Here is a 256434-nt window from a genome sequence, read left to right as displayed (position 1 = left end):
GAAAACCCTTCACAAAAAAGGGTTGATGGAGTGGCTCAAGATGTAGGTCTTGAGTTCAAACCCTAGGTACTGAAAAAAAAAAAAAAGAAAACCCACAAAGCTATCAGTGGCTGAGCACGGTGGCACGAGCCTATAATCCTAGCTACTTGGGAGGCAGAGATTAGGCAAAACCTAACCCTGCGGGGCGGGGGAAAGGTTCATGAGACCCCATCTCAGCACATGACTGGGTGTGGTGGTGCACACCTGTCATCCCAGCTATTCAGGGAAGCACAAACAGGAGGACCACAGTTCAGGCCCGGCCAGGCATAAAGCGAGACCCCATCTCAAAACTAACCAAGGCAAAAAAGGGCTGGCGGAGCGGCTCAAGTGGTACAGTGCCTGCCTAGCAAGTGCAAGGCCCTGAGTTCAAATCCCAGTGTCCTCCCCAAGACCAGTAAGATGGGTAGGTGGGTAGGTGGGTGGGTGGCTGTGCAGGGGAGGGGGAGGAGGTCGGGGAGGCGGGCTGTGAGAACATGAATGTCCACTGTAAATTCATAATAAAATATTGGGGGGGATGAATAAAGAGAGCCCAGCAGTGCTCCCCCCACACACTGCTCCCTCCCCGTTTTCTGCCGACATAAATTTAATTTATTCACTGCTTATTAACTTAAAGCCCATTAGAATCTGAGCCAGACAGCAGAGGCTGCTCAGGACACAGAGTGGGGTGGCCTCGGTGAGCCGGGGACAGCTGAGGACCTGCTCCTCCAGTCTCCCCCCCGCACAGGTGTGCCCTTCAAGCACGCCTGCTGTCATCCTCCCACGGAGGATGCAGAGTCCAGGAGGTCAAGGGGAGGCTGGGGACCCACTGGGGGATGTCAGGCACAGTGACACAGCCCAGTGCCACACTGATATCCAGTACAGCCCTGGTACAGAACAATTCCTGAGTCACCTCAGTGGGGGCCCAGAAACGCAGGCTTCAGAGCCTGTGTGTGGACAGAACGTGGACTGTGAGCCCCAGGCCCAGAGGGGACAGGGACAGGGCCTCGTTGCCAGTCAGGCTATCTGGACATTGTGGGCTCTCCTGTCCCTCCAGCACCCCAGGAGTCCCAGGGGACATCAGGCTCAACTGTGGGGCAGAAAAAGACTAAGTGAGCCAGCAGAACCCGCGACTCTCCCGGGAGGACAAGGGCCGCGGTGCCTGCGACACAACAAGGCTGGGGTGGCGCTTATGGAAGCAGCCACACGCCAGGCTCAGGGCCAAGTGCCTTGTCTGCTCAGATCCTCTGAGAGTGGAGGCAGGGGACAGTTACACATGGGCTCAGAGAGGTGGAGACGCTTGCCCATGTCGCACAGCACGGCCAGACAGATGCCAGTCCTGCCACAGACCCCAGTCTGTTCCTAATGCTGCACCCTGGACTCCCCCCGCCAGCCAGAGAGATCAGACAGACGCCCCCCACCAGCCAGGCTCCTCGGACGGAGCCCCCAGGCGTGGGTGGATAGAGAAGCCGGGGCTACAGGCGGTTGCTGAACGCTGGCCCCGGACCAAGAGTTTCCTGGCCTGGCTCCAAAAGCTTTTAGTGGAGGATTTCGTTATAGCCTGCGGATGAGGTCAGCAGGGTCGGGGTGAGAGGGACAGGGAGCCTCAGGGGACTCCGGCTTGCTGCTGGCCTGGAGACCTCGACACCTCTCCCCAGCACCCCAAAGCTGTGTTGCCCCCAAGGCACCTCCCCTTTTCCCTTGAAGGACAGCCAAACCAATTACCCGTGGCCTCCCCCACGCCCATGGTCTCATTGTCTGAGACAGGGTCTCGCTGTATAGCCCAGGCTGGCCTCGAACTCACAACCATCCTGTCCTCACCTCTTGAGTGCTGGGATTACAGATGTGCACCCCGATACCCAGTGTTCGTGGTGTTATTCACATTTTACTCACAAGGTTCCTGTCATCTGGAGGCCCTGTCCATCCTCACACACTCCCCTGGCCCCACCAGCTCTCATTCATCTACCAGGACTCCTCCTCCAGGAAGCCTGCCCTGACTTCCTGTGGTGAGGATGGCCCTGAGCACTCACTGAATCTGTGCAACTGAATGAGACCCAGAGACAAGAAGACGTTTGACCAAGGTCACACAGCAGAGAAGTCTAGAAGAATCACTTCTCTGCAGCTCAGGACAGGATCAGGCTGAGAAGCGCTCTCTGGTAAAAAGAGGATGTGGTGATTTGCTGGTGACCCTGGCTCAGGGTCCACTCCCACTGAGCTGACCCCAGATCACAAGTAAGAAAGGCAACCGGACTCCTACAGACACCCAAATCCCAAGATGGTGCAGTCTCAGCCTTTGGTTCATGGTGTCCATTTCGCAGATGAGAAAACTGACTCCAGAGAGCCCAAAGTGTGTGTGTGGTGGGGGATCCGAGGTTTTCCGGCCAGGCCCCCTGGGAGTAGCAGAGCCCAGGCCTGCCTGGTTCCCCACCAGTGTCCTCCCAGGCCCCAAGGCCCTCACCGGGTCTCACCTGGGCCTCTGTGTCCTGATGTCGGGTTCTGCTGTCAGCCATGCTTGGAGGAGACTTTACTCTGTGTTTATGAGACCAGCTTGTGAGCAAATTAACAGGGTAACCAGGGAAAATGTTTGGCTTCCGTGGGTGGCAGCTACGGCCATCTGTTCCCAGGCGCTGAGAAAACACCCGAGCTGACGTTGCTGGAGCTTTGCAGAGTGGCTGTGGCATCCATAGGCTGTGTGTCCCCAGGCAGAGCACTTGCCGTCTCTGGGCCAGTGTCTGGTTCTGGAACCTAAGGGTCCCATTCAAGCCGTGTGACTGTGGGATGCTCCCTGGGTCTCCCACCTCGCCTCCCCTTTTCAGCTTCTCACATCCTTTTGCACCCCTCACCCCCGCACCCCCAGACCGCCAAGCGCCTCCCAGGCAGGAGAAGTCACCCACCTGCACAGCAGGACACGGGTTTTCCCGGCGCACTCATTTGTTCCCACGCTGAAAATAGTCATTGCGTCCTCTGAGAAGAAAGTTAATAATTCACGGACCCAGGAGTCTACGAGTCGGAGGGGCCATCTGTAGAGGACACTGTCACGCTGTCTGTCCAGGTCGCTCTCCGAGTGGCTTGCCAGGGCGGCCAGAGGTCCACGGACCGAGGGAGCAATGGGAAATGTGACTGATATAGAGAGGGGAGAGACAGAGAGAGAGAGAGAGAGAGAGAGAGAGAGAGAGAGAATTACACAGCCCCATCCTGGGACCCTCAGATCCTCGTCAGGGTCCCTGGAGACGCAACCCCACGCACCCGGCTCAGGAGAGGAGAAAGGTTACAAGTCTGAGCCTGTCACCTCCTCCCTGTGTGACAAGCCCCTGAGCCTCACCGAGCCTCACCTGTGTGACCTGCAAAATGGAACGACAGCAGCAACGTCACAGCACTGACAGACACAATGATGCGTGTGGCTGGGTGGCACTGAGTCGGTGCCCAGAGGCTGTCAGCCATGGTCATCAGAACCAGTAATAAAATCCCCGACTGAGCACCGTGGTTCAGGCCTGTGATCCCAGCTACACAGGAGTCAAAGATTGGGAGAATCGAGGTTCGAGGCCAGCCTAGGCAAAAAGGTAGAGACCCCATCTCAACAAATAAGATAGACATGGTAGTGTGCACCTGTCATCCCAGCTACACAGGAACCATAAACAGGAGGATCCAGTCCAGGCTGGCCCAGGCAAAAATGCAAGACCCTATCCCCAAAATAACTAAAGCAAAAAGGGCTTGAGGGCGTGGCTCCAGAGGTAGAGCACCTGCTTAGCAAGCACGAGGTCCTGAGTTCAAATCCCTGTGCTGCCAATAAAATAAAACGCAGCTCAGCACAGACTGCCGGGTGGGTGGGGCTTCTCGGTGAGGCTGGCCTCGGTCACCTTAGCCACCCAGGGGCCCATGAGGACGTCCAGGTGGACTCCAGGCCCCTCTGTGGAAGGGGAGCTGGCTGGAGCACTGGAGAGAGCTGATTATTACATTTGTCGAGAGATTTTTTTTTCAAGATGAGAAACTCAGCCTTTCCTGGGGTCATTTCTGCAGGGTGCTGGGAATATTTACACCAAGGAAAGTGGCCAGAGTTGCAAATCAGAGCCCGTTGTCACCTGCACACTGTTGACCCCCACATGCAGAGGCTCCCGCTCCTCCCTCTGAGGGTCCCCCAACACATCTGAGACTTCTGTCCCCTCCATCCAGCCTGAGGCCACCTCTCCATCACATCTTCTCTGGGCCACTCCAGTGTCCACGGCCCTGGCCTCTTGGAAGCGCTCTCCAGTCCCTTTTCCACACAGCAGCCAGAGGCACTCTGCCAAAATCATGCCAGCCACAGCTCCCGGTCCCTCCTGGGCTCCCACCTGCCCTGCGAGGAAATCCTGAGGTTCCACGAGCTGCCCCTGTTGCTTTGCCTCCCAGACTCTGCCAAAAGGACAGATCCTAAATTTCCGGCCCTCACGATCCTAAATTTCCTGTTCGAGCAGCCGTGAGATCCTTTCCAACTTGGGGCTGGCCACATGGTGCAGGCACCCCAAGTCTGAGGGTGGCCAAGAGTATGTTTTGGGGAACAAGGACAGAACTTGGATTTGCACACCGACCACTTCTCCACAGGGCTTGCAGTGATGAGAAAGGATGGAGCTACTGGGCGCCAGTGCTCACGCTTGTAATCCCAGCTACTCAGGAGGCAGAGATCAGGAGGATCACGGTTTGAAGCCAGCCTCGGGGAAATAGTTTGCAAGACCCTATCTCAAAAAACCCTTCACAAGGACTTGTGTAGTGGCTCAAGTGGTAGAGTGCCTGCTTAGCAAGCATGAGGCTCTGAGTTCAAACCCCAGCACTGCCAAAATAAACAACTGGAGGCATAGCACTTGTGCTCTACACAGGACCACACAAAAAACAAAACAAAACAAAAAAAACCCTTCACAAAACAGGGCTGGTGGAGTGGCTCAAGTGCTAGAGCGCCTGCCTAACAAGTGCGAGGTCCTGAGTTCAAATCCCAGTGCAAGAAGAAGGAGAAGCAGGGAGGGACATTGTGGGCCTGGGCAACCCAGGACCAGTGACTAGAGGTCAGAGGTCAGTAGGAAAGCCACCTGCCACCCTCGTGTCTTGACAGGGAATCAATGCACACCTGGCTTTCTGGTTGTTAGGAAGACATGACCCAAATGCACTCAGTCCGTGGTTTGCTTTGTAACTTTTTTTTGGTAGTACTGGGATTTGAACTCAGAGCCTCACACTTGCTAGGCAGGCACTGTACGACTTGCCTTTTTCTGTCATGGATTTTTTTTTTTTTTTTTGTGGTTCTGGGGTTTGAACTTAGGGCCTATATATACTTTGAGGCACTCCACCAGCCCTTTTTTTTTTTTTTGTGATGGGGTTTTTTCAAGATAGGGTCTTTCAAACTATTTGCCCAGGCTGGCTTCAAACCATGATCCTCCCGATCTTTGCATCCTGAGTAGCTGGGATTACAGGCGTGAGCACCAGTGCCCGGCTGCTTTCTAGCTCTTGACGAGGGGGTGTGGGTCCTTTGTCTCTGACCCCTGACCCCAAGCCTTGCAAATTTAGCAGCAGGCTTGACCCCAGGTTCCAGACTCTGTCTTCGATCATGCTGCTTCTGTGCCATACACACATGTGCCCTGGTCGCTTCCCGAGCCGGCCATGGCTGTAAGTGTGGGCTGTGAGCAGCAGGCGGTGGAGACAGACAGTCTTGAGGCTGAGGATCGTGGGTCTGAGGCTGGGGTGGGGTGGGGGGCGCAAATCACTGCTGAATTCTCTAACCCTTGGGCGGATTAAGGAAATTCAACTCGAATCCCTTTGATAATGTCCTTTAAGGATTTAATAGGCTTCAAGCTTCTCCCCACAAGGACCCGGATGAAGACTTGCTACGGCTCCTGCCTCACTGGGTGCCCTTGGTCTGTGGTCCGTTTCTCTACCTGTGAAGAACAGGAACAGCCCAGCTGCTGGTGCTCATGCCTGTAATCCCAGCTACTCAGGAGGCAGCAATCAGGAGGCTCAAGGTTCAAAGTCAACCTGGGCAAATAGTTCCTGAAAAATAAAGTAGTGGCTCAAGTGGTAGAGCACCTGCCTAGCTAGTGTGAGGCCCTGAGTTCAAATCCAGTGCCAAAAAAAAAATGACAGGGTTGGCTGTGGCCCGGTCCCCGCACGGAGGCCAGCTATGGTTGTTGCACTGTGTCAGTTGGGGATTACTTCCCTGCCCATCTGCCCTGGGCGACATTCAGGGGAGCACAGTAATTGGCCCGGGAGGGGTGTAAGGCTGGGCCTGGGCCATCCCAGCCTTCCATGTAACTTCTGCTGGGTCCACCCGGGTGGGCTTCTTTCATGCCACCTCTTGACTTCGGAAGACCAAGGTCAAGCTGCTGGGACCATCTGTCTGCCATGTTCCCCCGAACCGATGTGCAGAGTGAATAGCAGATAGATACCCTGCACAAGAGACATGGGGTTCTGCTGGCATTTTTTGTGTGTGCGGTACCGGGGCTTGAACTCAGGAACTCCACCTTGAACCACTCCACCAGTCCTTTTTTGTATTAAGTATTTTTGAGATAGGGTGTTGAAAACTGTTTCCCCGGGCTGGCCTCAAACCACGATCCTCCTGATCTCTGCCTCCTGAGTAGCTGGGATTACAGGCGTGAGCCACGGCACCCAGCTGTTGGGTTTTTTTTTTTTTTTTGAGACCCAGATCCAGCCTTACCTGACATCCACCCTGTAAATCAGGAAATTCCCTTTCTGGCATAAATCTGCTCGAGTGTTATTTCTACAGCCTGGAACAGGAAGGGGGTGGGGGACTGCACCTATTTCCAGAAGGAATCTATGGAGTCTACCAGATCCTCAAAGGGGCTCCCGATCCTCCCCCTAAAGACTGAGAAACCCTGAGGGAGGTTTTGCCAGGGTCTAGGTGACAATATCTAGATGGTTAATATCTCGCAGAGTGAGCAGAATGCCATCCTTTGTGTCCCCTTGTCCCCTCCACACTGCCGGGTGTCCCGGGGGCTGCCCTGGGGGGGCCCCACCAATGGGCTCTCTGCCTCTGGCTCCCCGATGAGCTTGAGGGATGGAAGGTACCAAAAGACCCACGGAGGCTGGAGGAAACAAGAAAGCAAGATCAGGTCTGTCTTCCCCAACTCCATCCCGTGAGGTCACCTAGGCTGGCAGTGCCCCTTGGCCATGGGCCATGACTTCCCAAGGTCCCTGTCTCATTCTGGATTCCGATGCCTGATCCAAGTTGATTTGGGCTTGGGGATGGTGACAGACCCTTTGAGATGATCCCAGTTGACCCCAGTGGTTCCTGGCCCCTGTGTAAATAAACCTTCCTTGAATTATCCTGACCTCCTGAGAAGCTGGGATTACAGGCACGCACCCCTGTGCCTGGCTCTTAGGGGTTATTTAATAATCGGTGGTTCTGAAGCAGCAGGTATCTGTCAATCCTCCCTTTCTCCAGTGACATTCAGGCTGAGCTTGGAGCAGGTCTGTGGGTCCTGTTGAGCCCACCCAGCCTGAGGGGACCCTCACTGAGACACCAGGGGGGCTCTGTTCGGCTCACTGCAGAGGACACAGGAGCCTGTCCTTCCCTTGAGGCCCCTCTGCCATCTGCTACTGCAGGAAGCACCTGACAGGCCAACCCACCCTGGCACTCCAGCCTACGCTGTGTGATTGGTTCAGCAGCAGTCACGTGACCCTGACAGAACCAATCAGAGTCTTCCCTGGGGAAGTGCTGTTCTGGCAGCAATGGGGCAGAGCCGGTCAGGCTGGGGCTCCAGTAGGCGTGGACAGGCCATGTGTCCCTCCAGCGGCCAATGGGACATTCCTAGGTGACCACTGTCCTTACATCAGCCATGATGGACTTTTGCCATTTTACAAAAATGGAGGAGGGGGTGACCTGGGACCCTGGGAGTTTCCAGGGTGACAAAGGCGGCAGCGTTTAGACTGCAAGCAGAGAACTGGGTTCCAGTCTCAAAAACATGGAAGACCCCAGGCTGCTTCATTAGCCTGAGAAGTCAAGTCAGGGGTGGGGCTGTGTCACGGCTTGGATGTGACCTGTCCCTGCAGGCTCCTGTAGTGACTAAGGCTTGGTCCCCGGCTGGTGGCACTGCAAGGGTGATGGGAGAATAAGGACGCCCACTTCGTCAGTGATGGTCCGTGAGGAGCTGGGCCTAGCGGCTAGGTCATGGGGCAATGGAGCCCGCTGACGACAGACTGAAACTGTGCGCTCGAGCACATTTTTTCCTTCTTTCAGTTGTTTTTTAGGTACTTTGTCACAGTGACCAACACAGACCAGAGCAAGGCTGGAACTCAGAAGTGGCTGGAAGCAGGAATAAGAATGGCAGTGGACGTCCCTGTGTCTTACCTCTGGCCGCCCACGGCTCCGGGTCACAGAGACTCCTTTGTCTCCAGGAGGCCTGACTCCGCCCCTCCAGTGCACAAAATCCCAGGGCAGAATTCTGATTGGCCCAGCTCGGGTCACATGGCCACGCGGTGGGGAGGGGAGGGGTTTTTCCCAACCAGGGTGCTTGTCTAGGGTGGGGTGGGGGTGCTGGCACACGGCGGGATGGAGAGCCACACTCAGCATCTAGAATGTTCCTCCGACAGAGCGGGGAGCCTGAAGGTCAGGGGAACGAGATTCCAAGCGCTGAGTGGGAACGCTCAGTCTGTTCTGGTCCCTTTGATCCATGACAACAGCAGCCAGCGCTCATGAGTCTCGAGTGACTTTTGAAAATCACAAAATTTAGATTTTTTTATCTCCCAAATGCTAGCTTTCTTGGGCTTTAGGCAGGGCGTGGCAGGGTTGCCACTGCGACCTTGATGCCTCTGGTGGTGGTCATGGGAGCAGTGTCACAGCCCCAGAGGCCGTGGGCTCCCGGGTGAGGCACTGGCCAGGCCACCTCGGAATCCTTCACTTGGATCCTGCTGCCCTGCCACCTCTGCCTGCCCCTCCTCTCCTGTCTCCTTTGCCCCTTGAAGGACATTCACAGGCAAAGTGGAACTTTGGTGTCATCGAGCACTCAGCCGCAATGTCACTTGAAAACATACCCTTCACACGCCATACCCTGCTGATGGTGTCCCTACCAGGGTGTCCTCGCAGCCCTGGATCCAACCCCTGTGGCTGCTGTGTGTCTTTGATCACACTTTGCAACCTCTCTGCTGTTCAGATTTCCTGTAAAACGGCAAAAGTCCATCATCAGAGCTGATGGAAGGACAGCGGTCACCTAGGAACACCTCCATTGGATCCTGGGTTCATGGTGGCTTGCTGGATAAAAACGGGGCTCGGGCTGGGCATGGTGGCTCACACCTGTAATCCCAGCACCCAGGAGGCCAGAGGCAGGAGGATCACGAGTTCAAGGCCAGCGTGCACTACATTGCAAGACTCCATCTCAAAATAAATGAATAAAGGTCCTAGTATAGTGGTTCACGTCTGTAATTCCAGCCACAAGGTGGGTGGAAATGGGAAGATTGAGGCTGAAGTTCGGCTCAGGAAAAAAAAGTGGTCTGTGATGGTGCTTGCCTTTCTTCCCTGCCAGGCAGAGGTAGGAGAATCACAGTCCTAGGCTGGACCAGGCAGAAGTAGGAGACCCTATCTGAAAAATAAAACGAAAGAACTGGGGTGTGGCTTGCGTGGTAGAGCACCTGCCCAGGAAGATCAAGGACCTGGGTTCAAACCCCACTACTGCCCCAAAAAAGCAAAACAAAAAGAAACATACGTCAGACATGGGGCCTTGCAAGGATGACTGCACTGGGGGCTCTGCCCGCTCCTGGGCTCCGTGGTGCTGGGCTGCACAGATACGGTCCACCGGTCAGTGTCCCGTGGCCACCTGCATTGTGATGAGTCTGCGGCCTGGGCTGTGAGCCCAGCTTCTCTGCGTCAACATGGGGTACATCCCCTGGTGAAATTTGGGGTCCCCAGCCTCTGCAGCCTCGTTGTCACATTGCTCAGATTTGCGCTCAGGGCCTTTGCACGGCCTGTCCCTCTGTCCAGCGGGTCTTCAGCCCAACCACCCAAACCCAGCTGTCTTCCTCCTCCCTGTGGAGTCACCCCAGCTCTGTGTCTTTGTCCATCTGTCCATCTGTCCCTCCACAAACCCACCAGCCACCAGGCGGTGGCACTTGCTGCTTGGTTTGAGGCAGGATGACAGCGTTACCAGGTTGGAGCAAATGCCACCAAGGAACTCAGTGACCCACGATCTGCGGTGAGCCCACACTGGGCAAGTGGCCAGCTGGGGTGGACTTCAGCAGGACAGGGTCTGAGCTGGCCTTACCTGTCGTGATGCCCTGGGTCGGAACTCCAGGTCCCAGGGGGTCACAGGCCCGAGGAGTCCTGGTGACAGCTGCAGCAGCCATGAGCTGAGCTCCTGCACCTGGTGGGCAGCTGAGGCCCTGCCGTCCATGGCTGGGGTAGAATGCCCTCGCCCTCAGGGCCTTGGAAGTTTCAGGAAGTCCTCAGTGTCCTGTCCCCCAAAGCCACCTCAGCCTGGAGGGGCGTCAATCCCCCTGGCAGCCAGTTCAGCCCGTTCATCAGTCAGGCTCTGCTCATCTTCCTGGGACTTCAGGTCATCACTGCTGTCACAACCTTTGTGCCCGGCAATCTCCTAGGACAAGTGCCATGCTCGGAACCAGCTGCCTGTGCCACCATGGTAGGGCAGCCATGGCTCTGTCTCCTGCCTGGCTACTTCAGCCTTTCTACTTGCTGCTTGGAGCCAGAACAAAAACCATCTGGCCGGTCACTGCTGCACACACCTGTAATCCCAGCTACTGAGGAGGCAGAGATCAGGAGGATCGAGGTTCGGAGCCAGCCCTGGGCAAATAGTTCACTTGAGACCCCACCTCAAAAAAAAAACCATCTCAGAAAAGGGCTGGCGGAGCAGATCAAGGTGTAGGCCCTGAGTTCAAACCCCAGTGCCGCAAAAAAAAACCAGACAAAAACCCAAGATTAAAAATGAAGCATGTAGAGCCCAGAGGGTCCAGGCGTGAAGACTGAGTGTCCCAGCGATGGACGTATCCATCCTTCCACGGGTCCTGTGCAGAGTTGTCAATCACAGTTCTGAGCCCAGCTACCCCCTCTTATTCCCAACCCGGTCGAGTGGGACCCGTGTCTGGGGAGACCCCAGTAAAAAGAGGGGCCTAAGAATTTCCAGAGAGTCACCTGCCTGCCTCCCGCTGCCACAGATTGGGAAGAAGGCTGCAGTCTTCCAGAACCTTCTCCGCCGCCCTCACCACACCCGCCTGTCTCTGGAGTCTGTTGCTGTTGGGCGCATTCAGAAGGCCACCCCAGCCCGCCTTTTTCTCTCCCTGCTCCCCTGCAGCTGGGCACATGCCACCAAGTCCCTGGCTCCACTGCCAAGGGTTTTCTTCTTCCCTCCACGGCCCTCAGCTCTTTCAGACAGACACACGGACACGAGAACACGAGAGACTCAGGGGAAACAGGAGGAGGAAGGTTGGGCTGCAGGAGGTGCTGGGCTTGAAGGCCTCACTGGGCCCTGTGGTCCTGTGACAGCTCTGTCCTGCTTCCCTGAGAGGCGAGGGCCCGGCAGGGCCAGGGACTGGTGGGGATCAAGGCTCAGAGGCCACGTGGCCAGGTTTGACCCAGGTGGACGCTCCGTGTCCCCTCCTGGTTCTCCACCTTCCAGTCAGCCTCTGGTCACTTCCAAACACTCCGTGGTTCTTGGACGCACTGCTGGTGACACCGAGGCTTCTGGCAAGTGGCTTTTGTCAGACGCTGTAAGAGGCACTGACCTGAAGAGTCCTTAGTGAGAGAGAGAGAGAGAGAGAGTGAGAGAGAGACACCTCGGTTCTGTACTGGGATTTGAACTCAGGGCCTTACACTTGTACACTTGCCAGGCAGGTGCTCTACCGCTTGAGCTCTCCAAAAATAGAGAAAAATAGCCTTGGGTTATTTTTCAGATAGGGGCTCATGGCTTTGCCTGGCCTGGTCTCAGACTGCAGTGATCCCCTTTCCTGTGCCTCCGTGTGGTCGGGATTAAAGGCATGCTCTGAGATGTGTTCTCCCTAACTTTTTGCTTGGGGTGGCCTTGAACTGTGATCCTCCTGATCTCTGGCCCCCAAGCAGGCAATTGTTTCTTTCATATTTCTTTGGAAAAATTTGTACTTGTTTACTTGTTAAACAAATCCTTCCATCCTTCCTTCCTTCCTTCCCTCCCCCTTTCTTTCTTCTTTCTTTAAAGACAGGGTCTGCCTATGTAGCCCCTGACAGTCTCAAATTCACAGTCCTCCCGCCTCAGCCTCCCAAGTGCTGAGATTACAGGTGTGTGCCACCACGCCCAGCAAATTAATATTTCTTGAGCAGCTCCGGACATTTTAGCTTCTTTTTATGTAAATCCTACTCACTGAATTCAGTGAAATTCTCAGTGTTGTTCCTCTCTTTGAGAGCGCGTCCGTTTCTGTTACCGAGGGTCTCCTTTACCACTGTAGTTTGTAACTGTCGCTGACCTGTAGGAGACCATTGATCTGTGGCTCTTACCATCACTGGTCCTGCCCGTTTCTTGCGGGCTTCCCAGGAAGACAGGAACTGTGAAGCCAGAGTTCTGCACCCAAGGCCCAGACGCCTGGGACGCCACGTGCCAGGTCCACCCCCCGCCCCCCGCCCCTGAATGGCAAATGAAGAGGCCTGGTGACAGGAAAAGGAGGTTTATACACGGCTGGGGACACCGGGGGAAGAGGCACAGTGAGCCTCAGCCCATCCTCTGCCATCTTCGGGGTGCAGACGTGAGCTGTAGGTTCAAGTAGAGAAAGGACTGGGGGCAGGGGACAAAGGCGTGACAGTGACACAGTCCCAGTCACGGGTGTGGTCAGCTTGACCATTATCTCCTCCAAGGGTTCTGAGGGGTTCTGGAGAAGATGTCATCGCTGTCATCTCTTGAGGGGAGTGAACTGGTTCCCGTGAGGTGACCGCTCCTGCTCCAGGGCACAGCCTCATCATTGCAGGTCATCGTCCTCATCTGGAGGCGTCTGTCCTGCAAGTCCCCACTGTTCCTTGTGGGAAGTTTCGGTCCCTTGTCATAAAGAGGTCATCAGTCCTGTCCTTTCTGGAATCTAGGCTGATTGCAAAGTGACTGCAAAGAGAACGGCTGAGAGCAAAGACAGATGCACAATGGCGGCAGGGACGCCAAGCTTCTCCTGTGTTCAGTTCATTCTGGGCCCAAGCGAGGGGTCAGTGCTTGTCACAGACGCGGTCCGAGCCTCTGACGACCTTATTTGCCAATAATGATAACCCTGCCTCCTGTTTAGAATAGGCTTTAAGCAAAATTGACGCAACATAAATTTCCCTGTGCCCACTACACAATGGCTGCCCACTGGCCTCCACCACCCCAAGCGAGCACCCAAGGGCCCTGGACAAAACAAACACCCCGAGCCTGGGTCAGGGCCAGGGACCCGGGTCGTCTTATTCCCTTCTCCTGTGCAACGCTTCACTGATTTGTCTTTAGAGCCACCTGTGTCCCTGCTCAACCTCATGGAAGTTACCCCTCCAGTCCCCAAACTGGGCTCACACCCCAGGCTGCAAGCCGTGTAACCCCATCCATCAGTCCATCCATCCATCCATCCGTCCGTCCTGGCTCTGCCTTGGGGTTTGTGACACTTGTTAAGTCTTCCTTCTTTATTTTGGGCTTATCCCTGTTGTCACAGCCATTACTGTAACCAACACCCAGAGTTAAGCAGCTTATAAGGACAAAAGGTTTATTTTGGTTTTGATTCCTTGGCCCCACTGCAGCACAACCATTCACTTCCTGGCTAGGATGGCAAAGAGAGAGAAAGAGCTGGGCTTGTAGTTCACGCCTGTAATCCCAGCTGCTCAGGAGGCAGAGATCAGGAGGATCGTGGTTTGAAGCCAGCTCTGGGCCAATAGTTGGTGAGACCCTGTCTTGAAAAAACCCATCACAAAAAAGGGCTGGTGGAGTGGCTCAAGGAGGAGGCCCCGAGTTCAAGTTCCAGTGCCCCTAAAAACGAAAAAGAGAAAGAGGAAATGGCTGGGGGCGGGGCCACGGTGCCCTCCAGGCCACGCCCCCAATGACTGAACGACCTCCTACTCGGCCCCGCCTCTTAAAGGCCCCACCGCCTCTCAACACCGCACCACTGGCAATGAACCCTTTGACTCACTGGCTTTGGGGGTGGCACTTAACCAAAAGCACAGCGTTGTGGCTGGGGTGTCGGTGTCCCCAAGGTCATTCCTGCTCTGACGGCAGCCATTCCACCTCGGCAGAGACAACGGAGCCAACCTCCTCTCCCCCGCCCAAGGGCTGAGCCCCAGGCTGCCCTGTCACCTTTTAAAACGTGACACTGTGCATAGTCCATGACCAGCTCCTGAAGCCGAGCGACGGCTGGCGAGGCCCAGCATGGCGTTCCAGTGACTCCCGGCCTCCTGTCCCCCGGCTATTTTAAGACTTTCAGAGCATTTGGCTGCCACCGTGATCGTGATCGTTTGCTCATCGCTCTTTTGCTGCCATTTCTCCCCCGGTTTATGCAAATGAGAAGTCCCCACAGCGACGGCTGGTGACAGAGACACGGAGGAGTCCAAGTCAGACTCTGGGCTTTCACACCCAGGGGGACAGGTGAGCCTGGGGTCAGGGCCGGGTGGACACGCAGCCTCCGCGACTGTGTCACCGCGGCTTCAGGCAGGCCTCCCTCCGCAGAGCAGGTGTGCTCCGTGGGGACACGGGTGCCGGGTGGCACTTCCTGCTGCTCGCTAGAATTCCGAACATGGCGCGCAGGACGGGAACCCTCCAGAGCCTTTGCACATTGCAGTGGGGGCAGATGTGGCCCCGTCTTGAAACGGGGTGCTCATGGCCTCTCCCTTCCTACACGGCCTCACCCCGGGGTGAGGTTGCCTCCCCCTCTCTTGACTCTGTCCTCACCTTCTGTCGCGTCTTGGCCAGTTCTGGGCTCGGTTGTTTCTTCTTGTGGTACTGGGATTTGAACTCAGGGCCTACACCTTGAGCCACTCCACCAGCCTTTTCTGTGATGGGTTTTTTTGAGATAGGGTCTCTAGAACTGTTTGCCCAGGGCTGGCTTTGAACCTCGAGCCTCCTGATCTCTGCCTCCTGAGTAGCTGGGATTACAGGCGCGAGCCACTGTGCCCGGCTGACGGAGCCTTATCACCCTGTGGACACAGCAAGCTCTAGGCTTATGCGCCAGACACAATCTGGTTTCTGTGTCATGTTTCAATCAAATGTTTTCTTTAGAAAAGTCTAGAACATAGATCGTTACGGTGTAAGACAGGGCTGCTGGCATTCCTAGGTATGTCCCCCACCCAAGAGTTGGGACTTCAGGTGTCCTCAGGAACCAGATCTGGAGCCAGGGTGTTCTGTGGGGAGGCTGGAACGAGGATGTGTTAACCATGCTTTTGGTCCTAGCTCCAGGCCAAATGTCTGCCCTGTCCCCTGTCCAATCACCCGGGGACAGGCACAGATGACTAGGGACAGCCCTGAGACCCCAGAGTCTGTCAGGATTGTTCAAGCTGGTCAGTCCTAAGCATGGCTTCCCTGCTGCCCTCCTGCTCCTTCTCCCAAAACCACATCAAGGCTTTGGCCCACAGAGCACCTCCTTCTGCCTCCCGACCGACCGGTGCTCCCGTGTGGCCCTGCAGAAGCGATCTGCTCACTGCCGTCCTCTCCTGCTCTCTTGGCCTCCCTACACCTCAACTTTCTTTTCTGGCAGTTTGGGGTTTGAACTCAGGGTCTCACATTGCTAGGCAGGCGCTCTTCCACCTGAGGGCACTCCAGAGCCTGCCCTATTTTTGTGATGGTTTTTTGAGAGAGGGTCTCATGAACTATTCGCCCAGGCTGGCTTCAAACCAGTCGTCCTGATCTCTGCCTCCTGAGTAGCTGGGATTACAGGAGTGAGCCACGGTGCCCAGTCATGCCTTCACATACGCTGCATTTAAATAAAGAATGACAGGGTCCAGGCCAGGTGTGAGTCATGAAGTTAGGGCCACAGGGAGCTGAGTGGCCCTTGGGATTTTGAGATGAGGTCACACTTAATTAGCACGAGTCCTCAATCTGATGACTGCTATGCTCCTTAGAAGATAGGACACAAAGAGACCCAGGGAGGACATGTAAGGACAAAGGCAGACACTGGAGTGACATGTTATAGGCCAGGGAACTCCTGGAGTCCCTAGAATTAAGAAGAGTCAGGACAGGCTGTCCCCCACATCCCGGGCTCTGTCAACACCTTCATGTTGGATGAAAATGAAGTTCTACTGACTGATACCCCCCATTCGTGGCACTTTGTTGAGTGGCCCCAGGACACTAACTCAGCTGTACAGGGTGGAGCTGGGTTTGAACCCTGGTTTGCCACATCAGAGCACATAAAGAAGTCCTGTTCACCCCAATGCTGAAACCCCTGAGAAGCGAGTTGCCTCTTAACACAAAATTCTCCTCCCTCTTCAAATACCCAGGGCCCGAGTGGCGTGTGCAGCCCTGTCACCCGGCCATCCTGGGCGGCACAGGAGGCCGGGTGGGGCCGCCCTGGGTGGGAGGCAGAGGAAAGTGAGGCCACCCCACCTGGCCACGTGTCACTGATAGGAACGAGGGACCCAGCGTGGGCAGAGGGACCGAGGACCTGGCTGACTCTGGATTCTCCTTGCAATTCAGGGCCACGTCTGGGCCTCAGGGCCTGCAGCCTGCAGTGCTCTACAGATGAGTGGTGGCCGTGGTTCCCTGGAGGGCCCTGCTTAGGTGTCACTTAAACAGATGATAAATTAGAGAGGACAGTTGTTATCGACCCTGCCTGTGGCCTTGCGGAGTGGAATCATGGGATTCTGTCACCAGCCTGGCGGCGGGGGTTGGGGGGGGCGGTGTGGGGGTGCGTGGAGTGTCCTGTACCTGAGGGTCACTTCCTGGGAGGGACTGTCATTACTGCTGCTGCTTCGGTCATGGTCACCGTCACACAGGGCAGCATCCAGGCCTCCACACACTTTGCTCGAAGGCTCCAAGCTGGCAGGAGCTGCAGATGGTGACCAGAGCACTTCCTGCCTTTTCCAGGTGAAAGTTCATCCAACAGGCTCAGAGCAGGACCTGGAGCCCTGCTTGACCTGGCTGTAGACGATTACCCAAGCAGGACCAAAGCTCCAGAGTGCACCCTTTAATCTGTTTATTTTTTTGGTGGCACTGGGATTTGAACTCAGGGCTCTACTGCTTAAACCACTCTGCCAATCCTCTCTCTCTTTTAAGAAAACAGCTTCATTACCCAGGCGCCAGTGGCTCACACCTGTGATCCTAGCCACTCAGGAGGCAGAGACCCAGAGGATCACAGCTCAAGGTCAGTCCAGGCAAATAGTTCATGAGACCCCATCTTAACCAGTGGCTGGGTACAGTAGTGTATGCCTGTCATCTCGACTACAGAGCTGTGTGGCTCATTAAGGAGGTGTGGCTCAAGCAGTAGAATGCCTGGTTGGTAAGCAAGACACCCTGAGTTCAAACCCCAGTGCCATCAAAAAACAAAACTAACTAATGCAAAAGCACTGGGGTGTGCCCAAGTGATAGAGAGCTTGCCTAGCAAGGACCCAAGTTCAAATCCTACCACTGCAAAAAAAAAAAGGCATTTAGTGCCGGTACCAGTGCTGCACACAGTAGGTGCTCCGTAAGTGGAGGCTGGTGTCATAAGGCACCCAGCCACCGCCCCCACTTATTGCAGGAGCCAACGTTGGTCCTTCCAGCTCTGTCTGTCTGGGAGGTGCAGACTGTGGCCCATAGAGCCAGTAGTCAGGAAGCGATGGGGTGATGGGGTCAGGAGAGGACAGGGCCAGTGGGTCAAAGGTAGGGAGTGGCTGGGTGGCAATGCAGGGCCTCCTGTGAGCCCTGGGGAGATGCCATGTCTCGTGGAAGCTGCAGCCAGGAACACACCTCCTCCAGGCAGCCACTCTGGACAGACGGATGTGAACAGTGGCTGCCACTCAGGAAACGCCGGGACTCAGCCCAGGCTCAGCCAGCAGGGGGAGCTCTTCTCCTGAAGCCCCACCTGAGTCCCCCCAACGGGTGGGACTAAAGCATCAAGCTTTAGGAATGGATTAGCACATGCAATCCATTCCTGTGTGTCCTGTCTCCCCCAGGAGCCCCAGGCCCTTGGGGATTTGGAAACATGTCATCCTGCTTCTGGGACCACATTCCCTTCACAACCATGGGACCCCAGAACCCTGAAGTCTCTGCCCTGCCCTGGAGGGAGGGAGCTGATCTCTCTGTCTCTCTTTCTGTCTCTCCATCTCTCTCTCTCTCTCTCTCTCTCTCCCTCTCTTTTGCAATACTGGGGTTTGAACACACTTGAGTCGTATCTCCAGCCCATTCCCTCTTCCCTTCTTCCTTCTTGCTTCCTCCCTCCCTCCCATTCCCTCTGCCATCCCCTCTCCTTCCTTCCTTGGTACTGGGATTTGAACTCAGGACTTTACTTGCTAGGTAGGCACTCTGCCACTTGAGATTGGCGGGAAGGCAGGGAGGGGGAAGAGAGATTAATGAGTGCTACGGTAAAAAGAAGGAAACACGGAGTTGGGGACTGTCACCTGGAGACCACAGGACAGTCACCTCGCCCCAGAGGTTGAACAGCCAATGAAATAATATGCAACCATGTATGGGACCAGCTGTCCCCCCCCATTTCTGTGACCTGCTCTAAATGGTATTTAAGGAGTGCCCCCTTTGTTCTCAGGCTCAGCCTTTGGACTCAAGTCCATTGGGTCACTGCCGGCCTGCTTAATAAACTTGCTTCCCGAAAGCTCTGGCACCCTCTCAGTCTGTGCCTGAGCCCTCCTGCAACATTTCTGGGGGCTCATCTGGGATTTGGGGGGTGGTGTTTTCACCTCCTTGTCCCTGGCTCAATGTCCCTGGCCTGCTGGGAGGGCCGCCCCTGCCAGGTGCCACCAGACCGAGCTGATCCGGGGGAGGGAGCCTGTCTCCTGGCAAGCCGAGGAGGAGAGTTCTGATCGCACAAAGGAACCTGGAAAGGCTCAGGAACCAACCCGGGAGCCCTGCTCATCAGACTGGTAAGAACCTGGGCTCAAATTCAGGCCTGCCTCAGGAGGCAGAAGGAGCGTCTGATCAACTCTCAAAAGGCACCCAAGTAACTCCCTTTTTGGGGTGAAACTGTCTTTCAGGTTCGGGGAGCAAGGTGGAAGTACTGTGCTGTGTGACAGCGTGAAATTGCGAGCCTGAGACGTAGCCTGGTTACGAAGCGAGTGTGGAGTCCTGATCCGTGATGGTCTAGGGTGAGCCCTAACAGGGCCTCTGCTCCGGGGCTTATATGGACTCACTGTGGCCGAGAGATGCCTAAATCCCCGTGAGGGGAGCAGCCGGAGATGGACAAAGCGAGTGGTCATTTGCTTTCCCGTGTGCCGGAGAGGAAGACCCCTTACCTCCTCTCTGCAGCCCTCGTCCCTTCCGTCTTTGTCTAGACATCTGGCAAGCGGAAGGAATGGGAGGAGGTCAGAGTAAGAAACCCCCCTAGAACTTTAAGAGGGGATTTAATGGAAATTAAGGGGTTAAACGGACTCCTGGCAAGCTTAGGAACTTCTGTGAAATAGACTGGCCTGCTTTTGGCATAGGATGGCTCTCGGAGGGGTCATTAGATAAGGTCATAGTCAATCGAGTTTTTAAAGTGGTTGTAGGGGAGCCTGGAACCCCCAGATGGCTCCTTATATTAGCGCTGGCAGGATGCAGTGCTCAGTCAGCCCATGTGGCTAAAGCCCCACATAGAGAAAAAGCATGTAAGGTTATGGCAGCAGCTTCCAAGTACAGGGAAAAATATAAAAAGCCAGAGAAACCCGTATTAGTGGGGGACCCCGAGGAGTCCACACAGCCCCTTGTACAGATTAGAGAATTTCTATGCAGGTTTCTGCTGGATCTGGATTCCCAATTACTCTCACGTGGCAAAAGCCTTTCATGGAACCCATGGCATGGGGAGAGGAGCAAGAGAAAAGGCCTTCAAAGAAATTAAGAGGGCGCTCACAGACGCCCCCGCCCTGGGCTGCCAGCTGTGATGGAGCCCGTCTTCCCCTGTACCTGAGAGGCTGGGAGCTGGAGGAGTCCTGACCCCGCTGCTGGGCTCCTGGCACTGCCTGGCGGCCTATTTATCAAAGCAACTCAATGCAGTTTCCCCAGGCTGGCCGCCCTGCCTGTGCGCCCTGGTGGCCACTGCCATCTCGGTGGCTGAGGCAGAGACACTTAGCTTTGAGACAAAAACTCACAGTCTGAGGTCCCCACTGTGTTTCGACTGTCATGGAATATAAAGAAAATTACTGGTGAACACACTCCTGAGCGGTCAGCTGTCCAAGCATGATATGTGAAAACCCTCACGTCCGGCTAGAGGTTAAGACTCTAAACCCAGCCACCCCATTATGGGTTAATTCAGGCCCACCGGAGCAGGACTGTTTAGAGGTCATGGATGGGGTGCTCTCCCGCTGGCCAGGCCTGACCACCAGCCCATTAGTCATCTGGACGTTGAGTGTTTCACAGAGGGCAGCAGCTTTGTCCAAAAAGGACATGTTTTTGCTGGATATGCAGTAGTGGGACGCTATCATTAAAAACACGACACTGCCAGTCGGGACTTCTAACTTGGGAGGAAAAAAGTGTTAAGTATGGACAGAAAATTCTAAAATTACTAAAAGCTGTAAGGGCCCCTAAGCAAGTAGTGGTCGTGCACTGCAGAGGGCACCAGGGCGGGGACAACAGCTGTTTGGGGAAATCAAAAGGCTGACAGGAAAGCCAAGCGAGCAGCCGCACAGGAGGGCAAACCTGGGCCTCACCGGCAGCTGCCTTGGTCCTGGGCCCCCGATCTGAGCGGGACCCGTGGCATACTTCACACGAAAGGCTTGGTTTTAGACTGAAAGACGCATGGTGGAAGTTTGCTGATGGCCGCATTGCCATACCTGAGTCTCTGGCTCCCACATCTGTCCAGCAGTTGCATGGAGGAACTCACTCAGGGTGGACAGCTCTCGAGACCACCCTGGCCCAGCATTTTTATGCCCCCAGCTCTCCAGCAAGACAGGATGTGAAAGGTGCAGTCTGTGTGCCGGAAACAATCCCCGATGTTTGCTGGTGTCTGCACCTTCTCGGGATGGATAAAAGCCTTCCCCCCTCGGACTGAGAAAGCCCGAGAAGTGGCCAGGTGCACGTTAAAGGAAACCATCCCTCGATTTGGAATTCCTGTGTCTATTGGGTCAGACAACGGGCCGGCTTTTGTGACTGAGGTGGTACAGTTGATGGCTAGAAAAATTAAAAATAGTTCAGGCAAAATAAAACATATAAACAAGACTCTAAAAATTACAATTAAAAAAACAATGCCAGGAGACCCACCCACTATGGGATCAGTTACTGCCCATAGCCTTGTTCGGAATTAGGTCAAACCCCAAACAGACGGGCCTCTCCCCTTTTAAAATGCTTTTTCGGCATCCACCCCCTTTAGTCAAGGGCCTGTGAGGGGACCTTAAGAAAACAGGTGACCTCACCCTAAGACAACAGATACAGGCTCTTGCTTTGACTTTCTCAAAAATCAATGACTGGGTGAGAGAGAGACAAACTGGTAGCCTGATGACTCCCGCGCACCTTATAAAGCAGGGGACGCTGTTTGCGTAAAACAGTGGAACGTTCAGCCATAAGGCCCCCCGGAGGGGCCTTTTGTTGTTGTCTTGTCCACCCCCACTGCGGTTAGGGCAGCAGATCCCTCCCTAGATCCAGCACGGCTGAGTGAAGCCAGCTTCCCTCGAGGGGGAGTGCGTCCCTGCCCCAGCCTCACCATGCAAGATCACCCTCAAAACACCAGCGCCCTTCCCCGAGGACAGTTCCAATGGACAGGGAGACGTCAGCCCTGCTCTGGTCACTCCGGAAGCTGACTAGTCGACCCGGGTGGAAGCCTGAGGAGTCTCCCTTCTCACCTTCGAGGATGACCCTTCTGTGTTCTCTTCTTGCTAATCTCGGTCACCCCTCTACCTGGGGACCCCCGGGCTTTGGGCGGTGATATCTGTGTTAAGTCCATCTGTCGCCCTGGAGAGCAATGGCTACAGGTCCAAGGCCTCACGGCAGTGGGGAGGAAGCTCGCTCGCGGCGCCCAGGCGGATGACCCCAACAAAGCTCCGTGTGCACCAGCTGAACGCACCGGGCCCCGGGCACCTGGGGGGCTGGGCTGGGGGGGACCTACAGGTTAAATGACAAGTGTGTGTGCCCAAAGATAACAGTGGGACATCCGGCTGCGTGTCCTATGAACAACTCCCCTGCCCTTTTTGGGGGTGTGAAAGGTGGGCAACTTGGCTAAAAGGGGAGGTCCACACTTCCCACGGAACTGCCGCTTTTACAAAAGGGAAAGCACCCCCGGCTGCACTCTTGGCCCCTGTCACCCTGTAGATTTCACCATTTTCAACCTCAATGAGACGGGCTGGAATCTTGGGGAAAAGTTTGACATTTTAATCTGTGAAAAGGAAACAGCCCCCGGTACTTGTTTCATTGCCAACCCATTCTGACCACTCATGAGACCCTCGCACCAGGCCTTTCCCTCCTTTTACGAGGAGATAAAAAGTGAGTTTCCCATTTCAGTTACGACCAAAACCCGTTCCTCTCTGAGTCCGTAGCACAAACCCTGCACGTAACTTCCTGTTACGTTTGTGGGGGAACAAATATGGGAGACCACTGGCCGTGGGAGGCGAAAGAGCTGAACCTACAAGAGCGCTTTAATGCAACCACTGCCCCAGCCATGGGGACAGCATTCGGCCCTGAAAAACCTCTATTACTGGGAATTGCTGTGTCTCCCGCCCAAAGGCCAATCCTCCACGCTGGCAGGGGATTTGCTCTGCTCGGGACAAGTTTTACACTGACATTACTCAGGAGACTCAATGGTGGAGGCTCCCAGTCCCACGGAGCCCCAGCCTCACCCACTGGCTACAATAGCCTGGAACAATCTCAATCCGGGTAACTGCTGTTTACAGATGGTGATGAGGGAAAGGTAAATAAAGAGATTACTGACAAGTGAAAAAGCTTGCCCGTGTCCCTCTGCAGACCTGGAATGGATAACGTCCCAGTGACATATTGGGGGCTGGTTCTCAACCCTAGGTGGGTTCAAGACCTTAATAGGGACCACGTTCCTTGTCTTAGAAGCATGCCCGATGTCACTCTGCCTAATGCCCTAGTGCTGCGGTCTTTATCAAGATGATGCTCTTTGATCCAGAAGTGGGTCCCAGCATCAAAGGGGAGAAAGTGGCAGGGAGGCAGGGAGGGGAAGAGAGATTAATGAGTGCTACAGTGGAACAAAGGACAACCGGAGCTGGGGAGTCAGACCAGGGATGGGTCACTTCGCCCCAGAGGTTAAAACAGCCCATGAAGTAACATGTGATCGCATATGGGACAGGCTGCACCCCCCCCCCCAATTTCTGTAACCTGCCCTAAATGATATATAAGGAACGCCGGCTGAGTCGCTGCTGACTGCTTAATAACCTTGCTTCCCGAAAGCTCTGGTGTCCTCTCTGTCTCTGAGCCCTCCTGCGACAGAGCCGCTCCTCCAGCCTTTTGCTTTTTGTTCATTTTTCAGTGCCCGGGGCAGGCCTGGCACTGGGATCCTTCTGTGTCCGCCTCACCTCCCTCCTCGCTGGAGCTGACCTCTTGAGCTTCAGCCAAAAAGGCACAAGGGGCGCTCCCCGTGGTTCTTCTCACCTGGTAACGCACCGCTGGGCCCACTTTAAGCAAATGAAGTGCCTGGTGGCCAGGGCGACATTTAGCATTTGACGTGAGTGAGTGTCCCAGGGAATCCACAGATGGGAACAGGACGTAGTGTGAGAAGCTGCCCAGAGGGACCGAGGGACAGAGGGACGGAGGGCCTCAGGCTGGCCAGCCCTGTCCCTCTCAGGAGTCATTTTTCAGCACTGAGAAAGCTGCACGAGGGCTGGCGGAGTGGCTCAAGTGGTAGAGCGCCTGCCTAGCAAGTGTGAGGCCCGAGTTCAAACCCCAGTGCCACCAAATAAAAAAAACAACTTAAAACTTAAGTTAGCTGCATAAGCACAGCCACCGGGCCTTGCCCTGGAGCTAAGGGCTAGAGACATATGCGGTGGGAGGTGGTGTGACAGTCACAGCAATGGGCCCCACACCCTAGGATGGCAGCAGGGAGTCAGAGGTCCCCTCGGCTGGTCCTCTGCTCCCCATCCCAGCGTGGGCCCCGAGATCTGCCCTCCACAGGCCGGTAGACTTGGTTTCTACAAACAGTACACCTTACCTCGGTCAGGTGGGCGTCTTCAGGGTGCAGACTCCCCTTGAAGCCGGGGGTGGAGGGGTGGGGAGGGGGGAGGCGGGGGGGGGAACCAGACACTCCTGTAACTCATTTAAAGACATCCCTTTGGGGTAGATTTGCTGGGGACACACAGTTATCACTGCACACGAGCGGTGAGACGCAGTTTCACACATCAAGACAGGGAGACACGGTCTCAGATGAGGGCTGCAGCTCACAGCCGCTTCCGAGGTACCTCTACCACCCCAGGGACAGAGGCAAGGGGGTGAGGCTCCTGTGGGAGCTTTTACATTTGTTGCCTGCTCTCTGGTTTGGGAAGTCATTTTTTTGTGTGTGTGGTACTGGGATTTGAACTCAGGGCCTTAAACTTGTTAGGGAGGGGCTCTACCACTTGAGCCATACCCCCAACCCTTTTTTCTTTATTTTTCAGATAGGGTCTTTCATATTTGCCCAGGGCAGCCTCAGACTATGAGATTTTTCTACCTATACCTCCCATTAAACTGGGATTACAGATGTACACCACCACACCCAGCTTCTTGGTTAAGGAAGGGGGTCTTTTTGCCCAGGCTGGCCTTGAACTGTGATCCTCCTGAGTGGTTTGGATTATAGGCATGAGCCACCCTGCCCCATTCTCAGTGTCTCTTTATAGTTTTCTCCTCACGAGACACATAAGGGCTGTGTGCACAGATGAGCCAGTCACACCCCTTCCCATGGGGACACTTAGCAGGGCGCTGTCTTCTGAAGGGGGCACTGACCATGGGTTTTGGTGTGTCAAGTCTGATGTCATGAGCTCATTTGGTGGGCTGTGAGCTGCCCACTTGTGCTAACATTTTAATTCTTTAATTTTTTTTGCAGTGCTGGGATTTGAACTCAGGGCCTTGTACGTCCCATGCAGGGTCTCTGCTACCTGAGCCACCCCCCGCCCAGCCCTTTTGCTTTATTTTTGATATAGGGCCTCACGCTTTTGAATGGGACTGGCCTCAGTCTGTGATCCTCCAACCGATGCCTCCCTGTAGCTAGAATAAGTCACGTGCCCCTACACCCAGCTCGATTGTTGATAGGGTTCTTGACAACTTTTTGCCCTGGCAACATCAGTTTGTTGCTCACGTACCACATGGGTGACGAGAGGGGGAAGGAAACTTCTGAGGCCTTCACTTAAAAAAGAGAATTTCTTTGCTTTTCCTAAGGGCCGACTATAGAGACCACTTCTGCCCAAAGCTGGAGTGACAAGGCATCGTTTCAAGAGGGTGGCTGGAGTGGGCATATTCTCTGCCTTGTACCATGTTCCCGAGTCCCACACAGAACCAGCTCCTAGCAGGCCTAGCTCAGCTGCACAAAGGGGCCAGTGCCCAGCCTGGGGCTCAGGTGGACTCAGCATCAGAAAGACAAGGAGGGGAAGTGAGGAAACGGGAGGCAGACAGCCAGGTGGTAATGCCACACCACTTTGCCAAGTCACCTGGCCTTCACCGTCCTTGAGAAAGGCGCTTGGCTCCTGGGAGGCACTCAGGCCTATCTTTATGAGCCACTGTAACGAATAACTCAATGCCACAGGAAAAACATGCCTTACAACAGCAACCAAATCCAGCCGGGTGTTGCTGAGGAATGTGACGTCACCATGGTGACTTCTCATGGGGATGGTGGTCAGGAGGACCCCCGTCCCTCCCTCCAGAGCTGGTTGCCTAAAAGCTTCTTCAGGCATGGCCTTTGATGTATGAGGGACAGCCCTCCGAGCTAGAGGGTAGTCTGTACTGGAGTGATTCAGGCAAGGGATCTGATAGCACTGCTTTCATCACCCCAGGGCCTGTCTCGGTCTGCACAGGCAGGTGACCACTCTGACCACAGGTCACGTAGCCTCAGGGGACCACGGGGACTCACCTGCCTAATCCTGCTCTTCCTCTGAGAAGGACCTTACAACTCCTTCAGGGAGGGGCAAGAATTCTAGGAAGAACTGTGTGATTTGGCTCACAAAGGATACAAGTCAACGTGGACGAAAACTTTACAGTTCAAGTTGAGGCGTTTAGCCTGGAAGGAAGTGAACCAGTGAAAATTAAAACACAGGTTTTAATTTCTTTTTTGGTGACAATGGGGTTTGAACTTGGAGCCTTGTGCTTGCAAAGCAGGTACTCTACCACTTGAGCCACACCTCCAGTCCATTTTGCTCTGGTTATTTTGGAGATGGGGGTCGAGAACTATTTGCCCGGACTGGCCGCCAACCTTGATTCTCCTGATCTCAGCGTCCCAAGAAGCTAGGACCAGTTTTAATTTTTTTTTTTCAGGTACTGGGATTTGAACTCAAGGGCCTTCAATTGAAGCCACTCCACCAGACCTTTTTTTGGTGATGGATACACTTGCACACGCACACAACCTGTGAACTTTCACCTGAAAGGAAACACAGAAATGAATCTGTTTACAGGGAGACTTGTAAAAGAATGCAGGCGTCGAGGCTAGGGACCAAACGATCCCCTGAGATTCTGAGCTTTAAAAAGATTTAATTTTTCCAAATTCAAGGGTCTTCCTATCCAGATTCCAGGAAGGACAGGAACTGGCCACACCTCCAATCAGTTTTTTTTTTTTTTCTTGTGCTTCACAAAATCCACAGAAGGAAACAGTACAACACAGCCCAGGATTAACGAGGAAAACCTAAAACATGTCAGAATAACCTGTCTACTTGGCAAATCGCTATCGGTATAGATTTTCATTAAGAAAAATTATTCACAAAACAGAATTCTCCATGAAGCCTGCTCCCCACCCAGAGCGGCTGGAGAGCACACTCTCCCCATTCCTTGGCCACCGCACAGTGCGGACGAACCTCCCGCCCTGCTGGTCCCACTGGGCGTGAGGTCTAAGTACACTTGGAAAATAACCTTTTGGGTTTTCAGCTGCCAGGGTCAATACACATTGGAATAAAGTGACTCGGGCACTCCCTGCATGAAGAAGCCACCAAGACTAAGGGCAGGGGACAGACAGAACAGACATGCACCTCAGGCCAATGCCCTCATGAGAACCACGCATGACAAAGGCAGCTCACCAGTGGTCCCTTTTCCTCCACTGAGTGGTGCCCAAAGCATTCCAGTCCTTTCTGTGTGGCCCAATGCTGCTGACTCTCCAAAAGGAGTCGATAGAGTGAAGTCACCCAGCAGGGAGCGGCAGCCATGAGGCTCCCAGAGGGGCCGGGTCCAGCTGCTCCAGGTAGAGGCGAGAAGACGGTGCTCAGTCCCCTCCTGGCCAGGCAGGACACTGCCCTGGGGCAAGGGTGGAGGACCTGGGCTCCTGAAGTCCCACACTGAGTGGCCTCAACCTGGTCCAGCCCGGCCGTAGTGCTTGACCTGAGATGGGCAGCCTCTGTCACGGTGCCGTCTGCTCTCCTCACAGTTCTTGGTGCCGAGGAGGAGGGGGGCGGCATCAAGGCATCAGAGCCCTGCACGTGCCCTGAAGTGTGAATTACACCTGTCACCTCCTCCCCACCCAGCTTTGTACTCAGAAAGCAGAACTGAGCAGGAACCACGCACTGTGACGAGATGGTTTGTTTTTAGCGCCTGTTGGGTGCCTGCTGCCGGCCATGCCGTGCTGGGTGTTCACAGGGCGCTGTCACCTACCTGACGACCACCCTGGGAGGTGGTCCCCTGACTGCACAGCGCAGCCCTGAGGCCCCGCGACTGAACACAGAACTTTCCGACTGCAGGTTCAATCCCGCTCTCCGCTCCTCACTGGAGAAGATAAAGGTTTGGTCCAAATACCCGCGAGTCCATGAGATCAGGTGCCGGGTTTTGTTTCTGACATTTTGGAAGTTTGGAAAAACATAAAAAAAAATTACTGTGAGTGTGCGGTCTGGGAATCAAGGGTCCCTTTGTTGGGCTTGGCATGGTGGCAAGTCCCACTAACGACCACCTCAGAGCTCCTGTCTCCTGCCTTCCCATCCCTCCCACCTGTGAGGCGGGACGGAGGAAGGTGGGTCATGGAGAAGCAGAGGGCTTTGACCCCCTCCAGCAGTGAGCAAGACCCAAATCCGTGTTTTCCTCCTGTGAGAATTCTCAGCAATCTCTGCCTGGAGCAAGGGCCACCTGGGAGGGAAATCACCTGCCTAGCGTTGGCAGCCACCCATCTATGGAGGGCCACTTTCCCTGAGTGCATCTTGAAGGAGGCTAAGGCCAAAAGGAAGTGGACTTCCAGAATTTGCTGGGTCTAACAATCCCAAAGACAGATGAAAAAAAACCCCACAATGCAGATGTGAGCCCTAGGTCTCCACCACGTGCAAGATAGCCAGCAGGAGCCAGCAGGCACTGAGTGAGTGCGCTTGAAGCCAGGACGCAAAACGTGGCTCTTTGGTTACTAGGAGAACCCTGGCTCAGGGCTCCACATCTACCCAGCACTTCCATTAGTCTCCTCCCACTGGCCCAGGCACTAAGGGACTTCTCTCTGTGCCCGGAGACCCAGTATGGCACGTGCTCAAGGCTCGAGGGTCCAGCACAGGCAGGCAGATTTTAAAGGAGACTTAACTCATGCCTGGCTCTCACCCTGCCAGCTCCACTAGGGCCCCACTGTGTCCGCTGCAGTCAGAACTGGCTCTGTGCGCCCCTCACACTCCGGACCTCCTGAGCAGCTGCGGGACCACCGGACCCCAGCAGGTCAGCGCAGATGATGGCCAGGCAGAAGTGACTCCGGATACAAGCTGACTCTGACCTGGACAGTCGCCTCTGGCCACACAGGACGGGTGAACAGAGAGAGTCCCTCTGCCTTTTCACTTCTGTCCTCAACATCCCTGCTCAATGGTGCCATTAACGCCACTTAAATGCCCTCGAAACCTCCCCTGCTGCCTGTGGGAACGCAGTTTGAGGTTATCTGAGGTGGTCTGCGTTCAGTAACGACGAGGGGAGCGAGGCAAATGCTGCAGCCTCTCACTCAACAACCTTTTTAAGACTGAAATAGAAAAGGCACAAGTCACCCTGGCGAAGGAGTGCCACAGCCAGCATTGCTCTCGGGCCTCTCCAGCAGACAGTGGAGCCCAAGCTAAGGACAGCCAGCTGCCACTGCATCTCACCTCTGTGCTCTCTTGGCACAGGGGCAGCTGCAAACTCTCCCTTAACAAAGTCACAGCTACTTGACAGGAAGAGTAGAGAAGAGGAGGTCATTTAATGACACAAACGACATTACTTTCCTTGGCTCCAGGTGGTCCAGGCTCACTTTCAAGTTCACCCGTGGTCAGAGAGGCAGGTTTTTCTTACTGGAAAGAGCCTCTCTCCCACTACCCACATGGAGAGTGAGCCCAGAAACAAAGTCCCCCTGGAAGAAGTCCCGGTACGATGCAAGTCTAGCAAAATAAAATGGAGGGATAGTGGTCCAGGTGGAGCTGCAGAACCAGAGGACTCCTGCCCAAGGTCCAGGGCCCAGAGAACCACTCTGCACGCCTGCCATCATTTGCACAGACGTTACCCCAACAAGCGCGGTTTGCTCGATGGTGGCTGCTAGCTCCCCTATGCAGGCTTTGCACAGCATGCACACGGAGAGAGACTCCAAGGACTGCAAACAGTTCATTTTGGCAAAAAAAGAAAAAAAGAAAAGAGAGGAAACAAAAAGCTGAAGTGGGTAAGCAGAATTAAAAGCCACTGAGTGAAAACTGTGTATTTTCAACAGTATGAAGTTAGACTATCTCTACATCCTTATTTTTTTTTAAAGTCTCTGCCATCCTCTCCCCTAATTCAGGTCAAAGTTCATAGCAGCAATGCAGAAGTCCTGTCAGGCCAGACCCCAGGCCAGGCTCAGTCAGTCCGGAGGATCATGGGAGGGTGCTCACTGTCTTCGTCCAGGCGCAGGGCGCTGGCTTCATCTTCCAGGCACGCACCGCCCACAGCGCCCAAGTCATCTGTGTAGGCTGCAGAGAGACAACGGAGCCACCCTCAGCGCTAGCCCAAACTCGGATCCCAGGGCGCCCACCGCGGGCTTCATGTGTAGCCCTGACTTTACCACTGCTCCGACAAGCCAGGCCTCGGCAGCCTTGGGCAGCACAGTGCGAAGCCACTCACTCCCCACATCCCGCGGTGGCCGAAAGAGGCCACATAGTCAAGGGGCTTCCCTTCCCATCACACAGGCTGTATGTTCCCTAGCTGGCGACACAGGGTGCACAGTCTCCTCCCTGTGATGGAAGGGCTTCCCTGAGGGATCTTGGGAGCAAGCGCAGCCCTAGCAAGCAAATCCCAGGGTCTCCCAGTCAGTCCCCTTGGGCCTGGGGACAGCCAGACCACATGGCATGAAGGGATATGCACAAGTGGTCGTGCAGTCTGCCTGCTCATCACAGCTGCTGCACTAGGGACCCTGGCACAGGACATCACCTTCCCTCTCCGCCCTCACTCCTTGGAGGCCTCCCACCTTGCAGGTCCCCCGCCCAGCCCCTCACAGGACTGCTGGCATGCAGGTGCTGCACGCATACCTGTCGAGTGGTCACACAGGCAGGAACAAAGGCCTAATTACCTTCTAGGTTGGCGTCCTGCCCCTTACCAAGTCTTGTGGGGGACGAGGGCAAGTAAGCACCTTTGGCTGCGGCTGTGCCGTACGTCTGGGTCACTAAGGGGCAGTCATGGGAGGCGGAGTCCACGATCTCACTGGTTGTCTCCATGCTGCCGTCCAGCCTGAAGGGAGGTGACAATGAGACCACATGGCCGGGGGCCGAGGCACCACACCTGTGGCCACAGCGCAACAGACAACTAGGCGGACGACACCTACGTGCCTTATGCTCTGAGGATACTCCACCTCCCTCTGCTCCCTTGGGTTTTTCCACGATGGCATTTCACACGGGAGTCTGATGGAGAGAGCTACGCCTTGTGAGGAGATCTGACTTCATGGTTATGACTGGCCATCATGAACAGAGAGCTTGCTATTGAAAAAGAAATCATTCCCTGCCAGGTGCAGTGTTGCACGTCTGTAATCCCAGCACTTGGAGGCCGAAGCAGGAGGAGCTGAGGTGGAGGTCAGCTGTGCTGCTCAGTGAGATCCTGTCTCACTGCCCCCTCAAAAACCTGTCTCCCACTTCCTGATGGCAGAACAGAAGCAGCATTCCTGTGATGCTGCTAGAACTGAATGATGGTGACACTGCACCTCTGCCATTACCAAGACAGCGACGTCCTCTTTCTAGCGGGAAGACCTGTGTCCATGGGGTGGAAGCTCTCGGGAGCGTGGGCACCGCTGCATGCCATGCTGTGGACTCCCCTGCTTTGTGCACAAAGGTCCTGGGGGACACCCAGCACCCCCACCTCTCACTGCACACAGAGCCCGTGGTCAGGGCGGGGCAGGAAGGGCTACATCTGGGAAAGGGGCATTTCCAGAGGCCGCAGGCCTCAGGCCTCTGCCTCTCAAAGGAACGAGAAGCCCAGGATGGAGGTGCGGCCACAGCCCACCATGAAGCAGCAGCCTCACCTGTGCTGGCGCATCAGGGCGCACTCGCCGCCCTCCTGGGGGTCCAGGTTGTACATGTACAAGTAGCCGTCGGATGCTCCCACCAGTAACCGGGGAATCTTCTGAATTCTGGTAAGAATGAAACAGTGAAATTTTAACAGCGTGATTTTCGCAAAAAGCACCTTATTCAATGAGCAGTCTCAGCTTTCCCAGGGCTGGGAGGAGACCTGTCAATTACACATGAATTGGGTGTCATGCACTTGACACATCACCCATGCAGAAGAGGACGAAACCCGTGCCCTGGTCTCTTTGGAGGTAATTCGCAAGGCCAGGGCAGCCTGGGTGTGAAGGGGCCCTGAATTCTGGGCACAGGGCGGTTGCCCTTCACTTTCTCTGACCAAGCTGTGTTTTCACAGAAACTTGCAGCTGGCTAGCCTGATAACGTTCACACAGGGTGGCCCTGTGGCCTCTGCACAGCCCTCCCCACCCCCCATGCACCGTGCATGGGGCTCCAGGCCGAAGTCCACTTGGTGATGCTGTTTTGTGGACACACAGGACACTTTCCTGTCCTCTGCTCACTGTTTTTCAACACTCGTTGGCCAGGGAAGACTGAAGGCCAGGGCTCGACAAAGGCACCACCTGTGGCTGTCAGTTCTGTGCAGTTCCTGATGCAATCAGGTCTAGATCCACACGCCACTGCAGCCTGGCGGCCAGCAATGACCCGCCTCCCGGCCCCACTCACGTGGTCAATGAGCAGATGTTCTTGTGGCCGCAGAATGGCAGGCGGACGGTGGCAAAGGCTCTGCCTTGGTTGAACATTTCTGTCACCTGGGAGGGCAGGTAGCTGGTGGAGGCCATGAGCACCTTCCCAAAGTAGCCCGTCCAGGTAGTGGGCTCCTCTGGAGGTCTAGAAGGACACGAAATGGACTGAGACCGGCTCTCATTGAGAACCACCATAACCCCCGGTACGAGTGCCCAAACCCAGGCCTGGTCTTCCTGTGTCCCCAGCAAAGTGGAGCCAGGCAGTGTCCTCTGGGAGGGGCCTGAGAATGGGGGTTCTGTGGTGGCAGGGGACTGGGAGCCCCTGTGTCTCTAGCAGGGGGTCTCAGGCCCTGAGGACAAGCCTTGGGCTATTTTCTGACAGCCCACTCTGGGTGCTGTTCATCTTGTAAGCGCGTCCACAGTTACGATAAATTTTGTTCTGAGTAATAAGCAGTGCTGACACCAGCAGGAAGTCTTAAGGTTGAGGAGGGGCATATGAGTGCATTCTGGCACACACGGTCATCTCAGCGACCCAGTGTGAATCACCTGCTGTGAAGTCGAAGTCCACCTTCTCTGACCTGATGGGCAGGTCAGACACACGGACTTTATTCTGGGCAGTGAGCTGACCCTATCACCTAGCGTCAGTGTCCAGCACATCTCCCATGTCAGGACCTCGTGTAACAGGGACATCCTCTCTCCTGAGCCTGGATCTGGTGATCCCCACCTCACAGCAGCCCAGGTCTGCTCCGAACAATGCCACGAGTAGGACCATTCCAACCATGTAGTGCATGGGACAGAGCATTCTGTGTCTTATAGAAAGCAGACGTGGGGAGGTGCACTTGGGCAGAGGACATGTCAGCTCTGGGCACCCCGCTCTGATCCCAGCACCCCCAATCCCACGGTGCTCACTTTTCTTTCACAGTCTCAAGTTTAAAGATGTGCACCGTCTCAGTGTTGCTGGACGCGGAGAGGAACATACTGTCCATGCTGAAGGCCAGAGAGCAGATGCTCACACACCTGGGGACAGGGGACAGAGGGTCAGGCTTGCCGCCACTGCGTTCCCAGAGGGCGAGCTGGCGGCACATCCCTGGGACTGTGTGGTTGAGGAGCTCTTCCCCGCCACCTCCAGAGAGCCCAGTGTCTGAAGTGAGACGGGGCACAGTGGCCCTGTGGCACTCCTTGTGACTAAGGGAGCACAGGGCACCTGGAACCATGCAGGCTGGATGAGGGGCTTACACTACGGTTGGGGAACGACAATCCAATGATTAAATCACAGCGTTTATGATAGGAAACAAATCCCAGATGTGCTTAGCAGGCCACGACTGGCACTCCACAGCACTTTCACCGTGGGCCTCCACACCTAAACCACACAACCCAGGCTGCCGAGCCTCCTGCATGCTGGGCAGGCAGGCTGCCATTACAGCCTCATCCCCAGCTGTTTTTGCCTTTCTCATTTTTCACGCAGGGTCTCCAGTTTCTGCTCAGGGCCACCTGGATCAGGATCCTCCTATCTACACCTCCCTCACAACTGGGATCACAGGTATGCACCACTACACCTGGCTCTAAACAGCTTCCCTTAACTGGGGTTGGATTTCATTCAGCTCACTGAGTATCCAGTGTTTCCCACAGGCTCAGACACACTCAAGTGAGGAGGGGAGTTCCTGCCCGATGCAGCTGGTGCTGCGGTGTGCGTGTGTGCAGATATGAAGTTTGCTAAAGGCAAGGGCGTGCTGAAACAACAAGGGGAAGGTTCTAGAGAAGGAGTGGTAGGATGTAAGCGTAGTGGGGTCATCGAGGGAGGCCGTGACTCAGACCTGTGGGTTCAGACGGTGGCCAGGCCCAGCAGTGGGGAGTGACAGGGAGTGAGATGACACAGTAGCACATAGGCCTGTGGACCCAAGGAGGGACAGAGTCACTCCTACAGTAAAAGTTGGCAGCTGGGGGTGGGGGGAGACGGGGAGAGGATGACACAGTAGGAGCTGACCGGATGCAGGAAGAGAGAAGGAGGAGGCAAAGCCAGTCTGGAGTGCCCCTGACTGGAGGTGGTGTGTGACAACAGGCAGACACAACTTGGCCTGCTGTCTGAGGGTGCAATGTCAGTGGGCAGGGAGGGAACAGGCCCCACTCAGGGAAGGACGAGGCAGGGCTGGGCGGCCCTCTCGGTCCAGGCTGGGTGAGACCCAACACCTACTCAGTTCTCACAGAAACACTGTCCCTGCATCACCACAAGCCTGGCCAAAAGCTCAGCCACAGTCCATGTGGCCACAGGAGCTCCCGGCTCCCTGCAGCCTTCCCTCACTGTGTCAGGATGACAGCAGCGGAAACGCAACATAGCCTGAGTGGACTTGGGGCTGATGGACCTTACCTCTTCACTCCCCTCCGGAACTCAAAGAGTTTCTGTCCCTCTGGAATGGAAAATACCCTAATTACGGTCCCCTGGGAAAGAAAAAAAAAAGAATCTTAGCTGGGTAAAAACAGACCTTTTCTTTCTCATCTGACATCCAGTACACCATGGGGCCCGCCTCCAGCGGCCACTCTGCAAGGCCCACAGCCAACCACAGTGACCACAACACTCTCAACCTGTGCTTACACCCATGGCGTTGCTGCACAGCAGACCTAGTTACAACGACTCCAAACACCAACAGCCTTGAAGCTGAATGTGGCATGCAAGTCACTTTAAGTCTGAAGTAGAAACAAAAGCTATACCCAGGGATGTACCCGGAATGAGGTTCCAGAGCCACCTCGCCCAACCTCCAGTGTCACTGACTTACTGAGCAAACAACTGACTAGCTGCAAAGCTCACTTAATTGTCTTAAAGGGAAAACGCATGAACCCACAAAGTGATTTCTAAGAAACCTTACTTTTTTGTTTTTGGCAGTGCTGGGGTTTGAACTCAGGGTCTTGCACTTGCCAGGCAGGCACCCTATTATGTGAGCCATGCCCTCAGCCCTCTTTATTTTTCAGATATGGTCTGCAGTTTTTGCCTGGGTCCAGCAACTCACCTACGTCCAAGAAAACTACTTTTTTTTTTTTTTGAGGAATAGAGAATTTCAAACAAACTAAAAACCGAAACAAAAGGACAACTTGGTGAGTTACAGGGCTTCCGTTTTCAAGAGGAAACACTCCCAAGTGACCAACTCTCCTCATCCTTCATCCATTTCCTGAGGGTGGTGACACAGGAACCAACAGCTGCAAGGACACCGAGAGGGGACGACAGAGAAAGAAGTGTGAATGGGACTGCCCATGCCTGGTGGCTAGCGAACAGTGTTGAGCGACAGGATCAAACAGCACAGACAGACAGGACAGACTGGCAGGGCAGAGGGGAGCACTGCATTACTTGTGGTGGTACAGAGCTTAGCACTGACTTCCCAGTTTTAGAAGGCTGCCATGGTTGGCATGAGAAGCGTTACAGACAGCACACAGAGGCCAGTCACGAGAAGCTGTGACACTGCTTCACGCAGCCAGACCCAGCCTGCGGTGAGTCAGGTCCTGGGAAAGCATTTCTGGCAGCAGCGGGCGTCTCTAGATGCAAAGACACCATCTGAGTTTGCAGCTCTTGGGAACAAGAGGATGAAACGTCTACACATTGACACAAAGTGACCAGGGCCCAGTTTTGCCCTTGACACCAAACAAGACTTCCGTTTAAGTTTTTATGGCACACCACTGTTTCTCGCCAATTAAGAGTCACTGTGTGACGGTGACAGCAAGTTCCTTCAAAGGATAGGTCCCACGCCTCAGTGGGCTGCCCAGGAACATGGGGGAGCTGGGAAGCCCAGCAGCCAACTCCTTGGGCACGGAGCTTCCTGTCCAGAAACAAAGGGTTGTGCTGGAGCTGGCCTGGAAATCCCAGCAGAGTTTTAGGGCCTTTCTAAGAGCTGATAGAAAGCAGAGTGTAAGGTCCTGACTAATGAGGGGACAGCAGAATTCCATTTAAGATACTCAAGGATAAAGAGGATGAGGTGGTACTGGGTCTCAGCCTGTGCCCAGCTGGGTGACCTTGGGCCAACAGCTAAGCCTCTCTGAGCTCCTCTGGGTCCCACGAGGTCAGATTCACCTGACAGGGCGCTGGACCAAGTAAGGAGTATGAAAGACCCAGGAAGGGTAGGTTTGAGGAGTGGACAAGATGTCAGCAGAGAAAGTCAGTGAAGTCAACCCATGGGCTGCTTGAGGACAGATACCTGGGGACAGCAAGCCTGGCACGGACCTCTGGAGGAAGCAGGAACAGCGAGGGAGAAAGACGGTGTGAGGATGACAGCTGACCATGCCATCCTACCACAAAGGCCACACCAGTTGGCATCCCCTTGCTCAAAATGAACTCTTAACTACACTGGTGTGTTCTGGTCTGCAGCATCGGGACACCTGGTTTCACACATGCTGTGGTTTCTGGGTTAAGCTGTCACTCTGCAGAGGAGGCAGGGGCCAGAGAGGCACTATGCCAAGAGTGCAGATCGGGTCAGGGTGGGCACCCTGCTCTGCTAGTCCTGCTAACTCGTGGGCTGGAGGGCCTGCGCGGCAGCAGCTGTTACAGAAGACAAGGGACCCCTGGAGACCGGGATCTCCTGGTGCTATACTGCAGCGGTGGGACAACGCAGTGTGCAGTGCATTCTTGGGAATCAGTGAATCTCATCTGAAGGCTCGTAACAGATCACAAATACAGGTTCTGCTTGGTAACAACACAACAGGAGCCATGAGCTCTTATAAAACCATAGGCGGGAGGACTGTGGTTCAAGGCCAGCCCTCCCCTGGGGGGACAGCTAGTTCCTACCTGAAAAACAACAAAAGCAAAGAACAGCTGGGGGCGTGGCTCAAGTGGTAGAGCTCCTGTCCACCCAGTGTGAGGCCGAGTTCAAGCTTAGTAGTGCCAAAAAAAAAAAATTACTTCCTAGTTCTATAGAACGTGAGCCAGTTCGTTCTGCTCTGATTACTGTGGAGATGGGGTCTCAAACTATTTGCAGTGCCTGGCCTCAAAACACGATCCTTCTGATCTTAACCTCCCAAGCAGCAGGGATTTCAGACACAAGCCGCTGGCACCTGGCAGAGGCGTGGTTATGAATGGTGCTTCCGTCTCCCTCATGTATCCATGTCTCTGATGTGTGCAAGCTTCCCGGGCCAGACAATGCACAGCAATGTGGTCTGGCCTTAAATGTCCCTCAAAGGTCACGTGCTGACCGCTGGCTGCCAGTTGATCAAGGTGGAACCCTTAGATGGCGGAGCTACGAGAAAGGAGTGGGCACTGGGGTGCAGCCCTGAGGGGGTACTGGGACCCAGGCTCTTCCTTCTGGTTCCTGGCCCTGCTTCGTCTGGTCACCAGGCAAGCAGGTCTGACCACCAAACACCCCTGCTGAGAAATTCCGCCTTTTCACAGGCCTGGCAACCCTGGGAGGGTCCAGTGACCCTGGACTGGGACCTGTGAAACTCGGAGCCCAGACACGTCTTCCTGCCTGTACGAGTCACAGGACAGGACGTTGAGCAGCACACGGAATGTGCTTAGCTTGCTCCCTGCAGCATGTCATCACCTCTGCTTCCCTGTAAGCTGGGCAAGGTCAGCACGAAGGCTGTTTGTTAAGTGGCTGTGTGAATGGCCGCAGCACACGTACCTTCTCAGAAGCAGTGGCAAGTTTGCTTCCGCTTGCGTCAAAGGCCAGCGCAGCTAAGGGACTGTCGTGAGCTGGGATCATGTTCGCCGCTCTCTGGAACAAAAAGGGGAAAGTGATAAACCTGAGCACCCTGTGCAAGAGCCTCCGCCCTGTGTTACCACCTGGCCATGGTGGCTGAAATGCCCACAGGCCGTCTCTAAACCACCATTCCGGTCCCCACCAATGCCAAAGTCACTGGATTGATGGGGGTGGAGGGATGCTCCTCAGACTGAAGGCAAAGCAAAGCAACACATCATGGCGCCAGAGACGCCAGGGCAGCCTGGCTCACTAAAGCAAAGACTCGAGAGCTCCCTGCGCACTGAGGGCCTCACCAAGTTGATGGTGTCGAAGACCTGCACTTCACCGATGCTCGCGCTCCCTGGGTATGCCAAGTAGCAGTTGTCATTGTTTATGGAGAGTGCGCACAGGCCTGAGTGACACAGGACACAAGATGCATGTCAGCACTGAGGGTCCACCGCACGGCTGTTTGAGGCAACTGAATGCTTATGTGCAGAGAGCATGGAGACAAAACACGGCTCTGCTAGCCAGGAGTGACCGCGTGAGCCGCTCCCCTGGCCCTTTTGGCTCTGGTTATTTTTGCCCAGGCCAGCCTGGACTGCTCTTTTATTTTACACTTCCTGCTGCGGTTGGGAAGACAGGTGTGTGCTGCCACACCCAGCTCTTTTCTGTTGAGATGGAGACTGAGCACTTTGTTGCTGGGCATTTTTTTTTTTTTAAGTTCTGCACCCTGAGGCACCAGCTTAGGATATGCCAGCATTATATAGAGATGAAAAGCCTCAGTGTGAAGTGATCAGCACCTCAGACCCGAAAGGTGATCAGCGAGCTCACTTGGTCATGAGAAGCATCCCATGACCAAGCGGGAAGGCAGCTTGGTTTATGACCCACGCCTTAGTTTCTTTGCTTATTTTCACACAGGGTCTCACTAAGTAGTGTAGGCTGGCCTGGAACTCAAGATCCAGCTTTAGCCTCTGTGGTGCTGGGATTACAGGTGTGCACCACCATGCCCTGCTCGAGTTAATACGTTTCACAGTGGCCCCGTGAAGAGGAGGGAGTCCCCCCCAGAGTGGCTCACCTGCAGGGTTTGGGGGCGTCTCCCTGATGGTGTGCAGCACCTTCATGTCCCGGATGTTGTGTATGTAGAGCGACTCCTCCAGGCACACGATGAGCCTCTATAAGCAGAAGGGAAGCAAGGGGGCAGGCGTGAATAAGCACCCAGCTTTCACTCAATGACGATGCTCTCTGCTTTTTCAAGACCACCACAGGGGCCAGATGCCAAGAGCTCAGGGAACAAAGATGAAGGGGGCTCTTCCCAGCTGAGCCAGCCATGTCTGTTCCCACAACTCTGCATGTACTAGGAATTCTGACAGGGCAAGGACAGTGTCACACTGGTGAGCTAGAGCTGAGAGAAGTGGCTATGGGAAGAATTTGGCAAAATGCCTTCTAAAAGTGACAGTGCCTGGGCGGGGGAGTGGCTGAAGAGGTAGGGCATTGTCCAGCAAGTGCAAATCCCTGAGCTCAAACCCCAGTACTGCCCCCCCCAAAAAAAAAAAAAAAAAGGGAAGGAAGGAAAAGGAAGTGTGTGCGGGTGACTGAGGCACGGGCAAGACAGTGCCTGGGGCTGCAAAGAGTGGAAAGCTCTCCTCTGCACACTGACTGTTTTGCAGCAAGTTCTCACTTTGAAGTTAGTATGTGAATTCATGGAATTACTGGAGAACAGGAATTCGACCTTGCAGACTCTTGTGTTAGTTGCATGTGACATGCACTTACACGTCTTAACCCTGAAGTATTCAGGACACATGTCCTGCAGTGTCCCAGGGAGCGCAACTGTGCCAGCAGACAGACCCCTCCCCAGTTCCCAGCAGGTGAGAGAGGGCCTCCCATCAGCTGCTGCAGGTTCCAGCTGGAACCTGCGCTCCAGGCCTGGCAGACAACCACTAGACCGTCTCAGGGAATAAGCTCAAGGTCCCTCGCCAAGTATGTCACCCTGTCCTGAAGGTGTAGGGACAATACAGGTCAAGTTAAGAAGCTGAAAAGGGAAAAAGCTGGGTGTGGTGGTGTACACCACTTGGGAGAACGTAGGACCGTGAATGTGAGGCTGGCCCGGGCTACGTGGCAGACCCTGTCTCAGGAGAGGGAAAAGAACCCAATAGTTTTTTAAAAGCAGTGTTTGTAGGAGCAACGTGAGCAGGAAGCTGTTAAAGGCTCTCTCTGGAGGAGGAGGAGCTCAGCGGGCCACGCACCTGCCTATTGAGCTTCACGGCCAGGATGGTGTTGGAATAGCTGTAGTTACAGATCTCCGTCCCCTTCTTAAAGTGGCAGACCTTCAGCTTCCTGGGCGCTTTGAGGCTGACGATGGCCACCAGGCTGCTGGAGAACAGCCTCTCCACGATGCACACGTCTTCCGTGTCAGCTGAAACACAAGGAAACCCGAGTAGCTGTCCAGCCTCCAAGCCCACTGCACACACACACGGGAGTGATGCTTGTGGCGCCACATCCCAGAGCAGCACAGGACGGCCAGGCAGGGATGGCCGTGCTGAGCATCTGGGGACAGTGGTGTCACCACTGTCTATGAAGATCACACAGAGGACCCACTGTGACGTTACGTGAACGGATTCTTTGCACAAGCTCTGCTGCTGGACTGAGACAGCGGCTTCAGCATTAGCGGCTTCAATAGTTTAGAAGAGCAAAGTCCTAGGGAAGAAGGCATTTTGTTTTGTTTTTGACGGAGGTCCTGCTATGTAGCCCAAGTGACTGGAAACTTGCAATTCTCCTGCCTCAGCCTCCCAAGTGCTGGATTACAGGAATGAGCCGCCATACTCAGCTTCGTAAACGCTGTTCTGACTTAGGTATGTTCAACCTAGGTAGGTGTGCCAGGATGTAAGTGCATCCTGCACTGAGAAGCACCTGTGTCTCTCTCTGGGCACATGCTTGGTATGATTTTAACATAGATGTGACAGCCAAATGTGCTGAGGGCTGGCGAGGGCACCAACACCCTGGTGTCAGCTAGAATCAGGCCGTCCAGAGCAGCACAACGTGCATTTGTCCAAGAGTGAGAGTGTGGCTACTCAGAATGGAACGGCCGTGAGGTCAAGTGCGTCATGTCACAGTCGCTCTGACCGAGCGGCGAACGCAAATCACGGTCACTCTCCCACAGCAGCAAGCACACCTTCAACACCCATTCCACGAATGACACGCAAGCAACTGCCACCCGCCACCTGCCCCTGGGGAGAGGCCAGCAGTGTGGGACCGTGGGGACAGGGCCCTGCCTGCAGCTTCTCTCCTGGCAGCACCTTGGAGCAGGCGCTGGTCCCTCAGGCTCTGACTTGCAGGGAAAGACGGGCACAAGCTCCCAGGGCCTGGTGTCTGAGCACTGCCGTGCCCCGAGCCTGGGACCAGACTCTGAGAAACAGAGGATGCAGAGCCTCGCTCAGGACGGACATGCCCACATGGCCTCTCCCAACCACAGGACAGCCAGGTTGTGGGCTGTGACAAGAAGCTTGCCAGGAAGGTCATCTCCAGGGCTGGCCCAGAGGCTGCTGCCCTCACTTCTGCACCTGCGGGGCAGCCAGGAGGGTCGGGGGTAAGCCCCTCCATCACTGCCCGCTGCAACCTCAGGGCCCCCCTGCTCAGCAAAAGCACCCGCCCCTGTGCCAGGTGCAAAGCGCCAGGCTGCCTCACTCAGCTGCACTTCACGCTCCCCATTCCTGAGAAGCAACAGCCAAGCTCCCTGCTGGGCTAAGTGGGGAGGACAGGCTGGGCCTGGGGGTCACAGCTGTCTCAGGCGCAGAGGAGCTACATCTGAGTGGAATATCTGACTGCGTTCACTGATATTTGCTCCGTGTGCACTGTGGCGCTGCGCTAGGAGGAGTCCTGCTGGGCGCAGGGTGTAAGGGTGAAGGGGATCAGGAAAATCCAGCCCTGGCTCTCTGCACCCAGGTTCGAGACCCGCCATCGGGTTCCTCAACAGGGAAGCAAGAACTGGACGGCAGCCTTGTTAATTATTGGGGCTGCAGTAGTGTAGGGCAACCTGGCTTATGCAAAACTGCCTTTTTTTTTCTTTTTGGTGGCACCAGCATTTGAACTCCGCCTCACACTTGCCCAGGCAGGCGCTCTACCACTTGTTCTACTCCGCCAGCCTGCAAAACCACTTTTTACTTCAAGTCACTTTTGCTTCATTCCACTAGCCCCTAAGTCAGACCAGTGGTGAAAAGCCCTTATTCCAAATCAGCTGGGCCTCGTTTTCAGACTCCACCTGAGTCCGCCCTCTTGCTAATGTGTCTGTAACCCTCCAATTGATCCATGCTTATGGCCTTTCACAGAATACTGACAAACTCAGTCCTCTGCTATGCAGGTCCCTGGCTGAGGGCTGAAGTATGGAGGGAGGTGAGCAAGCGGAGGAGGAACCCAGGCAGCTACCTGGAGAGAGGGCGGGTGGAGAGGATGACCTGTGGCAAGCAGCTGGAGACAGCCACAGCTAAGGCAAAATTGGTTTTCAACACAGTAGTTATGAGGCCCACTGACAGAGAGCCGGATCCTCTGGTGGGGACAGGGGCACTGCAGGAGTGAGGAGAAGCGCAGCTCACTACACTGGAGACAACGAGAGGTAGGAGGGAGAGGAGCGGGAACAGATGCAGATGGGAGTGGGAGGAGGGAGTAGGGTGTCCTGCCACCTACAGCAGCTCCTCATGGGAGCTCAGGGAGTTACTGATGCAGAGGGCAGGGCAGAAGTGGCGGAGACTGTCATCTGTTATCAGAGCGACACAGGGCCAACACAGGCATAGGCAAGTCTCCACCTGAAGTCATGGAAATAGATCCAAACTGACACAAGTCCTGTCTGTGCAACAGATGCAGAAAAGATGGGTTGCCATGAGTCTCACCAGGGTGCAACTCTACAAACCCTGACAACCAGAAGATGGGGCCTTCACTGACGGACTGCTCACAAAGCATCTACAGCTAACACTTTCCTTCATGGTGCACATCTCAATTCTGCCCCTCAGGATGGAGCAAGGCAAGGATGCCTCTCCTCACTGGGCACTGGACTCCTGGCCTTGGCAACAAGGCCAAGAAGGAAGGAACAGCAGGAGGACTGAAGAGGAAAGTGTTTCCTGTACCTAATTTACAAGGCAAGGTCACAGCGTGCAGACAGGGGGTGGCTCAGTGGTAGAGTGCTTACCTAGTATGCTGGAGACCCTGGGTTCCAGCGCTGGCACTAACGAAAACCACGCATACAAAAACCGACTGTAGGGCTGGAATATGGCTCAGCATAGAGCTCTTGTATTTTATACTATTGGAGAAGCTTAAAAACTGCATTTACAGCCTAGGTACCAGTGGCTCACACCTATAATCCCAGCTACTCAGGAGGCTGAGATCAGGAGGATCACAGTTCAAGGCCAGATTGTGCAAACAGTTCGAGAGATCCTATCTCGAAAAAACCCATCACAAAAAATGGGCTGGTGGAGTGGGTCAAGGTGTAGGCTCTGAGTTAAGTCCCAGTACCACAAAAAACAAAAACAAAAAACACCTGAATTTACTCCCAAAGTTACCAGGAGTAAGCTTACGAGCAGTGCCACCTCCACACCACATGACCAACTCATACTAAAGAGGTGCCAGGTAGATGCTAAGTAGGTGGGGAGCTACCAGGTTCACGGACTGGAAACTCAGTTGTTATACCAGTTCTCCTCAAACTGACATCAAGGTCCCATGCTGTCCTTGCAATAATCCTGGAGGCTTTTTGGCTGCTGAAAGCCGACTGAAAATTTCATATGGAAGGTAAAGGATGAGAATACCCACTGTAAGGGAAGCAATGACAGAGATTAGTCCGTTTTGATGAGGGAGGCACTTTAAAAGCAGACACCTAAAGAGGCATGGGAAACAACAGGCTTCTCAGAGAAGTAACAAGGCCTTGCCAAAATAACGAGAGGCAGCTGCACAGTGTGGGTGGTGGGCCCCAAGGCCAGGACGAGCTGACCACACCCTCCTGAAACGCCCAGCTTGATAAGGAGAGGGACAGACCGGTGGTCACATTTAATGAGGTGACTAGGTGCTAAGCAATCACAAATACAGAACAGTTGGGCCTCAGCCTGGTAGAGCCCTATATCGTCTCCCGGACTTCAGCTGTTCTGTGGCTTAGGCCCTTCACCCAGCCCCACCCATTAGGGTGCCTCGCTGGCTTTTGTAAACTTTGTGCTTCACTTTAATCCTGGTCCCGAGTCCTCAATCACTGCCTACTCCAGGACCCGAGCCTGGGGAACACTCCAGTATCGGCACGACGCTCTTGAAGACCGCTGAAGCTGCTCAGAGGGTGGGAACAGAGCCCCCCCACTCAGCACTCTGCAGGCCGTGCTCAGGCACGAGAGGACAACCTCTCCACAAACGGTGTAGAACAGGAATCCTGAGGATGTCACTGTCAACCCTGCCTCACACACACACTGAACGTGAGGCCGGGAGATGGACCGCCGGCTGAACCGTAAAGCCAGCACACAGTTCACCTGCCCGGAAGGTCCAGACGGCAGATGTGCAGAAGGAAGGGATTAGTGGCAGTGTGGAGGGACTGCTGATGGACACGGCTTTCTGGGGGCGGGGGTGGGGAGGATGATAAAGACACTGGGAAATTAAACAGGGTGCACAGCTCAGGAAATACACTGAAACCCACTGAGTTACTTCCTTGGAACAGACTTGTATGTGAATCACGCCCAACAAGGCTGCTCCACACGCACACACGCACACAACGCAACCACAGGCAGCTCACTGCGCAGCCTGGACTCTGGCTGACGTGTTTAAGTTCTGATGCAAGGAGCAGGGACTACCACAACTCTCCACCTGTGAGCAGAGACTATGAGGCAGCCCTTCCTGGAGATCAGTCCTCAGACTGGAGCGGGGGTGGGGGTGGGGTCTCGATGGGTGTTGAAGGGTCTCTGGAACCCCTGGCACCATCAGTACCTCCTCAGTCTTCTGGGGGGAATACGTGAGACTTCCATCAGGTTTTCAAAGCAGGCCCTCTGCAAACAGCAGGTGGCCTCCAAGCAGTTCACACTCAACAGAACCTCTAATACACAGCACACAGGGACCCCACCCCGAGCGACCACCCTCCCACCAACAGTGGTTCCAGGTGGTAACCAGAAGGCAGGACAGTCACATGAAAAGACGGCAGGGCTGAGAACAAAGGAGGGAAGGAAGTCTGAACATACACTTCTGTGCCCTGAGTGGCTGTGGTCGGGCTTTCAGGACTCTTCCAGGTGACCCGTGCCCCGTTTCTGCAAGCCTTCCTCCTAAAGCCCCCCAGCTCACCTCCTAACCTAGGGAATTCATCATCTGAGTCAGGGAGGGCGTGGTTTTGTTCTGTGGCTTTGAGAAAGCTCCTGCAGTGGGGGATGTGGGGGTGGGAAGAGCAGAGCCATGACGAAAGGGACAACACACACCTGTGTGCTGGCCTGCTGGGGGAGCTCCTGGTACTGCCAACCTCACTGAAGTTAATATTCTGGCCAGCAGTCCTGCCAACTAGGAACGGTAGCAGCAAGCTCACAGCTCACAGCTAAGACACAGGCGACGATGCAGAGTAAATGATCACTTGCTTCCCAGCCAAGTCAGGAGGCTTGTTTTTATAATAAAAGGTGCTGTGTGTGGATGAATGCATTTCTATGACCCACAAGGCTCGGGTGCTTCTGCTAAGCTAAGGCACCTGACTGCTGGCTGCTGTACGAGGGCTGCCTTCCCACTCAGAAACCTGTACCATGCAAAGGAAATGCAGCGTGGTCCAGGGAAAGCTAGCTTTTAAACTCCCGTCACAGCTGACAAACAGTAAGTCCGAGTCTTACTCACTCTGCCCATCAGGGGGCGATGCTGCAGCAGTGATATTTAGGGAAGAGGCCACGCCCGTGTGCTCCGAGCATCTGCAGACAACTAGGCATGCAGGCAGAGCAGGCTGAGCACTCACAGGGCTAAATGTCGACCTCGGCCAGGGTCCCTCGCTCCTGCCTGAAATCACGATGTGGATGGAGAAAACCTGACAATGCTGCCGGGCAAAGGTTTTGCTGGTTTTTTAAGTAGATGAAGGACAAGCAGGTTTCTCTCGTTTTTCTTCAGGACCAGCTGTGGCTCATTTTGACTGTGACAGACGTAGAAAAGACCCACTTCTGACGGACTGCAGGGGGACAGGCCAAGGCCGAGACTGACGGCCACACGGACCTCTGAAGCAGAACTCCTTGCTGAGCAGCTAGAGAACAGCCTTGACATTCACTCAGAAGCCTGCCCGTTTCCTGAGACATTCTTTTATCTACTCAATGAAAGCACGCGAGAGGACAGGTGGATGGTACAATTAAAGGGCCCCTGTCCACTTTGCCATCTACTTTTCGGAAGAAAACGTCACTAGGGGACACAGAATCGCTATGTACCTTACTAGCTGGCCAGTAATTCCTCAGATACCCTCGAGACCTCCCACTAAGCCCTGCCAAAAACCAGGCCAGAAGCGTGCCCTTCCCTGAGCGGGGTCTCCAGAGGGGGCACTCTGGATTTCAGAATGGACACAGTGACCAAGGAAACAGCAGCACAGCTGAGGCGCCCCGACAGCCCCTCACAAAAGCCAAGGGATTGCTAGTCCAGAAACGGGGCTGCCCCGTACCTTTCTGGAGGAAGTACTGGTGTAGCTCATGGGGAATGCTGTCACCAGGGCCACACCTGTCACCCGGGTCACAACTGCAGCCAGGTGTGGAAGGAGGCTAAGCACCAGAGGCAGGGCCCAGGGCGGAAGGAGTAAAGCTCCCAGTCCTCCTCCAGTTAGAGGCAAGTGTCATGAGGCAGGAACGCTGTCACTCCAGTCTGGTCAGGTCCTCAAGACCAAGTGAACATGAGATGGATTCAGGCAGCCTGCAGAACCTCCCACCCGTGGTAGATAGAACAGGAAAAGTTGATCTACAGGGACCGTGCACACGGAGAAGGTGAAGCTGAGGACACTGGAACAGGGAGCACTTGGAGGAAGCGCTGGCACTGCAGGTGAGCAGGGGTCCCTGGTCCCCAAACCACACCACGGAGATAAGCAAGGCATCTGCATTCAGTCTGTCCTTGGCCACAGCCAACAGGAAGGTCACTGTGCTCTGCAGTCCCAGAAGGGATGGTCCTCAGTGTAGGTCAGGGCTGCCCCAAAGGTTAAATACACAGGGGGAGGAAAGATTTACCAGCCACACCTCCAACCAAGGACCAGTATCTAGAATACATAAAGAACTCGAAAAACAGCACCACAAAACCAATGACCCAGTTAGAAACTGGGGAAAGCGTGACGGGAGGACTCCTGAGGACATACAGGGGATGGTAAGAACACAGAAAGGTCTGTTGTCATCAGCTTAAGGGACACGCAGATGAAACCTATGATGAGACACCCTGTGCACACCAGAATGACTGGGAAATAGTGACACACCAAATGCCTGTGAGGACGCAGAGGCACCAGACCGCCTGTGCCTGGTGAGAAGGTAAAATGGAACAGCCACCCTGGAAACAGTTTCACAGGTTCTTAATTAAAGAGTATGGCACCAACACACACAGCCACTACACTTCAAGAAATGAAAACTTACGTCTAGGTACGTCCTCACAAAAACCTAGACGTGAGTCAGGTGTGGTGGTAACCACCTGTAATCTCAGCACGCACGTGGAGGAAGGAGGGTCATGAGTCAAGGTCAGCCTGGGTTACAGAGTGTGACTCTGCCTCAAAAAACAAAAAACCTATACATGAATATTCATACTGGACTCAGCCCGTGTCCCGACAGGTGAATGCTGACAACACTGTGCAGCACCAGGGTGTCACTACCACCATTGGGAGCTGATGGAACCTTTGGATGGGGGCTCTTAGTGACCTAAGAGCCTATCCTCAGGAGGGCGCAGGCCTGGCCATGCCCAGCTCCGTGGCTTCCAGGTTTCCAGACGGGATCACCTGGTCCAGCGTGCACACTGCCTCTGCCACGATGTGAGGTGTCAAGGAGGCCCTTGACAGAGTGCAGGCTATGCAGACATCATGAACAACTAAAGCTTTTCTTCACAAGTTAGCTTGTCTCAGGTATTTTTGTTACAGCAATAGCAAAAAACCTGACTAACCCAACTTTCAAAACTGAGAAACAGGAGGACACTCAGTGGCCGGGACTAGGGACGGGGTGGAGTGGCGTGGGACAAGGGGCTGAATGGTTATGGAAAGGCAGCCTGAAGGACATTGGTGTTGGGCTGTCCGGTGCCTTGACTGGGGTGGGTACGGGAGCCTCCCCACATCCAGAGCTGTGCAGAACTAAGCACACACAGGGGGACAAAGAACACTGCACAAACGCCAATAGGAGGGCTGGGTGCTGGGACTCTGATTCTGCATCAAGGCTCCACAAGATGCCACCCCAGGGGATACGGGCAGAAGGGACACCAGGGGCCTGTACTTGTGACACCTGCCTACGAGTCTCCCATCGCCTAACCTCACAGGTGTCCGTACCTACATTTCTTCAGCAAATACCACTTCACACACTCATTACTTCTAGCCCTACAATCGCAGACAGGCTTCATTTCTGTTTTGCCAAAAAGTAAAAGAAATAGAGGCCCAGAGATGAAGCAGTATATCTAAAGCCACACAGTAAGTGACTGCACTAGAAACCACAGCTCGGGACCTTCTTTGACACGTGGGACACTCAGACACCATGAGATGGCGACTCAAGAACCAAAATCGTTCCTACAGGGACTGTGAAAGCTCCAGTTTCCTACAACAGTGACCTCAATGGCTTAAATGGCATTAAGAAGGGAAGAAATTATAGATACATAAGGTGAGACACCAAAACGACAGCCATTCAACCGCACGTGTACTTTACACACATGCTGACGTGCAGAGAGATCTGTGAGGACACCAACAGATCGCCACTAGGTGTCACCTCGTAGGGAGACGAGGCAGAAGAGGGGGACTGGTCATGGGGTGTCTGGACTGCATCCACCCAGAGCGTTTGAATTTCAGACTGCATTCCAAGTTAAGTACAATTGATCCACTTTTTTTAAGAAGGGAAAATAAAGAAACACTTACTGCATTCATAGATCTGTTCCAGCTTATCCACAGAAGAAAGGGAGAAAAATTTATAACCGGACTTACTACCAACAGCTAGGGACCTGCAAAAAAGCCAAATTCACAAGTAAGAGCTGAGGCAGTGAAATCACACGAGCCGCTCCCACCTTACCAGCTACCGACCTGCGCGTCCCAGATGCCAGTCCCGTCACTGGCCTAGACGCGGTGTGTGGCAAAGGGTGCTACAAGGCCAGTAACATGGGCACAGTACTGTTGACACCTGTAAAGCCTTTTCTGGACAGGTGGCGTACGGCATGGAGTGTACTGTGGACTTGAAACAAAGGCCGGTATAAGAGGCAATGGCTTGACTGTGGTGACCACAACATACCTGTGTATCATGGTATTGTGCTGTACCCCTTAAATACATCCAATTCTGTTTGTTAATTACCTCTCAGTGAAGATGGGGAAAGACTACAACACTGGAAAACACCCCTCAAGACCTTAGAAAACTCTGAAGCTTTGAGATAAAACTGAGCAGTAGTCTCTCAGGTGATGTGGCTCACAGGCACAGGGGGTCTGGAAGTTACATGGGCTGGCACCATATTCACCTTCTAGGTATATGTGGCAAGGCCCTTCCCACTTGGGCTGTGCTACAGCTGAGTGGTGGGGTGGACACCATGGGGACCTGGGATTATATGGACACACACATCACTGCTGGCTCAGGTGGGAAGGAAGGACCCTTCTGATGGCCTCCCGCTGAGCCCCCACACTCATCGCCAGGGCCCCGCTTTGCCAAGAAGCTCGGAGGGACCTCAGGAGCTGGCCACCCCCCGCAGCACAGGACTCGGTGACAGCAAAGGAGGGCTTTCCTCACCAGAGATCACCTCTGTCCAGAAGGCAAGTGACCCAGGACAGCAGGAAGGAGCAAGCATAAAGCAAAAGCAGGAAGGACAAGCAAGGGGAGCGAGGAATACAGAGGAATCAGACACCAGAGTCATTTTAACTCTGGAAGAACAAAAAGACACAAAGATAAACCAGACCAGACAGCATGAAGACAGGAGCACCAATACTCCAAGACACAATCAGGGCTGTCTGAACAATCGTGTCATCTGTTCTGCACACGTGTTAGAAATATGAGAAGGAAATGGCTATCAGAACTACTAAAATTGTAAATCATAAGAAAAAAAGTGGTGGGGGCATTGCTCAAGTGCCTCAAGTTCAAGCCCCAGTACCACTCGAAAAGAAAAAAAAAAAAAAAAAGAGATTACAGTCAGGCATGTGGTGCACTTCTGTAATCCCCAACACTGGGGAGGCTGAGGCAGTAAGACTGTGAGTTCAAGACCAGCCTGAGCTCCAGAGGGAACCTGCCTCAAACCACCTCACCCCCTCCAAAATTAAAATTACATAGGCTCATCTTAGAAGTATGAAATGGCAGAAACAAAACATTTTTCTACCTGCTTATGTAATTTTTCTTTGTTTAAAAAAAAACCCCTCACTATATTTAATTAATTTTGGATATCAGTGCCTTTTGAAAAGTAGTAATAAAATAATAAAAATAAAAGAACCAACCAAAAGCTGGGCCACTGGCTCATGCCTATAATCCCAGCTACTCAGGAGGCAGAGATCAGGAGGATCGTAGTTTCAGGCCAGCCTGGGCAAAGAGTTTGAGACCCTATCTCAAAAAAAACCCATCACAAAAAAGGGCTAGTGGCGTGGCTCAAGGTACTGTAGACCCTGAGTTCAGACCCCAGTGACACACACACACACACACACACACACACACACACAAAAGCAAGAATGTCCAGGCAGGCTAAAAATAAAACAAATCTGAGCAACTCAGAACTTTAAGAAATTATTGCTCAAGAAAGTATTTTCCAGAAAACTAAGGTCTGCTATTTTAAGCTATCTTAGTCCCCCACTATTTCTGAATTAAAACACAATTCTAAATTGTACACTTGCCTGTGTTCTTGAAACAAGGGGAAAGCCATTTTTCTTTTCTTTTCTTTCTTTCTGAGGCGTGGTCTCACTATACAGCCCAAGATGGCCTTACACTCATGATCGTCCTGCCTCTGCCTTCCAAGGGCTGGGATTACAGATGTGCACCACTGCACCTAGCTTGAGAATTCTTTGAGGGCTGTGCCCCATGGATGGCCCGCTGTGGCTTGGTGGCACAGTACACACTCAACACGCACAGGGCTCCAGGCTCCATCCCTGGTACCAGAACAATTTCTTACCTTTATTTCTGCATGCAGTTGTCACTTCCGGGTGACCACCCTACATCATTAAGAGCCCCTCTCCTAATTCCCCTTGACTTGGAAACCATGCCACCATGCTTATCACCACTGGTAAATAAGCTGAGATGGATTTCCGCTGAGGCAAGTTAAGGAGCCTCACTCAGAACTCAGCTCCCTAGTCTGACACAGCTTGAGTCTCAGCTGTGCCCCCTACAGGCAGGACCTGTTAAAACAAGGCTTGGCCAATCACGTCTGCCATTCTGGATAGTCACAAGCTGATTTACAATATTAAGTAGCTCGGCTAGAATTTTAATCCCAAAGTTTGTGAAAGTGATTGTGCATTTCCATCGGTGAGCTACAGTACAGCAGGAATGTATCCAAGACAGCCAATTAAAATATTACGGCTGGGGGGCGTGGCTCTAGTGGTAGACCACCTGCCTAGCAAGCATGAGGCCCTGAGTTCAAATCCCAGTAATCCTAGTACACCAAAAAGAAGAAAAAAATTGGTATTATGAAAAGGCTGGGGCGTAGCTCTCTGGTGGAGCACACACCCGCTGAGCATCAGCAAAGCCCTGGGTTCAAGCCCAGCACAAGAGTGTGCACACACGCATATGTTTTTTCAACTCAAACACCAACAATCAGGTCCACACACTCCTTTCTGGAGATTCTGCTTTTTAATTCGCCTGACATAAAATGGCAGACTTGGAGAGGTAGACCCTCACATAAGTACGGGACTTGCTTTAATAAGCAGTCTTTCAGCTACAAATCTGTGTGCGTTTTTAAAAAGTTAATGCCGTGATATCTTTGACTGACAAAAGGGAAAAACTAGTGACCATAGAAAAAGTATAACTTTCTTAATTTCATGTCACAACTGTACTCTACTTTCAGCTATGCCAGCTCCAAATCCAGAGAGCCCCTATTCAGCCCTCTCCAGAGACCAGGTGTGCGTCTGCCAGGCAGGGGAGCCCAAAACTGCCCCTTAGACACAAGCAGTGCTGTCTCATCCTGCCCTCTTCCTCTCCCACGCTGCCCCAAGCCAGGTCCTGAGGCAGGAGGCGACTGTGGGAGCCTCGGTGTTTCTCTGCCTTTCCTCCACACTAGCAAGGTAGGATTTAGTTCCTTCACCAGCTGCTGGCTCCAAATCTTGTTGCTAGCGTCTCCTTTCTCCTTCCCAAACTGCGGGGTTTTTAAACCTCTTTTGGACATTTCATGAGGACCTGGGGACAGAGCCAAATAAACGCTTGTGTTTGATCCACCAATTGTGACTGAAAGCCCTTGTCACTGAGTTTAAACTTGAGCACGGAGCATGTAAAAGCTAATCTTTTTTTTTTTTTTTGGTACTGGGGCTTGAACTCAGGGCCTACACCTTGAGCCACTCCACCAGCCCTTTTTTTTGTTTTTTTTTAGCAATGGGTTTTTTTTTAAGATAGGGTCTCAGAACTATTTGCCCAGGCTGGCTTAGAACTGTGATCTTCCTGATCTCTGTCTCCTGAGTAGCTAGGATTACAGGTGTGAGCCACTGACACTTGGCAAGGTGGCTGTTTTTACTAAGATGCAAAGGCCACACAGCCTCCCCTGAAACAGGCTTGGGAAGGGGCCACTGCTTAACTGTGCGGTTAAGGGGAAAAGGCCACCGCCATAAACTGCAAGCAGCCCACCCAAGGGTGCCCTAAGAAGCATCACAGCCCCAAGTTTAAGATGGGCCCAGCCCTTCCCTCCACCTGACTCAGGCAAAGCTTTTTTTCTTTTTGGGGTTTTGAACTCAGGGCCTTGTGTTTGCTAGGCAGGTGCTCTACCACTTGAGTCACTCTGCCAGCCCTTTTATTGTGATGGGCTTTTTTGAGATAGTTTTTTCTGAACTATTTGCCCGAGGCTAGCTTTGAACTGATCCTCCTGGTCTCTGACTCCTGAGCAGCTGGGATTACAGACGTGTTCACCAGCACCCAGCCCTAAGGCCTTTCAAATGCACCAGGGTCCAAAGCAGAGTGATTTCCTTCAGGGACTTCTATGTTATCACTGCTCACCCTGAACCCACATCAAAAATGGGGAGTCACCCCACTTGTGATGCATCATGGAAGGCTCGGGCTCAGTCCACTTCCCATGAGCCACTGCTGAGGGACAGTGTCCTCAGTGACACCCACCCTCTGCACAACCATCTCTGATTGACAGATGAGGACAAGGCCCAGAGTTATTCCTCCCAGAACAAACACTGACACCTGGAAAGGTGAGAAGCACGGTGAAAGGCATCAGAATACCTCCAGACCTTTGTGACATCAGCTCTGCAGAGACAGGCTAGGGAAATCAAGTCCCTTTCAGCCACAGCCACATCTTGGCCTTTCCCCAGATTCGATGCCCACTGGAAAGACTTAGCCTGACATTTCCACTTCATGCTCCATTGCCCCTTTGCATATATTCACTAGTTGACTTCACTTTTTTCTTTTTTTGGTGGTACTGGCATTTTAACTCAGGGTCTTGTTCTTGTTAGGCAGGTGCTTTACCACTTGAACCACCACCCCTTTTGGCTTTAGTTCTTAGATGGGGCCTCACACTTCTTTTTGCCTGTGCCAGCCTGGACTGTGAGCCTCCTGATCTCTGCCTCCAATGGACCTGAGATTACAGGCATGCACCACCATGCCCAGCCTAACTCCAATTTCAAAAGGCTAGAAAGGGTTTCAATATTAGCCTTCCGCAGAGTTACTTTCAGAAACCAGGGTGGGAACTAACCAGTCAAAATCAGGATGACGGCGACCAGCTGCTCTTGCTCTCTGATTCACTGCTCTAGTTAAAACAAAAACAAAAACAAAAAAACCAGATGGTAAAAGGCAAATAAAACTTAATCACACCTTTGGGATAAGAATCATGAAATTAAAAAAAACCCTTATCATTTGACATCATATTACCATGACAAGAAGAAAGGGTAAGATATAGCTTGATGTGCAAAGAATATCGTGTTAAGTGATTCAAAGAGAAAAGACCAAGTAAGATTCCTTACAACACACCTGCAGCTACTGCTCAAATGGCTCAATGCTGTCCCCGAACATGGGAAATGTGAATTCTAGCTCAACATCCTTCACCCTGCTAAAAATTGTGTTCCTCTAACAGAATAAATCCTAGAGTCAGAAAGGAAAGAGGGCAGAAAGCACAAAGCTTTTACATAGGAACTTTTGTATTTCTTTCCAGTGTAGCTTTTTTTTTTTGTGGAAGTGGGATTTGAACTCAGGGCTTCACACTTGCAAAGCAGGTTCTCTACCACTTCAACCACACCTCCAGTGCATTTTGCTCTGGTTATTTTGGAGATGGGGTCTTGGGAACTATTTCCCCAGGCTGGCCTTAAACTTCAATCCTCCCAACCTCAGTCTCCCAAGTAGCTAGGATTACAGGCATGAGCCACGGCACTCAGCTAGCGTAGTGTGGACAAGGTATAAAACTCTGGTAACTACCACCATCCTTACATGTCCCCAAATCCTAGGGCTTAGAATCAAAACATAATTGCTTTGAAATTTCTTCCTCTCTACCTGGATAGCTCAGCCCAGTTATAAAAACTGCCACAGGCTGTCCAGATGTTGTTCTTGCGCTGGCTTTGGGTCACATGCAATGCCACACTGTTTGGCAGCTTTAATCTCTACAGATTTCTAAATGTCTTCAGGACTCTGCAGAGGGGACAGAGCACTCGGAAGAGAACTCAGAAGACAGCATTTCCCTCTGGGCCTCATGCCACTCTAAGCAACTGTATGATCCAGGCAGCTATGAGCCTTCCTCAAGTTCAACTTCCCAGCTGCAGCTGGACCAGGTGATCAGCCCCAATGTGCATCTGTCTTTACTAATCTGGAGAATTTGGGAAGGTGCTATTGAGTGCCTACTGCATACTTCATCTGGGTCTTTGCCACTCAACTAACTTTCCAGCAGATAACAAATAAATTCTACTCTGCTGATCCCATCCTGCCAGTAACAAGCAACTACTTACTCTGATGGCAGTGATCCACGCCTGATCCTCCTCTTACATCACTTCCTCTTACTTCCCAAGATGGCTCTCCCTCCTGTCCAGTACAGTAACTCATCCTTCCTTCTCACCTACCCAATATCCTCCCAGGTCACCCAGGCAGCCCGGAAACAACCAGCTTCTGATCCGTATCACAGCGATTTGGAAAACCAGGGCTCCACACCCGCGGGGTGGCAGGAGGCTCTTTCTTTGGCCTCTTGAAAACATCGACACTCCCTGTTGTTTACACTTAGCTCTTGACTCAGTTTCCCGCCCCCAGGTCTGACTTTGGCTAAGTTTGCTGCAGAAAGGAACAAAAGTTACAGCGAGGAGCAAAAGGAAGAAAAGACAAGGAGGGAATGGAGGGGTGTGTGTGTGAGGGGGGTGCTCAGATTGGAAAAGAGGGGTTGCGGAGCAAGAAGGGGAGACGGGCGAAGAGGAGGCCGCCCACCCGCCACCAAGTTCTGCCCAACTTTGCAAGAGGCGGGATCTGAAAAGCGCCAGCGCCCCAATAGCAGGTGGAACCCCCCTTTCCATCACCTCCCAACCCAGGTAGGGGGAGAAGGGTCCAAGCCCCGGCCAGACCCGGGGCGCGCGCCCCACGCCCAGCCTGCTCTCCCCCGCCCCCACCCCTGGCCTCCGAACCCCGACCCCGACCCGGCCTTACGTGTTGTCCTGGTTGAAGTTGGCGAACAGCAGCTGGCCGGCGCCGGCCTCACCGCTCTGGCTCGCCAGGTTCATGGCTGCGCGCGCGGCGGGTCGGCCCGCAAAGGGGCTGCGCGCGCGCGCGTGGCCGGGAAGTGTGTAGGGGGAGCTAAGGGATGGGAGAACCGGTCAAGCTAAGCTCAGGATCGTCGCCCGGTTCCACTCGCCACCTGAGTCGCCAACACCCGCTGCTCGGGGATCAACAGCCGCCTCATCCTCCCGTCCCGGCTCTTGTTTATGCTTCGGAGCCGGGGGGCGTCTTGTGCGCCTGCGCGGCCCCGCCCCTCGCGACGCACGGCGTCGTACTGCGCAGGCGCACTGCTAAACCTCGCCCCCTTCGCATTCGGCCTGGGCTGGGGTTCCGGTCGGATGCGCATGCGTGGAAGCGCGCCGTGGCGTCTGCGGGCGCGCATGCGCACTGGGGAAAAAAGCTTTTCTCTTAATTCTAAGGCAGTCCTGGTGTTTGCTACCCTATCAGTGCGCTGAATCTCTCTTCTCTGACTCTCTCTGCCACCCCATATAGGCAATGCTGTAGTCCAGTTTTACAGATCTGAGAACCCAAGAACTTTAAATTAATTGCCAAGTGTTATATCTGAAATCTGAAACTGTTTCTTCAAGGCCCATGGATTGTGGGTCCCTGGGATAAGATTCTGTCCTTAAATGTATACTAGGTTGTATTCGTTCAACCATATATAGGAAGCACCTTTCAAGTGAGCTAAATAGGACCCACCCCCCCTTCCCTCAAAGAAGACTTAATGAGGGCTATTTTTAAGTAAAGACATTTATTTATTTGTTCCAGTACTGGGATTTGAACTCATGGCCTACACCTTGAGCCACTCCACCAGCCCTTTTTTGTGATGGTTTTTTTTTTTTTAGATAGGGTCTCAGGCAAACTCTTTGCCCCCCCCCCGGCTGACTTCAAACCGAGATCCTCCTGACCTCTGCCTCCTGAGTAGCTGGGATTACAGGCGGGAGTCACGGTGCCCAGCTCACAGTCACATTTATAAAGAAGAGGGTACAAAGAGCTCGGGTATTTTAGGCCAGGTAGCCCAAACTCGAGGGCCAGGGTCTGGCAAAGAAGCAAGGCTTCCCAGAGGACGTGGACTTGAAGCTCAAGTGTAGCCAGCCCCAGGGTGTGGGTCCGTCTTGTATCACAAAGGTAATGTATAAGGGTGTGACTTCTCAAGGAACTCCTTCCCCAGACTCCAGTGGGCAGATGGACACACAGCCTGGGTGGGGACACAGCTGGTGGCCAGGTCAGGGTGCTGCAGTTAAGAACCATTGTTCAAGAAACTGATCACCGCGCAGAGCCTGGGCTGCCATTGAGGATGGAGGGGGAAGTAGGTCAGTTCTAGCCCCAGGAACAAGGACAAACGTGGCCTTTTAAATAAAAGGAGTAAGCTTTCCCCCGTCTCACAGCACACTCAGAAATCACTTTGAGTCAGGGGCCCGTGGTTTACGCCTGTAATCCCAGCCACTCAGGAGGCAGAGATCAGGAGGATCGCGGTGCAAAGCCAACCTAGGCTTTGAAAAACCCATCACAAAATAGGACTGGTGGAGTGTCTCAAGGTGTAGGCCCCACATTCAAACCCCAGTGCTGCCTATAAATAAATAAATAAATAAATCGGTCGAGCAATCAATCAATAAGAAGTCAGCAACAAAAGGGCACCTACTGGGTGACTCTGGGGAGTCCATGGACTGAGCAAAGCCTGAGTGATCTCCTGCCTTCTAGACACTTCCTTCTGCTCATTCTGGGCAGCCATTTTTATTTTTCCCTTGTTCACCAGAGTCTATTATTCCACCCAGGTTGGAACCTCCATCCCTCTCGACTACATCAGTGATGAAATCCCAAATGGTTTGGAAGGAGGCTGAGTGTCTAATTCACTAGAGTCGTGACCTGGGGTGACAGGGAGCTGTTGGGTGCTCACATCTCAAAGTCCAGGACGCGCGGGTTGTGAGGTTGGTGTCAGAGGCGCCAGAGGTCATTCGGTTTTACGCTCTTTGCTTGGAGGTGCGTATCTCACAGGCTGTGTCACAATGGAGCGGTCAGCAGGCCATTTGCCCAAGTCACAATTCCTTCACCTTCCTACAATTTTCTTGGTCCAAGGAGAGCTGGCATGCCACTCCACCTGCCACACGCTCCCGGCCTCTTTCTTTGCTTTATGTGTTCTTTCTCTCTTTCTTTTGTTCAGTGTCTTTTTTTCTGGCATTTGGATTTGAACTCAGGGCCTTGCACTTGCTCGGAAGGCGCTCTATCAGTTGGGTCATGCCTCCAGTCCTTTTGTGTGATGGGTTTTTTTGAGATAGGGTCTCACAAACAATTTGCCCAGGACTGGCCTCGAAGCACAATCCTCCTGATCTCTGCCTCCTCAGCAGCTGGGATTGTGAGCCACCAATTAGGCTCGATATTTGTTCTTTTTGATAATGCATTTCGCTCTTCCTGCCTCAGCCTCCTGCGTGCTGGGATCGCAGGTGTGCCTCACCACATCGGGCTTTCGCCCCTCCCTCCCTGGATATTTTGGAGATGGGGGTCTTGCTAACTTTTTGCCCAGGCTGGCCTTGAACCTTGATGCTCCCTATGTCAGCCACCTAAGAAGCTGGGAATATAGGCGTGAGCTGTCACGCCTGGCTGCTTTGTATTTCTGCATCAAACTTAACCTGTTCCAATACACCATATAATCTTGTCCATCTAGAACACACACCGGACGTCTCTGCCGTTCATTCTGCGTCCCTGTTGCCTGCAGAGCTCAGCTCCGGGTCTCCTTTCATGGTGGTCAGGACAGGCTGGAGCTGAGAGCCGCTGTCCACTCACCTCGTTTTTGTTGCCCTGCCTTGTTATCCAGGTGGTATGGGAACCACCAAAAGGCAAGATTGGGACTAGGCTGGATTTCTACCAGGGACTCTCCCTCCGTGTGTGAGGTCAGTGACGCAGCTCACCTGGGGACAGCACAGGCTGACATTCCTGCTGGCACAGAGAGCGGGAAGACGCCCGGGAGTTCTGCCATGACCTCAGGATCCCTCCAGGTGACTATGCCACAGGGCAAGGACAACATCAGAGAGACACAAGCCTGAAGCCGGGTGAGGTGGTGCACGCCTGTAATCCCAGCACTGAGGAGGCTGAGGCAGGGGGACAAGCAAGTTCCAGGCCGGCCCCAAGGATGCATCTCCCTCCTCTCTTTCAGTCTCCCCGGGGAGCCGTCAAGTGCCTAGAACATTCCTCAGGGGCCCCGTTTACATGCAGCCCTAAGCACTGAGCAGCCCTCCTACAGTCGATCCCAAAAAAGCTCGTGGGAGAGGCAGCTGGCATGGAGGTTCAAATCCTGGCTCAGGTCCTCAGGACCATAGTGTCCTTACATCAGCCATCTACCCTCATGGGGAGTCAGTTAATTTCTTCAGTATAACAAAGACTAGAAAACCCACCTTCTGGGAGCTTTACTGGAGGCGGGCAGGGGTTGTTTCCAGAACAGTTGTTCAAGATTTGGAAAAAAGAAAAAAACCCTCCTCCACCAAAGTAAAGAAGGAACGCCGCCGAAAATAGTCAAATGCAAGTTTCCCCAGCACTCTGGAAGTCTCAGGACCCTTCGACAAACCCAGGGAGAATTTACCCACGGCAAATGCTGGGTCACAGTAAAAACACCGAGCTTTGGTGCGTTTTAACCGGCCCTAATGTCATCACTCTCTCCCAGACCCGTGGGAGCCTGGAAAAAAAACCCCAGTTTGCAATCAGGTAGCTGTGAGTAAGTCTCTGCCCAGCTCCTGAAGGAAGCAGAAGGGCTTGGAGCCCCCACCCCAAAAGATCCATCCCCAGGGATCCTCGCTATCTGACCTGCCTGATAATTTGATGAAGAACTGTGTTCTCAAACATGTCTGTGCAAATACGCTTAACCCAGATATCCAAAAGGATCTTTGATAATTATTTAAAAGTTCAACTGTTGCCAGGTGCGGTGGCTCACACCTGTAATCCCAGCCACTCAAGAGGCAGAGATCCAGGAGGATCATGGTTCGAAGCCAGCCCAGGCAAATAGTTCTTGAGACCTTACCTCAAAAAAAAAAAAAAAAAAAAAAAAGCACAACAAATGGGCTGGTGGAGTGGCTCAAGGTGGAAGCCCTGAGTTCAAACCTCAGTACTGAAAAAAAATTCAGCTGCCTGAGTCTGGTGCAGTGGCTCATGCCTGTAATCCCAGCTACTTATGAAGCTGAAAAAGGGAGGATCATGGTTCGAAGCCAGCCTTGGGCAAATAGTTCTCAAGAGACCCCATCTCAACTGGGTGTGATGGTATATGTCGATCATACCAGCTCCATGGAAAAGCCCAGATAGGAAGCTCTCAGTCCAGGCACAGAGCGAGACCCCATCTGCAGAATAACCAGAGCAAAAAGGGCTGGTGGAGCGGCTCAAGTGTAGAACGCCTGCCTAGCAAGTGTGAGGCCCTGAGTTCTAATCCCAGTGCTGCCAAAAAAAGGGAAAGAGAATTGTAAAGGCAGCAAGATAAAATAATTTACCATCTGTAAGAAAATTTCAAAAAACATAGCAGTGCTTATCAGAAGCCAGGTCAGACCGGAGTGACAGTCAGAAACTATTGTCCCCAAAGCAAGGAGAAACTAAGATGTGGCCAGATAAACAAAACCTGAGGGATTTCTCATCAGCCAACCTGTCCTTCAAAAACAAACCAAAACCCCAGTCCCAAACCTTAGAGCCCGTCAGACTGAAATGGAAGAGCAGAAGACAGTACTTGAACCCACAGACGGAAAGGTATGGCTGCCTCAATATGATGACAGTGTTGAATGTGGGTTGGGGTTGTTTTTGTGGTACTGGGGTTTGAACTCAGGGCCTTCTCCACCAGCCCTGTTTTGTGTTGGGTGTTTTTGAGATAGGATCTTGAGAACTATTTCCCCAGGCTGCCTTTGAACCTCGATCCTCCTGATCTCTGCCTTCTGAGTAGCTGGGATTACAGGCGGGAGCCACCATGCCTGGCTAAAAGCACCAATTCTTTATTTGGGCCACAAATGAACTAAAAGCAAAGGCTCGGCACCCAGCTGCCACTTTTGCACCTGTCTTTGCCCTGAGCCATCCTCTCGGGAGTCACCTGGAACCCAGGAAGGACAGAACTGATGGATAACAGCTTGTGACAGGACTTGAAGCCACTGGCTGGTCACCAATGGCTTTCCTATGCTGACCAGGCCTCACTTGGTCAACACTGAGGTGATGACTCTCTCCTTGAAGCACTGGGGTTTGAACTCAGGGCTCTGCACTTGCAAAGCAGGTGTTCTACCCCTTGAGCCACACTCCAGTCCACTTTGCTCTGGTTATTTTGGAGATGGGGGTCTTGAGAACTATTTGCCTGGGCTGGCCTCAAACTGCAATCCTGATCTCAGCCTCCCAAGTAGCTGGGATTACAGCCTCCAGATCTCAGCCTCCTGAGTAGCTGGGATTACAGCCTCCAGATCTCAGCCTCCTGAGTGGCTGGGATTACAGATGTGAGCACTGCACCAGGCCGGCCCCCATCTTTAAGCAGGTATCAGGCGAGGCTATCCCTCTTACCTTTCTGATTTACAGCTGAAGGAGATGTGTTTAACATTTTGGTAGAGTGCCAAGCATGGTGGCTCACGACTATAATCTCAGCTACTCAGGAGACTGAGATGGGGAGGATTGCAGTTCCAAGGCCAGCCTGGGCAAAAAGTCAGTAAGACCCCCATCTCAAGCAATAAGCTGGGCATGGTGGATCTTACCTGTAATCCCAGCTACATGGAATGCATAGGTAGGGAGGATCAGGGTCTGAGGCTGCCCTGGAGCAAAAGCTCAAGCCCTAACCGGAAAAATATCTAAATAAAAAAGGACTGAAGGCGTGACTCAGGTGATGGAGCACCTGCCTGGCAAGGGTGAGGCCATAAGTTCGAACCCCAGGGCTGCCAGGTCCGCCCACCACAGAGGTCGGGGCTGCTCTAAGCCAAGCTCCCCTGAAATCACATTAGCAGGTGGTGAGTCCACATCTGGCCACCAGAGGGCACCACGACCCAGGACATCCGACCTAAGGGGCTGCTCCCTGGGCTGGGCCTTGACTTCCCCTCAGGGGGCTGGGGCTGGGGTGCTGTTCCAAGTCCAGTACTGGGGGTGGACAGAGTAGGAGAGGACCCTGAGGAGGGGAGGGCTGGGTGCTAAATCCGCTGGTCTGTTCTCAGAAATTCAAACACCGAACATTTCTGTGATGAAATATGAATGGTAGGGCTGGGCACCGCGGTGCCTGTTGTAATCCCAGCTACTTGAGAGGCTGAGATCAGGAGGACTGAGGTTTGAGGCCAGCCCTTGGAGACTAGTTCATGAGACCCCATCTTAAAAAACATCTGACACAAAAAAGGGCTGGCAGTCACTCAAGTGACAGAGGCCCGCCTAGCAAGCGTGAGGCCCTGAGTTCAAACCCCAGTACCACCAAAACAATAAATAATAAATAAAAGTTTGTGGTGGTTGAAGCCGCCTACACCACGCACTTGCTCTGTGCTGTGCAAAGACGGGGTGTTGTTTTTGAATGACTGTATGTATTTTGGTGTTCTTTCACTTATCCCAGCATAATTTACAGACAGGAAAATTCACCCTGGTCATGTGCTCCAGTGGTGTCCACAACTTGCGACAGAGGTGGTGGCACACTGGCTAATCCCAGCGACTCAGGGGACTACTCAGATGGCAGCCCCCCCACGTCCCCGCCTGTCTCTGTTGCTGGCTTCTGTACCCACCAACGCCCTAGCCCCCTAGAAACGGCTGATTCGACCTCAACAGTTCTGCCTTTTCCAGAATGTTCTGCAAGTGGAATCGCCGTGTGTGGCCTTTGAACCTGGCTTCTTCCACTTAACCATGACTTTGAGGCCCTCCAGCCGTGTTGTTGCGTGTATTAGAAGTCCATTCCTTTTTAGGGCTGAGTAATATTCCATCGTGCGACTGTAGCCAGCAGGTTTGTGCATTCCCTGTTGACAGACGCTGGGGTTGTTTGCAGTTTGGGGTGATTACGAGCGAAGAGGGTTTTCTTGTTCTTGGGTAAGTACACAGGAGTGGGACTGCTGACTCACACTTTGTACACTTTTTATTCTGGTAAAATACATGTGAGATAAAATTTACCATTTCTCTTTCTTTCTCTCTCATTACTGAGGTACCCTATCACTTGAGTCTGGTCCTTAGCGCCTTTTAGATCTTTTTTGCCAGTACTGGGATTTGAACTCAGGGCTTCACACTTGCAAAGCAGGCGCTCTACCCCTTGAGCCACACCTCCACACCATTTTGCTGTGGTTATTTTGGAGATGGAGTTTATTTGCTTGGGGCTGACCTCGTACCTTGATCCTCCCTATCTCAGCCTCCCCAGTAGCTGGGATTACAGGTGTGAGCCACAGTGCTCAGCTTGGTTTTGGTTCTTCCTCGCTGCAATTTGACAGCAAGGCTGAAAGGTCAGCCTTTGATCCCCCCCCCCCCCCCCCGGACAGCTCCCAGCATTAACCCCACCTTCAGGCTTTCCAAAAGTCACTGTGCATAGAAACCTTATCACTCCAGAAAATCACAACGCTGAGGTTCAAATCCACTCAGCAACCCTTCAGGAATTATTCAGGGGCGGGGCTGGGGTGGGGCTCAGAGCCCTTGTCTGGCACACACGAGGCTCTGTGTTCCAGCCCCGGTCCCAGGTGCGAGGCTGGGGAGGCTCCCCCCAGAGCTCAAAGGCAGCCAAAGTTGAGAGTCACTGATTTTCCGTAAGCCGAGCACAGCCAGCTCTTCACAGCTGCGGGTTTTCTAGTGTGGACTCCGTCCAGAATGAAACTATTTGGGGAAAAACGGCTCCTGTATCAAACATGTCCAGACATTTTTCCCTGTTATTGTTCCTTAAAAAGAACAGCCTAACAATGATTTGCACAGCATTTGCGTTTTGTTAGGATCGTGAGTGAGACAGAGAAAACTTAAAGTACGGAAAGGGGAGGCTAAAGGTGCAGCTTAGGGGAACGTGTGCTTAGGATGCATGGACTTGAGTTTAAGCCCCAGAACACAGAGGTGGATGGATGGATGGATGGATAGATAGATGAGAGATAGACAGACAGAGGATGGTGGATGGACAGAGGCATGCACGGACAGTATACAAGAGGATGTGTACAGGTTCCAAGCAAATATTACTGTTTTCCTGACAGACCTAAATTTGAACCCAGGGCCTCACGCATGCAAGGCAGGTGCTCTACCACTTGAGCCACTCCCAGCGCTTCCCTACTCCCCCCTCTGTGGGGCTGTGGCAGTGGTACCACCCCAAGTACCATGTCACTTGAAGTAACAGAGTAAGTATCACAGGTGTTGGTGTCACAGGGTCCTGACACCCGGCCCTGCAATGGCCCAGAAGTGCTGCTCAGATGTGGTCCCTGAGCACTGCGCACGGTGTCTGCTCCACAGTGAGGGCTCAACCCGTGCCCTGTTCTCGTCCTCCTCCCCTTGTCCTTCACCTCCTCCTCCATCTGTTCCTCCTCCATCTCCTCCTCTTCCATCTCCTCCTCCTGCTCCTCCTCCATCTCCTCCTCCTCCATCTCCTCCTCCTTCTCCTCCATCTCCTCCTCCTCCATCTCCTCCTCCATCTCCTCCTCCTCCATCTCCTCCTCCTCCATCTCCTCCTCCTCCATCTCCTCCTCCTCCATCTCCTCCATCTCCTCCTCCTGCTCCTCCTCCATCTCCTCCTCCATCTCCTCCTCTTCCATCTCCTCCTCCTGCTCCTCCTCCATCTCCTCCTCCATCTCCTCCTCTTCCATCTCCTCCTCCTGCTCCTCCTCCATCTCCTCCTCCATCTCCTCCATCTCCTCCTCCTCTTCCATCTCCTCCTCCTCCTCCATCTCCTCCTCCTCCTCCTCCATCTCCTCCTCCTCCATCTCCTCCTCCATCTGTTCCTCCTCCTCCATCTCTTCCTCCTCCTCCATCTCCTCCTCCTCCTCCATCTCCTACTCCTCCTCCATCTCCTCCTCCATCTCCTCCTCCTCCTCCATCTCCTCCTCCTCCTCCATCTCCTCCTCCATCTGTTCCTCCTCCTCCATCTCCTCCTCCTCCATCTCCTCCTCCTCCTCCATCTCCTCCTCCTCCATCTCCTCCTCCTCCATCTCCTCCTCCTCCTCCATCTCCTCCTCCTCCTCCATCTCCTCCTCCTCCTCCATCTCCTCCTCCTCCATCTCCTCCTCCTCCATCTCCTCCTCCTCCATCTCCTCCTCCATCTGTTCCTCCTCCTCCATCTCCTCCTCCATCTGTTCCTCCTCCTCATCCTCCTTCTCCTCCTCCACCTCCATCTCCTCCTCCTCCTCTTCCTCCTCCTCCATCTCCTCCTCCTCCTCCATCTCCTCCTCTTCTTCCATCTCCTCCACCTCCTCCTCCATCTCCTCCTCCTCCTCCATCTCCTCCTCCTCCTCCATCTCCTCCATCTCCTCCTCCTCCTCCATCTCCTGCTCCACCTCCTCCACCTCCATCTCCTCCTCCTCCACCTCCTCCATCTCCTCCTCCTTCTTTCTATATTGCAGGTTGGAAAAATAGAGGCCCAAGCAGCCTTCAAAACCAAGGCCAGCAAAGTTACGTCTGACAACTGCCTTTGTCTACCTCCCTGGGGTGAACGCTTACTGGGAACCTGGCCCTGTCTGTGGTCACATCTCCACTGGTCAGGGGTTGCAAAGCAAGAGAACAGATATGACCACTAAGGAACGAGAAAGATGAAATAGTCCCCAACTCCTAGGAACTGGCTGGATGCACTGGTCTCCTGTTGTATAGAAACTGCCTCTGTAGCTAGGATGAAGTGAGATGTCACTCAGAGACTCAGCCAAGCCAGGCACGGTGGTTCATGCCTGTAATCCCAGCACTTGGGAGTCTGAGGCAGGAGGATAGGGCTACAAAGCCAGAACCTGTCTCAAAAGCAGGGTGGGAGGGGGAAGGAGAGAGAGAGAGAGAGAGAGAGAGAGAGAGAGAGAGAGAGAGAGAGAGAGAGAGAGAGATGGAAAGAGAGAGAGAGTGTCAGAGAGAAAAAGGGACACAGAAACACAGAGAGAAACAGGGAGAGGGAGAGAGAGAGGAGAGAGAGACAGACAAAGATAGAGAGACAGAGACAGATAAAGAGAGAGAAAGAAACAGAGAGAGAGACAGAGTCAGAGAAAGACAGAGGCAGAGACACAGAGAGAGAGAGAGAGAGAGACAGAGAGAGACTAAGCCAAGAATTATACCTACTTCCAAACAGCACCCAACCAAATTAAGGCCCCAGATCCTGGCTCTGCCCCAAATCACCCAACACCAGTTCAAATCCTGAGCTAAATCCTTTCCACCTCATGGGTCCTTGTCACCGAGCCTAGACTCTGACTCCAGGTCGGTACGTTTGGTGGCTGGAGGCAGTGGACACTGACAGATGGGGTTGGAGGCCCTGAACTGGACTGAGGGGAAAGGGAAGAGCCATTTACCCATGATGCTTTGCAGAGAACTTTGAACTTGACCGAGAAGGATAGAGACAAGTCTGCCAGGACAGGGGCGGTGGGAGAAACATTTGAGAGAGAGCCAAACGTAGAGCATGAGTCACTTGTTCAGGGTGGACCCCTGATATCCTGCCTGCACCCCAAGGTAGCCATGGGGAGCCCCTGAGCAAGACAGGAAGGTGTGTTGAGGCAGAACTGAGGGACCCACCCCACAGGGGGCTGGAGGACCTGAGCCCCAACACAGCCCCATCACCGCCAGGGAGGGCGTCTACCCAAGGAACTTCCAGTGAGTCCTCCTTCTACACTAGGGCCCCCTCAGCACCCCCTCACCAGGCCCCCAAAATTAGTGGCCGGCAGTGCCCGGCTGGCTAGGCCTCAGGGCTCACTGAGGACTCCGTCACCTCCAGGGCAGGGCCGCGCAGTGGTTAGGCACCCGGTAAAAGGATCCCGGCTACCTGGGTTTGACTTCTCACTCTCTTCTGCATTGCTGGTGGATGTGAAGCAGCAGCTCTGCCTCAGTTTCCTTCTAGGTGAAAGCCTACCTAGGGATGCTACAAAGATGAAAGGAGAGAACTGAGCACACACCTTGCAGGTAGCAAACCGTCAGGTCGCCTTAGCTCAGATTTCTCAACCGAGCATCCCTGAAATCAGGACGTGTTATTTCAGCGACCTTTATATCGTCAATGGCCAAACACTGGAGATAGCTCAGGTGTTGATCGACAGCTGGGCGCGTCAATAAATCATGGCAGGAGCCACTCAGCTCAGTGATGAAAGGGAAGGGATGTGCCAGGCACTGGTGGCTCACACCTGTAATCCCAGCTACTCAGGAGGCAGAGATCAGGAGAATCGCAGTTCAAAGCCAGACTGTGCAAATAGTTCATGAGACCCTATCTTGACAAAACTCATCACACACACACACACACACACACACACAAAGGGCTGGCGGAGTGGTTCAAGTGATAGAGCGTCTGCCTAGCAAGGCCCTGAGTTCAAACCCTATTACTGCCAAAACAGCAAAAAAAGTGCCTACAACCCTGTCTGGGCATGTACCATCTGTGCTTTGCTGGTCTCTACTGTGACGTGTCCTGGCATACTTAGAAAAAAAATTTTCTTTTTGTAGCACTGGGGTTTGAACTCAGGGTCTCAGGCTTGCCGGGCAGCTGCTCTACCACTTGAACCACTCCACCAGCCCATTTTGGTGATTGGTTTTTTCGAGATTGGGTCTCACAAACTATTTGCCTTTGAGCTTCGATCCTCCTGATCTCTGCCTCCTGAGTAGCTGGGATTACAGGCGTGAGCCACTGGTGCCTAGGTTACTTTGAAAACTTTTAATAACAGGAGGGGATTTCATTGTGCCATGTCCGTGTGTGTACGGTGTACTCTGAGCAAGCTCACCCCCTCCATTATGTTCCCAATTCTCCTGTCCCCTCCTCCCTAAAATTCTTTCTTTGTGACAATGTCCCAAACTCAGTACCCAAGGGAGAGGCCTCCTCCCTGGAGCTGTGTGGTTCCGTCATGGTTCAGCCCACACAGAGCGCAGGGACTGCACTGATAAGACCAGTCAGCAAACCAACTGGGTTTCACGTGAACCAAAGTCCAGCGTGCTTTTTTATTTATTTATTTATTTTTCCAGCATGCTTTTTTAAAGACCCTTTCCCCTGCCCTGACCTCTCCCTGATGCCCCCTTCTTTCAAAACGCCCAAATACCTCTAGATAAATCGAACTTGAGCTCCATTGGATGGACTTTGTGCTGTGAAATAGTGGCCACTGATTAAAATCTGTCCTGACCACAAAGCATTCAGTTTTATTTGTTTTTGACACTTGCCTCCCTCCTCCCCCCCAGACCTCGGCTGCTCCTTGGCTGTTGTTCTGATCAGCTGTGACCGCCCATTCATCCATGAGCCCCAGAGAGAAGGGCAGTGCCCAGCCTGAGGCCCCACCAACACGGGAAGGCTGAGGAGGAATTCTGAAAAGGAGCCCAGCATTTGGAGCGAAGTTAGGCTGGGTTTCTGGCACCTGATCAGCAACCTTGCCAGGCCTCAGTTTACCCTTCCATCAAATGGGTAATGTGTGGTTAATGTCTATAAAAAGATAGGTGTGTGGAGGCTGGGTGTGATGGCACACGCCTGTAATCTCAGCTACTCAGGAGGCAGAGATCAGGAGGATCGCAGTTCGAAGCCAGCCTGGGCAAACAGTTTCCCAAACAGTTGTTGAAAAAAACCATCACAAAAAAGGACTGGTGGAGTGGCCCAAGGTAAAGGCCCTGAGTTCAAACCCCAGTACCACACACAAAAAAAAGCCCAGAAAAGGCCCTGCTGACTTTGCAAAGGTGAGAGTCCGCAGTGGCCTAACTTCCTCCAAGGTCCCCTCTCTTCCTAGGAAGTCCAGGCCAGGCTCAGGGTGGCCGCTGATGGTCACAGGTCCCAGGAGGCTGGGACCAGACCTCCCTGCGGCTCACGGGCTCCTCCTGGCCCCGACTCAGCAGGGTGGGGAAGGGGACCGCTGAAACGAAATGCAAGTCTGCATATGGGTTTTCTTTTCAGCAGCTAACAAAAAAAGTTACTATTTTTACTGCCGGGATCCGGTTGTTATGGCAACGGAGGGCCTGACTCCTGCTCTGAGTCGGGGTTGGACTGTGACAAGAGAGGGAGGTGAGGGAGGTGATGGAGGTGGCTGGTGAGGCAGCTGGTGGCTATGGGACTGTCACACACACACATCGGAAGTCCACTCTGTCCACCTGACCTGCCTCAAGGCAGTCAGTCAGTCCCCAAGGACTTCTGTCCCTTTTGGCACACACCTACTTCCTGCCAGCTCTGTGCCCTTAGGTTCAGCCCTGCCTTGTCCCTCTGGTGGCTCTGACCTGCCCTCCCAATCCTCCTTCACCTCCCTCAAGAGGCACCAGGCCCCACACAGGTGGGCCATGTTGGACCCAGCAAGGTCTGGCCACTGTCAGTGACCTTTGTGTCCCTGAGCCACACGCTTGGCCCTTGAGCTTCAGTTGCTCCATTTGTAACACGCTTACTTGCAGGACCACTGCAGGGCACGGAGCCTGGACCTGACATTGTTACTGAAGGCTGCAAGTGTCCCTTGGGGACAGAGCGCTTGCCCAGGATGCACGAGGCTCTGGGATCCACCCCCAGCGCCACCTCTCCGTAGGGTTACCCGGTCGGTGTCATCTACCTGTCCGTTCTCATGCTATAGACCAGGAGATGGGCTGCCCAGTCTATGCGACCCAGTGACCATGCAGCTGTAACCATAGGTTCATCTGGCCCTGACATCACCTGTGCTACTGGACAGTGATTTCCAGCTGACTGCCATCCCTGGGCCACCTTTGACCTGACTGTTGGAGTCCTTCTTCTCCTGATAGCTTTAATTTATTTATTTTTGGCAATGCTGGGGTTTGAACTCAGGGCCTCACGCTTGCTAGACAGGCACTCTGACACTTGAACCACTCCGCCAGCCCTTTTTTGTGTCAGGTGTTTTCAAGATAGGGTCTCACAAACTATTAGCCCAGTCTGGCTTTGAACCACAATCCTCCTGATGTCTGCCTCCTGAGTAGCTGGGATTACAGGTGGCACGTGGCTTGTTTTTGTTTTAAATGTTGCCTCACCATTAACTGGACACCGTAATCTCACAGTGCAGCACTGGCCCATAGAACTTTCTGCATTGTGTCTGGGCCCGGTGACTTATACCTGTAATCACAGCTACTCAGGAGGCAGCGATCAGGAGGATCGTGGTTTGAGGCCAGCTCAGGCAAAACATTAGAGACCCCATCTCAACAAACAAGCTGGTCACAGTGGTTGTCACCTATGATCCCAGCTACCCAGGAGGCATAGGTAGCACAATCAATGTCCATAGCTGGCCAGCGTGGGCAAAAATGGAGACCCTATCTGAAAAATAACTAAAGCAAAGGACTGCAAGGGGGAGTAGCTCAAGTGGTAGAGCACCTGCCGCAAGCACGAGGTCTTAAGTTCAAATCCCAATAGTGCCTAGCCTGGTTAACACGGTGACTTGTGACATACAAGTCCCTACAGATAGTTGTCAGACACAAGTATCTGTTAGATTCCGCCTTGGCTAATATGTGGTCCATTCTCTTGGAGTTAACAGTCACCCCCATTCTGCAGACCCCAATAAAAGCTTGAGATCTCAGGACCCTCAGCTCAGTGACCCCATCTTGAGCCCTCTCACTGGTCCTGTCTGGAGGGGGTGCTTCTGGCTTGCTTTCACTTTTTTTTTTGGCTATACTCGGTTTGAACTCATGGCCTCAAGCTTGCTAGGCCGGTGCTCTACCACTTGAGCCGCTCCACCAGCCCTGCTTTCCCTTTTGTTCCATGAATGAACCTGCTCCCGTTTCTGTCTCCTGTGTCCTTCTTTGAAATCTGTCTCCCACGAGGTCAAGAACCTTCTGGCCAGGACCAGGAGGCCAGTACCTACCACATTGGAAGTCCCATCTCTGGTTGGTCAAGATGAGCAAGTTGACACCTGTGGCTTTAAGGACCCCTCCCCCTCAGCCCTCCCCAACCCCTCCAGTCACTGTTTCCCAGTGGACAAAACTGGGGCAATTCCTCAACCTGCTCTCCCTCTGGTCACGCCAGTTGACCCTTGACCTCGGCCTCACACTCACCTGGCCCAAACCCAACTCGTGATCTTCCCTCCCTCTCCCTATTGTCCTCCTCTGGTCTGACCCAGGGCCAGCCAAAATCCCCAGGGGGGCATCTCGGACACCTCTGGGCCCCTCTTCCCCTACTTCTGGCCCTCACCGAGCACGAGTGGGTCTGCCCACTGTGGACCAAGCTTTTGGGCTGCAGCGGCGATTAGGTGCTATCCTTTTGGCTTTTCACTTCTTGGTCTCTCCCTGGGGCAGAGGTGTGCTGAAGGATGTCACACATTGTTACAAAAGGAACACGTGCTCCTGCTGGGGCTGGAGCTGGAGGAGGATGAGGCCGGGAAGAGAGGGCTTCCTTTCAACTTGGGAAGTGGCCTTGGGTGCCCCAGCTGGGGCTGACCTTGCTCTCCCTCCTGCCCTCCATCCTCCATCCTTCCGCTCTTCCCCCTCCTTCCCCTCCCCTTCCTTCCTTCCCCTTCTCTTCTTTCCTTCCTTCTTCCCTCCCTCCCCTCCCTCCCCCTTCTTCCTTCCTTCCTTCTTCCCTCTCTCTCCCCCTCCCTCTCTTTCTTCCTTCCCTTCCTGTCTCCTCCCTCCCTCCCTCCCTCTCCATCCTTGGCCTCCACCTTCCCAGCGCTGGGATCACAGACCTGCACCCCCAGCTTCCTTGCTGTAGACATTTCCTCCACATCAAAGACCATCTTTCAGTCCCCAAGGGGGCCAACCCTTTCACGGGTGACAGTTTTCCTAGAACCCATCACCTGGGCAAGGTCCAGAAAGGAGAAAGCTAGGATTTTGTAGAAGGGCTGGCCTAGAGGCTGGAGTTTGGAGATGGAGGGGTGGGGTGGGGAGGACGATGACAGATCCTCAGGTCCCTAGAATCCCTCCACCAAATGCAAATGTCCCTGCCTTGGGGTGTAACGAGGGTCCCCAGAGTCACACGGTCCTGGGCGTGGGATGGGTGGGGAAGGTTCCTGGAGAACAAGGCCATTACCGGGTGTGGACACACAGGGAGGTGCTGGCTGGGTCGAGGGAGGATAAGCTTGAGCCACAAGTAGCCTGGGTGGTCAAATGGCAGACGCAGTGTCCCCTTGTCACTTCCAGCTTAGCGGCTCTGCTAGGCTGGCTGGGTAAGAGGAGGAGGGGACAGGGGACAAGGACCGGGGGACAAGGACTGGGGCTCGGGACCCGCTCCACTCCGCCAGCTCGGGTGAGGGGGCGAGGGCAGGGGGGCGGGGTTTGGAGTGGGGAGGTGGGCGGGGGCGCGCGCGGGGCTCCTCGCTGATTGGCGGGGGCGGCAATGATTGACAGCGCGCGCCTGCAGCCCCCCCCTCCCACCCCGCGCCCGCCCCGCCCCCGCCCCCGCCACCATCTGCTGGGGATTTGGCGTCGCCACCGCTCGGGGCGCCTGCGGCTCCGGCTCTCCAGGCTCAGGTTCAGGTTGGGGTTCAGGTTCGGGTTCAGCCCCTGCTGCACCTGCTCCGTCCCTCCCAGGGGCTCCCCAAGTTCCCGCCGGGCCCGGCGCCCATGGAACCGTCGCGATGTTCGCGCCCCGGATTCTCGATTTCCAGAAAACCAAGTACGCCAGGTGAGTGCGTGAAGAGGGTGTGCGTGACCCCTGACCCCTGACCCGCCTCCAGCAGAATCAGAATTTATAACTACACCCCTGACCCCGAACCCAGAACCCACACAGCATCTGGAGCTGTCTTCCGAATGGGGTTGGCGTTAGCACCCCAAATCTGCGGATGCCCTGCGCCCTCCCCTTAACCCGGGGACATGGAGGTCCCCATGGCCAGTGACCCTATGAGGATTAAGGGACACAATCCTTGGAAAGACCTGAGCTCGGTGCCTGGACCCCAGAGCGACCCCAGCTATTTAATGCTGAAGGGCTTTTGTGCACCCCTTCTGGGTCCCCCCCACACTTCTCAGCAAGGCAGGGGAATGGGAAGTGGTCTTTTCAGATGGGGAAACTGAGACCCAGGACTCAGGAGAAGCTGCCTGGGTGAATATCCTGGCCCTTTCACCCTTGAGAGCTCTGGGGTCCTCTCTGAGCTCGGTCTGTTTTTCTGGAATGGTGGTGACAGTCCCTTCCCACCTGACGGCTGAGCCCAAGTCTTAGACTCGCAGTTATGGGGGGGCTCTGATCACTCAGGTTTTCCTAGGGTTTTTGTTGGGGGCTGATTATTTGAAAGTGACATGGACATGGAAACCCCTAAAGTCCCTTGGGGTTTCTGGTGGTCTTTTGGGAGGACAAGGCTGGTGTGGCTGGTGCAGCCCCCTCGGCCTTTGCCTGCTATGTCCCCATCACCTTTCACCCTTTCCTGGCAGGGGTCTTCACCTTCAGTGGTCAGGTGGGTGCCTAGCTCCTGTCAGATGGACTTAAGATGGGTTGGCACCGTTTGCTATGGTCACATCAGTGTGGCTCCATGACTCATTACCCCCAGGTGAATGTGTTGCCCCCACCACCCACCCAGGACACCTCTTCAAGTTCTGGTCACACCAAGTGCAGCTAAAGTCCAGATGCTCAGGGTTAGGGTGGCACCCCGGGGGCAGGAAAGGGGCGGCAGGAATGATCTGATTCCCCTTCAGTCTCACGCTCCCCTAAGGTGGGAGTCTCACCTGGAAAAGTAACATGTGCAAACGGCCATCCATGGCTGTGTACATTTTGGTGTGGTTTTTATCCAGTCTTTCTTTTTATATGTATTTTTAAAACAGTTGATTTTTTCCATGCTGGGGTTTGAACTCAAGGTCTACACTTTGAGCCATTCCACCAGCCCTTTGTTGTGATGGGTTTTGTCAAGATAGGGTCTCATGGACTATTTGCCCTGGGCTGAGTTTGAAATGCAATCCTCCTGCTCTCTGCCTCCTGAGTAGCTGGGATTACAGGTGTGAGCTCCTGGCACCCAGCTGGCTGATGTCTTATAAGGCATTGTATCCTAATTTAAAAAGTTCACACTGCTGTGATCTTGTGTTCCTTGTCCTCAATAATTATTTGCAAACTCAGTTTAATATATTCCTAACAGTACATCTCACTGTATTCTGCTTTATTTTTTCCCATGTTTGCATGTTTGTTTCTTGGACCCCACTTTTTTGTGTGGGATGGGATTTGAACTCAGGGCCTCATACTTGCTAGGCAGGTGCTCTTACCACTTGAGCTATGCCCCCCCCCAGCCCTTTGTTTGTGTTTTGTTTTTGAGTCACTAAGTTTGCCTGAGCTGGCTTTGAACTTGTGATATTCTCTCTGCTTCCTGAGTAGCTGGGATTACAGGTGTGCACCCCGGCACCTGTTCCAGATTACAGTTCTATAAATGATCTCTGGGGTCCTCATGCAGCCACATTCAGGAGAGTCTGCTGTGTGAGGACGTACTTGTTCTGTTGTCAATGCTGGGCTTTGCTAGCCAGGTCGTGTCGTTCTCAAGTCTCATGTCATACCCACTTGCTGCCTTGTTTGCCATGATGGGGTGAAATGGTTGCCGCTGTGAATGGACCCATAGTGGAATTTTTGCACGGGACTTGGAGTTTCTTCTAAGGTCACTCAGGCAAAGGTCGAGGTCCCAGCTTGCTCTGCCCAGGGCCATCGGGAGGTCTTAGGGCTTGCATTTTTGCATTCTGTCCTCATTATACAATGTTCTCCTTGTCTGTGGGGCTGCGCAGTGGGGTTGGCCAAAATTCTCCATCTTACAACCTAAATGTTCCCTCAGAGCCGCTTAGATTCTCGCATATTCCATCTAGGACCCTGGCATTCTGCAGGGTCATGAGTTTCTTTCTGTTTTGAGACAGGATCTTGCTCTGTACCCCAAGCTGGCCTGGAACTCAAGGTGCTCCTGTCTCTACCTCCTGAGTGCTGGGATTACAGTCAGGCCATGTGTGCTTTCAACAGTTTTTGTTCTACAGATGATTAACAGTATTCGTGAGGCATCTTTTATGACATCTGGTGCGCAGTTGGGAGCTGCAGAGAGTTGACTATTTACGTCATCGTTGCCATTCACAATGTGCCTCTTTCCAAAGAGGTTTTGAGGCAGTTTGTAAAATAATTAAAAAAAACCCAAATTTCTCAAGGTCTATGGTGCAATCTAAGAAATCCTTTCCTCTTGGGGGACATTCCTCTGTGACTTCAGCAGGCATCTGTGTGTGGAGAGGTGGCGGGGAGGCGGACTTCACTCACTTCTTCTGCTCTGGGTTAAGGCAGATAGCCCTGCACCGGGAGAGGAATCCTGACCGTATGTCTGTCCAGGACTTCCCAACATCACCTCATCTTTCTAGAAATCCTGGCACTAGGTAGAGTTTCCTTTTTTCTTTCCCTCCCTCCCTCCTTTCCTTCTTTCTCTTTCTTCTTCCTTCCTTCCCTTCCTCCCTCCCTCCCTCCCTCCCTCCCTTCCCTCCCTTCTCTCTCCCTCCCTTCCTTCCCTCCCTCCCTTTTCATCCTCCTCCTCCTTTTTCTTCCTCTCTCTTGCCCTCCCTCTCTCCTTCCCATTTTCCTTCCTTTCTTCCTTCCCTCCCACACTCCCTCCCTTCCTTCCTTTCTTCCTTCTTTATCCATCCTCCCTCTTCCTCCTCCTCCTTTTTCTTCCCCCCCTCTTGCAGTGCTGGGGATTGAACCTGTGGTCTACCACTGAGCTAACATCTCCAGCCCATTTTTACTTAATTTTGTCTGCCATGGGCACAGAGAAAGATGGCAGCAGTCATGTTATTTGTCTGAAAAAATCCTACTTCACCTGTGTTTGGGCAGATCCACCCTTAAACAAGAAGAATTCTGTCCCTAACTCTGTCCTTTCCATCAGCACAGGGTCTCACTATATGACACAGGCTGGCCCCGAACCCCCAATCCTTCTGCCTCTGCCTCCTGAGTTGCTGGAATTGCAGCAGGTGCCACCAGACTCGACATTTTTTTTACTTGAACTCAGAGCCTCATCCTTGCTAGGCAGGTACTGTATGACTTGAGTCAATCCACCAGTCCTCCCAACTTGTTTCGAGATAGAATCTCACTAACCTTTGGTCAGACTGAATCCTAATTTCCCAGGCTGCCACTGGTTTAATTCTTATTAACCAGCCAGGCAACACAGACACATTTAACAGCTGGGAGCTGGTGGCTCACGCCTGTAATCCCAGCTACTTGGGAGGCTGAAATCAGGAGGATGGAGGTTGAAGGCTAGCTCAGGGAAATAGTTCTCGAGACCCTCATGTCTAAAATAAGCACAGCAAAATGGACTGGAGGTGTGGCTCAAGGGAAGTCCTGAGTTCAAACCCCAGTCACCCCACACAAGAAGGCCATCTAACATTTATCCTGGACTCTGTGCGCTGGATTCTGAGCCATTCTGGACCTGCCAGGGAAGCCCATCTTATAGACGAGGAGGCAGGTGACAGGTGAAGCCTCCCAGCTGAGGTCAGTGTGACCTCAGGTCTGCCATCTTGCCAGTTCTCCCCTCTTGGGCACCCAGACCCTTCCTGGTCCCCTTGCCCCAGATCTGTCCTAAGCCCACAGTGCCAGAAATCTGCAGCCCTCAGGCTCTGTCACCTGGACAGGACAGAGCTCACCAAGCCACTGGTGGGAGCACCAGAGGGCAAGAGAGCTCTGTGGGGTCAGGCGACTTGGGGACTCTGCGGTCCTGAGGTTGATAGTCACTGCTTCGGGACTGAGGACCCTGCTGCCCTGCAGCTCACACTACTGCGTGGGGGAACAGACCAGAGAAGACGTCTTAACGCGCTTCAGGGGTGGGGGTGTGGCCATGCGAGGACGGGCGTGGCCCTGCCAGGGAGGGGGCGTGGCCTTGCGCGTGTGGGCGTGGCCACGCGAGAGTGGGACTTGGCTTGCGGGTGTGGGCGTGGCTAGGCAAGACGGGCGTGGCCAGGCGGGGGCGGGGCGTGGGGTGGGCGGGGCAGGGACCTTCTGGGGTTGCTCTCGGGGTGATGAGAGGAGATGCAGGCACAGTGGTATGCAGTAGGTGGCAACTAAATGGTGGGTCCATGTAACACATCATGGGGAGTTGCCCGGAGCTGTCCTTTCAGCACCAGAACGCTGCAGCCTTTGCTTCTCTTTGTTTTTTTAAACTCACGATCCTCCTGCCTCTGCCTCCCAAGTGCTGGAATTATAGGCAGGAACCACCATGCAATTCCTTGACCGATGAACTGAACTGAGAAATATGCACGAAGGATCAGGCTGGGAGGTTTTTCTGGAAACCCCGCGACAGCAGCAAAGCAGAGACACCTCTCCAGATTCATCCAGGTGTGGCCCACCATTGCCTTGTCCCAAGTCTAGGCTTGCTTGGCATGTCAACATGTGCCTTCTTTTTTTTTTGCAGCACTGGGTTTTGAACTCAGGGCCTACACCTTGACCTACTCCATCAGTCCTTTTTTTGTGATGGGTTTTTTGAGATAGGGTCTCTGGAACTATTTTCCGGGGCTGGCCTCAAACCGCGATCCTCCTGATCTCAGCCTCCTGAGTAGCTGGGGTTACAGGCGTGAGCCACCAGTGCCTGGCAACACAGGCCCTTGAAAGTAAGCAGGGGACAGTGCTACAGGACCCTCATTGTTGGTCAGAGTGGGTGCTGCTTGGAGCAGGGCTGGGGGGGGCTTCCCACACCCTCTGCAGTCCCTGTGGTGCCAGCATGTTCTGGCATTGGGTGGCCACTCCAGGCATGTCCACTACCCACGTCCGGGTGGTTGTTGATTCATTCACAAGTCTGCTTGAGAGCCAGGGGCTGGGGCACAGCCACGGGCAGAGCTCAGCGCCCCCCCCACCCCAGAAGCTTGTAGTCTACAGGAGGACTCTGTCTCCTGTTAGGGGCACATGGCAAAGGTCATGTGAGATAGCCAAGGATGTGCAGGAAGTGCTGCTTCTGTCCACCTTGTGCTCCAGCATCGGGCATAGGAGAAAACTTAGGATTTAGTTATATGCAACAGAAGCCTCAGTTTAACAGGTATGGAAGGGAAGAGAGAGAGGAGAGGAGAAGAAGAGGAGGAGGAGGAGGAGGAGGAAGAGGAAGAGGAGGAAGAGAAGGAAGGAAGAAAAGAAGGAAGGGAAGGTTGGAAGAGGAAGGCAGGAAGGGAGGGAGAGAGAAGAAGGAAGGAAAGGTAAGAGAGAGAAGAAAAGGAGGAGGAGAAGGAGGAAGAGGAAGGGGAAATTATTGGTGTCCAGAAAGGGAAGGACCATAATTACCTGGCTTCAGGAACAGCTTGATCCAGGGACTCCAAGAGGACCCAGAGAAGCCACCTCCCTCAATGTCTCAGCTCTGCTTTCTCTGTGTACTCTGTTTTCTGCACTGTTCACAGCCCATGGGGAAAGTTGGTTTCTCTCTGCAGTCCTAGACAGCCCTAGACAGTCTCCTTGTCCTGGTTCAATGTGCATGGCCATCCTCAAACCTGTCATGGTGTCTGGAAATGGCTAAACCTGTAATCCCAGCTACTCACGAGGTGGGAGTAGGAGGATCATGGTTTGAGGCCAATCCAGAAAAGTTACAGAGATCGGATCTCAAAAAACAAGCCGAGTGTGGTGGCATACGCTGTAATTCCAGCTACGTGGGAGGCGGAGGTAGGAAGTTCTGGCTCAAGGACAGCTCAGCAAAGTTAGTATGAGACCCTATCTGAAAAATAACCAAAGCAAAAAGGGCTGGGGGAGAGGCTCAAGTGATAGAGCGCCTGCCTAGCAAGTGCGAGACCTTGAGTTCAAATCCCAAGCATTGTCAAGGTACAAGAATTGAGGTGTCTTTGTGCATCAGAGGAGCCCCAGAGAGGGGGCTCCTGTGCCACTGTGGCGGGTCCTTCAGAGTGAACAGGACTTTTCACAGCAGCTGGTGGCATAATCCCAAGGATAGAATGGAGGGGTGAAGTGCTGGAGGTCCAGGGCAGTCAGGCAAGGTCACAGCATAGAGCGGGTGGTGGGGACAAAGCCAGACACTTGGCGGCTGATCTGGGGCTCTGCAGAGCTGTTTAGGGCTTTTAGGCTGGGCATGCTCTGGGCTTCAGAAGGACATGGTGGGGAGGGAAGAGGTCCCTTGCGGACCTCCAGGAGGGACAGAAAGCAGGGTGGCACCTTCCTGGAACCCTAAGTAGTGGCTGGGTGCGTGCAGCATCACGACCCTCTACCCTGAGCACCAAAATCTGGAAGTTTTGCCTTAAAAAGGAAGGGCATTCTGACACAGTTGAGCCATGGGACATGGTGCTCATAGAAGTAAACTGGTCACATAAAGATGCCATTTCTTGGCGGTCCCCAGGAGAAGTGAGTCCATAGCGACAATGCAGAATGGTGGGTGTCAGGGTCTGGGGGAGGGATGAGCAGGAGACTCTGTCTCCTGTTAGGAGCACATGGCAAAGGTCATGTGAGATAGCCAAGGATATGGGGACAGTTCTAGTTTGAGATGCTGAGCAGTTGTGGAGATGAATGGTGGTGGTGGTTGACAACACTGGCTGTGCTCAATGTCACTGGACTGTCCACTTAAGAATGGTTAAGATGGGCTAGGCATGGTGGTGCTCACCTGTAATCCCAGCTACCCAGGAGGGTGGCAAGTTTGAGGCCAGACTGGGCTGAAAAGCAAAATACAAAACAAAAAAGGGTTGGGTGTGGCTCAAGTAGTAGAGTGCTTGTCTAGCAAGCATGAGGCCCTGAGTTCAAACCCCAGTACCACCAAAAACAGGTTAAGATGGCACATTTTATATCATGTGTATTTTGCCATAATTAAAAATTATTAAAAAGCTAACTGGAGATGGCAGCATAGGCAGGTGATTTACTAAATATGAAAGGAGATGGGGGAAAAGGAAAGGGAAGTGGTGTTGGGGTCACTCTATCTGTTGCTGTGACAAAATACCTGAGTCAGCACTTTGAAGGCATGAAGGTTCATTTTGGTTCATGGCTTCAGGCCACTTGAACAGCTCATCAAGGCAGCAGAAAGAGATCAGTTCACCTCCGGACAACCAGGATGGAAAGAGAGAGAGAGAGAGAGAGAGAGAGAGAGAGAGAGAGAGAAGCTCCAGTGGTCCACTTCCTCCAGCTGGGACAAAACCTTGAACACACAAGCCTGTGGGTGACATTTCATAGCATGGATGCAATGTCGTCTTAGTCTGCCTGGCAGCTATGACAAAATGCGCAGACTGGGCAACTTATAACTAACAAACACATTTCTCAAAGTTCTGGAGGCCGAGTCCGAGGTGAGGGCCCTGGGAAGGTCCCATTCTCTCCGTGGTGCAGTTGGTTGAATTTTGTATCCACACGTGGCAGAAAGAGGGTGGGAGGGTCTCTGTTTGTGTGTGTGTGTGTGTGGCAGTACTGGGGTTTGAACTCAGGGCCTTGCACTTGCTCTGGAATTGCTCTACCACTCGAGCCTCGCCCCAACTCATTTTGCTTTAATTATTTTTCAGGTGGCGTCTTGCGTTTTTGCCTGGGCCAGCCTTGGACCTCGATTGTCCTATTCCTCCCTCGTAGCTGGGATTACAGATGTGAGCCACCATGCCTGGCTTGGTTTTTTAATTTTTGAGGCAGTGTCTCACTATTTTGGCCAGGCTGATTTCCCACTCATAAGCTGAAACGATTCTCCTCCCCGCAGTCTCCTAAGTAGATGGGATACAGCAGTGCTTTATTTTTTAATGAATTTATATCTAATTATCCACATGTGGCTTGCTGGTGGGTCACATTGTCATGCAACTGCATTATCAGGGTTTAATTAGATTCAGGATGACTGTTTTTGACAAGCAGGACAAGAAACATAACAAACCAACACAACACACTTCTTATACCGCACGCAGGAGATGGGAGACATCTGGTCGACCTGCTCCATTAGGCTGGTGCCTTAACCCCCGTGATGCTCCGCCCCCTTCGCGTATCCCGTTGCTTGGCAACCGCTCACCCTGTGGTCTCTCTGGGTATCATGGTCTGAGTCAATCACTTCATTAAAGGTTACAGCTCTGTGATTTTCTTTTCAAAAAGATCTTCACTTAATTGAAGAAGACCCTGCCTTCTGCATCCCTCCGCCAGCCTTCCAAAAGTCGGATCCAAGATAAAAGCAGGATTTCATGCATTCCTTTCAAAGAGAGGCCAAAGAGGGGAAAGAATCGATTGCCTTGGATTTGGAGCGGATATTCTTAGCCGTGTGGATGGTGTTTCAGCTCCCTGAAGCCCCTGGGATTGTGTCCTCTCCCTCTCTCCCTCTCTCTCTCTCTCTCTCTCTCTCTCTCTCTGTCCTTCCCTGACTCTCTCTCTGTCCCTCCCTCCCTCCCTCCCTCAGTCCTCTCCCTCCCTCCCTCTGCAGGGAACTCTTTCTCACGCTGATGGCTGCTCTGGAATTTTGAACCTTGGCCGAGCGGGGGCTGGGCTGTGGGGGTGGAGGTGGGGGTGATGTCCCCAAGCCGCAGGTACTGACCCAAGTCACAAGACATAGTACCAGCCAGCATCAATATTACACACAGCTGCTGGGGGCTGCTCTGTGTCCCTGGGAGGGAAGCGCTCACCCGGGCTCCCTCCTGGCACCCCCATCTCTGGGCTAAGGTTTCCCTGGGAGGGAGGGAGGCTTTGCTCATTCCATTCACAGAGCTCCTCTCAACAGAGTCACATCTGGGATCCTCCTCGAAGGGCATGGAAGCCAGGTGTGGTAGTCCTGTCTATAAACCCAGCATTGGGAGGCAGAGGAGGAGGATGGAAAGTTTGAGGCCAGCCCAAGCAAAAGTCAGCAAGACCCTATCTGAAAACTGAAATATAAACAAAAGGGCTGGGGCACAGCTCAAGTGGTAGAGCCTGAGCTCAAACCCCAGGATCGTCAAAAAAAAAAAAAAAAAAGTGTGAGTTTGTGTGTGGGGGGTGTCACTGGTGCTGCCACTGTGAGAACCAGGGTGGTGGCAGTGGCTCCATAGCTCACCAGGGATACTTCCAGGCCACAGCCCTGTCATGAAGCCAGGGAGGGGAGACTGCAGAGCCCCACACAGGGCAGGAAGCTGGCAGCCGGTTTGCCCACTGCTCACTGTGGTCACCAGAGCCAGTGGATGGTCTGTGGCCTGTCCCTTCTAGAGCCAGTGGAGGAGAGCAGGAGTGTGACACACTGTGCGTTTTGGTGGCAGAGCCCCTCCCAGCCCCTCTTATTTGGGGTCTGGCTCTGTCCTACTGCCCTTTCTCCCTCCCCCCACTTTTTTTCTTCTCTTTTTGCAGTACTGGGGATTGAACCCAGGGCTTTGAGCCTACAGGGCAAGCGCTTACCACTTGAACTTTTGTATTTTGTTTTTGAGACCAAGTCTCACTGATTTTGCAATATTTGCTCTGAAAGGACTTGGGGAGGAGAATATGAATAAATGAATTAAAAAAAAAAGAAAGGGACAGACGTGCTGAAGACGGCCCATGTACACTATAGACACGTCTGTAAATATCACAATGAAACCCCCCCTGATTTCAAACCCCAGTCCCCCAAAAGCAGGAGGGCGGTATTTAGATGAACAAAAAAAGAGACTCGTGCAGTTTAGCCCTTGGGCTTGTCTTGTGAAGTTTCCAGAAGGTTGCAGCTCAGGATGGTTAGTGGCTCTTCCCTGGGTCACACAGCCAGGGCCGGACAGTAGGGCTAGTGAGCTGCCCACTGGGTTCAAGTCCCGACTCTGCTCAGGCTCAGTGTGCAGCGTAGCCAGGTCCCCTGGTGCCAGGCCTTGCGCGGTGGGTGTCACAGTAGAGTGGCTCTGTGACGTGGAAGGAATGAGTTGATAGAGGTAGAACTTCTGGGCTGGGGTGTCCTAGATCTGCTAGGCGTCCCCTGGCTGGTGTGACACCAGAGATAGGACAGAAAAATGTCTTCCCACTGGCCCCTCAGGCAAAGTATCCTTTGTCATCTTTCAGCTGACAATGTGCCAACTTGAAAAGTCACTCTGTCACTTGGGGTGTAGTTCGGGGTAGGCGCTGGCTTTGGAGGGCCTGGGGACTTGGCTTGCAAGGGGGAGAAAATAAAATTAAAAAAAAAAAAGAGCAACCCTAGGTGGCACCTGCTGATCTGTGACTCTGATTGGCTGCCGATGATGTCGTAGGAATAGCCGGGTGGTGATTGGTGGGAGGAGGGAGGGCTGCTCTGCTCCCCTGGGGGTGGCTCAGGAGGCAGCTGCAGAGGGATGGGATGGCCAAGGGTCCCCGGCTTTGTTGGGGTGAGCTCATCCCTCGTCCCACTCAGCACTTCCTGACCCATCATCTCCTGGGGCCTCCCAGAGAGGCAGGGAGGTGGGGCAGATGTCATCGTTCTTTCCTGCTGAGTCCTTTGGACCTGGCACATGGTCCAACCACAGGTCGTTCCAGCCTTGTTTCTTCTTTTTTTAATGCGCTGCTGGGATTTGAACTCAGGGCCCACACCTTGAGCCACTCCACCAGCCCTATATTTGTGATGGGTTTTTCAAAATAGGGTACATAAGCTGTTTGTCTGGTCTGGCTCTGAACCGCGATCCTCCTGATCTCTGCCTCCTGAGTAGCTGGGATTACACGTGTGAGCCACCAGTGCCTGGCTGGTTTCTCCCTCTGTTCCCAGCTCTCTGTCCCTGGATTTTAATCTCACGGCCGTTCTTGGTGGCCCAAATTCAAGGTCTCTTTCCCAAAGACTGAGCCAAGACACTTGGCGGTTGCAGGGGAGTGCTGACTTTGTGAATGGACACAAAGAAACAGCCCAGGGGCCCAGAGAGTGGGGGAGAGACTTCCCGGGGGCCACTTGGCCCTGGCTGGCCTTGGGACAGACAGACAGATCCCCCTTTGTCTGGGAGCCCAGGCAAACTTCTTTAGTTCCTTGTCCAAGGGACTCAGGGTTGGCGCTGACAGGCACTGACCCAGCTGGGACGGGGTGGCAGTTTTCCCAAGAGCGGGATGGCCTCTCTCTGGAGCCACAGACACCCCCGACCCCCACCCCAGGCAACAGGCCAGGGGACAGGGGACTTGCTGAGGAGCCTGGCTTCTGCCAGACTGTGGAGGACACAGTGGGGGAGGGCAGCTAGAGGTAGAAGGGTCAGCCCAGCACCCAGGCCCCAAACCAGCTCATTTCCCCTCTGTCACTGTACCTCTGCCCGGGACGGCCACCGTCTGACTTTATCCTCAAACGTCTGTTGCCTGCTTTTGCACTTGATGGAAATTGAGTCAAGGACTGGGGTGTGCCTCAGTGGTAGAGCACTTGCCTAGCATGTGCAAGGCCCTGGGTTCCCCAGCACCACAAAACAAAATGAAAAAAAACAAAACAAAACGAAACTTGAGGGTGGCTGGGCATGGTAACTCGCGCCTGTAATCCCAGCTACTCAGGATGGGGAAATCAGGAGGATCGAGGTTCCAGGCCAGCCAGGGCAAAAAAAAATTAGCAAGATCCCATCTCAACAAACAAACTGTGAGTGGTGACACGCCTGTGGTCCCAGCTACACGGGAGGCAGACGTAAAAGGATTACAGACTGAGGCTGGCCTGGGCAAAACGTTGAGACCCGATCTGAAAAATAACTAAAGCACAAAGAAGGTTGTGGGCGTGGCTCAAGTGGTAGAGCTCCTGACTAGACAGCACAGGGCCCCGAGTTCAAATCCCAGCACTGCCCCCCCCCACACAAAAGGGCGCTTAAGAGGGAAATGCCACTTTGAACGTGTGGCGTTCTCTCACTGAGCGTAGTGTTTTGTCTGTCTGTCTGCCTGATTTTGGAGTGCTGGGGATCAAATCTGGGGCCTTGTGCGGGCTGAATGTGTGTTGTGTCCTGAGCTGTAGCCAGCCCCTACCATAGTTTTTGAGGTCCGTCCTAGTTGTAGCATGAATCGGTAACCTCATTCTTTTTTACGGTTGAGTAATAGTCCCTTGTGTGGACAGACCACATTGTTTTTTTATCCAGACACCCATCTGTATCCCAGGTGATTTTTAATTTTTGTCGCATAGGTTGGTCTTGAACTCCTGGGCTCAGCAATCCTTGTCTTTCAGGCTCCCGAGCAGCTGGGAGGTACACAGGTATTCTTTTTTTGTAGTACTGAGATTTGAACTCAAGTCGTCATGAATTTGAAGCAGGTGCTCTGCCCCCTGAGCCACGCCCCTGGCCCTGTTTTGCTCTGTTTATTTTGGAGGTGGGGGTCTCACTTTTTGTCCAGGCCAGCCTGGACCTGGGTCCTCCCATTTTAAGCTTCCCACCATTGCTGGGATGGCAGGCGTGAGCCACCACAACCAGCCTTCTTCTGTGGAGATGGGGTCTCACGAACTTGCCTGGGCCGGCCTCAAACCACAATCCTCCTGATCGCAGTCTCCCATATAGCTGGGATTACAGACGTGAGGCACAGCGCCCAGCTCCACTCTTAATGTGTGGCCAAGATTGACAGTCAAGGGCCTAACTTTTCATAGCCCCACTTTCAGATTGCAGCAATGATAGCCACTTTACAAGGAGGCTGTGGGCTTAAGCAAGTGCCTCTGCGTACCTGGACTCAGTAAGAAAACGGTCAGGTCTGACGAGAGGACTCTCTGGGCCCCCGATGTGTGTCTGGTACCTTGTGGGTGCGGAAGCCAGAATATTCTCTCGTGGAAACGGCAGACTAGGTGGCATCTCCTCTTTTCCACACACCGGGGAGCGGCAGCCCAGAGACGTTTGTCATTTCAGTGAGCACACACAGCCGAGAGCGACTGCACCGAGATTTTGCAGGTCTGAAGCTCGTGCCCTTGCCGCTTGGAATGGAAATTCAGCATCCTGTGCCAGGCTCCCGCCGGGCTCGATCGTGGCTCGGTTTGGGAGCCTTCCAAGTGGTCGTGGTCACACAGTCGTCCAAGCTCCAAGGGTCATTCACAAAATGGGGTCTTCTGTTCCTCCAGGGGACTAAAGTGTCAGTTCTTGCAGGAGGAATTGGCTGCCGGTTGGCTTGTTTGTGTTCCTCCTGCCTCAGCCTCCCGAGAGCCGGGATTACAGGCGTGCATCGCCAGCCCGGCCTCCCTGGTCTTGAGGCTGCCGCTCTGTGCTGAGCATCCCATTTTGATCATGGCTTTTACCTGTTAAAGACAAAGCCCGCTGGGTGCCGGTGGCTCACATCTGTCAGCCCAGCCTTCCAGGAGGCTCAGATTGGGAAGATCCTGGTCTGAGACCGCAATCCTGCTTCTGACTCCCGAGTGCTGGGATTACAGACGTGCACCACCACACCTGGCTGGCTGCAACTCCATTTCTGTGACACTCTGGAAACAGCAAAGTCCTGGGGGAAGGAACAGGCAGGGCAGCCGTCCACGGGGCTGGGCTTTGTAGCCTTCTTTGGGTGACTTGGGGGTGAGTTTTGGGGAGGTTCGTGTGCCTGTTACTTACCGTGATCAAAACCCACAAACCTGTATAGTCGCTTTGCCAACAGCAAAGTCAAACATGAATTGAAACCGAATCTTCCATCTCTTCACATCCCCTTCCAGAGGCTAATGGAGGGACCCGGACCCCAGGGGTTAAAGGAAACTTCTCGAGTCTTCAGAGTGGTGGGAACTGGTTTTTGGGCCTCTGCCTGGCCTCCTTTTTTTTTTTTCACCTCCCTTCCTGGCCTTCAACAGCCCGAGCATAAACGAGAGACAAGGGGGTTTTGTGGAGCCAGAAATAAATAAATGAGTGGTGTCCTGGGTCGCCACGGCAACCGTGACATCACCCTGGAGCCCGTGACAGTGGCGCCATGGGTGGCGTTCTTTGTTAAAGTCACAGAGGAGGAAAGGGAGGCCCGGGCCACCAGGGTGCAGGTGCAGGAGAACCCCTGCCGTAGACATGGGGCTAACCACTTAGTACCCGCGCCCCCGGTGGCAGCACAAATTGTCACCCCTGCCTTGGGGACTTTTGGCAGAGTGTGTACCTGGGCCAGTGTCCCGCAGCTGCAGGCCCAGCTTCTGGCCCCCTGGTGGCCGCTGTGGTTCTGTCACAGCCCCAAGGCCAAGGAGCGGCCATGGCTCCAGGATGCATCCCTGCGTCTCGTCTCTGTCACTGTGTCCAGGGACCGTGTCCGGGGCGGGCGCCCTGTTCCTCTGTGACCAAAACCCTGACTGTCCTCCCTCGCTCCTTTCTCTTTATAGACAGGGTTTCGCTGTGTAGCTCAGGCTGGCCTCCAGTCCTCCATCCTCCTGCCTCCACTCCCAAGTGCTGGCAGGGCCCACTTTCAAGCCGCCCTTGCCGGGTGCGCAGACCGTGGAGGCAGAGCACTGGGCGCGGCCAGCCTGGCTGGGAGGCCCGGGACTTGCAAGCTGGAGGGGTGCGGAGGGGAGGGTGAGACTCCGCAAGGCCCTGGGCTCGGAGTAATAAAGTGCTCGACAAGTGGTTCGTTGACTGTACTTAACTTGGGGCTAGCACACAGACGGTGCTCAATAGATGCTCTGTGAACTAGACCAGCACAGAGGCAGCACACAAAAGGTACTCGGGATGCTCTGTACTGTACTGCCATGGGTTCAGCATACAGAAGGCGCTCAGTACACGCCTGACACCAGCATACAGAAGGCGTCTAATAGATGCTCGGCAAGCCATGCTGCCTGGAGCCCGGTTTTTGGTGACTTTGGTATTTGTCCCCCTCACCATGAAATTCTGTGCCTGCCCTGTGTGCGAGTCCTGCCCGCTGGCCTGTGACCCCGGGGTGCGCAGTCTGTCCCCCGCCTCCTGGACGCCTCCTCACTGCCGGGCTGACTCTCGTGTGTCATCCACCGACTGGGGAGCCCGGCTGGGGCCACGTCCCCGTGACTCCTGGTGATGTCACTTCTGCCCCGGGGACTCCCACCTGTGAACTGAGTCACAGCTCCACGCGGTGCTGGTGAGGACCCGAGGGGACCAGAGGGGACCATGGAGATTTGAAGACTCCAGAGCCACCTGGCAATTCCATATGCAGCTCTGAGCTCCCCTCGATGGCACATTTGCCAGCTGGACTTTTGTCACCGTGACCAGTGCTGGAGAGAAGCCATTTAAAAGAGGGGGCTTTGTTTGTGATGCTTTTGCGCTCCTGGGATTTGAACTCAGGGCCTTGCGCTGGCTAGGCAGGCGTCCTGTCACGAGAGCCACGTCTCAGTCCCACAGGGAGGATTTAGTTTGCTTGTGGTGCCAGAGGTTTCTGCCATGACAGGGAAGATGTGGTGAGGGACAGAGAGAGAGACAGACAGACAGACAGAGTCAGGGGGAGAGAGATAGCTAGAAAGATGGGGAGAGACACGGACAGCGAGCAGGAGAGAGAGATGCCCGAGCTAGGAGGCTCTCTCTTGTCCCATCCGCGCCCATCCCACACTCAGGCCGGGTCCTCCCCCCTTAGTTAATCTGCCTGGAACACCTCCCAGACACCCGCAAGTGCGCTGCACCAACCTCCTAGGCGTCTGTCCACTCCACCAAGGTGACCGTCAGCACGAGTATCACATATTCACCAAAACACACACAACGGCCTGCCAGCAGTTCCCCCAGCTGCCCTGCCCTGGAATGTCCCCTCAGTACACTGTGTGGTACTGTCCATCTAGTGGAATACTACACAGCCGTGAAAAAGCCCACATATTCTTCTGGAGCAAAAGATGCCAGAAACAAAAGGGCGTGTGCTGCGTGAGCGCACTGGCTGCAAGTCCAAGGGCAGGAAGATCTCATCTCCACTGACAATGTCAGTGTTTCCCACTGGGGGAGGGACAGAGGGACGCTTTCCAGGGGTGGCATCAAATGACCTAGGTCTTCCTGGGTAGTGTCACATGGGTATGTGTGCGTAAGGAAAAATTCCACAAGCCGTAACCTTGGAAAGCTAACGTGTGTGTGTTATACTGACAGAAATAAAACAGCCGAGTCTGGTGGTGCGTGCCTGTAACCCCGGCACTGCGGAGACTGAGGCGGGTGGAGTGTTCAAGGCCAGCCTTGACCATGTGGTGACTTCTAGGCCAGCCTGGGCTACCTAGGAAGGCCCCGTCTCCAAAATCATCACCAGAAGGAGAGGAGGAAGAAGGGAGGGAGATGGAGGGAGGATGGTGGGGTGGCGAGGTCTTTGGTCCTTTGGGAGGTGTCCCGAATCTGTTCCTGGATTCTACCTCTGTTCCAGGTTCATGAACCACCGCGTCCCGGCCCACAAGCGGTACCAGCCCACGGAGTACGAGCATGCAGCCAACTGTGCCACCCACGCTGTGAGTCAGCCGGGGACGGCGGGAGGGGACACTTGTCTCCTTGCCCACACACACGTCAGCCCACCCTAAGCAACCCGTTCCTCTCATCTCCCGTGGTCTGCGTCCATCTGTTCCATTCTTGTCCTTAGCTGCCCCCTCTGAAAGACAGGGCAGAAAGATGGCCCCAGCCTCCCCATCCACCAAGACTCAGAGAAGCCCTGAGCCGGTACCCACATTTTGCCTTGCACTCTGCCAAGCTAGAATGACCATCGCTCAGTCATTCAGCAAACAGTCCCTGGTGCGCTCCTGAGAGAGAGCGGGGAGAAGTACATTGGGGGGAAGGTGGCTGAGGGGCTGGATCACACATGTGAAAGGATTTGGGGTCTCCATTCTCTCCCACTAACCAGGATGGACCGTCCACAGTTTAAACCCATTAACAAGTTCCGTGTACAACTGTGTTGTTCTGGGCTGGGGTGTCCGTTCAGGCAAAGTTGGGGACATAAGTGACACCTGTGTGGCGTGTGGCACACCAGACTCCTCTGTTGGAGACTCTGGGGGGACACTGGGGCCTGGGGGTGGCCAGCTATTCCCTGGCCAGTGTCCTTACACCATTGGCGAGTCTAATGGACAAGCCTTGTCTGATTTGGATTTAATTGTGTTGAAATTTAAATTTCAATTAAAAATACCCGGCATACTTCGTAAAATCTAGTCAGGGGCCAGTGGCTCACGCCTGTAATCCCAGCTACTCGGGAGGCAGAGATCAGGAGGATCGGTGTCCAAGGCCAGCCCAGGCAAATAGTTCCTGAGACCCTGTCTCAAAAAACCCATTCCACAAAAGGACAGGTGGAGTGGCTCACAGTGTGGGCCCTGAGTTCAAATCCCAGCACTGCGAAAATAGTGAATTTGACTCCATTGACACAAAACGCAACAAGTCATTGCCTCGGGGGCTCTGGCCACCATTCCAAGGCCCGGGGCAGCCATGCTGGCTACATTCGGGGTGGTTGGGGGTTGGGGACTGGGTCCTGGCATTGCGCGGACAGCCGGCTGTCCCTTTCCTCCAGTTTTGGATCGTTCCCAGCATCCTCGGCAGCTCCAACCTCTACTTCCTGTCGGATGACGACTGGGAGACCATTTCTGCCTGGATCTACGGCCTGGGCCTCTGTGGCCTCTTCGTGGTGTCCACTGTGTTCCACACCGTGTCCTGGAAGAAGAGCCACCTCAGGTACGTCCTCCCGGGCACGGAGGGGACAGCAGCTGGGCAGGGTGACCCCAGGCTGAAGGATGGAGCAGGACCCTGAGCTTGCAGGTGACATAAGAGGTGAGCCAGGAGTGGACCAAGGATCGGTGACAGCAGGGCCATCTTTGGGGACAAAGTAGCCCTGCCCGGGGAGGCGAGTTGAGTCCCATCTGCCCCACGGGCACCTCGGCCCTGTGTCCAGCTCTGAGAGGAACCCCAAGAGCCAGCGTCTGCTCGCAGAGTCCCCGGTAGGGGTCACGTGGCCACCGCGCCCAGTGTCCAGGCACTGGTCGTTCCCAGTCAGCACTGAGGTCATGAGACTAGCAGTTCAAGACCAGCCTTGGGCAAATTTGCAAGACCCCATCTCCATCAGCAGCTGGGCATGGTGGTGCACACCTGCCACCCGGTGTCGTGGGCTAAATAGGATGAATGAGGTCCAGCCCAGCCTGGGGCTAAAAGTGAGACCCGATCTTCAAAATTCTCAGAGCAAACAGGGCCGGCGGAGCGGCTCAAGTGGCAGAGCGCCTGCCTAGCGAGCGTGAGGTCCTGAGTTCAAACCCCAGTGCTGCCGAAAAACCAGACACACAGTCAGCGCCAGAAAGCGCTCTGGTTACCGTAGGAGCCCCACTTTCTTCTCGTGTTCAGGAAGACGTGCAGTTGAGGACGGGCGGCCCCGAGCCCGGCAGACGCCCAGCCTGCAGGGCACAACCGTAGTGTGCATCGGTCACCATTGCTGCGTGACAAAGACCCCAGAAACACGGCTGACTGGCGTAACTAACTGCCTACTCCCTTTCCAAGCCCCGGGGTCTCAGGGTCACAGAGCCGTGTCTTGGGGTCCCCCTGAGACCCCAAGGTGACGCTGTGTCACCTCAGGTCCCTCTGGGGCCGAGAGTCCACTTTCAAGATGGCCTCCTCCCACAGCTGCAAGTTGGATGGGTGTTCTGTCCTTGCCCACTGGACCTCCCTACGGCCACATGGTGGCCGTGTCCCCAAAGTCAGTGGCCCAAGAGAACAAGACAGACGCTGATCTGGCCTCAGATTCACACACCGTGGTCTCTGCAGGAGCCCCTCGTTTCCTGAGGCTGCCATGCTCACTGCTGGTGGAACAAGCAGTGACAAGCAGGGACAAGGTGTGACTGATGAGAGGCAGGGCTCAGGGCACCATCATGGATGCTGGCGCCACCTGGTCATGTGCGTTGAAGACCGCGGCTCGCTGTTCAGAACAAAGTCATGATAAGAACAGCCGATGTTTATGGAGCACTTCTTGGGTTTTTGGTGGCACTGGGGATTGAACTCAGGGCCTCTTGCTTGAGCCACACAGCCAGTCCTTTTGCGTTTTAGTTTGTTTTCAGATAGGGTCTCATCTGTCATAGGCTTTCGCTAGCCTCAATGGCGATCGTCCTACCTCAGCCTCCCGAGTGGCTGGGATTACAGGTGTGCATCACTGCACCCGGCTGTGTGTATATTCTTGGGGGGCAGTACTTGGATTTGAACTTAGGGCCTCATGCTTGTTGCTAGGCAGGGGTTCTACCCCTTGAGCCATGCCACCAGCCTCTGTGGCATGAAGCTACAAGATTTGTTCTCTTGTGGAAAACGCAGAGCATAAAAAACCAAACTGGTTACGGTGGGGACCTCAGCACTCACCTCCCTGGGGACCCCGAGGCCCCTCCGTGAATCCCCCTAGAACACAGGGAGCCTGGCTGATCCCTCACAGGCGGGGACACTGAGGCTGGGGGGGTTGTGGCTGTGTCTGTCCTTGCCTGGCCATCCACCCTCACCTGGGGGAAGTCACCATTGTCCCCCAGGTGTGGCCCCTGCCTGCCTACCGCACGGGGCCGGTGACTGCCACTTTCTCTGTCCCCAGGATGGTGGAGCACTGTCTGCACATGATTGACAGGATGGTCATCTACTTCTTCATTGCAGCCTCCTATGCGCCCTGGTGAGTGCCCGCCCCTCTGGGGTGGGAGCCGCCCGTCCCTCTTCCTCTGGCACTTACAGTCACGTTTCCATTAGGCCGGGTGACTTGGCGCTGAGGGACATAGGCACAAAGCCTTCCTCCACCCTATTCTCTTTGCAGAAACTCTTACTAGAGTTATTTTCTACATAAGAGCAAATATGTAGCCAGGTGTGGTGGCTCACACCTGTAATCCCAGCCACTCGGAAGGTGGAGGTAGGAGGATTCAAAGTTTGAGCCCAGGCAAAAGCGGGAGACCCTATGTGAAAAAGCGCTGCGGGTGTGGCTCAAGCTAGCAAGCAAGCAAGAACTGAAGGTGCCCCCAGTTCTGGACAGGTATTTTATATTTGAAGTGTAGATTTAGCTGAGCATGGTGGTGCACCCCTGTAATCTCGACCTCAGGAGGCCCAGGCAAGGGGGTTGTGGTTTTGAGGCCAGACCAGGCTTGATAGTGAGACTCGACCTCTAAACACACACGAAATAGCTGGATGTAACCCGAGCACTTGGAGGCTGAGACAGGAGAACTGCAGGTTTGAGGCCAGCCTGGGCTCCATGGTGAGACCCCGTTTCAAAACACAAACGGCCAAGTGCCGGTGTTCATGCCTGTAATTCTGGTTTTTTTTTTTTTAGGTGGGACTGGGGTTTGAACTCAGGGCTTTGTACTTGCAAACCAGGCGCTCTATCACTTGAGCCATTCCTCCATTCTATTTTATGCTGGTTATTTTGGGAATGGGGTCTTGTTAGCCATTTGTCCAGGCATTTGAACCTTGATCCTCCCAATCTCAGCCTCCCAAGTAGCTGGGATTACAAGTGTGAGCCACAGCACCTGGCTGTCCTTATATTTTTCAAATTTCTGTGCGTATGTCACAAGATGGTGTATTCCTTTTTAATTTTACTTTGTTTTTTATGTGTATTAATTGTACAAAGAAGTTTCACTGGGATATTTCCATACATGTGTGTAATGTATTTTGATCAAATTCCCCCTCTATTACTTTCTTAAGAAAAATCAAGTTTTGCTTTTTTTTTTTGTGGTACTGGGGATTGAACCCAGAGCCTCGTGCATGCTAGGCGAGCACTCACCCGCTGAGCCACACCCCCATTCTCGTATTAAGAATTACTAATGGGCCAGTTCCATGGCTCACGCCTGTCACCCCAGCTCCCCAGGAGGCTGAGATCGGGAGCGTCACAGTTCGAGGCCAGCCCAGGCAAAAAGTTTACGAGACCCCATCCCAAGAAATGGCCAGGAGTGGTAGTATGCCTGTTACCTTAGCTACAGGGGAGGCACAAATAGCTTGTGCCAGCTTGGCCTGGGCGTAAAAGCAAGACCCTATCTCAAAAATAACCAACATAAAAGGGGCTGGCAGAGTGGCTCAAGTGGTAGAGCGCCTGCCTAGCAAGTGTGAGGTCCTGAGTTCAAATCCCAGTGCCACCAAAAAAAAATTCCCAACAGATTATAATGGCGAGGAACTGACAAGTGAGAATTAAAGACAGTTTTAAAGAACCCAGTCGTGACGGCAGATCTAAATGACAACGGCCGATCCCAGGGCTGGGATACCACCTCATCTGACAGGCAGAGAAGTTGACAAAGATTGTGCTGGTGCCACTCGCCACTTCTCAGGGTGCCCGGGGAGGCCATCTGCTGGATGGGGACAGGGATGGAGGCAGCAATGGGGGAGGGACACCCCCTTGTAGAGACCCAGACACTTCTGTGCCGTGCCGTCAGGACAGCTCGAGGCTGGGCAGTCAGCTCGCTGGACAGAGGGTGGCCTGAAGACCCCAAGGATGCTCTTGGGGCTGCACAGGGAGGCGATACCTTGGCTGAGGGTCCCTGGCTGGGCAGCGGGAGAAAAACCTGTGAGGTCAAATGCCAGAAAGAGCTGAGCCCTGCAGGGACCTGGCACTGGGAGAAATGACCAGGGTGAGCTGTGCAGGAAAAAAAAAAAAAAAGAAAAAGAAAGAAAAGAAAAAAGAACGAAAAATTACTCTGTCTGGAAGAAGGCTGGCTGGCTGACCAGGAACCAGGGGGCAGAACCTGTCCTGCAGCAGCGTCTCGCTGGTGCCCTCTCCTGCCAGCACCTGGCATTGCACCTGCTCACGTATCAGAGCAGCCAAAAAAAGGTAAAATCCCACCTGCAAGGCAATAGATGGACTGATAATGTTTATTTCTACTGTCACTCGTCTAAGAGGTTCCTCCTGTCGGACGTGGTTTTTTTTTTTTTTTTTGCTGATTTCCTTCTCTGAATCCAAAGACCTTGCAAGAAGCACCACAACCACACAAGTGGAACCACCAGCCTCACACCGAGTCGAGACCCGAGAGCACTGAAAGAAATCGGGTGAAATTTCAAGTGCCAAGTGTAGCAGCACTCACCTGAACTCAGGGTTCAGAGGCAAGAGGACCACAAGTTCAAGGCCAGGCTGGGCTACACAGTGAGACCCCATCTTAAAAAAAATTACCATCAGGCTATGTGATAAGGTGTTTATTGTACATAAATGAATTTTGTGCTTAGACTTGGGTACTGTTCCTAAGATGTATTTGTAGAGGTCTCAAAATTTGAAAAACAAATCCAAAATATGAAACACTTCTGGTCTCAAGTGTTTCTGGAAGGGACCTTGTCTTTCTTTCTGTTTTTTTTTTTTTGATGGTACCAGGTTTTGAACTCAGGGCTTCACGCTTGCTAGGCAGCTGCTCTACCACTTGGGCCACTCCACCAGACCCTTTTTTGAAGGGTGTTTTCAAGATAGGGTCTCTAGAACTATTTGCACAGGGCTGACTTTGAACCGCGATCCTCCTGATCTCTGCCTCCTGAGTAGCTGGGATTACAGGTGTGAGCCACCACACCGAGCTCAATGTGTCCGTTTGCCTGTCCACGCGGTCTTCCTGTGAGAGTCCATGTTCCACCTGTCCAGCCGCCGGGGACAGGGATTCTCTGGGGTCAGCTTCCCGTGCCAGCGAACCCACCTCGGGCTGTGCCCTTGGCCTTCTCCCTCCCAGGCTGAACCTTCGGGAGCTGGGTCCCTGGGCGTCGCACATGCGGTGGGTGGTCTGGACCATGGCGTCGGTTGGCACCGTCTACGTGTTCTTCTTCCACGAGCGGTAAGCCTGGGCTGGGGAGCGGTCTCAGGAGGATGGGGGCCCCTCGATCCCACCCGGGAAGGTGACATCCCAGGATGACCCCAGAAACACGCGGGCACAGCTCTGCTTGCGTCCCAGAGCCCAGGGGGCCGTCTGAAGACTTTTCCCTGGACGGTCACAGATGGGGGTGGGGATCTGAGGAGGGCCTCACTCCCTGCGTGCCTTTCCCGGGAGTCACAGGGATGGGGCTGAGTAACTAGGGAAGGATGGGGGCTGGTGGAGAAAAAAAAAAAAAAGAATAGCAGACTGACTCTCCGAGCGCACAGGGCCTCTTGGTCATTCAGACAAACAGGCTGATGTCATCCAGCAACTCGGCTCGATCGAGGGTGGCTTCTCGGACCCTGTGGCGACAGACGCTGGGATGGAATAACGTGTGGGCTGACACCTTCCCAGTGCCCACTGTTTTCCTTCCCTGTCCCAGCTCCAGAATGTCACTTTACGGGAGGGAAGCAGTCTGAGAGAGGGAAAGAGACCTGCGGGTGGCTGTCACCTGTTGGTGTATCCCGGTGAGAGAGAGAGAGAGAGAGAGAGGCCCTTTTTCTGCCCATTCTGGGCAGGGGTCCCCGTCTTCCCAGTGTGATTCCGGGGACACTTGTCCTGAGCCCCCTGTGACATGTCCTCCCGCCAGGTACAAACTCGTGGAGCTGCTGTGCTACGTGGTCATGGGGTTTTTTCCCGCCTTGGTCATCCTCTCCATGGTAAGTTGCGCCCGTCCAGCGTGGGGTCCCCTGTGGGCCCGCGAGGACTGAGTGTGTCCGACCTGGCTTGTCGTGTCGAGCCCTCTCCTTTGTAACCTGGGGAAACTGAGGCTCGGGGCCGGCGTGGCTTGCCTAGAGGGGCAGGGGGCCTGCGGAGGTCAGTCACATTCTCCATCACGGTCTGGAGGACTGGTGTGTACACTGCTGTGTGTGCGACCAAACACCGCAGCCCGTCTACACCGCCCGGCAGGATCTCCGTGTAGACGCGTTGAGTGGACTCAGGAGACTCTGTCGCGTGGACGATGGAGTCACCGCTCCCCTGACGTCGGTCAGTCCCATGCACGCGTGCGTGCAGAGGAAGGGCAGGCAGGTTGCACACGGTCACGGTCACGTATAGAACTTTCCAGAAGGGTACCGTCCATGGCGGCCACCGCTGCGCTTGCTCTGGTCAGGCTCGTTTCTCCAGCGTGGTAAGAGCGCTGGGTGCTTTTTTTTTTTTTCCCTTAAACTTTTTGGGTTTTTGTCAAAAAAAAACCCAGAGCTGAATTAGCTCTGTGTTGGGGTGATACGTACACAACCTCTGCCACGAAAACCGTCTTCCCTGCGCAGCTCAGGGCACTGGTGCGCTCAGATTGTCCTGCAGCCGTCACTCTCATTCACCCACAAGGTAGTTCCCATCTTTTTTTGGTGGTACTGGGATTTGAACTCAGAGCCCTGCACTTGGTAGGTAGGTGCTCTACTCCTTGAGCCACTCACCAGCCCTTTTTGCCGTAGGTATTTTTTTTTTCAGGTAGGGCCTTGTGTTTTTTGCCCATCCTAGCCTGAACTGTGATCCTCCTACTTAAACTTTCCATACAGCTGGGGTGACAGGCACTCACCACCACACCCAGCTTACTGGTTGAGATGGGGTCTTGCTAACTTTTCGCCTGGGCTGCCCTTGAACCATGGTCTTTTTGATCTCCACCTCCAAGTAGACAGGGTGAGCTGCCATGCCCAGCCCAACAGTTTCCATCCTTGCCGGGAAAGAAACTCCCGATCCGGTAAATAGCAACTCCCCTGTCCCCCACTCCATCCGCTGGTAACCCCCATTCTACTTTCCGTCTCTATGGACTTGACCGCTCTGGGTCCCTCATCGGAGCAGAACCATACAGTAATTGTCCTTGCTAGCATCACGTCCTCCGGGTTCATCCACATCGTAGCGTGTGTCAGACGGCTTCCTTTTTAACAGCTGAATAGTATTCCCTCGTGTGCAGCGTTCACTAACGCCCACCGTGGTCACAGGTTGCCTCTCCCTTCGGTTATCGTGAACGACTCTGCTGTGAACACGGGTGTGCAAAAGCTGCCTTCAGATCTTTGGGTGTAGACTCAGAGGTGCTACTTTTCGGGATGTACAAAAAGCTATAAAAGTATACTTTGAGACTTTTTGATACAAATATGTCACACGATTCAGCCAGTTTTGGGAGACCCCATGGCGTCACAGCACTGAGACTCCCCACGGGGACTCTGGGCTGGCTCGTCACTTGTGTCTCTTAGCTTTGGGTGGTGTGGATACGTGACTGCTCCCCTGACCTCTCCTCCACCCTGTCCTTGTCTGCAGCCCAACACCGAGGGCATCTGGGAGCTGATGACCGGAGGGGTCTTCTACTGCTTGGGCATGGTGTTTTTCAAGAGTGACGGGAGGATCCCCTTCGCCCACGCCATCTGGCATCTCTTTGTGGCGTTCGGTGCCGTGACCCACTACTATGCCATCTGGAGGTACCTGTACCTGCCCAGCACCCTGCAGACCAAGGTGTCCAAGTGACGCGGTCCACACTCCATGGGCCCTTTGGGCTTTTGGAGCAGAGCATCACGAGAAGCAGTCTGCAAACTGTAGCCTTGACACGGCGTCACGACCTGCGTGCCCTTCCCGTGATGCGTCTGCGGTTCCTTCCGGTGGCAGCCAGACCACCCCTCAAGTCCCCTGGGGGACAGAAAGCATTTAGTCGTGTCCCAGAGGCGACATTAATCCTGTAATGTTTCTACGTTAGACAAGTGTGTCCTAACATGATGACTATTATTGTCTCCAGCAAAGGGCAAACTGGGAACGACAGGCCGAGAGGTCCTGGCTGGGGGACTGTCCCCTGCTCAGGGAAAGAAGGCCGGGGAACTTTCCTGGCCAGGGCAGACATCACCATGAACGATTTCCTGCTCGTGACGGAACCTCTGGGCCTCTGGGGCCTGGTGTTTTCTGAAATGACCGGAGCGGTTAACGTCACCACGTGGAGGAGCGTGGTGTCTCCTGACACAGATGCCTGTGCTCCCTCATGCCCTGCACTTTGAGGAAGGTCCTGGAGTGGGCAGGCTGGAGGCAAGTACAGAGAAACTGAGGCACACACCCTCAGCAGCCCCTGACGTCCTGTTCCACCATCCCTGGCTCTCGGCACAGTGGAGGTGCGGGAAGCCGGGGTGAGGACTCAACTACGGCTGCTTTGCATCCTAAAAAAAAATCCAGAGACATAGCCGGGTGCAGTGGCTCACGCCTGTAATCTCAGCCTACTCAGGAGACAGAGATCAGGAGGATGGTGGTTCAAAGCCTGGGCCATAGTTCATGAGACCCCATCTCGAAAAACACACCCACACCCACACACACAAAAGGGCTGGTGGAGTGGCTCAACGGTAGAGAACCTGCCTGGCATAGCAAGGGTGAGGACCTGAGTTCGAATCCTAGTGCCGCAAAAAATAAAATCCAGAGACATAAGAAGAGCCATCTGTTCGTCAAAGGGTCATCCAGATTCCTGAGTTTGCACCCTATTTAGGGCTCATGACGACACCATCGGGACTGTCACCTGGTGCCAAGCAGCACTCTTAGAAGCCACTCAGATGGGCCCAGGAGCAAGGCCTCAACCTCATCTGAATCTGGCAGTGTCCTGTCCAGGTCCCTCAGTCTCTGACTGCCAGGGTCCTGTCCTCACCCGGCCCAGGGCTGGACCATCCTTCTGCACAATGTCACCTGGCCATTTGCTGGAACAGGAGTGACAGGTCAAGTTCCAGGATCTGAATCAGAATCTCTGTCCTAAGTCCCAAAGGACCTCATCTAACCAGAACAGGGGTGGGAGGAGGGGGGACAAGACAGGGCGCCTGATTCTTTGTTCTAGCACATTCCAGGGTGTGTCAGAGCCTGGGTCCCTGGAAATCCGTGTGTCCGGGCCAGTATTCCATCATGGCGACATCACACACTCCTCAGACGGAGCAGGGGACTCGGGCTGTGTTTGTCCCCCTCCCGTGTGCGTGTGTGTGAGCGTGCGTGTGTCCACACAGGACTCCGACTTCCGCTGTTTGGGTGAGTGAGCCCCGTGGATCTCACCAGGCTGGGGTCAGAGAAGGAGGTCAGAGGGCCAGGGAAGCAGTGGAGGAGGGTGACAGCGGCGAGCTCACGCCTGACCTGGGCAGGGACGCTGGACCCGAGGGCTGGGGTGTGGTTGGTGCCCTCACGGTGTGGCAGGGCCCAGACCCAAGCAACTCCTGGCTTCAGAGTGCTGTTTAGGAGCCTGGCAGAGCCCCAAGAATGGTGCTGGACACCAAAGACACTGCCTTGGGACTTCTTAGTGACCCTTGCTAAGGTGCTGAGGTCCTGAGTCTGACAGCTGTACTCCCTGTGACCCTTGCTGTGTATTTCCCCCCAAGAAAGCCACCCTGCAGCCCTCCAAGTTGAGGTTCCATTTCCTCTACTGGGAACTCTGTTCGCCCTCCCCACACCATCTACCCAACTCCTACTCATCCTGTAAAGCCCAAATCCTGCCTTCATCTATTTAAGGGCTTCCCGGCTCTCCTTGTGCTCACCTGACCACAGCCTGGAGCCCTGTCTGTCATTCAGACACTTGTGCCTGCTCCGGGAGTGAAGGACTGCGTATCTTGCTATACTTGGGTTCAAATGTGGCGTTGTCCCTTTGCGAGAGCTGGAGCCAGTCCCCTGACTACTGGGAGCCCTAGTGTCCCCAGCTGTAAGATGGGTGGAGCAAGGGCAGCACCGGGCCAGGCTGCATGGAGCCACAGCAGAAGTAATGAATGCACGACACCCAGCCTGCTGTCCTCATTAGTTCTGCTGGCTGTCCACTCAGAAAGAAAGACCTGGTCAGGAAAGTGGTGCTTTTTCAGGGGTGTCAGCCAAAGGAATGAGTCACTAACGGTGGAATTTCCCACTATGGCTGTGATACTGATGACACCAGAAGGTGTCCCGAGGGTCCTTGGCCCACATTTCCTCCTTTAGCGCCAGTTCAAGACACGCTTCCCATAAACCCTTCCTCCTCCTCAGTGTCCTTTGGGAAGCGGGTCTCCCAGGACCCTTTACCCCATCCCAGACCCTGCGTCTCTGCTCAGCGCGTCACAAGTAGTTCAGGGAGGGAAAAGGAGTTTTTAGGCCCGCTCCCTCCGGTGGGAAAGTCCCCCGTGTCCGTGGGCACCGCCAGGGCGTGGCGGGCAGGAAGGGAGTGACGACAGCTTCACACTACCAGCCATGCACGTCCCGCAGTGCCCGGCTGGGAGGGCCACAGCGCAGCATGGCTGTGACCGTCCCTAAGAGCTGGCATGATTTGCATCAGACGCAGACCAGAGCTGCCTCCCTTCCAGCTGATGGGAAGTTGGAGGTCTGCTGTGAGCAGGGCCGATCCTTTCTGGGAAGGATCCCAGAAAGCCCTTGGAGTGCCAGGCTAGGACTCACAGGGGACCTGGACCCCAAGAACTGCGGCCACCTTGGCCTTGGATGGGGCCTCGCACTGGATGGAAGCTCGCTGGGACCATCCCTGAGTTTTCAGCTCACCCAGCCTCCATTTCCCACCTCCATTTGCAAATCCCACAAGCCTGTGCCTCCAGCTGTGCCTGACCCCTGCAACCGGGCCGAGGAAGTGGGGGCTCTGGCCACTCGTGCTGCCCACCCTGGCTTCATAGGGCAGGTGCTGAGAGGACAGTTGAGCCCCCAGGGCTGGGTGATGGACACTTGTCATTTTCCCATGGACTGTGTAACTGGACGACCATAAGCAGACTCTGTAACTGGCACCCGTGGGATCCAGAAAGAACCCGTGAAAATCCCAGCAACGTGGGGTGTGCCGTGGGTGTGTGTCTCCCCAAGAGAAAGTCCCAAATGAGAAACTCGAGACGTCCTCCAGACATGTCCTCCAAACTGGTAGCCATTCACTGCAGATAGCTAGGTAGACTTAAATCTATGTCCCCAGCCCCCCGGCCACGTTAACCCATGTGTGGCTAATGGCTACCATTTTGGAGAACAAGGACGACTACCAACCATTTCCATCATGGTGGAAAGTTCCATAGGACAGAGCTGCTGGGCTCAGTGGCTGTCAAACATTTTAAACTTGGGACCCCACTTTGTCCTCTCAAAAATTATAGGGCGCCAAAGAGCTTCGGTTGAGGTTGGCAGTACCTGTTAACATTCATGAAAAAAACAGAATATTAAAAATATCTACTAATTCCTTTTAAAGATTAACCCAGGATGTTGTAACATAACCAATGCATTTTTAATATTAGAAATAGCATATTTTTTCCAAGCAAAATAAATGCAGGGTGGAAAGTGCCTTTGCTGCACATTTTTGCAAGTCTCTAGAATGTTTGGTTCCACAGAACGTAGTTGGATTCCCGTCTGCTTTTGCATTCAGTCTGTTGTGAGGTGGAAAGAACGAGAGGGGAAAGAAAAAAGAATTGTAGTCTGGTTGTGAAAATAGTTAGGTTTTGTGAAGCTTTCAAAAGGATTTTGTGGCAGCCAAGTGTGGATGTGCACGCCTGTAATCCCACCTACTCAGGAGGCAGAGGTGGGTGAATCATGGTCTGAGGCTGACCCCGGCAAAAGCAAGAGACCCTACTTAAACACTAAAGGCAAAAGGGTTGGCGGGGTGGCTCAAGAGGCAGAGCAAGTTCAATCCACCTGTCCAAAATAAAAGGGTGCTGGGATTCCCAGGGGTGTCTACACTGGACACTTTGAGGATCGTCTCCCTAGGGTTTTCTCCTTACTTTGCAGTGGGGAAATCTCCTTCGGTGTTCATTTTTATAGGCCATAGTTGGGTCATTTTAGCCACACCTGGAGGCTGAGGACAGCAAGGTGGGGTGTGCACTGGACAGAGACCCTCTGGGAGGACACTGAAGACCGAAAGCTCAGCTCTTAGCAGGTGCTCAGTACCAGTTTGACCCTGGCCACCTCCTCTCCGTCTCCTGGGGTCAGGAAGGCGTGCCCAGGGAGCCTCGTGTTGTGTTTTCCTTTACTGTTCCTGTTTGGAAAGAGGCCAGTTGACAATCCAGGTCTGCATGGACGTGCCATGGTCCTTACCCAGTGGCCTTGAATATCAGAAGACATGCTGGTGACTTACGGGATGATCTAGGGTTCGTCTTCCTGATGAAGTTTGGGGTGAGATTTGCCCCTGCCCCTGGGAGGGTGTGCAGTATGGAAACCTGGCGCCCATGGGTGCTGCAGGAGCTGGTGTTGCGGGAGAAGTCAGGAAGACAACTCTGGCGTGAGGCGTGAGGGATGGGCAGGGGAGGGGAGCCGAGCTCTGCAGGTGATCTGCTTGGTGGCAGAAGAGGTGTGGCTTGTTGTGTCATAGGGACGCTGCTGGAGACAGAGGCAGCAGACCCTCACGTGACAGGGGTCACATCCCGCCCACTCCTTCTCTGCTTACGGGAGGGGAGGTCACCCTGGGGATGTCGTGTTCTTCACGCGCCAATGGCGCCCTGGACACGGGCCTTAACTCCCCAGCGACTTTGCAAGTGTTCAGACACTGGCCACATGGGACTGGCCCTGTGTGAGTGTCCACACCGTGGTGATTGTCAAATTTGCTATGCATCTATCTACCATCTGTCTATTATTTGTCTATCTATCAATCTATCATCTATCTATCGATCATCTATTTGTCTGTCCGTCCATCATCTATCTGTCATCTGTCTCTTTCTATCTAGCTGGCTATCATTCACCTATTTATCTGTCTACTTACCTACTTATGTATTGATCCATATTTTTGGACAACTGGTCTACCAGCAGACACTGCCCACAGCCTGGGCAATGTGCTCTGCGTCCTGTCCCCTGTGTGGCAGGTCACATGTGTTCCACATGTGACTCAGATTCATGTTATTTTTGCCTCCAAAGCTGGCAAGGCAAAATTTCTGTTTCCATATCATATGGGGACACCGAGGCTGCCCAGAGAGGCTAAGTGACATGTCACAGGCCATCCAGGAGACATAGGGCAGGCCCGGGCTCTGGGTGGAGGGCGTTGGGTGTCTCATCTTTTCTCTTTCTATGATGCTGGGCTGTTTTGTACCCCAAGATGGTGGAGTCCATCTCTCCCAAGTCTCCCGGTGACTCCATCGCCCGTCAGCTGTGGCTGAACGGCAACGGCTCTGAGGGGACCACACTCATTGCTCTCTGCTGCCACGTGGCCAGGTCACCTCCGAGAGCAGGTGAAGGCCAATGTTCCCTCAGTGGACAAGGTCACTTTGATCTCAGATCCTCCCACAGATCTGGCATCCAGGAGCTCTGAGGCCTGGGTGCCCTGTATTAGTGGACTTCGACGCGGGATGGGGGAACGCCACAAATCTATACCCTAACACAGTTCATCTCCTTGCAGGAAGCTGTCCCTGCCAGCACCCACAGGATGAAAGGGTTCTAAATATTTTAATAAGGCAATGGTTTTTTTAAAAATCAAGCCAGGCATGGTGCCACACATCTGTAATCCCAGCCCTGAGGAGGCAGAGGCAGGAGGATTGGGAGCTCCAGGCCAGCCTGGGCTACAAAGCAAGTCCCATCTCAAAAAATAAAACCAAATCAGTATGGGTGAGTACATGGAGAAGTGACTGCTTTTATCCACCTGGCATATGTGACAGGATCCAGGGTCTTCCACACACCCAGTCTCCCTACACACATCCTTCCATTTGTCTTGTCCTGACAACTCTGTCTTTGCAAAGGTGATTTCAATGTGGCCGCCACCCTTGGCGCAGTGTGTGTGTGTGTGTCACACCCTCGTCAGGACCTGTGGCCCTCATAGCAAGAGTCTCTGGGAGGTTATGAGCCCCCCCATCGTCTGGGACAGGCTCCAGGTGGCATGGGTCAGCACCCCCTCCAGTGACACTCAGGCATGCCGGCGCTGCCCAGGCCTTTCTAACCGAGGCCTGGTCTAGGCCCCATCCTAGAGTCTTGTTTGCATGTCCATCCCAAATAGCCTCTCCCAGGTTCGAGTTAGACCATTCCAGCTGCTAGCACAAAAGTACCGTAGGCTGGGTGGCTTAAATGACAGAAATCACGTTCCCACGGTTCTGGGGGCTGCAAGTTCAAGATGGAGCTGCCACAGCCTCAGTGTGGGGAGGGCTGCACCTGCCCCACAGCTGGCGCCATATTCTTTACATGGCTGAAGCCAGAATAGCTCTTTCTCTCTCTCTCTCTCTGTCTCCCTCCCCTCCTTCCCCTCCCTCCCTCTCCTCTCTTCCCCTTTCCCTCTCTCTCCCCGTTTCCCCCTCTCTCCTCCCTGTCTCTCTCTCCTTCCCTCCCTCCCCTTTCTTCCCCTCTCTCCCTCTCTCTATCTCCCCCTCTCTCTTCTCTCTCTTTCTCCATCTCTCTCTCTTCTTAGACAAGTTCTCACTATGTAGCCCAGGCTGGCCTGGAACTCATGATCCTTATGTTCAGCCTACTGACTGCTGGAACTACAGGCGTGCACCACACACCCAGCTCCTATAGGGTCTCTTTTACAGGACCTTCATCCCTTTCGTGGGGGCTCAGCCCCCATGGCCTCATCCCCTTCCAAAGAACCCATCTCGTGCTGTGACCTTAGAGTTAGTCTTGCAGCATGGAATTTTGGGGAACATGGACAGACCCTCAGCCACATCACCGTCCAGTTCTACCCCCTGTGCCCTGCCTGTCCTGCTCTCCACTGTCCTGTCTTTTTTTCCCAAGTTGCTGGATGCAACTTGCTAATTTGGTTTTACGACCCACAGTGGGCATGAATCCTAAATTCTGGAAGCCTGCCCTTTCTGGGACTTGCCGAGAAAGTCACAATTGTGGGTAACAGGTGTTTGGTGCCTCTTTAATGTGCCTGCCGGGGACCCATGGTGCCATCCCTTGGGAGTCTGGGGACAGGTGTGGAGAAAGAAATTCAGAGCTTCCAAGTTGTGATAATCCAGAACCCTGACCCCACTGAGAGGAATCCACAACCAAGGTTTAAGGTCTGTTGTTCTGACAATGGCACTGGGAGGGCTTAGAGACCTTGGGTGGACATGTGACTCAGTGTGCGCTGTGTCAGTTCAGATGGTGGATGGGAAGGCAGGAAGGAGGCAGAATCCATTCAAGAAAGGAACAGAAGGTCTGGGCTTGGTGGCTCACACCTGCAATCCCAGCTGCTCAGGAGGCAGAGATCAGGACACTTGAGTCTCAAGGCCAGCATGGACAAAAACTTCACAAGACCCCATCTCAACTGATAGCTGAGTGTGGTGGTACATGCCTGTCATCCCAGCTGTGGGGGAAGCATAAATAGGACAATCGTGATCCAGGCCAGTCTGGGCATAAATGTGAGAACCTATCCTCAAAATAAATAAAGCAAAAAGAGCTGGAGGCATGGTCAAGAGGTAGAGCGCCTGCCTGGCAAGTGCAAGGCCCTGAGTTCAAACCCCAGTACTGCTGGAAGAAAGAAAGAGAAAGATAGGAGCTGACCCAGCTTTGGAAGGGCTACCCTGCCTCCATTGCAAATCCAAGGCTCTGACTCCTGCTGGACCAGCTGCCGGTCATCCCTGTGCACATCCGGGTTCCTCTAGAGACTTTGCACTTCTGGGCCGGGGCCAGGTGGCTTCTTAAGGCCTTTCTTGGGGGTCGGGGGAAGCAGAGCTCTGAGTGTTTCCCTTCTCTCTAGACCTCCAAAGTCTACAATGTTTAAGGATGGCATTTGCAGCATGAATTTTTAAACAGTGTCCTGTCAGTATTCGTGAAATTGCTCTTTTTTATATTAACTTAGTATTTGCTAAACATTTTGAAGAATAATCTCTTGGTGAATATTATTGTTTCCAGTGTCATAGAAAAAACTTAAATAAAGAAAAATTTGAGAGGACTTACTCTGGCTGAGTTGTCTTTTAAAAAAAAAATTAAAAAATAACATTTGCTGGCCGGGTGTGGTGGTGCATGCTTGCAATCCCAGCTACTCAGGAGGCAGAGGGAGGAGGATCACAGTCGGAGGCTGGCCTGGGAAAAGTGAGCTCAAGATCTTATCTGAAAAATAAGCTAAAAGCTAAAGGGTGGGGCAGGTGGCTCAAATGGTGGAGTACCTATTTAGCGAGTACAAGGCCCTGAGTTCAAATCCCACTCCTGCAAAAACAAGCAAACAAACACAACTCACTTGCCTACTCTGTATAAAAGCAGTCATTGTAGAAAACTTCAGATATTCAGGAAAGTATGCAGTGAGTTTAAGATCCTGTGCTAGCTACCTAGTGCTTTTGACAAATTATTTTATGGGTTTTTTGGTGGGACTGGGATTTGAACTCAGGGTTTTGCACTTACAAAGCAGGTGGTCTACCACTTGAGCCACACCTCCAGTCCATTTTGCTCAGGTTATTTTGGAGATGGGGTCTCGAGAACTATTTACCTGGGCTGGCCTCAAACTGCAATCCTGATCTCAGCCTCCCAAGTAGCTGGGATTACAGGTATTAAAGCCATCTTTGTTTCAATCAAACACATCCACGTCCCTGGCTCCATATTTTCTACTTAAATATCTCACTTGAGCTGTCGCTCATACCGCCGTGTATCTGTTTCCTGGGGGAGACTGTAACAAAGGGCCACAGTCCCCGCAGCTTGAACAAAGAACGGTCCTCGGTCTTCCTGTGGCTGCTGAGGTTTTTGCTTTTCCTTGCTGGTTGAAGCAAGCACCCAATCTCTGCCTCCATCCTCCCTCCCTGGCCTCTGCGATGTCCTTGTCATTTGGCCAGTGAAATGTTGGTGGAAGTGACACCAACACATACCTTCATTAAACCCACAAGGTTTGGCCTTGCCTTTTGTACTTTTGCATCTGTCAGGAGAATACCATGGCCCATCCCAGAACGGGGACACACCTGAACTCAAAGCCAGCTGGTTCAAATCCAACTCGCCAGAGGTACCGGTGACCGCCTGCAGACTCATGAGCAAACCCAAGAAGGCTTCTTGGTATGTGTGTGAGTATTTGTTACACAGCATCCTGCAGCATTCACTGACTGTTACACAGTTGCAAATCACTTACTGTAGCCATCTTTTTGCTGTTCACCAGAGTCTGAGTTTCTTAAAGGCACCTTACTTATCATTGGTAAGCCTGGCACTTCCCATGTCACCAGTGCCAGGAGATGCTAGATTATTGTCCCCCTCCCCCAGGAGTCCATTCTCTTTGACCTTAACCAGCTGTTTGTCCTTTGCACTTCATCCAAATTTCACCCAGATTAAGTCCCACCACTCTATCTCCCTCTGGTGGCCAAAGGGAGAAATGCAACACTCCTTGTTTGGTCCAGCGGTTTTCGAAAAGAATTCAAACCCACAGTTCAGAAATGTGCTTGATCACCTGCCCAGGTGCCAGGGGCTGGGATACAAAGGGGAATGAAACTCCGCACTTGCCCTCAAGAATGTTTCAGTCTAGGGAAGACAGGGGAGGCTGGCCTTGAACTCAAACTCAACTGGTTCTCCTGCCTCTGCCTCCTGAGTGGCAGGATTACAGGCATGCACCATCATACTCAGCTAAGAAATATTTATTAAGCACCTCTGATGTGCCAAGTGTAACAGTAAACATTAGGCCTCTTCATGAAGGAAAACAACTTCTACTGTGTGTTAAATGCACAAATGAATACACTTAAGTATTGCAAGAGGTCTACGAATTAAATAAAATTGGTAACAGCATAGAGCAAGCCTGGAGGGTGATGATCAAGTTATCATGCCTGTAATCCCAGCCGCTCGGGAGGCTGAGATCGAGAGGATCATGGTTCCAAGCCAGCCTGGGCAGACAGTTTTCAAGACCTCATCTCAACCAATAGTTGGGCGTGGCGGTGTAAGCCTGCTATCCCGCTATGGTGGGAAGGTTAAAATAGAAGGCTCGTGGTCTGGACTGAATTCACAGGCTGAATTTTAACTAACTCTCAGAACCTCAGAACATGTCTGGGTTGGGAGGTGTGGCCTTTAAACTGGTGATTAGTGAAAATGGGGTTGTGTGGGTTCCTGAATCCAGTCTGACTGGGGTCCTTAGAACTGGAGACTGGACATGCAGAAAACCACCAGGGAGACACAGCACATGGGGGAAAGGGCCCTGTGGATGTCACAGTGAGAAGATGGCCGTCTGCAGCTAAGGGGAGAGGCCGCAGAGGAAAACAGCCCACTGATGTCCGACTCTGGCCTCCAAAAGTTTAAACCACTTGTCTGTGGCATTTTGTTATAGCAGCTTAAGTTGGGAAAGAATTTTCAGCAGAGACCCTGAGCTGTGACGTGATATTTTATCAACAGTAACTTTTTTTTTTTGTGGTACTGAGGCTTGAACTCAGGGCCTACATGTTGAGCCACTCCACTAGTCCTATTTTGTGAAGGGTTTTTTTGAGATAGGGTTTCATAAACTATTTGTCAGGGCTGGCTTCGAACTGAGATCCCCCTGATCTCTGCCTCCTGAATAGCTGGGATTACAGGCGTGAGCCACTGGTGCCTGGCTTCAATAGTGACATTTTTAGAAGGGCCAGCAAGTTTTTTTCTTAGATCATTTGTTTTGAGGTGAGTCAGCTGCCATGTTGGGAGGAGTGTGAAGTCTCAGTCTCACTGTAGCCTGAAAACAGTCATAGACAACATGCAGGCAGGTGGAACAAATGCATTCCAATAAAACTTTATTGACAAAAGTACACAGCAGCTCCGATCTGGCTTCCAGGCTGCAGTTTTCCAACCTCTGTCAAAGAGGGCTACGGGGGTGTAGGAGGCAGAACTGGGTCATGGGGAAGGACACGTGGGAAAAGCACCCCGATTCTCCTTCCAGCTTTGACAATTGCCTCCTCAGGTTCATGGAAATATCCAAGCACTGTCACCTGACTACAGCCGCCCAGCCTGGGGCATGAGGAGGTTCCTGAAAGGTCCGTATGAACTATTTCATCGCACGGACAAGCCACGTCTGTCTCTTCCACTGAAGCACAGGACGCGTCTTACAAGACTTGACGTGAGCATCCAGCAGGATGCAGTAGGGAAAGCCCCCAGCATAGGGCCTGCTGTATAAAATACTATATTCCAATAGCCATAATAATGAAAAGGTGCTCTCCCAAGGTTGGATTTCTGCATTTTGAGATGCAAGGCCAGGTGAACGTCCGTCCCACGTTTAGGTCACCATCAGAGCACGGTACAAAAGAACCTGTCTAGGAAAAGCATTTAACCCTAGCCGCAGGGGGCATTTGAGTCAGAGCCCCCCAGAGCTGACCTGGCCCCCATTGGGCATTATTTTAAGCCAGGGAGCCGTCATCTGCTCCGTCTTTTAAAACTCTGGCCGGTGATGGGGGAAAGGAAACTGGCCACCCTTGTTCCTTTCCAACATCTCAGATGCTCAGAAATTGAGGGGCTCAATTTCTGGTTTCCACCCAGCCTCGCCCACTCACCGAGCTACAGGAAGGTGTGAGCTAGCACTGACCCCGCCCCTCCATCGAGGACCCGCCCACAAGTCTAGGCCCCGCCCCCGAGCTTCCTCCCTCACCCATTGGATAGCCGGCAGGAGGCGCCAGCGCACAGCCTATCTTCGCTTGCTGGCTAGCCTCGCCCCTCTTCGCGAGGCTCCGCCCCCTGGGGGGGGCGTGTTTCCTGTCTGTCTATTGGATGCCGAGATGCTGCTCGCAGCCCACTTCTTCTCGCCCAGCGCCTTCCTAAGTCCCCCACCGTATGCCCCGCCCATTTACGCCACGCCCTCTCATAGGCCCCTCCCCACCCGAGGCCCCGCCCCCGTCCGTTGCGCGGCCGGCAGGAGGCGCCGCGGCACGAGCGGGTAGCGGGCGCCGGCTCCCGCTAACGGCGGGCGTGGGAGCCGCGCGGGGACGCGGTGGCGGCGGGCCGTGCTGAAGGTGAGTGCGGGGCGCGTGAGAGAAGGAGGTCAGCGAAGGCGAGGGTCTGGTCCGGGCGGTGCTACTCCGAGGCTGTGTGGACCCCGGGGTGTGGAGCCCGAGGAGTGGGGGGGTGGGTCGCGCGCTCCGGGCCGCACGGGGCACGGGAGTGCGGGTATGCCGGGGGCGGGGAGGGGAGGCTTGTTCGGTTGCCATGGAAACCGGCGGCGGCGGGCGGGGGGGGGGCAGCTGGCTCATGTGTCCTGGTTCGCGGGCTTCCAAGGGATGATCCCAGTGCTGGGGATCCCCTACCTGCCTTCGCACCCCCCACCCACCCCAGCCCTCAGTTTCCCTGGATGGTGGTGCATGGTGTGGGGCACCACAGTCTCCCGCCGGGATCCCGCGTGACACTCCCCCCACGCCCACCCCGCAGCGCGCGCCCCCCCCCCCGTGTGCCCGCGACAAGGCATTGTTCCCCAGCTATTTCTGTACCACTTCTGTAAGGAGACAGATGCTAAGCTGGAGCTCCCAGGCTGAGAGGGACCTGGCTTAGGTCCCCTGGGGACGGGGGCGGTGGGACCTGGCTGGCTGCAGACCTGCCTGGCCAGCCTCTGTCGCCTGTCAAGTGTTTGGTTAATCTGAATTGCCAAAAAGAATTTGATTACTGGGGTGTCTCTGTTAGCCCCAGCCACCTCTTGTGCATTCCAGAGAGGAGCCAGTCTTTCATCCCGCTGGGACAAGTCTGTCCCTTCTCAAGAGACTAGCCATGGAAAATGAGACCTGATGAAATTATGTGCATATTTAAAGATAGGATTTGTGGGGAGGGGGACAAGGTGCAGCGTGCAGAGTTTACTGTTCGCTTTTCCTCCTGGTGGAATGATAATGGATTCCAGATTGTCCAGTTGGAACAGCGAGATGTCCCTCCACCCGTGTCAGCCAGTGCTGACCTCGCTGACAAGCGACTTGGCTTGTTTTCCATCAGAAACGGGACTCTTCCTGGAGAACAGGAGACAAATGTTTGCAGAGAACAGCTCCAGTCAGTGCACCCTGCATACACCCTGGGCTGTCTGGTCCCTGAGCTGTCCCCAAGTGTTTGTGTGACAGAGGTGAAAATTGAGTAGAAAAGGAAAAGGCAGGTCACACTTCCAGAAAAACAGATCTGGTTACCCAGGGCCTGCTGTGCTCTGTAGGATTTCCCTGCACTCCTGTTGGCTTGTAAGAAACAAATCTGTCCTATTTGGACAAACAGACTGTACTCTGAATTCTGTGATTAGGAGAGGAGGTGGCACTTAGGCAAATGGCCACTGTCAGTGGCACCCTTGGCAGTCACCACCGAGGGAAAATGACCATAGTGAGAGGAAAGCCTTCTGAAAACCCCAAAATAGATAAGACTTGGGTTAACAGGGACTTAGAGTCAGGATTTGTTGGAAAAGAATGAGTCACATTCTCCCTGCTTACGTCGTCTCCCTTCTTTTTATGATTTTCCTAACTCTGCCGTAGAATCTGGCACAGGAGGCTGCTGGAGAAGAGGGAGGGGCGCCCCTGAGGTTCAAGCAGCAGGCCCCTTGCTTGAGAGGCCCTGGGAGGGGACCGTGCCATTGTGTGTTTAATTCTTTGTTTCTTTTTCATTAACGCAGAATTGTAGAAGTGTCTGAACCACAAGTGCAGTCACTGTAGGTGCAAGATACTGGTTCATTTCTCCCGTGTTTGGGCCTTTTAAACCCTCGTGCCTCTACTGTGACTTTTCTCCTGCCTAGGGACAGCCTCCGCTGCCTTTGGCATTGTGTTTAAATTTACATTTGGATACTGTCACCAGAGGCCAAGGCTGCTGGTGACCGAGACTGTGTTGTTTGCCATCCACTTTGTGCCATGAGAACAAGTGCTGGCCTTGAGACTTCTGAGCAGGGGGTGTCTTGAGAGCCACCTGTGGGAAGTTTCTAGGGCAGAATTGTGGCACCTCGGACAGTCACTAAGGACTGATTTGAGAAGGCCATTTGCAAGGGGTTCACTCTCTGATTCAAGCTTTCTTTTCCAACTCAATGCCTCACACTTGCTAGGCAAGCGTGCTACCACCTGAACCCTTTTGTCGTATTTTGTTTTTGAGATAGGGTCTCACTAACTGCCCTGACTGGCCTTGAACTCACGATCCTCCTGTCTCTGCCTCCTGAGCAGCTGGCATTACAGGTGTGCACTACCACACCCAGCTCCAAGCACTCTTTCATGATTTGAAACTGCTGACACGGATGCAAATGCAAAGGCACGTGTTGGTGACAAGTATTTTCTGCAAATGATTTGTAAATTATGTGACAGACGCAGAGACTTGCGGCATGTTCCTTAGGGGAGGAGAAACCAAGCCTTTGCTTAGGACCCCTCCTTGGCTTGACTTTTTGAGGCCCCAGAGAACCTCGTGGGCTTCTGAGCAGTGTTGGAGTCTCTGAGACACCCGGCTCCAAACACAAAGTCAAGTATTCAGAAAGCCGGTCCCTTGTGGAAGCTTTGCTGTAGTAGGAACAGGTGACGTGTCACCCACCCCTTGGGGCCGGTGCCCAGGCTTCCAGGCTTCCCTGTGCAGGTATCAGAAGAGTTTGAAGGGCTCACGTTCCTCCCAGAATGCCTAGTGGCCGGTAGGCACCTGACTGTGAACAAATGCCATGGTGGCCTGGTTCTTGGCTTCATTCACAGCAGCCCTGATGGCAATGCAGGACTTCAGGGGACAGGACTGCATGTTAGGGTAGCTGGAAGGACACTGATTTGCTCAGGGGTGCAGAAAGTCACATTCTGCTTTTAGCAGCCACTTTCCCTTCCAGAAGCCTCTTGTAGCCTGCCGAGGCTGGGGACTTCAGCAGCCCTCTGACCGCCAGAGCTCAGTGGCAGGTGCCTGTGCTGCTTTTATTGGGTCCTGGGCCACTCTTCCTGGATGGAGCCTTCTAGAAAATGCTCCTCTCTGACTGTCTTGTCTGTGGTGAGAACATGAGCACAGAGGTGGGGTGTGGTCACCAGATGTAAGGACTGCTTTTCAGAGTTCCTGTATCTTGAGGAGAAGCGTGGTCCTTTCTCGCTGCTCTGCTGTCCTGCTGGGATTGTGATGGAGACCGATAATGCCGCCTCTAAGCCCGGTGGGGCACCAAGGCATTAGGATTAAGGCTTCCCAGGGTCATTTCCTGCCGTCCCAGGGGACTGCAGCTCTCCAGCCTGGGAGGGCCATGCGGGCTGGACGGTGGGCGGAGTGCATGCATTCCTAGCGTGCTTTGCAGGCTCTGGGGGAGCCCTTTGTGTCCTGCGTGGCCGTGTGGACACTCTAAGCTGCGTGCCAGGGAAGCAGCTCCTTCCCATGGGGACCTGTCTTCAGCCTGGCTGTGGGGAGCAGTTTCCTTGGGCTCATGCTTCTGATGTCTGCTTGCTGGTTATCCTGTCACCGTGGCTGCAGGCTCCCCTTGTGTCTGTGACAAGTTCCCATGCCATGACCATGGCATAGGAGAAATCGAGTCTAGAGAGGCGGGGCCTTGCCCCCGAGTTGTTAATCGCTGTTATCTGCTGTGATGTGGCTAGACGGTGGCCTTGGCCGAGGACAGGGAGCCACCCTTGCTGAGGTGCACTGAGAGGCTGGCAGTTGCCGTGCCTTCTGCCCTGCGTCCAGTACTTCCCAGAAATCGGAGTGTCTTAACCTTCAGTGACCTCATCCTGCTTCCTGGGACTGGCTTTCCCCGAAGGGCACTTGTGTCCATCAGACCTGTTTGTCCCTTGGGGCCCTGTAGACTGAGGCTCTCTGCGGGGTCTGGCCCGGTGGCGGAGACACCAGTGGCTGTTTCAGCACCTCAGTGCACTGGTGTGTCGCTTGCTTTTGATGCTTGTGACACTCGTGCTAACCTGTCCTTTGTCCTCCCAGGCCACGGTCTTTCTGAAGCCTTTGGCTGAAGCCTGTGGTCCTCATCCATGAAGACTCACCCACCATGTTTTATGGGACTCACTTCATCATGTCGCCTCCCACCAAGAGCAGGTTGAAGCGCCAGAGCCAGCTGCTGTCCAGCATGCTATCCAGGACACTGAGCTACAAGTACCGGGACCTGGATGCCACCTTCTGCAGCCTGGGCACCAGTGATGACCCTGCAGAGCTGTCCACCCAACTCTCGGCCCCCGGGGTCCTGAAGGTGTTTGGGGACAGTGTCTGCACAGGCACCCACTACAAGAGTGTGCTGGCCACCGGCACCTCCAGCGCCCGCGAGCTGGTGAAGGAGGCCCTAGAGCGCTATGCGCTGGACCCCAAGTGTGCCGGCCAGTACGTGCTGTGCGACGTGGTTGGCCAGGCCGGTGACTCTGGGCAGAGGTGGCAGGCCCAGTGCTTCCGGGTATTTGGGGACAATGAGAAGCCCCTCCTGATCCAGGAGTTATGGAAACCCCGAGAAGGCTTGTCCCGGAGATTCGAGCTGAGGAAGAGGTCAGACGTGGAGGAGCTGGCAGCTAAGGACATGGACACCACCACGGCAGGTGAGGGGCAGACGGGGTGACAGAGGACATGTGAGGCGGTGTGTTCTGGAGGAGGCCAGCGGAGCTGCCGTGGCCCTTTCAGTCTTCCTTTGAAAGCCCAGGTCTTCCCCTTACCATCAGGCCAGGTGTTGTGTCTGACATCTGGGTGGCTCCTGATGTTCTCTTGTAATATTTTAGGTCAAATCATCCTTCTGTCCAATCAGGTCATTGCCCAGCCTTTTAGACCCAGGGAACTGTGGGTTCAAGATCATAGCTGTGTCACAGAGTCCTGTGACACATCTCACAGATGTGGTGTGAAATGACAATGAAGGAAGCCTTCCCAAACCCATGTGGCTGCACGTTGCGAACGGTGGGAGTTCGGTGTGGGGCGGCTGGTTAGCTTCCTGTCTGTAGAGTGCCAGGAGCGGTGGCTTTGCTCACCCTCGGCCTCGGGCCCACTGTGTTGTGTCTGTTGATGGTCATCTGGTGGAAAGTTGGCTCTTAGCCAGGCATGGTCCTGCATGCCTGTAATAACCGCCATGGGGAGGCAGAGACGGGATGACTGCAACAAGGAGGTCAGCCCCAGCAAAGGAGTGAGACCCTGTCTCACAAACACAATTTAAAAAGCGGGGAGGGGCTGGTGGTATAGCTCAAGTGGTAGAGAGCTTGCTTGGCATGTGTGAGGCCGTGGGTTTAAACCCTGTACTGAAAAATAAAGGTGGTTTTAGTAAGCACGTGCCATAAAAATTAGTTTTTAAGTACAAAAAGATTCTTAAATACATTTCAGACCCTATGACTTTTTCTTACTTTCCTGTTAAAAACAGTTGTTTTGCATGAGACCGTGGATGTAGCTTCCATTGCAGAGTGCTCGTGGCTTACCAAGACCTGGCACTGAACCTTGTGCTACTTCAGGTGGGAGGGGGCCACCGCACATCACCGCATCTTGTGTGTGTCCTCCGAGGTGTGGTGACCACTCAGCTCCTCCCCGCTTGCTGTTGGATGTCAGTGTGTGCGACAGGGGTCATGGTGAAGGTGGCTAGCTTCATGGGCCGCATCCCTTGGACCTGACCAGGACCCTGTGTGGCATGGCTCCAAGGTGCTGCAGCACTGTGAGGTAGCAGTGAGCTGCTCAGTTACTTTGGGCAAATTATGTCACATCTTAGTCGCAGTCCCTGATCTGGAATTGCAAAGTCTCCACCACAGAGCGGTGAAGGGGTTAGTCACGCACTGTGTGTGTGATGCTGCCATCATTTCACGCACACAGTGCTTTTACTTTTAGTTTGGTTTCAGGTAGGGTCTCGTGCTTCTGCCGGGCTGGCCTCAGACCTTCCTTCTTCCCCGCCTCCCAAGTATCTGGGGTGCAGGTACACCGCCGTGACCAACCCCATGATGGTTCTGGGTGCACACAGGCAGCGTACACCCAGGACGGGGTGGAGTGGGCGGTGGGAGGCATCCTTCTCGTGGCCAGCAGGCTGTTGTCATTGTCACCATTAGAACTGCTCTACTCGCTGCCTTAGCAGACAAGCACTCCGATCGCCTGCACGGGGCCTCCTCTGTCCTCCCAGGCCGCTGCTTACAGGTGTTAGTATTCATCCCGACTCTGATTGTACGGATCCAGAGGACATAGTCCCTGCACGCCTTGTTCTAAAAACCCTTTGCAAGGTCGCGAAGACCCGCAAGGGTTTGGGGGGCTGTGCACAGAGGTGAAGGACCCGGATGGACAGAGCAGCATTCAGTCATTCTCAGAGCTTCCTCCTCTGCTCAGTGGATGGCAGAGTGTAGGCTGGATGGGGCTTTCGTGGGGCTCCTGTTGGTGACCTGTGCTCAGACTGCTCTGATGTCACTGTACTGTGCCACCTCTGCCTGAAGTGGAGGCTTGGGAAGCCTGCTGTGCTCACATGGTGGTCACTAGTTGGTGTAGGACAGTAGGGGTCAAGGTTGTGTCTCAGGATGTAAGACTTTGTCCTGTGTTCTCCTCACTTTTGAGCTGAACTCATGTCCCAAGGGGAGAAATTCCGTGGTTCATGGCCCCTTTCACTTGCTGGCTTTTGACCTTTCCAATGAAGGGTCCATTGAGCTGGCTGGTCAGATTGACCCACTTGTTGGGCTAGAGCAGGTTGTGTTACCTGCCCGGGCACCTTCCTGGCGGCTGTTCTTCTCTGGGTGTGGCCTGGGCACCCCGTGCCCTCCACTGTGCTCTGTAGTGGCAAGGGCTGTAGGGACTGAGATGCCCAGACGTCCCACGTGTGCTTGCGGCCTTCTGTTCAATAACACACACTTGTGGGCCAGGTAGAGGGCCGGGCCCGGGGAAATGTGAGGGTGCTCAATGCCACCCCAATCCCCGGTCCTGCTCGGCAGGACAGCAGGACAGCAGGACAGCGCTTGACTTGGACCCAGGCGCTTGGTCATCTTCTGTTGACTCTACCAATGACGCGTGCACACTGGACACAGCTCCCCACCTGTGGTGCAGAGTCTGCGAAAACCTTGACGCAGAGCCATTCTGGGCTGGGGTGGCCGTGTCACACACTCCTTTATCCCTGTGTGTCTGGGAAGTCGGAATGGGAACGAAGCAGGTGGAGGCTGTCCCTAGCTGTTCCTGTGGCTTGTGCCTCCTGAGAGCTTCATGGCTGAGTGCTAGTGCTCCCCTCCCTCCCATGGGAAACACTGAGGGACAGACCCGTGGCTCCGAAGAGGGACAGGAAGTGAAGGGATTGTTCGTGGAGTGGCTGGATGGCATCGGTGTTGAACAGAAGCATTGAGAAAGACTGCAGCTCAGTCCCTGGTGGGGTGGCTTTTCCCCTGCACTCCTAACCATGTCACTCCCGTTCCCTGCCTTCTGTGCCTGGGGAAAGTGAACTCGGTACCTTGAGCCTCTGAAGAACTGATGGGGCTCCCAGGTGCCTGTTTATCCTCAGAGGGCAAGCCCTCTGGGGGCCCGTGTGTCACTATGTGGTGACATTTGCTGTGGTGAAATGAATACCAGAGGTGGGTGCCAGAGTGTTCAGCAGGATGGAAGGACGGGTGGCATCTCCTTCCGTAGGGCAGGCTGGGAAAGGGCCCTGAGGGGCCAGGCATGTTCTTCCCAAAGGGTAGAAGACTGGGCTGTCCACCCCACCTTGTACGTGTGTGCACGTGTTTGTGTGTGTGCGTGCATGTGTGCACGTGTGTGTGCATGTGTGTGCGTGCGTGTGTGTGTGTGTGTGTGTGTGTGTGTATGAGTGCCGTCCTCCCGAGTCCGGGTTCGGGAATCCTAACCTTCAGTGCGTGTTATTCTAGCTCATGCTCCCGCAATGGCAGGCTCCAGAGGGCTCTCAGAAGCTGGCCATCATGTTGTGCTGTAACTGTCCCAGCTTCCAGGCCCAGCTCTGGGGTTCCCAACATGTCAGGTCTGGCCACTCACCCCAGTGCGACAAAGGCACGAGTAGTGGTGAGGGGCAGAGAAGGGAGTCATTACATGGGTCATGTGGCAAGAGGCGAAGTGAGCTCTCAGCCCATCTGTGGAAAGACGCAAGCTTCTGGTGTAAGAAGAGGGAGAATTGGGGCGGGGGGAGACGTCTGCATGATGCCACACTGTGGCCTGGCTGGTTACTCTCTCAGGTGTGGTTCTGAGAAGGGTTCTGGAGAAACTGTCACCACTGTCAGCACTTGTGGGAGCCATCTAGTCCCCATGAGATGGTTCCTCCTGCTCCAGGAGCAGCTGCCTCCTCCCAGGTCATTGTCCTCATTTGGGGGTGGTTTCTCCTGCCAGGCTGTGGTGAGCCTTTCCTTGGGGGTTGTTTCAGTCCCTTGTCAAAAGCCATTAGTGATCAGTCCCATCCTTTCTGGAACCCCAGGTGACTGCAACAGAGAGACACAAAGGAATGGTGACAGGTGTTGGATGGAGGCGGGGACACCAAGCCTGGCTCCTGCCAAATCACTGGAGCAGGGTTCCTATCAGACCAAGGATGAGGGGGCTTTGGGCTCCCTGAGTCCTCTGGCCACTGTGCATACCCACACCCGTGCACCTGGGATCTTTATGCTTGGTTTCTGTCAACATTGCCTCTTCTGCTGCCAGAGGGGACGTGGGAGGAGCTGGGGGGCACTGGGCTGCAAGGCATCTCCGCAAGTTTCCCAGGGGCTGCTGTTTTGAGCCTGTGCCATGTGGAGAGGGTCCTGGTCCTGTCACAGAGATAATGACGACAATCACTTACGCTTACTGTGGGGACCATAACGGCAGGGCCATGTGGTTTCTTTTCCATCAGCAGCCTGGGAAGGGCAGAGAGAAGGGCTATCTGTTCACGGGAGGATTGAGTGTGGGTCCCTCTGCCCCCTTATCTCCTGCCTCCTGATGGACAGGGGACTTAACCGATTTCTCCACCTGGGTCACAGTGACATTGCAGGTTGGAGCGCTGTGCTGTGGGAGGTGTCACATTGCAGGGCACTGAACAGCTTGTCTGGTCTCCAGCCCCTTTCCCGGAGCTGCGACAGCCATACATGTCCCTGGACATGGCCACATGTCCCCTGGAGGAAGACCTGCCCTTCAGTTGGGACCCACTTGTTTGGCCCGCGAGGCCTAGACTCAATTCAGACGAGGGCTGTCCTTCACACCCAGGGCCTCACCACTGGGGACAGGCGGCCGTGTGTCCCTCGGCAAGTGTCTCTCAGCCGTCTCTGAGGACCTGGGGCTCGCTGCAAGCCCAGTGCCTGCAGGAGGGAAATGTGGAGCTGCTGTTTGTGCTGGCAGTGCCTCTCTTGTAGTCATGGTGTGACTTCCTTCCTGGTGGCAGGGCCTCTTTGCTTTGGATGTCTTCTTTGGAAAAGGCAAGCATGAGGGCTGGGCATGATAATGCATGCCTGTAATCCCAGTTACTCAGGAGGCAGTGGTAGGAGGATCACAGTCTGGAGGCTGACCCCAGCAAAAGCACAAACTGAAGAACAAACAAAGCAAAATGAGCTGGAGGCTTGGCTCAAGCAGCAGAGCACCTGCCTAGCAAGTGCGAAGTCCTGAGTTTAATCCCCGATTCCACCAAAAAAAAAAAAAAAAAAAAAAAAAGGAATAAAAAGCAAGCATGGAGGGCTTGTAAAGCCACTGAGACTTGAAGTTATCTTTGCAGGCTAAACAGAGACCAGGACACCTGATAGCAGTCACTGGGCTGTGACTGAGAAGCCCATTTAATGTCTGCCGTGGTGTCTAGTATACAGCAGGTACTTGGTAAAAGCCAAGGGAGGAGAGAAACTCGCTGTAGTCTCAGCTTCCTTGTGAACCCAAGACCCCATTGTGAGATCTGTTCCTTTTGGGGGGTCGGGGGGAGAGCAGCGAGCTGACACATGCTGCTCAGAGCCCACATTGTGGCAGGGCCCCAAGAATTGTGCCACCCAGAGTTGGAGGAGGCAGGTGGTGGCAGATCTGTGTTGTCGCTGAGCATCTGGTCCTGAGTTTGTGCTTTGTCATCCACCTTGCACTGCCTTGGGGACCACCATGCCAGCTGTGTCCTGGGAGCTCAGTCCTGGAGAGCCCACCAGTCGCGCTGCACTTGGCTTCTCTTGGAACCTTTTCCTTCTGCCGGGATCTGAGGTTTGAACTGCTCCTGTCCCCGGGTGTAAGAGGCCTTTCAGTCACTCCTCTTTCCACCTGGAGTCCTTCACCGTGGCCCTTGCAGTACCTGCCCAGCGAGAGCATCATCCTGGAACGGTTTTTATGTGTCCTGTCTAAAAACAAAACAACTCACACCTGTTTATTATTTTTATTTATTTTTTATTTTTATTTTTTTTTCATTATTCATATGTGCATACAAGGCTTGGGTCATTTCTCCCCCCTGCCCCCACCCCCTCCCTTACCACCCACTCCGCCCCCTCCCTCTACCCCCCCCCAATACCCAGCAGAAACTATTTTGCCCTTATTTCTAATTTTGTTGAAGAGAGAGTATAAGCCATAATAGGAAGGAACAAGGGTTTTTGCTGGTTGAGATAAGGATAGCTATACAGGGCATTGACTCACATTGATTTCCTGTGCGTGGGTGTTACCTTCTAGGTTAATTCTTTTTGATCTTACCTTTTCTCTAGTTCCTGGTCCCCTTTTCCTATTGGCCTCAGTTGCTTTAAGGTATCTGCTTTAGTTTCTCTGCGTTAAGGGCAACAAATGCTAGCTAGTTTTTTAGGTCACACCTGTTTTATAATCGCCTTATAACGACCCAGGGAACAGTGGAGACAGGTCCAGCACACTCTGTGAGGATCCACTGTTGGAGATGTTTAGTGTTGGCACTGAAAACATGACAGCGGCGTCACTGGAGATGCTTGAGATGAGGATGTAAGACAACTGGGAAAGGTGTGGCCAAGGTGACATCACAGGCGCCAAATCAAATAATAAGCAGCGGTTCTTGAGACAGTGCAGCCAGGAAAGGACCCTGTGAGGGGATTGGGGAAAGGAAGAAACAGGCGTTTCAAACGTCCCTTAAGGCACTGGAAGGCAATCACCCAAGTCTCTGCCCCCATTCCTGCATGGGGACACAAAATGTTTCTCTTTCTTCCATTTGTCCCTGCTTTTATCCTATTATACTCAGTTTCACTCCTAATAAACTTTATCTTTACTATATTAAAAAAAAATCACCCTTGGCAGTAGGTATCAGTAAAGGGTGGTGGCCGTCCAAGGTTGGAAAACCCGTTGCTGGCAGCATCGTGACAGAAGTGTTTTGTGTAAGGTGGCAGTGGCCTGGTGCAGGGCTGTGGCTAAGGCAGCGTCCGGGGGTATACCGCTCGTTATCAGGTGTGTGCGTATGCTAGTCCCCTAGGATTTGACACAACTGACTCCATTTTGACTCTAACGATGTTCATCCTGGAAAGAATTTAGCTGGCATAGGAAGAGTGTGCCCATGGATGGGGTGGGTGGGCACAGACCCCAGAAAGTGGGGGTGCCACTGAGGTATCAGGCTGAGAGCGTGGGTGCGTATGTGTGCGGGGTGGTGGGGGGTGGCGGGAATACCAGAGGTTGGTTTCTCACCCACAAATTCTGTGGTGACATGTGCAAAATGCTCCATACCACTCAGCCCCAAACTGGGATCTCAAAATGTGAGCGTGTGATTATGGTTACCAAGAATAACTAGTGGCCGGGTAACCTGACAGCTCTTAACACAGATTCTTCAAAACCTCTTCACTGTTTTTTAATGGTACTGGTTCAAACATTCTAGAAGTGCTGGGGTTTTTTGGTGGTGCTGGGGGGTGTGAACTCAGGGTTTGCACTAAATGCTCTACTGGGTGAGGCACACCCAGCCCGTCTTGCTGTAGTTATTTTTCACAGAGGGTCTTGTGTTTTGCCTGGGGCTGGCCTTGGACTGCGATCCTCCTGTCTGTGCCTCTCACATAGGTGGGATCACATTTGCATCTCACTGGTTCAGATGGGCTCTGCTAACTTCTTGGCTGGGCTGGCCTCAAACATTAAGCCTCCTGATTGCTGCCTCCAGAGTAGCTGCTATTACGGGCATGCATCACCAACACTTGGCTAGAAATATATTTTTAAAAGTTCACTAGTCAGCATTTGTCTAGCAGTGCAACAAAATGACCTGCTTCTTGATACCTTTTCATGTCGCACCAGGTATCAATGAAATGAATCAGCTCTTCAAAACTGTTTTGAAATGGCACACGGGAGCTAAGCTGTGATTTGGTTGACTGCAGACAGAAATCTGGCTCACAGCTATGCTGTCACTAACATGTGGACCGTGGTAACATCTGCTTGTTCCCACAGGTGCCTATAATGTTGGGTGAAAGACTTTTAGGGTATGTTTAAATCATATTGACTAGTTAGGATCTCTTAAATACAAAAGGTAACCAAGGATTTTTTTTTTGGTGCTTGAACTTGGCCTCACTCTCGCCCTGCAGGTGCTGTACTGCTTGAGCCATGCCTCCAGACTTTTTTTGGTTTAGTCATTTTTTCAGGTAGGGCCTCATGTTTTTGCCTGGGGTTGGCTTAGGCTGCAGTTCTACCTACCACTTCATGTAGCTGTGATCACAGGCGAGCACCACCACACCCAGCTTATTGATTGAGATGGGGGTCTCACTAACTTTTTCCCTGGGCTGGCCTCAAACTGAGATCCTCCCAATTGCTGCCTCCTGAGTAGCTGGGATTGCAGGCGTGAGCCACCGTGCCCAGCCCCCAGTATCAGTTTTAAGGGTTAAAGTGGCAGATGTGTTTCCAGAGGTGTCAGCTATATGCAGTCAGAGTCTGGTCTTTGCTGTTCTTACTCAGAGCCAGCATCCATCCTTGTGCAAGAACAGGAGTCACAAGGTTTGTAGGACAGTGAGGATGGGAAGCGTTGACCCTGTTAGCACGGACACAGTTACAAAGCCACGTGGTTTTAGGGACCAGAACAGAGGGCAGATGTCGGCAGACACGTGGAGTCTGTGTGACTGGACAGATCCCTCAGCCACAGGAGAAAAGTCAAATGCGATCCTTACTGCGAACTACCGAGGAGCTAGGTCAGGGATGAAGTCACAGGCGAAGATGTCATGGAGGAGGCTTTTCCTGCAGAGCGCGAGAAGGGGCAGAGGGGAAGCGCTGACATACTGGAAGGAAAAGGCTGCCTATCAACACCTTAGGATTGTGCCAATGTGAGTGAAGCACAGCCACGCGACAGCCACGCGCCGTGCACGTGCGGGGTCCGCGTGAGGAAGGAAGTGGCGGGAGAGGACTTTCAAGTGGGAGCAGGGCGGCGGCGCCTGGACGAGGCCGGGACGCGGGGCGGAGAAGCTGCCGGGAGCACGTGCAGGGGGACGCGGGCGCGCGCCTTGGCACCTCGATCCCTACTCTCGCGAGGCCGAGATCTCCCGCTCTCGCGAGGCCCGCGGCGGCCGGTGCGCAGGCGCGCGCGTGCGCGGCCGGTTCTGGAACGCCGCCGCCGAGGGCCCGGCGCCATGTTGGCCCCTAGGGTACGGCGGGGAAGCGCTTGAGGCGGCGGGCGCGGAGCGGGGCCGACGGCCGGCAGGAGCCCGCCCTCCCGCCTAGGGATCATGAGCCGGGCGGCGGCCGCCGAGGGCGCGGTGGCGGGGCAGGTGTCCCGGCGGCGCGGGCGCTAGACATGATGCCGTTTCCCGCGGCCACCCAGGGCGCACAACAGCCGGCGCCGCCGCCGCAGAAGCACTGCGGCATCTCCTCCCCCATCAGCCTGGCCGCCCCCAAAGACACGGACCGCGAGCTGACGCAGAAGCTGATCGAGACGCTGAAGCCCTTCGGCGTGTTCGAGGAGGAGGAGGAGCTGCAGCGCCGCGTGTCGATCCTGGAGAAGCTGAACCTGCTGGTGAAGGAGTGGATCCGGGAGACGAGCGAGCGCAAGAGCCTCCCGCAGGCCGTGGTGGCCACGGTGGGGGGCCGCATCTTCACGTTCGGCTCGTGCCGGCTCGGCGTGCACACGCGGGGCGCCGACATCGACGCGCTGTGCGTGGCGCCGCGCCACGTGGACCGCGCCGACTTCTTCAGCTCCTTCTACGCCAAGCTGAAGCTGCAGGCCGAGGTGCGCGCGCTGCGCGCCGTGGAGGACGCCTTCGTGCCGGTCATCAAGCTCTGCTTCGACGGCGTGGAGATCGACGTGCTGTTCGCGCGCCTGGCGCTGCAGACCATCCCCGAGGACCTGGACCTGCGCGACGACAGCCTGCTCCGGAACCTGGACATTCGGTGCATCCGCAGCCTCAACGGCTGCCGCGTCACCGACGAGATCCTGCACCTCGTGCCCAACCTCGACAGCTTCAGGCTGACGCTCAGAGCCATCAAGCTGTGGGCCAAGTGCCGCCACATCTACTCCAACATCCTGGGCTTCCTCGGGGGTGTCTCCTGGGCCATGCTCGTGGCCAGGACCTGCCAGCTCTACCCCAACGCTGCAGCGGCCACCCTGGTGCGCAAGTTCTTCCTGGTCTTCTCCGAGTGGGAGTGGCCAAACCCCGTGCTGCTCAAGGAGCCCGAGGAGCGCACCCTGAACCTGCCGGTGTGGGACCCGAGGGTGAATCCCAGCGACAGGTACCACCTCATGCCCATCATTACACCGGCGTACCCGCAGCAGAACTCCACCTACAATGTGTCCGTCTCTACCAGGATGGTCATGGTCGAGGAGTTCAAGCAAGGGCTCGCCATCACACACGAAATTCTGCTGAATAAGGCAGACTGGTCCAAACTTTTTGAAGCGCCAAGCTTCTTTCAAAAGTACAAGCATTACATTGTCCTTCTGGCAAGCACACCGACAGAAAAACAGCACCTGGAGTGGGTGGGCTTGGTGGAATCAAAGATCCGAATCCTGGTTGGGAGCTTGGAGAAGAATGAGTTTATCACGCTGGCACATGTGAACCCACAGTCATTTCCAGCACCCAAAGAAAATCCCGACAAGGAAGAGTTTCGCACCATGTGGGTGATTGGGTTAGTGTTAAAAAAGCCAGAAGACTCTGACATTCTCAATATTGATCTCACCTATGATATTCAGTCTTTCACAGATACAGTTTATAGACAAGCAGTGAACAGTAAGATGTTTGAGATGGACATGAAAATTGCTGCGATGCATTTAAGAAGAAAGGAACTCCATCAGCTACTGCCCAATCATGTCCTTCAGGAAAAGAAAGCACATTTCACAGAAGGTGTAAGGTTGACAGCTGTGAATGACAGCAGCCTCCACTTGTCCCTGGACAGTGAGAACAGTGTGCGTGTGCCTTCACCCACCAGCTCTGCAAAGCCTGGCCCATTGACTGGCAGCCCTCAGGGCAGGAGCAGTCCTGTCCTGGCTGTAATGGCAGCGTCTTTGACCAACATACAGGCTCCTGAAGTTTCCTTGCAACACACGAGTCCCAGTGAGAACTCAGGGGTTGTGTTGAGTGGGGAGAGCCTTCCTCAGACTCCCTCACAGCTTACCATTTCTGCACCACCAAACCCCACGGTAACCAGAGTTGTTTCTTCAACACATCTGGTGAACCATCCACCTAGACCTTCAGGAAACACAGCAACAAATATATCTAATCCTATAGTAGGAGTCTAGAGGACATTCTCACATGACGAAAACAGGACCAAGAAAAACAAAACAGAGGGGAACAACTAGATAAGTCCAGGTCAGAAACTACTCAGCAGTGTCTCTGTCGGCCTCTCAGGAAACACCCAACACAGATAGACCCAGTATCCTCGTTCTCCCTGCAGATCCTATTCCTGTTATCAGGAGTTCTGTAACAGATTGGACGGATGAAAACAACCCCTGGGGCCCATAAACAACGTCTGTCAACTCAGTCCCTTGTCTTCAAGTGCTAGAGGAGGAGATGAGGGTACCAGGCTAGATAGGACTCAAAACGGCTTCTGTCATTTGGTAACTTCCTTTACTGGCCTGATTTTGATCAGAAGTCCTGGTACTGTCACTAACCCTTCAGATCGTTAGTGTGTCAGCAGCAGTTACATTAGCTGTTTCGAAGGACTGCTACTCTTTAAGGAAAAGAAAGAAAAATCTCTCCAGCTATATCTCTACCCTGACTGACATCAGGACTGGATTTACATTTGATGCGTTGTTGGGAAATTTTGCAATACAAACTAGTATCAGAATTCCTTACATTAATGGTGCACTTTATGTATTTTTTTAGTTAGTACCTGGAACTGATTTTGGATTTTTAACTTGGCAAATTTTAGTGTGTGTTTTTTTTCCTGGAGAGGTTTCTTCACTATTAATCTTAATACTGGATGCCATTGTGTGGCAGTGTAACATACTTGTTGGAACACTCAGTCCCTGTGAGTTGCTGCGACCCTTTGAAAAGGCAACTCTTAGGGCGCCTATTTGACACCAGCACAGTAGTTGCTACATCTTTGGTTTTGAGAGGACACGATCAAGAAATGGTACAGCAGCTTTATGTATGGAATTGCTTTAGAGCGTGTAGTCAGCAGTTGGGCATTTTCTTTGAGCAAACTGAGCTCAGTATTTTCTTGTCCTCAGTCATTTGTCCTAAAACAAAAGAAACCGTTTGCCTCCACCCTCTTTTGCACAAAAGCAGAATACTAGTGTTTTCTAAACCATGATGTGAAACCAACAAGCCTGTGTCCATATGGCCCAAACACCAGACTCTGACTGCGTGGCTAATATTTTTAGTGAGACTTCAGTGGACATTATGCCTGTGAAATACACTGCTGATCTTGGATGGCCATCTGATCTCTCTGTGAGAAGGTTTATACATCATAGTATACCTGCTTTGTAAGAGAACTTATTTCCTGTTTTAAACGTCAGCAAAAAGGCATTTTTTCCCCAAGAATTGTAAACTATTTAAAAAAAATTTTTAATGACTTATAGAATTCATCAGATTTTATGTGTACAGTCATACCAAAAATAACTTATAGGAAGAACTTGACATAGTCCTAGCTCTCTACTCTTATTTCATCCCACCAAAGATGAGGAACATGTTAAGAAAGAAGAGGAAGACAGTCTCTCTTGGTGAAGCAGTGGAACAGCTTTAGGAGCCACACGGGACCACAGATGAAGATGGGCGAACACTTTGTCTTTCCCAACATGAACACGTCAAAGTTAATAGGTTTAACGAGACAGAGCCTGGCTCTGTCTCCCTCCCTCCCTCCCATCTGTGTTCCTGTCTACCACATGTGTTTTCTTCAAGTTAGACCCTGTCCTTCTAGATTACTTTTCCAAAGTTGGAATAGAGTCCTTGTCCCTGTAGGCTAATGCAGTAGTTGAGACTTTCATGTCTAGAGCACATTTCTGTTTCTCACATCTTCGCCCTGTGCAGTCACCTTGCACTGTCATCACTGTCACAAATCAGGGAAAAGTGTACGCTGTCTGCACTTTGCATAGCTACACTGTTAGGGTGAAATTGCCAGGCTCACATTTAGTCTTGTCATTTTGTTTACACATTGGAAGAATTAGTTTATTAAATGTTTCATGTAACTGTACCTGTTTCACCAAGCTGGGAACTTGGGACTTTTTCACTCTAGTTTTTATTACCTGAATATCGACTATTTTTTTCATGTGCTGTATGTGTCTCCTGACTGGAGTTTGCTTTGTTAGGTAGTATCTGTACTCCTTGTATTTTAAGCACTATTTTGAAAACAGATAATGTATTTCTCCATTACAGACGTAATAAAAATAAATGCAAACACGCAGCGTGAAACTAACACTGGCCAGTATGTTTAAATCTAATAAGAATTCAGATGTTTTTATATTGTTCTGAAGGAGGGTAGAGACACTGATGAATTTTTCAACTATTAAAAGTCCAAGATGCATAGTCTAAAGCTAAGAGAAACAAGAAAAGCCTTAAAATTTCAAATGAATACTGACTTTAAAAACAGGGAGTTAAAGCTACATGTGAAAGAAGGCAGGAAGCTGGGTGCGGTGGTGTGTGTCTGTAATCCCAGCACTCAAGAAGCCGAGCAGGAAGAGCAGAACAGGAGTTTGAGACCAGCCTGGGTAATGTAGTGAAAGAGTAGTAAGGTCCTGTCTTGAAAAAACTTTAAAAAGAGGCGTTAGAAAAGAAAAAGGGAAGAAAGGGGGAAAAAAGAGGAATAACAGAGGGAGAAGGAAGTATGACCTGCGGTGGTGGAGATGAAGCCACATCTGAACAACACTGTGTTAAGCCCTCCATATCCATGGACAGCAAATCCAGCGGGGTGTGCTGTCTTATTTATGACATGGACGTAGAAACAAACCCTAGTGAAAAGAATCAGGTTCAGTGATAGTCTCATAAACAAAACTCAAAGCAAAAACAATTACTGGGACAAGAGGGCTGTCATTAAGGACAGGAGAAACCGGGGCATGGAGTGATTAACTTCAATATAAGATGACAGGATGAGCAGACAATCCCCAAAGTGTGATCACAGAACATTTTAAGTAGTTTCCATTAATTGATACTGATCAAGAAATGCTTTTTTAAAAACACAGTCTAGTACAAGTGTTGGCAAACTTTTTCTCTGAAGGGTTAACTAGGGGTCCATATGGTGTCTGTCACAGCCACTTAGCTCTGCCTTGCAGAGTGATAGCACACAGATTAGCAGGTGGCCAGCACAGATTCGCAACCCATTCCCCAGTCATTATTTTATATCCATAATCTTGTGGGCATTTATTTATTATAGAACCCTCCACCCAACAATTGGAAAGTGGATGTAATTCTCCAGTAAGTTGTGGATGTGCATAAGAACTGACCATGGCAGCCCAGAAAGTGTTTCCATGTGTCTGATTCATAGGACATGTTTTGTGACTACAGTTTTGTGAGTTAGGTTAATAAGCAAATAGCTTTAACAGAAGCAAAGACAAAAACCACTTGATCATCTCAATAGATGCAGAAAAGGCCTTTGATAAGATTCAACACCACTTCATTTAAGCTCTAAGAAAACTAGGACTAGAAGGAATGTACCTCAACATTACAAAGTCTAGATATGACAATCCTATAGCCAACATCATACTTAATGGAAAAAACTGAAACCATTTCCCCTAAAATCAGGAATGAGACAAGGGTGACCACTCTCCCCACTCCTATTCAACATAGTCCTGGAATTCCTAGCCAGAGCAATAAGACAGGAAGAAGAAATAAAAGGAATTCAAATAGGCAAACTATTTACAGATGACATGATCCTATACCTCAAAGACCCAAAAACTCCCTAGACACCATAAACAGCTACAGCAATGTGGCAGGATACAAAATCAACTTAGAAAAATCATTACCTTTTCTATACACCAACAGTGAACAAATTGAGAAAGAATATGTGAAAACAATTCCATTTATAATAGCCTCAAATAAAATCAAATAATTAGGAGTAAACAAAGGATGTGAATGAGCTCTACAAGAACTACAAACCCCTGAAGAAAGAGATCGAGGAAGACTACGGAAGTGGAGAGATCTCCCATGCTCATGGATTGGTAGAATCAACATAGTAAAAATGTCTGTACTGCCAAAAGCAATCTACATGTTTAATGCAATTCCCAGCAAAATCCCAATGACATTCATCACAGAGATTGAAAAATCTACCCTAAAATTCATTTGGAAACACAAGAGCTCATGAATAGCCAAGGCAATACTCAGCAAAAAGAGCAATGCTGGAGGTATCACAATACTCAACTTCAAACTACATTACAAAAAGCAATAGCCATAAAAACAGCATGGTACTGGCACAAAAACAGATATAAAGACCAGTGGAACAGAATAGAGGACCTGGGTATGAATCCACATAGCCATGCCCACCTTATTTTTGACAAAGTCACCAAAAACATACGATGGAGAAAAGAGCCTCTTCAACAAATGTTGCTGGGAAAAGTGGTTATCTGCCTGCAGAAAACTGAAACTAGATCCACATTTATCACCTTGTACTAGTTATCAACTCAAAATGGATCAAGGACCTTAGTATCAGACCTGAAACTCTGAGGTTAGTACAGGAAAGAGCAGGGAATACTCTGGAAACAATAGGTATAGGTAAGTTCTTCAGTAGAACTCCAGCAGCTCAGCAATTAAGAGAAAGGATGGACAAATGGGACTACGTGAAATTAAAAAGCTTCTGCATAAGAAAAGAAATGGTCTCTAAACTTAAGGGACCACTGACAGAATGGGAGAAAATATTTGCCAGCTACACATCAGACAAAGGACTGATAGCCAGAATATACAGGGAGCTCAAAAAACTAAACTCCCTCCAAATCAATGAACCAATAAAGAAATGGGCAACTGAACTAAACAGAACTTTTTCAAAAGAAGAAATTCAAATGGCCAAGAAACACATGAGAAAATGCTCGCCATCTCTAGCCATAAAGGAAATGCAAATCAAAGCCACACTAAGATTCCACTTCACCCCTGTTAGAATAGCCATCATCAAAAACACCATCAACAACAGGTGTTGGCGAGGGTGTGGGGAAAAGGATCCCTCATACACTGCTGGTGGGAATGTAAGCTAGTACAACCACTTTGGAAAACAGTGCAGAGGCTTCTTAAAAATCTAAACATAGATCTGCCATTTGATCCAGCAATACCACTCTTGGGGATATACCCAAAAGACTGTGACACAGGTGACTCCAGAGGCACCTGCACACCCATGTTTATTGCGGCACTATTCACAATAGCCAAGTTATGGAAACAGCCAAGATGCCCCACCACTGACGAATGGATTAAGAAAATGTGGTATCTATACACAATGGAATTTTATGCAGCCATGAAGAAGAATGAAATTCTGTCATTCGCAAGTAAATGGATGGAACTGGAGACCATCATCCTGAGCAAGATTAGCCAGGCTCAGAAAGCCAAAAATCGTACGTTCTCCCTCCTATGCGAATTATAGACCTGAAACAAATGCAGTAATATTATTGGACATGGGTCACACACTAAGGGGAGAACACATACAGGAGGAATAGGGAAAAGTAGGAAACCCGAAACTTGAAAGTGTTTGATATCCCCACTGCAGAGGAGCTAGTACAGTAACCTTAAAATGACAGAGGTCAGTGTGGGAAGGTGACCGGGAAGTAGTGAAGAGGTCTGGTAGAGATGAATCAATTCGGGTTGTAATACACTTGTGGATGGAAGCAATGCTAGGAATCTCTCTGTATTGCTGTCTTTATCTCAAACTAGCAAAAACGGTATGTTTTTCTTATTATTGGTTATGTCTTCAACAAATTGGAGAAGAGGGCAGAACAGATTCTGCCTGAAAGCGAGGGGGGTGGGGAAGAGAGGGATGGGGGAGAAATAGCCCAAACAATGTTTGCACATATGAATAAATGAATAAATTAAAAAATAGATCAAGCAAGTCAACAAAAATGAGCAAAAGGAAGCCAGGCATGGTGGGGCCCACCTGTAATCCCAGCACATGGGAGGCTGAGGCAGGAGGATTGTGAGTGTGAGGCCAGCGTGGGCTACATAGCAAATGGGAGACCAGTCTGGGCTGCAGAGTGAGACCCTCTCAAAGAAACAGTATATGCATTTCATAGAAGGGGAATTGACAGGCCCCCGCCAGGGGCCAGTTCTACTTGCTGTGGGGCACTGATAGGCTTTAGCCAGACCATAGCCTTGTCAGGATTCTACACACCCTCTGTCACTTCCAGAGTGTTAGGTTAAAATGATAATTTAAAATATACCTTGATGTCAGAAAAGTTGGGACACACTTTTCCAAAAGACTCTTGTCTCTTGGGTAACCAGGAGACAAGTTCTCAGTGTTGACAGCAGTGTTTTGTAACAGCCCAAAGCTCAAAACAACCCACACATCCAGCAGCAGGATGGCTGGTGAGAGCACGCTGTCCATGCAGGTAAGTGTAAGTACCATGAAGTGCCATAAAACTGTGACATTCAGCACACTGAAGCTGCATGTCCTGTCCTGTGCTGGGGCACATGACCTCGCCAAAAGCATCGAGATTATGCTGCTGGGAAGAGGGAAGAACAATTATCGAAAGGTAACAGCAGCCTTCTTGATGACACACAGAGTCTGAAGACCAAGGCCACTGTAAAATAACTTTCCAAGTGCCCGGCGTCCTCAGGCCTGCAGAGGTGCTTCAGACCTCCCTTGTTCTCTGAATGTCTGACTTCCTTCCACTTTTAGAAGGCTGGCGGGTTTGCTTATGGGTCACCTGGCCAGTCTCCCCTTTGTAAATCCAGCATGAGTTCTAAACTGACCAGTCAACTTAGTTACATCTGCAAACATCGCTTTTGCCATGCCACAGAATGTAACCATGGAATGACATCACTTTCACAGTCCCACTCACGTTCCAGCGTGGGGGGGTATCACACAAGCTGAAGGTCATTGAGGGTCATTTTAGAATGGGGCTCCCTGGACATTTACGCGCAAGTGCACTCGCCCCATCTCCAAGTCCTCCAGTCTCATCCCACCGTCAGTTCAAGTCCAGAATCTTAGCGTCTAAATAAACTAAGTCAGGTGTGACTGAGCCTCTGGGCTCAATCCACTAAGCACAGCTCTTGGCGCCATTTTCTCCTTCTGTGACCGGTGACACTTGAGAGACAAGTTATCTGCCTGATACTCGCAGCCTGCAGTGGTGGGACAGGCGTAGGTGACAGTGGTTTGCATTCTGGATCAGAAAGGGAAAAATGGAAGGCAGAAAAGGAGTCACTGACCCAAAGAAGGTTTGAAACCCAGCCAGGCAGTGTTGGTTGGAGATCTCTGGTGACATTTCAGCCCTGGGAATAAACTCTGGACTCAGCCCCTTAACCTCTTAGTGCCACTTCCTAGGTCCTTGGTTCCATCCTGGGTCGCCTGCCCTTCATGACAGGTAGCATGTTCATCACCCAGTGTCCTGTGGTCATTTTGTGCCTTCTCCCCGTCAGTCTGGGCCCAGTGTCCACTGATGGGATTTGCTGAGAACCTGTGGGCCTCTCAGGACTTTCCCACAGGTGTTTATGACACAATCCCTTCTCTAGTTTTGCCTTCTGCGGAAGGGCAGTGCTCTGAAGTTTCTTTGAGGTCCCTTCACCTCTCAGAAGTGTCTCTGGTGTGACTGAGTACTCCAAAGTGTGTGTGGGCTCTAAGTAACATTAATCTGTTTTTTTGCAGGGCATGGATTGAGCCCAGGGCCTGTGCGTGCTAGGCACGCGCTCTCACACTGAACCTCAGCCCCAGCAGAATACCTTGGCTTTGCTTCTTTCTGCTGCCTTGGCAAAGGCGTGTGCAGGCATGCACTCAGCCTTCCGCATCACTTGGGCGTCTTTTGCCTCTGGATGGGGAAGCTGAGCGTGTCCAGAGTCGCCTAGTTGTGCTTCTTTTCTGCTTAACAAGTCTCCCTCCAGTTCCTGTCTGCATCTTGATTCTCCCTGGATGTAATAGCAAGGAACCAGGTGGCACCTTCTGTGTTCTTCCTGGAAATCTTGCCTATGTTTGGGTTCATCGCTTATAAATCTTACTTCCTGCACAAGTGCAAGACTCCTTTTCCTCTTCCCTCCCTCCTCCCCTATCCTCCCCTTCTGCTCTTCCTCCCTCCCTCTCTACTTCTCACTCTCTGTTCCTCTGTCTCTCTCTCTGATTCTATTTCTCTCTCTGTTTCTGTCTCTGTTTCTCTGTCTGTTTCTGTCTCCATGTCCCTCTCTCTGTGTCTCTCTCCATCTCTGTCTCTCTCTCCCTCTGTTTCTGTCTGTGTGTCTATTTCTGTCTTTCTCTGTTTCTGTCTCTGTCTGTTGTCTGTCTCTCTGTCTCTGTTTCTTTCTCTGTGTCTGTCTCTGTCTCTCTGTCTGTTTCTCTCTCTCTTTCGTTTGCTGCTCACACACGCTAAGCATCGCTCTGTGCTCCAGCCCCCAGGGCACATTTCAGTGCGCACTCTGCTGTAACATACAGGGACCCTCTTTCCTCCAGTTTCTGGTAAGATGCCCCTCACTTCCCCTGGGACGGTCACTGGCAGCCTCGTTGGTGTAGACTGTAGGGGGCGCTCCTCACTTCTTGAGTCTGATGGTAGCCTCTTCACTGCCCACTTTCCCCTGATCTGGGCTTTGTCCCCCTTGCTCCACCTGCTGCCTGGTCACCAGGTCACCTTCCCCATTTCAAGCAGTGTTATGGTGGCACCCAGTTCCCTGTCTTTGTTTTCTACTGCTTAACTTAGCAGCTTGAAGCAGTAAGCAGTTCTGTCACACAGCTCCATGACCTGGGGCCGGGACACAGGGCGGCAGGTCCAGTGACCTCACATGGCCATAGTCAAGGTGTCAGCTGTGGTGCAGAACTTTCTGGGGCCCAGATGCTCCTTGCCAGGTCATGGGGCTCTTGGCACAATGCAGTTCCTTAGGGATGTAGGATGAAGTCTGTCTGTCTTACTTCTCTCTCACTGGGGCTACTGCTGATCCTGGCCCTGTGGCCACTGGAGACTCCTGCCACCAGCGCTCTCACCCTTCACACCGCTCAGCAGCTGAGAGGTCTCTCAGTTTAGAAGGCGCGCACATGGTCAGGGCAGCCGACTGGGTAGCTGCCATGTCTTAAGGTCAACTCATCCGTACCTCGATTTATCTGCAAATGTCTGTGATGCAGTACAGTCCCAAGTGACCAGGGGCAGCGACCATGTGTCATCCTGGAATTCTTCCCAGCACGGTCAGTAACCTTCCATGTCTCTTTGTACTCTCTCCCTCTCCCTATCTAGCTCCCTCTCCCTCTCCCTTCCCTTGTCCTCCCTCTCCCTCCCTCCCTCCCCTCCCCCCTTCACTCTCACATACACACACACACACACACATGACTCTTCACAAATTAAATCTTATTTTCTGTCTTTTCTTACCAGACCTTCTTTGGAAGCCTCTCCACAACATTTATTATAGATCCAGTTTCATTTTTCATGGTTGTAGACTATTCCATGGTATGGATGGAGTACTATATGTGTTTTGGGATCACTAAAGACAATTTTTAAACACACATTCCTGTGTATTCTGTACTTCACCAAAAAGGTTACTTGCAAAAGCATTAGTATTTGCTTAACACGAACATGGAAAACACTGCAGGTCTGGGGTGCAGCTCAGTGGTAGAGCACTTTGCCTAGCACACGCAAGGCCCTGGGTTCAGTCCCCAGCACCACAGCAAACAAACACAGACACAAAACGGCCGTTTCAACAGTGCAAGATGCTTTCTGAAAATATGTTTATTTTTGTGCTTGCAGAAGGAGCTCTGTATGGGTTCATTTACATGTGAGTTTAAATCCATTTAGTCTTGCTCTTGCTCAGAACAGTGACGGTGACTAAGTGAAGCCCATTCAGAGTCCAAGGCTGTTTCTCAGTGTCACACTCAGTGTCCTTGAGATCGGTGGCAAGGTAGCATTTCTTACACAGGTGCTTCCCTGGCGTCTTGGCTTTTCTTCCAGGACACGTGCACACATCCTGCACGTTTGCACAGCTACAGCTTCTGTTCTCTTATGTTCGCAGTGTCCATACAGGACTTTGATGTCACAGATTTGCCCCTGGGAACAACAGCCATGCTGTCACCTCACAGCTGCTGCCCAGCTGAGGTGAACACGGGAGGCTCCCAGCTCCAGAGATGCTAGCGTGTGGGAGGACGAGCGTTCAGGCATTGATGAAGTGGGTCCCATGAGTGCGAGCGTCCCTTGTCCTCTCAGCCACTTGTGTGCTCAGCCAGAGAGCACTTTCTCACTGAACTTCAAAGAAAACCAAAACAGAGCCGTGGCTCTCGGCCAGCCCTTCCTCCTTCCCAGACTGGCTCTCCCTGGAGGCCACCATGATCAGCTGTGCACTGTTGCTTTTGGGCCCTTAATTCCATGTTTTTAAATGACAGGTGTGTCCGGCCACTTCTTGATTTTGAGAGCTTTGGGCACTCAGGTGACTCCCTGCTGTGCAAGAAGAGGATTTGGGTCTTTGCATCACCTCTTCCTCAGGACACCCCGCCTCTCTCGCTGCCTCCTGGCAGTGCGCTTGGGGTTGTCGTTTGTCATTTGTGTGGCTGGTGCTGTCACAGCACAAGGTTGGTGTGCACACATTTCTCCCCCTCCCATCTGCTTAGTTTTCTTTGTGACTAATGATTGTCACTGTGGCCTGTCCCTGCTGTTCCTTTGTGTTCATCACTAATTTGCTTCTCTCTGCCACTCATCTGACTTTGCATTTGATCAGTTTCAGCCTCTTGTTCCTCATTTCTGTCAGGTGGGGCTGGCTTAATGACATCTGCTGTGGATTTCAAACTTTATCATAAGAGATAAATTCCACACATAAAATTCACCTGTTCTTACTGTACAAGTCAGGGAATTTTTAGAATATATACTGAATTCTGCAATCATTGTCACAACCCTGTCCTGTTGTCACCAATCAGCTGGCAGGGTCCTTTGTCTGCCCCAATAGAAATGGTGAGTAGGTGAGGAGCAGCCCTTCCGGTGCAGGCAGTCCTGGGCTCTTGAGAGCCCCAGGTCCAGGGGCTGCACTGCAGACCCAGAGGCTCCCAGCTCCAGGCCTGAGAGCCAGGCGCCATTGCTCCAGGCTGCAGAAGCCAGAGACTTGTGGCTGTAAGTATTCAGGCTGGAGGCCCATTGCCCTGGGCTTTGACCAGCAGCCTTGGCTCTCAGCAGTCACTGAAATCATCAGCTTTCAGCAGCAGAGAGAGGTGGCATCAGGCAGCAGAAGGCAGGGCCAGCTGGTGTCACAGCTTCTGAGTGTTGGGCCCGTTAGCTCCTAGAGTGACTAGTGTCACAGCCCTCAGGCTTGGAGTGTCTGAGGCCCCTGCCCCATTAGGCCTGGCAGCTCCCCGGAGCTCCTCCAGCGACCAGGCCCAGTTTCTTGAAGTCACTAGCTCTTCTCACTCTTTGTTAGCTCTGGTCCTCTTCCCTCTCTTGCCTTCTCTGTTACTTCTGCCATCACTCTTCTCTAACGCCTGTGCTCTCCATCTCTTCTGCATCAGCTGCTTTCCGGAACCCTTCAGCCACCTCTTGTCACTGCTCCTGCTGCTTTCGCCATTCCTGCCGCTCTGCTGTCTCCTCTTTGTTTCGCAAACTCAGCCCTCTCTACTAGTGTCAAAGATCAAAAACAGGCCAGGTACGGGGGCTCAGCCTGTAATCTCAGCTACTCAGGAGGCAGAGATGAGGAGGATCGAGGTTCAGAGCCAACCCAGTCAAATAGTTCTCGAGACCCTATCTCAGAAACACCCTTCACAAAAAAGGGCTGGTGGAGTGGCTCAAGTGGTAGACCCTGAGTTCAAATCCCAGCACCCTGTGTGTGTGTCGGGGAGGAGGGAGATCAAAAACAAGCAAAAAAAGACTGCTCAAGAGGAGCCTGTGAGCACAGTGCCCGCTTATATAAGCAGAGTGGGTAGGCCAGGGTATTAGGTGAACTGGAGCTGAGCTTGGCAGCAAGCAGCTGCGGTTGCAATGTCTCCTCCTCCAGGTGTCTGGGGAGTGTGCAAGGCAGCTGGGCTTGAGGCAGCCAGGCTCCAGGGACGAGTGGAACAGCCGTCAACTAGGGACTCGGATGGCCCATCCCCAATGTCGTAGCTCATGTAGAGGACAGATAAATGTTGAAAGGGGAGTTTATGATAAAGGACTGTCACTAGCATGGTGTAGCTTAATGGTTCTCGCCTGTGCTCTACGTTTAAGCAAATGCCCTCAGGGAGAGTCAAGTCCTCTGAGCTCTCAGTGGACTTTCAGCATTGGAAATCAGAGAAGTAACAAGCATCCTTTGGCCTGCCTCCAGGTGGCAGTTCCCACCCTGTCCCAGGCAGTACATTTGTTTTTCTGGACAGTTCATGGAAGTGGAATCATACAGTATGTGCTTCTTCCTCTGGTTTGTTCACTCGGCGTGGTTCCAGATTTACCCGCAACCACGTGTAAAGTGTGGGCTTTCTTTCTGTTGCTGGATAGCCGTCCATCGCGTGGACGGATGGTTGGTGGATGTCTGGATTGCATCTGCTTTGACTGTGGACCTGCTGCTGTGAACCAGCGTGGGGTGGAATTATCTGGGGGTGGAATTGCTGCTGGGTCTCGAGGTAAATTTGTGTTTAGCGTTGCAATAAACTGACAAACTGTTTTCCCAAATGGTTGCACCATTTTAATTCCTGCAGTGTAGGAGGGTCCCAGCTTCCCTCCCCCTGTCACTGCCTGCCTCTTTTTGGTTTTGTATGTGTGTGTGTGTGTGTGTGTGTCTGTGTGTGTTGTGTGTGAAGTATTGGGGTTTAAACTCAGGGTTTACCACTTGAGCCACCCCACCAGCCCTTTTTTGTGAAGGGTTTTTTTGAGGTAGGGTCTCATAAACTATTTGCCCAGGCTGGCTTCAAACTGTGATCCTCCTGACCACTGCCTCCTGAGTAGCTGGGATTACAGGCGTGAGCCACAGTGCCTAGCTGGTAGTTTGTATTCTCATTACAGTATTGAATTCTAAAATTCTTCACACACTCCAGGTACATATCTTTGGTCACATATGCAGTCTAAAAACTTTTTCTCCAAGTCTTTGGTATAGATTTTCATTTTCATAATGGTTTCTTTGAAGTGAAGAAGTTTTTGGATTTTGGTCAAATCCCAGTGAACAACCTTTTTCCTCTTAGGGGGTCATGTTTTTGGCATCAGATAAGATAAATTTGCCCAGTGCAACCAAAGCCCTGGTTTTATCTTATTTTCTTCTGAAGTTGCACACCTTCTAGCTTTGTTTTTCTCTGTATTGGGGTTGAACTCACCGCCTCACACTTGCTAGGCGAGCACTCTACCACTGAGCCACACTCCCAGCCCTTTTCGTTTTGGTTCATTTTCCAAATAGGTCTTGAGCTTTTGCCTGGGCTGGCCTTGGACCATGATCCTCCTACTTCCACCTCCCGAGTAGCTGGGACTACAGGTGTGTACCATCATAGCTGACCATAGGTCACAGTTTTCAGATGATTTGTTAGTACTTTCTACATACAGGGCCATGTCATCTTTGAACAAAGCCTTACTCTGCCCTTCCCAGACTGGATGCCTTTAACTTTTCTTCTTTCCATGTCTATGCACTGAACCTCCGGGACAATGTTGACTAGAAGTGTTGGGAGCAGGTGCCGTGGACTTTTGCCATCCTGGGAGCATGGTGTTCTGTCTTTAGCTGCTCTGTGCTTCTGCAGACGTCTCTGGCAGATGAAGGGAGCGTGTTCCCATCTTCACAGCAGCTGACGTTTTTACTGTGGCCAGGGTTGGGTTTTGAGTGTTCCCTCTGCACTATTGGGTCACTCCTGTGGCTTTGTCTCCTCTTCAGTGAATAGTACTGGGGGCGCTGAGCCTGTTCTTGGCTGTGCCGGTGTCCTGGCCTCTCTCCGGGTTGAGTGAGACTTGGGAAAGGGCAGGCCAAGATCAAAGTGCTCAGTGGTTCTCGTATCTAGAAGTGAGATCCCTCATGTTAGCTTGGCCCATCTTCCTGGATCCCCCCCCAACACACACACACACACTGGAAGGTGGCAGTGGCTCTCTGACCTCTGCCTGAGGCTGATGGCTCTTGGATCCAAGTGCCCTGTGTGTGTGTGTCTGTGACCGTTTGCTGGTGTTCTCAGTCCAGGCTCCTGTTGGTTAGTGGTTTTTCTTTCAGGGCTGTTGGTGACCATCTCTTGTTCCTGGATGGTTGCTGAGGGAACAGTGGCATGACTCCGCGTCTCACTGGGGAGAGGTGGGAGATGGGAAGGGACATGTTTTGGGTCACTAGGGAGGACACCGCATGTCAGCTGGCAGGAAGTTGGGATGCTGAGGAGGGAAACTCTTGCCGAGACTCGTCTTGTCTCTCCTCCTCCCTGCCCCCTGCACTGTGGGAGCCCTGGTCATTGGTTTTGTAGTTTTGTCCTGTTGGTCCTCAGTGGCCAGTTTATTTTTTTTCCAGTACTAGGATTTGAACAGAGGGCCTCATGCTTGCTTGACAAGCATTCTACCGCTTGAACCACTCCACCAGCCCTTTATTGTGATGGGTTTTTGAGATAGGGTCTCACAAACTATTTACCCGGGCTGGCTTTGAACCACAATCCTCCTGATGTCTGTCTCCTGAGTGTTATAGGTGTGAGCACAGCGCCTGGCAACAGTGGCCTGTTTTTTGATGAAACAAAATAAGAGGCCTGTGGAGGGTGCAGAAACACAGGGCTGGGAGGCCTCGGGACCTGTGGGCTGTCCCTGCAGGCCTGCGGCTCTGGTCCTAGTAAGGCTGGCTCTGTCTCCCAGTGTGCCATACCGATGACTGTGCTCTGCATTGTCTGACCCTGTAGTCTCTGGTCAGAGCCTGGGACGGGCTGTAAACCCTCAGTTCCTCACGATGCAAGTGCGTTTGCAAATAGAGTCCTTAAAGAGGGAGTTAACAGAAAATGAGTTTGGGTGGCCCTTACCCAGACGGTGTCCCCATAAGAGGTACTAAGACATGAACACAGAGGTCCGGCCGTGCAAGGACAGAGAGGGAGTCACCTCCAGTGCAGGCCTGCCTTGCCTTCATCTTGGGCTCTAGCCTCGGGGCTGGAAGATGAATTTTGGTGTTGAAGGCACCTAGGTGGTGGCACTGTGTGACAGCCTCAGGAGGCAAAGCCCAAGCCCTTGATCTTTCCTTTCTCCACAACCTGTCACTCGTCATCCTTGGCCTGTCATTAGGAGGCATAAACACCGGTGTGAGTGCAGAGCAAGGAGAAGATGCGGACGAAATTCTGAGGAGTCGAAATGAATCTGAGATGGGAAGGTGTTCAGGGCAGTAGAACAAAACCCATAGAAAAGGCTGAGCTGTGCCATGCCAGGGAGTCCCTGCTGCCCGGGCCTGCGGGTACGGGAGAGCCGAGGCTGCCTTGGGACAGCAGGTATTTGGGATGCAGGTGCAGCACAGGCCACGGACTTGGGACTGCTCCCTAGGGGGCTGGAGAAGGATCCTCTGGTGTGGAGTCAGGTGACTTAATAACCAGACAATAGAAGAAGACCGTGGCTCCACCTGTCCCCAGGAAGAAATATCTAGCAGGGTCACCAATGCTGGGGACTGTCAGCACTTGTGCTCCACACTGCTTGTGACCAAGATGCCCTCAGGGAAGGGGATGAGTCATCTGAGGGCCATCGCTGTGGCATCTTGGTCACGCCACGCTGCTCTCACTTTGGTGCAGTCCTGAGGCCGCACTTGCATCTGTGACTCTGACAAATGGCCTGAGCTTTCTGTCCCCTCTCTTCCCCATTATCTTAGTTAGGTTTCTAGTGGCTTCTCAGAGAGGGACACCACTCCCAGTGAGGACACCTATTAGAGCAGAAAGGCCACGCTTTATCCAGCTGCAGTGGCTGCAGTTCTGTAAAGTAGTAATCACTCTCGCTTTGAGAAATATGACCCCCGAGTTTGAGGATTTGCAAGACGAGGGAAAGTATAAAGAAGAGAGAAAACCACCTGCAAAGTCCCCTCCCGGAGAGAATCCATTAGAACGGGCTCATTCCGTCCTTCCTAAGAAGGCGCATCCATCTTCTTCTGTGATTTGATCACTCTACATTGCTGTGCAGCCTCTGGAGTTGAAAATTCTGTATTGATTTCCTCACATGTGAGCATCATTTGAATGCGAGCGAGTGGGTGGATGGAGCCTGTCCTTATCGGGGCTGGAGAGGGTTCCTGTCTTCATTTGTCAGTGATAGTTGTAGAGGCCTTTTCGTACAGGGACGTTTGGCTCCTGTGTTTGTCCAGGAGAGCAGTTCCAGTAGGCGCCTTGCAGGAAGGCATGACTGTATCAAATATCGACATAGGTAGCCATGTATCCAGACACATTGCAAAATTTGGAGCAGACCAGCGTCTGTTTGCACATGTCAGCAGCTCAGCGGTTGTAGTAAGACTACTTGGGCCCTTGATTTCTTTTTGAGTCAGTTTTGGTAAGTCGTTTTCTTCCCAGGAATTTGCCCATCTTATCTAAGTTTGCATGTGAATTGTCATAAAATTGTCAGTATCATTCTTGCCAGGTTGAATCACATTTGTCATAGCACCCTTCTTTTTTTTTTTTGGCAGTAGTGGGATTTAAACTCACACTTGCTAAACAGGCATTGTACTACATGAGCCACGCCACCAGGCAAATCCTTCTTTTTATTCCACATTATTTGTAGATTCCTTCTCTCTCTCTCTCTCTGATCAGTACTGTCAGAAATTTGTCACTTTCTTTAGTCTTACCAGTGGCCTGGCTGTACGCTTTCTTCTGTGTTACATATTCACTGTTTGTTTTCTGTTTCATTCACTTCTACTCCAGATAACTTCTTCCCTTCTACTCTGTGTGTTCTCTTCCTGGTTTTTTATTTGACTTCCTGAGATTGAGTAACACCTTTCTTTCTCCCCTCATACTGCTTCAGAGCTGTGAGCCTCCCTCCCAGCTCTCCTTGCCTGCATCTCACAAGCAGCGGTATTTAATAGGGTTTGTTATCACTCAGTCCCAAGCACTTCCTAATTCCCAGTAGGACTTTTTTCTTTCACGCAGTGCATTTGCAAGTATGTTTCTTTGCTTTTCTTTTTTTTTTTCTGGTGGCACTAGAGTTTGAACTCAGGACCTCACGTTGCTAGGCAGGTGCTCTATCACTCCATCAGCCCTTTTTTTGTGATGGGTTTTTCAAGATAGGGTCTTGTGAACTATTTGCCTGGGCTGGTTTAGAACCGCAATCCTCCTGATCTCTGCCTCCTGAGTAGCTGGGATTACAGGCGTGAGCCACTGGCTCCTATCTACAAGTATGTTTCTTAACGGCAACATTTGGTGATTTTCTTAATTATTTTTTTTATTATCAATTGCTTTAATCCCTTCATCTTTAAATCAGGTGTTCTATTAAGTTTTGAACTGTAAGGACCCACTTCATGGTGTGGACACAGTCCCATGTGTGCTTGAAAGAATGTGTTTTCTTCCGTTTGGGGTTCTGCAATTCACTCGCTTAATTAATGCTTAAACACAGCCACTGATGACTCTTCTGTGTCCTGGTCTAACAAGTTGGGGGACACAGATGCGCTTCCCAGCTGTGGTGTTGTGTCAGACCTGAGAGTCAGGGAGGGACAAGAGGACAGGAGCAGGGGGGACCAACAGAGTGTCTCTTACTGGGGACATGGCTCAAGTGGTAGAGTGCCTTTCTTGCAAGTACGAGGCTCTGAATTGAATCCCCAGTCCAGTACTGGGAGGAAAGAAGGAACAAAGGAAGGAAGGAGGGAGGGGGGAGAGAGAGGGGGGGGGGGAGAGGGAGAGAGAGAGAGAAAGGAAGGCCTTTAGCCAGATGTGGTGGTACATGCCTATAATCCCAGCATTGGGAGGCTGAGGCAGGATTGAGTTTGAGGTCATCACAAAGACACCCCTGTAAACAATTGACCGATAATGAAAAGCATAAGGAATGAGTTACAGTTGACACCTGGGTGCCTGCCTCCCAGAGTTGATAGGAAAAGACTTTGCACCACATTTTATTTAGAGTTTTAGAAAACAGGATTGGAATGAAGGTACCATGTGTTTTATGATACGCTACACACAACACACACTCTGCCACGTGCATGTCTGTCACAGCGCTGGAGTGGCCATCCTCCCTCCTCTCCCACCACAAGCACAGCCACAGCCCGTTCACTGTGGACTTCTGTTTTAAAAACTGGCATTGCCTGCACTTGTGTGCACACGGGCGCAGTGGGAGCGGGTGTCACAGTGCAAATGAGCCGGTGAGCCTGTGGCCTCAGACCTGCCTCTCCTGCCCTTTTCTTCCTGCTTCGTGACCTGGTGTTCTCGCCATGTGGCTGGGTCTCCTCAGCCATGTCCACCCTAACTTGGTGCTTCTGGGAAGTGTTGCCGGCTGGCCAGGGCTGTGCAAATGCTGCAGGACCACAGGAGGGGTGGTCTGCGTGCAGTGTCCATGCCTGTGTGCATGGGAGTGTGCACAAGTGTCCCAGTGTTCCCCCCCAACCCCAGCTGTCCTGCAGAGAATGGGGATGGAGTAGGAGGTGCGGTAAGATTGCTGGCCACATGGCCTGTGCTCCAGGGCCTCATCTGGGTACAGTCTCAACCATTGCCACCCTGAGCAAAGGCCTGGCCCTGGGCTCCTGGACATAGCCGGCGACCTTTGCCTCCAGCCAGAACTGAGCGAGACCCAGGAGGAGGCCAGGACCCAGCTGTGCTCGAATCTACAGATTAGCTGAGCCCGCTGAGATGAGGCGGGTCAGAGAGGCTGGCTGGAGAGGTCATCAGACGGAGGGCGGGCCACTAGACCCAGGCAGCTGGAAGCCCCCCCACGCTGCGGGGCAGCGGCCCTAGGGGACCCTAGCCAGGAGTCTGCACTCCTGTGCACTGCAGTAGCTGGAACCCTCTGGGAGCCCCAGAATCCTAGAGGAGAGGCAGCTGTCAGCTCGCCTGCAGCCCAGTCAGGTTCGGGGGCAGGTGGGGGCCTGGGGGTCACAGCACCCTTCTGGATGCTTTCTTCCTTCAGGTGAGGCTCCACTGGGCGGTGAGACCGAGCTCCTCAGTGGGGGCGGGGAGGCACCTGCTGCTGGCTGGCTGGCTGGGCTGCCAGGCTCTGCAGTGGGCGGGCGGAGCAGCCTTGCAGCCTGGCACTGCGGCTGGCCGGCTGGCCGTCCTCCCTCCGCAGCCTGGCCCCCCACGGGCTGCAGATGCGCAGTCAGCCTTGGAAGGAAGGGCAGGGCAGAGCCGGGCGGGCGGCAGCTCCGGGTAAGGGTAAGGCACCCCGGCTGCTCACTGGCCTCCCTTCCGATGGCTTTTGTCTGGAGGGGATTCTGCAGGGCTCAGGAAAGAAGCCCCAGGGTCACCTGGCAGTGCTGAGCCAGCACGGTTCCATCTGTCCTGTGTCCGCTTCCCCAGCAGCATCAATTTAGAGAGCACTTCCTGCCTCTGTGAGCATGAGGTCCGAAATGCCGTCAGTAGGTCGTGTGCATGTGTTTGTGTGAGTGTGCATACGTGGCATGCCTGTGCACGTGTGTCTGTGTGCTTGTGTGTACGTGAGCGTGCATCATAGCGTTTGGGTGGGATCATGTGCATGTGTGTGTGTGTGGGTGTTGATATGCACGTATGCATTTGTATGTGTGTGCATGTGTGTGTGTGCATGCCTGCCGTGGTCTTGGAAAGGTGGCAGCTGTCCTGTGGAAGCAGATCAGCTGGTGACATGGCACCTTGACCACTTCCTCCTTGAAAAGTGACCAACCTACTCTGACTCATGCAGTCAGAGCGCCCACCCCAGCGAACTTAGCCTGAGACACAGGTGTGGATGGAATGGCTCCTTGGCGTCATGGTGACCAGCACAGGCTGATGCTATAAGCTTTTGGTGGGTGTGCTGGCCTGGGCCACCGGCCTTTCTAGGGATATGACCAGTGGCAGAATGCTCGAGCCTCCTCCAGCCCGCTTTGACAGAATGGTGACAGGTGTCCAAGTGGCTCTGTGAGATTTGAGTTCAGAAGAACCTGGGAGACAGTCACGCTGAGACTCGTGACCATTGACCTGTGCCGATGCTGTCCCAGGGATAAATGCCCAGGCCCGGAGGCTGCAGCGGATCCGCGCCAAGGGAACCCTGGCCCCAGAGGCTGCTCGGAGCTCTCCTCCAGCCCGGCTGCGCCGCACGGTCAGCGAAACCAGCCTGAGCCCAGCCACTACCCTGCCGGACACAGCTCAGGGCCCTGAGGAGCCCAGCCCTGAGGCTATGCGTTACTCCCTGTACCAGTGCCCACACCTGCTTCTCCTGCAGGGCTACAGCCAGCAGCACGTGAGCACCCTCCTGTCCCCCAGGCCCCATGTTTCCAGGGGCAGAGGCCAGGCTTGTCCTCCTCTACTGCTTTGTGAGATGACCTGGGGAGTCTCGCAGCCCTTGGCCCTTGGCTGTCAAACCTGAGTTGGTTTCCAGGCCAGCCGTGGCCTGGCCACTCACTGCCTTGAAGCTGAGTGGTTCCTGAGTGGGAAATGGTCTCCCAGGACCACTGGGTGGGCTCCCCAGTGCTGCTGGTGGCTCGGGGACATGGAGAGTTGGGGGACAGTCTTGGGTGGGTTCTCTAGTGTGGCTGGGAGACACGGAGATTCGGGGGACAGCAGGCCGGCCGCATAGAGTGGCCCCTACTCTTTTCTAGGGGCTGTCCTGAACAGTGTCCCCGTTGCAGGACAGCCTGGTGTATGTGCTCAGCCGGGAGCAGCACACGGTGGGCCAGCGCACGCCATCCAGCAAGCCCAGCATCAGCCTGTCGGCCCCTGACATCCTGCCCCTGCACTGCACCATCCGCCGGCAGCAGCCCCCTGATGGCAGCCCCGCGGGGGCCAGGCTGGTGCTGGAGCCCATTGTAGGGGCGCCTGTTTCTGTCAACTTTGTGGAGGTGAGGCACAGTCCTGTGGTGCTGCACCATGGCGACCTCCTGTCCCTGGGCCTCTACTACCTGCTGCTGTTCAAAGACCCAGCGCAGGCCCAGCCGCTGCCCACCGGGGCCCTGGCCCGCCTCGGGGCACCACGGAGCTGCAGGACATGTGGAGCGGTGCTCCCGGCCCACGGTGCCTCCTCCACGCAGGCCTCCATCCCGCACAGGCCGCTGCGGCTGGAGTTTGAGCCTGAGGTGGAGGACCGGCTGCTGCAGAGAATCATGACGGTGGTTGAGCCGGGAGGTGACGACCACAAGCTGACGCCGGCTTTCCTGCTCTGCCTCTGCATCCAGCACTCAGCCACCCATTTCCAGCCGGGTGCCTTTGGACAGCTCCTGCTCAAGGTGGCCAGGAGGATCCGTGACACCGTCTGGGTGCGTGTGGGGTGGGCCTGGTGCTGGGCCTTGTGGGGACCTGGGCAGCATCTGTGGCCTCTGCCACCCACACACAGATGACCCCAGGCGTTGTCCCGTTGGGCTGCCAAGCTCCGCTGTGTGACCCCCAGGCACCTAAAGGATGGCTTCTATTTATTTCTTTATTTTTAACTTATTCATTGTCTGGCAGTACTGGGGTTTAAACTCAGGGTCCCATACCCTGTGCCACACCAGCCAGGTCCCCAACCCTTTTGGCTTTAGGGTTTTGTCTGTCTGTCTGTTTTGCTGTTTTTTCAGATAGGGTCTTGCATTTTTGCCTGGGACCGAGATCCTCCTACCTCTGCCTCCCGTGTAGCTGGGATTATAGATGTGTGTCACCACACCTGGCCAAGGATAGCTTTTATTTGCTCAGAACCCTGAATAATCCTGGTCGTATTTGTTCCCGGCCCTCATGGGAAAGAGAGACCGCTGGCCACGTAGAAACCGGTCAACTTCTCAGATTTGAATGCACATTTAAAATGTCCAAAACTTTTTAAAAGCAAGAGTCAGTCAGGGAGCCTTACCCTAAGGTTTGCTGAGTGATCTGGAGGCATCATGGGTATTACACACGACCTCTCACCCTCCATGCAGAAACAGGCCTGGGCCAGTGAAGTTGTGCAGCATGCAGACCGCCTGCTTCTCAGCTTTGTAAGCAGGAGTAACTGTGGCCTAACATGTGGGTGTTGACCCAGTCATCATCATTTCCTGAATGTTTGGTGGGCCAGGTACTAACTAGTGGTTGGGACGCTCTTTGATGTCATCAGGTCCCACAACCACACATGTCACAGGCAAGGAAACCTAGACCAGGAAGTCATGAGTCACTGCCAAGGGGTTGAGGGGGTCGGGGTGAGGCTCTGTCCAGGTCTAAGCATGGCCCACGGCCACCACCATGTTCCAGGTCCACTCCCACTGCCCCCTTTCACAGGCTGGGAAACTGAGGCTAGCAGGTGGGAGCTGTTCACGTGAGATCTGCAGCTCAAGGCAAAGGCGCCTGAATCTGCTTCTTCAACCTGAGCTGCCCAGAGCCCCTGTGAGTTTCACAGGCTTGTTTGCTTCTTGAGTGTGGATAGTCTTATCGTCATTCCCTGTCCTGTTCTTCACCACATAGACAGGCGGATGTGTGCATCCCACAGGAGTTAGGGCTCCAGTCAGCAGATACTGATTTACTATTAAAGCAAAAAAGATTTCTTGATTAAGAGTGCCAGCAAAAGCCGGACATGATGGTACACACCAGTAATCCCAGCTACTCAGGATGTGAAAATCAGGAGGATTGAAGTTTGAGGCCAGCCTGGGCAAAACATTAGTGAGACCCCATGTCAACAAAAAGCCTGATGTGGTGGTACATCTATAATCACAGTTATTTTGGAGCTGTTCATGGTTCGAAACCAGCCTGGGTGAAAGCATGAGACCCCATCTGAAAAGCAAACTAAAAGCAAAAGCGGGGTGGTGGCTCAAGTGGTGGAGTGCCTGAGACCTGGAGGTCTGTCTCCAGTGCCCAGCACAAAACCAAAACAAAACAGTCGCCACCTGGAAAATGCTGGTTAAACCTGAGTCCCTGTTGGGAAGTTTCGATGGATTTGGAAAGATTGTAGATCACATGCTTGTCACCTCTGTGGCTTTTAGAAAGGCACATACTGAGCTTCACCGTAAGGGTGGCAACTCTGGATGTCATGCTTAGGACATTGGTCCTGGTTTTTTAAGTGGCCGGTTGTTGTGCGAGCTGAAGACCATGGACCGTTTCTAGCACAGGAAACGTGGGGGATGGGAAGAGCCAAGTCAGTGGAAAACTGTCACCGTAACACAGAGCACGGACGGAGCATCTGGACTTGTGCCAGATTTTCATGGGGACAGAGTGGTGTGTGATTGACTGTATGTCTGTGTCAGCCCATTTCAGCTCACTTATGCTTTTTCTTCTTTACAATTGTAGGAGAAAACAAAAGAACTAGCAGAGAAGCAGGCGCAACTGTAAGTGTGGCCTCGAGTTCCTGCCGGCACCCCTGAGGGGTCAGCGCTGGGCTACACCCACTGTCCCTCCCCTGTGTGAGAAGTTTTCCCAGAGCATCCCTTAATGGAGGGCAGGGTCCTCGTGAGTCCCTGCCCCGCCCTGATGCCTTTCGGGAACCCAGGTGCGACGTGGGCAGCTGCCTCGCAGGGCTTGGCCAGTCCACCTGGATTCCCTCGCGGTCGCTAAGGGGACTGTGGACCCGACAGTGAGGGACACTGAGCTGCAGCCACCTGCTGTCCCGGGGCAGCCGGCTAAAAACACTGCCCCCTAAAGCCCCAGAGAACACCTGTGATGTGCAGCTTCTCTGCACACCTGATGTGAAGAGTTCAGTGTGCCCCCATCTGAGAGCTGCTCCCTGTGCTAAAACCAGAGGCTGAGTTGAGGGGGGCAGCGAGGGAGCGGATGAGCCATTGTGCACAGAGGTCAGCTCCATTCCTGTCTATGCCTCACCCTTTAAAGCAGAGCACATGGGGGCTGGGCATGGCAGTGCATGGCTGTAATCCCACCTACTCGGGCGGTAGAGGTATGAGGCCAGCCAGGATCAAAGCATGAGACCCTATCTGTAAAACAAGCTGAAGCAAAAGGGCTGGAGGTGTGCCTCAGTGGTACAGCGAGAGGCCCTGAGTTCAAACTCCAGTTCCACCCCCAGCAGAGCACGCTGTTGTCCCATGTACTTGCTCCCGGGTCCTGTGGTTGTGTCACCATCGTCTTTGCAAAGTAGGAGTGAAGGGCACAGACACCGAGGACTGCTGCCCTGGGCCCCGCCGTCCTTGTGGCCTGTCTCAGGGTCACGGGGCTCCTGTTGATGGCACAAGCTGGGACGAGGTGGAAAATGATGTGCTGAGTGGGAGTCATGGCCTCTGAGGTCTTCCCCCCGTCATCATATTGACGGGGGCTCCACTGGAACCTGAAGATGACTGACAACTGGCCACTGCCCCTCAGTGCCACCACCCCAGCCTGCAGGGATCTGTGCTGGGCTTGGTGGGGGTGGGGCAAATGTCCCTGCCGTGCCCTTCTCCTCCTTCCTGCACACTGGGGTGCAGGTCAGGCTGGAACCTTCCATCCCAGTGCCTATCTGCCTGGCGGCCAGGCTGGACCCAGCTTCCTGCTGACAGGAAGAGCCCGGGTCCCCCCTTAGCAGTGCGCTGAAGGAAGTTCCCAGGACTCTGTGTGGATGGAAAGAGTCACATTTCCATCCCTTGTGCCAGCTGGTGGTGTTTTGTTTTTTCCCTTTGTCCTTTCAAAAATAACGAATCCCTTCCAAAACACGCCCGTCCCCACGGCCCGGCCTGGGCTCTGCATCACACAGCAGGCCTCTGTTGTGTGGTGACCAGGCTGTGACACCATGTGGAGGAGCCACTGGGGACCAAGACCAGCTGTGCGCAGCTCATTTCTTTGGTTTATTTCGTTTTCTATTTCTTCTTTGTTGATTGTGTAAATTGTTGCTTTCCTAGAAAATCATCCGTTTTGAGACGTTTTTCGAGTTCTACTCTCATGTCTTCTTTGGCTCTTGATTACTGTAGGTAGAGCCCTGTCGGCAATTCCTACTGCATCGTCAGCTTTTCCCTTTTTTCTGCCATCCTTGACTTATCTTCTGAGGTATTGCTTTCATTTCTGTTGTTGTTTACTTTTTTCTTTGATTTTTATTTCATTAGCTTTCTTTTTGTTGTGTTTTGTAGTACTGGGGTTTGAACTTAGGGTCTTATGCTTGCCTAGCAGGTGCTGTATGGCTTGAACCAAAGCCCTTTTTTGCTTTAGTTATTTTTCAGGTAGGGTCTCAGGTTTTTCGTCCCAGGGGACAGTGTTCCCTGCATGACTCTTTATTCTCTCCCCTCTACCCATAAGACAAGCACATGGCCTGAGGCATCAGTGGACCCCAGCAGAGGCCCTGGGTTTCATAGGGGCATGGCTCCAAGCCGCCTGGCTGGCCCCAAGGCCACACTTTGTGTCCTGGCCTTCTGTGTGTGGGCCCTGACTCCAGGGCCACCATGCTTCCCAAAGGCTGAAATTCAGCACTGAGGTCTCAGCTGTCCGCAATACCTGGTCTTGGTGATGGTTTCCAGGTGAAGAACTTGGACTCAGGCTTTCAGTCTGAGGGCTGACACTACTTCCAGTCTGCCTCCCCCAGGAGCCCTGCTGTCCTGCGCCCGACGTGCTGCTGCCTTCCAGCCTCTGCTGGGCTCCAAGGGGGACCTTCCCGGGTCCTGAGGGCACCCCAGTCTACATGTGCCAGTCCAGCAGAGCATCAAACGTTCTCGTAGAGTGGATAACTGACATGCGCTCATTCTGGCCTTCAGTCCTTCTTCCAGACCTTTGAGGCCAGAAGGACTTGGGATTCCGAGTGTTCTGGAGTTTAGTCAGGTCCGACCGTGGGGGGCTGGGTGTACCAGGAGGCCTCACGCTTCACCACCCTGAGAGCTGCTCCACGAAGACAGGCGGGCAGGTCCTGCGTGGTGGTGGGCAAACACGACATGGCGTGGTAGCTGCAGCTCTGACCCCACCCAGCACATGTCCCCACAGTGTCCTGTCAGCACAGCGACTTCTCTAGTCCTCAGAGTTTCTTCAGCCTCAGGAAAGAGAGAACAGCCACCCCCCTCGACTTGTCTGGCCGCCTGTCCTCACTACCACCTCTCCTCTCTCCTGGTCTGGACCTCAAGCCGCATGGCTGCCACTGCTCTCTGTCTGATGAGTCCCTGAGTCCCCATGGCTGGTCTTGGCTGGCCTTCGCTGTCCAGGGTCTGAGCCAAAGATCTGGGAAGCGCCTTCTTCTCTTTTTCCCCTCGTGCACTCCTGGGGATGGTGACATCTGTCCTTTGGTGTCCCCAAGGTGCACGTGAGCAGACCATGCTCCTCCTGGTCACTGGCTTCTCTCTGCCCTCTCCTTCCATCTGTGTCCCTCCGGAGACTCCTGTCCATTTGGTCTCCCTGACTTTGTCACTTCTTTCTGTGTCAGTGGTGGCTCTGCCACCCAGCCACATTGTGATCCCCTGTGTGTAGTGCTCCCCCAAGCCCATCTTCCTCTGCTGTGTAGCTTAGACCCCCTCCCCTGGGGCTTCCTGTCCCCCACGTTGTCCTCCTGCAGGTCTTGTAAGTTACTGTTGCACAAACATGGCGGGAAAGTGTGTTCTCAGTGGAAACACGTGAGCGGTGCCCGCTGTAGTGACAGGTTGTGGGGACCAACCCTGGTGGCAGCTAGCTGTGTGTGTGATATCAGCCCTTTCCTCTCCCTCCCTCCTGGGTGACCATCCACACTGTGTGCTGTGTCCATCAGCTTCTCTCACAGCCTTTCAGGGTGGTAGTTGTGGCTTGACTCCACTTTTGTGGTGTGCTGTGTCCCGCCCCTAGTGTGGCACTCTGTCACCTTCAGGCTCCTTCCTCTTGTGGGCAGGCCAGGTGTGTCAGGCTTTGTCACCAAACAGCAACGATTCGAGTGCTGCTCTCTGGCGTTTGTCTGTGTATTTCTCTCGACTCTTTCCCGGGAGTGAACCCATTGAGCTGTCCACATGGGCTGTTCTCCGTCCACCAGGCACGGGGGACGTCTTGCTCACGTGCTTCGGGACCTGGCACCTGCCATGGAGCCTCTCTCCCAGGGCTTTGGGGCTCACGGCTGTCTCCTCACGTGGTCCCCGCAGGACCTGCTCTGGCCCTGCCTGGAGTCTTTCTTTTCCACCGAGCTCTCTTGCTCCGCCCACCGGCTGGCAGGTGGTATGCACTTGATGTTGACCTGGCTTGAGTTCCACACCAAACCTCACTGTGAGTTCTGGGTGAATTGAGGATTGTCGAAACCAAAGTGGGATTCAGTGCTGAAGAGCCAGATCCCAGCTATTTCAGAGGTTCCAGGGCAGCCTGGACAACAAGTTAGCAAGACCTCAGCTCAACAAACAAGCCAGGCATGGTGGCATATACTTGTGATCCCAGCCACGCGGGAGGCGGAGGTAGGAGGATCAGTCAGAGGCCAGACCCAGGGTAAAAACGAGACCCTGTCTGGAAATAACTAAAGCAAAAAAACAAAAAAAAAGCAGCCAACTGAATCCCTTTTTGAGGACTCTTTGTTCCTGTTTGCACACAAGCCAGTGTCACTAACAAGAACCAGAACATTGTGCTGTGCCATGGCCCCCAGCAGAGCTGCTCAACACCGAAAGCAGGGAGTGGCTGGGTCTAGTTTCTTCTCTACCCAGGAGCAGGGCAGAGAGAGGTCAGTGTTGTTTGTGGACAACTGAAATTACGTCAGAGGGAACAGGCAAAACCCCAATGCCCAGGGGAGAGTCTGGGACAGCGGGAGAGAAACGAGACTCGCCCCTCTCTGACCCTCTCAATTCAGCACCAGGGGATCCCTGGACTTTTCCTGTGGGTGGGGCTCACCTCCCCGTGATCTGTCACATAGGGTGAGTGACACCTCCAGGGACTGGTGTGAGATCAGATGTGGTTGGGGTGGCTCCCAGTGTGGAGAAGCCAGTGGGAGCCAGGTGGCCTGCCATTCCCACTGTCCCCTGGAAAGGGAGCCCCTGGGAGGCCTTGCTCAGTGCAGGCCCGGCACGGCCGTTTTAATCATTAGAGCAACAGCGCACGCCAGCGGGTGAAGCGCCGAACTGCAGAAACGTTTGTGGCAGATCTCAGAGGTGGCCTGAGTTGTCTGTGTCCCCTCCTGGGTTTTGATTGCTACCTTTTTGCTTTTTTATCTTTTTTGTGGCGCTGGGGATGGAGCCCAGGGCCTTGCACACGCTAGGCAACCGAGCGCTCTAGCACCAGCCTTGAAAAACTCTGACTCCCTGCCCTGGTAGAGTTGTGCTCAGCCAACACTGGGCCTGTTTCCTCGGGGATGCCTTGCTACGTTCAGTGATCCGCCGACGCTCGCTCGTGTGTGACACACCTAGCCTCACGTGTCTCGTTCTAGAAGCCGTGGACGCATTTTCCACTCCCCAGAGTCCTTCTGTCTGTCCCTCCTGCTGTGTTTGTGGGAGGAGCCCCAGGCTGTCCGGTGGGCACTCCAGGCGTGCGTGCGCGGTGCGTGACTTCCCCGCCTCACGTTGCGAGCTGCCAGTGGTTAGCTGTCTCTCTTGGCGTCCCACAAGTGTGACTGTACCCAGAGCAGCAGACTCAGCCGTGTCCCCAGGCCGTGGGCTCTGTGTAACTTAGTCTTTCTCTTCTCTTTCTTTGCAGTACTGGGATTTGAACTCAGGGCCTCGTGCTTGCTAGGCAGGCGCTCTCCCCGTGGAGCTGTGCCCCAGCCCTCACTCCGGTCTTTCTGTCTTGGCAGCCAGGAGCCCATCTCCTGGGCTAGCGTCACCATGGCCGACCTGGTTCCAGACCTGCAGCACATCCTGTTCTGGATGTCCAACTCCATCGAGCTGCTCTACTTCATCCAGCAGAGGTGTCCGCTGTACGCGCAGCGCCTGGAAGACGAGCTGGACGTCACAGGTATGGCGCGCCGCGCCCCAGGGATGTAGTGTGCCAGTTGTGCGGGGATGGCGTGTGCGGTCACTCTGTGCACGCACGTGCGCTCTGCCCGTTTTGTGCTCTGTCCAGGCCGCACCGCTCTGTTCCACTTGTGGGACATGGGGATGCACAGGCCCTGGGTGGAGACGCAGGGACATCGTGACCTGGAAGCAAGGTCTAGAGGCGTGCCATGATTTCCGGGAGAAATGATGCCCGTTGCAGCTGTACGTTGTGAAGCGTGTCCGTTTCAGGAAGCATTTTAGGAGTGTCGTGGAAGGACTGACTGAGGAGGTTTCTGGTCGGGGTGGCCTGGGAGGAAGGTGGCATTGGGCCAGGCCTGGAGGCCGAGATAGGACCTGAGCTGCTACAGCTGGAGATGGCTGGAGGTCCCGGATGGAGCTGGGGAAGAGCCCGGGACAGTTCTGCAGTGGGATTGACGCAGGGACCCGAGCCCAAGTGTCCCGTGATGGCTCCAGTGTTGCTTCACGGTGTGCTTTGCTCTGTGGGGCCCTTGGGCTGCTCAGGTCGTCCCAGGGCGGTAGGGGTCCTGAGCAGGTGTCTTGGGGGCCTGCCTCTGAGCCAGAGGGATGCATGGCTGACACTTAGAATGGGGGCCTGAGAGGTGCCCCTTGGCCATGGTCCGCTGGACAGTCATGTGTCTGCCACTTAGGAAGTGGACTCAAGAAGTCAAAGCCAGCGTGGGGGCTGGTCCACTTCCGGGCCAGGTAAAGTTGTGACAGCTCCTGGTGTCTCACAGGTAGATTTCCTGAGAGCAGGGGCTCTTGGTGGCCAAGGCGAGGCATGGGATATCTGCACGTGGCCACGAAGTGACCATGTCATAGCACAGGCTCCTGCTGTGCCGCAGCACCCCGTCCTCGGTGTCTCTTGGGGAGGGAGTTAGGCCGCATTCACCAGCCTGGACGTCAGGCCTGGGAACCCTGCACGGGGCGAGAGTGTGGATGGCCAGTCCGCGGGCGTCGGGCCGGGCTGGGGACCCGTGTGGGGCGAGGGCTGGGCCAGTGCAGCCTCACCCTCTCCTTCATGGTAGGGGACAGGGACAGGCCCTTCTGTGAGGTTCTCGGGCCTCAGAATGAGGCCCCTGGGAATGTGTGCAGGGAAGCGTTGGCCCTCAGCGTGGATTCTCCAAGTCCCCGGGAGGCATTGGTGGACGTGAAAGGTAGCCAGCTGGACACCCAGAAATGAGTGGCGTCTCCCTGAGCACAGGGCCTGGACGTAAAGCAAATGTGGCCTCTGCACCCCTCCTCCCTGCCCCCAAATGTGACAGGGGCGCTGCACCAGCCAGCCCATCATGGGCTCCTGGGACCCGGCTGCAGCCTGGGGGCCCTCACTGCCACCCAACTCCAGCCTCATCCCCTCAAGGTCCACATCTTGCCTCCCGCCGTGCAGGGATGGTGCCACTGAGGCAGGAGGGCACTGAGACCAAGGGACTGCTAGACTCGACTTCGGCTTCCCGCCTCGTGACACAGAGCACTCTGCTGTCACTGTGCCCAGGGCGATGCTGGCTCTCACTCACACAGGGACCTGCTTCTTTTCTATCTGTATTCTTCTTCTTTTTGGTAGTAGTGGTGTTTGAACTCAGGACTTCTCACTTGCTAGGCAGGCATTTTTCTCTTTTCTTTTTTCCTCCCTCCCTCTCTTTCCTTCTCTCTCTCCTTCCTTCCTCTTGCTCCATATCCCGAGGCAGCCCCAAACTCTCAGTCCTCTGGCCTCAGCCTTTATATGCTGGGATTACAGGCTGCACCACCGTGCCTGGCTCCCAGAAGAGTTGCCTTGGCTGGACACCACTTCCTCAACTGCCACCTCGAGACTCAGAGGGAAGGTTGTTTTGGTCAGGGACTGGGTGTTGCTGGCCCTGCTAGCCGGTCGCTGGGGACTGGGACTGAGCTGGTGGCTCGGATCTGAACGAGCACCACAGGCACCAAGACTGGCGAAAGTCACATCCACGGAGGGTGGAGGAGAGGTCACGCGTCAGCCCACTGACAGGAAATGGCTGTGGGAAAATCCCGGAAACAGATGGTGGGTCATGGCGGTCATCTGATTTTGTGTCCATAGCTGTTATTCAGGACCCAGCTGCTCCTTATGTCCGTCAGGGTCCTGCACACTCTGGGCGGTGGCTCGGTGGTGGCTCAGTGCTGAACCACTCAGTGCCCAGTGGGCACCTGCTCTCGGGCCTCTTTCCTCATAAAGACCTGTGAGCACTCCCTCCTCTCAGGTGGCCTCTCGGGGGCATTGCAGCCCCTCTGTCCTGTGTTGCCCCACCGCTCCTCCTCCCGCCGTCCCCATGGCCCCCACTCCCTTCCTTCAGCTCTGTCCTGTCCCCGGGGTGGGGGTGGGGGTGGGGGGGCCCGGTGGCTCTGGATCCTCAGAAAAAGGGCACCCAGGGGCACCTGCGGTGCCACACGCAGGCCTGTTGCTGGTGAAGGGCCCTCACCTGGCCCCTCCCTCCCGGGCTCCTTATGGCTGTGGACACTTGTGGTCAGGTCCAGCAGACGCCGGGTACATGGGTGGGGGGGTCAGTGCTTTGGGTTTCTTCCTTATGGAGAGTCTTTGTCCACACTGAATCACTGCCTCCCCGAGGGCCGCTGTGCCAGTTCCTTGTCTTGTGTGTCTGTGAGAGGTGACCAGTGGGGCCGGGGGCGGTTCTGATGGAAGCACATCAGCGCGTGTGGGTGAATGGACATCCGCTGCCCTCGTGTTGGGGCTGGGCGGCGTGGGAACATCTGGATGCGTGGGCCTGGCCTCCCGCTGCACGGGCAGTATTGCTGCCGGCCCGGGGGGGCGGGTTTGGCCAGAGGTCACACTGAAGCCCAGGAGGGAGCTGGGCTGGGCCTTGGCCCCTGCACCTGTGAGCACAGCATTTCCTCTGCTTCCCGGCAGGCTCCAAGGAGTCGCTGTTCTCCTGCGTGCTGACGGCCAGCGAGGAGGCCATGGCGGTGCTGGAGGAGGTGGTGCTCTACGCCTTCCAGCAGTGCGTGTACTACCTGTCCAAGGTGCGGGCCGCGTGTGCCCCTCACTGTGGGGCAGGACACTGGGGCTCAGCTGCCTGTGAGGCTTGGGAGTCATACAGGACACAGAGCTGTGGCAGGTCCCCCGTGGCCTGAGCCAGCTGCAGGGTGTCAGGGCTGTGCTCGCCCATTTTCCCTGGAGGTGGCCTCGAACGCACAGCTGTTCCCAGCCCTGCCAGCTGGAGCCACCCCTGTGCCTCCTGGGGTCATTGTGCCTTTGATGAGGGAGCGTTGCCCCAGGGCCACTGTGGCCAGTCCGGCTTGGCCCTCCGTGACCATCTCTGTCCCCAGTAGGCCTGGAGCCAGCAGCTGCCAGGCCCCACGTTGCCTGTTGCTCTGGTGGCTCCAGTGAGACTGGGCTGGGAGCTCATGAGGTCGGGCCTCTCAGCCCAGTCCCGGCACCCCTGGAAGTGGTTGGGGTTCTCTCGCCCTCAGTGTCTGTACGTCTGTCTCCCGGCCCTGCTGGAGATCCCCCCATTCCAGACAGAGCACCGGGAGAGCTGGCGCTCGGGCCCTGCACTGCCTGAGGAGCTGCGGCGTGTCGTGGCTGTGTACCAGGCCGTGCTGGACCTGCTGCGGCAGCTGCAGGTGCACCCCGAGGTCACCTCCCAGATGCTCGCCTACCTCTTCTTCTTCTCCGGCACGCTGCTTTTCAACCAGCTCCTGGACAAGGGTGAGTGGCGTACAGGACCAGGACCCACGCTCCTGCGGGAAACACTAAGTGTGACCTCTTTAGGGGCGCCCCGCCCTGGCCAGGGTCTGGGGCTGATGCCCCACAGGCGCTCTGATCCTGCCAGGGGTGTAGACGGCTTGTGCCCTCCCTCCACGGGGTGGCCCAGACTGTCCAGATGACCAGGTGGACCAAGTCTGCAGCCACGAAGGCTCCAACCCTTGACTCTGCCTCACCGAGCTGAGGTTCCCTGTTATCGGCCTGGGCTGTGGGTGCAGGTTACTTCCAGCCAGAGCAGATGCTGGAAGCAGGGACGAGCCACAGCCCATGCCTGTCACCAGCACAGAGGTGGTGATGGGGCAGGAGAGGCTGTGCCCTGCCTCCTGCGGCTCCCACCCCATCCCAGAGAGAGGGCCCAGGAAGCAGGGCCTTGGGTCAGTCCTTGAGCTGTGCTGTCCTCGGTGGCCTGGAGGGGCAAGCGTGCCCCAGGATCCCAGTGCCTGCTGCCCTGTGCCAGGTGGCCCAGGCATCACCCAACCTGTGTCCCTTCCAGGCCCCTGCCTGAGCTGCTTCCACTGGCCCAGGGGCGTCCAGGCCTGCGCCCGCCTGCAGCAGCTCCTGGAGTGGACGAAGAGTGCCGGCCTCGGGGCGGCGGGCGAGCGCTTCTTCCGGAAACTCTCCTGCACCCTCCACCTACTGGCCACGCCCAGCGCCCAGCTCATCCAGGTAGGGGGGTGCCGCGTGTGGAGAGCCCCCAGGCTCTGTGACTGTCACTCCGCATGGCACAGGGGACCCTGCAGACGTCACTAAGATTAAGAACCTTGAGCTGGGTGTGGTGGCACATGTCTGTAATCCTAGCTGTTCAGGAGGCAGAGGAGGGAGGACTTCTGTGAAAACAAACTCAAAACAAAAGGGCTGGGGTGCAGCTCAAGTGGCAGAGTCCCTCCCCAGCAAGTGCAGAGCCCTGAGAGGGAAATGACCCAGGTTATCCTGGTGGGCCCAGTCTAATCAGGGAAGTCCATCACGTGGGCCCGAGGGGCTCAGCCCCACCGTGGCTGCCTCTGGAGACGGAGGGCCCAGGGAGCCCCAGCAGACCGTCAGCACAGACCGTCAGTCCTGCCACCACCAGGAACTGAGTTCTGGATCCAGCCGTGGAAGGAGGCGGATCATCACCCGGAGCCCAGCAGCGGGCTGTGCTTGGGAGGCCACCTCCTGCATGTGACCCGAGTCCCTCCTTGTCACCAGATGAGCTGGGCCACTCTGCGGGCCTCATTCCCCGCCCTGAGCCCCGCACAGCTGCACCGGCTGCTGACTCAGTACCAACTGGCCTCGGCCATGGGCCCCATGAGTGCCTGGGAGCCAGGAGCCCAGGACAGCCCCGACGCCTTCCAGTCAGGTGAGGCCACTGCAGAGCAGGGGCTGAGGACAGGGTGGGACCTTTGTCCCCAGGCTGAGAACTTGGTGGTCTGAGGTGGGAGTGCGGGAACACAGGAGGCCCTGTGGCTGTAAGGCGGACTTCAGTGCCCCCATCCTGCGGCTGGGCTGGGTGCCGAGAGCCCCTCTGGTCACCACTCTGGTGCCACCTGGCCCCTGGGGCACTGGCCGCTTTACTGATTGGTGTCTGAAGTCTGCCACCTGTTGGGCAGGGAGCTCCCAGGAGACCTCACAGGGCAGTTCCTGCTATCCAGGAGGCACTTGAATTCCAGCGGGCAGAGCCAGGGTGCGACAGGCTGATGGACCTGGTGACACCGGGACCTGGTCAGCCTGTGTAGTCACAGGGGACTCAGAAGGGACAGACCCATGTCGGGGACAGTGCCCCTGCCGGGATCCCAGCCCCAGGTCCTGGGTGGGCCAGGACCAGAGCTCAGCCTGCTCAGTTCCCACAGTGAGGGTGGCCAGGCAGGACAGGGCCAGTCACAGCAGCCTCACTCCACTGCAGAGGACGTCCTGGAATCCTACGAAAACCCCCCGCCCATCGTGCTGCCCAGCGAGGGCTTCCAGGTGGACCTGGAGGCTGAGTGCCCGGATGCCAGCGTCCACCAGCACCTGCTGTACATCCGCTACTTCCTCTGGAGCCTGCGGGGCCCAGGCAGTCCAGGCAGCGGGCCGGCCCAGCCTGCAGTCCCCGAGGTAAGGCCGGTGTGTGTCGGCGGGGGAGGGGGGGAGGGACTGTCACCCAGGGCTGCCTGCCACTCACAACAGCTGTGAACTGGAGGCAGCCGCCCTGCTAGTTAGGGCAGAAGTGAGCACAGGTCTTTCTAGAAGCTGGCCAGGGTGTGGGGTCACCACTGCTGGGCAACCTTGGGCAATGTCTGTAGACTTCAGGGAGCCCCCGTTCCCCAGCAGTTTAGATGGCACAGGTGGCTGGGGTCCTGCTGGCCCTTTGTGTCCCAGGCACACAGGACCTGCCACCCTCTCCCTGTCCCTCACCAAGAGGCACTGTGCCCACCTGGCCTGCCCCTCCCCCATGCCTGAGCTCTTGCTGTCTCTCTTCCCAGGACGCGTGCCACACTCCCATCAAGGGGCACCCAGAGAGCCAGGGCTGCCCCCTGGCTTCCAAGGACCCCAGCAGAGAAGCCCTTGACGCCGCCCCGGGGCACGCTGTTCCTGGTGCTGGGCACACCTGGGCACAAGATGCCCTGGCAAGGCAGCCTGGCCGAGGGGGCTGCAGGGGTTCCCAGGCCGGCGCCTCGCACGCCGACTCCTCGTGTCTGCTCACGCCCCCCAGCACCCCACTGGGCCTTGAGCCCGGAGGCCCCAGCTGGCCAGAGCATGGTGGTCCCTATGGAAAAGCAGCCCCAGAAGGGCAGGGGATTGGGCTTGGAGGCCCCCCAGCTGCAGTTCTAGAAGGTGAGATTGGGGCCTGCTCACTCCGAGACGGGTCCCCTGCAGTCATGGCCCAGTGCCCCACCACCTGCACCTGGAAAGTTGGTGGGAAGGCACAGGGAGGCTCTGCCCCTAGGCAGGCCATGAGCAGGTCACTCAGGTGACGTGCACAGGTGGAGAGAGGGACGCCGATGTGAGCTGGGGGAGGCGGAGGCAGCGCGTTTAGTCGTGCCATGTGGCCTGTGCACAGTGGGGCCGGCCAGGCAGGGTGTGCAGTAGTCCTGGAGGCCTGGGCCCATGGGGATCCCAGCGTGGCGGCCTGGATGCTCGAGCTGAGATCCAAGGGGCCCGGGGCTGGTGTCACCAGCAGAGTGCTCAGGCACTGGGGACTGGAGCTCAGGGAGCTGTCAGGCGTGGTCACCGGGGCGAGGGGCATGGATGCCACCAAGAAAGCCTGTGGCCGGCAGCAATGGAGTCCTTGGGAGGGTGAGGAGGAGGAGATGGGAGGCCTCTAGGAAACAGCTGGCCTGAGGTGCCAGTGTCTGCGGCTGGGACAGGACACAGTGGCCCTTATAGACCATGGGGTGTGGCCCACACGTGACCTGACTTCAACCCGTTTTGCTGCCACCTTCTCCCCAAGCCGGTGCCTCTCTGGGCCCAACTGTGTCTGCCCGTCCTCCATTCTCTGGAAGGTCCCATGTCCTGACTCAGGGTGGCGCTGGAGTTCAGCCCTCTGGGTCCCTCATCCCCGCTCTTCTGTCCACCAGGAGACGCTGTGGCCCTGGGGGACGAGCCCCAGGTGGCGTCCTCCAGCCGCAGCTCCAGCACCGAGGATTTCCGCTACGTGTTCATGGTGGAGCTGGAGCGAGGCCCCTCGGGGCTGGGCATGGGCCTGATCGACGGCCTGGTGAGGGCCTGGGGACCTCACCCACCCCCCACCCCGACCCCGTTCAGAGGCCCACCGAGGTCAGGGCCACGCGAGGCCCCAGTGCAGGGACTGAGCCTGGGCCACTTCTCCTGCCGTCCCCCCATCTTGGTCCTCAGGGCTTTCCTTGGGGATCCACGGTGACCATGAGGAGTGAGCCTGGCCCACAGCAGGCAGGGTCTGTGGGTGCCAGGGAGCAGGCCTCGGGGCCTGCGTGGGGGACAGTGGCAGCTGGCTCCCGCAGAGCCTGAGGCCCCGCTTCCCCCGCAGCACACGCCCCTGGGCGCCCCCGGGCTCTACATCCAGACGCTGCTCCCGGGCAGCCCCGCGGCCGCGGACGGGCGACTGTCGCTGGGAGACCGAATCCTGGAGGTGAACGGCTGCAGCCTGATGGGCGTCAGCTACCTGAGGTACCAGGGACCAGCGGGGGGCCCCAGCCCCGAGCAGGAGGGCATGGGCCTGCATGGTGGGTGACCCTGACCTTGGCCGCCCCCTGCACCGTCTTCAGAGCCGTGGATCTGATCCGAAGTGGCGGCAAGAAGATGCGGTTCCTGGTCGCCAAGTCCGACGCGGAAATGGCGAAGAAGATCCACTTCCGCACGCCACCGCCCTAGAGGGCTGGAGGGACCCGCCACCGCCCACCAGTCCCTTGCAGCAGGGCGGCCAGCCTCCCCGAGGACACGCCCGTCGCTAGCGTCCATTGGTGTATGTTTTATTTATGACAGATGACACGCAGCTGAGGTGTCTTACAGAGTTTCTGTGTAAAGTGTCACAGGACTCACGTTCAATAAACCGTTTGTATTCGCACCGTGCCAGGAAGGTCTGCGGCCGCACACGGGGACAGCCTGGGGTGCTGGTGGCTCCCGTGGCCGGGGGGAGAGGGAGTGGGGGAGTCCCGGGGAGGGAGGGGTGGCGGGCGAAGAGTTTTGACCGATCCTTCCCGTCCCCAGAACCTCAGCTAGGAAAGGGACCAGCGCTCACTCAGCACGCGAGAGCCCCAAAGCCCAGCTGCTCTGGGCCGCCCTCCTCCCCGGCGGCCTCTGTGTCTCTGACCACCAGAGCCTGGGCCTGGCCCGTCCCTTGGTCCCCAACAGGCCTCCTGATGTCACGACCAGGGTGGCACACCTCCAGGCTGGTCGGTGAGCAGCTCTGTAGTCCCAGTATGATGGCTTCCATGGCCTTGCCACACGGGCTAGTGGCCAGGCTCAGGGGACGACAGGGGCCTAGCTTGTCACCTGCAGCACGTGAAAAGGGGTCAGCTCCTGTGGCAGCTCCATGCTGTCCCCAGCCCAGGCCCTGCCAGGAATCTGGAAGTCATTTAAAATGCGCAGCTCCGGCTTGAGCGCCACCCTGGCAGCACAAGGCCGAGTTCAAACCCAGCGCTGCCAAAAAAACCCAAACCCCACAACCGATGCACTCGGTTCCGCACCCGAGCTCAGACAGCTGACCCGGCTGGGCGTCCAGAAACGACGTGCTGACCCACGAAGGCTTCAGCTCCGGAGCAGCCTGAGGGGCTTCCGCACACACTGGGGGTCACGGAAACTTGGACAGTTTAAAAAGCAATGACAGGAGAGCGAGTAACTGACTTGCTCGCTCAAGTCACCCGACATCCTTAGGCTGGAAGCTTCAAAACCCGGACACTTCCTGTTTTTGACTCAGGGCCTCATGCTGTAGCCCAGGCCGGCTTTGAACTCCCGACCCGCCTTCCCCCTGCCTCCCGCACGAGGATTACAGGCACGCGCTGCTGCGCCCGGCTCCAGCACGCATCTGTCGAAAGGCAGCTTTGCTTGAGAGCCTGGATCCTCATCGTTGGCCACCAGGACTACCGGCGAACTTATCTGTGTCCCAGATGTGCCTGCTGGGTGCCAGGTCTGAGCGGAGTCCCACTGTCCTCCACACTCAGGGATGCCATAGTTAACTGTCCCCGCTCCATGAGAAGGTGGCACTGGCTTCTTCAGGGGCCTGGCTGGGTGCCACTGTCATCACTTGTCACCCCCAACTGGGGCCACACGGCCACCACCATCTGGACAGTCTGGGTCTGTCTTGCCCCCCGGCAGCCGCGGTATGGGGACCGTGCAGGGCAAAGCATGGATCACAGTCTTCACACAGCAGCCCGATGCACTGTGGGAACCGTGGTTGCAACCTGAACTGCCACTTGTCACGTGAAGGGCAGCCGGGGCTCCCGGGGCCCACTGCCCGTGTTACAGGTTTATTTTCACTGTCAAGACAAAGGGACAGCAGGGGACAGGCAGGGCGGGGCCACCATCAGCTGCCCCAGGGCACGGCCACAGGCCAGGTAGCTGGGCAGTGACCAAACTGGGCAATGTGTCCCCGGGGTCACCTGGGGCACACCGAGGCCATCGGGCACACCAAGGTCACTCTGGCTCCGCCATCCTCTGCCCTCCCGATTTGTATCTGACCACCAAAGCTGGGGTTTGGCTCTAACACTAGGCTGGAGGCCCAGGTCCTCCTCCACAGCCAGTGTCCACCTGGTGACCGTCCCTTCATCCTAGCAGGCTGGCCTCCTTCTCCACCAGTCGGCTGACTGTGCGCAGGGCCAGGGGCAGGGCTGTGTTGGTGTCGCGGTGGTAGCGGGGGTGGCACACCTCGGTGCTGGGTGTGAGCACAAACTGGACCACGCTCGGCATCTTCAGCAGGGCCAGCAGCTCGGTGGCCCGGGTGCAGATGGCGCCTGCGTCCTCGCTGTGCGCAGAGCTGGTGGCGTGGCTCTGAGCCAGTGTCCTCATCTTGGACAGGAACAGAGACACCCTAGGTGTGAGAGGCACAGCCTTAGTCAACACGAAGCTCCCCTCACGTGGGAAGGGGTTGTTGTCGGGGCCCCGCCAGCATGGTCCCCGTGCCTGAGCTCGCTCGTGGCTGAGCCACAGGGGCTACGTCAAGACACCAGGACACCTCTGGAGCCACGAGATGGTTTCCCTCCCTGCGCTCCCCAATCCCGGGTACCTGGGGATCAGGTCTTGGCTCCGTGAGGCCAGCTTGGTCAGTGTGGTCATGAGCGCCGTGATGACCTGCGGGGGACACCTCGGCAGGTCAGCCGAGGGACGGGACTGGGTGACCTCGAACAGCAGGGCCTCTAAAGCTTCGAAGAACTTGTTGATCTGCTCCACAGTGCAGCGCTTGTCACAGGCCAGCGACAGGTGCTCGCCGATGGCCCACACCTGGCAGAAGAGAGAGGCTCAGCCGTCGCCAGCATCCTGTGGGGCTGGCCGGGAGACCAGGCCGTCCGCATGCTTACCACGCAGGTGAGCATGCTGGCGTCACCACGGAGGCTGCCCACACTCCCCACAAAGCCCAGCAGCTCCCGGGACAGCTCCACCACCAGCGACGGCCTCAGCTTGCACAGCACCAGTAGCTGGGAGCTCAGCGCCCTGCAGGACAGCACACCAGGTCCCCACGGGTCTGAGAGACCCCAAGCTGCCTCGTCCAGCCAGGAGCCAGAGTTGTCCCTCGCCCCCAATCAGGAGCCAAGGGTCAGCTTGCCCCTAGAGGGCCTCACACATCTTAAAGCAAGGCCGGCCTACTCTGTCCTCGGTCCTGGGTGGGCAGCTGAGAAGCCTGGGTGCACTGGGCTTTTACAATGACCCCAAGGGCAGGAACGCATCCCTGTCCAGAGCCCTGAAAACAGACTCGGGAGGGAAGGACGAGAGAACGTTCTGGTGGAGGACGGGGTTCAGGCTGAGCACTGGGCTGACGTGGGGTCCACTGGGGGAGGCCTGGATGGGGACGATGCCCAGGGGCAGGCAAGGGGAGGAATCCAAGCGCGGCGACACCACAGCCCACCTGTGCACGCGCGCCTGGTACTGCGGGACCCGGTACAGCGAGTCGCTTCTCTCCAGGACCACCAGCGCCAGCTGCCTCGTCAGGGCCGCGTCAGCAAACTGCAGGTCAAAAGCGATAAGCGGGCTGTCTGTCCACCCCACCATCTGCTGTCCTTGGGGACGTGAGACCAGAATGGGAGGGCCACACAAGGGGCCAGAGGCACCTGCCCACTGCTCCCAGGCGGGTCCCCAGCACTTGTGGCCATGCAGACACAGTGGGGGCTTGGGAGGAAAAAGGCAGGCACTGGGGTGGGGACCAGGTGGGCTCCCCACTCCTGTCCTGTGGCTCCCCTGAGGACACTGGCACCACAAAGCAGGTCAGTCTCGCTTGGCTGAGGGTTTTCCCAGACTGCCTCATCCATGTCCAGCCCCACTGCAAGCCAGCCCGCCTCTAGGAGCTCTGCCTGCCATGCGCACTGGACAGAAGGTGCAGACAGGTGGGGACCACCCGGGGCTCTGGGCACCACTTACCCACCCCATCCTGGGGTGGGAGACGGCACCCGGCCAGAGCTGAGTTGTAGGCAGCCCTTTCTGTCTCCCTGGAGCACCCGTGGACAGGGCACTGTGGTGTCAACCTTCTGCTACATCAAGTCCCCCTCCCACCCCGCCCCGTGCCGTGTGGCAGTGGGCTCACCTGGGTCACGGCTGAGAAGAACGCCTGGAGCAGGGTGGGCACAGCCTCAGCGCACTGGATCACCCGGGCACAGCTGGCCATGGGCTGCAGGACCTGGTGGAGTGGCATCAGCCTGGGGGCACAGCAAGGCCACTGAGTCCACTGCCCCCACAAGTGGGATCCCGCAGGCACCAGGAGAGGAGGGGAAAAGACACCTAGGCCAGTCCCAGTTGGCCTTCCCTGTCCTCTCATTGCTCACCCGCTCTCCTGGACCAGGCACTCCATGGGGCTCAGGGAGGCAGTGCTCTGGTTAGCGAAGCCCAGGGGACAGGAGAGGTGGCCTGCCCAGTGCCTGGGTTTCTCCTGGGGGGGGTTGAGGTCTAAAGGGAGGGGGCAGCCAACCCCAGGCACTGTGCCCGCTGAGCCCTCAGCGTCCAGAGCCACTCCTCCCAGTGCCGGTAACTACAGCTGCCTCCCCAGTGGGTGGGGACACCAAGTCTCAGCATGGGGCTTGGCAGCCAGCCCCAACCTGATGACCATGGCGGTCCCCAGTCCCTGGGCTGACCTCTCCGCAGAGCCGCTGGCCTTGGTACGTAGCAGGTGTTGGAAAAGGCCCTGGAACTGGGGATCCCTGAAGGCCTCCAGGCAGCTGGGGACCCTGAGGGAGACGTCCCAGAGCGGCCTGTCGGAAGTGGCCTGTGAGGACCTGTGTGGACAGAGCCCCCAGGCCTGGTTGGGATGTGGCTCCTGGCACAGGCCAAACAAGGTCCAATTTGGCCTGTGACCCCAGGGGCACCCACTGTTCAGGAAAACGTCAGTGTAAGATCGCAGTCCCTCAGGGGACAGGGAAGAACTCTGGGGTCTTGGGGGCGGTGGTCAGGCTGCTCTCAGAGGCCAGTGAGGGACCAGAGATGTGCTCTGCGTAGGAGGTGACACTGGGGAGCAGGGGAGGACGGGGAGCCTCGTCCCAGGGTGGGGGAAGTGGTGAGGGGCCATCGTGACTGGGGCCACCTGAGCTGCAGGTCCAGGGCAGCAGTCAGGCAAGGCAGGTCCAGCAGCGCGTGCAGCACTTCCACAGCCGTGCCGGGGTCCACCAGAGCTGGGAGCAGCACCACAAACTCGGCAGTGAGGGGCGGACTGTGCCAGGCCAGGAACTGTGGGGGACACACAGCCACTCAGAGCTCAGACGAGGGCGAGGGGGTGGGAGGCAGCCATGATGTCCACTATGGTCATCGAGGCTCCCCGCTCAGACAGGGCATCTGGACCTGTCCTCCCCTTCCTTCCTATCCTATCTGCCATAAAAAAATAAAACACCCCTTCGCCTCTTTCTGATATATATATATTTGGTGGTACTAGGATTTGAACTTGGGGCCTTGCACTTGCTAGGCAGGAGCTCTACCACTTGAGCCATGCCCTAGTTCTTTTGTTTCAGTGACTTTTTAGATAGAATCTTATCCCCACCCACACACAGTAACCTTGGACTGCGATTACCCCCCTCCCCGTTTCTGCCTTCCACGTTGCTGGGATTACAGGCATGAGCCACCTTGCCCAACTCTTCTTTTGCTGTCTTATCTTTGCTTCTGTGACGATTAAACCAATCGTTTCCCCACCTACTGTATTTTCTTCAGGAAAATGACTGTGTTTCCCAGTGGAGTTAAGAGGCCACACAGTGAAGGAGCGATTTAAAAAGCCACATCACAGACCATGCAAAGAAATCTCATGGACAACCCAGGCATGGTGGTGCCTGCCTGTAATCCCAGCACTCGGCAGGTGGAGGCAGGAGAATCACCGAGTATGAGGCCAGTCTGGGAAAAGTTAGAATCTATCTCAAAAGCAAAGATACCAGAGGCAGAGGTTAGGAGGATTGCAGTTGGATGCCAGCCTGTGCAAAAAAGGTACTAAGACCCCATCTCAACAAACAAGCTGGTGTGGTGGTTCGTGTCTGTAAGTTCTCATGAGGCACAGGTTGGAGATTTGCAGTCCAAGGGCAGCACTGGGCAAAAGCGTGAGTCCCTATCTGAAAATAACCGAAGCAAAAAGGGCTGGGGGCATGGCTGAAGTGCTAGAGTGCTTCCCTAGGAAGTGCAAGCCAGAGCTCAAATCCCAGTGCTGCCCCAAAAATTAGAAGAGCAAGCTCACGGATGACCCACCTACGACAGAGTCTGAGGACAAGCTCTGCCAAGCTTTCTCTGAGGCACGGCCACCCCCAGCCCCCTGCGTCCCAGCCCAGGGCCGACCGAGACCCTGGGCCCCGTGCTGCACACCTTGAAGAGACTGGGGAAGCTGGGTCTGAGGAGGCCGGGCAGGCGCGCATGGAGCAGGGTGACGTTGTCCACGCAGAACCGCACGACCTCAAAGGCCAGCGTGGGGCTGTGGAAGCGCTCGGCGGGCAGCCTGGTGAGCAGCTGCTGGTAGATGACTTCTGCGTCCACGGCTGCCGCCTCACCTGCAAGCCCCAGACGTGAGGGCCAGGTTGGGCTGCAGGGGCGTCTCAGGCCCCCGGTGTCACAGTTGGGTCTCGGGGCCACACGTGCTTCTAGAACCCCGAGAGCCTCCAGGAGCTGTCCCACGTGGGGAAAAAGCTAGACGAGGGGCTTCCCACCCTCCCCCAGGCCACAGATCAGCTGCCTGGAGCAAGACCCACGGGGGACGTCGAGACGGTGCTGGTCCCCGACCTTTGGGCCCCATGGCCCGTGAGGCAGAGGAGAGAGCTCTGTGACATGGTTCAGCTTCCCTGCCTGAAGCGTGACGTGACAGTGAAGTGACACCGTCTAGGGCCCAGGGCCAGGAAGAAGCACCTGTGAAGAGCACCTGAGGGTGTCCTGTCCTTCCCGGGGGCGCGGCCCACGCTCACCGTGGCTCAGGAAGAACTGGGCGAGGGGCAGCAGTGTGCACTCGCTGCCGGGGTCGGGGCCGGGGCCGGGGTCGGCGCCCAGACGCGCGTGCAGGGCCTTCAGGCAGGCCAGGGCGCGGTACAGGAAGGACGGCTCCTGCCGACACAGCACGTCCAGCACCAGCACGGCCTCCACCAGGCACTGCGGGGTCACCGAGCCCAGCCGCGTCACGGGCTGGCCCCAGCGGCCCCGCCGCCCTGCCAGCCCTGTCACTTACAGCTTTCTGCAGGTCCGAGTCCCCCTTCCTCAGGGCTCCTGCGAGGAGGGAACAGAGCAGACTCATCTCTGCCCAGCCTCAAAACAGAGGCAGCCCGGGAACAGCCAGGGAGAGGGCAGCAGATGGGGACGGTGCCCTCGGGGCAGGGGCCTGGCTCTAAGGGCTTAGGTTCAGCCCCTTTGGAAAAGAGGGGACTCTGGCCTCTTCTGGGGACTCACGCCGGTTGCTCTGCTCCACCAGGCGCTGGCAGTACTCGAAGGTCACCTCCCTCAGCCGCTCCCGCGGGGGCAGCAGACGGCTGGCCGTGGAGGCAGCGGACAGCACGGACAGGGTGGAGCCCTCCAGCTCCGACTTGTCCTCTGTGGAAGAAGAGGTGACTCAGAGGACAGCAGTGGCTCCACAGCCTGACACACTCGGTGCCCGGCAGGACAAGCTCTGACCTTGGAGTGGCAGGAAACCCAGGGATGCCCAGGAGCCGGGCGGCTTTTACCCTACACTGAGTTGAGACAGGGTCTTGGTGTGTAGCCCAGGCTGGCCTCCAACTTGTGACCCTCCTGCCTCAGCCTCCAGTGCTGGGATTATAGGCGTGCATCACCCGCCCAGCTATTAGACGAAGTTTCTCTCCTTCAAAGTCTGCTAGTTGGTTTTATTTTCTATAAACCCTTCAAATTTAGTAAGGTTATTCCAATCTATGGACTGGCACCTCTGTGCAGCCTCCGAGGCCATCTGAGGTTCAGCTAAGGCACCTTGGTGACACTGGCTGGGTTCTCAGCTATTCCCCCATCACCAGGCGAGCTTTCGCTGTCAGGCCCTGGCTTGCCACTCACCTGTGGCCGACCCTCGGGCACGCTCCCCTCCCACTGCCTCAGCCACTCTTGCCTGTCCTTTGCCTCTCGTGGGGTGCACCTGTGTCCAGGCTGCCTGGGTCCTCGGGGCCGCTGTGCAGCAGCCAGGCCCGCAGCAGGGAGAAGCCCTGCACGTTCAGCCACTGGTCCTCCGTGAAGTGCTGGCCCATGGACAGCACCGTGAAGAAGTCTGAGGCCACCGCCCCGTCCACCTCCGTGATCGGGCCCGGCTGTGGGAGGAAGGACAGGGGGCTGTAGGGCTCCTGGGCCGGGGTGGGTGCAGGGGGCTATGTCCAGGGCCGCGGTTGGTGGGCTCCCAAGCTACTCCAGAGGCCAGAGAGGAAGGCCACGAGAACGTGAGCTTGAGTGTGGTCCTGAGATGCGAGCCAAGGTTGTACTGCTCACCCTGTCCCAGGCCACATGGGATGTGCTGCACACATCACCCCCACCCCAGGTCCTGTGTGATCTGCAAGCACAGGCATTGACCACACTGGTCCCCAGAGCCACACAGACTGAGGGTCAGTGGCCTGCCTGACCCAGAGCCCCCAAAGGGTGGAACTGGCTATGAGGTGGAACCTCCTGGAGCCAGGGGGTCGGACAGGTGGTGTCGTGGATAGGACTCTGCTGTCCAAGGCTGGCCGTGGGAGGCACAGCAGCAGCCTGGAGCAGAGGGCAGATTTTGTGATCGAGCACCCTGAAGTCTTTTTTTTTTTTGTGGCACTGAAGTTTGAACTCAGGGCCTCACACTTGCTAGGCAGGCGCTCTACCACTTGAGCCGCTCCGCCGGGTGCCCTGAAGTCTTGACACGGGCTAGACTCACCTGCCGGGCCCGGGGTGTTGAGAAGAGGCCCCCTGAGTGCGGGAGTGCTTGCTGGACGCTGGCGTAGCGCAGCCAGTCCACCAGCCTCTTGCTGAGCAGATTGGTCTGGTCTGAGGAGAACGGGGTTTCAGGGAGGATATGAGATAGTTGTGTGGACCTCCAGACCCCAAGAAACTGGCTGAGGTACCTCAAGAGGAAACAGGGCCCCATAAGATGCCACGCCCTCAGGCCTTCCCTGAATACGCTAATGCGGAGGGCTACGAGAGGCTCACGGGCGACTGACCTGCCTCCTGTCGCACCCCAGCCCCGGGGTGATGGTGGGGATGATGGGGTAAAGGAGGCCTCTGGGGAGGGGGCGTGTACCTTCCTGGAAGGTGCCGGGGGCAAGGCCCATGATCTTGGACAGCACAGGGAGGAGGTGTCTGGGACTGGGCCCCTCATGCTGCCGGCTCTCGAGGACTGTGAAGATGTGCTGGGCCACGCTTCTGACCTCCTGTTGTCTGTCGCCCTTCAAATCAAACAGTGAACACTGAAGCAATGACTTGTACCCATGTGGGAGTGGGACCCACACTTCAGAAGGGGGAACGTCAGGCCAGGCACAGTGGCTCGTGCCTGTAATCCCGGCATTTGGGAGAGAGTTCACGGCCAACCTGGGCTACATAGAGTCTCTCCAAAAACTGAAAAGAAGACAAAACAAAACAAAAGGATCAGAAAGAAGAGGAGCAAGATTTAAAAATGTAACTCAGTGAAGCAGGAGGAAATGTCTGTCTTCTGGGCCTGGTCCCTAAATGACTCAGCAAACGGGACAGTTGTGGGGGGGACGCAGGTGCCTTACACTGCTCCTCACTGTCACAGCTGCGAAGGTAACTGTGGCAGGCAGGACCTGAGTGGACAGTGACGTGGACCTCAGTGATTCCTGGTCACCAATGGCAGGGCTGCCCTTGTCCTTCTGGGACACAGCTACTGAGCGGCCAGGTATAGTTTCTGGGAGGGACCCTGAACCGCTAAGCCTGTCGGCTCCCAACCAAGGCCTGCCTCCTGTGCCTGGGCCACTCACAGCATGGCGTTTGCTGTCACTAAAGCCAGGTGTTGAAGCCTGACAGTCCTCAACACAGCCCCGGGTGGCTACTTCCCCAGGAAGGTGGGGAGCAGGCAGGAGGAGGCAGCAGGGCCTCGTTCTAGATGCAACCAAGTGCCAGGGCTCCTGCACACCGTCGACGTGTGGTGGGTCCACACAGTGTGTCAGGCACAAACCAGGAGGCAGACCAGCCTCCCATGCTCCTCCAGGTCCCAGGACACCAGCAAGCACCGATGATGGCATTACCTGGGCCAGCAGCACAGAGGCCACGAGGCTCAGCTGCCGGGTGTTCTGGGCGAGGTCACAGGACAGGCTCAGACTGTCAGAGGGGGACATCTCTCTCAGGATGGCGGCACAGAGGACCTGGAGCTGCTCCGGGCAAGTGGGCAAGCAGAGGGTGGTCTGCAGCAGGTCCACACATGACTTCTCCAGCCTGACGGTGAGACCGCAGCAGGCAACATGTCATGCCCATGGCAAGCCCAGGAGAGCTGGCCTGCGCATGCCTGGCAGCAGACAGTTTTTCTGATGGCTTCTGACAGAAGGGGACAGAGGCTCAGACACCACGCAAGTGCTGGTATCGACCTGCCAGCCGGGACAAGGCTCTCCAGGGGCCCACCATGCCAGAAGCTGGGTGCACTCACCTCCGGGGGTACTTGGTGGCCGAGACAATGAGGAAGAGCCGCTGCAGGGCATCCACAGCAGCAGGCCCAGGGTCGTCCTGTAGCAGCTTACTGACCCTGAAGCAGAACCTCTGCAGCTCCTCATCCTGGATCCCCCTGAGCAAAGAAGGGGTGTCAGCAGCTGGGATCTGCTCAGGGGCCCCGAATGATGAGAATCCCCAGCCCATGGGGAAGTTCCTAACTAGCAAAACAGAAGCCTGGTATGCAGGGTGGGACGAGGCCCAGGACACCTTAGAATTTCACCGCTGGGACTGAAGTCTCAGTCAAAAGTCAGAACGCAAATGCTAGTGGCTCAGGCTTGTAATCCCAGCTACGCAGGACACAGAGATCAGGAGGATCGCAGTTCAAAGCCAGCCCAGGCAAATAGTTCCTAAGACCCTATCTCAAAAACACCCATCACAAAAAGGGATGGAGGAGCGACTCAAGTGGTAGAGCACCTGCCTAGCAAGTGTGAGGCCCAGAGTTCAAATTCCAGTAATGCCAAACAAACAAACAACAGAAGTTTAGTTCAGGTTCTTCTTCAAAGATGTTTCAAATAGATTCCCACTTCTGAAAATGAGGATATACATACGGCTTAGATTTTTGTGCATTATTTTTTTTTGAGACAGGGCCTATGTATCCTGGGCTGGCCTTGAACTTTCAAACCTCCTGCTTCAGCCTCCCGAGTGCTGGAATTACAGGTGTGCACCACCACTCACAGCATAACGCTTGTATGTTAGTGGGCAAATATGATAAATTGTGAAGCAAGCTTGATATAACTTATCTTACTCTGGCTCATTTGAAAACGGGGCTGGGGGCATGGCTTAAGCAATTGTGAGGCCCTGAGTTCAAACCCCAGTACTGAAAAAAAAAAATACAGTATCTACTGACCACTGGCCACAGGCAAACCTTTGTAAAGGTGCAACATTCAACATGTAAACCAGTTTTTAGATTTTTTTCCAGCCTACAAAAAAACAAAACAAAAAAGACCAAAAATAAAAGTAGTTGATGTATCAGGCACCTCAGGGGCAGACCGGGGTCTCAGTCCCCTCCACATGCACCCAACTTCACAAGCCACTGTGGCCTCCTGGCACCGCACAGAGATCCAAGTTTAAACATGGACCCCACTGTGGACCTCTCAGCTGTGTGGGTTTGGGACCTGGAAGACAGGGAGCCCCTGCTTCCAGCTGCACCAAACATCTAGTGAGGGGCTTGTGGAGGGGCTCAAGTGTTAAGAGCAACTGCCTAGCAAGCGTGAGGCCCTAAGTTCAAACCCAGTGCCACCAAATAAAGATCCAGTGACTGTCTAGCACTGAGGACAGAGTGGCTCTTACATTTTCAGTACTGGGGATGAACCCGTGCTTACCACACGCTTGGCAAACGCCTGAGTTCTTGAGCCAGGCCCCCAGCCCTTCGGTTCATATATTTCTGTGTTTGGGACAGGGTGTCTCTAACTTTGCCCAGGCTGTCCTTGAACTCTCAGTCTTCCTGCCTCAGACTCCCGAGTAGCTTGGATTACATGCGTGGGCCACTATGCCCAGCTTCTGACTCCCCCTGAAGGCTATCAGGTGAACCCCAAGAACTTCCCCACCACCCTTGCCCCTCTTGTCTCTAGGTGCTGGCCAGTGACGTTCAGGCACCCATGGCCGCAAGGGTGGTCACAGGAAAGAACAGTGGCTGAGGAAAAGAGAGACAGGAGGGCAGAGGACAAGTCCAAAGTTTTGTCTAACCGCAATTCTGATCTTGAACCAAAACCTAAATGAGACTGGGGAAGAAACCAGATTGTCGTGTGATTACAAGAGTCTTTTGCAGAATGGGGGCGCTTTGCACCCGTTTTCAGGCTGCTTTCTACAACGTCCACCTGCCCAGCCTCCCCAACCCAACCCTGCCGCTTCCAAATACCGCCTTCTCCACGCCGCCCCAGAGGCTCACTCGCCTCTGCCTCTGGGAATCCCCGGCCTTGCGTGCGCCCCGTCTACACCCCAATTTTTATTTCCACTGATCCTCGCACTCATGGACGTCCTTGCTCCCACACCCCGAGGTACTCAAGAGGAAAAGTAAACTCTTCTCTTTGGTGGGACTGGGATTTGAACTCAGGGCTTCGCACTTGCAAATCAGGCGCTCTACCACTTGAGCCACACTGCCAGTCCCTTTTGTTCGGGCTATTTTAGAGATGGAGTCTCCAGAACGATTTGCCCAGGGCTGGCCTCGAACCGCGATCCTCCAGATTTTAGCCTCCCAAATAGCTGGGATTCCAGGCGTGACCACCCGCCCGGCTTCAGGTACTTCTTTTAAACAAGGATGGCGGAATCGTACGCTCCTCCTAGGCAAGGACGGCGCTCTGGACGACTTCGTGGGCGTCCAGGGGCAGCCAGGGACAGAGGATGGCGGCGACGTGCGAGCCGGGCCGCGCACCCCAGGGCGACCCAACCTCGGAGCAGGGACCCAGACATGAGCTCTCGGCTGGGATACCACCGCCCCCCGTCGCTCCTTCCTCCTGCAGCTCTGCTCAGCTATCACCGCCCCACGCCCACCCCAATCTCCGGAGCGGACCCAGCCCGGGGTCCCGCGGTCACCGGCGCCGCAGCGACCCACACCTGGCCTGGTGGAGCAGACTCTCCGCGCCAGCAGTGAACATCCTGCTGCCAACTACAGAGGCCTCAAGGACTTCCGGGGTCCGTCACGTGATGCATCACGTGAACGACTCGTGCCTCCAAGAGCAAACCGGTATTTTCCGCGGAGCTGCGTCACGTGGGCGGGGCCAGTCTCCGCAGGCCTTCGTTCCGGCTTCCGGGATATTATCCACGTGATCAGGGCCAACTTCCGCTAGAGTGCCGCTAGCTTCCGGGACTGCATCACGTGAGAGACGTCTTGGCCAATGGGCTTTGGCACGGAGCGTCTGGGGAGGGACCGGAAGCTCCCATTCTGCTCCCCCGGATATCTCGTGGGTCTCGGAACCTCTGTAGCCCGGAACTTTGGGCTTCTGTGACCTCCTTGGCTGCGGAACCGGTCGCGCAGGAGCTCAGGTGGGCGGGGATGCCTCTTGGCCGTGGCGTGCCGTTGTGCGCTCGTCCGGTTGTAGTTTTAGTTTCAGGCACGCGGCGGAGTCGCTTGCGGACCCCGCGTAGGCTACGTGTGGCCGGAAGGGAACAGCGGCTGGCTGGACCAGCGTCCGCAGGGTGCGAGACTCTGCTGCAGCTTTTTTTTTTAACCCCGTGTGTATTTAGCACCCATCACGGGCTGTCGGTGAAGCCCTAAAAATCCATTTATTCGATCCCCGCCCCAGCAGGATGGGGCCCCTGCCCCTGATTCCCAGATGAGGCAAAGGCGACGGGCAGGGCACTTTCTGGTGGTTCTAAAAAGATGTGCCAGGGACTGCCGGGCCCGGCGGCAAAGTGACAAGGGGCCACGCCGGGGACCCAGCGGCCACGGTCCCCAGTTCAGAAATAAGGAAAGCAGGGTTTTGAGGAAAAGGAAATAAGACTTACTACTCATCAAAGAGGAGGGCGGAGTCAGTCAACTTCTCAAAGCTCCGTGGTCCCCCTTCTGGGAGAAAATGTCTGCCTTTTGTTTTTTTATTTGTGGACTGGGATTTGAACTCAGGGCCTTCGCCTTGAGCCACTCCAAGGGTTTTTTTGTTTTGTTTTTTGCCCCGAGAGAACTGTTTGCCCAGCCTGGCCTAGAACCGTGATCCTCCTGATCTCTGCCTTCTGAGTAGCTGGGATTGCAGTGCTTTTTAAAGGGGAGTTCAGGGGTTCAGCTTGAGGACGTGACAAAATGCATGTCCACAACGGCTGCTGGCCGTGGTTCTGCAGGTGTCCAGTGTCTCAAACCTGCCTCAGCTGACAGGCTCAGTGCTCTGGCCGTCAGAGAGAGAAGGGGAGAAGACCACCCGGTTTAATTGGAGGACCAGGGAATGAACCCTGGATTCTCCAGCATGTAGACAAAAAGGGCGAAAATGTGGGTTTGATGACCAAGCAGAGTAAGCTGGCCCGCGCTCAAGTGGGTACACCGAAAGTTTTTCCCTTTTGTAATCCTGGTTACATTTTCCCCAATTTATGCTTCTGTTCCTCTGGAAGGGCGTGGTAACCATCTAAGTGTGCTTGCCTTTAGGTGATTCCTGTAAGGAGGCGGACTCAGCAAAAGCAGCTTTTAAACCCAGCCTGACCACCTGCAGCGGCCACTGAGGGGACAGTGGACTGGGCGGGGGGAGGGAAGGAGGGAGAGGAAGCAGATTGATAAGCCCCGCTGACTGGCGGATGGATGGGTTTGGGGGCCCAGAAGGGCAAGGGCAGGTGTAAGTAGGGCACTGGGGCAGAAAGGTCTGCGGAGAGTCACTGAATGAGCGGGCAGTGACTGGGTCCTCTGGGTTCTGGAGTAGAGTAGTGAAGGGTCCTTCAATCGAGTGGGTCACACCTGCTTGTCATGGATAAGCACGGAGACGCTGGAGGGAAAAAGGGAAGGAGGGAAGGGATGAGCTAGGGAGTTACCATTAGAAATTCCAGGCATGGCTTTTTGAGTTTTTTTGGTGCTACTGAGGTTTGAACTCAGAGCTTGCTAGGCAGGTGTTAAGCCACGCCCCCAGTCCCTTTTGCATTGGCTATTTGTTTTGGTTTTTTGTTTGGGGCGTTACTAGCGTTTGAACTCAGGCCCTACAAATTGAGTCACTCCACCAACCCTTTTTTGCGTTGGGTATTTTTGAGATAGGGTCTTGTGAACTATTTGCCCAGGCTCCTCCTGATCCTCCTGACCTCTGCCTCCTGAGTAGCTGGGATTACAGGTGCAAGCAACCAGCACCTGGCTGCATGGGTTATTTTGGGATAGGGTCTCACTTCATGCCCAGGCTGGCCTGGACTGTCATCTTCCTGTTTGAGCTTTCCTGCCAGGCCAGGATACCTGGTGCCATCTCACCCAGCCCTTCCTTGAGATGGGGTCTTGAGAATTTTTGCCTGGGCTGTCCTCAAACCTGATTCTCTGATCTCTGCCTCTGGAGTAGCTGGGATTACAGACGTGAGCCATCATACCCAGCTGCAGGCATGGTTTTGAGGAACCTTGAAGGTGTTTGACTGACACTGGGGATGGAAGATGGGAGCCACAGGTGACCATGAGTAGTGAGGCTGGAGTGAGCCGGTGACCCGGAGAACCCTGGGGATCTGTAGGTTGAGGGGGAGGAAAGCAGGCAGTCTATGGGGGCCCACTGTGCACTCGTGTTTCGTGTTGAAGGTAACAGTGAAGTGCACAGATCGTCAATGAACGCTGAGGTTTTTCATTTCCACCAATTAGCAGTACATTGGGAAGGCTATTTTTGTTGATTTTTTTGTATGTGTGTGTGGTACTGGAATTTGAACTCAGGGCCTCATGCTCTACTGCTTGAGCTGTTCCACCAGCCCTGTTTTCGTGATGGGTTTTTTTTTAAGATAGGGTCTCTTAACGATTTGCCCAGGCTGGCTTCAACCATGATCCTCCTGTCTCCTGAGTAGCTGGGATTACAGGCGTGCACCACAGGTGGGTGCCCGGCTGTTGTTTTTGCAGCACTGGGGATGGAACCCAGAGCCTTGTCCCTGGTAGCAAGCTACATCCCCAGCCCTAATCCAGCAATGTCTGCCTGGCTCTGGTGGGGACTGGCTTGTGTTTGCTCATTTCAGGCCAGGATAATTTCCATAGAGACCGTTTCCAGCTCCCCAGAGAGGTTGCCATGCCCGTCCCATGTTTGTCACCGAGACTACTTGGTCTCTTTCTACACTCTATGCAAATAAAACACAGAATTTTACATTTGTTTTCTCATGACTTGTTTCCAGACTTTGGTGACGACCCTCGCTGCGATGCACGGTCCTCACCGGCTCCTCTGCACAGGCTCGCACACGCTCACCAAGAAATACTGTCTGGGACAGTACCTGCCGTTTCGCACAAGACTTGACTTTTGTATAAAATACCATTTTAAGGTTGTACTAGTGAAAAAATAGTTGTAATTTAAAAAAAAAAAGCAAGCTGCAAATCTCTTGGAGATGCATCCTCCTGCCAGGACTTGACGAAAGACACACTGGTGGCAGGCAGGCGTGTCCATGCATCCCAAGAGGCCTGGCACCCCTCGCTCATCTGTGTCTGTGAGGGGGACGCTCGTGCAGGCTGAAGTCACAGCTGGGGTGTGGCCACACAGGCCTTGCCCGGCCAAGTGCCAGGGGGATCTGCAGGCGTCCGCTGGCCCAGCCTTTGGCATGTGGCCAGAGGCAGAGGAGGGGGAGGCTTGGCTGGCCCCTCCCTCGCCACGTCTGCAGGGCCCCCGAGCATTGTCACCTCCCTGGGACAGCAACGTGCTCAGAGGACTCAAAGGACAGGCACTCGAGGGGGTCTCCTTTGTCCTTGTACTCTGCTTCCGCTGGACGGAACGGCCAAGGTCAAATGGACAGTGCAGCTCCCAGCAGCACCCACTCCTGGGAGCAGAGCGGGCTGTGTCCCCACCATCTGTCTGTCTGTCCCTTCCCTTCCTCCTCCACAGCCACCCCCTCACAGGGACCACGCAGTCTTGGTGTCTTTAATATATAATTTTATTTCTGGTTATAGAAACAAATTCTAAGAGGAGAAACAGAACTTCCCATCCACATCTGACAATTTAATAGATAAAAGAACAGTTAAATGAAAAAAAAGTAGAAATTTTAAACTTCGTTATAGCTTTAAAGCATTAACGTCTGATACAATCAGAAATCACATTCAGATCTCCAAACTTCTTAAAAAAACAGTATGGGTCCGTAGTAAAAAAAAAAATACTGTATCCCACTTGAATTGGAGCCGGGTCTGACGGAGTCCCAGTGCCCCCCTCGAGGCGACTGTCGTCACCTTTGGAACTGGATCCCATGGGTACCACTGCTTTTTAAAGCACAGATTATTCAACATGTAATAAAAATACTTTAGAAAGCCACTGTGAAAATAAAAACCACACTCGCACACACTCCCCGAACGCCCGCCCCCCAAGTGATTTTTACAGAACTATGGCCGGGTAAGGAACCACCTCGGTCCTGGTGTCACCTGAGTGACATCTCCCTGTCCTGAATCAGGAATCGAGCCACCTAGGTGAGGGTGTTCTAGGAACCCAAACTGCATCCCTGGAGAGGAAGGAGGGAAGGAGGGAGCGAAGGGCCACTTTTAAGCCCCATTTTTACTGATTTAAAAAAAAATCTGGACCAGCTACCCAGGGCACAGTTAGCAGGGGACAATGATGCCCAGGCGTGGGGCTTGTGCCAGCCCAGCCAATCCAGTGGGGTCCAGGGGACAGTGCTGGATGTGGCTCTGCTGGTGACAAGTGCTTTCTGTGGAGGGGAAGAAACCCCGGGGTGGGGGGAGGGCAGTGCTGCCCATCTGCTCCCCAGACCTAAGGGACACATCCAACAAGCAAACTGTTCCCAACAGGACCCCAAGAGCAAAAGCAGGGCTCACACAGCTCTGAGTGGCGGCTGGCGAGGCCCTGGGTGCCCTAGGGTGGCCATCGCAGGAAGACACTGGTGTCTCCTGGGCTTTCTGTTCCCAACAGGCAGTGCAGGGAATGGGCTGTCCCTGGACGGAAGGTGCTAACGAGGCACCTCTGCCCCTGTGCAGCCCCGGCCGGGCCATCGGGAGCCCCAGAGCTAGCAGAAAGACGGGGTCCCCCTGCAGCCCAGAGGCTGCTGCACCCTGGACCCTGGACCTGGTTCTGAAGGGTCCCTCCAGTGACAGAGCTGCCACAGGGGCCCAGACCAGCCCTGGAGAGCAGACCGCCCGCGGCTGCAGGCGACACAACCAGACCACACGGGTGACTTCTGGTTTTTAACATGACTCTAAAACTAGTTTCCCAAACCAAGTCAGTGAAATAGGCCTGTTTTTAATTTTTAATTTCAGTTCATTGAAAACACCACAGGCCCGTCACAAAATCCCAGTCTGCCAACCAGCGGTGCCCTAAGGTTGGTGACAGGCAGGGTAAGAAAAGGAAGCAGCAGCTCCAAACAGGGGACCCTTCTGCCACTCCCAGTACTACATTCAAGGCCAAGGCCAAGGCCGGGGAGGGGCGCTGCCACCTGTGAGCCGGGCCACACCCTCCTTCTGGCCACCAGCCAAGCAGCGTTTGGTACAGAAAGAAAACACAGGGCACGGAGTCCTGCTCTGGACCCACAAACCGGAAAGAACGGATGACAAGCCTGTGTGCTGACGTTTAAAACCCTAATGAGAGACAGCCCAGAACGGGACTGTGAGGGGCAGGGACGCGAGGGCAGGAGGTCCTCCTTACCATCCGCGCTCACCTCCAAGGCAAAGTGGCCCGGAGCCAGGCCGGGCCATAGAGTGACGGGATTCTAAGGACAGCCCACACAGCAGCTGGGGACAAATGCCTGCCCTGTCACCCTAAGCCAAAACCAGGGCAGTGGCCAGCACTGGCTGTTGGCACTCAGTGACCAACTGCAGCCCACTTGGTCACTCCTGCTCCAGATGGGGCACTTTTTAGTTATTCTAGAGTAGTGTACCCCAAAACTGGCCACATCCCTCAGGCCAGGGGAAGTCACCTGGGTGCAGAGTGGAACTTGAGGCAGAGGAAAAGCAGTGCCGCTCCCCGTCAGCTAGGTCGGATTCCACGCTCTGTGTGCTAAGGGGAAACTTGTCCAAATTTTTCTCAAATTCAGTGAAGGCATGTTTCTAAGTAAGATCTGCTCTGTCTATCTAGGAGGACAGAAGGACACCCCCCCACCCCGCTTCAGTCTGTCTACAAAGAGGGACCCCCACCCCGCCCGGGTGAGTCTCAGCCCCCTGAACATTCTGGGAGGCCCTTCCTGTGTCTGCTGATAGACACTGTGACCCCACACAGTCCCCTCCAGGCCTGGTGAGGGCAGAGGAGCTGCGGGAGCAGGTGACCACCCAGTCACGATGCACACTGTGCCCATGGCTCCGTGCTCCCGGGTGGAAGGGGAGACAGCGAGGAGGCAGGGGAGGGCACGCGAGTTCCCGGGAGCATCACTGGCCTGCCACCCTGTGCCATCGCTGTCCTATGTGACCTACGCTGGGATGCAGCTCTAAGTCTGGGGCCCGCGGGTGTGACGCAAGGCAGGTGGGTAACAGGTGCCTGGTGGGCGAGGTGGGTCCATCAGCTGGACCTCGGGCCATGCCAGTGCCCCGAGCCCCCCAGGGGCCTTGAGGGGCAGGTTCCCCAGGCTCCACGTCTGTGCTGGAACTGCTGACACTCCAGAGCCAGGGTCAGCCCACCAACAGCCTAAAAGGTCACTCAGGCCCTGGTCTGCACTGGCGGTCCCAGGCCACCCTGCCTGGCCACAGCTCTGCTCCATGGACCAGCTCGGCTGGTGGTCTTGACTTGGTGGCCCCAAGTACACTGTATGTCCGTCCCATGGGTCTCTGGCTACTGGTTCCAGACAGTTTCTGACAAAGGCCATGCGTGGATGAGCAAACACCCCTCACAACCCTCCTGTCCCCAAACCCAGAGCAGCAGCCTGTCCTCCCTGCCCTGTCCCCTCCTCTCCTTCCCCTGGGCTGGCAGCAGTGAGCACGTCCCTGACAGGACAGAGGCCTGAATGCCACAAGCCAGGATGGCCGATGGGCCATGGCAAGACTACCAGCAGAGACCTGCATGGACACAGCGCGTGGGGTCCCAGCTCTGGGTGGGGCCACACAGGGCTTCCTGCGGCCATCATGACAGCCTGTAGAGTCTGCCTGCCTTGGAGGTGACCACGTGCAGCCTGGAAATAATGACTAGGAGGGAAGGAGCAACGAGCAACCCTGATGTCCCTGTCACTGGTCCTCACGTGGGGCTCCGGCTTTGCCTGTGGCGGCTCAGACCCACCTGTCAGCGCCCGCCCCCCGACTCACGCACACGTCACGCACACGTCAGGCACATGTCACGCACACGTCAGGCACACAGGCCCGAGACCGGGGGCTGAGTGCAGCTGTTTGTCACCCCACATGGGGCCGCCCCAGACCCTGCCTGCTGAAGCCTTGCCAAGGCGACAGACAGAGACCAACAGAGAGAGAAGAGAGACAGAGAGAGAGAGCCCGCACGTCAGCTCCTTTCCCTTCAAGGGAAGTGCCACAGAAACGCCACTCAGGGCTTCCACACAGCTGGGCAGGAGGACGCTGGCAGATGCTCCGCCCTTGTCCTAAGTGGGGCTGGTGACTTTGACAGTGGCCGTGGGCGAGAGGCTCATCCCACCTGCCCACTGCCCTCCTGCCCAGGAGCTTGACCACAGCTGGTGACCCGCCCTGCTTCTAGGTCACTGACAGGTGTCCCCCACCTGAGGCGACTCGGGTCCCACAGAGGACGCTGCTGTGCCGTGGAGACGGTGATGCAGAGGACCGCGGTCTGTCCCAGGGCTGTGTCCAGGCTGCTGTTTCTCGTGGTCCACCTGTGACCGTGTGCTTCCGAAAGTTGCCTCCAGGGGGCTCCACCGTCACCCCACGCTGGCTGGGGCTCCGTGCGACTCACAGTGCCCCCGCCACAGGAGGGACTCCCCTGGGAGCCGCCGAGCCCGCTGCCCGCTGGCCAGGGACTTCCACTCACGGACCCGGGGCCCGGGCTTCGGTTCCAATCTCAAACACTGGGCAGGTTTTGGGGTGCAGAGGAAATGGGAGCACAGCGGGAAAGGTGGTGAGTGAACTGCGCGCCACCAGAATGGCAGTGTTGTGACGGGGCCAGCAGGGACACTCTGGCTTCCGCCTGGCCCCTGGGGTCTGCTCGGGCCAGTGCTGGGCACAGACGCTCCGCAGCAGCCCCGGCTCATCTTTTTGCGTGGGAGCCACGGGTCCTTCTTGAAGTTAGCAGGCAGAGTGGCCGGGCCCCCCGAGGCTGCTCCAGTCCAGAGACCAGGACCCCAAAGACGCGCGGCCTTCCGCGTGGGCCTCGGGTCTGTGCCGAGGCCGCCTCAGGTCAGCAGTAACAGGAAGCGCGTGTGCTCCGAAGCCAGCGCGGACAGTCCCCCGCCTCAGTGACTGCAGTGACGTCTGCGTCCTTTCTGGGGAGGACACCGTCAAGCCGCGTGGCTGGCGGCTCCTGGTTTTCTGTTTCCGATGACTGCAAACAGGAACCCGTGCCAGTCCCGTCCTGTGGAAGGTGGCTTTGGTGTGACCATGCTGAGCCTTCGGGGGAGCTGTCCTCATCCTGGTGCTCGTGGGTGGCGGCCGTGGAAGGTCCCCGTGACAGGCGCTGGGCTAGACTCCCGACGCCGTGACCGAGGGCCGGGGGAGACGGTAGTGCCAGGGAGGGAAAGAACCACACAGAACCCCAGGACGTACAATCAGCCGTCTGAACGTGTTTATGTGTTTGTTTCGAACCGCGGGAGGACAGGAGGCAAATGGAAATCGTCTGGGTGCGGAGGGCAGAGCCACCGGTCACGGGCTGCAGGTGGCTGCGAGTGCTCGCCGGGTCCATGAGGGCGGCCACCTGCACTGCCGGCCGCTCGGGCTCCTGTGGCGCGAGTCCCACTCCACCCTCGTGCAGGCGGCTTCACTCCCCGGTGCCCGGGCCTTGGGGGCCGGTGGCTGCCGTCACTGCAGCCTGCGTGGTGGCCGTCCCACTGGGCTCCTCTACCCGGGACCTCTTGACCTCAGGCTCCCCGCTGGAAGAGGCCGGCGTGGTGGTGGAGGTGGCTGGGGCTGCTGTGATGGCCGCTGCTGGCTCCTCAGGCCCCACCTCGCACACCCGAGTGACCACCACCGGTGTGGACGAACTTGCCTGGGCTGCCAGGAGCTGCAGGGGGCTGGTAAGGGCTGGGGGCAGAGGCGGAGGAGGTGAGGAGGTTACTCTGGTGTCTGGGCACGAAAGGGCTCAGCCAACCAGGGAAGGACCACCAGGTCCACTACGCCACACTGCACCCTCACGCAGGGTCCCCGCCCTCTTCCTGAAACCCTGTTCTCACCCTCCACTGGCCAGGGGCCCGGCCTCAGGCACCATCTACCTCCTGCTTCTGCCTGGACCCCAGACCTCCTGGTACCCCCTCCCAGCACACGGAGGGCCCCCGCTCTGTCGACTTAAAACTGAGCCCCATCTCCCATGCCCCCCACTTTCTGTGCTATCTGACCTCTGGTCTCCCACCCAGGGCTCTTCTCAGAACACTGTGACGGTGCTTGGCACCCCCGGTGCTCTGTGGCTGACTGAGGTGACAGGGCGAAGGGGGACTGCGGGGGGAGCCAGTGCCCAGGCCGGGCTTCAGACTGGCCAGGGCCTCACCATAAGCGTTGCCGGCTAAGCTGTTCGTGGGCACAGTGTGCTTCCCATTCTGCGTGACAGCCCGGACTGGGAGGTGATGCTGCCCGATGGTCACTGGGGTGGCCGGCTGCAGGATGGTGACAGTGTGTCCAGGGACCCCCGGGGCCATCTGGCTGGCCACTGTCTGGATGACCCGGCTGGCTGCAGGGATCGTGGCAAACGCAATGGTTGGTTTCTCTTCCAAACCTGTGGGGTGGCCAGTGAATCAGAGCCACCCTGGGCCCAGGAGGGTTCCTACGGGGCCTGCACCACGGGCTGCCGAGAGGTGAGGAGCACAGTGGCGCTGGAAGAGCTGCCTCTCAAACGAAAACCCCAGCAAGAAATGGGTTTCAAAGGAAAAGCAATTATTAAGGTTTTAGAAGAACAGATCTTAAACTTCAACCAGGTCCCAGAATGTGTGTGTGCGCGTGCATGTTTACACACATACCAGCTATGGGGCTTAAACTCGGGGCTCTGCCACTTGAGACACACCCCCGGTCCTTTTGTCTTAGCTTATTTTTCACACAGGGTCTTAACACTTTCATTTTGCCACGCCTGGCCTCGCACTGTGATCCTACCTATGCCTCCCGCACAGCTGGAATGACAGGCGGGCCCTACCAGGCCAGGCTTGTTTGTTGAGATGGGGTCTCATGAACTGCGCTCCTCCCGACCTTTGCCTACTGAGGAGCTGGGATCGCAGGCGTGAGCCACAGCTGGCTTAACCAGCCCAAACTTAACCTTCGAGGGAAAACACATTCTGTGGAAATGACTTGCTTTTAAAAAAAGCTGTGGCTCAGTCTTCTCTCCCTAATGTGAGGTTTCCGTTATGACAATATTAAAGTAAAAAGTCACTGTGGGGGGCTGGGGGTGTGGATCAAGGGGTAAAGCGCCCACCTAGCGAGTGTGAGGCCCTGAGTTCAAACCCCGGCATACACCCCTCCCCCCACCACAAAGGGACCACAGGACCTGCTCGGTATCACTTGGAGGGCAGATAACCAAGTGCTTTTGAAGGCACTGCAGGCGTGGCGGGAAGTCCCCAGAAGGGACCCCAGACCCTGCACCCCAGGCCCAGCTGCACCCATTACCTCTTGCTTCGCTGCCCAGGTCCAGCACAGCCGTGCCTGTTCCATCGTGGGAGCCACCCGCCGGGCCCTGGCTGGCGAGGATGTAGCCATTGGCTGAGCTGGCAGAGGTGGTGACCACCCGGACCATGGTGACGGTCGGGGCTTGCTGCACCACGTGGATGGCGTGGCCTGAGGGCTGCTGGGAGGTCACTATGGAGGCGGGCATGTAGGCCACAGGCTTGGCCACTAAGCTGGGCTGCCGGGGAGGCACAGCCATGATCACTGGCTGGGTGCTGACGGGGGAGCCTGCACGGAGCACAGAGGGAGGGCGGTCATTCGGACAGGCCTCAGTCCGCCCTGTCGTCTTGGGGAAAGGACGAGAGCCGGCCTTACCGGGGGCACTCTGGGAGTACCGGTACTCAGGAACGGAGGCTAACTTTGACCCCAGGTCAGGGTCGTGAGGAATGGGGGAGCCCTCCCGAGACAGGCACTCTGGAGTGTGCAGGCCGCTGGAACGAGGGGACATCAGCCCCGGGTGAGTGGGTGAAGCCGGAGCGCTCCTGAGGACAGAGAGGAAGAGGGCCCACGGTGTAAGTCTGTGCCACAGACCGAGGAGGACCTCACGCAAGATGCCACGCACCCTGCGTCCCCCGCGTTCGGGCCCCTTGCCTCCTGGGCTCCTCGGTCTCCCTGACCTTTACAACTCGCTCAGGTGACAGCATTCCGCTAACTGTTGCCATGGCGGGCACAGGGCCTAAGCCGGCACAGCCAGTCCCACACGGTGGGGAGTTGGGGGGGCTCCGTTACGGGGGGGACTGCATCATCTATGTCAGCCCTCGTCACAGAGGTCCCAGCCACCCTCCACACATGGCTCAGCTGTGTCAAAGGGCATGGCTTTTGTGGACAGTCAACAGGACCGGTTCCCAAGAATCCCAAAACAACCCAGACGGATGCTGGCACCACCGTCTACAGGCTCAGGTCCGGGAAGCAGAGTTTTCTGCACACAGACAATTCCTGGGGCACCCCTGCCCACCCCCTCCCCTGACGGTGACCAGGGAACGACCAGTGGCCATGTGTGGCCAGCCGCAAGCAGGCAGAAAAAACCTTGACCCACCAGGGAGGGGCAGTGCCTGGTCCTGTGGTCGCAGGCCGCGGGTCACTCCGACTTTGCCCTCCGGCAGGTGAGATGTACCCCCAACACCCGCTCCATTAACGGCAGAGGTGACCCTGAGTTCTGCCCCTCAGAGGTCTGGCATGGTGCCAAGGAGGGGCAGCTGGCTATTCCTGGGGTCCCCTGGGCATTTGTTCCCGTTCTCGCCGACTCAGAGCCTGTGCCCCTTGGCAGGAGTCCAAGAAGCACTGGGTGACACAGGGGTCCTGCACCAGTCCCCAGAGCCGACGTGCTGCGAACCACCCAGGGGAGGCCATGCCCCAAGTGTGGGGACAGTGGCAGGCGCTTACCGTGAGGACAGGGGCCCGAAGGGGGTGCGGAAGCAGGAGACGCCCCTCTGCCGCCGTTTGCGGAACGCCTGCTCCACAAGCTTGGCTTCTGAGGCGGGGTCGATGCGCCAGAAAGACCCCTTTCCCGGCTCCTCCTGGGAGCGAGGGACTTTGATGAAGTAGCGGTTCAGAGACAGGTTGTGTCGGATGGAGTTCTGTGGGGAGGCACACACGCCCCGTCACGTCCAGCAGGGCACACCCGCCACCCCAGTCTGAATGCAGCAGCGGAGGTGACGGGACCGTGGCTGCACGGGGACCGTGCCTGGCAGAGGAAGCCCGGGACACGGTGGCTTTTCCTCCCCAAGTCCCACACGGTAGAACCCATCACCGCGCTTTACAGAAGCAGAGCAGAAAGGAGCATCTGGGGAACAAGGAGAGGACCGGGCTGGCAGAGCGTCTGCCTAGCAACTGTAAGGCCCCGAGTTCAAATCCCAGGGCCACCAAATCAAAAACAAAGGCTGTCTTAGACGCAAGGGCACTGAGGCGCCGTGGGCGACCGGGCAGACACCCCACGTCCCCCCTGACCATCCCCGTGGCGTGGCAGGGCTGGGACTCGCGCTCACCTGCCAGCCCTTGTCGGCGGTCCTGTAGTACGGGTAATGCTTGGTGATGTGGGCGTAAATACCGCTCAGCGTCAGCTGCCGGTCCTGGGCCGAGGAGATGGCCTGCACGATGAGCTGCGCGTACGAGTACGGGGGCTTCGACTCGTCCTGCGGGGACAGGCCTCAGGGTTGGCGGGGCCCACCTGCCCTCGAAACCCTGCACGACTCACACCACCACATCCGTCCCCGCAGTCACCCTGCTCTCAATGGGCTCGTGGGGAGGAAAAGCTCCATTTTTATCAGAGCCCAGATCTGAACTCAACACATGAAGTCAGTTATGGGATGGAAATGAACTAAGGCACAAAGTTACGAGAAAACCCGTGTCACCCGTCTCAAGGACTGTGGAGAAAGCCTGAACCGTCTCATCAGTCGCAGATGGAGCCAGGAGGAGGGCGCGTGGCGTGACCGCCAGTCACTGGGCACCCCTGGGCCCATCGCACGGCTGGGGAAGGGCAGACAGCTGGTGGCTCCTCTGTCAACGCAGCTACACGCTGCACCCTGCAGCCCCAGGACCCCTGCTGCCCCGTCTGTCACCATGCGTGCACGAGAGGTCAGACCTTGGGGCTGTCCCCGCCAGACGTGTCAGCCTGCTGCTCCGAGGCGGCCTTCGCCGCGAACTCAGCGGCCAGCTGCAGGTCTGAGGTCACGTTCTGGACGAAGCGGTAGCTGGAGGACCCGGCTCCGCGGGGGCTGGCCGGGCAGGAGTTGGGGACACTGAAGAGAGGAAAGGACACACCGTAAGTGCACGACCCTGGAAAGATGACTATGGGACACATCGCAGGACCACCCTGGACGACGGCGGGTGGGGTCACTTCTCCGCACAGGAAATGTCATGACACTGTGTGACCCTCCTCAACCGAGAGAAAGGCCACACAGTGTCACAGTCAGGACCCTGGGGACGACACACAGGCTTTCTCCATGGAACCTCCTCCCCCAAGCCAAGACTGCCTGGAACCCAGGTGCACAGGCGGGGTGCACAGAAAGCACCCCCCATAAAGCTCTGCTCTCCATGGAGCCAAGGGCACTACAGCCTCTGCCCAGCAGGGCACTGAGCCCCGGTCCCCAGGAGCTGCTAGCCAGGGCAAAGGCGTCCACCAGGTGTCACCCCAGGCAAAGGCTCAGGGTGGAGAAGACCACAATTACACACCCGAGGATCAGGAGTCAGAGGCAGCTGGGGTGGCACTTGACCTCCTCTGAACCTCGTGTCCTGCCAGCACCTGGCAAGCCCCAAACCTGGGACCTGGGGCTGCGGCCAGGATCCCGATTAACCGCACAGTGTGGCTCTGCTTATCGAGCCACACCAAGTCTTGATTCTGGAAAGGATTTCTACAGAAAACACCAAGAAAACCTGCTGAACCCAGACCTAAGGCTTTCCTGTCGGCGTCCTGCCTGCATGGGGCTCCCACCCCACCGCCTGGCCAGCCTGTGAGTCACCCACAGCTGGGCCAGGATAATCCTCCTACCTGTCCCCAGGCCACCCAGAGCCCCGGGGAGGTGGCAGCTGCTCCTGCTTCCATCTCAGCTCAACTGTCTCCTCTGATGACCTCCCGCCCAGCTGCCCAAACAATAAGACTTCTCCTGAATGCCCCTCAGCTCAGGTGTGGCCTCCCGTACAGAACTTAGAACTCTAACTTGACACCCAGTTCCCTAAATTCAGTTGAGAGGCAAGTGCTGCTTTTTCAGTGGGCTGTCCTGGCCCCTCCCTGCCTTGCATCCTTAGCTTAAAACCCAGCTAAAGCCTCTGTCAGTTAGAAATTTTAACCAAGAACCATAAATGACCTTGTGAGAGGTAAAAAACAAAAATAAGGAAGTTTTTCCTGAATTTAACTGTGAACATGAGATATAAGGCCAGGCCAGGCACAGTGGCTCATACCTGTAATCCCAGCCACCTGGAAGGCAGAGACTGGTCCTAAGCCCGAGTCAACCTGAATGACCTGAGCATCACCACGTAGGCCTTGCTGGGACCACAGGCCAAGGCACCATCTAGAAACAGCTCCAAGCGGCTGAGGGAGGCCTGTCCACCAAGGTGACAGGGTGGGAACTGCCTGTGGGAGCACTGGGGAGTGCGGGGACACGAGGGGGAGGGTGCGGTCCGCAGGACGGTTTGAACAGAGAATGGGCGAGACTCGGCAGATGCTGTCTCTGCACGGCTTTTCACAGCCTGGGCCTGGCTCATGCCAACAACTGGGGTGTCACTGCTGGGAGGGGCGCAGTACCTGCTGGGGGCACTGATCTCTGTTCACTCAGCCTTTCCTCAACGAAAGGAAAGTGTCCAGCGAGCACCTGCCTGGTCAGGCCACCCTAACACTGAGCCTGCATCTCACTCTGCAAAGGCTGAGGGCTGTAGAGTGAGTGCTGACTTGAACACAGAAGGCAGGCACTCAGCACCTCAGCTCCGGAGCGGGACTCCAAGCTCAGGACCTCACAAAGGAACCTCGGGCCACCTGGAAGATAATCCAGAAACTCAGGGCGAACTCCAAGTCCTGTTCTGTTCTACTGCAAAATTCTCAGATGGCAACTTGAAGAAACCGGTCAAAGAGGGTCAGGCATGGTGGTGCACACCTGTAATCCCAGCACTCAGGAATCAGAAGTGGGAAAAGCTCAAGTTTCAGGTCAGCCTGGGCTACCCAGGGAGATCCCGTCACAAAACAAAGCAAACCAACGAAAAGACTAAGACGACAAAATGAGCGTGCACCTGTCTCTGGAGGGGACCCTGATGCTCCCTGGCTGCAGGTCCTGGGCCCTGTGGGGGCCTCAGGCATCATTCCAGGAAAGAAAGGCCTGCCGCCACAGAGGAAGAGCAGAGCTGGGGACCTCCACAAAGACCCCACGCACATGCCATGTCCCTGCTGCCCGGGGCTGTGTGACAGGTAGAAAAGCAGAGGTAAGTGAAAGCCACTGTTGCTGTGGTGTGCATAAAATCCCACCTCTTCAATTTCAGGCTGAGGCAGGACTCAGGTAATCAGGCATCTGGGCCACAGCAGAGGTGACATTTTCCACTTCACTGAGAAAGCTTTAGGCCCTGAGTGCAAATTCTAGGGCAGGAAAGGCCGCCTGCTGTCCCCAGGACAATGCCATACTGGCTCCATGACACAGGCCCAGGAGCTGTTCCTGCAGCTGTGCCAGACACACCTGCAGCTCACACCCTGCCAGGCTGACGGAGGCCACATGGCCAGGAGCAGCTGCTATAGCCAGCCTCAAGTTCAGGGCGAGCTTCTCCTGCCACCACCTCTGCTTGGTATCAGGGACCCCAAGAAAGCTAGTGACCCTCGGTCACTTTGCTCCATGTGTACCACAGCAAGGTCCAATAAATGGAGGCTGCAGCAGAACTGTGACCCCACACCCCAAACCCAACACAGATGAAGCTGCTGCCAGGCCAGGAAGGCCAGGAGGCCTAGGCCAAGGCACTTGTCTGCAGCAAGCTTCTACCTGCAGGGACTGCACAGAACCAGACAAGGAGACAGGGGGCTGCCACCACCAGGGACGAGACAAAACCCAGAGGAAAACAAAACCCGGTTAGCAGCCCCAAGGGGGCAAAGGTACCAGACACTCAGGTGGTGTTTCTTTCATCTGGGGTCTCGGCTCACCAGCTAGGTGCTCTGCCACTTGAGGCATGCCATGGCCCTTTTGGCTTTAACTGTTTTTCAAATAGGGTCTGGCATCTTTGCACAAGTCAGCATGGACCTCGATCCTCCTATTTATGCCTCCCAAGTAGCTGAGATTACAGGAATGAACTACTGCACCTGCCAGGGTTCAACTTCCTAACCACAGCACTTGAAGCCAGAAGGAGACTTTAAGTTCTGAGGGAGAAATGTTTTCAACCTAGAATTTTCTACCATCCATCCAGTGCAAAGGGACAATAATGATAATTTTCAGGTGTGGAGTCTTCACCCTCCAGCCCCCCGAAGGTACTGGGTTTGAACTCAGGGTCTTGCATTTGGTAGGCAGGTTCTCTGCCAGTTATGCCACGGCCCTAGCCCTTTTGGCTTTAGTTATTTTTCAGATACTGTCCTGCTAACTTTGCCTTGGGGGTGGTCTTGAACTGGCCACCCTCCTGCCTTTGAGTAGCTGGGGCAGTACTGGGGTTTGAACTCAGGGCCTCACACCTGCTAGGCAGGCTCTCTACCCCTTGAGCCACTCTGCCAGCCCAGTTTTGTGTCGAGTTTATTTGAGATAGGGTCTCACAAACTATTTGCCCAGTCTGGCTTTGAAGCACAATCCTCCTGATCTCTGCCTCCTGAGTAGGTGGGATTACAGGCGTGAGCCATGGTGCCTGGCTTGGAAGGTTTTTTAAAAAATGTACCTCTCCTGTGCTGTTTGCCAGGAAGCAAATGAAGGCTGTTCCCTTAATAAAAACAAAGGAACAGCTCAGGAAAGCAGAAACCACCAGGTCATCAAGATTTTTGGCCTCTGGGATTTCCCAGGATGGAGCCGATCCCGTGGTCAGAGGGGCCCAGACCCAGGCGCTGGCGGGAAAGGCAGCCGGCCTTCACGGAGGCCTCATGGTCACCCCAGAAGGTGCAGCTTTGCCCCAGCACCGGCACACAGAGAGCCAGGCAGGCGGAAGGGAGGAAATACGGGAAATACACACCCCGAGCATGGAAGGAAATGGCTGGACAGCTCGAATGAAAAGATGCTGACACAGTGAAAGCAGATGATGTCACCCCATTGTGAGCACAGGGTGGGGGAAGAAAGTCTAATTCTTCCTTTCACAGAGGAAGTCCAGCTATGAAACCTCACAGACCCCCGTGACAAAGGCCAGAGGACGGGTGAGGCGTGGGGACATTTCTGCGGGGTCTTGTGTGGAGAGCGTTCATTTTCTGAAACGTCAGAATTCCACAATAGAACCTCGAAATCCAGAGAAAAGAACAATTTCAGACGCAAATGTTCAAGAATGCTGCGTCCTGGGGAGTCAAGGCCAGGCAAGTGACGCACGCCTGGAGTCTCGGCCACACAGGAGGTGCAGGCAGGAGGACCATGGTTTGAGGCCTGGGAAAAGTGTGAGACCGTCTGAAAAACAAACTGAAGCCAAGAGAACTGGGGCAGGGCTTAAGTAGCAAAGAACCTGTCTAGAAAGCTCTCTAGGCCGTAAGACCGATCCCTAGGACTACCAATTAATAAATAAGTAAAAAAAAAACCCAGGAGCTGCTTGAAAAAATTAACTACTTTCTGAAACACATCTTGCCTTGGTGACAATACCAGGAATCTGGCCCGAACATTGGCTCCTCTCAGGCAGACAAGGTGCAGCTCCACGATTCTTCAGGCTCACACCAGACACAGCCTTCTGGCCTCCCTGCCTCCCAGCCTCCGCCAGCTGCCCTCCACACTCATGTGCCCACACAGTCATGCAGGTCACCACACACAGGTCCACCTGAGAAAACACACCATGGGCCCTGAAGCCCCCCAGCCCTGCCAAGATCACGTGAGAAGTGGGGAGTTCCCACAGGTGCCGTTCAAGGCTCTTGGACAGTACGGGCGCAGAGCTGGAGTGTCTCTGGGGTGGTAAGGGGGCCACACGTCCCAGCCCCAGTGTTGACAAACCCAGCTGTATTTCCACAAAGTTTTCAGATGGGAAGAGGGTCAAGTGGACCCCACACACCGTGTCTTCCTGCAGGTGTTGGGGCCCAACGGGCAGGCAGTGCACACAGGGCGGATACGCTGCTCAGCACACCCTGGGCTGGAGATTTCATCGCGCTGCGCAGATAGAAAACTCAGGACCTCTTCGCTTGCGGAACTCTCCAGTTGACAGCTGGGCAGAGGTGACTGGACTGTGAAAGCAAGGGCAGTGGACCGGGGACAGGCACAGCACCAGAACTGCAGACCCCATGACCTCCAGATGCAAAGCCCTCAACAGCAGGGAGGCGCAGAGCAGTGTAGGCTCGGGATTCCAGGGCCGGGGCTTTGAAGGGGCCTCCTTCTTATTCACCTCTGCCAGATTTCACGAGAAACGTTTTATGGAGGCAGCTCCAAAAATCCTCCCCTTAGGAGCAAGACTAACCCCATCTCCCCGCCCCCCCCACCCTCCTGAGGGACCCAGCCCGTTTTTTAAGCTCCTTGCTGTAAGGAGCCACGGTTTCCGCTGCTCTTGGTTCAGTGTGGCCTGACAATAATTAACCAGGCTCCTTTCCCAAAAGCACTTCTTATTTACAAGAAGCAGCAAGGTCACACACTGCTGCTAAAGGTCGCTCATTCACTGCTAGGTGGAGAACTTCCCCGCAAAACCACAGCGGAGCCCCTCCTCCCCTCCCCCTTCCTCCCCTCCCCCTTCCTCCCCTCCGGGAGGCCAGCAAAGCGAAACCAGCCCCGTGGAGGTGGAGTCCAGGCAGGGCCACCGCCCACCGGGGACCTGCATCTGGGGTGGCTCAGCAAGAGGAGCCCAATCCCAGGTCCCCAGGCCCTGCACCAGCAGCCAATAGCAAAGGGCGAGCACAGGAGCACCAAATTAGGAAAGCCAGCTCGGTGGTGGCGGTGGTGGCAGCTGGCGGGGAGGGGCAGGGCCGGGTGGGGCAGGGCAGGGCCGCCTTGTTTGTAAACACCGCCCCCCCTCCGAGAAACTCAGACTGAAAGGGCCCTGAGCCAACCTCAGGCCTGAGGTTCCTAACAGTCAATCAGATTCCAGGGTGCTAAGATAAGCACATGTCAACACAGGCCCTTTCCTGTCACACTCGTTCAAGGCTCACAAGTCAGAGAGCAGGTCCCCAGTAACCTGCGAGCAGGGACCCAGTCCCCCAGCGTCACCCCTCCCGCTCAGCAGCAGCAGGAAGGGCGGGTCCCGCTGGCAACTCTGCAACCACGGAAGCCCTCAGCCGACTTAGCACTCCCCTTGTCTGGAATATTCTGGCTCCATTACGCCAGAATTGCCATCCGGGATAAGCAAGGCGTGACTTTTGTGGGCACAGCCCATTCACAGTGGATGGCAAACACCACCAACGGCCAGGCCAGTCAGAGGCTGAGGGTGATGCGCCCCAAACGCCCCTTGATCTGGCTCCCAGTGGCCATGAGCAGAGGCCACCGACCGTGACCCAGCCCCACAGCACGTGGCATGGCGTGGCCTGGCTCTTGTCCCAGCAGCTGCTTGGTGACACACACGGGCTCTGGACAGCTTTCAGACGTGTCCACACACCGCACACGCCACCCATGTGCGGTGAACATCTTGGTGGGTCGCCATCAAACATCTTGATGGGTGTTGTCTAGTTCCACACCAATGATCACTTCCGCCTGTGATGGCCCTTCCAGGACACTCCAGGTCTGGTGTCGCTCACCTACCATCTCACTTTCCAGGCTGATCCAGGTGGGAGGGCCAGGTGGGAGGACTCTGTGCCTCCTCCCATGTGCACAGGCCACAAGGCCAACACTCACCAGCAGGCACAGGGCCACAGCTCCCACTCTGGGCCATTGTGACCATTGCTGCTGAGACACCTGGGCAGAGGCTTTGCATGGACACGTGACAGCAAACTGCTGGGTCACAGGGGACCTTTGGTTTAGCTTTTGTGGGGGACTGTATCATTTTACCACACGTGTATGTATGTTTACATATAAAATGTAAGATAATTAATATATAAAAATACACACATTTGTGGTCCTGGGGTTTCACTGGGCCTTGTCCCTGCTAGGCAGGCGCTCTACCACTTGAGTCCCTCCTTCAGATTGGGTCTCACATTTTTACCAGGGCTGGCGCTGGCCCACAATCCTCCTACCTATGCTTCCCATGTAGCTGGGATTACAGCTGTGAACCATGATGGCCAACTTGTTGTTTGAGATGGGGTCTGGCTAACTTTTCTCCAGGCTGGCCTCAAACTGCAAGTCCCCCAATCTCTGCCTCCTCAGTTGCAGGAGTTATATGTGAGTCACCTGGCTTGGGCCAACCTGTCACTTTTCATCAGTGTGTACCCACGAACATGAATGTCACCAACATGAGTGGCCCCAACTCCAACGACTCCCTGCTCCGTGTGTGCATTTCACAATGCACAAGTAAGGCATCTGGTCCATACGCTGGACCGGATGGAGGAAGCCGGCCCCCAATGGCTGCACAGGAAGGAGAACCAGGAGGGTAATTCAGCCATGCATGGTGGCTGGGCCTACCATCCCAGCACTGGGGAGGCTGAGGCAGGAGAACTGTGAGTCTCAGGCCAGCTTGGGCTGCACAGCGAGACCCTGTCTCAAAAACCAAGGGCTGGGGTGTGGCTCAGTGGTGAGCGCTTGCCTAGCACGTACAAGGCCCTGGGGTCCATCCCCAGCACCACAGGAAAAAATAAAAAGAGAATTTCATGGTGAACCCGGAGAGGACTTTCAGGTGAGGCTGGCCACAGGGGGACCTGTGACCCCAGCCTGGCTGTGCCAGTCCAACACACTTCACCATGATACTAGCTGCCACCTGCCTCCCCCACAAGATGACTGGCAGGTAGGGTTAGGTGTGAGTGATGGGGATTTGCAAAGGAAGCTAAAATGGAGGAGCCCTGATTCAGTGCCTATGTGCCGAGAGCCCCACGAGCACCCCCACCCCGTGGCCAGACTGCAAGTGAAAACCTTTTTTTTCAGATGGTACTGGGGTTTGAACTCAGTGTTTCCCTTTGTGCCTGAGTTATCTTTCAGGTTTTTGCTCAGGCCAAGCCTCATGGCACAGCTGGGATAATAGCTATCTGTCACCATGCCCAACTTCCTTGCTCAGATGGGGTCTTGTGAAATTTTTGCCTGGGTTAGTCTCAAGTGCAGTCTCCCAGTCGCCACCTCTCAAGGGGCCACTGTGCCTGACCCTTAAACACTTTTTTTTTTGACCCAGGCCCTCTGGCTCCACATCTTTGTAAGACAAAAGAGACCCCAACAGGAGAAGCAGGGTGGGACATGTGCACGTCATTGTGTCCTTCCAAGTGACAGCTCTGGCCTAAACCGGCTCCCGTGGGGACTGGGACTGCGTCTGCCCGTTTCTGTGTCAGCGCTGCCTCATTGTGCTTCTAAATCTTGCCCCCTGCCAGGTCTTCCTTTGGAGGGTCACAACCGGGAGGTGGCCATGGCAGGCACCTGAGCTCTCTCTGAGATGTGCACCTCAAAGTCTTTTACCTTAGTAAACCTAAGCACCCTGACTAAACCTGCCTGCGACCCACTACGTTTCAAGTCGTGCCTGAAACCTTCGCTGGACACGGACCCCAGTCAGCTGTGCTGACCTCCAGCAACATCTTTGGTGCGTGACTTGGATCGCCTGACAGGTGACTTGCCACCTCCCCGCTGCCATCTGGGCTGAGGCGGACTGAGCTATGCTGCAGAGGGCAGAAGCTGTGGATGACAGCGGGCACATGGCCTCAGCAGCCAGGCCTGGGGGCAGGACACCGTCAGGACAGAGGCACAGGGAAGGCCTTCACTTGAAAACGCCTGGGACAAACCAGCTCGGCACTTTAAGGTGTCCCGTCCATGACTGCAGCGTCCCACAGAGGGGCCTGGGGTAGTCACAGGGCCTGGTGGCTGTCCCCAGAAGCACTTGTGGGCTCTACGTGGGGCTCTGACCGTCCTCCTCCCTGAAGACGCCCCCCAAGGGTCCCCTGTGTGTGCCACAGTGCGACACTAGTTAGGTGGACTCCCAACCCTCCACGAAGCACTTCCACGCAGGACGTGCAGAAAGCCAGGCCCCGCTCACCTGATGGTGCCGGTCGGGGACGGAATGGGGCTGACGAGGCTGCGGAGGTCCGGCTCCGGGATGTGGATGGTCAGCGGGGAGATTTGGGGATACAGTGGCCGCAGGGGGGACGCCGGGGCCTCTTCTTTGTGGTACAGGGACGTGAACTGGATCTTGATGGCCGTGCTGGGAAAGCGAAAGGTGCACCTGCGATGGGAGGAGAGCGGGTCAGGCGGGGGGAGGTGTGGTGACAGCTCCCTGTGCTCTCGGGGCTCGAGTGTGTCCTGGGGACAAGATGGCACTTTACAGACTACGAACCCAAACCCAGGTCGTTCTGTGTGCATGAACAGAAAAGATACGAATATCCCCCGACAAACGGCCCAACAAACGGCCCGCAGCCTACCAACCAAGGCCTTCGTGACCTCACAGGGACGGTGACTGCACGGACGATGCCTAGAGGCAGACACCCCTAGTGATGGCTGGAAATCGTGAAGGCTCAAGTGGCTCTAGGCTGAAACGCTCAGCCTGGTCGCGTTCCCACTGGAGGCGTCACAAACCGACAATCTGGTCCCAGGGAGCTCAAGGGTCACCTCCATCAAGGTCAGTGCTGAGGAGCTCAGCGCAGGGGACACCATGCACTTAGGGCCACTAACTCCAAGACACTTCTAATTGCCAAGTGGAGAGACTGCCAACCAAAAGCTGCTGACTGGCACGTGGGCAAGGAGGAAACGAAGGCCAAGTCAGACAGGCGCACGACAGCAGCGGAGCCTGAACCCATGGCACAAAGGCTTTGTCCATGGAGCAGAGCACACAAGGACGCCATGCACGGGCCCACGCGGGGCGCCGCAGAGACTGAGGGCACCGCGCACAGCACTGCAGGAACTAAGCCTGCCGCCACAGGACTGTGCACAGCTCACTTCACCGGCGTGCAGGCGTTCCCACCACACAGTGCCAACAGCTGGGACTTGCTCGGCATGGTGTGTCAGGACTTGCAGGAGGCCGGGCAGTGGCAGTGCTGGAGGAGGGCGAACCTGTGTCCTCGTCACAGACACACACATGCACGGACTCCCCTTTCATTCCCGCTACCTCCTGCGTTTAGCAAAACGGCACCCGTAGCGAGCCTTAGCCTGGGCAGAAGGTGCTCTCCAGATGCAGTGCCTTGATTCGGCCACTGCAGAGGTGACGGGTGACTCAGTATCACACCTGGGCTCTTTCCCACACCCAGCAGAGAAAAACAGACTTCCAGCTGCCTGACCCGGCAGGACAGCTGGATGTCACCCAGGCAGACTGCAGTGAACCGTCGCCATTAGGTTCCGACATGAAAACCCGGGATGCCAGTCCTTCTGGGGGACCTCCTGCTCCCTCTCCATGGGGAGGAGGTGGGGTTTGTGGCATGGAGCCCGTGCCCCCCTAGAGCACGGCCAAAGCCACTTCCACTTAGTCCCCATTGACCTCTATCAGAACTTTAGCTAGACAGCAGGTGTTTCCCAAAGCCAAGCCCGTGGCTGAGTCCTGCAGGCCTGTCAGCTTTTCCAAATCAACACAGCTGACATCACCCGTGCAAGTGTCCCTGAGCCAAGGAGACAGCAAGCCGAGCTGACTAAAGAGAATGAGCAGAGAGCAAGATGTGGCATGTGCTGGACACACCTGCTCCACAGGAAGGCCATCATGGTGACAGCACGTATGGCCCATTACTACCACACGCTGGCCCTCCCGCCAGGACGGCCCAGCTGGGACTCCGAGCTGTGCCACAAAGGTTCATCGCTGGCACAGATCCTCCTTCGCACGAGAATGCCAGGGCCAGCTGGAAAGACGACGTGGCTCTGGCCTGCATCTGAGGTCACAGGTAGACAGCTCTTCTGGACCTCGGGGTGAACCGCACCCCAATTCCAGTATCTCAGACAGGGTGACAGCCTTCCCCGGCCCTGCCTCCACTTCCCGCCTGGAGCCTGGAGCCTGGAGCCTGGAACCTGGCCGGGCAGGAAGGGGGCCTGTGCAGGTGGAGACCATGGCTGGATCCCCGCTCCCCAACTGTGCCACACTTCTGTGCTGATCACCAACAAAATGGGAGGGACAGAGCAGAAGGACCAGATCGAGGGTGATTTGCAGGTCCAGTCTGAAGATTCTGGACAATATCTGCATGCATGTCACCACACCACAAGCCATCTTTCTCTTCTTTGCTTCTTTTTTCTTTTCCTTCTTTTTTTTTGCAGCACTGGGGTTTGAACTCAGGGACTCCCACCTGCTAGGCAGGTGCTCTACCACTTAAGCCACTCAACCAGCCCTTTTTGCTTCATTTTTCTGATAGGGTATCATGCTTTTGTCCAGGCTGGCCTCACACTGACCTTCCTACCTACGCCTCCCGAGAGGCTGGGATTACAGGTATGCTCCACCACACCCAGCATCCTGCTCTCTGGCCATGAGGTCTCACCTTGGGTGGATCCTGGTGGTGTTTCCTCTGCCTGCCCCCCTCAGACTTGTTTCCCTTGATGCTCCAAATGTCTGCTCTTTCTCTGCTTTTCACACTATGGAGTCAGGTGCTGGAACCTGGTTTCTGTGAGTGTGTGCGGGTTCATAGACAAGGCTCCCAGCCTAGGGAGTGTTGTGTGGACCCTACCAAGGCAGCTGTTTGTCCACAGCTGGGCCTTGGGAGGTCTGTGGGGCAGCTCTGGAAAGGAGGGATTTACTGGCTTTATTTAGAAAAAACTTCTCTGATGGCCGGGCGTGGTGGCTCATGCCTACAATCCCAGTTACTTGGGAGACAGAAATTGGGAGGCAAAAAGCTGAGACCCTGTCTCAACCAGCAAGCTGAATGTGGTGGGGTGCCACTGTAATCCTAGCTACAAGGAAGGCAGAGGCTCATGGTCCAGGTCTGGGCATAAAGTGAGACCCTATCTGAAAACTAACTGAAGCAAAAAGGGCTGGGGTGTGGCTTAAGTGGTTGAGTGCTTGCCTTACAAGTGCAAGGTCCTGAGTTCAAATCCCAGTACTACCACAAAACTAAGTATAAAACCTTCATCAATGACTAAAGGCTTTTAAAAGCTGCAACTGTCTTCAGTGTGGCCGCACCTCCAGTCCTGTAGCGCCAGCAGCTGGAGCTCAGTCTCTGAGTTGAGCAGCACAGAAATGGCCTGAGGCAGGCCCAGCCCAGGCAGTCTCCTGGAGTGGGTAACAGTTCCCCAACGGTCATGCCTGGGGTGGTGGCTGTGCCCAACGCACCACAAAGGCCTCCATGACGTGCCCGGACACAGACGCCCCAGGAAGACTGTCATGGGTCTGGGGGGCTGGGGTGGGGGCAGGGCGCCCACTCTTGTGTTGGCCGGGGATCTCTGGGGATTCAAGGGAAGGGCCCCATGCTTGGCCGAGGGAGTAAGAGGCAGGGAGGGCGAGGTGAGGAAGGAGGGAGTGGGAGCTGGGGGCTGCTAACATGTCTCAAAACTGCGTATTCAAATTCTATAGCAGACAGAACCAGCACAGGTTTACCTAGGGGAAAAACACTTCAGAGTTGGCCAATCCCTCTGCTAGGCGAGTCTGTTACAGGCGCCTCTCGTGTTGAGATGGGGTCTTGCTAATTTTTTGCCAGGGCTGGCCTCAAACTGTGATCCTCCCACTTTCTGCCTCCAGAGTAGCTGGAGTTACAGAAGTGAGCCAACAAGCCCAACTTCAGAGTGTTTTTTTTCAATGCTGTTTCTCGTTACAAGAAAGACTGAAGACGGGGGAATACTGTGAGAAACTCGGTGACAGGTGCTCTGAGTGTGCGTGGCGCCCAGTGAAGTGAACCGCTGATCTGTCCTGGTCCTGCATGGGGTTGGGCCCAGGGACAGAGAAAGTTCACCAAGGCTCAGGCCAACCAAGAGGGGAGCAGCCAGGCCAGCAGCACCACAAGGAGCTGGTGCAGTGACCACAGCTCAGGGCCCTCCCCCACCCCCAGGCTCTACACACAATACGTACGCACACACGACACATGTGACACACGCACACACGGCACATGCACACGACACACGCACGACACACACGCCACACGTGACACACGCACACACGACACACATGCACACAGGACACATGCACACACGCCACACGTGACACACGCACACACGACACACACGCACACATGCCACACGCGACACACATGCACACACGACACACACGCCACACGTGACACACGCACACACGACACACGCGACACACGCACGACACACATGCACACACGACACACACGCCACACGTGACACACGCACACAGGACACACGCACATGACACACATGACACGCACACACGACACGCACACACGCACACACATCACACACACACACCACACACACCACACACATGACACACGCACACAGGACACACGCACACAGGACACACGCACATGACACACGACACGCACACGTGACACACGACACGCACACACATGACACACACACACAACACACACATGACACACGCACACAACACACGCACACACACGCGCACACACACAGAGGACACACGCGCGCACACACACACAGGACACACGCACACACACATGACACGCACACACACACGACACGCACACGACACACGCACACACGACACGCACACGCACACACATGACACACACACACACCACACACCACACACACGACACGCACACACGACCAGCGCCTTTCCCAGGACATGTGACCCTCACTGCCTTTGTGGCATTGCCAGAGAAAGTCACACCGCTCAGGCACTTTGTGATGGTGCTGCTGTACCACTCCCCGGCAGAAAGTGGCTTTGGATGGCACAGGTAACATCACGTCCCAGAGCAAAGCGCTTTGAGGACCTTAGATGCTTTAACCTCAAACACCCTCTTCCTACTAAAATTCAATACGCTTTGCAGAACTCCCCAAAACGAGCCATGTGGCCAGGGCTGTGGCTGTGGTGCCCGTCATGATGCTAAGATGGAGCTGGAAAGGACGCAGTAGTGTCCAAGACAGTGGCCGGCATGTGCAGGCGAGGTGGCTGACAGTGGCTTTGAGAAGAAAAACAGATGCACGCAGGTTCCCGAAGGGCACAGGCTCTGCTAGGCTGTAACACCAGCAGACATGAGCTGCCCCCACCCACCCAGTGCCGGGCACACGGGGCAGGGGGCAAAGAGCCAGTGTTTCCACGGCGCCCACCAGAGAGCGGCCTCGGCTAGCTGTGGGTCTCCCGGTCACTCCTGTAGCAGTCATAGAGATGGCCATAAGGTCGGTGGCTGCACTTGATGGTGGCAAAGGCTGCCCAGCTGCGTGGGATGCAGCCAAGCCTGCCAGGCTGCAAGGACTGAGGCAATCTGCTCCAGAGAGATTGCGCTCAGCCACGTTTGCAATGCTACCAGACCCCGTAAGACCAAGGTGGACAGCAAGCAGGGAACCCGCACACTTGAGATGAGCCTGCGGGGCAGAGGGCAGGCTGGGAGGCCACAAGAAAGGGAGGCCAGCATGGGGTGCACGGACCCAGGCCCATGGCATTCTGGCCACATGCACGGGGCGGTGGAAAGGACCCAAGCTGTTCTTTCCAGGGAGAGTCCCATCCATCTGTGGGGACTCATGGGATTTAAAACAAGCTGGGGGCGGAGACCCTAAGCAAGCTGAGCTCACCAGCTTTACGTTCTCCCCAAATGGGGCAGAATGTGCAGTGTATCTGGAGAAGCAAATCCCTGCGAGGTTCTCCTGAAACACCAAGGTTCAGCCAGGCCCCGGCCTCTTAGCGTTCTACTCCAAATGGAATTGGAGGCCATCCCGGGCCACTCGGCTGAGCAACGACTGGGCAAAGGCAGGGTCCCGCACCCCGGGCCACACAGTTTGCTTGTGACAGGCAACTCAACTTCTCTTGTGTCTGGACCGATTTAAAGACGGTACTTTAAAACTCCAAATGGCTTAATCTAGAGACCTTACCATGCTGTCTACACGATGGACGATAAGAACACACTGGCTGGCCACACACACTGACCTCCTTCAAGACTGGACCCAAGTTGGCGTGGTGGCGCACACCTGTAATTCCAGGTACTCAGGAGACACAGACAGATCACAGTTTAGGGCTAGCCCGGCAAAAAGTCAGCAAGACCCCCATCTCAAAGGACAAGCCAAGTGCTGTAGTGAGCATATGTCTGTAACCCCAGCTATGCCAAAGCTAGAGTCTAAGGTCAGCTCCAGGCAAAAGCGTGAAACCCTATCTGAAAACAAACTAAAACCCAAAGAACTGGGTGTGACTCAAGTGATAAGAGCATGAGTAAGCTCTGGGCCCTGAGTTCAAACTCCCGCCCCTAAAAAGCCCCCTGATCTATCCAGGCCACTGTCCTCCAACTCACACTTCCCACTTGCTTCCTGCAGGGCCGGACTTCCTGCTGGTCAGGCTCTCTCCTTCGGCTGGACTAAAGCAGGTCGGGTGCTACAGAGCAGGGCGGCTCCCATGGGACCCACTGGCAGCACCCAGCACATCTCATACACCCAGGAAGGACACACAAGACACAGGTCCCAGGAACCAGGAGTCCAACAGGAGGCGGCTGGTCTGCAAGCTGGCCAGCCCAGTCCAAGCCAGGCTTACGCTGAGACTTCCACAGCACAGAGGAATTCCTAGCCCTTCTCATCCTTGGTGAACCTCAAAAAGGTATGGCTGTGTGTGGCAGAACTGGTCAGCCAAAGAACCAGAGAGCAAAAAGAGCCCAGGTGTTCTCCCAGGCTCAGAGGGTGGGCACCACGCAAATCCTGGACACTGCTGCCCAGAGCCAGGTGTGCGACTGCAATCCCTGCAGGTCCCGTCCCTCCAGAGAGTGCTGGCCAGGCTGTCCTCGCTCCCCTCCCTGCCTCCACCCCACGGGGATGATGTACTGGCCAGGCAGGGCCTGGAGTCAGCGTAGCCTTCAGCACGGCGAAGACAGGGACACTGCATTTTAGGATAATGTGCAAAACCAAGGACCTGGTGTCTAAAGCCACCTGAAATTCAGTACAACAGTAAAGCCACTTGCAACTGTAACGTGTATATGCACGTACAGAGGTGTACCCACGCGCACACACGCGTGCACCAGGAAATAACACCGCGTGAGCTGAGCACGCCTGGCCTGTTCTCTCTGGCCCTTGGGTTGTCTGTGAACACAAGTGTGAGACCATCACAGAAAATACTCGGTGTCCCCATTCCAGACAATCAGGGCGGACAGAGAGGGCTGGGACAAAGCGGCAGTAAGACGTGGGGGGTGGGGGACCAAGGTCCAATGTTAAGTGCAGAGCTCCTGCGGGGAGGCAGTGGTGAGCCTGGGGCTGCACCTCAGCTGCTCCTCAGGAGCGAGGCTGGGTGCTTGTCACACCCGGATGGCTCATGCCTGCAGGCCCCTCTCGGCAGCCCACCTGCCCTGCAGTCCTAATAGGAAACCCCAGCTTGGGGGGGCGGGGTCTGGGCAGAACAAAGGTGCTGCTAACTGAACCTGGGCCCAGCACGGTTGGGACTGAGATGGGGACAGAGCTGCTGAGGGCTGACAGCCCTGCTGTCCACGCATGGCCCACTCAGGCCCTGGCCAGATGGTGTCACTGGACACAGATGCTCAAAGACGAGGGACCAAGGAGGTCAGACCATGTGCTGCCTGCTGGCTGGACTTGGACAAGGGGGAGGACTCGGTTTTGCTTTGCAGACGCAGTCAACCCGTCCCTGCGGTCCCTGCAGAAGCCGCCACCTCCCGCTTCTGGGGAAGGAGGGACGCGCTGGGTGTGCTGGGCGCTCCTGCCTCTCAGCTAAAAGCAGCTGCTGTCTCCCCACACAGCCCCAGCTCAGGGAAGGGAACCTGGCCACTGGGTGACTGAGCACAGCACTCAGCAGAGGGAACCCTAGCCACAGAACAGCCAAGTACAGCAGACACCACCACTCAGTGGAGGGAACCCTGGGCACAGAGCAACCGAGTACAGCAGACACCAGCACTCAGTGGAGGGAACCCAGAGCAGAGGGATGCAGGCCAGGGCCCTGTGACAGAACTGGGAGATTACAACAAGCAAGGACAGACAGCCAAGCTCCAGCTGGGACAGAGGCACGCACAGGTTGTCCACCTGACCCACTGCCTTTCTGATAGCCACATACCCAGTGGTAATGATTCCACGCCCACTTTCTCTGCAGTTGGGGACAACAATTGAAAAGTGAGTGGAAATTGTCAGGCAGCACCTGCAGGGGTCTCTGAAGGGAGGGTTAGTCCTCCCCATCAGCCCTCTTCCAGTTCACACCTAAAATGAAGATGCAATGACTGGTGCACCAGCAACCCTTCTGGGCAGCGAGGCTACCTTGAAGCCAGGACCACAGTCTGCACCACAGGCAGCTGAGCTGTGTGCACACGCGTACACCTATGGGACACAGCCTCTGATCATTTTTCCATTTCTGACAAAACCAAATTGCTTGGCTTTAAAAAAGAAAACAGGCTGGCTGAATGGCTCAATAGGAGAGTGCCTGCCTAGCATTGTGGCCCTGAGTTCAAACCTCACTACCACCAAGAATAAAACATAAATTAAAAAGAAGGAAAACAAGCCAGAGATCTTTACTAAAGAAATACAGACTCAGGGCCACCCTGAGCACAGTCAGGAGGGCAGGTGACGTTTACAGCCACCCTGGCAGCAGACGACGTTTGGGACGCAGGATGAGCGAGGCTTCCTCTCTTACACAGCGGCCTCTGCCCTGCAGGCTCCCGCTGCCACTCACTGACAGCTGTCCCCCATGGGCCAGGCCTCCCTGCAGCCACAGTGACTGTCCTGTACCCTCCTCCTCCACCCCTGGGCGTGGTGGTCAGCAAGGGCTCTGTCTTCTCTTTTTAAAAGACTAATTCAGGGAAATTTTAAATACAGGCTTTTTTTTTCTTTTTAGTAAAAACCACAACTGCACCGCCTTCCACGGTGCTGCACCTGGCTGCAGGGTTCCCTGCAGGACACGTGAGACGCGCTGCTGGCTTATGTGTCACACTGTATGTGACGCCCGCACACACTTCAAGGCAGGCTGCTGAGCAGAGGCTCTGGGGACTCTCACACCCAGCGCTGTTGGCTACAGTCTGTCAGTAGGGGATGGACGGCCACTCATGCCATCAGCCACCTCAGGAAACCCTTTTCATGCCAAGTCAGCCTCAAAGTGTTCACAGATCTTGAAAGAACATGGGAACTTCCAAATCCCAGGTGACAACCAAGTCGCCATTGTCCCTCAGGCCTCTCCCCCCGCCCCCCGCACCTGGCCCTCCTCCTCGAGGTCGCGTAGCCTGTGTGGACACACCTCACCTGCTGGACATGTTCCTCCCCTTTGCCGTCGTGTGCCCCCTGGGTCAGGTGCCCAGAGACTCATCAGGGGCTAAAATGAAATGGCCTCTCAGCTGCCACCCTTGGCTCTCATGGGAGAAGGGCTGGCGTTATTCCTGCTCTCAGTGTGTAAGAAAAAGTTCTTTGTGTCACTTAGGTTAATGACAGCTGGCAGCTCAGGAGTTAGTTGTAAGCTGTTTTACCAACCACTGTGTCTCTACACCGAATGAGCCTGGAGGCGGCCAGGGCCACGCACCCTAGGGTCCTGCCATGTGGGTGGAACTGGGCTGGGAGATACAGGGCATGCAGCCTAGGACCTAGTTTAATGACAATGTCATACAAAGCCACCACACACACTGGACAAGGGCCCTACTTCCCAGCAGTGACCACAGGGAGCAGAGGACAAACAAAGCAGACACAGCAGCCGAGCAGGGTGGCCTAGAGGGAGCTCCAATCCCGCTCAGGCACAAAGGGCTGGCCCAGGGGGAGCAAGGTGTGCAACAGCACCCAGCTTCTCCATGAAGGTCTGCATGGAACCCCAGCTTCTGCTGGGGACAAAGGAGCGAGGCCCCAGCACAGAGGTCACTTATGGGAGCTACAGGGGAGCTGACCCAGGACCAGGTGCAGAGTGGAGCAGTGACGTCTGTGTGTGCACAGGGAGGATGGAAGCTGGGGGTGGGGCTGGAGGGGGGCTGCTGGAACACAAAAGTCGATAGGATCCAAAGTCTGAGACGCCATCAGGTCACTGGGAGGAAGGCCCCGAGGGAATGGGGGTGGCAGAGCGGCCAGAGCTCCAGAACGTACAATTCCCAGCGCGAGTTCCCCGAAAACCACCGTGAGCCGAGGGCCCAGTCCTGGAGGAAGCATGGTGGCCGCGGGCTGCAGGCCTGCCTCCTGGGCTGTGCCAGAGGAAAGCAGTTTTGTTCCTTTTCTCAAAACAGAAGTGTCTCATGAAAGGAGTAAACACTCGAATCAGCAGGCCGTTTACCCTTCTGCTGCTTTTACAAGAACCAATCGTCAGACCCAGCCCAAGCAGAGGTCGCAGGGAACCTGCCGTAGCTGGGACTGGGGCTCCTGCCTTCAGTGAGAATTCGGCTCCTCCAAGGGAGCGTGGAGTCCCCACTTGTGACCAGACGGACCCTGGCACGCAGCGTGAGGACCAAGAGCACTTAGCGCTAGCACACGCTGCTGTGGACGCCAGGGGGCACAGCCTTTCCCCGGCGGAGAGGTGTGCACCTGACACCAGGCACAAGCGAAGGCCAATGTGCATTTCCCTAAGGAAAAGAGATGGAGCGATCCACTTAGGATAATTCACCAAAGCAGAGCGCGCGGTCATCGCATGCCGGGCTTCGGGAGGCAGTTCGTGATCTGGATCTGAACAGGGTCACACAGGCCCTCCCTGGAGGCTGGCCTGCACCAACCAGGTACACACAGCGTCTCTTCTTGAAGGACTGGGTGCCACACGCAGTGGGCTGTCATGGAGAGGCCGCTCCCCGCTCCTTAAGGCTGGAAGGAACACACGGATGGAGCTCTGATGAGTCTTTCCAGCATTCCACAGCTGCTGCTCCAGGGGCAGGGCAGACGGCCACACACACACACACACACACACAGGTCACGCCTGGAGTCCAGCAACGCTAGCTCGTCCCAAACCACTGCAGAGAGGCAGCCTGTTCTGCCGATGCTGGCCTGCCCGCCCACACCTCTGGCAGTGGCTGGAGGGCAGGGTTCACTTGTCCCTTTTCTTACACTTCCTCTCATTCAAAGAGCCAACGCAGATTGGTGGGGTTCCTGAGAGGGGACCTTCTGGAGTCAGTCAATGGTGTGACAGTGACAGCAATTCAGTAATGTGCCACACCGTAGCCTGGCGAGACCCAACTCCTGCCAGCTGATCACCTGGAGATACAAAGGAGATAGCTACAGGAGCCCACAAAGTGTGACATTTCACACCCACGCACTCATTCCAGACTTAAGCAGACTGGTAAAAACATGAGACCTCGCAGGGGTCATTCTGGTCTAGCTGATCCTGTGGCAGAGGGACAGCAGGACCAGGTGTGTGCACACTTGCACTCGGAGCTGTCCTCAGCCATTTGCACCTGCCAGTGGCTACAGCCATCACTTATGGCCTCTCCTGGAAACAACACCTGGGCCATGTGTCCCAGTGCCGCCTCCACTCAGCTGACGTTTCCTGCCCAGAGAAAGCCAGATATGCGGACCAGAATTGCTGCCCTCTGCAGACACTGGCCATGGCTGCATGGCTTCCGCTCCGTGCCAGGGACAGGAAAGCCTGGAAGGTGCCCAGGGCGCAAAAACGGAGCTGACTGCACACACTTCTGAACCAGAAACCAATTCTCTGGGGAGGGAAAGTGCCATGAGGATGCAGGAAGATGTCAGGGATTCAGAAACTATCCCAGGCAAATCTCCTACCTAAGACGCACCAAGTGCAAACAAAATGGATGGACCCCCTCTTTCTAGAACAAAAGAATGAACAAAAAGCACCCCCTTTCTAGAAGGGCGTGGGAAGGTCTGGGTCCTGTCGTGAGTCCTTAGCTGTCACTCACTAGAGTGAGGTCAGTGTAAACGGGTCACCCTCGCGCCACCGGATGAGGTCCGGGGACTTACAAGGCACAAAGATTGTCAGTGCTGGAATCAGACTTAAAAGCGCCTTAAAGAAAAGCCAAAGTGAGGAGAAGGGAAGGTGCCACACCACCTTCTCTCTTGGGAGTTGCGGACCCCTCCTGGCTTCCCAGGGTCAGCAGCTGCGGCTTCCTGGATTAGTTCTTTCTGTTTTCTTTTTTTTTCCTGACACAGGGTCTCCCTGTGCAGCCCACGATCCTCCTGCCTCAGCCTCCTGAGTGCCGGGGTTATAGGCAGGTACCACCGTGCCCAGCTTCTTAATGTTTCCGCCTTAGTTTTCCCATTACAACCAGTTGGAGCCAAACACACAACAGTGCTGATGTAATTAGGCGCAGAGACATTTCTCACTACTTACAAGTCACAGAACAGTTTGCAGACCGTTTCCAGCAGAGCAGGAGGAGTTGATGTGTGAGCCCAGGCTCACCTGGATGAACCGCCTGAGCCCAAAGCACCTTCTGAGCTGGGTGTGGAAATGACCACCCCTCAGGAGTGCTGGCCCTTTCCTAGCCATACCATCAAAATGAAATCTTATCTGGAGTTTGGAAGAAGTCACTGATGATGAGCACAGTCTACAACTGAATGTCACCTCTCGCTCAGTGGACACACAGCCCACAGAGACATGCGTGCGTCCCCGCTGCAAGGACAACACTGCCGGGGCGGGAACTTCCCTGGCCTTGCCTGCTGTTTGCAAAAGGTTTAGTCACCAAGGATCTGAATCCTTGCTCGGGAAAAACAGGACCACGTTCCTGCTCTGAGGGGACGGTGACAGGGGAGCTGGACCGTGGAGGACCCCGCCATTCTCAAGACCTTGTGCAGTGGTAACACCAGGACGCAGAGGGCAGCCCTGGGCTCGTGCCAACAGCAGCGTTCCTTCCCAAGGAAGCAGCTGCGGCAGAGAGGGCTCACCGCTCTTGGAAACCTGTTCCCAGGGGCAAAGTCAACGACCCCAAGTGTCCCCCCACATTGGCTGCGGCTGTCCTGTGGATGTGAGGTGCCGGTGTGGAGGGTCCCGGCCCCCACCCCAGCTCTGCGCTCATTGTCGGGAACACCGTCCTCCAGGATCTCAGACGTTCTCCAGGGCCTGGTACCTGAGCACCTCTCAGGCTACAGACTGTGGCCGGTGGCCACAGGACCAGCGCTGGGCCAGGCTCAGGACAGCACTGACTGCTCTCAGCTCGGGCAAGAGCGAGCCACGCGGGAGGAAAGGGATGACAAGGGACACGGAGAAACGGGGCCACGTACAACATGCCCTGCGTGACTCCACAAGCGGACTCGGGTTCTTCTGGGCCCAGCGCACATCAAGAGCAGGCAGAACGTGTGACTCTCGTGACCCTGGCGACCTCCTTCCCGGAGCAAGGCTGGGGCATCTTAGTGCAGCTGGATGGCAGGAAGCCAGACCTGGCAGCGCTCATTTCTCCGAGGTCCAAGGAGAGGTGCTCATTTCAAGTACAGAACAGATTCCCAGGGCTCCTTTCCCAAGTCAGGTGCCAGCTAACGCACAGAGTGAGGCCGCCAGTGAGCCACAGCTTCTCCTAGAGGGAAACGCGCCATCTCTGCGCCTTCCCGGAGTCTCCAGGCTACCGGTGGCACAGGAAGCCCCAAATGCATTGTGTCTCAGAGGACGAGGACGCTTAGTGGAGATAAGGCAGACGCCCAAAGTCATCTACAGGGCAGCAGGTAGGGTCAACCCACTTCCAACCTTCTCCCTCCTCCTCCAAGGAAACCAAAACACTGAATTTTCTTAAACAAACGTGTTTGATGATGAAATTAAAACCATAAAAAGTGCTGCTGAGTTAGGTCACCAGCAACAATTTAATTTTTAAAAACCACGTATCTTTTATTCTTTTTTTTTTTCTTTTTTGTGGTACTGGGGCTTGAACTCAGGTCCTTCACCTTGAGCCACCCCACCAGCCCTATTTTTGTGATGGGTATTTTCAAGATAGGGTACATGAGCTATTTACCCAAGCTGGCTTTGAACCACAATCCTCCTGATCTCTGCCTCCTGAGTAGCTGGGATTACAGGCGTGACCCACCAGTGCCCGGCTAAAACCATGTATCTTGTCTGTGGTCCTCTCCAACTGCATGGCAGCAAGTCTAAAAGCCACACATGTACTGGGGGGCCTGTGTGCCTTACTGAGGTGGCCTTGTCACCATCACACCCTCCTACGGGTGAGACGTTGTTAATGGGATAGTGAGGAGGTGTATAGGCCATGGCCAGTGACCTGGGATGTACTGTGACACTGGAATTTCACTGGGCAATGTTCAAAGCAACAGGATAATAAGCAATTTGACCACTCTGATCTGGTGAATTAAACTTTACTGTGGCAAAATTAGCTCATGGTTTTGCCAAAGTGTGACTCTTCTGAACCCTCAGCTCTCCTAGCAGGTCCCATGCACCCCTAGCAGCACCTGTCCAGGTGAGACTCGGGCAGCCGGATGCTTTCAGGAGCGGGAATTTCTCTCCCACCCAGCCAGCATCCCAGGAGAAGCAGGAGGAAGGCGGCCACCCATAAACTGCAGGCCCAGAGTGTGTATGACCAGCACCCAATGGGTCCTGGGGAGTGCGCCACCCCAGGTCACACAAAAATCCAAGTTTATACCTTCTGGAACAAATTGCTGTATTTGATCACACCAATTTATCCTACTCCATCATCTCTGTGCCAGTCACCATGTAAAATTCACACTAAGGCTTTGTGTGGAGACTGTAAGGTCAAGTTAGAGGGTGACCTACCTCTGGAATCTGGGTTGGAGTTTTCACCTATGGGGGGATAGGGAGGGGCTTTTGCCCAGATCACTAGGATTTGCCTGCAGGGAAGCCCCACCCCAGCAGCCAGGGAAAAAGCCATCAAAGGCACCAGGAGGCCTCCTGCTGCAGATAAGCAGAGCTGGCAACCAGAGCTGTTTACAGCAGTTCAGAGACCCTCCCGCCAGCCCAGATAAAAACCCACACAAAACAAAGCACTTGCTATCAGCTCCAGAGACTGCAAGAGCTTCATCTGGCGTAAGCCTAGGCCCCTCCAGAGCGCAGTCACAGGCTCCTGAAGTCCCAGCCCTCCAGTGCCCCAGCCCTCTATTCACCCTGCTGCTGGGGGGAGGGGCAGTTCCACCTCCACAATGACCCAAATTTCAGAAAGTGTGAGACTGAGCATCATGACAAGCCATGAGATGTCAGACAGGGACAGCCCCCCTGGAAGGCCATGGGGAGGCACAAGAAAAAATTCTGGGGTCACACACGGTGGCCACACCTGACGTCCTAGCACCCAGGAGGCTGAGGCAGGAGGAGGTCAAGTTCGAGGCCCTGTCTTAAAGAGAAGGGAAGGGTCTCTAACAGACTTCATTACCCACCTGGGGAAACTGGGTCAAAAGGCAGCACAGAATGATCACAGTGGAGAAGCCAGGCTCCCCAGGTCCCTGGATACACTCAACTAGTTTAATTGTTATATAAATCGCACTCAGCCCATCAATTTATCCCTTTATCCCTTATGGGCGGGCTGTCAGCACAGATTTCTCTGGAATAAAATCTGAGCCAGATCACCCTCACTGATGCCCCGCCCCCCCGCCCTCCCCAAATGTCCTAAATGCTCGGTGACTCTCCTGTTACCTTGGTGTCTGTCCCGTCTGCACCAGGAGAAGGAAGAGAGGCTGGCCAGGTCCCCTTGCCCAGCACCCTGTCTGCCAGAGACCATCTCCACGTGGTGTCCCTTATGGACAGAGGCAGAGGTGCCTAGGGCTCGGTCTTTAGTTTAAAGCAGAGGGGGCAAGAAGTGAGTTAGCCTGTGAAGCAGCCAAGTTCACTTCCTGCAGGAATTTTTCCACAAGCACTGATGCGAGGCGGGAGGAGACCAGAGGCCCATGGCAGGCCCAGTTCTCCATGGAGCAGAAACCCCATGGGGGACAAGGAGAGGGCAGGGCGACAACCTAGCTGTATCCAGGCCATCGAGGGAGGGGTCAAAGATGACTTAGCCAATATTCCCAGGGAAGGAAATGACCTCACTCCCGCCTGAGTGTCCACTGTGACAGAGCTCTGAGGAGAGGAGGTCTGCTGACCTTGAACGGCTCTCCCCGTGAAATGGCAGAAGGGACACGGACCATATTCTGCACTTAGAGAAGGGCAGCGGCATCCGTTCCGGTTCTGGTCCCCGGCGGGAGGAGACAACAGACGCAGAGTCCAGACTCATCCTGCTCTCCTGGAATCCCTTGTGGTCGCCTGTCCTCTGCCTGGCCCTGGCCAGTGTCACAGATGTGAGTCCCTGACTCAGGGAGGGAGGGGGCGCTCTTGTCGCCTGTTTAAGCTGACCACTCTCACAGTTGGCATTTTCTATAAGCATTTTCAAGTCCCCCACCAGCCAGGATCAGGAGCTCAGCAGGTCTTGTTGTTCTGTTTTCGAGAAAGCAGACATGAGCAAGGATGTCTTCATGGGGAGCTCTCGTACTTTTTCTCCCTTCCACATTTCTATATTTTCTACCAGCAAGGACTGGGCTGCAAAATGTCACTTGTCAAGGAGGGAGTAACATGGTGGACAGGATCCCCTAAGATGCTGTCACCAGGTGCCACTGCAGCCATCTTAGTGTGAAGTACAGTGACGTTCACAGGATGACAAAATCCGCTAAGAACATGTCTCTGCTGTTCTGTGGCACACGACTGTCCAGAAGCAGTCTGAAATGATCAAGGGGTGTGGGTGCAGTGCACGGAAGCTTGTGTACACCTCCTTTAAGCTCACTTTTAAAAACTGACTCCTGCCAGGTACTGGTGGCTCACACCTGTAATCCCTGCCACTTGGGAGGCTGAGATCAGGAGGATAGAAATTCAGGGCCAGCCCAGGGAAATAGTTCAAGAGACCCCATCTCAAAAACTAAATGGACTGGGGTGTGGTTCAAGTGACAAGAGTGCCTGGAAGCCCTGAGTTCAAACCTCAGTCTTGATTTCTACAAAAAGACATAAATTTTGACTTAAAAATTAAAGCATGCAGGCTGATTTTTCAAAACACTAGGCTTTTAGTTTTTTAAGTTTAAGATTTAACTTGCTATTAATGTTACGATGTTGACAGTATGGAACCCTCTGGGAAAATCATTTTGGATGGACAGATCCTTCAAAGGGACCATTATTCTGTTAAAAAAATGACTTTCAGAGCTGGGGTTGCAGCTCAGTGGTGAAGCGCCTGCCTGGTGTGTGCAAGCCCTGGGTTCCATCCCCAACGTCACTAAAAGAAAAACCAGCCTGACTCAGGAGGCATAGTTCAAACAACAAACAAAGAAAACCCCTCACTTTTGCATTTTGACTCTTTTTTGTGTGTGTGATGCTGGGGTTTGAACTCAGGGCCTCTTGCTAGGCAGTGCTCCACTGCTTGAGCCCCGCCCAGCCCTTGTTGTGATTGACATGCAGCCTTTCTTCCTAGGCAATAGTGAAAAACAAAATGACGAGTCCTAAGGCTGAACAGATGACTGCCATCAAGAGCACCAGTCAAAAGCAGATGGAAGTACTGCTGAGAAGAGATGCCACGGAGAGCTGGAGAGCAGACCTCAGGTGAGAGCTGTGCGGCAGAGAGGGGGGCCGACGTCTGCAGGGTCCTGGAGGGACCGGGCGGCTGAAAAGGGAGGAGAAGCCCAGGCTGGCCGGGCATCGCAGAGTGGCACTCACCTCCTCCCAAATCCTCCCACGCCCCCTGCTACTGGCTGTAGTCACGGGGCCAGCAGGGTTGGGGCCCAAGTAGATCTTACAAGCAAAGGTCTCATGGGCCTTCCAGGGCGAGGGGCGGGGGAGATACAGACCTGTAAAAGACCCAGTCACAAACTGCACTAGGAGAGAGTCCCCAGGTCCTAGGGAGTGACCCTGAGATCACTGTACGGAAGACAGCGGCAAGGACAGCCAGTACAGAGGCAGAGGGCAGCACAGGCCCCAGGGAGAGGAGGCGGTGGTGGGGATGGCACTGGAGGCCAGTGGAGAGCGGATGCAAACACCACAGATGTTCCAAGTAAATGGACAAGAACGAGACCCACAAATGAGGATGAGGCAAAAGGACAAATCCATAGGGACAGCGGGCGACCCGGATAGGAGCAGTGGGCAACCAGGGGGGGTGCAGAGCGACGGTGCAGGAAGGCGTGAAGTGCTGGCGGTAGACAGTGCAATGGCGGTACACTAGTGTGACTGTACCCTTAGAAACGGCGACGTTCACTTATGTTTTGCCACCACCACCGCAAGGTCATTTGGGAGGCCGTGGCAGGAGCTGACATGGGAACAAAGGCCCCAGGCCAGGCTGGAAGGGTGGGGGAGGCATGTAAGCACACGCATGGATGGACAGACAGAGGATGGCCCTGGAAGGAAACCCAGAGAGGCCACTGCTGAGGTGGCTTTCCCTCTGCAGGTCACCAGGTGCCTGTCTCTGTCTACCCCACACCCCATTGACCTGTGACCAGGGGCAGACTTGCAAAACACTGCCCAGTGACAGCCACCATGGCTCTTACTGGCACTTCAAAACCAAAACAGAAGCTATCTCCAAACAATTTGCTTTGCTGCGTACATGTGCCGAGCAGAAGAGAAGCTGTGGGCTTGAGGTCACGACCTCTCACCTCTGTCCACCCGTGCCCAGGAAGGAAGCAAGGAGCATGCACTCGAGAAGTCCTGGCAGATGCCTCAGGTCTGTTCCTCGTCCTTGTCCTTGTCTGGTTCTGCCACCCTCTGAGGGCCTGGCAAGGGTCCCCTTTCTGGAAAGCTCTTAACACACCCCAGGGTCAGTGGTCCCAGCTGCGACAGCACTCCCTGTGGGATCCACACACCTTGACCGACCCAGGACCACACCTGCCTGCCTTGGAAAACGGTGACCACTCGCAATCTCAGCTAGAGACACATTTTGGTTTTTACTGCGTTTGTTCCTGATGACGCAGACCCCTGCATGCCTGTCACTGGGGTGCACCAGGAGGCCACAGGAGCGAGCAGTCTGCATGGACCCTGCCCCTTCTCTTTCACCTGACAAGCCCTGCAAAGGGCCTTGGGCCGTGACAGACAGGAGTGCAGAGCCGACCAGAGGCCAGGCCCCTCTCTCCCAGCACCCATGGCACCCTCTGCTGCTGGGATCTTGGCTTGTCATCTGTGAGAGTGCACTTGGGACTCTGCCTGGTCTGGGCAGCTGATCCCATGTTCTGTTGAGGCCAGCAGCAGCCAGGTTCCAAGTGTAGGTTCACACGCTTTTTCCCTCAGCATCTGCTTCCCTGTGATCAGACACAGGGAACTTCTCCCCCATGGGCTCACTACCCTGTGACCATTACGTGCCACTGTCCCCTCCCTGATGAAATCCCAGACCCGCAGTCTTAAAGCTGCTGGCAGCTGAGACAGTTTTCCTTCTCACTGGTCACAGCGTTCTGAGAGCTGGGCTGAAATGGCTCCCGGGCACTAGAGGGAAATCCGGCCCTTGACCAGGCCCCATCCCAGCGTGCCAGTCCCCGCCTCTGGCTTCCTGAGATAATGTGGGTTTGTTTTGGTTTTGTTCTTGGAGACAGGTCTGGCTGGCCTCAGACTTATAATCCTCCTGCCTCAGCTTCTATGCTTGGGATTACAGGCCGCGCCTGTGAGCCTGGCTTTGTGGCAGATAGTAAGAGCAAGTCTCAGGGATGTTCTGTCTGAGTCTAGCATGCATGGAATCCGCCATGCCTGCCGGGCACCTCCTTCCTCCTGTGCACATCAGGCCCTGAGGAAATCTGCACGAGCAAGGGGCCCTCCGCACCTGCCTCCCAACCCCCAGCACTAGAGGCCCCTGCCCCGGGGAGGTGGCTTCTCATCCAGTCCTCAGTGCCTGTCCCCAAGGCCTCCCCTGACATCCCAAGGCCTTCTGGGTCTGGGGAAGTCTAATCAGGAATTCCCTCCACAGCTGCAGCTGTCCTGATCTCTGCAATTGGTCCTGGACTCCACAGTCCTTCCTCCTCACATGGGGACCCCTAGGCCACCTCACTCAGAGCTGTTGTCCCTCTGGTCATCCTACTGCACCTGGGAGTCCCTGCTGCCCTCATCCCAACTCCTGCCAGTAGCCTAGATCTTCCTTGGAGGCCGGCCGCACCCAGCCCTGAGACACTCGGAAAGAACATGTTTGTGTGGCCCACACCTGGCCTCACCTGCTGCCTACAGGACCAGCAGAGATGTCAGGAGCTGCCACACAGCTGAAGCGCTCACACGGTGAGCTGGGGATGGAGCCTTGGGATGGGGTGAAGGAAGAGAACCTGGCAGGGAAGCAGGGTCTGACCCAGGGCACAGAGGAGAGGCAGGCGTGGCCATCCCAGAACAAAAAGCTGCTCTGTCAGAGTGAAGGCTGAGTATCAGGGCCATGAGGGCGCAGGGACCTGTGCCCCGTGCTGTCACTATGACACAATCTTTTTGCAGAAGTGGCAAATACAAACAGTGCCGTGAAGAAGATGATATGACACTGCGTATGTATGTTAGAAACCCGTGACAACTGAACACACGTTCTTCTTAGCTACCTCTCTGCCCAAGTATCGGACAGGACCAGAGTTGACCCCTTAGCAGGGCTGCCAGTGGTGAGGATGGGACTGGAAGGGGAAGCCAGGGATCTTAGCTTCATCTTCCATATGCTGTTCCTTGTACTTAAAAAAGGGCATGAAGCCGGGCACAGTGGTGCACACCTGTAATCCCAGCTACTTGGGAGGCAGGGATCAGGAAGATGGAGATCCCAGGCAAAAAGTCCATGAGATAGCATCTCAACCGATGGCTGGCTACAGGGGCACGCACCTGTACCCAGCTACATGGGAAAGTACCAGTAGGAGTCTGGAGGTCGAGGCCAGCCTCGGCATAAAGTGAGACCAGATCTCAAAAACAAACAATGCAGAAAGAGCTAGGGTGTGGCTCAAGAGGCAGAGCTCCGTCCAGCAATCATGAGGCCCTGAGTTCAAACCCTAGTGCTGCCAACAAGGCGGGAAGATGAGAGAATGACAAAATGTGATCAAGAGTCAACTGTTACTAGGCACACAGAACTTGCATGGGGTCTCGTACTGCCAATGCCCCAGTCCTGTGCCTCCACCTGACTCATGAGATGCCCTGCCAAGACCCTTCAGGATGGAGTGGCTGACATCGCAGTAGCTCTCAGTGCCCTCCCAGGTCTTAATGGGTCCTGGCACCCTCCAAAGGTGACATAAACTAATCTAGGTAAAACACCACTTTGTCTCAAATCCCCTAGGCTCTGAGCTCTCACTTTCTGGACAAGCTGAGCAGTAAAACACAAGGAAAATAAACCCACAACTTTGTGCTGATCGTGCAAGCTTCTGAGTCAGGAGGGAGAGACAGTAAGCCAGGCTGAGAGCACGATCTAGTGACCTAGCGCCTGTCACCCCACTGGCCCCTCTGCTGGGCCAACGGGCAGAGGAGGCCAGTGGCCTCCATCATGAGCAGCCCTAACCTGGGGACACACCTCACTGCTCACTGGAGCCTCCCAGAATGCACGCAGTCCCTCGTACATGGCAGTGCTGCAGCCAGACCATGCTGCAGAGGCACCTGACGCCAGGCGCCAAGGTAAGACCTTGCAACCTCCTGCAAGCCTCTGATCCCCTGGACAGTGGGCAGTGCACTCCTGAACAGACAAGGATCAGGCCTCTAGCTGGAGGGCCCTCAACTCACCGACCAAGCCGCATCTTTTCAAAGCTAAGTCAGGGCTGGGGTGTGACTTCGATGGTGGAGCGCCTGTCTAGCAAGTGGGAGGTCCTGACTTCAAATCCCACTACTACCACAATAAATAACCAGATAGAGAAGTAAAAGCCACATGAATTAGCGCCCCCCCCCATTTCCCAGATGACTCCACATCTAGGACCCACCAATTTGTTGATCCCTTCTGCCAGCAATTACCAACAAAGCGCCAACTGCGTGCCAAGGATGCCGCCATGTTTCAGGGAGAGGGAGCGGTGCAGTACAGTGGTCAACAGGAGAAGCAAGGTCTGGATCCCAGAAAACCCAGCGTGTCAGATAAACCTCACTACAAACCACTGAAGCAATTTCAAGGTGCGGGCCTCCGGAAGGAAGCTGCATTTTTTTTTTAGGTGTTTTTCGGAATGGGGTCTCACTATGTTCCCCAGGCTGACCTCGAACCTCTGGGTGCAAAAGATCTTCCTGCTTCAGCCTCCCCATTAGGTGGGACTGCAGATGTGCTCCACTGCACTTGCCTAGGAAGTGTTCTCTAAGCAGCCACATCTGCATTCACTGTGAAATGCCTCCTAAGCATTCCTTCTCCAGTGAGCAGCAGAAAGGATTCCTTTGGGCCAGGTGTAATATTGCACGCCTATAATCCCAGCTACTCGGGAGGTAGAGACCAGGAGAGTCATGGTTCAAGGCCAGCCCAGACAAAAAGTTAGCAAGACTCCCCTCTCAATAAATAACCCGGGCATGGTGGATCACATCTGTAATCCTGGCCATGTAGGAGGCAGAGGTAGGAGAATCACAGCCCAAGTCCAGCCCAGGCAAAAGTTAGTGAAAATCCAATCTGAAAAAACTTCTAAGGCAAAAAGGGTTGGGGCTTGGCTCAAGTGGTAAAGTACTTGCCTAGCAAACATAAGGCCCTGAGTTCAAACCTCAGAACCGAAGAGGGGAAATAAAAAAGCTACTTAGCAGGGTGGTTATCTGTTCACTGTTACTTGCCAGCTTCTGAGGACAACAAACAGAAAGTGGAAGAAAGAGACGAAATACGCTCACTTGCAGATGAAGACCATGGCTGAGGAACGCAAGTGCGTAAAGAGGAAAACTAACTAGAAACCGCAGCCTTGGCTGGAAGCACACAAAACACTGATGCCGGGCTGAGCGGCAAACGCTACTTAGCACAGCACCTAGGCCAGTGGGCGGTGGAAGTGAGCCCTGTCGGCAAAACGCACCATGCCCTTGAGGGATTCGGAGGGGCTCCATCTGATTCCAGTCAGGATTTTATTGAACAGATGAATCTACAGTGAGAGATAAAGGCACTGGTGGGTCAGTAGTAGAATTCTCGCCTCCCATACAGTGAGAGCTATCCCGCAAGATATCCAGCCAGTTTTCTTTCAAAATGGCAGGGACAGTAAAGACACAGCAGCCACTCACTAGGGAGGCAGAGGTAGAGGAGACAGAGGAGGATCACTGTTGGAGGCCAGCCTGGGCAAAGGCATAAGACCCTCTCTGAAGAATAAACTAAAGCCCAGAGGCCTGGCGGAGTGGCTCAAGTGGTACAGCACTTGCCTAGCAAGCTCAAGGCCCTGAGTTCAAATCCCAGAACCGCAAAAAAATAAAAAAATAAAGACAAAGAAAGGCTGAGGAAGTGTCCTGGGTTAAGGAGACTGGAGAGATGTGACAATAAGTCAGCACTGAGTCGGGCGCTGGGTCCCATGGCTGTGCACACTGTAATCCCAGCACTCAGAAGGCTGAGGCAGGAGGAGTGAGGGCCGCCTGGGCTACACAGCAAGACACAGTCTTCAAACAACAAAAAAGACGCCACTGAGATGGCGGACAAAGTTGGCACAGGGACTAGATATTAGATAAAAGATCCTGATCAGTGCTAATTTCTTGTGCTTAGTCACAGAACAGAGGCTTTATAAAATACTGTCCCTTGCAGGAGACAGACACCGCTAAGGGAAGGGTGGCTCCTCACAGAGACTGCAGTGAGGGAAGTGTGGCTGAGAAGGGCAGTCTGCAGGGACAACGCACGGGGACCTGAGCCAAGCGTGACACCTGCTCGACAGCTTGAAATGGTTTTCAGGATTCAAAAACTTAAGTTAGTATTACGAGACGAAACCAAAGAAAAACGCACGCGCTACCTTTCCTACACGGGCGCACTAACCCTTGAGCGCTAACAAGGGGAAAAGCGCCATTCACGCTGCGCATGCCGGAATACCAGCACACGGGAGGTGAAGGGAGGATCGTGAGTTCAAGGCCAGCCTGGGCTACATAGCAAGACCCAGCCCCAAAAAAACCAAATATGAACACCGTATCACCTGGGAGTTACCTGGGAGAAAAACGGGTCGTGTGTAAGGAAAGCCAGAACTTTGCCGCACTCTACAAGCGTCACTGCGCCCTTCAGACGGGGAGGTCCCTGTCCTCACGTGACTCACAGGCAATACCCAGTCACCCCTGTGACCCGTGAGCTAAAAGCGACAGTACCACAACACCTTGCTAGGTAAGTGCCACCGTCCACATATTGGCCACGTGGACAGCCAGGAAGGACAGGCACACATGCCGCACCCACCTGTCTATAAAGGCAGTTTGATACCTTCAAGGCCATGTTGGAAGCACCAGGGAGCCTGGGCTCCTGCAGTCACTACCATGACACAGTGACACAGTGACTGCAGTCACTGACCCTGAGCAGCCCCTCTGCTCCCGCAGGACTCAGCTCTCGGGTGACTTGCTTTCCCTCTGTGTTCAGGGAGCAGGGCACAGAGGGGTCACTGGGGGGTTGGGGAGGGGGGGAGAAGGGGGACTGTTCACCTGTCCAGCAACAGGTCCGGGGGGCCGGCAGACGCCTCGTCTCACAGCCCAGAAGCCCAGACAGCTGTGAATCTCAATGTCACCTCCGTCTCCACACCCAGAGCCACTCTGTGCCTCTGAGGTGGGTGAGATAAACTGAGGAGGCGGCCACTGCAGCAGCCAGGGACCCTCGGGTCTGCAGCCAGGTCAGCACACGTGGCTGTGTCACTGACACTCAGCTCCTCAGTCACGTCGGCCACAGCTCGACAGGTCCACCGGACAGACAGCTGGACAGCCAGGGGGGTCCCCTGGGGAAAGGATGTTCTCCGCAAGTGGTGCTGGCCAAGTCACTGTCCTTTCCAACTGCAGGACATAACTGCCAGCCACGGGACACGTGCATCCCAGGGGCGGGACAGGTGCAGGGAGGAACCCATGTCCCGGGCAGCCTCAGCCTCCAGTGTCGCACCCTGCCAGCCCCGCTCCACAGCCTGCTGCCCACCTTCACTCTCTAGCTCGCTCTCTTGCTCGCCATGACCTGGCCACAGCTCCTTCTGTGCTTCTGAGCCTGGTCCACCTCTGCCCAGGGCCCAGCAGGACAGCGCCCACCAACGTCCACCTGCAGCTCACTGTGGACACCGTGCGACTGCCCCTCGTGACAACACAACCAGCAAATGTCCCCTGCAGAGGCGGCTGCGCACAGCTCCGGCTGTCAGCGAGGAAGCCACCTTCAAAGAGTCCCCTGCCGCCAGCTCCACCCAGCCCCAGAGCCTCTGCTGCCACAGGCTTCCACGGGAGGGGTTCGGGAGGCACCTCATCCCCTCGTGTGGCCGTGGAAAACAGAAAGGACCCTTGTCTCTGTGACAGCCCACAAGCAGCAAAGCAATGCCTCCGTGTCGTCTACCTCACGAGGAGAGAAAGAGAAGCGTCCCCCAGGCGTGGGTATTTAGGGTTTATATTTAGTCAAAGTGACGGTGTGCTAAAAATGTGCACAGCGTCACGAAGAATTCCAGACAGCAGGCACTGTCCCCATGAAGCCCACTAGGTGGCTGGCATTACTGAGACTCCTGCAGGGCACCTGCTCTGGCCCTGCCTGCCCACAGTCCCCCTCTCCAGGGCACACCTGCCACGGAGACCAAAAAGGGAGAAGGAGGTCCCCAACACCCTTGCTTATGGGAACTGCCAATCTGGAAGAATCGGGTAGTGAGTGCAGCACACAAATAGTAAATTTATCCAAATATGTCACAAAAAGCTAATAAGACCAATGACTAAATTGTACAACTTTTTTATTTCTGCAAAAAGATGCTTTTATTATGAACCTAAAAGTGGCCTAAAAACCTAGCTTTAAAAAACAGAGACTTGGGGCCAAGTGCAGTGGTTCACGCCTATAATCCTGGTTACTCAGGAGGCAGAGATCAGAAGGATCGTGGTTCAAGGCCAGCCCAGGAAAGTTAGTAAGAGACCCCATTTCAATAGACAACCCAGGCATGGTGGTCCAAGCTCTGTAGGAGTCACTGATAGCAGGATCAAAGTCCAGGCCCGCCAGGGTAAAAACGTGAGACCCTACCTGAAAAATAACTAAAGCAAAAAGGGCTGGAGCATGGTTCAAGTAGTAGAATGCCTGCCCTGCAAGGGCAAGGTGAGTTCAAGCCCAGTACCGCAAAAAAACACCAACAAAACAGATTTAAAAAGCGAGGGATAGCAAAAACAGAAACAACCCTTTCCTGTGAGAGATTTCCCAAGGGAACCAAGTATAAGGATCGACTGGACCTAGGGGTGGAACAGCCTTCCCTCTTCCCTGTGCAACAAGACGCCTGGCAGGTCTGCATAGCTCCGCCCCACTAATGTGCGACCTTACAAAATCACTCAGAGGCCACAGGCAGCTGAGAGAGGCCCTTGTCCAGCCCTGGGGGGCACCCAAGACGAGCACCCAGCCACCCAAGAGGCCACACCCACACCCAGCTTAACACAGGCAACAGGGACCAGGAGCAGCTCTGAGAGCCTAGCTGCCTCTGGTAAGCCAGCCACTGAAGAGGTCCATGATAAAACGCAACAAAACAAGACAAAACCTCATTCTATTTTTGGGGGGGTACGCGGGTTTGTGTTTGTTTTGTTTTGTTTTGTTTAGAGACAGTATTGCCTGTGTTGTCCAGGCTTGACTTGATTTCACAATCGTCCGCCTCCCTGGTGCTGAGATTACAGGCATGCCCACAACACCTGGCCAAATACAGAATTTCCTCCTAGAAAAGGTGCTTTTGTGATAGGTTTCTTATTGCTACTTTCAAGTAGTTCAATAAATACGATGGAACTTCTTACATGGTAAGTGACAATACACACCCCACATAAAGCAAAGTATTTTTGGGTCCCCAGTGATGGGGGAAGGGACGCAAGGGCCCCCGAGAACTGCTGTATAACAAAGCAGGTCTGCCCAAGAGCACTGAGGCGCCAGGCCGACCCCAGGGTGCGGGGAGCCACTGAGGGCTCTGAGCACTGAGGCTCAGCCAGCCGTGCAGCACTGGGAAGAGCTGGTCAGGCAGGACCCTCTGAGCACACAGAACACAGCCTACTGTTCCCTGACCAGGTTAAGCGTGTGACAGCAAACACGAGTCTTCCTGGTGAGTCACAGGTGAAGTGTCTACCTCCCTGCCTCCCGCTGACCTGCTGTGTGTCCACCACCATCCTCGGTGACAGCACACATCCGTGTAAATAAAGCAGGACGTGCTAACCCATGTCCACTGTGTCCAGGGGAAGCAGGGATCAGTGACATTCTAGAAATGGGCCTGGGGGTGAGTGGTCCCTGCACCCCAGCCCCCAGCAGCACACGGCAGGCGTGGGGACTTCCCTTTACGAATGCCCCGGCTGCATTCACACATGCACCTCCTTTTCAACTAACCAGCAGTGCTCTACCACGAAACTAGAAAGTCATGGGGAGTGACAGTGACTGAACTTCAAGGCCTCCTAACAAGGCCTCTTTCCAGGAAACGGAGGTAAAAGCATTTTCTAGAATCCTCTCGTTTTACTATGAAGTACTTGAAATGTAGGGTGATTATGGAAATGAGCCAGAGTGGCAATTCCAGCTGTCACTGATTTAGCAAGTTTATCCCCTGACATTCATAAGACGCAAACCCAGCAAGCAGTCAATTACCCTCCCTACAAACCCAGCACCCTGTCTCTTCAATAGCTCCTCAGACCCTCGTCCCCATACACTTAGAAAGAACTCCTGTCCCCACACTGCATGACACAGAGCACCCTCCTGGGAGGACCTGCAAAATTCGACCCGATTTTGTGGTGTGGTGATGAACCAAAGCACTGAATGTGAGCCGGTCACAAGAGGTGGCCCATAGTAACGACAGACTCTGCACACAGCTCCAGGTCTGCTCCGTCCTTCCCGCCCCCAGTCACTTTTTAACCAGGTGAGTCTAAGGAACAAACACAGCCGGCACCAGCAAGCAGCAGGGACCCACGGCTTTCTGCCCTCACCCACCCGCCTGCAGCGCCCTTGGCCTCCAGCCCTCCCCAGCCTCCTCCACCTGGCCAAACAGTGGCATCAGGACATCGCTCCTCGCCAGGTCTTTCACCTGGACCTCGCAGCCCTTCCTGCCTCCTCTGGCTCTGCCTGCGGCTCCCTCCGAGCCGAGACGGGAAGACACAACCCTAGCCCCTCATCTTCCAGTTCTGGCCCCTGGAAAGAGCTGACCCCACACCTCTCCAGCCCTAAAGGCACCCAGCTGTGACCCAGCAGCCCCTCAGGACTGGGGAGGGTGGGGGACAGAGGAAGAGGAAGAGGTGGCTGGGCCTCGGTGCGAGGCAGTGGACGTTCGCATGAATTTCTGCCTCTACTCCTGAGGGTTTTTCAATTAATTTCAAAATAACTTCCAACTAGTTACTAACTGGCTGAGGGCTCAGTGCTACCAGACACACTTCAGAGTGCCACTGTTACAGCGAGAAGAAACTATGTGACACCTGCCTGCAGTCTGCACCATTCTTTGCTGGCTACATTTAGCTACTTTTCACCCGCCAGCCACCCACAGCAGTCCTTCGCTGCGGCCTTTCTGCAGACAGAGCCCGAGTGCCTCTAAGCGGCCACAGTGAACCGCCGAAGTGCGGTGACAGTGAGAGGGACTCCATGCAACACCAATCCAAGGGCCAAGGTTACAAAACGAGAGATGCTTTTGTCACGTGAGACACTTTTGCCCCTTCATAGACACACAACACACATCACCCATGAGACGGTTCTGAACAAACTGGAACTCTGACCAGATCTCTGGGTCCACTGGCCCATTTATAATGATGACCCGAAATGGCCACGGGAACCCAACCTATGAGATCCGGGACCCCACACAGGATAGACGGCCCTGCTCCTTCCACGAATAAACTTTTCAGCAAGAGAGAGAGGTAGAAACTCAGATTGAGATACAGAGCGAACCAGGCGTGGTGGCGCACACCTGTCACCCTAGTTCCCGCAGGAAGCCTAGACAGAAGGATCACAGGCCAGGCCGGCCCAGACATAAAATTGAGACCCCATTTCCAAAATCAGCAGAGCTTTAAAAAGGGCTGGGGACGTGGCTCAAGTGGCAGAGCACCTGCCTAACAAGAGCGAGGTCCTGACGAGATACAGGACACATCAGCCACACCCACCCTCCCCGCTAGACCCTATTGGAATTCTGACTCAAATAAACACACCTTGCAAAAAAAAAATCCTGAGCTATATGGAAATTCTGAACACTTAGTGGGTCCTGATGACAGTAGCTGGGTTTAATTTGTTAGGTGTGATAATGACATTGTTGTTACTTTAAAAAAAAAAAAATAGAGGCTGCTTATCTTCCAGAGCATGCTGTGTGACACCTGTGATTTGCTTCTGTGTAATGGGCAGGGGAAAAGCTGAGCTGGACAAAGACGGATGAGGCCTGGTCACAAAGTGGCACCTGTGGACACTGGGGGACGGGTACAGACAAGTTCATTAGTCTACTTTGGTGTCTGAAATTTTCTGTAATGAAATGGGTTCAAAAAAATTGGGGTTGGGGGGCTGGAGGTGTGAGTCAAGCAGCAGAGTGCCTGCCTAGCAAGCACAGGGCCCTGAGTTCAAGCCCCAACACTGCCAAAAGGAAAAAAAATTACACAAAAGTGCTAAGAATTATTAAAAAATAAAAGTGTTAAGAAAAAAAAGTACCATGCTCACTGTAAACAGAGGTATGGTGTAAAAAGACTCCATAGCTCGAAACTCTTGCCCCTAAAGCTACAGGAAAAGGATATTTTTTCTTTTCTTTTTTTCTTGGCAGTACTGGGATTTGAACTCAGGGCCTACACCTTGAGTCACTCTGCCAGCCCTCTTTTCTGTTGGGTATTTTCTAGATACTATTAGCTTGGGCTGGCTTGGAACCTCGTTCCTCCTGATCTCTGCCTCCTGAGTAGCTGGGATTACAGGCGTGAGCCACTGGGTTGCAAGACTCAAAAGGAAATCCTGATTTCATTGTAACCATTTAAGGAATCCAGACTTCCTACAAAGGACCTGGGACAAGGGCTGAAGGAGGAAGATGGGGAGCTGAGGGCGTGGCTCAAGTGGCAGTGCATTGCCCAGCATATGCAAGGTCCTGGGTTCCATGCACCACCATTAAAAGAAAAAAATCAGGAAGAAAAGGAAGAACAGCAAAGAAAGGACTTTTGAATTCCTCAGTCATCCAGTCATGCCAGGTGTGGTGATTCGTGTCTGTAACCCTAACTACTTGGGAGGCAGAAAGTGGGAGGATGGTGGATGGAGGCCAACCCAGTTGGTTCAGGAGACCCCATCTCAACCAATGGCTGGACATGGTTGTGCATGTCTACCATTCTGGCTACTGAGGAACAACAGACAGGAGGATCACATGCAGTCAGTCCAGGCCTGTCCAGCTTAAAGTGAGATCCTACCTCAAAAATAATCCAAGCAAAAAGGGACTGGCAGAAGAGCTCAAGTGGTAGAGCACCTACCTAGCAGGTGCCAGGCCCTGAGTTCAAACTCTCAGTACTACCAAAAAAAAAGAAAAAGAAAAAAATTCACCAGTCATATCCAATTCAAGTTCTGAATTAAGGTAAAAAAAAAACTAGCACTACACACACGTTCATGCCACTCTATGACCAAAGAAGGCAGCCATGTTTCAGAAAACCTAACCTAATCTCCTGTAGAAGCTGTACAGACATTTGTTCACTCAACAAACATAACCCATGGTTACCTGCTGCTAGCCAGGTCCTACACTAAGGCTAACCACAGCTGACAGATTCTCAGCCCTGACCTCAGGGGCTGACGGTCTACAAGAACCGGTCCAGTGCGGACTCTGTGGCCTCGCCAAGTCCTCCTAAGGCACGCGCTCGCTCCATCCACCTGGCAGATCCGGGGATTCTCCCCCACACATCCTAGCCAGGTCCAGCCCTGCTCAGCTTCAGAGGCCTGACAGGACCAGGCACGCTCACAGGATTGAGCCCAGCGCCTGGCTATATCAAGAGTCATTTCCCCAACAATTATTAAAATATTGAAAACTGAAAGACATGCTTCTAGTGACAACTGAGGGTAAATCCCACCATCCTTCCTTAGTAGGGGCTACCCAGGAGAGTGTGTGGTGTGTACAATGTCACCTGTATGGCTATCTGTCACCTGCCCTTGGGACAGGGAAGAAGGTGGCTAAGGATGGGACTGCTTTGGGAATTGGTGCAAAACCACCAAGCCTGGGGCAACTGCCACACACTGAATTGGAGCACAGTCAAGTCAACAAAATTCCAACACAAGAGAGCTCACCACAGCTTATGGTAGCAAAATGTTTAACTTCAAATATTAATGTCAAAACTGGCTATCAGCAGGGCATGGTAGCATACACCTATAATCCCAGCACTCAGGAGGCTCAGGCAGAAGGACCACAAGTTCGAAACCAGCCTGGGTCACATGGTAAGTCTGTCTCAAAACAAAACAATAACATAAACTGGGTACCAAAACCTGAGAGAACAGACACAGTATGTATTACACTCCATTCAAATCAGGGACAAAATTCCCATTTCACAGTGACAAGCTCACATGCATCTAACTTCCTTTTTCTGAATTCAATGAAATCTCTAGATGGTTTTCAATGAGACAAGCCTAAGTACCCAACCGCTGACAGAGAAGCTCCCAGCATCCTGTTCTAAGTTTGCAACTTCCTCAAGCCAGAAGGAATGCCCCACTCCTCCAACCGTTCAGCCTGCTCAACAGGCTTTTCCCCCAGGACGGCAGTCAGTGTCTGCCTCCCCGCTGCCTTCCTCAGCCACACTGCTTGTCCTGGTGCCCCAAGCACAGCTGAAGTCATAAAGACAGGCAGCACAGTGGGGCAAAGCATTGTGCACACCTCAAAAGCACCAGCTCAAGCACGGCATCAGTGGCTCACGCCTGTAATCCTAGCTATTCAGGAGGCAGAAATCAGGAGGATCGCAGTTCAAAGTCAGCCAGGCAAATAGTTCTTGAGCCCCTACCACAAAACAAGAAAAAAAAACATTCACAAAAAAAGAGATGTGTAGGCCCAGAGTTCAAGCCCCACTACTGAAAAAAAAAAAAAGAGAGAGAGAGAAAAACCACCAGCTCGGCGGGCCAGCAGACACTCCCCTGCCTGCTACCGCTAAGGCACAGCGCTCCGAGCTGTGCCAGCTCCGTGCAGTATAAACCTCGAGGCACTGTGAACGCCTGTCACAGACTCGCGCTGCCATTCAGACGCTAGGGACCTTCTGGGTTGAAACTTTCGCCCGGAGGGAAAAACTCCAGGAGCCCTGAGAGCAGGACTGCGAGGTGGCTCCAGAACCCAAGTTGCACTCAGGGTCAGCGGGAGGCAGAGTGTCCGTCTGTCGTTTTCTCCCTGGAGGACACCAGCCGGGGAATGCAGGGCGTGTGGAGGCCACGGGAGACAGAACAGGGTGCTGACACCTCTGCACAGGACAACTGCTCTTCCCCGAACCCTGACTTTACAGGGCCCGCTTTTCAGGTTTGGGGAAACAAAGGTACACCTTCCCTCTCCCGCCCTAACGGGATGAGTCACTGCTGGGGTTGAAAATCATGCAGTACGGTGTCCATGAAAGACAGATGTGCCAGACCCCAGGCACAGGAACGCGGGGCTGCGGTCCCCCAGCAACAGCTCCCTGGACTCCAGGGCTCCCCGAAGCAGGCAGTGAGACAGCGAGACACTGACTGTGAACGTGGGGAGGAGAGACGCAATTACCGAACAGAAAAGGAAAGTGCTGCAGAGGAAGTGAGTAATTAAGCAGGCTTTCTCCTGGTGCGCAGACCTTGAGGTCCCGGCCCTCTGGGGGCGGCGCAGAGGGCGGGGAGGTGTGGAGCGAAGAGGGCAAGGAAAGGCCAGGGTAGAGACGCCTTCAGAGGCACCCCAGAGCGAAGGCTCTAAGGGCGCTCCACTGCCGCCCTTGCCTCCTTGGGGCACACTAATGGAGGGCCCTTCCTGTCCTGGCCCCTTCCCTGATAAATCTCTGCTTTAGACCTGTCCCTAAGGGAGGGACTGCAGGGCATTCCAACAGAGGGTCACTCCCAGACCCTACACCTCCCAGGTGACACCCTACCACCCAGATGCCCCCTTCCAGGAATACCGGGACCAGACAGGGATGGGGCAGCCCATGGCCCATGCCCTTGGGTTTAGGGTATGACCCTGAAATGCAGGCTGGCAGGGAAGCAGGGACAGGAGTGTACCTGGTGGTTCAGGCCGCAGGGACGGGGGTTGGGGGAAGGGGTCAGGCCATCAGGAGTGACGGAGGAGTAACCCTGGGATTTCATACCAGGTGGGATAGGGTCAGGAGTGACTCCAGGGGTAATCCCAGAGTCCAGGGCAGAGGGATGGGGATCAGGGGTGATCCCAGGGTTTCAGGCCATCAAAAGTTGGGAGTGACTCTGGGGGCTCAAGCCCAGTGGAGTTGGAGTTGGGGGTGTGACCCTAGGGTTCAGGTCAGGCAGGGTCAGAGGTGACCCTGGGAGTCCAGACTGTCAAGGATAGGGATTAGAGAGACCCTGTGGTTTTAGGCCACCAGAAGTCAGGGTGACCCCAGAGGTTCAGGCCATCAGGAGGTGGTGTGACCCTGGTGGTTTAGGCTCTCAGAGGTCAGGGGTGACCTGTGGCTTCAGGCCATCAGCAGTAGGGGTTGACTTGGGGTGTCAGGCCACGGGGGGATCAGGGTGACCTGGGGTATCAGGCCACTGTGAACTGGGAGCTCAGGCTCTCTGGAGCTGAGGTGATAGAATGACCTAGTCCAGGGATAGGAGGTCTGGATTGATGAGTCTGGAGTGCTTGGGATGACAGGATCAGAGTGAAGGGGCCTGGGGTGAATGGAGTAACAGGGGCCAGGATTAGGGGGTCTGAGTTGACAGGGGAGATGGGATCAGGTTGATAGTCCGAAGTGACAAGATTAGGATGACGGGTCTAGGGTGATGATCAGGTGACAGGATCAGAGTGACAGGTGATGGAAATCAGGGTGGTGAAGGGTCAGGGTGACCAGGTTGATGGGGTCTGGGGTGACAGAATTGGGGTGACTAGGTTGACAGGATTGGGGTGACAGGTCTGGGGTGGCAGATGACAAGATAGAGATGCCGGGTATCAGGGTGACAGAGGATCGGGGTGACTAGATTGGGGTGAGGAGTCCAGCATGTGGGGGTTGAGGTGACTGGGGAGACTGGGGCCACAGACAGAATCAGGGTGATGGGTCCGGGATGATGGGGTGCTGGGAACTGGGGTGAGGAGATTGGGGTGTTGGGGATTGGGGTGATAAGGATGAGGTGATGATAGGGGTGCCGACAATTGGGGTGACGGTCCGGGGTGCTGGGGATCGGGGTGACGGGGAGAGGGGATCGGGTGTGGAGGTGATCAGCGTGATAGGTCCGGGGTACTGGGGATCGGGGTGACCAGGGAGACCGGCGATCAGGGGGATCAGGGGACCGAGGCGGCTGGGGGAATGGGGGGAGGGGGATCGGGGGATGGGAGGATTGGGGGACCGGGGGACCAGTGGGATTGGGGATCAGGGTGGCCGGGGGGATCAGGGGACGGGATGATCACGGTGTCCGGGGTGATCGGGGGGGATCGGGGTGACCAGGGATCAGGGGGGTCAAGGGACCGGGGCGGCTGGGGGAATGGGGGGATCAGGGGACGGGTTGATCACGGTGGCCGGGGGGATCGGGGAGCCCGGGGGTACGAGGGGCCGGGAGCGGGGCGGGACACTCACTGCGGGGGCAGCTGCAGAGCGGGCGCGCCGCGGCGCTGGAAGGCCCCGTCCACGAAGACGCCGTTCTTGCCGAGGCAGCGCAGGTAGAAGTGCGGCTCCTGGAAGCTGAGCTGCAGGTGGCGCCGCGAGATGAAGCTGGACAGCCCCATGCTCAGGTCCACCGAGCCCTGCGACGAGTTGCGGCCGATGGTGACGCTGGGCTGCCGCATGAGGAACTCGAACTCGCGGCCCTCGAGACGCGCCAGCGCCGGCCCGGGGCTCTGTCGCACGGAGGCGGCCGCCGCGGCCACCAGCGCCGGTGCCGCGCCTGAGCCCGAGCCGGGGCCGGGGACAGGACCGGGGCCGGGGACCGCGGCGGCGCCGGGGGGCAGCGGCGGCAGCACGGGCGGTGGCGGCCCGGGCGGGGGCTGGGCGGGCGGCGGCGGCGGTGGCGGGGACGCGTTGGGCCCGGGCGGCAGCGGCGCGGTTGGTGGTGGCGCGGCGGCTGGGAAGGCGGCGGCGGCGGCCGCGGCGCACAGCACGGGGCTGCAGGGCGCCGAGCGCAGCGCCAACAGGGCGCGGGCGCCGCTGTCCTCGCCGACTTCGGCCATGTTCGCGCAGCTCCGAGCGGCTCCGGCGGCGGCGAGGCGGCGCGGGGCGGGGCGGGGCACGCGGCGCGCGCGGAAACCCGGGCCGGACTCCGCCGGAGTGGAGCCGCCGCGCCGGAGCCGCTGCGCAGGGGCCGGGGGCGGGGCACGAGGGGCGGGGTGGTGGGGGCGTGGTCTCTGCGTGGGGGCGTGGTCTCGCGGGGGCGGGGCTGTCCTCCTTCACAGCCCACCGGTCTCCATCCTGGGTGGAGAGGGAACGAGGGTCCGGGGTCACTGGAGAAAGGAGCGAAGGACATGCTCCCTCCCCCAGCCCCAAGCTGTGATCCGAATGGAGGGTTATCCTCCCCGTAACTGCGCATCCAGGTCACCTAAGGACATTTGCAGCCCACCCCTGACACCTGTTGCTTTTGTGTTTGCGTGTGGGCGTGGTACTGGGGTTTGAACTCGGGGCCTTCACCTTGAGCCACTCCACCAGCCCTTTTGTGTATGGTTTTTTGTTTTTGTTTTGAACTATTTGCCCCAGCTGGCTTTGAACTGTGATCCTCCTGATCTCTGCGTCCTATGTAGCTGGGATTACAGGCATGCCCTACCACACCTATCTTGTTGGTTGACATGGGGATCTTGTACACTTTTTGCCTGGGCTGGCCTGCAACTGTGAGCCTCCTGATCTCCTCCTCCTGAGTAGCTGGGATTACAGGCAAGAGCCACTGTGTCCAGTGAAGGGACACTTTTTATGAGAAGCTGTAGCAAGAGAAGCTACCTGTTGCTTGGGGTGGGGAAGAGCAGTGCAAACAGGGCAGGGGAATCTTCCCCAGATGAGGACGTGAGCTGAATTCTGAGAAGTGAGCTGGCCTGGTGCCATGGAGGGAGGGATGGACTGAAGGCCAGTACATGTGGAACAGTGACCAAGTCAGCCGAGGCAGAGGAGGCAGAAGAGCAGGGAGGGGCCATGGTGGCTCTATAGACCTGGCTCGACCCCAAGGGCCGTGGAAAGCCACAGAGGGGACAGAGGCACAGAAAGATGGCTGGTTTGGCGAGGAGCAGGGAATGGTGCTGTAATGGGACCCAGAGTTTGCGGGGCCTTGGCAAGTGTAGGCGTCTGGTGGGTTGTTTGCAATTCTGTTTCCTCGTGCGGTAAGTCATCAGTTATGTGACAGCTACCTCCAGAGGGGAAGAAAGGGGCCGGTAGAAAGTCATCAGTGAACCAAAATACGGGAAACTGAGGCCCACCTCTCCCCGAGGGTGTACAGGCTGTGCTGAAGCCATCTCAGAGAAACTTGCTCAGAAATAGAAGCTTGTGACCAAGGACAGAGCCGGGGACCCCGCCTCCCACCCGAAGGAGGCCCATGGTGCCCCCCGCAGATTCAGACACCGCGCTAACGCCAAGGCACTGAGCCACCAGCAAAAATCCACACTGTGTTGGGAAGCAACGGTGAGGCCACGTTAAAGAGCTCCTAAGATAGAGAAGTAATGCGTTAGGAAAATAGACAAAAGATACGAACACAGGCCAGGCGCGGTGACTCATGGCTGTAATCCCAGCTACCTGGGAGACTGAGATTGAGAGGAATGCAGTTTGAGGCCAGCCCGGGCAAATAGTTCTCGAGACCCCATCTCCAAAATAACCAGAGCAAAAAATGGACTGGAGGTGTGGCTCACACAGTAGAGTGCCTGCCTAGCAAGTTCAAGGCTCTGAGTTCAAACCCCCGTGCCACTAGAAGAAATCTCACCTTCATTTTTAAAAAGCTTAATCTCTGCAAAGATTGTGTTTATAAACCCAAAACAAGGCTTGAGAGCTCTGCGTCCAACCGAGAAGCCACGAGTTACACGTGACTACTTAAATGTATACCGTAATTAAAACGAGGTACAATGACACATTGTCTCTCACACATTTCTGTTCTTCCTTTTTTTTTTTTTTTTCGTAGCCCTTGGGTTGGAACTCAGGGCCTCACGCTTGCTAGGCAGGCGCCCCACCACTTGAGCCACTCCACCAGCCCTTTTTTTGTGATGGGTTTTTTCAAGATAGGGTCTTGCAAACTATTTGCCCAGGCTGGCTTTGAACCTTGATCCTCCTGATCTCTGCCTCCTGTAGCTGGGATTACAGGCGTGAGCCACCGGCACCCAGCTCGGGCCACATTTCAAATGCTCAGTAGCCCCTGTGTCTGTGTAATGGCCACTGTGCTGGTCACAATAGATAAACAACAGTCCTGCCATTCGTGCAAGTCCCCTTGGAGCCGGAGGCCGGGGTGACGGGGCAGCACTTTCCCTCGGTCCTGGTCTCCCTTTATTTTCGGAGGTCTGGGAGCACAGGACTTGCACGAGACCCACACGCAAGCAGTGGTGGCGGTCATTCCCTGCCTTAACCCGAGGGGTCCTGACATTGACTGTGACTCTGGGACCAGACAGCAGGATGCAGCCCAGCACCCAACAGGGCCCCAGCTAAACATTTAAAAAACGTTTTCAAAAGCCCTGAAAATTTAAAAGCTGCCGCTCCACACTCCTGTCTTAGAAGGCCAGGAGCTCCAGAAATACTTGGCAACCACGGGGGAAGCAGATCATTCTTCTCGTCTTTTCATTGACTCCTTCCGTTTCCTGTCTGCTGGACATGGCATCCTGCTGCCTTTAATCCGGTCACCTCAACCTGCTGCTCAGGAGCCCCTAGGATTTCACATCACACAACAAAGAGAACTCTCATCATTCCTGAAAAGAACTTCACTGCTACCGCCGGCCGGGCGTGGTGGTGCACACCTGTAATCCCAGATACACAGGAGGTGGAGGTAGGGGATCGTCCTGGCCCCAAGCAAAAGTGGGAAACTGGACCTACCTGAAAAATAACTGAAGCTAAAAAAAAAAAAGCAGGGGCTGGGGGGGCTGGGGTGTGGCTCAAGTGGCGGCATGCCTGCTAAGTGTAAGGTCCAGAGTTCAAACCCCAGTACTGCCGAAAATTAAACATGCTTTTATGTCGCTATAAAAGGCAAAAACCAAGTGTGCATGCATGTGTGCGTGTGCCTGTGTGTGCGTGTGTGTGCACGACACGATAAATCTCCTGTGGAAACACTTCCCTACCCATTAGAGACCTTTGCCTAAAAACCTAAGAGAGCCAGGTACTGGTGTTCACGCCTGTAATCCCACCTACTCAGGAGGCAGAGGTCAGGAGGCTCGTGGCTCGAGGCCAGTCCCAGACAAATAGTTGTGAGACCCTATCTTGAGAAATACCCGACACAAATAAGGGCTCAAGGAAGAGAGTGCCTGCCTGCCTGCCTAGTAAGCGTGAGGTCCTGAGTTCAAACCTCAGCACTGCATTGAAAGTCATGTGTGTTTGTTAAACGCCAATTCGGGAAAAGGTAGGTCCGACTCGCACACCACAGGAAACATTCCGGCCAGAGCGCGGGCGGTGGGGAGACATGGCCGACAGAAGCTCGGCTGGGGCTGCGAGGAGGGAAAGGCTGGTGCCGTGAGCTACTCCTCCTTTCCCCCGCAACTCAGAGGTCCTATGATGACTTTTCTTGGCAGTGCTGGGTTTGAACTCAGGGCCCTGGGCTTGGAAAGCATGTGCTCTACACTTGAGCGTGTGCCCAGCCCTGTGCTGGTTATTGTTTGAGATGGGGTCTCTCTTGAGACCTGGCTGGCCTGGGCCACAGCTTCCTTGTTTATGGTTCCCTTGTAGCTTGGGATGACAGGTGTGAGCCAGTCTGCATCCAGCCATTAGTTAAGATGGGGTCTTGAGAACTTTTTGCCCAGGCTGGCCTTGAACCATAGTTCTCCCAATTTCTGCCTTCTGAGTTGACAGGATTACAGGCATGAGTCACCATGCCTGGCCTTCATTTCTTTTCTTTTTTCTTTTCTCTCTTTTCTTACCTCCCTCCCTCCCTCCCTCCCTTCCTTCCTTCCTCCCTCCTTTTTCTTCCTTCTTTTCTTCCTTTCTTTCAGAGAGAGAGAGAGAGAGAGAGAGAGAGAGAGAGAGAGAGAGAGAGTCTTGCTATGTAGCCCAGGCTGGCCTGGAACTCTCCATCTTCCTACTTCAGCCTCTTAAGTGCTGGGACTACAGGCGTGCATCACCACGCCCAGCACGATCCTAAATGGAGCACCTGAGACTCCTGTTGGCTTCTTCTTGAGTGCTGGGGGTCAGGCCCTCCTTGTGTCTGGTCAGCATGGTGTTGGAGCCGCCACCCACGACTAACAGGTCACATAGAACTGTCCCTGGCTGGAGCCTGTGGGTAGAGGCCGGGGAAGATACGGAGACCATTTTAAGACTCCAGGATCCACAAGACTACTTGTGGGAATGTCCAAGGAACCCTTTATACACCCGAGCAACCTTATGGCAGCCATCTTGGAACACTGGTCCCATGTCCGTGTTGAGCTCTTGAAACGTCACTGCTCGTACAGACTCCATGCTGGATTTCCAAGACTTGGTTAAAGGAAAAGAAACCTCCCGAATAGTTTCGCGTTCACGGTAGTTTTCGCTTGATGATGTTTGGACATGCAGGGTTCGTCTGTAATCCCAGCGACTCAGGAGGCAGAGACCAGGAGGATCGCGGTTAGAGGCCAGCCGGGGCAAGGAACTCGTGGGACCCTATGTCAAAGAACCCTTCACAAAAAAGGGCTGGTGGAGTGGCTTCAGGTGTAGACCCTGAGTTCAAGTCCCAGCACCACAAAAAAAATTTATTAAGATGAAGGTCACCTGTTCCTCTCCCATTTTAATGGTGCTACTAGAAAATGTAAAATGACACTGGGGATTGGGAACGTGGCTCGGTGGCACAGCACTTGCCCTAGGCCCACGTCACAGTCCTGTGTATAAAACTGCACCAGTGTAGGCGAATGAAGCCTTTCGTTCTTTTTTTTCGGATGGAGGTGGGATTGATCTCGGGGCCTCCCACTTGCTAGGCACACACTCTACGCTTGAGCCACTGCCCCAGCCCTTCTGCTCGTCAAGTTATTTCCAGACAGAGCCTCAAGCTTTTTGCCCTGGTCAGCTTTGGGCTGTGATTCTGCTACCTCCACCTCCCGAGTAGCTGGGATTACAGGCACGAACCCCCATGCCCAGCCCCAGTGAGACACTTTTGGCCTCAGTGAATAGTTCTGTCTCGATGGCCGCAGAGTGTGTTGGTTTGGAGCCACGGAAGCCAAACCCGGCCAACTTCAACAAAAAGGGAATTTTATTGGCAAGAGCCGTCGGGAGTTCACAGAATCATCCAGAGTCAAGATCCAGGTTCCGGAAAGGCCAGGAGCCGACCCTGCCGGGCCGGGTCACGGAGGGAGGGTGAACCAGCTCCAAGTTTTCCGATTCTTGCATCAGAATCACCAGGGGACAGTCACTGCCAGGCTCGGTGGCGGTTCTGTGCCAGACATGGGTCAAAGGTGAGCAGCCATGGTGGCACCTGTCCTCCAGGCAAAGTCTGGTCATGGCTGGCAGAGGGGAGACCACGCTGAGCAAGGAAAGAAATTAAGATAAACCAACAAGGCCGATGGCTGTCACCTCCCCCAACCCCACGTCGTCGGTGAGCTGTGCAGAGCTCGCTCTCCCTTCGTCTTTCCGCGGTAAACGACATCGCCCCGCAAACCGCCACCATGCAAAGTCGGAGACGCACAAGGGAGGACAGTCAAAGTCGTCCGAGCGGCCACCGGGGGCACTGGCTCGCACTCCCACGTTGTCTAAGTAAATGTCAGGCGTTACGCCATTTCAGAGACTTCCGTGTGTACCTCTAAAAGCTAATTTGTTTAAAAAACCCACAACTCTACGCCATCACTGTGACTATTTTTGGCAGCACTGGGATTTGAACTCAGAGCCTCACACTTGCTGGTCAGGCGCTCTACCGCTTGAGCCGCTCCATCAGCCCATTTTTTGTGATGGGTTTTTCAAGATAGGGTCTCAAGAACTATGTACCCAGGTTGGCTTCGAACCTTGATCCTCCTGATCTCAGCCTCCGGAGTAGCTGGGATTACAGGCGTGAGCCACCGCACCTGACCTTGTGATTCCATTTGTATGAAATATCCAGAACGACAAATCCATAGAGTCAGCGGAGGTGACAACGAAGGTGATGTCATGAAAATGCAGTCAGAAGAACTGACAGCAATGTGCGGATCCGTGAACGTACCAAAGACGGTGACACGGGGGATTTCTGCAGAATGTGAATTTATATCTCAGGCTGTTTAAAAAAAAAAAAGGCAAGCAGAATTCTGTAGGAACTAAATTCAGCCGAGTATAACTTAACCCAACTTATTTTAATGTTTCTGGGAAAAGTATGAGTCATTCCTTTTAAAAACAGAACAGTCTCCAAAAAGTTCAAAATTGTTGGTCCCTGTTTGAAGTGGCTTCCAGATGAGAAGTTATTTAACCTCTTTTTTTTTTTTTTTTTTGGCAGCACTGGGGTTTGAACTCAGGGATTCACACTTGCTGGTCAGGCACTCTACACCTTGAGCCGCTCCACCAGCCCTTTTTTCGTGAAGGGTTCTTCGAGATAGGGTCTCTGAACTATTTGCCCGGGGCTGGCTCTGAACCGTGATCCTCCTGATCTCTGCCTCCTGGGCAGCGGGGATTACAGGCGTGAGCACCAGCACCTGGCACTTAATTCCTCTTGAGTGTGTCAACAGCCACGCATTTAAGGAGTTCAAGGTCAGTGACCAGTGACTGCCACACTTTGTTGGAAGGTGACCCCCGCCTCCCACGCGGTACACCTGCCCTCCCCAGGAGCCGAGGCAGGGCCAGCATATCTGCGAGGTCTAAAGAGACCTCCCCCGTAAAAGAGGTGTTTCTTGACCTTGCTTATTGCAAACCCTGGCCATATAAGTTCCTGCTTTTTGAGCCAAGTCTTTACTTCGAGGTTTATTATTTATACCTGGGGACTCTGTGTCAGCACCTTTCTTCTTCTGTCTCGATCACACCTGTCAACCCAGAGCTGGGCGTGGTGGTGACGCCTGTAATCCCAGCTACTCAGGAGGCTGAGACAGGAGGATCTCCATTCAAAGCCAACCAGGCAAATAGTTCAGAGACCCTATCTTGAAAAAATCCATCACAAAAAAGGACTGGCGGAATGGCTCGAGCAGTAAGAGCGCCTGCCTAGCAAACATGAGGCCCTGAGTTCAAACCCCAGTACCGCCCAAAACAAAACCTGACTCGCTTCCACCCACTACTGGGATTCCTCACCGATGCTAACGTTGCTCAAAGATGGCTCGAATGTCCTGGAGGTGGCTCAGGCCTTTGCTGAGATGTCTGCCGTTGGAGGCTGAAAGGTCCCCCGAGGTCCCCACCCAGACACGGATCTTGGGCAAGGCCGGGAAGCACCTTTCCTGACACCCGGCCTATGTGGCCCTGTCCCCTTTAGGGGACTCTTCAGGAGAGTGGGACATGGGTCCCTTTTACTGGTAGCACCCCAAAATCTGAGTCGGTTGCTGATCGTGGCTTGTGACCCTTCCGGTGGACGGGAGCCACCCTGGGTGGGAATCTTCCCGGGCTGGGAGGCCAGGACAACAATCCTCTCTTAAAACCCGTTCCCAGGCCTAGGAGCCGGGCTTCCCTGAAGGAAGGAGGCAGAGGCCCAGGCCTCCCGGGAACACGGTGTACGCGCTTACACGTCAGCAAACACCAGGTCGTACTTTTCCCGTGCACGGGGATTTGAACCCAGGACCTTCAGCATGCAGGCAGACTCTAGCATCGAGCCACACCCCAGCCCTTGGACTTTGAGGGCTTTTCCTTTGTTTGCTTGGTTTTTGAGACAGGGTCTCAAATATGTAGCCCCGGCTGGCCTTTGAACTCACAGTGCCCCCGCCTTGGCCTCTCGAGAGCTGGGATTGCAGCCGTGTGTCATTGCCCCCGGCTCTGTCACACACATAAATAGCATTTCTTGGTGTCTTAAACAACAACAGCTTACTTTCTTGTCATTTTCAGAGTTTTTATTTGTTTGTTTGCTTGTCTTGGGATTTTTCTGTCGGGACTGGGGTTTGAACTCAGGGCCTTGGGCTTGCTAGGCAGGTGCTCTACCACTTGAGCCACCCCACCAGTGGGTCTTGTGATCCTTTTAGTCACATTTTTCCCCCCTGGGCTGGGCTGGCCTGCAATCCTCCTATTTACACCTCCTGCATAACTGGGATGACAGGCAGGTCCAACACACTCGGCTTGTTAGTTGAGATGGGGTTGTAGAAAAAAAAAACACACCACCTTCCTGATCTCTGCCTCTTGAGGAGCTGGGATTGCAGATGTGAGCCACAGCACCCAGCCTTGTTTTGTTTTTAAAATCTTATCTGCTCACAAAGCGGGTGCCAAACAGGGAAACCTCGTTCCCACATGGTTGGGGTTCAGGCAGGGTGTGTTTGAATCTCACGGCTCTCGAGCCAGGACCAGGATCCTCTCTCCTCCGGGTTCAAGGCTTTCCCCTCCTCAGCCCATGCTGTGGGGCAGCTGGAGGCACCGCTGCTGTCCTGGTTTTACACCAAGAAAGACAAATATTTGAAATTCAAGTGACTCATCCAAGTCACTTGAATTTCAAGTGACCACCTGAATTCAAGGAGGCCGCCTGTGGAAAAAAAAACAGGCTGGACCCAGCAGTGGGGTCCTGACATGTAGCTCCTCCGCAGTTTGCTGGGCTGTCGAGTATTTTAGTTAACATTTATTGAGCACCTACTGTGTGCCAGGCGACCTGGATGTATCATGAAATAATTCCCCAAACAGCCGCGCGAAAGGCGTTCTTCCCGGCTACGCATTGCACAGCAGACGAGGGAGACAAAGACTGCATGTGGCAAAGCCGCCCGTCTGTGACTCCTCATGACACCAGTGGAGACGGTGGCGCTGGGGTCCAGAATTCGGGCCCGCCTGAGAACAGAGCCCACCTTAGGCCAGGTGCGGTGGCTCACGCCTGTAATCCCAGCTACTCTGGAGGCAGAGATCAGCAGGATCACAGTTCAAAGCCATCCCAGCAAATAGTTCTCGAGACCCCATCTCAAAATATCCCAACAGAAAAAAAGGGCTGGTGGAGTGGCTGAAGAGGTAGAGAACCTGCCTGGCAAGCACGAGGCCCTGAGTTCAAATCCCAGTGCCACCAAAAAGGAAAAAAAAGCAACTTGAACCACATTTCAAAGCCCTACAAAAAAATTAAAAAGGTTGAATGTAGTTCACGGCATTCGTTTTATATGACTCCACATTACAGTTATAATCAAAGTTCAAATTCAAACAGAAGTCACTGAAGTGTCAGAATTTAATCTTCAGAGCCGTGAGGCGAGAAAGAAGAAATTAAACTAGACAGAGAATAAAGTGAGATGTTGGTGACCAGCATGGTGCTTGTTTCGCACTCAGGACACTCAGGGATAAGCGCTGTTTTGGGGTGGGGGAGAGAGAGAGAGAGAGCAAATGGAACCTCTTATGTCGGGGAAGAAATTCGCACCCCGGAGAAGGAAAAGGACTTTGAGAACCCGGCTCCCCACCTGCCTGCTCGCCATGGGCCCGGCCTCCTGGCTTTGCGAACACGCAGACGCCATGGCGCTGTGGCCAGGAGAGGCCCTGCCAAGTGTGGGACATCCACACCTCAAGACCGTATTGCCCACTTCAGTTCTTCCTGTGGGTGCTTCAAACGGACAGACGGATACCAAGATGACGTTAAAACATTTACTGCTATACGACATGATTTTACCTCTCTTTTTGTGGTGCTGGGATTTGAACTCAGGGCCTACACCTTGAACCACTCCACCGCCCCTTTTCTGTGTTGGGTTTTTCGAGATAGGGTTTTTGAACTGTTTGCCTGGGCTGGCTTTGAACTGTGATCCTCCTGACCTCTGCCTCCTGAGTTGCTGGGATTACAGGCGTGAGTCACCACCTGGGCTTACCTCCCTCTTACGTGGGAAAGCAACTGGTCACTAGCTGTGGAGGGGACAGCAGCTGGCCTGGAATTCCTGGGCTTGAAACATTCCTGGCAAAGCAGTTTCCTCACAAGTCAGCAACGGGAACGCAGGTGCCGAAGGGTGCAAAGGGGACGACAGGTAAACTGAGGTGCAATGGTCACTAACCAATTTGAGAATAGTGTCAAGTTCCAAAATAAACCACCGAAATAGAAGGCCCTGAGTTCAAACCCCAGCAAATAACAATAACAAAAACCACACCATTGACGATAAATAATAGCAATAGTAATAAATAATGTATAAAAATAATGACTTTTTAAAAAGCAAGTACAGCACACCGGAATCCTAAACTCTTCGCAAAACCATGAGCTTACGAAAACAGTAAACGAATAAAGAAATAAATGAACAGAAACAAAATAAATAAATAATCTTGGGCTAAGGTAGTGGCTTGAGTGATAGGCCGCTTGCCTCAGAAAGAGTGAGGCCCTGAGTTCAAATCCCAGCGCTGCCAAAACAGCAGAAGAGAAGAGACCTGGACCTCCATTCAGGGAAAGCCAAGCTTGACTCAACACACACGCGAGATGGAGCTAAAACGTGGTCACCATGGTTCCACTTGGTGACCGCTGCCCCTGGCGGCTCCTCTCACACGCTGGGAAGGTTTACTGCACAGCCCTGTCACCTGCAGAATTCACTTAACCATCGATGACTTAAAAGGCTAAAAATTGCAAATGAGGGTTCTCCCAAGCTGCCAGACACGAGTCGCTGTTTGAAGGAGGAAAGCGGGAAGTGTGTGCTGAGGAAGGCCACCATCAGCAAGCCTGGCCTTGGCTCAGGACGCCGATGACAGCTGTGCCGTCTCGGGTGACGTAGTGGCGTGGTTGATGGCTACGGTGTGGAGCCAAGAGGACAAAACTTCTGGGTGTTTCCCCAGCACCCCTTCTCCCTTCTAATTCACGGAAGTCCGATTTTGCTTGCAGTTGTTACAACAACAGCCAAAAAGCCCCCAAAAAAGCCAAAAACCGACACCTCCCGGCCGCCCTTGAAGCCTGGGTTCCACAGGTGTGACTGAGGTTAAGGGGCTGAAGCAGAAGCCACAGAGCTCAGGGTGACCAACTCACATCAGGCTGGAGCATCGTGGAGACTCCTCGGGATGGCCCTTGGACAGACAGGGGCCACGGTGGGTCTACTAGAAAGTTCTTTGAAATGGTGGAGTTAGCGGATAGGCGCCAGGTCCCCTTTGCCTGTCACCGTCCTGCTGCGTGGAGTGTCTCAAGGCCAGAAGTGACCATGAAATCACAGGTGTGAAGAAGAGCGAACTTGACATAAAGAACTGTCAACTTTGCCACGCGTGGTGGCACACACCTGTAGTCCCAGCACTTGGGGGGCTGAAGCAGGAGAATGGCAAGATCGAGGCCAGCCTGAGCTACACAGTTAGACCCTCTCTCTCTCTCTCTCTCTCTCTCTCTCTCTCTCAAAAAAAAAAAAAAATGTAACCCCAGCTACTTGGGAGGTGAGGTAGGAGGATCAGTTACAGTCCAGAGCAAGGCCTGGGCCAGCACAGACCCTATCTGAAAACAGAACACAACACAACAAAGAACTAGAAAACACGGCTCGAGCGGTAGAACAAGAGGGTCCCTGAGTTCAAACCCCAGTACCGCTGACAGACACACGGGCAGACAGGTCATTAAGTCGATCTACAATTGCGATGTAAGTAACCGACAGGAGAAAAAGAGAGCTCTAGTCGTACGCTGGAGGCAGCAACTGAGGGAAACAGATGCCCTCCTGGGGCTGCTGAGTGCAGAGGAGCTGAAACTGATTTGAAGGACAGGGCTGGCTGCTGCTGGTGACAGTCAGGGGTCACAGGAGGGTGCTTCCGCAGTATTAGAAAAAAAAGGGCACACAAGGTTTTGTTGCTGCCACAGAGAGGAACTGAGGATGCACCAGGGTCACACTGAGCGGGGCAGGAAACGGGAAAGAGCAAGTCCCTCCTCTTGCCGCCTCGCGGGCTCTCTAGCGCCACCTACTGGAGGAGCCTGGGAAGGAGGAGCAGGTTCCCAAATGGTTTCAAAGCGAATCTCGGGCGTTATGTCACTTCCGAGGACTCAGTGCGTATCTCTAAAAGATAATTTGTTCAAAAACCATAACCGCTGTGTCATTATGATGATGATTATTTTTGGTGGTACTGGGGTTTGAACTCAGGGCCTCACCCCTGCTAGGTGAGCACTTGAGCCATGCCTCCCGGCCATTGGCTTTTAGCTTGTTTTTGAGGCAGGGTCTCACACTTTTGCCTGTTCCGGCCTCAGACTGTGATCCTCTTACCTCTGCCTCCTACCTACCTGGGGGTCCAGGTGTGTGCTGCCACTTTTGTATTTTGTTGTTACTTTAAGGCAGTCTTTTCTTAAATATAATTTTCTGTTTGAGGTGAGCATGTGGGAATACAGTTGATGGCATAGCTAGAAACCTTGTCCAACTCTTATTAAATCTAATCAGGTGTCTGCTGATAGTTTTGAGTTTTGGTGGTGCTGGGATTTGAACTCAGGGCCTTGCTAAGTAGGAGTAAGTCATACCTCCCTGCCTTTGATTTTGAATCTTGTACACATCCAATCACCCAATGCGTAAACAATGACAGTTTTGCTTCATTTTCGAACACTTATTTTTTAAATTTATTTTTCTTGCCTTAGTGTGCTAGCTAGTATCTCTAGTATAACTTTGAGTAGGAATCCTTTTTCGCTGGTTCTTGCCCTCAAAGGGAACACCTGGGCATTTCAGGCAGGTACTCTACAGTGAGCCTGACTAGCTGGCTACAGAGTTGAAAGTGTTCTGAGCACATGAAGCTCGCTCTTGAGGACGCACTCTGTCTGTCTGTCTGGGTGCACTGTTCAATAAGCCTTGCCTTAAGAAAAAGCAGCGTGCATGACGTACCTTGTTAACAGGATCAGCTGATAAGTCCTGGGTGCAGCAGTGGCCGTTTGCTCACCGGGAGCCCAGCGAGGACAGCCAGCACCCCGGGGCTGAGCGCACCCAGAGGTGATGCACGCTGCAGACTGCTCTAATGCAGCTCTTTGCTCTGTGCATTGGCCCGTTCCACAGTGCCACCAAACCTGTTTGAGTCTGGAGAGGTTTTTCAAGGGAAGGACACTTTGGATAGAATGTCCTTTGTCTTGTGCTGTGAGTGGCACAAAAAATTTCCTCCCGGAGGAATTTCAGGTGCTACTGTCCCCCTGCTGCCACATCATAAAAGTCAGGATGGGATCACGGGGTGTGTATAATCCGTATCTCGTCCTCACTCCCCACACGACCACTGACATCCTCAGGTGCCACACCTCTGATCGCCTGTGTCTGCAGGTCACAAGCCCCACAGCCAGGCGCAGAGTGTGCCCTCCTGTGTTCTCCCGGTCACCTGTAGCAATGGACCTTGGCTCATCCCTGTCCTTCCTCCATCATCCACAATCCACAGAACCTGCCGGGAGTGGCTCCCTGTCTAGAAGGTTCCTGGAGCCACAGTCTGCTGGATGGAGCTGGCCTTTCTAGGGCCACAGAGTGGGGTGGCCACAGGGAGTGTCTGCTGAAGAACGCAGTGTGCAAACAGTAGAGTCAGCCCAAGAGAGAGGCCTTGTGGTCTGCAGAGGGCACACGGCCACAGGGCCTTGGAGCCCACTGGAGCGCAAATGAGGACATCACACGCCCCGGACGCCAGGCGCAGGGCTACAGGGTTTAGTGTTTGCTCTGCTGAGTTTTGGTCATGCTTTGCCCTGATCCTCCTTTCCTTCCTTTCTTCCTGCAGTACTGGGGTTTGAACTCAGGGCCTACACCTTGAGCCACTCCACAGCCCCTTTCCTTTGTGATGGGTTTTTTTTTTTTTGAAGGTCTCTTGAACTATTTGCCTGGGCTGAGTGGCTGGGATTACAGGTGTGAGCACAGGTGCCCTCTTGGATTCTTTCTGTCTTGGTGTTCTCTCTTGCGCCCTTTCACGCTGGGAACGCTTGCTCTGTGCCCCTGAAACTTTCTTTTTTTTATTCTGCGGGGTCTCCCAGCTAAGTTTGCCTCGAGTCTTAGAACAGACCTTGGATTTGAACTTGTGCACGATGTTGGGACTGTTAAGCCTTTGGGGACTCTTGGAGGTGGACAAAATGCACGTCGTAAGGCGAGCTGGCTCTGAGCCTTTGGGGGAGCAGGGCGGTTATGGCTGTGACTGTAAACTGTGCCCCACAGGCTCATGTACTGAACCCCGAGTCCTCTGCAGGTGACACTGTTTGGGGTGGTCTGGAGAGGAAGTAGGTCTCAGGGGACGTGTCTTTAAAGGCCATACCTGTCCTGTCTCCTTGTTGCTCTCAGCGTCCTGTCCACCACGAGGGGACGAAGTTCCCCAGCCATGTTACTGCCACCGTGATGTTGTCCCCCAGTGCACGGAGTCAAAAGTGGCCATGGACTGACCCTCTGAATCCAGGAGCCAAAATAAATCTTTCCTTCCTTATGGTTTTGTTGTTGTTGTTGTTATAGCGACTTAAAAGTGACACGGGGGAAGGGGGCCGCTGGGTGGGCATCAAAGGTGTCTGCCGGGACAGGGCGGTGGCTGAGCTCTGGGGACAGTGGAAGGGAGTGGACGCAAAGCAAGGGACCGCAAGTCCTTAGCTGCTCTTTTTCTATTTGCCAAATGCAAGGACGGGCGAAGTCAGGCAGAACCGCGTGTCACGCGGAAACTCGGAGCACCGAGCGTTCTGTCACTGCCCGGTCTGAACTCACGTCACGTCAGACCTGTTCTGAGACACCGGCTTGCTGAAGTGTACCGGTGACATAAAGGACTCGTGAAAGATGACCGTCACCAACAGCGCAAGCGTGTCGAGACCCAAACAAAAGAGACTTACGGGGACCCCGAAAGCCACCACTGGAGAAAGGCAGCCTATGAGGGCACAGACCATCAGAGTTCTTTTTAAACTTCATTTGAAAACCTGCGTTCGCCCAGTCACAGCCGCGACATAACCAACGACCAACTCGGGAAGATAATCAGAGAGTGAGAGAAATCCCCGCATCGGTCCCTCCGCGGCAGAGCGCGTTTGGGTGGCACGGGAGGGGGGCCCCTGTGACCTGATGGCGGCACGTTGGTTCATTTTGTGAGCCATCTTGACTAGGCCCGGGGGCCCAGATAGCTGGTCACACACCATTTCTGGGTGTGTCTGGGAGGGAGTTTCCAGAACAGGTTAGCATTTGAGTTGGCCAAAGAGATCCACAGTCACCCATGTGGACAGGCACCGTGCCATCCACTGAGCAGGGAGGGAGATGAGGAAGCGGTGACTTGGCAGCCTCTTTGGGCCGATGCATCATCTTCCTCTGCCCCTGGACATCTGTGCTGCTGGCCCTCAGGCCTTTGGACTCGGACGACAACAGCAGTACCGGCTTCCCGGGGCCTCCGGTGTGCAGTGGCAGTCCTCAGGTTCCATGGTCACGTGAACCAGACCCTCTGAGTTTCTCTATGTCTCTCTAGATGTCCCCATGGTCTGTCACAACAAGAGTGCGATTCTGTCACTTATAGAGAAACAGCTCAGGGCTGGCAGAGCAGCTCGAGCAGCAGAGCACCTGCCTAGCAAGTGTCAGCCCTGAGTTCGAATCCCAGTACCGCCGTGTATGTGGTTTGAATATAGTTATTATGTGTAGGGGAGAGAGAGAGAAAGATGAGAGAGAGACAGAGAGAGGGAGACGGAGATAGAGAGAGAGGGAGAAGGGGGACAGAATAAGTTAACAGTAAATTAACATCACACGTAATAAGCCCAGCAGAACGCAGGTCTCAGTCTTGGGGCGATGGACGACCTGAAACCCCGGGCAATGGATGGATCCATCTCTGGTGCCCCTTCCCCAAAGCCCACCTCCAGACATGGCTGCCGTGGGGACCAAGCCTTCGACACAGGAGCCTTTCAGGGGAGAGGACGGGGGCTGCAGGTGCCCTGGACACAGCACGGTGTGTGCCAGCTGCCACCATGTGTGATGAGAAGCAGGGTCACCGTGTCGCCCGCCTTCCTCTGCACCGAGCATGGCTGCATCCCAGCCAAAATCACACTTGGGTGTCGCCTGCCTGATAAGCCAAGAACAGAGCCTCTCGGTGCGTCGCTGTTTCTTCTCTCATCGGGTTTTGCTGATGACACACACTTGTTTTGGACTTTGTCCTCACATATGAGTGTCTGTCACTCACTTTTTTTCTTTTTGGCAGTACTGGGATTTGAACTCAGGGCCTCCACTTGCCAGACAGGCGCTCTTCCATTTGAACCACTCCGCCAGCCCTTTTGCTTTGGTTATTTTTAATATAGGGTCTCATGTTTTTGCCAGGGAGGGCCCGGGCTGAAATCCTCTTATTTATACTTTCTGCATAGCTGGGATGGCAGGTATGCACCACCACGCCTGGCTTTTTTTTGTTGTTGTTGAGATGGGTTCTCACTAACTTTTTGTCCTAACTGGTCAAGAACCTAAATCCTCCTGCTCTCTGCTACCCAAGTAGCTGGGATTACAGCAGTGAGCCACTGTGCCAGTTATCTCCCTTTTAACATTTGCATGACATGGAGCATGCTTGCACTCACAGGTATTACACAAATACCTGGGAGTGTCTCCCTTACCCTGAGCGCAGTCACAGCTTCTAGACAAAATGGCAAACGATAGGACAATCCAGAGGCCTGGTCCCCAGGGCATAAGGACCTACCTGGGGAAGAGCTCTGTTGATGATGTGCCCTGTGTCTTGGATTAAAATCAGAAGTCAAGTCAAAAACAAATGATAACAACAAAAAAAACCAAGCCAAGTCAGGTGCCTGTAATCCCAGCTACTCAGGAGGATCAGGGCTTGAAGCCAGCCCAGGGAAATAGTTCACAAGACCTTATCTCAAAAAAAAAAAACCCATCACAAAAAATGGCTGGTGGAGTGGCTCAAGGTGAAGGCCCTGAGTTCAAATCCCAGCACTGCAAAAACAAACAAAAACCAAGCCAAGTCGGGTGCCTGTGATCCCAGCTACTCAGGAGGCAGAAATCAGGAGGATCAAGGTTTGAGGCCAGCTCTGGCAAATAATTCGCGAGAGCCTGTCTCCAAAAAATATCCAATACATAATTGGAGTGACTCAAATGGTGGAGCGCCTGCCTAGCAAGTGTGAGGCCCTGAGTTCAAACCCCAGCACCACAAAAAAAAAAAAACAACAAAACAAAAGCCAACCTTATTTCTTACAGATGAACGATAAAGAGGTTGGGACTCTAAGGAGTAAAGGAAACTCTCTCCTTTCCCATGGTCCCAGTGTGGAGTATCTAAAAAAAAAAAAATCTTGTTTGTCTGGGACCAGAGAGAGAGAGAGAGAGAGAGAAAGAGAGAGAGAGAGGGAGGAGCTGGGGCGGGGTGGGGGCTCTGCAGAGCTCTTCCTGCTTAGAAAAGAGGTTTTGTCTGACTCCTTTTCTCAGCCTCTGAGCCCCGGGGGCGGGGGGGGGGGTGGAGGAGTGATTAATGGCCGGCCACCTCGCCATTTCAATAGAATGGCAGCTTGAGTTCCCAGGACCAGCCTGGCCTTTGTTCCACAGAGAAAGGCGACAAAGCCTGAGAGCGGCCTTCTTGCAACCCCGGGCCCTATTCCAGCTGCTGTGTCTCTACCAGGCCAACCCCACGACCTCAGCATCCTGGGAAGATCCTTGTGCCTGTGCCTGGGGGGACGGCAGGGTTGGGGGAGAATGGCTCAGCAGAGCCTCGGTCTTGGCCAGAAGGCTGGGGGCCCGAGCTGGGGGCCCCAGAGATTCTGGGTTTCTTTTGTGGAATCAAGAAGACAGTGCGTGGAGGAAGGCAGAGCTGGTCATGTTTACACTGCTGGGGAAGAGGAGAGACAGGAGAGTTTCTTAGCGGAAGTTCCAAGAATGACACCGTTCCTGGGGCCTCTGTGGCCGAGGCAGCCTGTGAACAGGGACATGGCTTTTGGCCATCTCTGGCTAAGGCCCGGGGAGGCTAGGTGGGCTGTCCCATATCACAACAGGGCAAGAGGGACTTTAGGAGTTAGTGAAAGGTGAAGAGAGACAGAGACGATCAGGGAAGCGTAAAGGCTGGGTATGGTGGCTCATGCACATAATCCCAGCCACTCAGGAGGAAGAGGCGGGAGGAGCCCAGTTCAAGGCCAGCCTGGGCAAAAAGTCAGTGAGCCCCTGTGTCATCAATAACAAAAAAAACCCAAAAGTGCTGGAGTGGCTCAAGTGAAGACATGCCTGCCGAGCAATGGCAAATCCCTGAATCGATTCCGGTACTGCAAAGAAGGCGCTTGCAAAGCAGGTGCTCTACTTGAGCCACACCTCCAGGCCGTTTTCCTCTGCTTGTTTTGGAGCCGGGGTCTTAGGTACTATTTTTCCCAGGCTGGCCTTGTTCTGCCATCCTCCCAATCTCAGCCTCCCAAATGGCTGGGGTTTCAGGCGTGAGCCACGGCGCCCAGCAACAAACATGTCTTCTTCACAGACCGCGGCCCAGGCAGTTCTGATGTCTGGGGAGGGTGTGTTTTCTGGTTTGTGACGTCCACTCCTGCTGTGTCCTCTCCTGGTGGAGCGAGGGGGCAGCAGGGCCTCGTGCGTCCTCTCCGAAGGGTGCTGTGTCAGTCTGAGTTCTCTAGAGCGTAAATCCGGCACACGCGCAGAATGACGAAGGCCATTTAGGAGGCTGGCCACACGATCAGACAGTCCCAGCCAAGGGGGTGGCACCGTTCAGTCCAAGGAGCCCGGAGACTCAGAACGAGGGGACCGATGACGCAGCCCCAGTCCCAGGCTGCAGGGCCGGAAGCGCCCCGGAAAGCTGCTGGTGGGAGTCCATGGGGTGGACGAGCCCCTCGTCCCCAGGAATAACGGCCCTAGCCTGCCGGACGGCGCCACCCAGGGTCAGGGCCGGTCCTTCCCGAGTGACCATCCCCGTCAGTCATCTGCGGAGAGGCCTCGCAGACGCACCCAGAAGCTTTACCCACGTCCTTGGTGCCCGCCGATCCAGGCAACAGCAGTATTAGCCATGAGGGATGCTAACGTCACTGTGAGGGACACCACCACATTGGGGCTAGGGCCTCCACGAATGGATTTGAGGGCGATGATGGGGGGCCATCCAGCCCATAGCAGGGGGAAAGCTTCCTGGAGGAACCTGTGGCCTTTGCACAAGTGACAACACGGTTCTGGCCCAGTGCACTCAGTGCGGCGTGAGGTCCTGTGATGGCCTGAGTTGTGTCCCCTCCGGTTTGGATATGTCACAATGTGAGTGTGTTTGGCGATGGAGTCTTTACAGAATTTAGGGAACATGAGGCCTTTGTCCGTCTCACCAAGGTCCTTGTAAGAAGAGATGAGGACACAGACACCCAGGGGGACGACCCTGTGAGGACACACGGAGGGAGAAGACAGACCTCCCCTGACCACACCTTGACCGCAGACTTCCGGCCTGCAGAGCCGTGACAAAGTAGATGGCTGTAGTTTAAGCCTTTGAGTCTGTGGCGTTTGCTATGGTGACCCAAGTGGACAGCCAGGGCTGTCCTGAAGGTTAGGGGACAGCAGTGACAACTGTGGCCAGTGTCGAGGGAGCCACACTGGCTTTTAGCTCTGACAAAATGCCAGCCACGGTGTCTCTCCTGCCCTGCCCACCTCCTGTGTCGCTGTCCCTCACCCCATCCGCAGCGGACAGCCCTTGCTAAGGATGCAAATTGAGCTCATCGAGCGGTAGGAAGCCTCATCACAGGCAGGCTGGTGCTGGACGGGGGCTGCAGAGGGATTTGTGGGGGCTCAGGGTCTGTGGAGGGCCGATGAAGCGGGCTCTGCTCTCTCTCCCCAGGCGCTCCGGGTCCTGCATGGTTCCCCAACCCCGTGGCAACCGCGCAGGGAAAGGCCCCTCCTCTCCTGTTCCAGAACCTCCTCCCGTAGGCTAATCGGAGGCTTGTCCTGCCTGGGTGGCTTAGAGAATCGGGGAGCAGTGAGCTCCGAGCCGCGGTGACGCACGAGCTCGCGGAGAGCAATTTTTACCCGTTTCTGTGGGACAGGCGTCTCACCACAGCCCGGCCTGTGCTCTGCTGTCTCCCCCGAGAGACCTCACTCCACTTTGAGGTGACAGTGGTGTGGGCTGGCATCCTGACAAATTTGCAAGAATTCTGTGACCTGTCAAACACAGTCTCTACTGAAAACCAACTCACAGTGAATCAGTTCTGCTAAACACAAGACCTCAGAAGTCATCACTTTCAGAGGCAGGTGAGGTGGTACACGTCTGTAATCCCAGCTCCGGGGGGAGGTTGAGGCAGGAGGGTTGAGAGTTCCGGGTGAGCCTGAGCTGACCTGTTTCAAACAAAACAAAACAAAACAAAAAACCCCAAACAAGGGCTGGTGAGTGACTCAGGTGGCAGAGCGCCTGCCTAGCAAGTGTGAGGCCCTGAGTTCAAATCCCAGTGCCACCAAAACAAAACAAACTGGTCGCTTCCATTGAGGCAAACATCCAAACTAGGAGGCTGTGCTGTCACCAGGTGACGTGAACACAATCAGGACAGGAGCACGGTGTCGCAGTCCACATGAACTGAAGTGTCCTTATGAGGTCCAGGACGGTGTTACTCCCTGGCTCTCTGCGGGATTCATTTGCCCAGAATGGAAGTGTCATCCAGTGTAGCAGGAGGTCGTTCACCTTGTGACTGAGCAAAGCTGAGACCTTTTTTGCTTCCTTTCCGTCTTACTTGTACGCGAAAGTAAAAAAACAAAAAACAAACAAAAAACCTGACATTCCTGTTATTATATTTAGTGACAAGAACCTGCGAGAGAAACAGCAGCGTGGGAGGCAGCTCTGTGCGACAGACTTGATGTCAACCGTGGACGTCTGTGGCCGGAAGAGAGCGGGCAAGTTGACTGTGAGTGAGAGCCAACCGAATCTGTCACGTGCATTAAGAAGCAGGCTCCGTTCACCATCACTTGAAGATGGGTTGTTTGTAAATACACGTGTACTCTGTCACACACAAACCACTTCCTGCCTTTCCTTTATGCTTTAGACTCTTTTTGGTGGGACTGGGATTTGAACTCGGGGCTTCACACTTGCAAAGCAGGTGATCTGCTGCTTGAGCCACGCCTCCCGTCTCCACCTTTAGAGTTTACCTCTGACTTTTTTTCAGACAGGAGCTCCCTGTGTAGTTCAGGCTGGCCTCCAACCGGAGACCTTCCTGCCTTGGCCTCCCCAATGCTGACATCACAGGTGTGCCCCACTATGCTCAGCTCCTCTTACCCTTATTTATTTAAGTTTCTGTGGTGCTGAGTATGGGACCCAGGGCTTGCTAGGCCTTGAGCCAGACCTCAACCCGAGTTTCTCCTCTTACCTTGAACGTGACCCAGGCACCTGGGAGGCTGGGGAACCATGTAACACGGAGAGAGTAACCGGCCATGGAACTGAAATCCTGAAACTTTGCCATAAAATGGAAGAAGTCAGGGGGAAAAGTTGATTTGCTTTTGTTTTGTTGAGCCAGGGTCTCTGGCTAAGTCCCCCAGGCTGGTTTCGAACTCACGATTCTCCTGCCTGAGCCTCACCCGTGCTGGGATTACAGCGGTGCTCCACCACGCCCGGCCAGCCTGCTTTTGAATCTCTGCAAACGTCTTCAAATCTTTTGGACAACACCATGAACTACAAAAATAAGCTCAGCAACTGCACCGAGCTCCACTGACAAGTGCTTAGGGTGAAAGCGCAACCTCATGAAGGGTGCGTAGGGGATAAAATAAAAAGCCTGGGGAAGTTTAATAATCTACTTTAAACCATTCATTTACGCATTCATTGAATGTGCACTATTTAATGCCCTTAAGGAATTTAAAGGTCCAGCTGGCGCAGGGACTTGGCGCTGACCCCCGCCTGCAGGCTCACACACGGCAGGGCACGCTCCAGCCCCGCCCCCGGGGACGGAGGCCACGCCCACTGGCGCGCGTGACCAGGGTCCCTCCCCGCCCCTGCCCCAAGAGGCAACGGCGCGGACACCGGAAGACGCCTAGCGCCGCGTCCTGCGCATGCGCAGTGGGCAGCCGGCGCCGCTAGGGGGCGCTGCGGGACGCCGTGGGGGAGGGGAGGGCCGCGCTGGGCCGGACCACGTGCGCACCACGTGGCGCCGGGCAGGCCTGGACCATAGCAGGGCCGCTTGGCCGCCCACCCAATACAGCTCGCACCTTGCGAGGGTAGAGGAGGGTGGGTTACTCCGTCAGTGTCCCCGTGCTCACTGACCTCTGACCTCTGACCCTACTGCCTTTAGGGTTACCCCCTCACCGGTGGCCGCGCGGTGTGTTTATAAACAGAGCTCCCGGCGCGGCGGAAAGCCCGGATGAACGGATTTTTTTTTAACTCAGTTGGGAAGCGGAGCCTTTCTGCGCATGCGCGCTGTGGCGGGTCGCGTCTACTCCTGCGCTTGCGCACTGCGCGCCGGCGGCTGCGGGGTGCGGCTGATCTCCTGCAAAGCCTGGGCCTGGCCAGCGCGTCCTGGGGCAGCGCCTGGTGGCCCTGAGCCCGGGTCCCCGCCTGGGGAGTGACGCCCAGAGGGCTGAAACTGACCACTCCTGCAGCAGTGCCCAGCTCCACTGCCCTCCAGGGCCACGTGTCCACGGTGGACGTGGTACCTGCAGCTCTGGAGCCCTGTCACCTCGGTGCACGATGCACCAGATGGAGACTTTAGTGCCACCTCGTCTTAGCAAGGGGTGAAATTCGTACTATTTGTCTTTTAATTTAAGTTTTTTTTTTTTTTTTTTTGCGGTACTGGGCACTGAGTCCAGGGCCTCCTGCGTTGCTAGGTCAGGGCTCTCGCAGTGGGGCTTCGTTTTACTGAGGAAGGGGTTGTGACTCTGCATTTGAGGAAACCTGAGGACTGTGCGGCGGGGCACGCCTGTAATCCCAGCACTCGGGAGGCAGAGGCAGGAGGATCCTTTGCACCCAGGAGTTTGAGGCCAGCCTTGGCTAACAGAGAAACCCCATGTCACAAAAAATAAACATTCCTAAGTTCTATAGTGTGTGTATTTTGATATCAACACAGATCAAATCGCTGGTCTGCCCCATGACACTGGGAAGCGAGTGATGTGAGAGGTCCCCGCCTGTGCCACCCCGCCTGTGTCGTCCTGAACCTCCAAAACCAGGACTGGTTTCTTACCTGGAATACAGGGCCAGCAGACTTCTTTTCACCACATGGCTGCTCCCTTCCCGGTTAGTTACTCATTTTACAAACTCATGCCTGCTTGCCTCCACGCTAGGCGTTCCGCACGGGCTAGGTGACCAAAACAGGAAAGGACACTGCTCTTGTGGACTTTAGACTCTGGCACAGGCCGTTGCCTGTGATCACAAACAAAAATATCCGGTGACTTGTGTCGGGAGGTGACTTGGGACGGGACTGGGGATTCTAATCTAGATCAGGTGATGCTGAAGAGACTCCCAGGCGTCCTTTGTCACCTATGTGATAAGGGAATGGCCCTGAGATGACTGGAAATTCCCCTTTTGGAATTTCTGGGGTGGGGGGACAGAGAGAGAGAGAGAGAGAGAGAGAGAGAGAGAGAGAGAGAGAGAGAGAGAGAGAGACTGCCCCAGGGCCAGTCTGGTTTGAGAAACAGAAAAAAATCAAAACCAGACTAGATGGCAGGACTCGTGAGTGAAGGACTTTGGGTTAGGAAGGCAGAGAGAGGAGAGCGCCCGTTCCTATTTGGGGGTGAGGGGAGCAATCACCCCAAATATAATAGGGTACCTCCACCATTTCATTTGTGGGTCTGGAGTTCGTTTAGGACTCAGGCAGTGCTTGCTCGGGGCAGGCCTGCGGTTACCACGGTGACCGTCAGATGTTTGTGGACATGAGGAACTGGACAGGCCTGCTGGACGTTCAAGGTGTCTGCTTCCCATGGGTGGCTGTCGGCCGGGAGCTGGTGGGGTCACCGTCCTCTGGAATGCCTCCTGTGGCTTCTGCAGCACCGTGGCCTCAGTGCAGTCATTTTTTTTTTTTTAGTGTGGAGTTCTCGAGAGAACCAGGCAGGAACGACAAGATAGGCTTTTAGGACTTATTCTCAAACCTCACCCCACAGCAATCAGCAATCTGCCCTGGCTGGGCGTGGTAGGGCACGCCTGTAATCCCAGCACTTGGGAGACTGAGGCAAAAGGGTCCTGAGTGGGGCTATATAGCAAGGCCTAATCTCAAC

At 54.8% G+C, this 256434-nt stretch overlaps 6 protein-coding genes and 3 long non-coding RNA genes across 25 annotated transcripts; 6 read left to right on the top strand and 3 right to left on the bottom strand.

Annotated features, from left to right (window-relative positions):
* The first annotated feature begins 14056 nt into the window (after positions 1–14056).
* LOC141423972 (uncharacterized) lies at positions 14057–21236 on the top strand. Its single transcript, XR_012448735.1, has 4 exons — positions 14057–14552; positions 17172–17259; positions 18827–18970; positions 19082–21236. It is a non-coding gene; the product is annotated as an uncharacterized lncRNA (long non-coding RNA).
* Positions 21237–26725: 5489 nt separating this feature from the next.
* On the bottom strand, positions 26726–56207 carry Wipi2 (WD repeat domain, phosphoinositide interacting 2). Of its 9 annotated transcripts, none has more exons than XR_012448734.1 (15): positions 55886–56207; positions 53964–54017; positions 49027–49109; positions 40235–40404; positions 39067–39163; positions 38306–38403; positions 37935–38027; positions 34703–34773; positions 33247–33354; positions 32318–32482; positions 31597–31704; positions 30911–30982; positions 30655–30812; positions 27218–30058; positions 26726–26829 (listed from the first exon to the last, which is right to left on the bottom strand). XR_012448734.1 is itself a non-coding variant. In XM_020177040.2 (14 exons), exons 1-14 carry the CDS (start codon positions 55957–55959, stop codon positions 29946–29948), a joined length of 1464 nt encoding a protein of 487 aa, XP_020032629.1. In that variant the 5' UTR covers positions 55960–56207; the 3' UTR covers positions 26726–29945. The 9 variants fall into 9 exon arrangements, 7 of the variants coding, with proteins under 7 accessions (XP_020032629.1, XP_073931575.1, XP_073931576.1 ...); XR_002213139.2 differs by having other exon boundaries at positions 26726–27618; positions 27786–30058; XM_020177040.2 differs by having other exon boundaries at positions 26726–30058.
* Positions 56208–72335: 16128 nt separating this feature from the next.
* Mmd2 (monocyte to macrophage differentiation associated 2) lies at positions 72336–106061 on the top strand. Its single transcript, XM_020177052.2, is given in 8 exon segments — positions 72336–72557; positions 88911–88992; positions 90033–90193; positions 92073–92147; positions 95155–95256; positions 95924–95993; positions 97591–97723; positions 97726–106061. Coding segments are annotated over 8 exon segments (951 nt in total). The 5' UTR covers positions 72336–72510; the 3' UTR covers positions 98007–106061.
* A 3855-nt stretch (positions 106062–109916) lies between these two features.
* On the top strand, positions 109917–162232 carry Radil (Rap associating with DIL domain). 5 transcript variants are annotated; one of them, XM_074075465.1, is made up of 16 exons: positions 109917–110033; positions 113899–114497; positions 145245–145486; positions 145875–146084; positions 146274–146498; positions 148465–148502; positions 153800–153960; positions 156877–156989; positions 157440–157677; positions 158228–158400; positions 158920–159070; positions 159614–159804; positions 160173–160524; positions 161268–161407; positions 161696–161835; positions 161934–162232. In XM_074075465.1, exons 2-16 carry the CDS (start codon positions 113963–113965, stop codon positions 162037–162039), a joined length of 3015 nt encoding a protein of 1004 aa, XP_073931566.1. In that variant the 5' UTR covers positions 109917–110033; positions 113899–113962; the 3' UTR covers positions 162040–162232. The 5 variants fall into 5 exon arrangements, with proteins under 5 accessions (XP_073931566.1, XP_020032633.2, XP_073931567.1 ...); XM_020177044.2 differs by having other exon boundaries at positions 145875–146498; XM_074075466.1 differs by lacking the exons at positions 109917–110033; positions 113899–114497 and adding an exon at positions 144346–144447 and having other exon boundaries at positions 145875–146498.
* Papolb (poly(A) polymerase beta) lies at positions 123524–128380 on the top strand. The gene is given in 2 exon segments (XM_020177043.2): positions 123524–125404; positions 125406–128380. Coding segments are annotated over 2 exon segments (1923 nt in total). The 3' UTR covers positions 125448–128380.
* Ap5z1 (adaptor related protein complex 5 subunit zeta 1) lies at positions 162122–175134 on the bottom strand. 4 transcript variants are annotated; one of them, XM_074075469.1, is made up of 17 exons: positions 174988–175134; positions 172373–172507; positions 171978–172164; positions 171017–171161; positions 170654–170763; positions 169868–170063; positions 169207–169347; positions 168989–169026; positions 168732–168912; positions 168142–168323; positions 166889–167031; positions 166443–166583; positions 165899–166010; positions 165227–165324; positions 164682–164814; positions 164390–164604; positions 162122–164194 (listed from the first exon to the last, which is right to left on the bottom strand). In XM_074075469.1, the coding sequence occupies exons 1-17, from the start codon at positions 175026–175028 to the stop codon at positions 163930–163932; spliced, it is 2463 nt and encodes an 820-aa protein (XP_073931570.1). In that variant the 5' UTR covers positions 175029–175134; the 3' UTR covers positions 162122–163929. The 4 variants fall into 4 exon arrangements, with proteins under 4 accessions (XP_073931570.1, XP_073931571.1, XP_073931572.1 ...); XM_074075470.1 differs by having other exon boundaries at positions 168732–168900; XM_074075471.1 differs by having other exon boundaries at positions 168732–168867.
* Positions 175135–175337: 203 nt separating this feature from the next.
* Positions 175338–179111, top strand: LOC141423971 (uncharacterized). Its single transcript, XR_012448733.1, has 2 exons — positions 175338–177895; positions 178189–179111. It is a non-coding gene; the product is annotated as an uncharacterized lncRNA (long non-coding RNA).
* Positions 178918–232476, bottom strand: Foxk1 (forkhead box K1). Of its 2 annotated transcripts, none has more exons than XM_020177051.2 (9): positions 231887–232476; positions 197393–197578; positions 188322–188478; positions 187726–187872; positions 187124–187317; positions 186056–186222; positions 185684–185968; positions 184581–184805; positions 178918–184120 (listed from the first exon to the last, which is right to left on the bottom strand). In XM_020177051.2, the coding sequence occupies exons 1-9, from the start codon at positions 232474–232476 to the stop codon at positions 183858–183860; spliced, it is 2214 nt and encodes a 737-aa protein (XP_020032640.2). In that variant the 3' UTR covers positions 178918–183857. The 2 variants fall into 2 exon arrangements, with proteins under 2 accessions (XP_020032640.2, XP_073931564.1); XM_074075463.1 differs by having other exon boundaries at positions 184581–184760; positions 231887–232201.
* LOC141423970 (uncharacterized) lies at positions 213131–221609 on the top strand. The gene is made up of 4 exons (XR_012448732.1): positions 213131–213507; positions 214662–214789; positions 215628–215900; positions 217128–221609. It is a non-coding gene; the product is annotated as an uncharacterized lncRNA (long non-coding RNA).
* Positions 232477–256434: the final 23958 nt, after the last annotated feature.

Source organism: Castor canadensis, chromosome 6, assembly GCF_047511655.1.
Source record: "Castor canadensis chromosome 6, mCasCan1.hap1v2, whole genome shotgun sequence".
Classification (NCBI taxonomy): Eukaryota; Metazoa; Chordata; class Mammalia; order Rodentia; family Castoridae; genus Castor; species Castor canadensis.
Note: the sequence above shows the minus strand (reverse complement) of the source record. Positions and strands in the feature narration are given on the sequence as shown.

Coding starts and splice junctions, on each gene's coding strand:
- Radil (XM_020177044.2), top strand. CDS start 113,963: ATGTTTTATGGGACTCACTTCATCATGTCGCCTCCCACCAAGAGCAGG. Junction 148,503..153,799: donor GCAGAGAAGCAGGCGCAACT/GTAAGTGTGGCC, acceptor CTGTCTTGGCAG/CCAGGAGCCCATCTCCTGGG. Junction 156,990..157,439: donor GCGTGTACTACCTGTCCAAG/GTGCGGGCCGCG, acceptor TCTCGCCCTCAG/TGTCTGTACGTCTGTCTCCC.
- Ap5z1 (XM_074075469.1), bottom strand. CDS start 175,028: ATGTTCACTGCTGGCGCGGAGAGTCTGCTCCACCAGGCCAG. Junction 172,508..174,987: donor AGTCTGCTCCACCAGGCCAG/GTGTGGGTCGCT, acceptor TTCTTTGCTCAG/GGGGATCCAGGATGAGGAGC. Junction 171,162..171,977: donor CCTCTGTGCTGCTGGCCCAG/GTAATGCCATCA, acceptor TTTGATTTGAAG/GGCGACAGACAACAGGAGGT.
- Wipi2 (XM_020177040.2), bottom strand. CDS start 55,959: ATGAACCTGGCGAGCCAGAGCGGTGAGGCCGGCGCCGGCCAGCTGCTG. Junction 54,018..55,885: donor AACTTCAACCAGGACAACAC/GTAAGGCCGGGT, acceptor TGTTTTAACTAG/AGCAGTGAATCAGAGAGCAA. Junction 32,483..33,246: donor CTTGAGACTGTGAAAGAAAA/GTGAGCACCGTG, acceptor GTGTCCTTCTAG/ACCTCCAGAGGAGCCCACTA.
- Foxk1 (XM_020177051.2), bottom strand. CDS start 232,476: ATGGCCGAAGTCGGCGAGGACAGCGGCGCCCGCGCCCTGTTGGCGCTG. Junction 187,873..188,321: donor CTGGCGGGGACAGCCCCAAG/GTCTGACCTCTC, acceptor CTGTCCCCGCAG/GACGAGTCGAAGCCCCCGTA. Junction 186,223..187,123: donor TTCGGGCCCCTGTCCTCACG/GTAAGCGCCTGC, acceptor CTCTGTCCTCAG/GAGCGCTCCGGCTTCACCCA.